The sequence below is a fragment of the Chenopodium album genome, chromosome 13 (genome assembly GCF_948465745.1).
Source record: "Chenopodium album chromosome 13, dcCheAlbu1.1, whole genome shotgun sequence".
NCBI classification, from domain to species: domain Eukaryota; kingdom Viridiplantae; phylum Streptophyta; class Magnoliopsida; order Caryophyllales; family Amaranthaceae; genus Chenopodium; species Chenopodium album.
The window spans coordinates 51939447-52225545 of NC_137846.1; the positions used below are offsets into that span (position 1 = coordinate 51939447).

At 33.7% G+C, this 286099-nt stretch overlaps 21 protein-coding genes, 2 non-coding genes and 12 pseudogenes across 38 annotated transcripts; 17 read left to right on the top strand and 18 right to left on the bottom strand.

The window, feature by feature from the left end:
• The first annotated feature begins 1845 nt into the window (after positions 1–1845).
• LOC145574930 (protein FAR-RED IMPAIRED RESPONSE 1-like) lies at positions 1846–8418 on the top strand. Of its 7 annotated transcripts, none has more exons than XM_081632816.1 (10): positions 1846–2023; positions 2645–4825; positions 4915–4971; positions 5079–5153; positions 5227–5295; positions 5382–5450; positions 5555–5602; positions 5684–5837; positions 6714–6778; positions 8038–8418. In XM_081632816.1, the coding sequence occupies exons 2-8, from the start codon at positions 2669–2671 to the stop codon at positions 5738–5740; spliced, it is 2532 nt and encodes an 843-aa protein (XP_081488942.1). In that variant the 5' UTR covers positions 1846–2023; positions 2645–2668; the 3' UTR covers positions 5741–5837; positions 6714–6778; positions 8038–8418. The 7 variants fall into 7 exon arrangements, with proteins under 7 accessions (XP_081488942.1, XP_081488943.1, XP_081488946.1 ...); XM_081632817.1 differs by having other exon boundaries at positions 8143–8418; XM_081632820.1 differs by having other exon boundaries at positions 8146–8418.
• Positions 8419–15251: 6833 nt separating this feature from the next.
• Positions 15252–21815, top strand: LOC145574931 (cyclin-dependent kinase F-4-like). 5 transcript variants are annotated; one of them, XM_081632824.1, is made up of 16 exons: positions 15252–15407; positions 16858–17112; positions 17215–17266; positions 17340–17882; positions 17971–18049; positions 18128–18196; positions 18283–18372; positions 18465–18603; positions 19034–19136; positions 19242–19294; positions 19401–19467; positions 19574–19682; positions 20574–20639; positions 20730–20798; positions 20920–21205; positions 21347–21815. In XM_081632824.1, the coding sequence occupies exons 4-16, from the start codon at positions 17875–17877 to the stop codon at positions 21556–21558; spliced, it is 1350 nt and encodes a 449-aa protein (XP_081488950.1). In that variant the 5' UTR covers positions 15252–15407; positions 16858–17112; positions 17215–17266; positions 17340–17874; the 3' UTR covers positions 21559–21815. The 5 variants fall into 5 exon arrangements, with proteins under 5 accessions (XP_081488950.1, XP_081488952.1, XP_081488951.1 ...); XM_081632826.1 differs by having other exon boundaries at positions 17350–17882; XM_081632825.1 differs by having other exon boundaries at positions 17218–17266.
• A 2341-nt stretch (positions 21816–24156) lies between these two features.
• Positions 24157–24244, bottom strand: LOC145577285 (small nucleolar RNA R160). Its single transcript, XR_014098734.1, has one exon. It is a non-coding gene; the product is annotated as a small nucleolar RNA R160 (small nucleolar RNA).
• A 324-nt stretch (positions 24245–24568) lies between these two features.
• Positions 24569–24652, bottom strand: LOC145577287 (small nucleolar RNA R21). The gene has a single exon (XR_014098736.1). It is a non-coding gene; the product is annotated as a small nucleolar RNA R21 (small nucleolar RNA).
• Positions 24653–26196: 1544 nt separating this feature from the next.
• Positions 26197–29073, top strand: LOC145576870 (uncharacterized). The gene is made up of 2 exons (XM_081634570.1): positions 26197–26519; positions 28707–29073. Exons 1-2 carry the CDS (start codon positions 26339–26341, stop codon positions 28985–28987), a joined length of 462 nt encoding a protein of 153 aa, XP_081490696.1. The 5' UTR covers positions 26197–26338; the 3' UTR covers positions 28988–29073.
• A 2222-nt stretch (positions 29074–31295) lies between these two features.
• On the top strand, positions 31296–37273 carry LOC145576871 (putative folate-biopterin transporter 4). Of its 2 annotated transcripts, XM_081634571.1 has the most exons (7): positions 31296–31568; positions 33525–33652; positions 34358–34579; positions 34788–35246; positions 35715–35912; positions 36037–36174; positions 36691–37273. In XM_081634571.1, the coding sequence occupies exons 1-7, from the start codon at positions 31488–31490 to the stop codon at positions 36950–36952; spliced, it is 1488 nt and encodes a 495-aa protein (XP_081490697.1). In that variant the 5' UTR covers positions 31296–31487; the 3' UTR covers positions 36953–37273. The 2 variants fall into 2 exon arrangements, with proteins under 2 accessions (XP_081490697.1, XP_081490698.1); XM_081634572.1 differs by lacking the exon at positions 33525–33652 and having other exon boundaries at positions 31516–31568.
• A 443-nt stretch (positions 37274–37716) lies between these two features.
• Positions 37717–45498, top strand: LOC145576872 (vacuolar protein sorting-associated protein 22 homolog 1-like). Its single transcript, XM_081634573.1, has 7 exons — positions 37717–37900; positions 37999–38109; positions 39489–39624; positions 39835–39989; positions 40383–40490; positions 44842–44931; positions 45020–45498. Exons 1-7 carry the CDS (start codon positions 37850–37852, stop codon positions 45128–45130), a joined length of 762 nt encoding a protein of 253 aa, XP_081490699.1. The 5' UTR covers positions 37717–37849; the 3' UTR covers positions 45131–45498.
• Positions 45499–47215: 1717 nt separating this feature from the next.
• On the top strand, positions 47216–52168 carry LOC145576875 (tobamovirus multiplication protein 1-like). The gene is made up of 11 exons (XM_081634574.1): positions 47216–47503; positions 47856–47946; positions 48047–48099; positions 48743–48835; positions 49215–49286; positions 50240–50312; positions 50411–50456; positions 50553–50616; positions 50956–51009; positions 51284–51361; positions 51708–52168. Exons 1-11 carry the CDS (start codon positions 47345–47347, stop codon positions 51798–51800), a joined length of 876 nt encoding a protein of 291 aa, XP_081490700.1. The 5' UTR covers positions 47216–47344; the 3' UTR covers positions 51801–52168.
• An 11184-nt stretch (positions 52169–63352) lies between these two features.
• LOC145576873 (fatty acid desaturase 4-like 1, chloroplastic pseudogene) lies at positions 63353–64417 on the bottom strand (annotated as a pseudogene).
• Positions 64418–75619: 11202 nt separating this feature from the next.
• On the bottom strand, positions 75620–77765 carry LOC145575713 (fatty acid desaturase 4, chloroplastic pseudogene; annotated as a pseudogene).
• An 8322-nt stretch (positions 77766–86087) lies between these two features.
• Positions 86088–86894, bottom strand: LOC145575714 (fatty acid desaturase 4, chloroplastic pseudogene; annotated as a pseudogene).
• A 1048-nt stretch (positions 86895–87942) lies between these two features.
• LOC145575715 (uncharacterized) lies at positions 87943–89455 on the top strand. The gene is made up of 5 exons (XM_081633534.1): positions 87943–88171; positions 88258–88441; positions 88495–88609; positions 88750–88986; positions 89066–89455. The coding sequence occupies exons 1-5, from the start codon at positions 87943–87945 to the stop codon at positions 89453–89455; spliced, it is 1155 nt and encodes a 384-aa protein (XP_081489660.1).
• A 3592-nt stretch (positions 89456–93047) lies between these two features.
• LOC145576874 (fatty acid desaturase 4, chloroplastic pseudogene) lies at positions 93048–94247 on the bottom strand (annotated as a pseudogene).
• Positions 94248–108173: 13926 nt separating this feature from the next.
• LOC145576876 (uncharacterized) lies at positions 108174–115519 on the top strand. The gene is made up of 7 exons (XM_081634575.1): positions 108174–108756; positions 111203–111343; positions 111422–111787; positions 112929–113174; positions 114139–114231; positions 114534–114734; positions 115088–115519. Exons 1-7 carry the CDS (start codon positions 108376–108378, stop codon positions 115301–115303), a joined length of 1644 nt encoding a protein of 547 aa, XP_081490701.1. The 5' UTR covers positions 108174–108375; the 3' UTR covers positions 115304–115519.
• A 3200-nt stretch (positions 115520–118719) lies between these two features.
• Positions 118720–121719, bottom strand: LOC145576877 (protein FATTY ACID EXPORT 5-like). Its single transcript, XM_081634576.1, has 3 exons — positions 121357–121719; positions 119705–119792; positions 118720–119042 (listed from the first exon to the last, which is right to left on the bottom strand). Exons 1-3 carry the CDS (start codon positions 121553–121555, stop codon positions 118970–118972), a joined length of 360 nt encoding a protein of 119 aa, XP_081490702.1. The 5' UTR covers positions 121556–121719; the 3' UTR covers positions 118720–118969.
• A 1156-nt stretch (positions 121720–122875) lies between these two features.
• Positions 122876–124353, top strand: LOC145576878 (uncharacterized). Its single transcript, XM_081634577.1, has one exon. It carries the CDS (start codon positions 122949–122951, stop codon positions 124230–124232), a length of 1284 nt encoding a protein of 427 aa, XP_081490703.1. The 5' UTR covers positions 122876–122948; the 3' UTR covers positions 124233–124353.
• Positions 124354–125097: 744 nt separating this feature from the next.
• On the top strand, positions 125098–127908 carry LOC145576879 (CRS2-associated factor 2, mitochondrial-like). Of its 2 annotated transcripts, none has more exons than XM_081634578.1 (5): positions 125098–125624; positions 126456–126583; positions 126675–126900; positions 127024–127151; positions 127223–127908. In XM_081634578.1, the coding sequence occupies exons 1-5, from the start codon at positions 125168–125170 to the stop codon at positions 127334–127336; spliced, it is 1053 nt and encodes a 350-aa protein (XP_081490704.1). In that variant the 5' UTR covers positions 125098–125167; the 3' UTR covers positions 127337–127908. The 2 variants fall into 2 exon arrangements, with proteins under 2 accessions (XP_081490704.1, XP_081490705.1); XM_081634579.1 differs by having other exon boundaries at positions 126456–126565.
• A 987-nt stretch (positions 127909–128895) lies between these two features.
• Positions 128896–132741, bottom strand: LOC145576880 (purple acid phosphatase 18-like). The gene is made up of 5 exons (XM_081634580.1): positions 132405–132741; positions 130695–131363; positions 129832–130020; positions 129664–129752; positions 128896–129359 (listed from the first exon to the last, which is right to left on the bottom strand). The coding sequence occupies exons 1-5, from the start codon at positions 132546–132548 to the stop codon at positions 129140–129142; spliced, it is 1311 nt and encodes a 436-aa protein (XP_081490706.1). The 5' UTR covers positions 132549–132741; the 3' UTR covers positions 128896–129139.
• Positions 132742–135162: 2421 nt separating this feature from the next.
• LOC145576881 (disease resistance protein At4g27190-like) lies at positions 135163–140060 on the bottom strand. The gene is made up of 2 exons (XM_081634581.1): positions 139838–140060; positions 135163–137452 (listed from the first exon to the last, which is right to left on the bottom strand). Exon 2 carries the CDS (start codon positions 137441–137443, stop codon positions 135362–135364), a length of 2082 nt encoding a protein of 693 aa, XP_081490707.1. The 5' UTR covers positions 137444–137452; positions 139838–140060; the 3' UTR covers positions 135163–135361.
• Positions 140061–145253: 5193 nt separating this feature from the next.
• LOC145575716 (disease resistance protein At4g27190-like) lies at positions 145254–150686 on the top strand. Its single transcript, XM_081633535.1, has 5 exons — positions 145254–145258; positions 145351–146939; positions 147048–147189; positions 148403–149393; positions 149781–150686. Exons 1-5 carry the CDS (start codon positions 145254–145256, stop codon positions 150573–150575), a joined length of 3522 nt encoding a protein of 1173 aa, XP_081489661.1. The 3' UTR covers positions 150576–150686.
• Positions 150687–151227: 541 nt separating this feature from the next.
• Positions 151228–151729, bottom strand: LOC145575717 (monothiol glutaredoxin-S1 pseudogene; annotated as a pseudogene).
• A 9393-nt stretch (positions 151730–161122) lies between these two features.
• Positions 161123–161618, bottom strand: LOC145575718 (monothiol glutaredoxin-S6 pseudogene; annotated as a pseudogene).
• Positions 161619–165787: 4169 nt separating this feature from the next.
• LOC145574932 (monothiol glutaredoxin-S6 pseudogene) lies at positions 165788–166823 on the bottom strand (annotated as a pseudogene).
• Positions 166824–169728: 2905 nt separating this feature from the next.
• On the bottom strand, positions 169729–170932 carry LOC145575719 (OVARIAN TUMOR DOMAIN-containing deubiquitinating enzyme 5 pseudogene; annotated as a pseudogene).
• Positions 170933–173770: 2838 nt separating this feature from the next.
• LOC145575721 (uncharacterized) lies at positions 173771–191360 on the bottom strand. The gene is made up of 14 exons (XM_081633536.1): positions 191223–191360; positions 190039–191143; positions 189247–189946; positions 186894–187431; positions 184608–184759; positions 181178–184534; positions 180816–181028; positions 178814–179017; positions 178485–178688; positions 177410–177562; positions 176197–176544; positions 174922–175366; positions 174452–174554; positions 173771–174120 (listed from the first exon to the last, which is right to left on the bottom strand). The coding sequence occupies exons 1-14, from the start codon at positions 191308–191310 to the stop codon at positions 173916–173918; spliced, it is 7815 nt and encodes a 2604-aa protein (XP_081489662.1). The 5' UTR covers positions 191311–191360; the 3' UTR covers positions 173771–173915.
• A 2986-nt stretch (positions 191361–194346) lies between these two features.
• LOC145574933 (polyadenylate-binding protein RBP45-like) lies at positions 194347–199443 on the top strand. Its single transcript, XM_081632828.1, has 7 exons — positions 194347–194839; positions 195946–196414; positions 197932–197987; positions 198062–198192; positions 198283–198379; positions 198481–198636; positions 199089–199443. Exons 1-7 carry the CDS (start codon positions 194480–194482, stop codon positions 199089–199091), a joined length of 1272 nt encoding a protein of 423 aa, XP_081488954.1. The 5' UTR covers positions 194347–194479; the 3' UTR covers positions 199092–199443.
• Positions 199444–200105: 662 nt separating this feature from the next.
• LOC145575722 (pentatricopeptide repeat-containing protein At5g56310 pseudogene) lies at positions 200106–201856 on the bottom strand (annotated as a pseudogene).
• A 340-nt stretch (positions 201857–202196) lies between these two features.
• On the bottom strand, positions 202197–208941 carry LOC145576882 (DEAD-box ATP-dependent RNA helicase 32-like). Its single transcript, XM_081634582.1, has 8 exons — positions 208438–208941; positions 206138–206413; positions 204766–205089; positions 204385–204576; positions 204158–204313; positions 203609–204021; positions 203336–203493; positions 202197–202857 (listed from the first exon to the last, which is right to left on the bottom strand). The coding sequence occupies exons 1-8, from the start codon at positions 208810–208812 to the stop codon at positions 202535–202537; spliced, it is 2217 nt and encodes a 738-aa protein (XP_081490708.1). The 5' UTR covers positions 208813–208941; the 3' UTR covers positions 202197–202534.
• A 5968-nt stretch (positions 208942–214909) lies between these two features.
• On the top strand, positions 214910–220746 carry LOC145576883 (uncharacterized). Its single transcript, XM_081634583.1, has 11 exons — positions 214910–215214; positions 215633–215754; positions 215847–215983; positions 216519–216588; positions 216684–216714; positions 218132–218403; positions 218796–219050; positions 219486–219587; positions 219747–219797; positions 219926–220019; positions 220535–220746. Exons 1-11 carry the CDS (start codon positions 215040–215042, stop codon positions 220708–220710), a joined length of 1485 nt encoding a protein of 494 aa, XP_081490709.1. The 5' UTR covers positions 214910–215039; the 3' UTR covers positions 220711–220746.
• A 1745-nt stretch (positions 220747–222491) lies between these two features.
• On the bottom strand, positions 222492–224701 carry LOC145576884 (pentatricopeptide repeat-containing protein At1g71460, chloroplastic pseudogene; annotated as a pseudogene).
• Positions 224702–225713: 1012 nt separating this feature from the next.
• On the bottom strand, positions 225714–229238 carry LOC145576885 (protein METABOLIC NETWORK MODULATOR 1-like). 2 transcript variants are annotated; one of them, XM_081634585.1, is made up of 3 exons: positions 229089–229238; positions 226549–227639; positions 225714–226304 (listed from the first exon to the last, which is right to left on the bottom strand). In XM_081634585.1, exons 2-3 carry the CDS (start codon positions 227596–227598, stop codon positions 226227–226229), a joined length of 1128 nt encoding a protein of 375 aa, XP_081490711.1. In that variant the 5' UTR covers positions 227599–227639; positions 229089–229238; the 3' UTR covers positions 225714–226226. The 2 variants fall into 2 exon arrangements, with proteins under 2 accessions (XP_081490711.1, XP_081490710.1); XM_081634584.1 differs by having other exon boundaries at positions 226549–227628; positions 229089–229236.
• A 15325-nt stretch (positions 229239–244563) lies between these two features.
• On the top strand, positions 244564–246967 carry LOC145576886 (tropinone reductase homolog At5g06060-like; annotated as a pseudogene). The gene is made up of 5 exons (XR_014098573.1): positions 244564–244809; positions 245172–245379; positions 245691–245912; positions 246095–246200; positions 246736–246967. The product of XR_014098573.1 is annotated as a tropinone reductase homolog At5g06060-like (transcript).
• A 3060-nt stretch (positions 246968–250027) lies between these two features.
• On the top strand, positions 250028–253391 carry LOC145576887 (tropinone reductase homolog At5g06060-like; annotated as a pseudogene). Its single transcript, XR_014098574.1, has 5 exons — positions 250028–250247; positions 251363–251570; positions 252114–252330; positions 252826–252932; positions 253080–253391. The product of XR_014098574.1 is annotated as a tropinone reductase homolog At5g06060-like (transcript).
• An 8190-nt stretch (positions 253392–261581) lies between these two features.
• LOC145576888 (tropinone reductase homolog At5g06060-like) lies at positions 261582–263348 on the top strand. Its single transcript, XM_081634586.1, has 5 exons — positions 261582–261798; positions 262075–262282; positions 262370–262586; positions 262681–262784; positions 262935–263348. The coding sequence occupies exons 1-5, from the start codon at positions 261704–261706 to the stop codon at positions 263136–263138; spliced, it is 828 nt and encodes a 275-aa protein (XP_081490712.1). The 5' UTR covers positions 261582–261703; the 3' UTR covers positions 263139–263348.
• Positions 263349–271220: 7872 nt separating this feature from the next.
• On the top strand, positions 271221–275521 carry LOC145576889 (uncharacterized). The gene is made up of 5 exons (XM_081634587.1): positions 271221–271651; positions 273069–274038; positions 274131–274371; positions 274990–275052; positions 275259–275521. The coding sequence occupies exons 1-5, from the start codon at positions 271309–271311 to the stop codon at positions 275313–275315; spliced, it is 1674 nt and encodes a 557-aa protein (XP_081490713.1). The 5' UTR covers positions 271221–271308; the 3' UTR covers positions 275316–275521.
• The last annotated feature ends 10578 nt before the right edge of the window (positions 275522–286099 follow it).

Here is a 286099-nt window from a genome sequence, read left to right on the forward strand (position 1 = left end):
TGCTGATGAACGTATCATGCATTTTAAATGCCACTGTTCGTTGAAATTGTGGTTCAAGCCTGATGTAGTTCTCCCTGTATCTCTTATTTTTTGGTTTATTCCCTTTCTTAAAAAAAAAATTTGGAGTTGTACCGGTCATTTTTTTTCCCCTTTGTCGAAGTCAGAGCGAGTGAAGCATTCTAAAGCCCTCCATTGAATTATTTAGCTAGTACGTAGTCAACACGGAAATGAGCTTTCAGCATGGCAACTGATGAAAGCAATCTGTCAGCTAAAATTACTAAATAATGCACCTTCTAGACATTTAGCCATGGTTTTTCATATCCGTCTCATTTTACAAAATCCTGCTCCGTCAGTCAAATCGAATGAAAAACCATTTCATACAAAAATAATGGAAAACCATCGCACCAGAGAAAGATGCAGCAGCAGCAATGACAGCAGCAATAGTTACAGTAAAGAAGATAGCAATGAGAAGATCAATAAGGTGCTATTGATCTGCTACCTTTGGTTAATCACACTCCTTCCCCGGCGTTTGGCAGCCAATTTTCAGCACATACCCTCACTATATATAGGCAGCTTGGTTTTTCTAGCCATCGGTTTCTTCTCCTCTTTCCTGGGATTGCTCAGAGGAGACAACTGCAGGTTCAGACGCCTCTGTGCTGCATATTCATCTATCTGCTTGGGCTTCGTAGTAATTTTGCTTTCCTCCGGTTTCTTGTTACTGGATTCAAATTTACCATTCAAGAAACATCTCTACTTCACTTCTATTGCTCTGACAAATCCCATTCCGATTTTTGTTCTCCTAGTTGTATTACTACCTCTTCTCCATTTCTCATTAGTCCTTAAAAAGTCTTACAAGTATGCATTATATTTTCTGCTTATATGTACTTGTACTTTCATCAAAGGCAATACAATCACAGTTAATGGTGGTTTTACTTGGTATTGCATATAATGTCTCTTGTTTAGTGTTTTTTCTCAGCTAGCAATAAACTAATAATGTTATCTATGGTTGCCCCTTTGCACATAAGTAATTATTGCTCTTCTTGTTGTTATACTACTATTTATGTAGACAAAATGAATAAATTTGGACCTTAACTAAATTAATTACAAGTTAGCAGATTATGCTAAAGCCTTAATAAGCCCAAAACATAACATTAGAGGATACATAATACAACACTAATTATAATTAAATGAAGTCCTTAACAACCCCCTCAAGTAGAGCATGAATGTCACAGATGTCTAACTTGCATAGTAGAAAATCAAACTGTTTTTTTTTTTTCAAGGGTTTGTAAAGATATCTTCCAATTGTGCATTTGTAGTAACACGAGCGCCTGAGCTGTACTAAACTACCAATGGTCAAATAGTACCATCCAATATACGCCTTTTCATGAAAAATCGGGTTTTGAGCTAGTTGGTACAAAGTTGATTGGCTATCAGTATCACTATAATAGTCTAGTAATTAAACAGTTTTAAATTAAGTGTTTATGGTATGAAATTAAATAAATTGTGTTCAATTTTATCTTTCTTATTATGAAATTTTATTCATATGCATAATAATGTTGTTAAGGAAAAAGAATTACGACATTATAAAATATTTCCAACACATTGAACTATTGAAGAAGAAAATGAATCATTTTAAAATTTTATGCATAATTTTCAACCGAATATTAGTTTTAATATCAATTAATTGGTTATTGTAATATAGGCTTTTAGTAAGATCGGACCATAAATAAAAAATTAAAAAAGTACGAAGTATAAGTTTTGACTAGGACACTGGATCGGTTCTCTTTGGTCAGACCGGACGAATCGGTACTTCTTAATGTTTTTATTAATGAGATTATGGGAATTTGATAAATATGGGCCATGGCACAAAACTAACTCAAGATGTTACTCAAAATGAATTAAAAGATCCTTTTATTAAAAAAAATGTCTCTTTCCTCCAATCCTCCATTGAAGCAGGCAAGCAGATACTCTGAATTCTCCGTTAAAGCAGCTTGTAAGCTTTCTCTCCTCCATTGAAGCATAGGTAAGATGTTTCTATTAATCATCGAATATCAGTTTCACAATCTTGTGTTAATCGTTTATTTAATTCAATTTAGGGTTCTTCTAAGGTGAATTGATTATTGAACTATCGCTTTCAATTTAACTCAAATTCTAGAATTTTGCTATTCATATTTATAAGCGAGAAGAATTTAATTCGATATTTGACTCAAATTTGGTTGCTAATTTGTTCCAAAATCCTTGATCGTTATGGCAGAACTATGAAAAATGGAATTTTTTATTTTCGCCTGTTAAACATTCCATTATTGCATTTTTTTTTTTTTTTTTTTTGGGGTCTTTTTGTTTGTTATTTTGGTGTTCCGGTTAAGCTAGTATTTGTATTGAGTTTACTGGAATTGATTTAGCTACATTGAACCAAACAGCAGCAAAAAGAATCAACGGGACTCGAATCTCGATTCCTAATTTAGGCTTGAAGTAAACAGACTATGGAATTTTGGGTTTATCTAATGATGTGGATCCTTGCTTTCCTGTTATCTGATATGTAAAGATTATAAATGTGGTTTAGCTTATTGTGTTGCTTTTATATGTTTTTCTTGCCTTTTATAATGTTAGTGATCACCAGGGAAATTTTGTATTTTTAATGTAGATAGAGATCGTAATACACTCGTTAATGGATATGCTAACAAAGGATAGTCACCCTTGTGTTGCTAGTAGTATAGTTGATCAAAGGGGAGACATATGTCATGGTGAAGGGGGTAGTGGAAATATGGTTGATATTGTCAATGTGGTACATGATCAGGATGGAGGGGCTGGTACGTCTGCGACAAGCAGTCTTCTGCTTGAAGGAGACATTGATATTGGGCCTGATAGTGACCTTCAATTTGAGTCCCATGAAGCTGCGTACAAGTTCTACCAAGAATATGCCAAATCTATGGGATTCACGACCTCAATAAAGAACAGTCGACGTTCAAAGAAATCGAAAGATTTTATCGATGCAAAGTTTGCGTGCTCCAGATATGGGGTCACTCCAGAATCTGATGTTGGTAGTAGCCGGCGTTGTAGTGTTAAGAAGACTGATTGTAAGGCTAGCATGCATGTCAAGAGAAACAAGTATGGGAAATGGGTCATACATGAGTTCATTAAGGAGCATAATCACGAACTTTTACCAGCATTGGCATACTATTTTCGTATTCACAGAAATGTGAAATTGATTGAGAAGAATAATATTGATATATTACATGCTGTTAGTGAGCGAACAAAGAAGATGTTTGTTGATATGTCTAGACAGTCTGCTAGTTTTATGAATCATGAATCCCTAAGGGATGCACGCAGTTCTCTACTTGATAAAGGTAATCGCTTGGTTCTAGATGAAGGAGATGCCCAATTCTTACTTGATTACTTTATGTGTATCAAGAAAGAAAATCCTAATTTTTTTTATGCAATAGATTTGAACGAAGAACAGTATCTTAGGAATTTTTTCTGGGTTGATGCTAAAAGTAGGAGTGACTATGCAAGTTTTAGTGATGTTGTCTCTATTGACACCTCATATATAAGGACAAATGACAAGCTACCACTTGTTCTCTTTGTGGGGGTGAACCATCACTTCCAGGCAATGTCGCTTGGCTGTGCCTTGATTGCAGAGGAATTGACGTCAACATTTGTTTGGTTGCTGAAGACTTGGCTCAGGGCAATGGGAGGGAGTGCACCCCTGGTAATTATCACTGACCAACATCCTTCGATAAAGTCTGCCATCCAGGAAGTCTTACCTAATACACGTCATTGCTTTCATCTGTGTAATGTTCTGGAGAAATTCCCAGAAAATCTTGCACATGTCACTAAGAGACACGAAAATTTTACTGGAAAATTCAATGAGTGCGTATTCAAGTCATGGACGGATGAACAATTTGATCTAAGATGGTGGAAAATGGTTGGTAGGTTTGATCTTCAAGAAGATGAGTGGATAAGGTCACTGTATGAAGATCGTAAGAAATGGGTTCCTCTTTATTTAAGTGATATTTTCTTGGCTGGAATGTCCCCTCCTCATCGAACTGATAGCGTAAATTCGTTTTTTGACAAATATATTCAAAGAAAACTTACTTTGAAAGAGTTTGTGAAACAATATGGTGCAATTCTGCAGAATAGGTATGAGGAAGAGGCTATAGCAGATTTTGACACATGGCACAAGCAACCTGCACTGAAGTCTCCTTCACCTTGGGAGAAACAAATGTCAACTATATATACACATGCAATATTCAAAAAATTTCAGGTTGAAGTTCTGGGTGTGGTTGGCTGTCATCCTAGGAAAGAAGGTGAAGATGGAACATCCATTACTTATCGAGTAGATGACTGTGAAAAGGATGAAACTTTTTTTGTAGCATGGGATGAAACAAAGTCTCAGGTTTCTTGTTTATGTCGTTCATTTGAGTACAGAGGTTTTTTGTGTAGACACGCAATGCTTGTTCTACAAATCTGTGGTATCTCTAGCATACCATCTCAGTACATATTGAGGAGGTGGACAAAAGATGCAAAAACTACGCAGTTGATGGTAGAAGGAACTGAGAGGTTGCAGACCAGGGCACAGCGTTATATGGCCTTGTGTAAGCAAGCCATTGAACTGAGTGAAGAAGGATCTTTAACTCAAGAAAGCCACAACATTACCCTGCGAACACTGGTGGATACTCTGAAAAATTGTGTTAGTGTGAATAACATGAATAGAAGTGCTATTGAAGTTGGGGACACTTATTGTGATCATGATATTGTTGAAGCATACCAGGGAAATATTTCAACTAGAACTAGCAAAAAAAAGAATGCAGTGAAGAAGAGGAAGGTAATTTTTATGGTTAGGAGTCATTTTTATGCTCACGAATGACGGTGCAATTTTGGTGTAGATTGTGTTACAGCTATCTTGTTGTGCAGGTAGCTTCAGAAACAGAAGTGATGCTGACTGATGCTGAGGACAACTTGCATCAAATGGTTTGTCCTTCAGCTATTTCCCCAATTAGATAGTGCACCATTTTGGCTGTATTTAGTTTTGTAAGTGTGCACTCTGGATTCTGATTTAACATTGTTGCTACTTGTAGGAAAATTTAACCTCTGATGGGATATCGCTCAATAATTACTATGTTTCCCAACAGAATGTGCCAGGAGTAGGACTGGTATGCCAAGTCACTGTTTGGAGTTTCTTGCAAAGTAGTTTATTGTTTTGCGAATAATCTATCAAAATTACAGGTGCAGTTGAACTTAATGGAGCCACCACATGATAATTACTATGTTGATCAAGAAAGTATACCAGGACTGGTATGTGATTATGAAATTTTGTATGATATTATGTACTATGTATATAATTTATGGTTCTTTTTCTTAATCTGTTCTTTATGACACAGGGGCAATTAAACTCCATAGGACCAAATCATGAAGGATTTTTTGGGGCTCAACAAAGTGTACATGGGCTGGTATACTCTCGAATTTATCCTAAATTCCTAATAGCTAATAATTCTATATACTGTGATCCCCATTCCTGAAAAGAATCCTCCAGCTTAATTTTTGTACTTTGTAGGGACATTTGGATTTTCGATCATCATCTAGCTTCTCTTACAGCTTACAGGTAAGTTTTTGAAAATGCCGTGTTTGTAAACAATGTTATTATATTTATGATTCTTACCTTCGTAGTTTGATCCTATATCAGGATGAGCATGATTTAAAATCTGCACAGCTGCGTGGAGATGCTTCTAGGCACACTTGAGGATGAGATTTCTTCATGTATTGGTCAAGTTGTAGATATCTTCGTGTATTGATCAAGTTGTAGATATCTTTAAAGGGTAGACTTGGTACTATATGAGGTATCTACTATGGACTTATTTTCAATATGCTGTTGTTCTTTTATCATTTGAAGTATTAGATATGCCTTGTGTGCTCTTTTCAAACTCTAGATTTTCTTTTTAATCTGGACAATCTCCATATACCCAGCATAGATCCCTGAAGAAATGGATTGATTCAGGATAGGGGAGACAGGATTAGTAAATTCAAGTTGCTCATATATACAAATGTAAAATTTTGTTAATGGTAGGATGATACCAAAGGAAGCTGGATCTAGTATATTGACAATGCAAGCTGAAGATCATCGACCTTATAGCAAAAGGGTGATAAGTTTGTGTGGAATTAGGAGATTTTTGTCTATCTTGGCCTCTTGGGGAGAAAATAAAATTAATTATTGCAATGTTTATGACAGGATATGGATTATGGACCCATCCTGCGTTACTCATTGTTTTCACTTAATTTGTTATATCTGTGTCATGAACCTTCAAAATAATTTTTAGAAACTAGAAAGCCTTGGAAAAATTATAGACTAGATCTATATTTGTCGAATATTGTGTCCTATTCCAACACTTGTTGACTTATTTGAGTAGCATAGGAATGGATCCAGCTTTGGCACTATTTTGAACCACTACTCAAAATAATGAAGGTATGATTTTGTGAAAATGGATTTATATACTAGTTGAAACTAAATAACGTGAAATGACTATTTTGCCCACAAGATTGGGCAACGCTGCATAATCCTGGGACAGACTCTCGGTCAACCAAAAGATTTTTTTTTCAGATTTAGCTTCTTTAGGTTTTTTGGTTGCTGCTGTTCAGACTTGTTGATATCACTATATCAGAACTTCCATGTTAATATAGAATTGTAGTATCATGATTTTATGTGGATTTCATTTCAGAGTGACTCGGCTGAGGTGTTCCATGTGACTACCATATTGAGGAGAAAATACAAATTCTGCCTCAGGTATTTCCTCTTGTCTGTCCCATTTTTTCCTCCACCTCTCTCTAAAGTCCCTAACCCACCCCTTCCATCTCCCTCCCTAAAGTAAATAATTTTTTTGCCCATTTTTGTCATTTAGAAATTACACCTATATTCATCTTGGTTTCCTGTATATCTCCTAGCTTTATACTCGTTATCTCCACCAATTTACTTCCTCTAGTTTTGTTTGATTCTTTCTTTTAAAGTTTTATGATAATCTTCTTGCAAAATATTAATAGTCTCACGGGAATTCTTATGATTATGTTGTTTTCCTAATGCAAATTTATGATTGGATCATTGGATCGTCTTGGCTTCTGTTAATTCCTATAAGTATCCACCTCATTATCCCATTTGCTTTTTATCTTGATTACTTCAAATGATATGTAGCTAGCTTTCTCTATGGAATGGATTGAAGTGGAAATATTGTAATCAAATATCATTTGCTTGCAAGTGCAAATGCTTTTTTTGTTTGTTTTTGCTTTGTATGCAAGTACCTATTTCCTATCTGGAAGGAATATTTTGCTGTGCTGGTTTCAGCTAAAAGTTGTGTATCCTTAGATAAAATTACTTAAAAGTTAAAACTACTGAAGAAAATACTTGCACGAGTTTGAGGAAGCAAGTATAAAAAGTAAGGGTGTTATAATATATTTTTATTCAATCTCCTGACAAAATGTTAGGTTCAAATTATTTGAAATAAGCCTGTAACAAGCTGCACAAGGAAGGTAAACTTGGATGGCATATGAAGCATGCTTAAAAACAACTGAATGAGCGCATTTGTTTAGTATAATGTGGGATGAAGCCGTAAAGGACAACTTGATATCATTTCGCAGATGATTTTTTTATGGCTGTTGGTTTTTAAACCTGATATTATTACCAGATTTGTAAGCTTTGTCACTTTGTAGGTTTTCCTTGCCGAACTTTAGATTGCTTAGGAGAACTAGCTTGCCGGATCAAAATAGCCTTCCTAAGTAAATGTATCCTAAGTCTTGGATTGATAAATGCAGTTGCCAAGTATCCGATCTCCCAGACTTTGGCATTAGTTGATTATGGTAGTTTTATGAGGCAAGGTAAAAGGTTTAATGGCAATTTCAAGAGTATATATAGTGTACTGATATATGCCATGATTTATTTTTCATCTGCAGACATTCATATGAACTTAGACTGTATGCACTTGTGCAAAGTTTATGGCATTAAAGAATATATAATTATTTCATGAAAAGTTGATCTGTTTTCCTGGCAAGCAGTTTTCTGAATGCAGTAAAATTTCATCTAAAAAAGAAATCTCAGCATTGCAAGGTTGGATGATGGTGTTGTATCTGATTCGTACCTACCTCTGCTTATTCCTCCAGCAGGTAGCTGCTGATTTTGGCACTGCTCGTTCAATCAGGAGTCCGGAAGAATATTGATGCTAATAAGCTATATCGCTTTATTACAGCAATTAGAGAATGTAATGACAAGTATGCAGATAAACCTCACATTGATGTATAATCTTTCATCTATATATCAGTATTTAAGGTGTCCTTTTTCCGTCATGAACTAACCCTAGTTCATATTTTCCATTTCTGATGGATTGGAAACCGGGAGTTCAATCATATTGCCAATATACTGTATTGCTTGTTACACTTCTGGAGTTAAACACTTCATTCATTCATTATATCTCCTGTGAATCCTTAATTTTTTTCTGTCCACATACTGTATATCTGTTGGGTTAATCTTGAAGTGTCTTTACCGCTTATTAATACTCCAACGTTTTTCTAAAATTACTCATGCAGTTATAGAATACCTCAACATATAAGAAGATTATTTTACCCAAAAACCAGGCATCATTAGATTCATTACCTAATCAAAGGTTGAACTTTTTCATTACTGTCTATAAAGTGGTTGCTACAGAGTACTAGTAATTTCTATGACAAGTTGAAGAGAGAATTGTAACAGAAGATACTCAATTTACTCGCTAGATATATTACCCACTTCTAATAGAGATTAGTGCCTTAGTGAGTGAAATCCTACTCAACACTTTCGTATACTCTCGGAAAAAAAACGTTTAAAACTTAAAATAGTACAAAATACTGTACACGACTATTGATCAAAACAAAATAATTTAAGTACACTGTTATTGAATTATTATATTGTAATGAATTTCAAATTATGTGATGATTTTTATCAGTTTAAAAGAATTTGGTAACTTAATTGACTAGGTTTGGTTTTATATATATATATATATATATATATATATATATATATATATATATATATATATATATATATATATATATATATATATATATATATATATATATATATATATATATATATATATATATATATATATATATATATATATTTTAATTCATTTTTTTTTGTTGGTTAGCTGTTATTGGCAAAATAAGATAAAGTAGGAATCAAATGAGCATATTATGAGATAGGTCTCTTTCTTTCTCTCTCTTCATTGTTGGTTGGCATGTCTTTGAAGTTGAGCAATTTGGGCGGTTGATTTACAGCACTTGTTTTTTTTTTTTTTTTTTTTTTTGACAAATACAGCACTTGTTATCTATTACTCATCCACTGTGAAATCGTCCCATTTTTATTCTTTATTCTGATTATTATGTGTTTCTGACTAGACAGTATTTAATTGATTATTGGCCCAATTTCATCAAATATTTGCAGACATTTTGGTAGTTCTAATCTAGTTGGCTGCTACTTCTTTTTGACATTATTATTCTGATTTTTAAGCCTACTCTCATCATAATACACCAATTATTCACTCATATATCAATTTAAAGCTACCCAACTTTAACCATCAAATTTGAAATAAAGATGTAGGTGTAATAATGTGTTCCCTCCTAGTTTCAAGCTAAGTGCAATCCAAACATAATCTAAATCGAAACATGATTCTACTATTCAATCGGTAGATTATCCATTTTACATTTTCCGTGATAAATATTAATAGACATCTTTAGTCGAAAACCTAATGTTATACTCCGTAGTATTAAAAAGAAGAAGAAAAAAAAGTGAATCAAACTAAGTTATGTTGTGTGAATAGATTACACCGTATTAATTACAACGTTTTCATAATGTATTATTTAATATTCCAAAACTTTTTGGAGTTTATGAATCTGAAATCATTGTGATAAATTTAGTTTTGAAAGGATTAAAAGAGGGTTCAAACTCCATCATTATTATCATTACCAATAGGTCCCCAATCCTAAACTCCAAAAAAAAAAAAACCAGTTAAAGTGTTCTTTTTATCTTCAATGTGATTAAAGTGTGTCCTAGATTTATTTGTAGAGGTCTTAATCAAAGGGCTTCTTGAGAAATAAAATGATGTTTAGTAATTATCCCGTTACCTTGAAGCTCTCCTTGATACAATATGTTGTTCATTTTCATATTGTTACATAAATTACATTATTAATTTGTATGGATAGCTTTGAACGTTGAACTTTATTATTTTTTTTTTTTCTTTAGGAAACTAAAATTTGAAGCAAACAAGTATTGTATTGTCCTTGTCTTAAGTTTAATTATAATATAATTACAAACAATATGGAGTATTATTTTTGCATAATATAATAAAGTAAGACTAATTTACAAACATTATATTTATATTTGCGTTGAAAATTGTAGTAATTATATATATATATATATATATATATATATATATATATATATATATATATATATATATATATATATATATATATATATATATATATATATATATATATATATATATATATATTGTTCTTAAGAACTTGTGAAAAGGCCTTGTAACACAGTTACGCATTGTATTGCATTAGTATGTTTTTCAATTCCTGCATTTTTTCTCATGTGAGAAAGGCTTGTAACACAATTGCGCATTGTATTGCTAGTTGGGAAACGTATAACTGTGATGAGTATGTTTGTATTGGTGTTTTCCCCCAAAGTATTACTACTTTGGCGGAAATTGACTTGATTTATTAATGCCCGGCCATGTTTCTTTCCAAAAAAAAAAAAAAAAAAACCTGTGAAAAGATGTACATGTATTTAAGAAATTGTAAATGTAAGAATATATATCAAGTCAAGTAGAGCATTAATAATATCGATTAACGTGTGCATGATTTGATCATGTAGACTTGTAGTATAACTTTATATGTTATCTTAAGTGTCAAGTCAAACATTAACTTTTTTAATTACCCTTTTTGAAATTATAGGGGTGCTTAAAATTTGATAAATTCAAATGAACTTGAATGTATGTCACCCATGAAATATTACAGTGTTTCTCATTTTCCTAGTAGTTGACTTGTAATTGTTGTAAGGTTATTGGTTGGGATTTATAGGTCATAAGTTCATGATGTATAATTAAAAGGAAATAGTAGACAAGTAACAAATAAAATTATGATAAATTAACATTTTTGATAACTTGATTAATTAGAAAATATATATGAAGGCTAATCTGGATTCTAGAATGCATGATTCATGGTTTTATCATGGCATGCGCATGTCCTAATAATTTTCTCTGAATTTAATTTGCTAAGTCAAATCTTAATGGAATACTTTTTCGTAAAGGAATTGAAAGGAATGCTAACAATTTGTTATGCTTCATTTGAACGATGACTTCCACCACTTTGAGTTTTAAATTCTAAAACCTTCCCCAACTTAATTGTATTTAAGACTTAAATTGATTTATATCATCTTCATAATACATATCAATACATTGTTCTTTAAATCTTTCTTTTATTAACCAAAATTAATAAATTGTCATGGTTTGACTTTTACACTAATTATATATATACAAAAAAAATAATAATAATAATTAATTACGGAGTACATGTTTTACTAATTTTATATATATGCATGGTGGGATAAAGAAAGATAAAAGAGGGATTGAATTCTCATTGCTATAAATGGAATAAAATATAAACATGAAACTTTTTTTATGAAGTATATTTATATGGAATAATGAATAATCCTTATATGGAACAGTAAATTATAAATACAGGCCTATTCATATTTACTGAACTGAACTGAACATAGCTAAAATGAATATTTTATGAGAGAAGGAAATTAGAAGCTGAACTGAAATTAAGCTGAAGTGAACAGTGTTGGAGTTAGTAATACAACCGGAAAGGTTTTATCTCAGACTGAGTCGGGTTGGTTTGTCCGACCGAGCGGGTGAGAGTAACTCCTTGGTTAAAAACTCAACTATCCGCTACATGGTCGTGTACCTTGTACTACATGACCGGGTGACATACATGGTCGTGTATCTTACTCTACACGATTGTGTGGTTTTGCTGTCAAACATGTCTACACGGTCGTGTACCCTCTTCTACACGACCGTTTGTGTCAAATATTATTTGGAGTGGCTATCAGTTGGGCACATCATAAATTGATAGGTTGTTTGGATTTATTGGTTCCCTGTATTGGAACTTTATAAATACAATCAAGAGCCTCTTTAATAAAATAACTTTCGAAAAAACTCTAAACACAAACCTACCCTTTTGAGATATGAATAGTTTTTGAGCAATTGCAACCTTTGATTTGGGTACACGAATTGCAAAGGTCGTTGTGTAAATTTGGGGGGCGTGCGTCACCGGAAACTTGTACCGGTGGTGGCATATTTCGCTTCTAAGTCAGTGGGTTCCAAACCACAGCACAACAGAAGGAGGATAGGACAGGTCTATAATTCGAGTATGGTGATCAAATTTGTTCTAGGGAAGTTCTTGATTTTGCTAATATTATTCATGGAATCAACATGTAATTTTTCCAACAAATAGGCCTGTATGTATGTATAGACAAGCATGGGGCATCCTTTAATAATAGTTTGAGACATTATGCCTCTCGACATAAGAGGGAAAAAAAATAGAAACATACTCCATACTATAAAGTTAGTAATTTAATTTATTATGCAAACTAATTTAATTTTGTAAAGGGATTATCATATCATCATGTGGGGGAATGTTTAATTATTGCTCCATCATATAAAGTAATTAATCATGTGGTACATGTAAGCAACTTATGTCATTAGCATGAAAAGCTAGATAAGAATAAATACTCTCACAAATCATGATTGTTATAAGATTATCATAATAATATATAGCAACAAAATATAAAACTAAGGATAGATAAGCACAAATCTTGCTAAGAATAGAAGTAATAATAGATACATTTGAGAAATTTCTTTGGTATGAGTTAGTTGGGTGGCTATGAGATCGATGAAACGCAATTATATGGCGAACTGATTTTAATAATTTTGTACCTAAACTCAAACTAAAACCAAATTATTTTGATTATTCTTGGAGTATAAGATATGTCAGACAAAAGAGGAAAATTTGTGTCAATTTTACTACAGTACTTTGGGTCACCCACGTGCTATTTAAAGCCGCGTTATGGGTACTTTGCCGCAAGGGCCGATCTTGTTCCTTGTGGAAAAAGGTGGGCAAAACAATTGATCGGTATTCGGATCAGTTTTGAATCATGTAAATTATAGTGAAAATTTAGGTTAAATTTCTATTTGGTAATTTTGTTTAGTGGATTTTTGGAATATAGTTAGGTTGTATACTTGATTATACTGGTTATGTATAATTTTTTTTTTTTTTTTCAAGCTCAATTTTTACATTTAAAGTGAAGTCAATTCAGTTTAGACTAAAAGGTGGCAATGTCAAGCTTCTTCTTGTTAATCTATCTTTAATTAACCTAGACAATTGGAAGTTGAACATATTCCATGAATCATATAATTCAATATCAAACTTCATAAAAGATAGTATTATTTATCAAATCATATCTAAATCCATGTGGATAATATATCACCAAATCACCAATGATATAATTCTCTAAATGTACCCAATATCCCTAACAAATTCTTCTAGCATAGAATTTTCAAGATTTCAAATCAATTTGGAATGATTCTATCTAGTATGTAGGTTCCTAGGTAGGTTAGTTTAGAGTTAAGTCAAATTTTGTCTTATCAATTTATAGTAATGGAAAGTCATGATGAGGATTTCTCACACTTAGCAACCCAATTCAATAATGATAATGGGTTCAAATACCCGACACATACTCACCCCTAATTCTCAGTTTCTCACTACCTCAATCAACAATGAATTTTTATTTAATTTTTCAATTACATTAATATTGTATATATCAAGACGGATCTAATAATAACTACTTTTTGAAGTATAAATTATAAAATGTAATTAAATAAGATTATGTGAATAGTGTATACTATTTTTCTAAATAAAAATAAAAATAAAATAGTGTATATGATAATAAAAAATTAAAAAAACAATATCTTTTAAAAAATAAGTACATACTTCCTCTGTGCTTTTTTTATCATACCATTGGGCATGATTTTTTTGGTAATGGAAAAAAAAGGAGAGGGAGAGATAGGGGTAGAAGTACAAAAGTAACCATGTGATATTAACATAAACTAAATAATCAAGTGTTTAAAGTGAGGGTAGATTAAGCATTTGCAGTGTGAACAAAGATATTTTGTTTCCTTAAATGAATATACTGTAATATTTGTGAAACTTCTCTAAAAGACATGTGCTGCAATTAGGGGTGAACATGGGACGAGTACCCGTACCGTTAGTACTAACGGTTTGGGTAACCGATAACCAAAATCCCTAAAAGTGAAATCCATAACCCGAATCAATAACTTCGAGTACTCGGATTTTCGGATCGGTTATCGGGTACCCAATAAGATATCCAATAATGATAATTAAACTTAATTATGTAGCTATTATGATATAATTTACCACTAATTAACAACAATATGATATGATTTTGACCAAATTATTAATAATATTACTAATCATTGATATTATAAAGTAATTATGAAATAAAGTAGGAGTTTAGATTTAAAAAAAATAGATTTAAGTAGGAAAAAAACAAAAAAATGTTTATCGGATCAGATCAGGTAACCGTTATTTTTAAAATGATGCCCAATAATCATACCCGATAACAAATTATCGGAACGGGTACCCGAATCATTATGGTTATCGGATCGGGTACCCTAATTTTTGGAACGGTTATGAATCGATTTTTCGGATATTCAGTTTTTTGGGTAGTTTTGCTCAGCCCTAGCTGCAACATTTAAAAAACGAAGGAAGTATATGTTGTAAAAAAAAAAAAAGGATATACAACTAAAAGTTGTTTTTTTTTGGGAAAGATATAACTAAAAGATACTGATTTAGCCTAGTAATCTAGTTTTGATGGTTGTTATTTTTTTGGTGAGAACATTAATAAACCATAAAAAATAATCTTAAAATAAAAAAAATAAAAAAAATTCCAAAAAAATAAGGCGGTGAAAAAAAGGGAGGAAAGGAAAACGAGTGATAATAAAATTAGGTAAACGGTAAAAAAAAAAAAAGGTATAAATAAGACAGGCTAATCCAAAGGAAGGAAGGCGGGCGGTAGGGTGGTACTCGGTAGGGTCAGAGTCTCCTCATAATTTTCGTGGCTTAAAAGCACACTTGATCTCCAATTTTAGGCAAATCACAATTCCTACTTTCGCTTTTTTATTTTTAGAGAGAGAAACTCCTTCATATTTTAGAGAGAGAAAGAAACAAATTGGTTGGAAGGAGAGAGAATCAAATATTATCGCTCTGGAGTCGACCAATTCCCTTCCGCGTCTTGGGAGGTACTTTTGCCGCTTGGCTTACCGGTTTCTTTTTCTTATTGATTCATGTTTTCTAGATCGATTTTTTTATTTGAATTGGAGTTAGGTTTGATTTTTGTGTTGTTGATTTGATTTTTGTTTCAGGTTATTTCGATTTTTAATTGTTGTTTGATTATTTGTTTGATTTGGAGTTAGATCTGGAGCTAGGGTTTTGATTTTGGTGTATTCTGATTCGTTGAGTTTGGATTGTTGTGTTTACATAAGCTGGTTCATTGTATCAACAGATGGAAATTGAATTAGGGATTATGTGAATGATTTCTGGTTACTGGATTTGTGTGACTTTTCAGTTTTTCTAATTGATGGAAATTTTCAATTAGGTTTTTTTTTGGGGATTGTGGATTATGTGATTGAATTAGGCGAATGATTTTGGGCTTTTAGATTGTGTGATTGAATTAGGTGAATGATTGTTGGCATTTAGCTTATGTGATTGAATTAGGCGAATGATTTTAGGTTATGTGATCGGATTAGGTGAATGATATTTTAGATTGTATGATTGTATTTTCTCTAATACTTCTACATCGTCTAAGGAACTTTTCAGTTTGGAATCGGGCGAATGATTTGGGGCTTTGGATTTTGTGATTTGAGTTTTTGGGTTATGGCAATCTAGGAGATACACCGTTGATTAGATATAAAAATATGAAATTAACCAATGAACAGAAATCGGATTGCTGCTAGTTGAGTTTTTTGGCTTCTGATGAATGAGGATTGATAACTTTGTTGTGTAACTGAGATCTATTTTTTTCTTTTTCAATTAATTAATATTAGGGATAATTTTGTGCTCTGATTTTGATTGTTTTTTGGTTGAAATTGTCATGTAATTTGGACATTGACGTACTTGTTTTTGTTTTTAGCCATTAGATGTGCTTTCAAAATTAGAATAAAAGGGAATACCTTCTTCTGAATAGAATTGTCATGACTGCCTTGTTTGGTTGTGGACAACTTCAAAGTTTTTTTTTTAAAAAAATTTATTTTTATTATTATTTATTTAGAGTAAAGAAATTTTGTTATTGCCTGAAATGATCCCTTGAAACTAATGTTGAAGCAAGACGCACTTCTATACAGAATATTCTATTCCTCATGCTATGGTGCTATATATGTTGATATTTTCCGCTACAATGAATTGTTTATCAAGAATATAGATTTTACCTCTTCCATATTGCTGATCACATAACTGAAAGCACATTTTAGGAGACACGGGCTTAATAATAAAATAACCATTATTTATTTGTGTTGAAAACACAATGCTTGTGGCATTGTTGTATTTTAACGTTGGACACAATAGAGTCTGATGCAATGTATCTTATTCCTCCTGTATTAAAACTTGTCTAATTCTATTTGTTAAGCTTCACATACTTAAATTATATGAGCTTCATAAACTAATCTCAATCTCTCTTGTCTTCTTGATTTGCAGGTTCCAGAATTATATCTAAGAAGTTCAATTTGTTTTACTAAGATATGGAGCATGTCCACTTCTTGTCAAATTGCTTCCATTTTCAGGTCCTTTCATTCCAGAAAGCTCTTGACTGGAGGTTCTCAATTCTCGGATTCCTTCTTGTTTCCTTTGTCAACAGCACCTAGTGCCCAAATTTTTCTAAATGATCAGTATAGGAGGCCTAATGCAATTGTCTACTAAGAAATTTGTTGGATCTTTAGTGCTCTCCTATGAGTAAGTTGTCTCCTCATGGTGTTGAGAGGTGGTTTCATGCCGCTTTTGCTCCTTCTGATCTTTTTTTACTTTCTTTTCGTTCCTCTTTGAATCTCTTATCAGCAGTTTGTGGAGTATATATCAAGTCGAGAGTTTCAGAAAGATATCTTGTGGGGTACTGCCAATATCTTAATCTTGACTTCAGTTTTGTGATACGTAAAATAATTTTGGTACTTAATATCAAACAGTCTCCTGCAGGGCTGATAATTGCAGGCTGAGGAATGCAGATTGCTTTTGTAGTCACCACTAGATAAGCCTATCAAATTAGACTCTTTGTGCCCGTAGTATTTTCTTTGTTTCTCCGGGTGTCTGTTAGGTGAGTAGGTGTCAATTTCCAGACAGCTGTGGAGTTCTGTGGTAGCCTTGGTGTTATGACGTGAAACAGGAATTTTCTTAAAGAACTTGTTCTTGAGTCTCCAAGCATCTCTGCTATTTACCCTTTTGGACTGTCTCAGAGTCTCTGGTCATGAATTTACTGTGATTAGTCCCACAACTTAAGCCAATTACAGGAGTTCACATCTTGTGTCCGTGCTGTTGGGATAGAAAATCAAAGGGTGGATTCTGCTGGATCAATACAACCACACAATTTATTATCGTATAGTGTTATTTACAGACATCTATTGGGCATCGTTGTCTTATGTTTCTCGTGTTAGTGATTTGTCAATTTTGTTGAATAAAGAGACCTTCATCAATTACTCAGCTTTATCGTTTTCTGACTCAACAATGGAGAGGTGAGTTTATTCTACCTTCATTATTTTGGTCTCTTACTGTGTTTCTGTGATGAGTACTGCTAATTAAGGTGAGTTCTTGCCTGTTCAGGTACAAGCTAATTAAGGAAGTTGGTGATGGAACTTTTGGGTGTGTTTGGCGTGCTATTAATAAACAGAGTGGAGAAGTTGTAAGTTACATTCCTTTGATATCAAATTGGGATATTGTTTTTTGATTAGCAATTTGATATCATGAGATATGTTCACAGGTTGCTATAAAGAAAATGAAGAAAAAATATTATTCCTGGGATGAATGCATTAATCTAAGAGAAGTGAAGGTAACATTATTTTAATTACATCATGCTATTGAATTTGTTGTTTTCCATCTCTGTTTTTTTGAGTTATTTATTTGGAAATGTTGCAGTCACTAAGGAAGATGAGCCATCCAAATATTGTGAAGCTGAAAGAAGTTATTAGAGAGCATGATATCCTGCATTTTGTGTTTGAATATATGGTAACTTTTCTTGTGCGTGGTCCTGGTTTTTTGTTCCTTTGTACAGTCGAACTGATTTCTGATACCAGTCCATATAACATTTTGTTTACTAGGAGTGCAATTTGTACCAACTTATGAAGGATAGAGGAAGGCCCTTTTCTGAAAATGAACTCAGAAATTGGTGTTTTCAAGTATTTCAAGCCCTTGCCTACATGCACCAGCGTGGATATTTTCATCGTGATCTTAAACCAGGTATGTGCTGCCTGAATGAAACTAGTCGTGGTCAGAAATGACATGATTTTGGGCATCTTTGGCTTTGAATTTTTCATTCTCTACATTTGTTTAATTGCTCATTGTTAAAACTTCAAAAATAAACTAGCATCAATCTAACTCTGAACTTTGACCATTCATTTTCAGAAATTATATTGGTTGATGTAGTTCCCTTCTAATATTTACACCTTGGATTTTCCCAATTGGGTTTTAAATTGATTTATAGGCTTTCTGTGTTGTCCAGTATCTCTAGTATTGGTTTGTATTTATAGACAGCCTTACTTTTTGCCTAAGTTTGTTGTATGTGTAAACTTTGCAACGTGCTAGTTGCAGTGAGCTAAGTACTCTTTAATGTTGACAAATTTCTTTACTTTGTTTAGTAGCTAAGTGCTTTATTCTTGTTTCACTACAGAGAATCTGCTGGTATCAAAAGATGTTATCAAAATAGCTGATTTTGGTCTTGCACGAGAAGTAAGTTCTGGGCCACCTTATACAGAATATGTTTCCACACGCTGGTAAGCATTCTTTATTCTGTTTTTGTTTTTAGTGTTCCATCTCTTCTTTATTTGCCTTTTTTTTTTTCTAGGTTGTATGTATCTGAAAATTTTGTGATGTGGCAGGTATAGGGCTCCTGAAGTTCTGCTGCAGTCTCCCACTTACACTTCTGCTGTGGGTAAGTTGCATGGACATAAAAATTGATTTAGCCAAGTCTCTGTACAGTTGGACCTTTGTCATTAATTATGATATTCTGAATTCTTTTTGTATTTTTGGTCTTTTAGATATGTGGGCAATGGGTGCGATAATGGCAGAACTGTTTACTCTTCGTCCACTTTTTCCTGGGTTAAGGTATGGGCATCAATTTTAATTATTAAGAGCACATATTAATACATGAATTCTGGTTGCCTTGTCATCCCTTTGTTTTTATACTTTATTGTCATTGGTGTTATTGCAGTGAAGCAGATGAAATCTATAAAATATGCAGTGTCATCGGAACTCCAACTGAGAACTCTTGGGCTCACGGGCTCATGCTTTCTAGATCAATGAATTACCAGTTTCCACAGGTGAGTCAGAAGCCCATTGACTGTGTACATTCCTTTTTTCTGTTTCTTCTGTCTCTAGAGTTCTAGGGTGATTGGTGAGAGGGATATCTTTCTGCTCCAATCACCCTATCTTAGGTCTCAGCATCCAATGATTTAACTTGGCATTTTGTTAATTTAACTCCTGGATGTTATGGGACCCTCCTACAAGTTTATATGAAGCAGGTCGTAATATTTAGGAGTTCTAGGACTATTTTGTATTTTTCTGTTGTTTATAGAACACTATCTTGCTTGGTAGCATAATGTTTCTAGAGGCTTAGTTCCATTCATAATATTTTACTGCAACTTCCGTGTTGTCTTTAAGTGTATCAACAATGCTCAAGTTTTTTTTTTTTTTTTTTTTTTTTTTTTTTTTTTTTTTTTTTTTTTTTTTTTTTTTTTTTCCCCCAGCTAAATTTCCTTAGTTTCTTATTTCTGTAGTATGCTTTTTTTTATCAACATCTAGTCTGTTATTGCCCTTGTCTATCTTTGTTGGTGAAGTTGATATTTTTCAGCAGCTGATTCATGCATTCCAATAAAATGTTTGATGAGTTGTCTTCTAAAACTTTAGCTTTTAATACTTAGTATTGTGAATAATGTCATACATAATGTGGTGCAGTGTTGTAAAATATTGTACAACCTATTTTGGTCATGGTTTTTAGTTCTTGCAGTGCTTGATTTTGGGTTTTCACTTTGCGCTGCCCTCGTATTTGTCCTATGTTTTTTTTTGTTGCACTTTCATTTTTTCTCTTTTTCTGTGTTCAATTTTTTGCGGATGGTTCCTTATGACGATTCATGCTAGCCAACCCTAGATCATTGTTGTTTTAGTACTCAATTTCTGCCCCTTACTGATCTTATGTTGATTATATTTTTCAGCTTCCTGGTGTGCATCTTTCAAGTCTCATACCTTCAGCAAGTGATGATGCAATCAGCCTTATTAGGGTAAAGTGAATGTTTTAATTTTTTAATCCAGCTCAAGGCTTGCTTGTGATATTTTTATCTCAGTAACTGAATATATATTGCATTTTTCAGTCACTTTGTTCCTGGGACCCCTTTCAAAGGCCAACAGCAGCAGAGGTCCTTCAGCATCCCTTCTTTAAGGTATTCTTTGTTTACATGATTTCTGCGCCAGTCTTCTAGAACTGAGAATTTGTACATTTTATTTGGTTTTGATTAGCATGGGATGATGTAGATGGGAGTTACAATTGTTTTTTTTTGACAGAATTGTTTCTATGTTCCGCCATCTCTACGGCCTAAAGCAACTGTCAACAGAACACCCCCATCATTGGGAACCAGGGGATATTTTGATCAGAAATCTGTGAGGAAGAGTTCTGGTCCTGGAACTCATCCCGTCTCTAAGACCACAAATCTGAAACCTCATGTTGCCTTTGGTGCGGGTGTACAACGCAAACTGGAAATGGATGGCAAGGATTTAAACAAGAATGACAAATCTGTTAAGAGCTCTGTTAAACAGCCAAAATATCGGCCACCAGCTAGGAACAGCCCATGTAGGTCACTTCTCATGTTGAATTAATTTTATTGTTATTAGGTTTTGTCAATACATAATTTGTTTGCCTTCTCTTTTGCTTGTTCTCCCCTGTAAAACTTGCTTGCTATGGAAACTAATATGCAAAGGTATTGGTATGTAGCCTCCATATACCCAGGTAGGACCACTCGTGGAGTTAGTGAAACAGCAGAGAAGCTGTCCAACATGTCTCTGGGTTCTGGCAGGCAAACAATCAGGCAATCAGTACCACCACCTATGAAGGCTGGAGGATGGCATGGCCAATCTAACATGTTTATGGGACGATCTCAGGAGATCCAACCCAGCAGAACTTTTACGAGAAAAGTTGCAGGATGATCTGTTCTTATTAATGAGGTTTACAATAAAGCAACAAGCTACATACAGCTAAAGTTCAGGCAGTTGCAGTTCTATAGTGTGTTAAATTTGTTTTTTTTTTTTAACTACTGGTGTGGTGTTCACTAAACGTTTTACTGGAGGAGTGACAATGTCAGACTATCTAGTTTTTATTACCTGTGTTTACCTGTTGTGTATTTCAACTTAAACAATGATAACTTTTAAACTTTATACATGGAGAATGTTGCTTTGATTATGTACTTTCAAGAATTTGCATTAGCTTAATATGCCCCTTCCTGGCTGTTTCTTTTGGTTATTACAGCTTCCTCTCAGGATCTTTTCTAACTTGTGGAGTCATGTAGTTAAATGAAATCACCAAAATTCCCTTAATCTATTGCGAGCTACTCTGTTGGTAGTGAGAATTTATTTACACCTCGATAATCCAGGTCCAGAGCGAGTTTGTGATAAAATTGGCTAAAATCTTCTCTTAACATTAATCTAGTCTGATACTCTGATGTACCTTCAGCTGAACAATTTATAATCCCTGTTTGTATCTTTTGCAAGACATGAAAGTAACAGACTGAACTTTCACATATTATCAGATTCAGCTCAATCAGCTTTTTGAAAAAGCTCTTGTACCGAATGTGGTCAAAATAAGGTCCCTTCGATGGTATTAATGGTCAGTATTTTGACCTTATTTTGTGCAGCATCAATTTTCAATTTGTAAATTTAGTGATGCTGGTTGTAATTAAACTAATGGCTTTAGCCTATTGATAATATAATGAGTAATGTTATATGTAGCCCTAAGGGCTATATATAAGCATTAACATATAAGCATTAAATGCACTCTTGGAAATTGTATAAATAGTGTTTATATTTTTATAATTTCTTAACTTTTTACGATTTTCAAGTGTAAATTTAATGTTTATATGTAGCCCTAAGGGCCATGTATAACATTTTCCTAATATAATTGTCTGTTTTATGATAATAATAAATAAATAAATAAGGTCATATGGTAAGGGTATGTTCTCTTAAGCTTATTTTCCTTCTCTCATAAACATCATTTCACTTCATTTCCAATTAGTTCGGTAAATTAGAACAGGTTCTAAGACTATGTTCAAGTGGTTTATTTAAGCAAATATTTGGTTAATTCAAAATTGATCCGATCACATTAAATTAGATTTTTTATCTTTTAATTTGTGTCTACTTATTTTTGAATACCTTTGATAGGTTTAGTTGAATTTGAATTAAAACATAGCCTAAGTCACATCACTTGCACACTCCCATCTATATTTATTAATTAAAACATAGCCTAAGGGCCTGTTCTCTTCGGATTAATTTTAGTTCAGTTTAATTCTTAATTTCCTTCTCTCATAAAATATTTAGTTCAGTTTAATTTAGCTCAGTCAATCAGAAGAGGCCTAAGTCATATCACTTGCACAATGCATCTTTATTTCATCGCATGAGTTGTTTGTTTACAAAGTACAAGAATCATTGTATCAAGTCCAACTTCCAAGCCACTTCTAAGGTATTGCGATCAGCTGTTTGTCCAGTTTCAGTGTCATGAGTTGAAGTGAAAATAAAAGTATACAACACGTGACTTGGTCTCGTGTTATATTCTTGAAGCTAAATAATGGCCAATAGGTCAAGCAATTCATCCATTAGATCACATCCATGTCGAGATACTTACGACCTGTTCTCTTCAGATTATTATCAATTCAGTTCAGTTCGTAATTTCCTTATCTCATAAAATATTTAGCTCACTTCAGCTCCAATAAGTTCAGTCCAGTTCACGTAAGTTCAGACTTGAATATCAATTGTTTTTTTAATAGCTTAAAACCGGTAATGACGTAAGTGGTTCTTTTATGAAATATGCAAAACTCAAAGAGACCAGTCATTAGTAAAACCAGGTCTCTTTTCTTACTCCCTAAATGACAAACTCACAACTCACAAGTAGGAAAGTGAAGGTAGTGAGTAAGTATACACCAGAATTTAGTGTTTGTCTCTACTTTCTTTCTATAAAAACACTTCACTAACCCCTTAGAACCGCTAATGTCATTAGCGGTTTTAATATAAAGCCGCTAATGACGTTAGTGGTTTTCCAAACCAAAGTAATAGAAAAAATCCTTAATAATCGATCCCACGTGGACAATATTATGGTAATTAATTTTATAATCGATGCAAAATGGGAATTAATTTTCGTTATAACAATATTAAGGGAAATTGTTAGAAAATCAAAGTATGTCCTATATATTTTTAGGTATATAGGTTCCAAGGTGTTGCAGTATATGACTATATGTCCAAGGATGTCCATCTTCAGCTGATTCAGAACAAGCGACTCAAAACAGAACAAGCGACTAAACAACAAAGCATTAGTGAAAATAAAGTAGAAGTTGATCATCTTTTTCTTCTAACCAATTTGCCAGTTAGCCATGGGATAAAAGCACACGCCAAAATTAGAGAAGAAATAATTTGCTTTAGCACCAAGCTCGTGTAGCGTTTGACAAATTTTTCACGCCAAGCTACGTATTAATTGGTGCTCACAACCCAAATAAACAACACATAAATACAACAAATGAAATGTTGTGTAAAAGAGAGCAAAGCAATCAGAGAACTTTGAAGGCATAATTTTCAGATGAATGAATTCCACATAAAAGAATTTCAGCTCAACTGATTTCATCATTTCGCTTGCTCTCTTTTACTCACCGAGAGTCCAATTTCAATAAACGAACACGATTGTTTTAAAGATTGTAATGGCCTTTGGAGGCAGGCTTGTTAAGATCATAGTAAGTAGGCTAGTTGAAACAAACACCAATTACCAAAGCACAAGCCTGTACTATGATGCCATTCATTCGTGTTCGGGCAAGCGCTGCCGGGCACCCTGTAGAAAACCTACAGGTATTTCAGAGTCAAGTAATAACACTCTCCCCAATTAGCACGCAGCCCTTTATATATAATCAAATCACTTGTGAAAATTAAGTTTATCCTAAGACAATATTGAAGTAATTAAAGAAATCCCTCAGAATAACATTGTTCATCATGAATGTATCAGTCCACTACTTTTATTTTTGGACATAAGTCATTCTTCATTGGGATGTAATCTATAATTCAATGAAAGAAAATAATGACACAAACACAACTAATCACAAACTCCAATGGTCGTAATTTGAACTAGTAACATGACAACTAAACTCACAAGGTGGTACATTTCTAGCCTAAGATCACCCTAACAAATAACAACAGCAATAAACTTTGGTTATTAAACACAATAAATTACAAGATCTAATGAAAAAGATTCAAACTTTTAATCATTTAGAAAAATCCATCCTTAAGTATACATATAACTGATGAAAATTGACAACAATTGAATTATAACCCAGATTAATTGGTCACTAATTGTCAAATAAGAAAGAGATTCAAAATGTTAATTTGGCAAAATATAAGAAAATCCCTTTAATAACTAGAGAGAAAACTTTAAAATTACTGTGTAATTTAGCATAAAATGGGGCAAAATCAATTGACAATCAACAGAAAAAAATAGTAAAACAACAAAATATTTGAGCAATATAAATTTATGATGAAGAAACAGAAAAGGCTGAGAATACAAGAACCTCTCACAGTCTCACCCAACAAAATCGTTGATTGATATAGCAGATTATAGCAGTAGAAGAAGCTTCAAGAACAAGAGGAGAGTGGGAGATAATACACAGTGAGTTAGTTTGGTTTATATAATACCGGCGCCTAGAAATATGCTGGATGAGTGATTAACCTAACCATACCAAATTATCAAGCCCATATTTGAGCCCAAACCATAATGGATCAAGTAGTGCTTCTATTTTTTGGGTAATTTTGACCCCATAGTAAAACTAATTGGAAATAGTTGGGATTTGCAACGTTTTTGTTAGGAGACTCACCTACCATAAATTAGGTATGTGTCCCGAGTCGAATTCGGACGTAGTTGGAGCTAAGCTCTGGTGAACCATGTAGGCATCTTAAAAAAAAAAAAAAAAAAAAAAAACAAACATGTTAAATGGGTGGTCAACTCAATTTTTTTGAGTTGTATTGACATTAAGTTGATTTTTACTGTAACTTTGATTTATAAAGTGACTTTTGTTGATGTACTTCGAAGTTCCAAAGGTATTGAGGAAAAAAAAAACTCATGCTCAACTTGTATTTGATAATATTGGAGCAAGTTTAAATTTGGAATTATGTATTACTAAAATAACGCATGACACGAACTTACCTACCCAAACTTGTGCCATATGATATAATATACGTCTCAACAAACACATGAATGACCTCTCTTGCCACAACCTTATCATCGCTTGCCACAACCTTACCATCACAACCTTAAGACTGATTCAGTTTACCTTATTTCACTTATTTCATTTCTTCTAAATTTAAATGAGTCGGGAAAAATAAGATCCAATAAGAGTTATTCAAATACAAATTATAACTAAAATAAGTAAAAATCAATTAAATAGAACACAAATTTGTTTAAATTTACTTTACATAAAATTATACAAAAATATAAGCTAACATGACCTTAATACAGAGTCCAATTTCTCCCATAGTCCATCTACCCAAAGGCCAAAGTCACTGAAAATCTTAAGAAGAGGTCAACAAAAGAAAGAGGTCAACAAAAGAAAAGTGCACACAAAGTGAAATAAGAAACCTCTTTAAAACAAAGTGATTGAACTCCATCAAAGCAATACCAGAAGCAGGATTCAACCCCAAAAATCAGGACTATTTGGTCTTCCAAAATTCAATAACACCGATAAAAATGGAGAAAGAATCCATTTTTGGTCATAATCTCAAACTTTCTGTTACTACTTTTACTCTCTTTTTATTGCTACTGGTATTGACTCCTAGTGCCATTGCTTGGACTGGTGAAATTATAGGCAGAGTTGTTTGTGATGTTTGTGGGGATTCTTCAATTGGCCCTGAAGATCATGTTCTTCAAGGTATCATCTTTTTCCTATTATTCTGTGTTGTGGATTACTTTATGATTTCTGATTATGTATTTAATAATGTTTTCTTGCTTATTTTTGGGGGTTTTGATGGGTATGTAGTATAATCGAGTTTTGTGGTTTATATGAATTGGGTTTTTGGATTAGTAAAAGTATGTACTGATTTTCGATGGAATTTGTTTTTGCCGACACTTAAATTGTTCTGTTTTAGGTATTGCCGACAGTGTGAAAATGGGGTTTCTTCTGATGGCATTTTTACTATTAATTGACTAGTACTTCTTAATTAAGAGTAATTCATTGATTTCTTGATCAAATTACAGTATATGGTTTTTTCTTATTACTATACTCATTGAAATATGATGATAGTGTTGATTGAGGATAGTTTTGAAGTGGGAAAGTGTAAAAGTGATCATTTGATGGGAAAGTGATCAAATGATCAACTAGCTGATACATGTAGGATGTATTTCATGAATCCCTTCCTGCATTGCAGACTTGCTTACTCCAAATTATGGGAACGGATTCTAAATACATTTTGCGCATTTCAATTTTTTGTTTGTAATGCTCTATGTGTGGGCCTTTCTTGTTATTGTTTAGGGTAAGGTTGCATAATCTGAACTTTGACAAAATCCATACTAAATACTGTTCTTGTAGTGATGTGGGACTACTTAGTTATTCAAGAGCATTCAGCCATGTCTGTACACTTGTACCAAAAGCTCATTGTCTTTTCTATATGATTTCCATTGGACTTGAGATTGATTTGTAAAGATTTCATCTCATGAAATAGACTGGTTTTCTGATGGTAAATATATACGAACAGTAAGAATTAAACAAGATGAAAGCTTGATATATTGCTTGATAATTCTTGAAAGCTTACAAAAGGTAGCTCGGCTACTACTCCCAACTAGTAGCTTTAGGCTATAATTCTCTTTCCAAAATTCTCTTGCAATTTCCATATAATCCTTGCCATTCTAGTTCTACTACAACTTTTTTATATACACAAGCTTCATTACAATAGGTTACCTACTTCTTAATTAGCTATGTCTTCTACTACTCTTCACCCCATCAATAATCAGACCAAGGATGCCGCTCCCTTAATGTTTCCTTGATGACTTTTGTCACGTTGTGCTGACGTGCCCCCAGCTGTGCTTCATTCTTGTCCCAGCTTCTCCTCTTTACACCCTCAAAGGTGGCTCTTTGGAGGTGGATACTGGGTCTATATAATATCTCATGGATGAAGTTGAACTTTGAGAAGTTGATTGGACACTCACATATGATAGAAGGCTTCTTTTTTGTAATTGTTTACTAAGTCAAACAACTCAAAGTCTAGAAAAGAGCTTTTGTGGGAATGTGGTTAGACAAGTACTGTATCAATCCTTGTGATTGCAGTAGCATCCTGGCTGAGTAGAGGGCAAGTCTTAGGGGCTTTCATGAATGTTCTTCTAGGAGCGTGTAAACTGTACAACGATCTCAAACTATAAACTCATCAAAACTTGTACAGATAAAGTATTTTTAAGTGATTTTGAAAAACTAATTAGAGTTTCTTTGCTGTTTTGGGTCTTTGAAGCTACCCGTCTTGGGGATTCTTATCCTATTTTGGTTAATCTAACAGCCAACCCATCATCCCTATGCGTGTTTTCTCTCTACCAACAATGTCCTTGTATTATTCTTAGGAGATAGATTCATCTTAATATTCAGCTTATTTACATCCTGCCTTTAATGAAGCTAAAAGCTACAATTAGTAGGAAATGTGCCAAATGCTTTTAATTCTGGATAACATATTCAGTACTATATTAGATAATCAAATGTCAATTAAAATTATACATATTAGAAGTTTAGTAGTTGTTGACGTGATTGCTGATGTGCTGCTGCCAAATGGTGCTAGTCTACTGATGGTGGCATGTGCTATGGTAGGAGGTTCCATTCACTTGCTATATTGAGCATGTCTCATTCAAGTTCCTAATATAAGATAAGAGCAGGACGAATTTGTTGAAGCTTAAATTACCAAAACTAGGTGTAAACGTGTATTAACTCTTTTATTTCATGGGCTTAGCAATTTATAAATGAAAAAGAAAATATGTATTGATCAAATGTGTATGAGGCAAATACAGCATAGTAGTTTCTTGGCTATGGTAGCAGCTGAAGTAGCTAACTTTGTCATACTTCATAATGTTATTCATGCAGGGGCCGAGGTGGCTGTCCTGTGTATAACTAAATCTGGGGAGGTTGTGAACTATCAGGCGTTCACTGATTCCAAAGGAGTATATACAGTTGCAGAAACAATGTCTGAAAGTGAACGCTGGGATGCATGCCTAGCACGGCCAATCAGCAGTTTTCATGAGCGGTGTAATCATCTTGGAGATGGCAGCTCTGGAGTCAAGTTCACTTATAAGCGCCCTTCTGGTTATTCCTACACTCTTAAGCCGTTTGTTTACCAGTTTGCTAATACCCCAATGTACTGCTAAGTTAACATGCTACATAATGGTGTGTAATACTCTGTATGCAATGCACACATTGAAGATAAATAGACGAGTTGCTGCTTAACTTATTATTCCGTTTTCTGTGTGAATATATATACTAGTATGTATATATATATTTTTTGTTTAGACAGCTTGTGTGACTGCGAGTATATATAATGAATCGTTGCTACAGTTGTTGGGAGAACTTTCCTCCAAAATGAGGCCTGACCAAGCTCGAATTGAATTCGGATTAGTTAAAGTTTAGTAGGCTTATATTATTATACAAGCTTGCTTAATGGAAATATAATTTAGGTGTGGATCTGCCTATTTAGATGTACACAAGGTCTCATGGAAGTATATTTTCAGAGTTATGGATGATCATAATAATCCCCTCAAAAAAAAAAAAAAAAAAAATCATCATAATATAAATTTAAAAATTAACAAATTAAAATAATACTACTCCGTAAAAGATAAAATAATAAATTAAGATAATGCTCTGTATAACAAACACAGCATAATTACAGCAAAAACACGGGTCGTGTAGGACTGTAGCTAACCAAATTAGCACCTAATTGACTCTTTGAAATGAATTTTTAGATATAAGTTTCACAACCATAACGGAAGGCCACAATATACAGACTTAATTTCCTAATTCCCCTGTTTATTTATTTTCTTCCCGTTATTTCTCTCCCCTAATTCCCCTGTCTTCTCCTCTCATTCCCCTGTTTTTTCTCCATATTAACCCTTTGTTCCTCTTTCTTCGAAAACAAGATCAATGTCTTCAGATTCTGGAAATAAAAACCCTTCTTTTCATTTCAATTATTCAATTTCTTCTATTATTTTTACTAATTTTCTTATTTTCCTATAATTTAAAATCGAATAAAAATGGTCCACTACTTTTTTTACACCTACTGTATTTTTAAACCTAGTTTCAGTTTGATAATGAAGAAAGGAAATCTTCTGCTTCGCTGATGATTTTGATTTTTTTTTCCCCCATTTTTTAACTACTGATTCTATTGTAACATAATTTCAATTTGATATTGGCAAAATGAAATCTTCTAAAAATGGTCAATATTTTTCTACGCAATTTTCTGTCTAAAAGGCTGATCTTCTAAATGCTGGTGAATCTTCTCTTTTGATTTTTTTTGTCTTTTTTTTATTTTTATTTTTTGCTCTTCATTGGGAGTTTTTTTTTAATAGAAAGTAATAAAAATAAGGACAAATCGGTAATTTAAATACCCTAAACCCTGAACCTCTAACCCTAAACCTTAAACCTAAACCCTAACCCTAACCCTAAACATTTAACCCTCAACCTAAACCCTCAGCCTTAACCCTAAACCCAAACCCTTAAATCCTAACCCTTAAGCCCTAACCCTCAGCCTTAAACCATAGACTTATATCCTTAACCCTAACTCTAAACTCTAATCTAAGCCCTAACATCGTAAACCCTAAACTAGTCTACCTACTCATAAATCTATTTCTTTTTACTTGCACCATTTCATATTTTATGCATGCCAATGCATTATTTCAATCTCACTTATATTTAATAAGCAACAACTAATTTTTTTTAAAAATAAATTTCATGCTATTAAATTAAAGCATAAACTGAGTGTGTAAAAGTCTGTTCAAAAAAAAAAAAAAAAAGTCAAAATGCTTCAGACAAGATTCGATCACATATAAATATTGCCCCTTTACATCTAACAACCAAGCTAACTTCCATTTAATTTTCACTCTAATTAAAGTCACACTAAAGAAGTATTGCTTAGATGTTGAGACCTAACTAATTTTTGGCTAGAGCAAACATGGGCCAAATAAATCATGCTACCATTGTATAAGAAGTATATATATTGCCCTAGGGGTAAAGGTGACTCCCCTTCACAGATTCTCAAATATACATTGTTAGAGGCAATAATTTAAGTGTCGAAGACTTTGACCTTAGGACCATTCTAATTCTAAGAGCTCGAAGTTGATCTTTTTAGAGATCGTAATGACTCAAAGTCAATTTATACGTGTCTATTCTATCAATATAGTAAGCGAATCAAAGCAAGTAAATAACTATAATTTTTTTTTTTTCTGGGTGGAGTGAAAGGTGTAAATAGTAAACATCCATGATTGAATGATCTACCCCTATTGTCAGTCAATAGGTTTGTTCTCAAGTTTTCACAAAGTTGAACGTAACAAATTCAACAAACCAATGAAAGTGAGGGAACAACTAACAGGACCCAATGATTCTCCGCCACGTGCACCCCTCAATCCTTGCTGGAATTTTCTTACAACTCTTTTCCCTTTTTATTTATAAAAAAAAAACTAACTTCGCCCGTTATATTGCCAGAAAACAGTTCGCATCAGAAAAACTTCAAATGCTGATGAATTTAACGAGTTCATGAAATATTTTATACAAAAAATTCCCAGTAGTTATTATTGTTTAATTTTAATTTCTGGGGTTTATGCAGCTATTATTCAAAGGTCGAGACATTGATCATTTGGCGCAAAAATAAAATCGACGATGATAGAATGGTCGAAGCAGCTCAAATCCGCCTTTGGGGCTTCTTTCATATGGCTCATTTGTTTGATCTACTTTACCCAGGTTAATTTTTCTATGATTTTCATTTTTTTTTCTGGGTTGATGATTTTTTGGGAATTTTGATTGTTATTCTTTTTCTGGGTATGATGACATTTTAGTTTTATGAAATGGGGTGTGATTTTTTAAAATTAATTAATTTTAGATTTATCTGGGCTAAATTTGCGATTATGTGGTTCTGGGTTTGTGTTTTAGACCTAGGATTGATAATGTTCATGGTTATTGCTACTTAATTTTTTTAATTTGCCAGTTTATAGGAAAAGTCGTTGTGATTTAATGATTTTGGCCTGAAGTAGTAAGTAGTTGATGGAGTTATGAAGTGAGATACTTATATTAAGATCATAGTAGATGGTTAATCTTCTATAGTTGGCCTATTTGAATTGGTTAGAGTTGGCAAATTCCAGTTGGATCAGCCAATCTTGAGATGGGGTAGAAGAATGTGTTTTTAATGATTTGGAAAGTATAGGGGTTCAGGTCTTCAGGAGGTAGAGAAGTCCCTGGCTTTGATTCACACCCGGCCGCCTCATTAGGGTATTTTTATTTTTCTAAAGAAATTACCATGGTAGACATTGTTGGTGGAACTTTTGAACTGATGGTAACGTTAAGAAAATTTTATTTAGTTACTTTTGGATGGGATCAAGACTAGTAGAGGTGCTGATCTATAGCCTTATAGGATACATATGAAACATATTGAGTCTAATAGGAGAATGTGGTTGGCACTTCAATTTAGCATGCTACAATGATAAGTTATTCCATAGCTTGTAGAGGATTGGATGTAATGTTTACAATGGAGTTTGCCTTAGTGACTTGTAAGCTAAATCAGCCTTTGATAATACTAATGTCCTCCCAAAGTTTGTTGCTGGGGTGGTAGATTGGCAGCTTACAATTTTCTGCTGAAAAAATCAGATCAGACGTGTGGCGCTTCAAATTTATAGGTGAATTAAAGTTTGTGCTTGGCTTAGTGACATATTGATGCTTTGGAAGGGCGAGAAATTAGCTATGAATGCAGCACATTGGTGCAGGTAGCTCTGGTGTGTGAAGTCTTGAAGGTTTTCATTGATTTGAATAACTTGAAGAGGTTATTATATATGTTTATGAGTCTTCATAAGTCTTGGTGCATATCTATGTTTGTCTTTTGGTGTAAGTTGGGTGTTGGGTTTTGCAAACAAGAGAGATGTTTTCATTGGTGTGAGAGTGAAGATGTTGAGGAAAAAGTAATCCCATGCCAGTGTAGACTGTAGAGAGTGATAGCAAAGTCTGATTAAGAACAGCGAAAAATACTTTATTAGGGCCAACCCTTGTGTTTGCGAGCAGCTATTCTTATTAAGAAGGTTCCTTACCTGAATGTTAGGGCTGATTTATATTTGCAATCTTGGTCATTCATTCAATGGTTATAATGTTGATTAGGCCTCATAATTCTATCTTCTTTACCTTTTTGTGAGGGGGTATAGGTGTCTCCCAGGATATGGCCTGCGAACAATTAACACTGATTGCTGATATCCGATATTTTATTTTGCAATACACTTATCTATAGATAATAGATTGTATATATTTTTGTAGGTTGTGGCTATTACTTCTCTCCTTAAGTGTAGTTAAGCTGCTTTAGCATTTTACTAAACCAAACTGATGGTTTCATCAGTGTTCTGGAGTATAATTATCAAGCTTTTACTCTCTGTCTGTCACTCTGTCTTCCACTTAGACACATGACACTATGACAGAATAGTGAACTATGTTCTGACAGGAATATTGTGTTTAAGGGTCAGAAATGGAGCAAACACTAATACCCTCTTCCCATTTGTCAGTTTTATGTGACCTTTTGTTTCCCCTTTTTCTATTTTTTTTGGGGGTGGGGGTAGTGATGTGTTAGTGCTGTTGGGGCCTGGAATTTCTGCGGCAATGCTGCTGATTCTTCCTTATTGTTTTTAATGATTGGCTTTTGTCCTTGAAATTTGTCCAATGCAGGGTTTTAGATCCTTTGTGTGGACAGCAGTTTCTTACCATCTAAAGGACGATCTGAAGCTGTCTCCCTCAGCATCCCAGTTTGTAACCTCGGTAGCATTTTTTCCTTGGAGTATAAAACCATTATATGGGTATGATTTTATTATTACTTTTGAATAAGTATGCTACTTCTATAAAAATAGACGTACTTGTACCCGTATACTGCCAATTCTAGTTATTTTAGACAAGCTTAGTTTTTTTTGGCATGTGCATATGCATATGCATACTTAGTCAAAGTATACACTTCATTTTTGCGTAGTGTGCCAACTGCCAAGGGATCCATTCGCACGAGGTAATCCTCAAGGGAATTGTCAATGCATAACCAACTTCCAAGGATTCAATTTTAAGAAATATTTTTTTCCCCAAATAAACATCCATTTGTATGCTTCCGTACGTTGAACATATAGTTTGATCCATATGAAGATTTTATGATGTCTCTGAATATTTGTTGATAGAATAGTGGTGTTTTCCTGGCATGCTCTTGATTATGCATGTAATCAAGATATTAAATTTTTCTATCATTATTGTAAAATATTGTATTTTAATTTTACCATGCAGATTGTATTAACTACTAAGTAATAACTTCCCCTGTTGCTTCACATAATGACATTTGGGGAAGTGTACTGAAGCATTCTGTATATTTGCTAAAGTAATATTGTGGTATAATTTTACCATGTAGATTTGCATTAGCTACTAAGTAGTACCTTCCTTTGATGCTTCACATAATGAGGGTTATAGAGCATTCTGTATATTTGTTCTTTCTGTTGCTGATGCTTGTGGTTTGCTCTTATTTGCAGAATTATATCAGATTGTATACCCATAAGAGGGAGGAGAAGGACTCCATACTTATTTATTTCGACAGTGCTATCTCTAGTGCCATGGATTATGTTAGGCCTAAATGCATCACTGAGATCGTCCAAAGTGCCACTCATGTTTTTTTTAACAGCACAGAATATAGGCTCTGCCATGGCTGATGTTGTAGCTGATGCAATGATTGCAGAAGCTGTAAGGTTTGAGAGGTATGTATATTAATGTCAATCTTATTCTTTGCTCAAGTTGCATGAACTGATCCAAGATTTAGTATAAAATGAAGAGCTCTTGGAAACATCATAATATTTCTCTATTGCTTGCCAGCCTGCTTCTGCCAGATGCATATATGTAAATATTTTTATGTCTCACTTCATTTTATTTATTTATTTAGTTATATATTTATTTATTTATTGATAGGGCTGCATTTGCTGGAGATCTTCAGTCAATTTCTTGGATGTCCATGGCCTTGGGAGGAATCTTTGGGAGTTTATTGGGAGGATATGTACTGAGTAACTTGCAAATAGATGCCATATTTCTGCTGTTTGCCATTCTTCCAGCTTTACAGCTTGTGTCTTGTGGTTTGGTTGAGGAGAGTCCTGCAAATTCCAAAGATTTAAGTGAAGATTCGAATTCGACAAGCTTGCATATGAGTAATGGTGATGATAATGCAGAAAATGTGGACCGTTTAACTAATGGTTTCTCCAAAACTGGCACTTCAAGGAGAAAGAAGAGCCAAAAAAATAGAAAGAAAGCAATTTCGTCCAATAACTCTCCGAAGCAAGTCAAGAATAAGTCATTAGCATTACAATGGTTTTACTCGTTGAAGACTGCCAGTTACAGTTTATTCAATGCTTTTAGACAGCCTATCATATTGAGGTAAGAAAATTACTTGGAGTAATAACTTTACTCATCGGCACTAAAAAGCTAAACATTGTGTTTTTGGGCCATTTTATTAGATAACCGTCAACAGGTAAATGACTTAGATTGTGTGACCTAAAAAGATATCTTGATTTTGGAATTTGAGTAGTATGGTGACATGATATGATCTGGACTGTGGACTCTGTTTTTTTAAGACGATGTTGTATTGGCTGAAATCTTGGCTTGATTTGGTAAACTTGGTTGATATAAGTTTGGTCAATTTTGCGTAAGGTAAATGGTCCTTGCTTTCCTTGGCATCATTTCTTCCCAATTCACCATAATGTCTTGATAAGATCATGTTTCGAATGTTGGTTCATTCGTGCTCATGTCTCTTGTGAAGTGAATCATGTTAATAATTTTTTTATTTTCCATTATGCATGATGGATGTGTTCAACCTCTAATCATTATTTTCAATTGGAAGGCTAGACCCATGGCTTGGTTTTTCTTGGCACACATTACCCTCCCCAACATTTCAACCGTGATGTTCTACTATCAGACTGAGTTGTTGAACTTGGATGCGTCCTTCCTGGGAAATGTACGAGTTGTGGGCTGGCTAGGCCTGATGCTTGGAACTTCCATTTACAACAAGTACTTGAAGAGAAAGAAGCTACAAAAAACTCTTATGTAAGTAGTTTGTGAATTTTATTACCTACATGCTTATTCTTGTTTATTGCACTCTTCCCTTTCTGTAGACATACTGACTGTGAGTGTGTGATGTGTCTGATGCTCTGTCAAAAATGCTGTGCAGGTGGGCCCAGATTGCATTGTCTTTGCTAATTCTCATAGACATGGTTTTAGTTTCTAGAGCAAATATTGCATACGGGATTTCAGATAAAATGTTGGTCTTATGGGGGACTGCAGTTGCAGACGCAATCAACCAGTTCAAGTAAGCTTCTATTATTACTCGCATATCAGAACCTGCATCTCTATCTTTGCTTTTTTTTTTTTATAGTCAACATCTTGGGTGACTCATTCAGTCATTTCTACATTATTTTTTGTATTTTCTGCTTGTCCACCTTATTTCCAATTGGGAGGGGAGAGACACAGTCACATAACCAGTCGATTGTAGTTGCATGGGACACTGTTATTTTCTTATTTCACTTTGAAGTTTTTACTTGTGATTGTGGACTTTCTCCCATAGTTTTGCTGTCTGTTGCAGTCATCCAGCCACATTTGATATCATTATATTCTGATTTCACTTCGAAAGAATGTTGTTATATATTCTCTGTTTCTTCTCTGATTTCATTTGTGAGGAAAACATTTCAGTTGAGATTGATGGAGTACTGGTTGTGTCAGGAATACTTGTGATTGCTTGTTTATGTAGTGATTTCTTTTCCTTTTTTTTTTTCTTTATTTAAATACTGTGATATTGACATGGTTTCATTTCTTGATGTGAAAACAGGTTAATGCCATTTCTGATTTTATCAGGACAGCTGTGTCCTCCAGGCATTGAAGGGACCTTGTTCGCTCTATTCATGTCGATAAACAATTTTGGATCCACCGTGGGCTCATTTGTTGGTGCTTGGTTGGCATCGATTTTGAACATTTCTTCGGGTTCTTTTGACAACCTTCTTCTTGGCGTCGTTATTCAGTTCTTTTGTTCATTCATCCCCCTGGCATTTCTCTTTCTGATACCTAAGGATGCCACTGGCTTGTCCGCATAGATAGGTTAATTTAGAAACTTACTATTCAATACAGACTATACAGTGAAGACATCCATCTTTGGTCTCTTAATTTCGTTCTCACTGCCTTTTGTTATCTCCCTTTTCACAGCTAGCACAGTATAGAAAGATCATTGATTAGATTGTTGAGAGATCACGATATACCATAGAAAATGTAGAGGTGTAGATTCATAGCTCTGGCTTAGAGCTAGATTTTTATTCTTGGAAATTTTGTAAAACGATTAGTTGTAAACTATGTAGCTACGAGAAATTGTAGCATGACTTTCCACCGGAATTCAATTGATTGCTTTATCATTGTTCATGGATGAGTATAATGTTTATCCGATGTAGCTGTAGCTTCTTCATGAATAGTGTGATGCAGGTAATCGCTCCAATTATGAATAATGTGAGACAATTATATGCCTAAAATGTTTGTTTATCAATATGCACCATAATATGATGTTGATTGTCTCTAAACTTTTGTGATTTAATAATTTAACTCGGATCGATCCCATAACCTCGAGGTTATAAGATGGGAGTGCTATCATCAAGCCAACTCCACATCCTTATAATTTAACTCTTATTAATAGTGTTTGAACAATTATACACTCTAAAATTATTTATTTTTTTTATCCTTATTTATATTATTTGATCTTTTTACTTTTAATAATAATGCGTGGACATTATACCCCTAAAATTTATACCCATTTTTGCTCATTAGTTGCCAACAATTTAAAAAGCTTTCCCAACGTAAGTTTTGTAAATCAAGGACCTCAAATTATTGATTCGTTGGCATCAAAATCAGACTGGTAAAACCGGTAAACTGAACTCACACACACATTCTCTCTCCTCTTTCTCTTTTTCTCCAACGGCGTAAGAGTGTGAAATCTCGCCGGAAAAATGAGGCGGCGACCGGGAATCGGAGGTTTACAGTCATCTGCTGCTACTAGGGTTAGTCCTTCATCATCTTCATCTTCCAATTTTTCTTCGATTTATTTTCACAACACCCAAAAAAAAATTTGAAATATTGATTTTGAAGAATATTGCAGAATCAATTTCGAGTAGTTGGAGAAAATATAGCCTCCATGAAAACCGATGTTATGAAGGAGCAATTATCCACTTTTCGTTCTCAGCTCGAGGATTTCGCCCGCAAACATAAGGTTTTTGTTTTATAATTAGTTTTAGATATTTTTATTGATTATTATTATGTAGCAACAATTTAGGGTATGATTTGAATTTCTTTGATGTTCTTGGTAATTATTTTAGAAATAATATATAGTAAGGATTAGAATTACATTCTGTTTACCCCTATTCTTAATTTATGAGCTGTTATTTCAAAAAAAAAATATGAGCTGTTGATTTTTATCTTATTTGTTTCTGAAATTAGATGGTATTAAATGGGATTTGTTACAGTAAAGTTATTGATGTCAAGGTGAGGTAGCATTGAGTATAAATTTTTGTAGTAATTATTTTTGTGAAGAGGGAATTATAAGATGAGCAGGGAAATAAGCTACCTGCAACTGACTTACTAGAATGTCTAGATACTGTATATAGCTTAAAAAGTCATTTGCTTGAAATCCCGGACCCCATCCGAAAGATGATAGAAAGAATTACAAGAAGAGAGTTTTTGGAAAAGATGATAAAGGTTTTAATTGTTTGAGTTTTAGACTAGAAAGTAGATAAAGAAGTGCCTTTAGCTGTCCTTACCTTTCCCGACCACTGTTTAGTTTGATGTGGCTGGAACAAGCTAGGGTATGGTATAGAGCTGCAAGTGTGGTGGGGTGATACAGAATGTGCAGGACCCTTCGACAAGTTGTTGTTCATGTCTTGAAGGAACTAAAAGTACCCAAATTATTTGCGGTTGTGCAAAAGAATTGAATGAATTCATCCGCAACACAATTTTTTGATTTCCTATGTTTACTAGAGCTTTCTTTCATAGCAATAGGATTCCTAGTTGGAGGCATTTTTTGAGAAAAGGAAAGGGATAAAGTTCTTGTTTAATCTATTATCTCTTGGATTTAAGTTTGATTTCTCGAGTCAGATGAAGTAATGTATTATGATATGAAATTTGAATGGATAGACTTATACTAGTTAGTGTACTGAATAGTGAGGCAGATAAGGTAAGCATTGGAGTATGTGATAGTTCATTTTGCATTAGCGTGTATTGACCGGGGGGGGGGGGGGGGGGGGGGAGGGTTTACCGAGTTAGTGATTTGTACTGAATAGTTAGACAGATAAGGTAAGTATTGGAGTATGTGATAGTTCCTTTTGTGTGTGCGTGTATTTGTGGGGTGGGGGGGGGGGGGGGAGGGGTTGAAGTAAGGGCACATGCCCCTCTCATTATCATTCACTGTCATTGATTGACTAAGTATACATTATGATTACTGTTTACATGGTCTTGAGCTTAACCAAAAAATTTTATACTTGGGACCTTGAACTATTAAAACTTAAATGCAGAAGAATCCTTTTAAACTGTGCAAATTGGCAAAAAGCAGAGATGATATTGTAATTCTATTTTTCACTTTTCATTTTTCTGCAGAATGATATACGGAAAAACCCGACATTCAGAGCTCAATTTCATGAGATGTGCTCTAAAGTAGGGGTGGATCCTCTTGCCTCAAACAAGGGTTTTTGGGCAGAGCTTTTGGGAATTGGTGACTTTTATTATGAACTTGGTGAGTGTCATGCTGTCTCAGCTCTTTTGTATGATTCATTTGTCGACCATTCAATATAGTATATTTACTGTGGCTTTGCTAAATTTTACAAGTATATATTATGATGCTTTGCCTGCTTTGGCATATGATAATAGCTGCCTTTGCTTTTGTTGTGATGCATTTTTATTCATGTCTAGTATTTTCTGATACATCTTCTTGTTGCCTAGAAAGGGGTGCAAATTGTTGAAATATGTTTGGCCACCAGATCGCTCAATGGAGGCTTGATAAACTTGCAGGAGTTATTAGACCTGCTACGTTTGAAGCGCAAAAATGCCCGTGAACCTGTATCAGAGGATGATTGTTTGCGTGCTATATCTAAACTGAAGGTATTGCAAGTTGCTTGTATTGCTAGAACTTATTCTTTTGGTCAAAACATGTAAAAAATCGCATACATTTACTTGTGATATTGTGCAGCAAGTGCACATGGCTGTCAATGTTAGCTTCAACGTTATTGTCTTTTTACTTGGATGCACTTGGCATCATGTATAACTAAAGTGACTTTGATCAGAATTTTGTACTGATTAAAATAATTGCTCTTATGACTGTTGCTTTGAGCGTGCCATACCATCCTTATGGGGGACTTTAATCAACTTAAATTATTTAAGATCAAAACACCTAGTTGCAGCTTCTGAGTGCACCATTGTGCTTTCAATTCGCACATTATTAATCTTAATGCAGGGTGATTGCAATAGACTTACATTTGTCATGCCCATTTTTAGGTTTTAGGTAGTGGGTTCGAGGTGATATCTGTTGGCAAGAAAAAGCTCATACGGTCTGTTCCAACTGAGTTGAACAAGGATCACAATGAAATCTTGGAGCTTGCTCAGGTTTTTTATTGCCTTTTTTTTTAAGTCTTGCAAATTGCTTATTTTACACTTTGTTTGATTTCATTGTTTTGTCTACAATCCACACTTATTACTGTATAATTGTCTTTCGTAGATGTAATATTGTAAATTTGTTGTGTAGTGGTTACTAATTTACAAAGCCTACCCGTCAGAGATTTGTTTGTAGGACTGTATACCTGCTTAAAATTTGGAAGTGTACTTTGACACAGCTGATTTGTTTCTTGTATATGAATTTTTTTACATGCTATAGTCTATAATGGCAGTGGATAACTCTGAGACTGGGTGTGGATTGATGGTTATCAGATTCAGAACTTTATCTTCCCCTGGGACCTGCTTTAGAAATTGTGTTATCTCCAACTGATAAATATATTGAGAAGCCTGGAGTGAACAGTAGGAGATTGACGTATCAGAACAGACTGATTCTGTAATCATATACTCCGTATAACATAGGCAGAAAGTGTGAGCACTCCCTCAGTCCCTTGTTTAGAGGATATAAATAAGAGCTTTTAGATTTTGAATCCTTGGATTCTCTTCCACAAGAGCCCAAGTTGATCTACTAAAAACCTCTGCCTGATATTTGTAATGTCTCTCGGAGTGTTGGGGACCATGAAAAGGTAGGAAAGATGTCGGTGTCTTAGCATTGTTGAGTTTTTTGTGAGGAAAGGGAATGGAAGAGAGATAAAACTTAAAAGATCCAATTTGGAGATTCCTAGCATTCTATGTGATCTTAAAAAGACAAGATAGAATCTCTCTTAATTTCTTGCCAACACAGTCCAAAATTGCTATTCAGTGCATTTCAAGAATCTTTGACATTTTTTACCCAATGATATCATGTGACTCCTGCCATTTCTAGCTCAGTATGGGTAGATAACTAGATATGAAAACTTTTATGCCTCATACTCCAATGGAGCACTATGAAAATATCCTAGCTATGCCCAATGTGGTTTTTGATAATAACCAATTTTGTCTGTGATATAAGGTGCTTATTTACAGGCTTTCTTCCGTGAGTTTTAATAATAAAAACATTGTTTTTATTATGATATATGATTTTAGCAGTTTAGCACCTTGGAATGTATACTTTTGTTGATTGTAGTCTGTCAGGGGGTTTTTATTTTGACTTCTGATTGTTCTGAGCCTTCTACTGAAGAAACAACATAAGACTAGATTGCAAGAGAGAGAGGAAGGGAAGGGGAGGATGTAAAACTGTTGATAGGGTGTATCATTGGGAAAAAAATATCTTTTTTTTGGAAGTAATAAAGGATTTTGGAATAAAAGCTCCCCATTAATTTGTTATTTTTTTTTACTGATGGCTTATAAAGCTAAAATGTTGGTGACTGCTACCTAATTAAGAACTAATGATTATAATTGATTTGGATCTTAGAAGGTAACTTACCTTCCTAACCCATCTACTGGAGGAAGTGTTCCTGGATTTGTTAAATTATGTTATATAGAAGTAATAGGACTGCTTTACCACTGATATGTCTATTATTCTATTTTTTTTTTTTCTTTGCTTAGATTTTTCATTAGTGTAATAAATTTGGAAAAGGAATTAGTGTTGACCTTGGTAATTTTGCTTTAGGCAGTGTTCTACCCTTGATTGTAGCAATTTCATTATTAATTGCTTCTCCACATTGTTTTGAAGTCCAAATTACTCCCATGTGCTTTTTACTTGCAATGATCAGCATGCACTCTTTTAAAGCTTGGTTGATAGGTTTAGATTAGGTTTGTATCTTGAGACTTGAAAGTTTCTCTTTCTCAGTCTCCCATAGATTTTGGCTAACTTGATTTGGTTTTATCTACCTGTATGAATTTAGTCCTTACTTCAACCATAGACTTGAGCCCTATCATCTTTTAGGGAAACCTGACTCAGAAGCACATACATTCTCATTCCATTCCTGTTGCATTGATCCCTTGATAATTGATATGCATTATGACCTCAATGATATAATGCCTTTTCCCTCTTGGACTGCTGATCGATAATGAGCTCTATAACATAATAATCAAGGTTGCAAATGTCTATTGTGGATACATGACATACATCTGGTGATGGATTTCACGGATTGGCCATAGAATGAATTATGATTGACTATCAGAGTTCATATTGTTTCTTTTTCAATATGTTCTGAAGCAGAAGCTGTAGCTGTAGTGCTGTACTTTTGAGTATTTGCCAAACAAACTTCCATTTGAGAACCTGGATCTTAAGTTGTTAGAATGCATCTTTTTAACTTTATATGGCTCTTATTAGTGTTGCTGTAATGCCTTATTGGAAAGGACATGTCTTTCAGGATTCATAATCTCAATTGTGTGAAATCCTTATATCTTTTCTATCTGGCCATATTATGTTAGAAGAAAATAAACCTGACTATGTTGTCATTAACATTTCAACGGAGAGATACAGTCTTTATTTATGCTCTAACCTCTGCCCTCAAGGTCAATGGGGCTTGATGGGTTGGCTTTTGATGTAATTTGCAAACATAGTATACACTGTAGAGCTGTTTACTTATTGAGATAAAAGGGGTAGGTTTTTTAGGATGCTAACATAAACATAATCTTTTATACTAGGGCCTGATAGAGCTTCTGATAAACTCATTAGTGATCTCAATGTAATATTTTATTGCTTGCACCTTTTCTTTTATAGTGAGATATTACTTAAAAATTATGCTATCTTATGTGTTTATTCAAAGGTCACTAATTAACTTTTGCTAGTTAAATGCAACTTCTACGAAAACAATGGACTCTTCATGTTGTTCCTATTTATTGATTCACACACTTATTGTATTTGTTTAGTGTTGGATAATTCGTCTCCCAACAATGTTCTTTCTGGAAAAGTAATATCTGATTCAGGCAAGAGACCGACAGACCAAGCTAATTCTTTTTCCTTGTGTCTCATTAGAGTTAGTTAAAGAAGAACTTACATGACATGTGTAGTGTAGTTTCTCACCTGGTCTTGTCTGGTTCCTGGGGCAGGCCGGTCTGAGTGGCAAATCCTATTTGGCCCATTAGATAATATTGCTGGATTTTGGGTAGAGGGTAGACAAGTTTTGGGTCCAGGCATTCAAGTTAAAGTAGGACTGGTTCCTGGCCGGTTCATCTTGTCTAAGCTGACCTGACCCGTCTGAATTCTGATCTATAATGTTATATTGGTACCGGAGATATTTATGTCGTATATATGCAGTGTGCCCTCTGAAACAGGTGCTTACAACTTATGTTATCTTACCGCTACAGTGCTAATAGCTTCTGCATTGGATTTGCTGGTAGACCCCTCTTAGTTGCTTCTTCCCTTATAAAATTGCAAGGAATCAATATTTGGGGGAAGGGCATATTAGTCAGTCTATTAGTATTAACTTGGGAAATATGCTAAAGGTTTGTTAGGAGAGTTTTTCTATAAATAGGCCTCATTAGGAGGAATAAGAATATGTTGAATATTGTGATGTTAGTTATTGGGAGAGTGAGCGAAAGCTCATACTTGGAGAGCATCCACCTCTCGAAAGTGGAATTATCGTTCAATTAGCTGTAATTCTCATCTTAATACAACAATCATCATCTTCCTACTTAATTTCTGCCATTATTAGTATTGTAATCATGTCAGAAAGCATGTCAGTTCCTAGCAAAAATCCTCGACTTTATATTAAAAAGCAGATTATGCTGCAGTAATTGTCATATGAGGAGAGAATATTTTCTGTATTATTTATTTTCTTTTATCAAAGTCTCCACTATTTTCTGGTATACAGGGTTCAATCCATCCCTGTCATCAATCAGTTTGGGGAATCTTGTGCTTTTTACAGGTCCTTATTTGGCCTCTGTCCATATTGCCTTCTGTTGTTATGGTGAATAGATCTAGCATCATTAAGATTCTAGTTTGAAGAGGTCTAACAGGTCTGAAAATTAGCTTGAGGTGAAAAATATAATATCCTGTTATCATCCTATTTCATGGCTGTGGAGGTTTGTGTTTGTTTTTCTTTTTATACTTGCATGTAGTTTTCTAGGTTATGTATAAATTCTTAAACTGTTCTGAACTTTCATATGCATAATCTTCCTAGTTCGGAGTTGGAAGCTAGATGCTCTTGATGAATAGTTGCATCTTCATATGCCTATAAGAATAAAAGGGCAGTGGATATATAAAGTACATGAATGGTGGTCAGTGTTAAATTCAGATAGCTTATGCAAGTCTTACAGTCATGCAAAGTTGTCGAACTGAGATGGCTGTGCGCTTCATCTCATCTGAAAACCAATGCTCATATGAACTTGCTCTATATCGCTGACCATTTTTTTATTTTTGGGTCTTGTCTAAATGACTGATTTTATTTTCAATTGTATTGTATGTCACTTTTAGGCACAAGGCTATGTGACCGTAGAAGAGGTTGAAAGACGACTTTCTTGGTCATCAGGGCGTGCAATTGATGCTCTTGATACATTGTTAGAGGCGAGTCTTTATTCTATGCCTTCTGATCACAGTTTTACTTGTTAAAAACTTTCAGCTGGTCCTTACGGGATTGTGTTTGTGATTGCAGGAAGGTCTTGCAATGATTGATGACGGCCACAAAGATGGCAAACGCCGATACTGGTTTCTTTGTGTGTCTTCCATCTCCGCTGTTGTGGAAGCTGATACTATCGCACTGTGATCCTCTCAAGGCATGTAATATAATCTTAAGGGGAACACAACATGGACAATAGCCTAACAATACTTGACTGGGGCAGCCTTCCACTTATCGGACCCTAACTCTATAACATCATCTCCTTTTTGATGTGAATGTAAGATTTGTGGTATGCTCAACTCTGAATTAAATTTCGTGGTCTCCATTTATTACTCAAGAAACGTGGTCTGTTGCTGATGTTACGGCTGCTGACATTATAGATGACCAGTCCTAAAGCCATCGTAACACCTTGTTCACCTTCTTTCTACAATGTGGCGACAGGATTTTGTATTGCTTTCTGGGCTTCCAAAATGCTACATGAATCTATAGAAGTCATAACATTACCGTACTCCAAATTTACTTCTTTCTCACAAGACCTTGTCATTTCTTCCATTGCTTATGGCCTTATGCATTAAAGTTTTCACAATTTAGACGATATATACAGAAATAAATAAACAGCAAATTAAAACTACTTAATTGTAGGAAAGTCTTATCTGCGAATCTGCATTTAGTTGATTCGAACATACAATACTAATGTGTATTGTATTGCCCTGGGCCATCCAATCAGTGTAACAAAAATTTAAAGCCCTAAATCAAATTAAATTCCTTTAGCTAAATATTCGGTCCAAAGCCCTACAAACTTAAATAGTTTCCATCAGATTACTAGTCACATTTGCCCTTTTGAACTCGAATCCAATGCTTAGTAACTACATACATGTAAAGTATTTGTCGTACATTTGCTACAGGTTTTTTTTTTTTTTTTCTTCGTATGGTGTAAAAAAGCCCTAATGAAGGCAACACATGCCTGTATATATTGTAAAATCCTTTGTTATACGGGGTTAATAGCTCAATTTAGTAGAGCCCTTTTGGGTAGGAAATCTGTCTTGCATCAAAGTAGATCCTTGAGGGCTTGGGCGAACAATATCTACTAGTAGGCTTATGGTAATCCATATAACAGTCACAATCATTGTTGACTAACTGCAACCACAAACACCACTAAAAACTGGGGCAAAATTATGGAAACTGCAGCCATCATCAATTTCCAAGCTCTTTTGAAGCCTAGCATAATTGGTGCTAGAGAAGAGTTTTGAGGGACAGAGGAATATCCTTGAGGAGAGAGAAAGTTCTTAGTTAGTTAAAATGGTAATTTATAACTCCCTTATTCCCCTTTTGTTTGCACCATAGTCCACTTTATATGAGAGCTTTTTGGATTAAATGGTGCAAACAATAAGGGACACAGAGAGTAGATATGAAAGAATAGAATGAGTGACATTAAGAAAGAAGCGAGAAAAGTATAGCCATAAAATAATGGTGATGTTTGGTTGCACATAAAAATGGAGGAATTGAAAATTTCCATGAATTTAGAAATAAAGGACTTGTTTAGTGAGAATGTGAAAAGTGTAAAATCATGAGAATTTCCAATTTTCACAAAACATGGGAATTTATTACTCTTGGTAACTCAAAACTCTCATGGTTTGTAAACACCCATCTAACAAGCACACAAGTTTAGTTAATTCTTAGGAAATTTGATGTGTGATTTTAATTTCCATGAAATATAAATGCCCATAGGAAATTAATTCATTTGTCAACCAAACAATACCTAAATCGCAGCTTATTTTAGTTGGATCGGCTAATCAGCTTCAGCTAAGAATTTATGTGATCTGCAAATTCAGAACCAAAAAAAAACCCAAGAATCGATCCTAGAAAAATAAAATAAAGCATTAAATAATACTTTCTCGGTTCTTTTTTACTTGACCTGTTTCTTTTATCACGCTTGCCAATGCAAAACTTTAACGATCAATAACTTTAATTCTCCATAATTAAAAACATCTCATATAAATTTATTTTTTCTTATATATTATTCACAAAAGACGGTTAAAAAAAGAATAGTGAATAGTATAAAAATTAAAATTGATGAGTAAAAAAGACGGAGGAAGTAATTATAATCGGCTTAAAATTTTAAACCAAGTAAAACTCTTCATAGTTCAAACTCCATACTTAATTCCCCTAAATAACCGTGAGGAGTACGTATTTTGATCTCCCCCTAATAATTCAAATTTCTCTATCTTTCTATCTCGGCAACGTGGGAACTACCCATTGGCATTGGTAGGACCTTTTCTTTCTCTCTTTGTCTGTCTTCCAGAATCATCATCATCTTCTACTACTCTTTCTTGTTGTTGTTTGCTGTTTGTTGGTGTAAAAATGGCGACTTTGGCGCTGAACTTTTTAGCGTCACCTGGATTCACACGCCCCTTGTTCGTGTCGAGTTGGTGGGACGAGATCAACGAGTCAACTCAGTGGCAAGATGCCATCTTTTTCACCCTTTGTGCTATCTATGCCATCGTTTCTGCTGTTGCTCTTGTAATCTTTCTTTCCTCTTGTTCAATTTTCTGCCAATTTTACTTATTTTAGTTGTTCAAGTTTACTTCTTTTACTTTTAATTACTGGGTCTTGCATAAATTTGACTTTTATTAGCTAAAGCTCAATCCTTTGACTTTCATTGAGTTTTGGGTTTTTGTTGATTAACTTGCTCAGATGATTGTAATTATGAAATTGAGCTCAAATTAGGTGTAGTCATAGTTTAATTTGACTTTAATTAGCTAATTCCAATGCTTTGACTTTGATCAAATTCGGTTTGGTTGGAATTTTGTTGATTAAATTGATACTAATATTGGAAATTTATTTGGGTTTGGTTGAATTTGATGATGAGCAGATTCAACTTATAAGGATTGAAATGAGAGTGCCTGAATATGGTTGGACAACGCAGAAGGTTTTCCATTTGATGAATTTTATTGTCAATGGAGGTGATTGAAAATTGACTCTTTAGCTTGCATATATTATTTCTTGCCTTTTATAGTTTTATGTAAATACTTGGTGTTAAGATTGGCACCTTGTTTGTTGCAGTGCGTGCTGTGATTTTCGGGTTTCACATGTTTGTATTTACTTTGAAGCCCAAGGTGAGCAAACCTTTTTGTTACTCTTACTTCATGAAGTTATATTTGAGTCTTTATGATTACATCCTATTTATCAAGAGTCAAAAGCAACATGATACAACAATGTTGCCAAGTGAAATTCTCAGAGATTAATTTTGTAATGTGTACATCAGAATTCTTAATGGATTTTCTATCCAAGAGAAGTTTCGTACTTCGAGTATTATACTATTATGTAGCTGTATGTGTGTTATATTGATGATTTAGTAACCTTTGAAGCTCACACCAGTGACAGTTTTGACCATGATGTTGTTTTGCCTTTGTTAAAAAGAGTATAACAAAAATACAAACATTGTCATCGTTTAGTGCACATCACAAGGATAATATTACATACACTAAATAGCCCTAAAGACAGAGTGTTCGTGTTTTTGGAAGTTTAAGCTGTTACTTTCTGTTATTTAGACCCGGAGAATTGATAGGCTTAAGCATATTCCCAAGAAAAAGCAGTGCTTCGATTTATCACAAACGACATTGTGTGTGGAAAGTCATTATGTTTGGTCATTATATTCATTCTTTTACATTGTGATGACGTGATGTTGATTTATTACTTTTTAAGATATAAATGTGTGATGTTGCTCATGGTAATAGTCTTATGTTATGCTTTACACAGGTCTTAACATCAATGTTATTGGACTTCCCTGGGCTGCTATTCTTTACGACATACACACTTTTGGTTCTTTTCTGGGCTGAGATATATTATCAGGCAAGTGTGGAGGTGTTCTTGATCTATTTTTCTGTACCATTCTGATGCATTTTCTTGTTAAAAAAACCTTTTTGCGCAATGAGATATATATGGTGTATATTTGGCTTGCTTTGTTATCTGCTTGTGTAGGATATCAGCACTACTGAAATGATTATTGTGAGCACGAAACAACTGAGTTGCATCACTGAACCGTACTTTCTCAATGCAACTTTTGTTGTTTCACATGATTTCAGTGTCCACTTTGACTGATGTTTTTGTGTAATCTGTTATCTTGCTCATGCAACTCTTTGAGGGGTAGTTGTTCTTATAATTTAATGTATTCTTCAATCATGATGCTTATGCATGTTTTCCTGATTTTGAAATTTTGTTTCTTTAACAGGCTAAAAGTCTTTCAACAAACAAGCTCAGGGCCTGGTATATTGCAGTTAATTGTATAGTCTATGTTATACAGGTCAGTCTTCTTTATCATCTTGGGAGATCTTGTGAGAGCGGGTTAAAGCACCTTGGGAGAGGGGGGTAACTTGGTACTTTGAATATAATCAGTCCAAACTTTATTAATAATGTCTTCATTTCATATTATCTGTTTAACTAACCAGCTTATTTCTTATTCCACTCCATCTATTACTTTATGTCCAATGCAATACCTTCTGTCATGTCAAGGTTCAAACGTCAAAGTATCAATAGATAGCCAATAAAATAATCACCAAATGTTAATGTGTGTGTACCCTTGAAAAACAAGTATTATGAAATGGTAGGAGTATTCAGTATTGAAAGCATGTATACTTCTGTAGCTATGTATGAATACGTAAAACCAGCCAGTTAATGTGTCTAGAAGTTAAGTTTTACATTACAAGAGTGTGAACTAAATTAGAATTTCTTTCAGTTTCTAAAGCCTTCATATCTGATCACAATGAAAAATAAATTTGATTGTATTATACCTATACCTTTCTCCTACTGTTGTAGATTATTTAACTGTATAGTGCATGTTTTCTTTAAGCCGAACAAAAAAGGGATATGGGAAAGTAACAAGATTTATGAACTACGAAGGATGCACTTATACTCCTGTTGTTACCTCAGATAGAAGAGGTCAATGTTATCTACTTTGTGTCCTAGTAATTCCTTTTCCTTGCCCTCAAGGGCCTCAACAGAAGCCTCATGAAAGGTACAAGGACAAGGATTATAGGAAACTTTTGATGATCCTAACCCTGTATGGACTTCATATATGTTTTCGCTTGTTTGGTCATGGACACTGCTTACTCATTTGAATAATAAGCATAGTTCTCCTTTATTACATTTTTGTGTAAGTTGGAACTATTTAATAAGATCAAACATTTGCATTGTTTTACATATACCTATTACAGTCTTATTAATTCTGCAATGCACTGAGCGAATCTGGCATGACAGGCTTTAATCTGGATATACATATGGATACATGATAGCAGTTTTTCTGAAACCATTGGACAAATATTTATCGCAGGTTTGTCGTGCAGCTTAATGTTTTACAACACTTTGCTTTTTGTTTATCTTATTCGTGGTGGATTGTTAATTTATCATAACGCTATTTTTTCTTTGCAGTGGTGTCCTTTATTGCTGCACTTGGTTTCCTGCTGTACGGGGGAAGGTAGACATTAATCTGCATTAATCTTCATTAATAATTGTGTGCATAAGCATCAAGTAAAATCTAGAGAAGTATAATTCTTGTTGCTTGGTTTCATAGGTTATTTAACATGTTGCGGCGCTTCCCAATTGAATCAAAGGGGCGAAGAAAGAAACTTCATGAGGTTTTTTCCCTATCTCAATGACAACATTTTTCACAAGACAATAGATCATTACCTTCTTTGTATAAGGACATCTTTCTGCTGTGTTTTATGTAGTGTTGACTAAAACAATCATTACAAACTTTCAAAAACTAAAGCACAACTTTATTACCAAACTAAATTATAGTTGAAATTCGAGAATTGGTGTTTGAGGGTGTAGAACTGTAGATATGCCACGAGGAAATATTGCTTGTATGGTTCGTATTGTATAGTGTGTCTCGAACGATCAAGATGTATCACTATAAAGTCATGAAAAGATGATCAAGTTAGTGCCAACATTCTGACTAAAACATATTATTGCAGGTTGGATCAGTTACAGCAATATGTTTCACCTGCTTTCTTATTCGCTGTGTTATGGTAAGCCTGGATCTCGGCCATATGGGCACATTTAGCTTTTCTGTTGTTTCTGATTTTTGGTTTAATTATTGATGAGATCATATGATTGATGCCATGTCCCTATCTTCTGTTTTTGCCTTTCACCTGTTTCTTCACCATATACTTGTATGATCTAATATTCTAATGCATTGAACTTGTCACGAGTATTCAGAATTAGGTTCCTTAATTGCTGTATTTACTTGTCACATGCTTTATCTGCTTGATGGTGTTCTCACTGCATAAAATATGGTTACAGGTTGTAATATCTGCCTTTGATTCTGACGCATCACTTGAAGTCTTGGATCATCCAATTTTGGATCTCATATACTACACGGTATATTTTATTTACTTCCTCCGTTTTTATTTTATTGCACCATTAGGACTTTTACACTATTCACTTAATCTTCTTTGACCATCATTTGTGATTTATACATTAGGAAAAATATAGTCATGTGGGATCTAGTTAAATTCGTATCGAACTCTACTTTTCAAATATCAAATTTTTATAATTTTTACAAAAGTATAATTGAAGATATTGATAGCTAAAGTAATGCATTGGCAAGCGTGAAATCCCTTATGGTGCAATAAAAAAAAAACAGAGGAAGTATCTTTTTTTGAACATATCTACATCTATGATCTGAACACAACGTATTTATTTCTTACTTATATTGGAATATTAGGTTGTTGAGATACTACCTTCCGCACTTGTCCTCTATATTCTGCGAAAGCTTCCTCAAACAAGAGCATCTGGTCAATACCACCAAATCCAGTGAGCTTAACTTATTGCCATCTTCTGCAATTCATTGGCCTAGGATTGAGCTGAATTTTGGATCAGAGTATCATCCGAATCCCCAATGTACTGTCTGCGCTGCCAGACAAGTAGTATCTCCTCGTACTCACCCCATCTGTGTGCATGCATCTTGTTTGCAGTTTTTTGTGCCATATTGGTTAGAACTCGTTCAGGTGACTACTGGGGCATGGTGTTACTTCATTTATTTGTACTAAATTACTAATAGATCTTAAAAAGGTCCCAAATTGTATAAAGTTCCATTATTCAATTTTGATACAGAAACTCTAGTCTTGTACTGTGTGTTTCTCTGTCGAAATCATCACCTTATATTTCAGCTACCTCAAATGCCAACTCATACTTCTCTTTATTTTTGCCATTCAATCACATGGTTCTTCAACTATGAAGAACTTGGTTCTGATTTCGGCGCCTTCCATTAAGTTGCATCTTCGGTGTTTCTATACCACCTAAAATAACGAGTGCTAAAGAAATCTTACAAAGATTTTTCTCACATGAAAATAGAATTTAAGGCTTCTAAGACGAGCATTGACATGAAAAATATCTTACAAATTACATAAAATCCATCAATAACATTATAATTTTGGCAATTTGGCTGGATTATCAGGCCATGATTATCATTAATACTCGGATCGTGTACTTGTATTAGATTAACATATGTGTAAAGTCTGTAAACCTATAACTTTATGCTTCTAATTCTTAAAATTATCAAGAGAGTTAGAAAAGTCTCCATCTTTGATCCCACGAGAGTTTAGCTGTAATTTAAGACCTTAGAAAGAATTATGCTTTGCTTGTATGGAGTTGTATCATTGGACTTAACAACTATGGCTATTGGGCAGTCCAGGCACAGTGGTAGTGGGCTAACAATGAATCATAACCAGCCCACTTAATCCACACCCATGCAGTTGTTGAAGGCTGATCTCGAGACCAGGTACATATTCATAATTCCTCGTTTAAAAATGAACATTTATTATAACAAAAATTAATATTTTCTAACTGAACATATTTTACAATAATTTTGTATTTCTCAATAATTAAATGTTCATTTTCATGCAATATAATGTTTTGTATAAAATAAACATTGACTTTGTTAGGAGAACGATCAGCCAAGAAAGCTTCAGTGACACCAAAATAGGGTCTGATATAGGTGCCGGATCCACATGACCCCACCATGTCGACGATGACAACCACAGAGCTCCACCCATCAATGACGGAGTTCTGGAGGTGACTGCTCGTGATATGGCGAAGGATATAGCTCGTAGTGCTGCCGCCAATTTAGGATGAATTTGAAGGTTTGGAGAGAGAAAATGGTGATAGATTTGGAGGAAGCTAAGAAGATGACAAAATTTTGGTGGGGTTTTTTCAGATTTAATTTAATGGATTATATGGGTGTTGTTGGGCTTATTGTTTTGGAAAAGTGGGAATACTTTAAGATATTGAGTGATAGAGCTTATCAGACAGAGTCAGTATAATTATGAAAATATATTGTTAATATTGTGAACATTAATATTATAAGAATGAACGTGGATATGAAAATGAACTTTTAATTTTGTAAGAATAAATATCTATTAGTAAGAAAATGTTCGTTTTTTTTATATTAAATCTTCATTTTCAAAATAAGGGACCTGTAATAATTGGCTAGGCTCCAGGCCAGCTTAAATTTTGGCACACCCATGGGCTAGACTACAAATGGTGAATTGGACTTGAGAATATCGCAAAGTTCACACTTAACTTGATAAAATAAAAAAGTAATACCTCTACTTAACAATAGATACAGCCCATATAGGAATACAATGTTTTGATTTTCTTTTTAAAACAGTACTCTGACCATTATTTTTTGTATACATTAATAAATTAAAGTAAAATTTTATAATTTTATTTTGAAAATAAACGTTGAGATTAATCAAACAATAGTATACATATAAATATTTAATTTTTATACATGTGTAAAAAAGTGTTGTTAAAGTGCACATAGTCAAATTGTTGCATCTTTGTGAAACAGATGTATTATATGATTTTAGGAGACGGTGTTAATTGAAGGGTGGTCTACTCCATAATTTTTGAGTGATGGAGGAGTGTACTTCAAGATGATGTACGGAATTAAATACTTTGGAGATATTTAAAATTGATAAACAATATTGGATAAATTAGGGAAGTTAGTGGGGCAAGTCAAATAGGAGACCTGCCCATCTAATTGGGCGAGGATAAGTCCCGATCCAATTTGGCAGGTGGTGGAGCGAGGATAGGGATAAAAACCATATCTTGCATGGGTGATGGGGTAGGGTGGATTTTAGTTGGGTTGTACCCGACCAGCACATCCCCGCCTCACTCCACTCGCCCCACTTCGTACCCATCCCATACCCGCATCCATACATTTAAGGAAAATAAAAAAAATATATATATATACTTTATACTTTTTAAAAAATATATCAAGTAAAATAAAGTAGTACGAGTAATAAATAAAACACTTTGTAACAAGACTTATAGTCGTATTATAAAGAAAAAACTTGTGGAATATTAACTTATTAATTTATATAATGTAGTATTGCTGTATTTTGGAGACGATAATTTCGTGGGTACGAATATTCAAGTGGGAGTGGGATGGGGATGAGAATGTCAGCATCTGCTTCACCCTGTCCCATTGACATCCCCTTATTAGATTAATAAATATAAGATAGAAACAAACAATATAATAAAAGATCCTCTCCAATGGTGAGACTCAAATGATTATTTTTAGGAGAGAGAGAGAGTATTATTTGTAATGTATACCAATAAGTTGGTATCTAAACTTAGCAACTCCGAAAGAAAGTTGCTAAGTTTAGATACTCAACTTTTAGACTTTTTTGACAAAAAATGTGGGTCCCTTGTCAATATTCTAATATATTTTGTAATTTATTTTAGTTTTACCTTTTTCTTTTTTAAAATAAATACAAATTAGATTACAACTCCTCATAAAAGAAAAAAGAAATGGATTTGGTGGGCCATAAATTAAAAATGATATTTGTATACTTTAGAGAGTCTCACCATTAGAAAATTAGACTTCACATGAGTTGCTAAATTGAGAAGTGGGTATAGTATCACCATTGGAGGTAAAATATACAACTCATTTTGTTTTTCAATACCCAAACTTGAGTCTCACTGTTGCCATTGGAGATGGTCTAAAGCATTGATAAGTTTTAGTTAAACAAAAAAATAATTTAGAATTTTGAAATTTGTTTTTATTGCTCAAACAACAACAAAAAGGCAAGTATATATTAAAATGCCCTTATCTCAACCATTAGTTAACACTCAATCACTTTGGTGTTAAATCTTAAACATTTGGCGGCGTGCCAGGAGAAGGTCCAGAGTGAGATGGTTTTACACTGGTAGTTACAGTAAAATCCGAAAGACTTGGTGGCATGCCAGGAGATGGTCTAGAGTGAGATGGCTTTAGAACAATAGTTGGTTTGAAATCGAAAAGAATCGGTGTGTCGGGAGATGGTCCAGAGTGAGATGGCTTTAAATCTGTAGTTTGTGTAAAATCTGAAACACTCGGTGGCGTTCCGGGAGATGGTCCGGAGTGAGATGGCTTTACATCGGTAGTTGCTGTAAAATCTGAAAGACTCGGTGGTGTGCTGGGAGATGGTCCGAAGTGAGATGGCTTTACATCGATAGTTGCTGTAAAATCTGAAAGACTCGGTGGTGTGCCGGGAGATGGTCTGGAGTGAGATGGCTTTACATCGGTAGTTGCTGTAAAATCTGAAAGACTCGGTGGTGTGCCGTGAGATGGTCCGGAGTGAGATGGCTTTACATCGGTAGTTGCTGTAAAATCTGAAAAACTCGGTGGTGTGCCTGGAGATGGTCCTGAGTGAGATGGCTTTACCTCAGTAGTTGATGTAAAATCTGAAAGACTCGGTGGTGTGCCAGGAGATTGTCCAGAGTGAGATGGCTTTACATCGCTTGTTGGTGTAAAATCAGAAAGACTCGGTGGTGTGTCAGGAGATGGTCCAGAGTGAGATGGCTTTACATTAAACTCACGAGCTGATGTTGTTCCTTTATTTATAAAAAAAATACAATAATAAAAAGAGGTTAAATATAGATTTTTGATTAGCAGTTAATTAAGAATTAACGAGTCTTAGCTTGTTAATAACATTATTACCTATACAAGAAGTAGTATACATGTTGCGTCATATCATATTAACAGACCACTAGAAAATATTCAGAAAAGAAAATTAATCGAATTATATATTTACCAGAAGAAGCAGCAAGGAGTAAGAGCATTAGAAGGGGGAGAAAAGCCATCTTATTCACCACTTTAGAGCACTATAAATGTATGAAGTTATGAACTAACACTTTTGATTGAAAGCAGTTTGTGGTGGAATGTTTTCTTACTGTATATGTGACAATGCTTAATCAATGACTTCTTTTTATAGTGGAGAATTAACTACTAATTAATTGTTAAGATCATGTTTGATATCATATCTTAAGATTGTTTTAATATAGCATTTATTAGGATAGGATTTTATCTAAGGTGTATGTTAAGATTTGATCTTATCTTATACTTCGTATTGTATAAGATATACATTGTAGGTAAGCTTTAGGCCCTTCTTAATATGTTACATGGTATCAGAGTCAGGCCCATAATTTAAGACCATTAATTAAGTATTCTACATTGGGCTAAATTTGAGTGGGTCCATGTAAGGGAGATTGTGAAAATACGCTCAAGCCCCATAAAAACATCAAATGTGTTATGTACGTGACAGAGTTAATGTAACCCTACATTTGAGGGAAGTGTTAAAATACAACATATTCAAACAATACGTGTAAATATCACATAGTGATAAAAGTTGTCTTAAATACTTTATAATGATAAGAAGCTATTCCTCTATTTTCATATATTTTCAAGATTAAACTTCCTTGAACTTGTAAAGTTGAGTCTCAAGTGCAGCCCATCCCGTATTTGACATCAATGTTCAGATTCAAATTAAGAATGCTATGACAATCATTGATTTGTAAATTTATTATTTCCTTACAAATTACATAAAAACCCTTCAATAATAATGTCACGATTTATTAATTACCTCATATCAAATGAGATGTCAATAGTTTACCGTTTTGGCTTGGATTATCATATCAAGCCACGATCATTATTGATACTTGGGTCGTATTAGGTTAACATATGTATTAACTATTGGATCGGAGAAGCTAACACTCAAAATTATTAAATTCCCTAAGCTAGTAAGAAGGAGGTCATTTCGAAGGGCAATAACTTCAGCAACGAAGGCCGAACAAGAGCCTAAATTATAAGTTCGACTGGTAACATGATTCCTCAGGTGATCGCGAATGACCACACCTGCAGTAGCAAAATTTTGATTGGCAGAACAATCAAAATTAAGTTTACAAAAACCAAAAGGGGGTGGAGACCATGAGACAATAGGTGGGGGGAGGAGGAGGAGGAGGCGGAGGCGGCGGTATAGGTGACATAGTCGAAAAGTATATTATGTCAAGAAGGGAACGAGATTCCCATTCCTTAAACATAGAGAAAGCTCGAATAAAAACACTATGAATAGTAGCAAAAGAGTTCTTAAAAATAACTATGTTACGATGTTTCCAAATACTCCAAAACAAGATAGCTATCTTAGGAAGGTGTTTAGGCGAAGTGGCCTTAAGAGAGTGAAATAAATCATGGGTCTGATTAATCTGAGGGATGCAACCAAGCCACTAAAGAACAAAAGAAGAAAACCAAAGACCCATAGAAAATGGATAAGAGAGGAAAAGATGATCTTGAGATTCAGAATGATTAGAACACAGAGCACAATTGCTAGGGACAACAATATTAAGTGAAGATAAAGTATGATGAGTAGGAAGGCTGTTATGAAGGATTTGTCAAAGGAAAATCTGGATTTTAGGAGGAATATCCAATTTTCAAATCCAACAAAATTCCCATTTAAAGGTAAGATGGACATGAGAATGAGCAAGCCAAGTAGCAGATTTGACAGTGAGCTGACCATCTTTAGAGAAACTCCAACAAGGTTCATCTGGAACAGGGAAGGAGAATTCTTAGAATAATTTGAACTTTATTATTGGGAAGAATAGTAAGCATAAGAGGGACGTCCCCACTATTATGATCAGTGATGAACATATCAACTGTGATATCAATATTCACAATTTGATCAGGGTCCAAAACGAGAAGGCAATAAGATTGGCGTGAGCACACCAAATATCAACCCAAAAAAGGATAGAAGAAGAATTCCCCACCTTCCACCAAAGTCCTCCAATTAAGAGAGGGCGGATTTGAAGAATCATTTTCAAAATCCAAGATTCTCTAGGCTGAGTATGATAGGTAAGGAACTGGGCTTTATGTAACTCTTTAGATGTGACAAACTGGACTAATAAGTGGGGTAATGAATTGAATGCTTAAAGAGAAAATTTTATTTGTCATAGAGTGTTTCAAAAATAGGAAGAACAAAAAATAAACAAGTAACCTTAAACAAACTTGTGTTTATTAATGCCCTCAAAAAAAAAAATTGTGTTTATTAATGATAAGAATATAAGATAGAAGAAAGTTAAGTCCTCTCCTCTTGGAGCGTACCAATTAGCAACATATGATACTGATGTGTCCAATTTATATAGTATTTTACCCCCGTCCCTTGGTCATAATTGGTAGTGTTTTTGGCTCTTTAGAGCCACTTTTATTACTAATATGTGTTTTCTAGTGTTTTTGTAATTTTGGTTGAGTTTTATAGGGAATTGCACTCTTGGAGCATTTTCCTGGGATTTTATGGAGCGACTACAAGCATTGGAGGAGCACGACCATCTTTCATAGCCCAAGATCGGTTAGAGTCATCGAACCGGTGATTAAGGGCTCGACTTATGAGAAGATGAGGCATTGGACCGAATGATTAAAGCCCCAAGGAGGATATTTGGTTTGGGCCGAGGTACAAGCCTAAACAAGGAGTCCAAGTAGCCCGAAGGGTCTCCGCCCGATGGCGCGCCTGATCGGGCGGTGCCGCGTCCGATCGGGCGCCAGAAGAGAAACATTCATTGGGAGTAAAAAGGCGGGCCCGATCGGGCGGTGCCTCGCCCGATCGGGCACGTGTTGGCATTAGTAGATTTTTAATCGTCGATTAAGTTTGTTTAGTTTAGGATTCTTGCTTAATATAAATACTTTTCCGTTAAGCAAGTTTAGTATCTTTTTTTTAGACTCTTTTTTTACCTTCTCCTTTAGACTTTCTCTCTCTACTTAGATTATTTTCTCTCTCTACAACTTTGTTCTTAATTCAACTCTTTAATTCCGATTACTTTGGTAACGTTTTCTTCTTCTTTAATCTCAGCTATTTACTTTATTTCTTTCATCATGTCTCCTTTAATTGCTTTGATTAGTTTAGTTTTAATTATGTCTGAGTAGTTTTCTTTCTAGGGTTTATGGGGATCCATAAATAATATGAAGGGGTAATTTATTGTTGTTGATTGTCAAAGCTTGATTAATTTCCTATTGATTGATTTAATGCTTTGTGACTAGATTAGGCCTGATCTTTTATGCATGAGTTTGACAATATTGATTCGAGATTCGAGAGATGAGAATTGATGTTTAGGTCTAGTTTCAATAGGCAGGTTAATTTATAAATGGTTAAGTCGAGATTCGAGAGATGAGATTTAATACCGGTAGATTAATTCTGTGATTGTAATACGTAGCGAAAGCCCTTTATGATCTGATTAATTGATGCATTGGTGATTGATTATTATGTTTTACCCTGGAATATTATTTATTGGTGAACCTATGCCCTAGGTCTTTTATTATTTGATTTCCTCCTACTTTTATTCCTTCCCACTTTCACTCTTAGTAGTTTAGTTCCCTTTTATAATAACAAATTGGTTACTTGATAATTTAGATTTTAATAATTAATTAGGAATAGAAAGACTCGTTTCCTTGTGGATTCGACCCTTCTTCCCTATCTACATAGTTAGTGAATTTAGGTATTATTTTTGATTAGGTGATTACGACTTTATCCTGTCAGATACATATCAATTCAATACGTACAAATGTACATTGCTATGTATGAACTAATTCAAAATAAATATTACATGGTCTAAACATTAATAAAGTTTATATACATTCGGGTATATTCCATCCAAATATACACACATAGAAGTGGGTATATTTAAGAGTACTTTAATTTTTTAGCGTATTTAATATTTCTTTTTTTGTTTATTTAAAGATCTAAAAATAAGTGCAACATGTTATAATAAAGAGCGATTACCTAACCATTCTATAATCTTTCATTTACAAAACGCCTACAACCCGTGTTGTTTAGTTTTACATAACGGTTATCAAATTTGATCGTTCTCTATCTTGCATTGCGTTTCTTAATCCACTCTTTGTACTAGTGTTTGATTAATTTAGGATACTTGAAGTTCTTGTACTGAGTTTACTTGTACGTAGTATTAAATTTTTGCAAGTTAATAAAGAGGCTCATATTTGAGGCATTGTAGTCATGATTTATTTATCTCTTTAGGGTTTATTTCTTTATAAATTTTACTTGCAAAGTTTCAAGACTTTCATCTATAAATTTCCATGAAAATTCAAGACTTTCATCTATAAATTTCTCATTCATCTTTCTTTGGTGTTTTTGCATTGCCTTTTCGATTTAATTTTTCTTCAGCTGAATCTTACTTCTAAATAAAAAATTAAAAAAAAAAAAAAAACTGTTGAAAATAGTCATTTACTTTATTTTGCTAAACTTTTCTCAAACCTTTATATTCTCTTACTCCAATATACCACCCCTTTAACTTTCTTAAATTTATTCGTGGTTCTCTTTAATTTTAAAACTCCCTTATTTTATCTGAGCAAATACAAGTCGATCCCCTTGATAAACGTTTTTTGTTTATCAAGTGACATTCTTGTAATTAAATTGCACAAAAAAACAAAAAATAACTTGCTAGCGCTGAGGTGTTACACTTTTTCTGCCCTTGATAAAATATTTGTATTCATTTTATCCTGGATGCCCTTATTTAATTCTCACTTTACTCACCTTTTTTGCAAACTCTTTTAACTAATTATCTTGTCATGTCTCTTTCTATCATACAATTTCTTATAATGATTTATATTAGCCGATCCCAAATAATTATGCACACTCGTTTAACTAATTATCTTGCCATGTCTCTTTTAATCCTACAGTTTCTTATGATGATTCATTTTATAGCCGACCCCAAATAATTTTGGGACTAAGGGTGTGTTGTTGTTACTATTGTTGTTGTAGTAGTAGTATATGGGTATTAAAATATATACGTGCATCAATGCATGAGATGTCTTTATGATAGTATTGATATCGATAAGAACAACCACCATTAAGATTATTAGTTTATTTGAGTCAAGGTATGTATTACAATAGTTATTTCCAAAGGAAATAAGAAAGATTTTTTAATAATAAGTAAATAAACTATAATAAAGGAATTAAGTATATGTTATTGTCAAGATGAATACAAATATTTTATCTCATAAAAAGATATCATTCTCATCTTCTCGATAAGATGTATACATCACAAATTACAAACTACAGAGTAATAATTAAATCCTACAAGTACATCATCAAGTAATGTAAAAAAATTACAAAATATTTGATATTTGAAAAGAACACAAAAATATAAAGGGAACATAAAAATTAAGGGTTCTTCTACTAAATTGCCTCAATCTAATTTAGCAATTTCTCTAAAAATACGTAAGATAAAGCCCAGCTACAAAGTAGGCTTATTAATTGACCGTCATTTATATATATAATTTTTATTATATGATGGTAATTAATTAATTAATCAATTAATTAATTTTTATTCCTAATGTATGTGTTTACATACCACAACAACAGACATTTCTACCAGGAACAGCCATGCACCCTCCATCTTGACCATAAAATGTCTGGCAGTTTTCATTGCATTTGTCGACATCACATTCACCGGCGGTCTCCATACAAGGCGGCTCGCCTTCACCATCGTTTCCTACGGGTGCTTGACTTGGAGCGTCACCAAGTTGTTGTTGTTTCAACATTGGTTCCAAAAGAGGTAAGAAATCCGCATATGATTGAGCTAAACTTGTGCCTGTAATTTCATTAGAAAAACATTAATTAATTCATAATAATAATTTAATATTGTTTTTGATATGTATAATTGTGAAAGAAATGAATCATGAAAGTATAAAATTATTACAGCAAAAGCTGAAGAGGACTAATGTAGCCAGGAAAACTGCTGATCCCTTCATTGTTAATGAACTTGTTGAATTTTAGAGATTTTGTGATATTAACTAGATTATTGTATGTGATTATTACGTAAAAACTAATTATGAAAAAGATTGATGATAAAACGTCAATTTATACATAAGAGGCATTTCCAACTTTATGACCTTTGCATTATTTTTTGGAAAATTAAGGGGGATCAAAATAGTAAATGGTGTAACCCTTTAATTTTTGAGGTGTAGAAAATTAAGCTCGTCAACGTCCTCTCATATTTTAGCATGTGAATTGTCGTCGTACATTGAATGTTATTAAGTTGTACAAATGTTCATAATATAGAACTCGATCAATTGTTTAAATTAAGTTAAACCTATTTGATAGAGAATATCCATTTTCTATCACTATTAATTGTGAGAAGAGTATGAAATTAAATTAAGTAATTTCAAACCATTTAGAAGCAATAAATTTCGCTTCCATAATTTTCTTCCGTGCACACTTTGTGCAAATGCATAGGGGTTCTTATATATAATAGGAGTATATATGTTACATAATTTGACTACAATTGTATGCCAAATTAATTTTTTATCAAATCAATTTTTGCAGTTAATAGATAATTAATTGAAGTTCATTATTGGTGAGTTAATTCAGTTAAAGATTATTGATCCTAAAGTGACACACAACTTGCAAATTGTATATATATTACTGGTATGCACTTATGGATCGGACTCTCTTTCAATTTGCAAATTCGTATGCAGTAACCTTTTCTCTTCCTAAAAAACAAAAATTGTATATTGCAAATATAATTGAATTGTATAAAAATATTGAATGGAGAACTTTATACATATTATTCATATACACCCTTTGTTTCTAGAAAACCAAAACGTCCAATATTATTTGATTTGAATACTTGGAAATGTAGATTTTTTACCATAACTTTATACCTTACTTCCTCTAATTTCTTCTACTTGCAACACATACAATGTCAAGGAAAAGATATATGATTGATTATGCAGTAATCAACTAATTTTATCAAAATTATTTTAACAATGGAATATGATGAAAAGATTAGGTACGAGTATAGTGTTTCAACTTTCAAGTAATGAAAACACACGAATCGGAGTACATATATATTATTAATAATCCAATAGTATTTTATACATTCATATATATGTAAGAAAATATTGTCATATGAATGAAACAAAAGTCAAAGTGATAAATAATTCAATAACAAGCAAGGAAATACAACAAAAGGAGAATGACATATGTATAAAGTATGTCACAAAAAATTTTACAGAGTACAAATAAAATTGTATTTGGAGAGTTCATATTTACATTATAATCATAAATTTTTGTACTAGTTATTAATTTCACCTTTATGTAATACTACGTTTAGTATATACAAATTTAAATAATTTGAGGTCCTCGGTTTTCAGTAGTAGCACAGGACCTCCAAAATATTTAAGGAGGCCTAGATTTCAAGAAAAGGAGGTGTAAAATTCTCCCAATTCCATTTCAAGCTAGCTCATTCCAAGACCTTGGCTTTATTCCAAACCAAAAGAATATAACCTTTTCAAATGCCTCAAAAACCCTAATTTCATCTAAAAATTTGTTCCAAATTCCACTCACTATGCAATAATTACTATTAAAAGGAGCATGGTGATGGGCAGTATGTTGTGTGCGTGACACTAGCACCCCCAAATCTTGTAAGGCCACAACTATTGTGGGTAATTTGTTCTTTGTTGTGTGGGACCATGCATGGAATTGTTGGCAAAATAAGACACCGGTCGAGAGAGATCCGACAAATGCTAACAAACTCGGGTTATTGTAAAATAGGTTAACAGGTAAGAAAACTAACGTAATGATTTGGGATAGTTCATAGAGGTTGGTGGCTATATGTTTTCTAGTGATGATCCAAGGCTTCTCATGGTGCCCTTGAAAACCCTCGATTTGAGATCCAAATATTGGGGTTTTGGCATCTCCATAGTTGTCAATGCTCCAATGGTAGACTCCAGTGATAAGATCCGAGAAAATGTATCCGGCTAAGCCTGCTAAGATGGGTTTCACCCATACGTGGGAATTGATTGAAAGGGCTATGGACTTGACTAGGGCAATAAGCACGGTGATGCATCCAATCGCCAACCATGCTTGGTGCACCCATATAGATTTTGAGGTTGGATAATCGGACTTATGCTCATTAGTGGTTTTATCTTGAGCTCGAATGGCTGGAGTGGTGCTCGGTTGGATGTCTGGGCATGTTGAGCCAATGTTTGACATTATTAGGGTTATTAATCAAGATCGAAGTGTGGGCAGTAATTTGATAAGTTTTGATAGGATTTTTTTGTGCAAATTCGAAGCAGTTTTGTAATGATAGAGGATTATACTGATGTGGGACAATTACTTGAATTTATAAAATTAATGGGCATGGGGAAGATATGTATATATAATTAGTGGGCATGGAGGAGATATGTATATTCTAACTTACTAAGCTAAGTTACAAATTCTGGTCAAATAAGATAATTTTACTTATGAAAATACGTACACGAAAGAACATATATAGTATTACAAAATGATTGCCTTTGATTTCTTGTTAATCCAATACATACACTAATTAATAAATATTGAAGCCAGACTATTTAATTACATTGTACTTATGAAGTATTAAGTGATGTTTACGCTATGTGCTAAGTCAACGCCCAACTCAAGGCATAATCCAATTTAACAAAGTACAACGAGTACTATATTCTTTATTTAACGCAACAGCTTCACCAAAATTCATAAAATCTTACGTAGAAAATCAAGTCAAGCTTGTAACTTGGTACTTTTATATTCCTTTTTTTGGAAATAAATTGGTTGTAGTCTGCAACAAGAACTTTCTATTCTAGGTAAAACCACATTAGCTTTGGGAAAAAAGTAGTTTTATGTCATCTGGTTGAAAGAAGTTCCGTAGAAAATTCTAGTATTTATGTTGAGGTGTGAGCCATTACGAAATGTTCCTTCAATCTATTTTGCTTGCAAAGTTGCAATATTTATTTCTACTATCTCTTATAACGTCATATTGTAATTTATACTCAAGAAAAACATGTTACATGCGATTTGTTAAATTCATCTCAATTTAGACTTTATTAGAATATATTTTTTACCAAAATGCAATAAAAAATATTAGTACTTTAAATTGTATATTGACAAGTGTAAAATACTTAGTGTTGCAAAATGGAGTAATAGAAGTATTTACAAACTCTCAGATGGACTAGCCCACCAACTCAAGTTGAGTCGATCGCTAAGATATTTGGATCGGTCTAGTAAGACAATCTCCTTACCTATAAAAAAATAAAAAGGGTTAACGTGAGGAGACAAGTTGACCTGTGTGAAACTCTAATATAATAAGATAATTTATTATATAATAAAAGTACACACGTGGAAGGACATTATACAAAATGATTGCCTTCTTGTTATTAAATTCAATACACTAAAGAATAATGTATCTTTGTTACACATCATCACTAACAAAGGAAGAAAAGGAACAAGATTCATATGATTTCGGATTGAGGAAGATACTTGGATGGAGGGGCAAAGTGAGGTTTCATTGACTATCATAGATGAAGACTTTAGAGGCGGTTTACCATTCTCCATCAAAACTATGCATAGAAATTATAATGTAATCAATCCTTAGAGAATTGATTTAGGCACACTTGATAATGCATAACTCTAAACATATATATTACAAATAAATTATAATTGTGAAGTTTATAAAAAAATTAATTTGTTGATATATATAAGGAAAAATTAGAAATAATAATCCCAAGTTTCATGAATTTTGCTAGAATAATTCTAACTTTGGATTATTGTAGAATAATCCAAACTTTGGAGGTAGTTCTCTTTCTTCAATCCCAAATATCGGTTACCGGTTGAATGTTTTTTTTTTATTTTTTTTTTGTTAAAATGACACGTGTCGCAAATTAATTGGTTAAGAAAATATTTATAAAAACCCAGCCAAAACCCCAATAACCCTAAGAACTCCGGCAACCCATGTAGCCCAGTCACCACCCTCGCCAAATCGTCGCCGCTCTGACGCTTCCCCTAAGCCACAGTCCCCGGCCTCTTTGAAACCCCTACGCAACCACCTATAAAACCCATCGATCGATCCTCCATTTCGAAAACTTCAAACCACGCTCCGCTTACCCCAAAACCCTAGCGGCTAGGGTTTTCGACGGTGAGGAAGTGGCTGTTGGGGGGTTTTCGGGAGTGGGCTGGGGGAAGGGGTTTCGAGGGTGTTTCGAATGGTTGGAGGGGTTATAAGGGAGTTTCGGTGTGAAGGACGGGAAACCGAATCGGAAAACGACGAGATTGGGGGTGGAGGTGGGTCGCAATACCGGTACAGGGAAAAGTGGCGCACCGTTAGCATCAAGCCATTGAATAATACAAATTGTACATTGTACGCATAGCTCAATATATAGCATATAGGCAAATAGCACGTTTATCACTTAAGTATGCAAAGTTCCAACCTAGAGTCAAGGGTACATATCCAAATCTATGGTCAGGCTTGAATAGTCAAAATACTCTATCTTTAAGAGGTTGATACTATACGTATGTAGTGTCGCAGGGTGTACACGTTTGCAAATCTACATGCCATGGTTTGATAGGCTAGTATTAAGATGATGATGACCCGCAAGCCTAGAGTTATAGGTTGGCATAGTCTAAACCCATAATGACTAACCTTTTCTTTTAAGGACCTTTTATTGAATTCTAGCATTGACTTACATTTTCAAGCATTGACCACGCAGTCATATGCAAGGCACGTGATCACGCACCAAAAACCCCCATCCACGTATAGTATATCAACACCACGATGTACCAAACTCCCACCCAAACTCTATTGTACGGTACTCCCTCCGTGGTGTTGTTTGTTTGATATTATTTCCATGGAAATTTGTATTTTATGGAATTAAATATCTATATCTAATTTCTAGGAATTGTCTAAACTTGTTTGGTTAGGATGAAGGAAGTTCATGGGAATTTTGAGTTACCTAGGGAGGGTTAGGTAATTAACTTCCCATGTTTTGTGGGAAGTCACAATTCCCTTGAATTTGCAATTCCCCCATTTACACTTTTTATTGTCAACCAAACAACTCACTCATTTGCAAATTCCCATGATTTTCCACTTCCCCCATTTTCTTTGTGCAACCAAACAAGCCCTAAGATTTCCCATTTAAATGATCGATATAGAGTAGTACAAATTATTAGTAATATAAGTTTGAAATTCTAAAAATTATTATTGAGACGGATTTATCAAGACATCATTTAAGTCATCTTGATTCTTGAATATATTTTATCTTATATATTGGAAAAGATTTTTGAAAATTCTTTTAATTTAGTTCCCTCCATTTCGTAATTAATAATCGTAAAAGTTTGACTTTTACACTATTTATAAGCCTACTTTGACTATAATTTATACTAATATATAAAATATATGTTGCCATGTAAAATATATTTGGATTAGTCTTTATGTATATTTTCATTATATTAATCTTTTATATTTCTTAATAATATAAAATTATAAATTTTAATGGTCAAAATTATGCATGTCAGTAATAGCGTTGTAATTATTATGAAACAAAGAGAGTACGTTATTTCTACATTCCTAATGAGAAGAACCTTTAGGAAAAAATGGAATAATAATTCTAATGAAACCCCCGGAATGTACCTTTGTAAATGTCTAACAAATAATCGAGTCATGTGTGTGATATTTATGCTTGATTCATGTGAAATTGTATTCACACAAATTATTAGTTAGGTTAAAGTCAATGACTATGGTAATAAAACTAATAATGACAGAAGATTATATGTAAATATAAGGTGTATATTGTGAGGTCATAATAAGTTTTCTCCTATGTTTAATAGACAATAATTTGTGAGAATGAATGACTATAAGATTGGGACTTTTTATTTTGTGGTGTGGTCGAATTAATGTAATATAAGGTGTATTTCATATCTGCTTCTTTAATTTCGAAGGAGTCATTCGGATCGTCAAATTGGAAAGAATTGGTATGGATCTCGAATTAGGGAGATATGGATTCTAAACCTCATATTTGTTAAAGGGTGAATACAAGTTACTCAAGTTGAGTAACAATTCATGTTATGTAAGGGGCACAGTTGTCATTTTGCCTGTCTAAGTAGGGGTCAAAAAAGTCAATCCACGATTTAGATGAAGAAAGTGGAGTTATCTGTCGCCACCGAAAGTCAGGTCAGAGTATCGACGGCGGACAGAATCGTGTTGCCGGTGTTGTCTTGAGCTTCTTGTGGCTGTGGTGATGATAGTACCCAACTTAATAAAATACGGAGTAATAATTTTGTGGAAATTCAAGGGCATTATTTACACAAGTGTCGTTTGAGTAACAATATTAGTTACTCAACTCGAGTAACCTGGGCTAACTAGCTCCTTATCTAAACAAGTTTGGTTTATTCTTTGAAATAGTTTTTATATTTCATTAAAGGAATGGATTGTGAATCCTATGGGGTGAAATTAGAACATCTTAGTACGAGATTCAATACCTAAATATGTCTAACCAAACAATAAAGTTGATGGAATGGACTTTAACTCCATTCCAAATATTTCAACCAAACGACCCCTAAAACTTATCTCCTTGATAACTAATAATAACGATGGAATATAAACATCTTTTGAGGGGGAAAAAAAAACCTAACCCTAAATATTCTCGATTCACTCTCTTCAAATCAAGCCACCATAGCAAAATTAGGGGTTGTCATCGATTTTATCGAGCACCCCAAATTCTTCTTTAATTAAATGTTTTAGTCTATAAAGATAACAAACAGTATGGTGATTACAGTCGGTTTAGTATTGTTTTTTCGTGTATGCACGATTACAAATTTGGTAGATTTATTTGTTGGTATAGGGTTGCGGATTTAGAAGATTCGCCTTGCGTAAATTTATCGATTTTGATGACCAATTAAGTTTTATCAATTCCGTGACTATACATCAATGGAGCTCCATGAAAAATGAAGCAAAAACATCTAAAATTATCTTTGAATAATTTAGAAGCGATGCCAACAAGAATTGAACATGGAACCACTAGTTTCATAAGAGTGTTTAGGCATTCTAGTGAAAACCTAACCTACTTAACCAACACAATTTAATGGTATTTACTGCAGCAATATAGTCTTTATTTATAATAATTTTCTGTTCATGAGGCGGGCCATAGTCTTGGCAAGCCCGCCCCTAGATCCATCTACTTGTTAAATATCGTAATTGATCGCTAAATTACATAGATATGTTTAGGTATTCAAACAAGGTTAAAATGTTAGATATATAGTTCTAAAATAGTCATTGATTAGTATAATGTCAAGAAAAATAGTACTAATTTATCATTGAAGCATATAAAAAAAAAAAATTCATTTGTTCAAATGCGCAGCTTTAAAATACCTATTTGGTTAATTGGCTCTTCTATGATAATTTATGTTTCATTTTTTGTAGTTGAAATAAGAAGAAAAATATATGTACTTTGTATTTTTGTAATTTTACTTCCAATAATTATAGAAAAATTTGTTACTATTTTTTATAAATTAAAAAATAGTGTTAAATTGATAATAAGTGAGAAAATTATTGTACATAGCAGTGATGGCACGAGAATTAACGGAGTTCACGTATAACTAGATTAAGAATTTAAGATATATGTATATTAGCTAGCACCCACCACCCATGGTGCCTTACAATGCCAAGGTCTAATTTACATAAACTTATTATTGTACATATATCTTCAATGAATATTAACATACTTCAATTAAAACTATAGCATATATAGTGTCTTTGATTATGTTTACTTGAAACAATAGTTAACACCATATTATTGTTTAAAATTAATTAACACCATATTATAATAATTATATCCTGATTTACGAATAAAAAAAAAGTTAGAAAAATAACTCATATGTGAGTTAAGAATAATTGTTTTACTTTGAAGAAATACAGGAAGGTTGGTTAACAAATATGATAGCGGTCTAGGTCTAGTGGATTACCAGTTCATATTACTCCCTCTATGCCATTACTTTTGGCCCATTGTTATTTTTTTGGTCAAACTTTGTAAATTTTGACCGTAAATTACCGTTAATATATAAGAGATAATATAATCACGAGTGATCTTATTAGATTTGGCTTATTACTTATTTTATTAATAACACATTTTTATAATTTTTATGTGTATGAAAATGAAGATACTTAAGACTCGTCTTGAAAACCGTACCATAGAAAGTCAAATGCGGCAAAAAAAAATAATAATAATAATAGAGACAAAGGGAGTAAAAATTAGTCTGAGGATGGACAAGTACTGTGATCAAATTGTCCTCCACTTTGGGCTGGTAATACTAACCCATTATCAAGCCCAGTAAGGAAGGGCTTAGTAAAGAAAAAATAAAGTTTGTATGGAGCAAGTATGTTTATTTTTCCCTTGATTTGCTGACAAAATCATAATGCGCACCGTTCGGCGTTCACATAACTTGTTTTGACTTCATTTTGTGATTACGTGTTGAGAAATAATATAGTCATATGGAGTCTCATTAGATTCGTCTCAAAATCTATTTTAAAATTTCAAATTTTTATAATTTTTGCTAATTGTAATTAAAGATATTTGCATTAGAAAGTATGCATTGATACACGTGCCTAAATGAAATATGTCATCTAATATGAAACGGAGAAAGTATGAGAAAACACTTATGAATAGTGTTATTATATCCTTAAAATTTTACCTATATGCCCCTATTAATATGATGTTAATTGTGCCTAAACTTTTCCTTGTATGATTAAAGATTTAACTCTTATGAATAGTGTTTGGACAATTATACCCTCTAACATGTTTATTACATTTGCCCACATTAATGTTGATTAGCATTTTCAAACTCTCTTGAATATGTGCAGACACTTATACCTCTAAAGATATTTATTGACATATATTCGCTCATTATGTTGCATTTTCTATAAAAACTTCCTGAAAATATCTAGATATGACGACCGCGATCCGTGAGCCACCTTAGTTGATGTATAGTTATATTATATGCACTGTACTTCGTAGTTCATACCACCTAGTAACAGCATGACAGCCTAATAATAGCATGGGCTTACTAATTACAATTAATTAATTACACTAACATAACCCCAAATATGAACTAACATATAATACAAATTCTTCTATGGATCCTGTTCCACCTATTCTATATGGACCAGCTCTAACGCACGCTTCTCTTAATTAAACACAGCTTCACTTTCTTCTCCAAATCCCGCCATCTTAGCTTCTTTTTTTTTTTTTTGTGTTTATTTTTTGTTTCCTTCTTTATAAGATCTTTCTTTCCCATTTTTAATCTGATTCTTTTATTTCTTTTTCGATCATAATTCTTTTTTTTTTTTTTCATATTCTTCTCTCTCCTCTGTTCTTTGATTTTTTTTCCTTAATTTTTTCCATTGTTTTGTTGCCTTTAACGTGATGGAAATCGTCGAAATTCCCGAAGAGATCAATCAAGGTTAGTTATTCTGAATTCATTGTGATCAATATTGATTTAGTTTTTGTTTTTGAGATGAATATGTGGATCTAATCCTTGTTTTAATTTTATTTGAATTTCTTGAAGCTAATCCTATCGATTTCAACCGATTATGATCGATTTTAAGCTATTATGATCGATTAATTGATATATTTGATTGTTCTCATTAATTTGATCGTTCTTATTAATTTGTATGAATTTTTATTAATTGATTGTCTCAAATTAGTTATATGTACCACGTCTATACTTTTGAACATTTGGTAAAAAAATCTGAACGATTGCAAATTTTGAAAATTTAATAAAAAAAATCCAAACTGAACATCGAAAGTTTTGAACATTTAGTAAAAATATCTGAACAATTGCAATGTACCACGCCTATACTTTTGAACATTTAGTAAAAAAAAAAGTCTGAACGATTGCAAATTTAGAACATTTAGTGAAAAAAATCCGAACTGAACATCGAAAGTTTTGAACATTTAGTAAAATATCTGAACAATTGCAATGTACCACGCCTATACTTTTGAACATTTAGTAAAAAAAAATCCGAACTGAACATCAAATTTTTGAACATTTAGTAAAAGCATCTGAACCATCACAATGTACCACGCCTATGCTTTTGAACATTTAGTAACAAACTCTGAACGATTGCCAATTTTGAACATTTAGTACAAAATAAATTCGAAATGAACATCGAAAATTTTGAACATTAGTAAAATATCTAAAAAATTGCAATGTATCACGCCTATACTTTTGAACATTTGGTAAAAAAAAACTTTGAACGATTGCAAATTTTGAACATTTAGTAAAAAAATCCGAACTGAACATCGAAAATTTTGAACATTTATTAAAAATATATGAACAATCGCAATATATCATGCCTTTACTTTTGAACATTTAGTAAAAAAAATATGAACAATTTCAAAATTTGAACTTTTAGTATAAAAAATTTGAACATCGCAAATTTTGAACATTTAGTAAAAATATCCGAACAACCGCAATGTACCACTGCACGCCTTGAAATCGATCGGATTAGATTCAACAATTCATCTTCATCTCTACTTGTAGAATAATTTGCTGGGTCTCTAAGAAATGTGAAAAATGTTTTTAAATTATATACAAATTGCAAAAATTTAACTAATGAAGAAATTTAATTAACATTTAATTGCAAATTCAAAGAAATTTAAGAGTTAAGTATAAAACAGGGGACTCAACTCTTGCAAAATGTAGGGAAAGGGGACTCTATTTATTTTACAGAGGAAAAGGGGATTGGGGTTAAATCTCTGGTGGTAGGGGGTATTTTCAGGTGACTTAACTCACTTTTAACCCAAGAAGAATTAAGTCCCTTGTAAAGAATTGAGTCCCCTTGTTATTGCCTTGATTAAACCAAACAAATTCAATTCCTTCATTAATCATTACTGCTGATTGGTTTAAAAATATAATTGTTCGAAATTAAGAAAGTGCAATAGCAATGCAAAAGTTTTGTTCTTGAATTTTTTTTTTAATGTTTGTTGTCCAAAAAAAAATTCTTTCAATAATAATAATAATAAGCCAAAGCATGCTCTTCATCTCTAGTTTATTGTAGCTTATTTGTCTTGCATTTGTTTGATTGTGTGATAATAAAGTTGGTAGTAGAGGTGGTCAAAATCGGACCGGATCTTGACAAAATTTCTCGTGCCCAGGCCAAACTCGCAAAAAAGTAGCAGACTTGTCGAGTTTTTCCGGCTGGGATCGGGTTTGTAACCAAAAATATGTTTTAAGACTTGTCCAAACGCGCCCTATTTTCGAGCCGGATCGATCCAAGCTCGGATCAAACTGATATTGATCACCTCTAGGTGGTAGGTGGGTTAACAATCCACGTGAGTCAAGATTATCTTATGAGATTGTTGTGATTTTAAAGAGAAATGTGGAGTTGGAAGGTCGAGGATGTAATGAAGATGTGAAGAAAACAAACATTCAGAAAGTTTTGTAATTCTATGCCTTATTTTTGTTTCAAAAAAAGGAAGGGACTCTATTTTTTATGGTCTATTTTAATTTAAAATTTTTTTTTAATAAAAAAACACAATTAAACCTAAGGGACTCAAATGTTTAACCAAGGGGACTCAATTCTTTCCCTTATTTAATTAAAACCCACCAAAAACCCAAACCCATTCTAGCCCAGTCCCTTTTTCCTCTGTAAAATAAATAGAGTCTCCTTTCCCCACATTTTGCAAGAATTGAGTCCCTTGTTGTATACTTAACTCGAAATTTAAAGAAATTTTAGGTTCATAAATTTTATTTACCTTTCTGCATGTGTTTCTTGCTTTTCTTCCATGGCAATTCTCGAATTTGCAGAGAAGAGAGAAGTTTTTCAGCAATTGTAAGAGTAAATGTTCATAATTGAATCTTCTGTCAGTTTTGTTGGAGTAGAAAGAAAGAAAATCGAGAGTTTGGGCTGCATAAAATGAGTTTTGTATTGTATTTAGGCTGGTGGTCCGCCTATTTTAGATGGACTAGGGTCTACAATAGACCAATTGAACATATAAATTCCAATAAAGTAAGCCCAACCTAATTATGATTGCCCCAACTCCCCAAGTTAGTGCCAAGCTATAAATTTGTTCCTTCATTTGCCCAATTATGATCTAAGAAATTAAATGGATTTAAATGTAAATTAGATTATGAATCAGATGATATTCCAGTACTTAATATAAAACTAGTTATTGGTCTGGGCGATGCCCCGATATATCATAGATTAATAGTTTGATCAAAATTAATTAAAGAAGGTTAAAGTTAAAAATATTTATAAGTGAATGAAAAATATAATAATCTATATTATCTTTCATTGATAGAAAAATCCAAGTTACAGTGGACTCGGAAGTTATTGTTCGTATGTTGGTGGATCCGATTTTCCCCAACTCTCCATATGTTCATCTGTTACGAAAGTGTAAGACCTTAATTGTGAAACGTGATTGGGAGCTTACTATTAGTCATTGCTACAGAAAGGCTAATCGGGATGCGGATTGGTTAGCTAATTTTGAAGTGACGGCTACAGAAAGATAGTCATCTTTGAGGCGGTCTCGGAGGATCTTCGAACTGTTTTATTGGAGGACTCGAGAGGAGCAACAAGGGCTAGGATGATCCCAACCGAGGCCACTTGAAGAAGATTAAGAGGCTGCTTTGTGTTTCTTAACTTAGCAGTCTGTTTGTTAGTTTTTTGTTTTTTTATTTTTCTTTGTGTTTTTTGTTCTGCTTGCTGTTTCCGTTTTTAGTCTTCTTGTCTTAGGTTTTTATTTCTTCTTTTTGGGGCTTGTCCCTCGTGTGCACCAAAAAAAAATAAAATATTATCTTTCATTAATATATAAGATATGAAGAGTTTTCAAGTAAATTAAACATTATTATAAAGAATTAAAATCATGTCAGTGAAGAGTTTTCCAAAGTAAATAAACATTATTGCTACACTTCAATGTGGTGAGAGAAATGTGATGACACATAGGGTGACACTGGCGCACATGTGGCACCAAATCGTAAAAAAGAGTGACACATGACATTAGCATGTTGTCCCCATAAATTTTAATAATGTTATATTATAGATTATAGATTAGAAGCCAACAACAAAACTTAGCGGTTGTAGGAACAAAACTGCTGAAATGAGAGAATATATACTCGTAGTTTGTTATAAAACCGAAACTATAATAAGATATACAGAGTAACATCTTGTAAATGTAATGGAAAATAATGACGAAATATTAGTGCATATTTCATATAAGTTGATTATTGCTTAGAATTTTATTGTTGTTGTTTTTATTATTATGGAAATCAAGTCTCTTATCTGTAAAATACAACATAAAAACTACTACCTAGGGTGATTTTTTTGAAAGAGAACTATTAGGGTGATTAGTACACAAATTTTTATAGCTTAGATGGTAAACTATGAATATTCTACCAGTAAAAAAAGGTTTTATGTTCAAATCTTATTCTTTTAAAATTTTACAACGTTATAAATTATAGATTATTATAACAATTAATTAAGTACAGTTAAACTACATGCACGTGCATTGCACAGGTTTAAAAGTAGTTACATTAAAAAAAAATTAAAAAATTAAAAAACAAATCTACATATGCATCATCAATTGTACAATACAGTACATATTACATCAATTAATTACTGGTATAATGTTCATAATTATTTAAAGTTATTAAAGAAAAAAAAAATACTCATATATGATTTAGAAAGAAACTTCATTATTCTTGTCAAAAAAAAGAAACTTCATTATTGAAGCTAGGAAGGCGGTGTGGAATTTTCCTCAGTCAATTTCACGCTAGGTTCATTCCAAGACCTTGGCTTCACTCCAAACCAAAAGAATATAACCTTTTCAAATGCCACAAAAACCTTATATTCATCTAAAAATTTGTTCCAAATTCCACTTACTATGCAATAGTTACTATTATAAGGAGCATGATGGTGGGCAGCATGTTGTGTGCGTGACAATATCACCCCTATATCTTGCAAGGACACAACTATTGTGGGTAATTTGTTCTTTGTTGTGTGGGACCATGCATGGAATTGATGGCTAAATAAGAGGAAGGTTGATAAAGATCCAACAAAGGCCATTAAGATTGGATCATTGAAAATGAGGTTAATAGGTAAGAATGTGAAGGTTGTGAATCGAGATAGTTGATAGAGATTCTTGGCTACTTGATATCTAGCGATGATCCAAGGTTTCTCATGGTGCCATTGAAAGGCCTCAATTTGAGACCCAAATATTGTGCTTGTTGTTTCCCCATAGTTGTCAATGCCCCAATGGTATATTCCAGAAATGAGATCCGACATAATATACCCAGCTAAGCTAACTACAATGGGCTTCAACCATATGTGGGAATTGATTGAGATGGCTATGGATTTGGTTAGGGCTATTAGCACAGTGGTGCACGCAATAGCCAACCATGCTTGGTGGACCCACGTGGATTTTGAGCTTAGGTCATCGGGCTCTTGCTCATTAATGTTTTTAGTTTGAGCTTGGATGGCTGGAGTTATAAAAGTTCGGTTGGACTTCTAGGCGAGTTGATCCAATGTCTAACATTATTATTGTGTTTGATCAAGATCAACGTGTGGGTGGTAACTTAATTGGTAGGTTTTCTAACCATATTGCTAGGTATGGAGAATCGAATAGTATTTTTGTGGAAAGATTGAATGGATTTGTGTTAATAAGGAATGGTAGCAGAAAATTACTTAAAGGTGTGCTTGAGAATAAATGGAGTGTAGTGCCTTAAATAACTAGGCTTGGTATGTACATAACAAGCTAATATTGGCTTACTGGTGAATATTGCACCTTCAAATCTTTAGCTTGGGGTTTTGATTGTCACTGTGAAAACTCTGAGGGTGTGGGAATTCATTATGGTTATGGACACATTGAGTGTGGAATCCGTACTCTTCCCCTTCCCCTTCACATTTAAAAGTATATTTCTAGCCTACTAATTTAAATTAAGTGGACCTAGGTAATAGTTTGACTCAATAATGTAATATGTTATATTTCTTATCTTTTAAAAGTGGTGGAAATAGGTACACGGAAAAACAAATTACAAAATGTGCCTAAATTTTGTTAAATTCAATACACTAATAAATAATGAAAATAGACACTACTCGATTAATTACTTTTAATAAAGTCTTATGTTTGCTTTATGTGATAAGTCAATGCCAAATTCAAGGCAAAATCCAATAATAAACAACGTGCTCGTACAAGGTATAGAGATTTAAATTGAAGTCATTAAATGTTCTATCTTCTACGTGGGATAATCCCACACAATTTCATCGGAAAATGATACGCATATAATTATTGTATATAGAACCTACATACAATACCTATTAAAAGCTGACACATCACTAGTAGCAAAAAAAATAAGAGGGAAAATTAGGGGGGAAATTCTTTGTTGTAATGGCGCCATATTACAGATGCGGCGGGATTTCTAATTGAGTATTTCACTAGCTAGCGGCTAGCGCCACTTTCATTTAAGTTAGGCTCAGCTTTTAATGAGTTTCACCACTTCACATTTAAAAAAAATTGCTTACCATGTAGAAAAACAAACTGCTTGAGAAGATTAATTAGAAGATAATAATAATAATGGATTTATGGAAGCCATAAACAATATCTAAATTTTCGGCAAAGAAAACAATTTAGTTTAGGCAATACAATCTGCAGATCCTGTACTGCCATTCCGTGTAATTATTAATAAAAGTTAATAATTGGATTTATTTTATAGACAAAATTTGATCAATCTCTCAAGATTTTAACTGAATAATAAAATTAGATCATCATCTACAATATTTAAATTTTTGACGACCCTTTAACATTTGATATATATAAGAAAGTATATTCAACATCTGATATATAAGAAAAATACATTAATCTTCGTAGCTTAGGGTCGACTAGGGACGTTGAATTATGCTCAGAAGGAAGTTTAATGTTATACTTCGTATCATGTTGTATATATAAGCTGTAAAAAATATTATATAAAGTTTATTATATATGCAAAACATTAGACATATTGTTTTATCTTATGTCAAATCTAATCTAATATATATATAAAGGGGAGTTTTTTCCCGAGTTTTTAGAGAGCCCCGTAAGATTTAATTTTCTCAGCGCGCCACGTAAGATTATAAAATTTAGTTGTAGCCAATTAAATAAGAGATTATTAATTTATTTTACAATTAAATAATTCAAATGCCACGTAAGCAAAATTGACAAATAATATTTTTAAGTTTAAATTAATTAAATATAAAATATTATCTTTTGATATTAAGAATTTTATCTAAATATACAACAAATTTTATCACATATATACAAAAAAAATATATTTTAGAAAATTCAAACAAACCGTGCATCGCACGGGCTTCATCTAGTATCTTATAAAATCTAATATACATTTGTACTTGTCACACATCTTATGTTGCTTCTTTTAATTTTAAAAATATAATTACACATTGAAGAGTCTAAATAAAATATTAGAGGGTTAATTAAAATCAAATAGCAGCGGATATGTAACACACAACGATTTTCACTTTATTAGTTACTACACATACAATCAACTATGTTTCAAAAAAAAAAAAAAAAAAAAAAAAAAAAACATACAATCAACTAATGGAAAGTTAAAATTAAAATGATCCCATGTGTCTAGATCGAGTCATGTTTGGGTGAAAGCGGGTGATGGATGGATGTGGATGAAACGATTAGAATGATGGATGGATGCAGGTAAAGCTCCACCTGATCTGAATCCGATTATTGCCTCTATTAATTATTAAATAGTTGTTTACAACCTTTTTTTTTTTTTCCATAAACTTAATTATAACAAGAAAAATGTCATTTATAAAGTTTAAGTTAATTATCATAAATTTAGGATAAATTTACAATAGGATAGAAGGAAAAAATCTTGGAAAGGAATCAATTATTCGCTTGCGTGGGATCGAACTTGAACAATGTAAGTCATGCATGTAACTACAGCGTTAATAACCAATATTATATTGGGGGATATTCAACATGTGAACATTCTGGAAAGAAAATATATTGTGCGTAACTGATGTGTCGATTTATGATATTTGTTTACAAAATTAATTGTCTGTGTTACTAAATAAATTACAAATTTAGATGTTCGATATTTTTGGGGAATTTCAGCCATATTCACGTGCTTACGTCTAGAATTTATTTATATATATTGTGGGAATATATGGCTAAAATTAACCATATCACATATTGTAGACAAACAAGGAAATAATGATGAGGTTGTAACTGATAAAGCACACCGGGAAGCAGTGAAATGGATATTACGGTACTTAAAAGGTACCATTGACACAGGTTTATGCTTTGGTGGAGATACATGTCAAATAAGTGGCTTTGTTGACTCGGATTATGCTGGAGATTTAGATAGAAGACAATCTACTACTAGTTATGTGTTTAAAATACATGGTGCTCCAGTTAGTTGGCGATCAATGTTACAGGCTACAGTGGCTTTATCTACGATAGAAGCCGAGTATATGGCTATGGCAGAAGGAGTTAAGGAAGCATTGTGGTTGCAGGGACTTCTAGATGATTTGGGGTTAAAGCAAGATAGTGTGAATATAAACTGTGACAGCCAAAGTGCTATTCACTTGGCCAAGAACCAGGTTCACCATGCTCGTACCAAACATATAGATATAAGGTATCATTTTGTACGGGATGTCATAGAGAAAGGAAGTATTTCTCTTGTGAAAGTGCATACAAATGAGAACCCTGCAGACATGTTAACGAAAGTTGTGTCAGGAAGCAAGTTCCAACACTGTTTGGAATTGCTGAATATTGTCCCATGTTAGACATTACATGGAGAAATAAATGGAACTACGATTGGTTTGATCCCGGTCGAGGGTACGTAGGCAATCATTGTAAAATGGTGCAACCGGATACATAAGGATAACGAATTTTGTTCGTCCAAAATTTGAATGTTTTTCAAATTATGAACGAGGTGGAGAATTGTGGGAATATATGGCTAAAATTAACCATATCACATATTGTAGACAAACGAGGAAATAATGATGAGATTGTAACTCCTAGTATAGAGGAGATAATAATAGAATCATCATTTCAGGGTAAAGAGAGTTTTAAGGTGATTAAAATAGAATAACAATATAACCACCAGTGAAATAGGAGGCATATGAGATATTCATAGCATGTAAACTCATATAAATTACCTAGGTTACGTTGTAACATAGAGTTATTAAAAAATTAATTTTAATCATTTTATTCACGTCAAAAGTTTTAGCATTAAGAAAGTTTTTTCTTATATTTATTATTTCCTTCATATATAGTGGTTATTTGTCTATCCCAAATATTGTTTATCTTTATGAGGTATCGGTTTCATATTATCTAGTAGAAGCCACATTTCCGCTGCAAGAGCTCTAACATATATAAAATTAGGATCCGGTACATAGGGTACTTAAGGTGAGAAGCGTGAGAAATATGAATACATTGAAAACTAGCTATAGATCGAAGATTCGGTGTACTTTATACATCACAAGGGGCATTATATACATTTAAAATACTTTATAAATACATCAATTTTCTTACCTATGAAGAGTCCGTTCATATTTACTGAACTAAGTTGAACTGAACTGAACTGATTGGAGCTGAACTGAACTGAACTGATTGAAGCTGAACTGAACTGAATTGAGCTGAAATGAATATTTTATGAGAGAGGGAATTAGGAGCTGAACTGAACTGATTGGAGCTGAACTGAACTGAACTGAAATTAAGTAAATGTGAACAAGCCCAAAGTATTACAGTATAAGAGACATTTGGAAAAGTTTAAAATACATACACTCTCCCTTTTGCTCTACCATTATAGAATTATGATTTATGAAGCTAAGCCCTCTTACATGTATACATGATTTATGATTTGTCAATCCAATATCAAAATTTGCACATAACCTATTGTAAAATGAAACAATCTCCTATATTACATGTAAGCTCCTCTTTTTAATTCCTATCACATATTAACATTCACCTCTCCATAATCTAGCATACCCTACAATGTCAAGAAAAAAAAAATATTATCACAATTTTTCACGATCTATTAAACTCTCGAAAGCACCTTCTCAATCAATTTAAAGGAAATAATTATCACACAAAATTTAATTTTGAGTGATGAATCTGGGTAAATTTTGTTGCAGACTAAATTGAATTAAGGAAAATTTAAAGAGTGAGAAATATAGAGAAGAATTTTAATGTGTTAGATTGGATAATTAATACTTTCGTTACTCTGTTATTTGAGTTTGCATTTGATGTATGATGATGACAACTCCAATTTTTTTCGTTACTCCATAATTCTTGGATTAAATCTCCTTGAATTATTTGCTGAAAAATATATACGTAGTACTAAGAAATACAAAATTTAATGAATGTTCATCCAACTTTCACAGAGAATGCCACAGAGGAAGACGAAAAATAAAAATTAAGAAGGAAAAAAATTCACAATCAAGCTTTAATGGGGAATGTCGAAGAGGAATACGAAAAATATAAATTAAGATTTAAAAAAAATAATAATAAGTTTACATTCAAGCTTCCATGAGAACGCTGAAGGAGGAAGATGAATAATGCACTAATAGATTTTATTAATTTTTTTTTTCATCTAAAAATAAATTAAATATTATATGTGTATTAGAAATGACACTTAATTTGAATTTTAAATATTAGGAATTAGAAATTTGATTGAAAATTCAAATAAAATTTTAATTTAAGTGGAATTTGGGGCCCAATATATTGACTAATAAAACAAAGTCATGTCAAATTGTATGTAGGCTCCACATACAATGGTTGTATGTGTAGCCTTTTCACAATTTCATCTATCATTATTGTCTTATTGAAGTGAGAAAAAGTACACTTGCCTGTTAGAGTAATACGAGGTAATTATAATAATGGCCTCCTCCTATCTAGAGAGCATAATATCATCACTCATATAATTATTGAAGGTGATAATCTCACTATTATTAATATTTTACAGGGTCATTATAACTGCTCGTGGAAGCTCCAACTGCTAATGGATAATAGCATTTTGGATTCTTTCTCGGCCTTCAAGTCTCAACATTTCTATCGTGATGGAAATCAGGCAACAGATTATGTGCCTCTCTTGGCTACTCCACTCCGACGCACCAAGATATAGACCCTTTTATGAATAGTAATTTTTCTTACTTTTTTTACTTGTAGATAGATTAGAGCACAATCTTGCGAGAAGACGTTCCTAATCTATCCCATGTATCTTACTTTCAAAACAAAAAAAAAAATATGAGGTAATTATAAGTTTATCATAGATATTTGTTTATAAAACAAATGTTGTTTAATAAGTGTAGACTAGGTTAAATCAGTGCAATTGATGCACGATGGTTAAATAATTATAATAAAAATCAATCAAATTATAAAAACGGTATAAAAATATAAGGACTCAACACACCAATTAGGCCCTGTTCTTTTGAGCTATTCTGCTCTACATAATAATAATAATAATAATAATAATAATAATAATAATAATAAATCTGCATTTCTCTGATGAAATCTGCTTTGCTTTGCTTTGTTGATCCCTATTCTACCCATAAGCTCAAAAGATCAAATAGGGTCTTATTCAAGTATGAAGTATATAACCACTAAAATAGTTATAATTAATAATTTAATATTTTAGAAAGTTTAGTTTAAAGTTTATGTAAAGCAAATGTTATTATTTAATTTAGATACAATCCTTGCTGTGGTAAGAATACTTCATTTTAAGCAAATACTCTTGGAGGGAATTTTTTTAATATGATGCTGCTAAAGTACTGAACGTCCCTTTTATTCACCTTTAGTAATATGTAATAGATAGATAGATATATTGTTATGATATTTTTCCTACCAATTAGTTGTTGGTGCAGTGGTGAATGGGACTACACTTAGTAGGAGGATCGCGTGTTCAATCCTCCCGCAACAACAATTGGAAGGGGATTGAAACCTAACTGCCCAAAACTTAGCCCTAAACTCATATTAGTCTAGAGGGTGAATGGATGGAATACAAAAAAAATTAAAAAAAAAAGAAAGATATTTTTCCTGTAAAAAAAAAATGATTGACACATTTAATTATTGATTAGTTTTCTTCTTCGCATTGAACTTTATGTGAACCTCCTATCCTTCGCTTTTTCTTTCTGTTTCTCACATACAATGTATATTATTGATACCACGTATTATCATTACATCGTCACGTCAAAATGAGAGAAATGAGGGAATTGAAATTTTTTGGGTCCTCCAAATAGAAGAGGATTGCCTGAAAGGTATTGCATTAATTAATTTTGATGCAACAAACAAATTACGTAGTAGGATAAAATAGCGTGCATAAATTGATCTTAATATCCTTGTCATTCCTTGATCTCTTTCCCCTTTTTAATGCTTAATTTATTACTATAATTGACATAAAACTACTCCACTGCATAATGGTTCAAATCAATCATTACCTTTAAGAGATAATCTAATGGTTCACTTATAATTAGAGCAAGATCAACAGTCCACAATCTTTAATTTATTGCATGAGATACTTTAATTTCTTCATTCTAATTTTGGCCTATTTTAATATTGTAAGGAAAAAACGCATACTAGTATATTTCAAAATAATACGTCATCTTGTATTCTTGTGATATCTTGTTGCGTGCATTCGTCTCAATTTTGGATTTTGATTTTTTTTTATTTATTTTTATTTTTTGTAATATAACTAGTCTTAAACCTGTGCGATGCACGGTTGTTTATTGTATTGTAATTTTTTTATTTTTAAACATAAACATCAATAAAATAATATGGACTCTCAACATTATACATATATATATATATATATATATATATATATATATATATATATATAAACATTACTATCGAATCTTATACCAGTAATAATAGGCAATATTATAACAATAGTGTTATGTTAGCATTTTTAATGTACAATACACTTAAAAGTCTGTCAAATTTAAACAATTTGTCATCTTTTTATAGTTACAATTTATAAATGTTGTTCGACAATTTATAAAGAAATCTTATACTCCACAATACAATATATATACATATAAGGGCTACAAATTTATTTTTCTAATTCATTGTTCTGCAATATACATAAAATAAAAGAAACATGCTTATCAAAAGAGAATTTGTAACCCAATTTGAACTTCAGTCACTATTAGTCATTTGGGCCACAATGACCTTTCTGCAAATCAAACATAACAATTCTTTTAAATGTGGAAAATAAATTTTGATCATACATAAGCGAAACTTTAAATATGAATGCATAGTGAATTGGAATTAGACAAGAATTTACTATTTTCAGTGATGGGTTTATGAACGATTAACTTCCTTTGTCCTAAAACACTAAATTTGTTTTAATAATTATTTTTTTGATGAAAAAAAAATTAAAATCTAAATAGGCATGATTAGGGGATTGAAATGGAGAAGATTAATGATTTTTTTTTAAAAAAAATAATTTTTTGAATAGGCATGATTAGGGATTGGGATGAAAGAGATGTATGATTTTTTATTTTTTTATTTTTTTGTAATTAAAAAAATTATTTTAAAACAGGAAAAACGGGATGAGGGACAAGTGTCTATCCAACTTTCCGTTTTAAAATAATAGTATTGATGTTTTTTTTTTAAGATACAATAAAAATTTAATCATAATCCTACAAATATATTTAGAACAAACATGATTAGTAAATATGTAAATTCGGTCATAAGAGATGTTTTATTGAATTTTTTTAGAAAACCCTCACAAATGTTTTCAATCCTCTAAAAATTGTCTAATTCCATTTGTGTCTGTTCACATCTGATTTAATTTATGTTTTAATTATTTTTTTTCGCCTTGAATTATTTTTTCTTAAATAGACATGTTTAAGGATGGATGGAAGAGGGGTGGTTTTTTTTTTGCAATAAAAAAATTTATGATAAATATATGAAAAATAGGAGTAGGACAAGTGTCCCTCCAATTTCTTGTTTTAAAATAATAGTATTGATGTGCACATAGAGAAGTTGTGTACTACGTATTTATTACTACCTCTGTTAATGGTTATCTATAATTTTGAAATTTTTTATATCTCATAAATAATACCTCCAAAATTACATATCACCATTTACAGGAGGTACTATTACAATGTTACATTGGAAACTATTACAATGTTACATTGGAAACTGTGCAAGATTTCAGCAAATGATACAGTCAAATTAAAATGAAATGGAGGGAGTAATTATATCGTTTTCATATATGTCGGGGAAAAACGATACTCCATCTCCACCTGCGTATACTGCCGTAGTATAGTCTATGTCGCCACACTGCTTAAAAAAAAAAAAAAAAAAAAAAAAAAAAAAAAAAAAAAAAAACTATAGTTAACCAGATGCAGAGTCCTGGTAAGAGAGTACAATACTAATAGAGAAGAAGATCCAAAAGGTATCGAGGTTAAATGAAGGTGGGTTAACAATGGTGTGGTATTCAATACGTTTAGAGGATGAATAGAATGAGATATGTTGAGAAGTGAGGTCAAGATAAAGGAAAATACATGATAGAGACTGAAAAGGGTTAAAATAGTGAACATGCCACTATTATATGGCATACTCCATTGCTGTTTTTTCCTTTTTTTAAAAGGAAAGATAATCAAGAAGTTAAAATAGTTTTCTCTCAATATTATACCCTAACTTATCAGAATAAATAAAAAAAAATTACTAGTACTATTTATGAACAGATCGATATCTTGATAAGCTTGCATAAAATATAAAATGCCTCAAAGAAGTAACATAATTTGTTGCTTTATTACCCTCGTTATAAATGGCATACTCCATTGCATATTACTTACTTTAATTATCTTTGCATTCTGTGAAATCACTAATTTTTGTTAACATAATGGGTGATACTCAAAACACAATATCATGCAAATTTATGTGTATTTTCCTAATTTAAACTCTTAAATACACACTAAATTAAACTCTTAAAGAAATACAAAATAAGTGATTTAAAAAGACACTTTATTGTCGAGACAAGGAAAGAGGTGTAGAATTCTCCTTAGTCAACTTCAAGCTAGGCTCATTCCAAGACCTTGGCTTCACTCCAAACAAAAAGAATATAGCCTTTTCAAATGCCACAAAAACCTTATATTCATCTAAAAATTTGTTCCAAATTCCACTTACTATGCAATAGTTACCATTAAAAGGAGCATGATGATGGGCAGCATGTTGTGTGCGTGACACTAGCACACCCAAATCTTGCAAGGTCACAACTATTGGAGGTAACTTGCTCTTTGTTGAGTGAGACCATGCATGAAATTGTTGGCTAAATAAGAGGCAAGTCGATAAGCATCCAACAAATGCCATTAAAATCGCGTCATTAAAAAAGAGGTTAATAGGTAAGAATATGAAGGTCGCGGCTTGGCCAAGAGCATGAAGATTGTTGGCTACTTCACGTCTTGTGATGTACCAAGGCATGTCATGGTGCCCTTGGAAGTCGTCGATTTGAGCTCCAAATATGGGGGTGTTTGCATCCCCATAGTTGTCTACGCTCCAATGGTAGACTCCGGACATGAGATCTGCTACAACGTACCCAGCTAAGCCAGCTATGATTGGCTCGACCCATATATGGGAATGGATTGAGGCCACTATTGACTTGGTTAGGGCAATTAGCACAGTTGTACACCCGCTAACTAACCAAGCTCGGTGAACCCATGTGGATTTGAAAGCCGGATCATCGGGCTTGAGCCCCTCGGTGATCTTAGCTTGAGCCACCATGGGTTGGGTAGAGCTCGGTTCGACTTTTGAGGAGGTTGACATTGGACACATTCATGTTGAAAAGTGTTTGAGAAGGGGTAGTACCTTAAATGAAAAAAGGACATGGTGGAAATACGTACACGGAAGATTAATAATAAAATTAATACAACAAAAAAAAAAAAAAAAAAATTGTTACCGCAAGATCAATAATTTTTCAATCATTAAATTAAAATACTCTATAATATAAACCTCTTTATACTCTCTCTGTTTTCTTTTATTTGCATCAGTTTAATCGGTATATTTGTGAAGATGTGACTTTGACCATTAATATCTTTAATTGTTAAGTAGTAAAAATTATAACAAAGTTATATTATGAAACTAAACATTATGAGGAATCTAAGATATATTATATAATAACATTTATTTATTTTATGTAATATAATAAACATTGTATTTTATTTTGTCAAGTCAACCATGGTATGTGAATAGCGCAAAAATCAAAGTGATGAATTTAAAAAAAACGGAGGGAGTAATAAATTGTTGTATGTAGGAACGGTTGCACAAAGTTTAATTGTAAGAAGATAATTTTAATAGAAAAGAATGCGACAAGAGATACTAAAGAAGTTTTTTTATACGAATGAGAGAGTCATGAAATTAAACCATAACTTTTGATTGCGGAGTTCAGGACTAATGAGGAGGAAAAGGACTCCATTGAACCGGGTGGATTCAATTGGTTTGCAATAGTAGATTGAGAAGTTGATTTTTTTTTTTAAAAAAACATAAGCATAATTAAGGAGCTTTGATATTTTTTTTACGGAGTAACATTCACCGGTACTCTCTCCGTTCCTAAATTACATTATATTTCTACTTTTCTCTAAATTACATTATACTTTTCTCTAGAATAGCGTATTTGGAAGAAGTTAAATGGTTGGAAGGAAAAATTGCTCTCTCGGCCCGAAAAGGAGGTGTTAATTAAAGCCGTTGCCCAAGCTATTCCTACATATATGATGAGCATTTTTAAAATCCCGGATGATTTGATTGATGAAATTCAAGCTATTTTAGCTCGATTTTGGTGGGGATATAGGTCTAGAGGTTCGGAAAGGAAAATCCATTGGCATAGATGGGATCTCCTTTTAATTTTTTACCGAAGTCTATGGGTGGTATGGGATTTAGGGAGTTAAAATGCTTTAATCAGGCTTTACTTGCTGAACAGGGGTGGCGCTTGTGTAATGAGAGTAACACTTTGCAGCAACAGATTCTGAAGGCAAAGTATTACAAACATTTTGATTTTTGTGGTCAGCTAGGGGCTTTGATCCGAGCTTTACTTGGAGATGCATTTGGGGGGCAAAGTCTCTGCTTCTTGAAGGGCTTAAATGGAGGGTAGGGAATGGATGCTCGATCAAGGTCTAGGAGGATGCGTGGCTCCCTGGTGCAGGAAGTCACTTTGTTCCTACGCCTCTACCAAATCATGATCCGAATCTGCTTGTGAGGGACCTTATTGATTTCGATGTTGTATTCTGGAATTATGCTTATGTTACTGCGAATTTTGATGGGGATGATAGCAGCAAAATCCTCAACATTCCTTTATCCAATACTTTGGTGAGGGATAAACGGTTTTGGTAACCTACATTGGATGGTCTTTCACGGTTCGGTCAGCCTATTGGCTTGGTAGGCTGGGATGCACTAATGCGTGGAATCTTTTCTATGGAGAGGGTGAGAAGGAGCTATGGAAAGAAGTTTGGGGGCTTGGTGGTCCGCCTAAGCTAACCACTTTATATGGAGGGCATGTAAGAATACTTTGGGAGTCATGGACACTTTATTTTCGAGGCACATTAGAAACTCTAGTACATGTCCGGTTTGTGGGCATCAAAGGGAGACTATTGTGCATTCCCTATTCTACTGCTCTCATGCTATTTCTGTTTGGCAGCATAGTGGCTTCACGGATTTGATTGAGGAAGCTCCACAACATTCATTCAAAGAGCTTTTTTCCTGTCTGGTGGTTAAAGTCGACAAAAAACAGCTTATAATTTTCTCGTGTCTTGCGTGGGTTGTGTGGTCTTGCAGAAATAAGGTTGTGTTTGATGGGTGTAATGAGCTGCATGGTGTTAGCATCGCTGCTGGGTTTGTGCGTATGTGTGAGGACTATGGCGTGTACAATGCAAAGGTGGGTGGCAGGATGATTGTAACTGATGTGTCATCAGGCATATATAGCATGGTCGGTTCCTAGGCGTGGCTGTGTGAAGGTGAACTTTGATGCGTATGTCCCCAATAATGGCAATGTGAGGTTTGGGGTAGTGATAAGAGATGATCAGGGGTCCTTGCTGCTGGTTGCTGTGAAAAATTCTGACTGTGTGTGGTCGTCTGAGCTCGCCGAAGCTGCTGCAGCACGCTATGGAGTTGAATTGGCGAGACGTATGGGCAATGAGAAGGTGATTTTGGAGGGAGATGCTATAAATATTGTCAGAGCTATCAAACACAAGCATGATGGTGCAGCTCCTATCTTCCTACTGTATGAAGATATTGCTAGAATGTCTAGTTGCTTTTCTTTTTTTACTTGTAATCATGTTAGAAGGGCGGGAAATACGGTGGCTCATTATGCCGCTAGATGGGATTTAGATGGTAATGATGAATGAATATGTATGAGTTTATTCCCCCAAAGTTTTATAACTTTGACGGAACTTGATCTATAAATTATTTTTCCCGAGGATTTCAAAAAAAAAATAAATAAAGAAATGCTAGAAGTAGAAATGTAATTTAGGGACGAAGGGAATACTATTTATTTCGGTTAATAGTTTATATAAATAAAATATTTTTGCCCTTTCTAGTTTCTATCACTGTTTTTTGATTAATTCCTTATTAATACTTTGCCTAAGTCTTTAATGTCAAGTGTCTTCCATTAATTTTTTTTTTCCAATTTTTAGAACTGTTAAAGATATCTGATACGCGCATATAATAAATTATATGCCACATGTTCTATACATTATTTTCAAAGTGGAAAACATCACAATAAATAATCTTGTCCTCTCCATTATTTTTGCTCCTTCAAAACAATATTTTTATGTGATGAAAGAGCTATAAGACTTATCCGAAATAGTGGCGTATCCAGAAGTCAGAAGTGTGGATTCAAAGTCATTGAATAATAATATTAGATTAGCTCCCATGTGATGCACAGATATAATAAAAAAGAGAGCTATATAAAACAATACTCCATAAAAAAAAAAAAAAAAAAAAAAAAAAAAAAAAAAAAAAAAAAAAAAAAAAAAACTAATGTTTCATTTGGTGAATGGTTGCCAAAAGGTTTATTAAAAAATTATGAAGAGTTTAATGTATAGTATTCTTTATTAAAATATTTTGAAGTTAATATTTAGTTTTTTCCATAAAAAAATGTCAAAGAGAAATAAAGTTTAGGCGGGAAAAAATTGAAGGAGAAGCTGACACGTGTATAATGTGGATAAATTATTGATGCAGCGGTTGCTACTTTAGGGCCTGTTCATATTTACTTAATTTCAGTTTAGTTCAGCTCCAATCAGTTCAGTTCAGTTCAGTTCCAATCAGTTCAGTTCAGTTCAGTTCAGTTCCAATCAGTTCAGTTCAGTTCAGTTCAGTTCCAATCAGTTCAGTTCAGCTCTTAATTTCCCTCTCACATAAAATATTCATTTCAGCTTAATTCAGTTCAGTTCAGTTCAGTTCAGTTCAGTTCAGTTCAGCTCCAATCAGTTCAGTTCAGTTCAGTTCAGCTCAGTTCAGTAAATATGAACAGGCCCTTAGTATTAGTTATAGATATAGCTCCGATCCTTCTTCTTTTATATATATATATATATATATATATATTGCAATGTTGGTAATTTCATGTTTGCCAATACACATTTTATCACTTAAATATCTTAAATTACATTTTTATAAAAAATATTAAAAGTTGATATTAAAAAGGGGAAAAAAAAATTGAAGTGGCTTATATATATATAAGCATTCGAATTTTCATATATTTTGGAGAAGAATGCAGTGATGGTAAAGGAAAGGAGGGGGAAAAATTAAAATGGCTTATACAAGCATTCGAGTTTTCATATATTTTGAAGAAAAAGGTAGTGAGGGTAAAGGAAAAGAGGGGAAAAAAAAATTAAGTTCAAGTGGTAATATGAAGAGTTTAGCCAAGGTATTGAAAAAAAAGGGGATAAAAAAATAAAAAGACGAGGCTGGAAATCAAACCTCAGACCTATGAGGCCCAAGTGCACAAACCCAAACCCTTGCTACTATTGAGCGACGCTTCTTTTCCTATCTCACTTATGCACACATATTCTATTTAATCTTTTTTTTTTTCTACTTTTGTTTAAAAAAAAAAACAAACTTTTTTTTCCCAGAAAAATCAGTGGGTTCAATGAACCCATTTGAACCCATTGTGGATCCGCTACTGATCCAAAATGTGTATAGTGTATACAATCAAGGGCTTTTGCTTTCCTTTATTTTGTAGGTATTGTGGATGAGATAATTAATTAGGCCCTGTTCTTTTGAGTTATTCTGCTCTACCCTGTCCTAGTCTGTTGAAATCTGCTAGATCTGCTCTGCTGAAATATGCTTTGCTCTGACTTGCTCTGCTTAAATTTGCTTTGTTATTCTTTGCAGTGTGTTGGAAGCCCTGATCTACTCGGTTGAAATCTTCTCTACTCTGCTCTGCTAAAATCTTCCCATAAGCTCAAAAGAATATAACCTAGCTACCTGTAAGTTAAGCAAGAAACTATACAAAAAAAAAACTTGGAATTGATAAAGAACAAGAGAGCAGAGAAGGCTCCTTTTTAAGTTGGGCTTTTAACTATGTTGATTTTTATTGGGCTTGTACTGGCGGTCTAGACCCTGATGACCCACCATGAAAATCCGCTCCTACCCAACAATACATGAAAAAAATGATGCATAACTAATGAGCTTCCTTCATCCCCCTTTTTCTTTTTTTTTTTTTTTTTTTTTTTTTTTTTTTTTTTTTTTTAATACTACCATGAGTCCACTTTATAAGCCATAGTGCAATAAAAAATGCCATGCTCAATGCATAATTAATGAATACTTTACCTTATTTTTGCTGAACAGAAATTATTTTTACTAAACTGAAATTATTTTTGTTGAAATTAAATTATTTTTACTAAATTGAAATTAATTTTACTGAACTAAAATTATTTTTGCTGATTTGAAATTATTTTTACTGAATTTCTATTATATTTCATCTTTAAAGTTACTGATTTTTACTGAATTGAAATTATTTTTACTAAACTAAAATTAATTTTACTGAATTGAACTTATTTTTAATAAACTGAAATTATTTTTACTGAATAGTATTTTTTTAAGATGAAGTGAACAGGTTCTTAGTTTTTCTGTTTAATTTTCTTATATGCAACTTTATATATTTTTTTTCTTAATATTTATTGTAATAATTTAGCTTAATTGGTTCTTAATATTTCTTTATATATATATATATATATATATATATATATATATATATATATATATATATATATATAGGTTTATGTAAGAATCCTCCTCTATATAAGAACTCAATCTTATAGAAGAACCAATCTCATCCCTTTATTAGTTTTGATCTAGCCATCGAAAATGATCCTTTAGTAATGGTATTTTTGTAATTTTGAGGAGTTCATATTTTAAACATGGAAAAAAATTTAGAACATAGGAAAAAAATTTAGAACATAAGCAGAAAAAATTTAGAACTTAAAAAAAAAAAATTCGAACATAGAAAAATTTTAGAACATGAGCAAACAAAAATTTAGAACATAAGAAAAATAATTTAGAATATAAGTTGAAAAAATAATGCATAAGTTGAAAAAATAATTTAGAACATAGGAAAAAATTTAGAACTTAAGCTGAAAAAATAACTTAGAATATTTGAACAAATTTAGAACATAAGCTAAAAAAAAATTTAGAACATAGGAAATAATTTGGAACATAAGTAGAAAAAAATTACAGTAAAATATTGGAAAAACTTTAGAACATAAGGTGTTCTTACATAAGAAAGAGTTCTTATATGAGGAGGGGTTTTACTGTAAATATAATTTTCCTAATGGTTGAAACGACATAACACTCCATGTAGTCCGATCCGTAGTATTAAGACTGATTGACTTTGCTGGTTTCCTAATAAGACATTGTTCATATTTTCTTCCTTGGCCATCAAATCTTTGAATAATCAATCTATACACACAAAAATTAAAGAATAGTTTGCGTAACGTATGCAAAAATTTCTTCCACAGTGATTTTCTTGTATACTACGTACATAAAATGGAGAAGATACTTCACGAATTATTGTACAAACTTATTTGGGCTTGGCCCTCCTTTGTACCAAAAAAAAATTGTTGTACAAACTAAAATATATTGGAGAACCAATGTTTAAATAAAAAAGTATATGAACAGAAAATATAATAGAAACTTCATCATTAAGGAAAGGAAGAAGGTATAGAACTCTCCTCGGTCCATTCCAAGCTAGGTTCACTCCAAGACCTTGGCCTAACTCCTAATTGAAAAAATATAACCATTTCAAGTGCTTCAAGAATCTTATTTTCATCCAAAAATTTGTTCCAAATTCCACTTACTATGCAATAGTTACTATTGTAAGGAGAACGATGATGATTAGAATGTTCTAATCGCGACACTAGTACCCCCATATCTTGTAACGTTACTACTATTGGTGGTAGCTTGCTCTTTGTTGAATGTGACCATGCATGAAATTGTTGGCTAAACATGATGCAACCCGAGAAGGATCCGACAAATGCGAGTAGGATTGGGTCGTTGAGGACTAGGTTAATGGGTAGAACCGTGAAGGTTATTATTTTGGCTAATGCATGGAGGTTGTTAGCAAATTGGCGCTTTGTGATGGTCCATGGCCATTTGTGGTGCCCTTGGAAGGCATCAATTTGGCCTCCAAATAACGGGGTTTTGGCGTCTCCATAGTTGTCGATGCCCCAATGGTATACTCCTGATCCGAGATCTGCTAAAACATATCCGACTAAGCCAGCTAAAATAGGCTCGACCCAAATATGGGAATCTGCTGAAGCAGCTACACACTTGGCTAGAGAAACTAGCAAAGTTGTGCACCCACTAGCCAACCAGGCTCTATGGCCCCACGTGGACTTTAAGGCCGGATCATCCGGCCTAGGTCCTTTAGGGGTTATTGGAACTTGAGCTGGTGTAGGTTGAGTAGAACTTGGTTTGACTAGTACTAAACGGGTTGGACCAAAGTTCGGTTTTACCGGGGTGGCGGTGCAATGAACCCGAGTTCGAATGATGTGGATAATTTGGTAGTTTTTGTTAGCATTTTGGTAAGGAGACTTGAAGAGGTTCTTTTGTTGAGGTAAGATTGACATTGGACATTAAGGTACCGAGTAGTAGACTTGCAGGGGTGCCTAAGGGAATTAATATAATAGAGGGTGATATTTTTATAAGTGGACAATATAATTTGTAAATACGATTGCTAGAAAATAATAATTAGAAAAATAATAAATAAATAAATGTGGTTGGAGTTGATGAGAAAGGACTTGTGGTGGATGAGAAGATAGAATCGATGAGTAATGTGGTATGGAGAAGAGATGCGTGGGACTATTTGGATGCCTCAATTAGGAAACTTTTTGGATGGTGATATGGGGGTCACTTGTTTATACTACGTATTAGTTATGATCTATGATCATGTCAATTAGTTAGTACTTCGTATTAATTAGTAAGTCATAAAATATTTAATGTTTTGGTATCAAAGCTTGATATTCTAAAAACGTGTAGAAACTAAAAGTGAGTAGAAAGAATTGAATATGTAAACGTAATTCTATCTATAAAATGTGGATGTCAACAATCTTAGCTAGTGAAAGTCTTACATATGCGCTGATACTAAAGGCATAATAAATTCAAAACCAGTATATATCATAATCCCTTTATGGCTTTTTTTCCAACAGATTGATTAAAAAAAAAAAATTACGGTTCAAGTTTAACACTAACTATTGCTGCAAAAACAAAAAAAAATAAAAATAAATAAATAAATACTTAAATAAAGGTTGCAGATAGAAGGAATCAAGGAACAAGCTCAAAGAAATACTCCGTAGAATGTATTCTGAAGTAATCAAACTTCCAACTCATTTCTTTTCTCCTAATTATTTTCCTCCACAAAATTACAAGTACTGCATTTTGCAATTCAACTTGCCAAAATTAAAGGTAGAAGATAAAAATGATATACGGAATTGGTTGTCAAATAGCTCTTCTTTGTAAGAAAGGAGCAAGTGTGCCAAAATAGGCAAATAGCCGTATATTCCAAGATGCTACTAAGAACATGAGGCAAATATGTGTTCAATACATTGCTTAGTGTCTATGGAGTACCTTTTTTTCTTTTTCTTTTCAATTTCTATTCTAATTAATTTCATTAATAATGGACTAATGGTGATGGCTGATGGGCCCGGTGGCACAACTCGTTACGCACATAAATATAATAATCACCATCAAATTAAACACTCGAAAATAAATGGACATGTTGTACATAAGCTATGACAATCTTAAAACAATAAGAGTATTTCTCTCTTTTCTCTCTAGATTTTTTATAAAAAAAAATAAAAAAATAGAGGTAGCAAGTCGAAAATAGTCAAAATTTAATCAACATTTTGGCTATTTACAAACCTGTATATCATTTTAAAAGCATAACCTGTATGTCCACTATAGTGGTATTTGTTCGAGTATAGTTGAATTATATGAGTTTAGTATTATACAAAGTTAATATTTTTTGTAAAAATCTATGCGGGATAAATTAAAGAGGTTAATTCTTAGACTACAGTAATTAGATGAATTATACGAAATATTCATAAAGTATATAACAGATCGATTGACCTAGAAGAATGCTATAAAATACCAAGATATGTAAGAGCAAAGGTAAAAATTTGTTGATATGCCACAGGCGTAATTTTGTGAAAAGGAGACTTTTATTATTATTTATAAAAAAGGATAACACAAAGAGGCTTTAAATTTTTTTTTTCACCAACTTTTATATGTGGGCTGGCCACATTGTGCGGCCAACTATTATTAGGGTTAGTTCGTCAGTGTTATAGGTGTTATTTGATCAGCGTTATAAGAGTTACTCACTCAGTGTTATATGAGTTACTCGGTAAGTGTTATAAGGGTTATTCCGTTAGTATTACATGAGTTACTCAATTAGTGTTATAGGGTTTAATTTGTTCTTTTACAAGCAGTCATATAATGTAGCCAGCCAGCTATCACAGAACTAGTTTTAAATTTTTTTTTTTTTTATTCAGATGATCTTTGAGAAACTAAAAATAAAGGTGAAAATCTAAAAATAAAATTTCTAGTCATTACAACAACAAGAAAACAGTCCTGGGCCAACCCTAAAGCACTCATCTTTTTCGCAAGGGGGGGAGAAAGTGCATCCGCTGTCACAATTTTGAAGCATATAACATCTCTGATGTTGATCGAGAATCTCTGCTTGAGGTTTCAAAGCCAACTCAGAAGGATCTAAATGATCTTGATTTGATATTCCTATAAAAAAAATATTTATCATAGTACAACATCTTAGTTTCAAAATAAATTGGCTAACATAAATCGTTAAAAGATAATAATAATAAGGAAAATTTGTTGAAAATCATCTTATAAAAACCAAATTTTGTTGAAAATCATTTATAAATTTTTTTTGTCAAAGCACACCTGTTTTAAAAATTTTTTTGTTAAATCCAACCACTTTTCGGATTTCGAGTATTAATTGACATTTCCGGCGTTGATTAGCATATGCACCTCACGTGACCCACTTAACCCCACTTTTCTATTATTTTTCCCCCTTTTCCTCCATTCATTCCCCCTTCGTCACTTACATATTCCGTGCAATTGTATAAAATGCTATAAAAACCAAATTATGATGAAGAGGAGTGACGAAGAGGGGAATGAATGGAGGGAAAGGGGGGGGAATAAAAAAAAAGTGGAGTTAAGTGAGTCACGTGAGGTGCACATGTTAATCAACGCCGAAAATGTAAGTAATTAGTTAGAATCCAGGGAAATTATGGGACTTAACAAAAAAAATTTTAAAACAAGTGTGCCTTGACAAAAAAAATTTTAAAACAGGTGTGTTTTGACAAAAAAAAAATTTATAAGATGGTTTTCAACAAAATTTGGTTTTTATAAGATGATTTTCAACAAATTTTTCTAATAATAATAATAATAAATCAAACTACAAACAACCACAAATAATGCTCCTTAAAACTTACCATGAGAAGTGACAAAGAGTATCACCAAAAAGAGGGACAACAATGTAGAAATTTTCATGCTCAAGAACTTCACAAACAAATTAAATGCTAATATTCAAAACTAATAAAAATTGAACACTAATGAATGTGTCGACGCGATATTCTATTAACCTGTTTTTACTTATTTAAATAAACTTCTATCCTATGTATATTTATCTTATCTTATCTTATTCAATCTTATCTTATCTAAACTTATATGGAACCTTATTAATTTTTATTATAATTGTATACATAATTGATGGATAACCTGGCCTAGAGGTATTCAACCACAGCCCGACCCGCTAACCCAACCCAATTTGGTCCAAAAATTGGGCGGGTTTGGACAATCCTAAAAACACGTCCATTATTAGGTTAAATCTCGAACGTGCCCTGAAAAAACCCCAAAAACACACTTTGGCCCGACAAATTTGCTACAGTACTTTTTGCGTGTTGGGCATGAGATATGATGTTAAGGCCCAACTTGGCCCAAATTTCTGATTGCCTCTAGGTAACCCTTATTCGAATAGATTTTTTGTTGTACTTATCTGATCTGAATTTAACTAGAATTATCTAAACTTATTTGAACTTATTAATTATGAAATAAGTGAAAATATGTTGAAAATAATGGGAGTTAGCTTAAAATGAAAAAACAAAGCGATATTTTGAAAGTAAACTTTGTAAGGATTTCTTTCACATTTGCTACTAATTTGTTTCAATCGAGTTTTCATGTACACCGATTGTTCTGCTTTGATATCCCTGTTATCTGGTTCAGGGTCTGTTCCTCTTTTTGCAGGATGGTTGTTCAGTGATATCCAATCTATTATTTTGAGCCTTTATATGTGCATAATTAGGAAGGTCCCTCGTCCTTGGGTTACCCCGGTTCATTGGTCGGCCACGACAGCAAGATGTCGTCAACTTTTATATTTTTCCTTTTGAATTTTGTTTGTTTTACAGTTGTTCTTGTAAAAAAAAAGGTATCAAAAAGCTTGATTTTTGTCTTGTTTCATTTCGTTTTTAGAAGAAATTAATTGGTCAATGTGTATAATTTATTACTTTAATTTTTTTTGAAACAAATCAATTCATTAATAAAAAACCATCTGTTATCTACAAATGTAATCTAAATTAACAAATACAAAAAATTGAATCAAATTAGGGTTTCCTTTATCAAAGCTACGATCGTTGAAAAGTAATAAATTCTCGCATAATTCTCGCGATGTGTGCGAGAATTTATTACTTTAATGATTTAGCTTTTGAATTTATTTTTTCATATTAATTACTCCTTCCATCCCATAATGTAGTTCCTGTTTTCCTTTTTTGAAGATCCAAAATATTGTTCATGTTCTATTTTGGGAAAGTATGTAAAGACTATTATACCCTCACTTTTTTAACTTTATTCATTGTACTCCCTAAATTACCCTTGATTTTTGCACATGTTTTGTACTTTTTTCCACTTTCTCTCTCTAACTTTTGTCTACAAATAAGCATTAAATATCTTTTCTTATTTGATACAATACTCCCTCCAATTTTAAATACTTGTTCCACTTTCCATTTCCGGCCATACTTGCTCCATTTTCTTATTTGAAAAGCTTTTACAATATTTAATTTATTTCCCTCAACTACTGGACCCAACATAAATAATATTTTATTAATTTCATATTTTCTCTCCTCTAATTCTCTCAACTACTTTCGCTTTTTACAATTTTTAATTCTTCCATGTACCTACCCTACTACCTTCATATTTTATTACTTTCTTCAATTTCTTCTAAAACTCCACACATGGAGAAATGGAGCAAATATTTAAAAACGGAGGGAGCATTAGATTAGGAATGCATGACAAGATCACGCGCAAATCAGTGTAAATTATGTATGTATTTCATTAATATTTTTCTCTTTTAGCTACTTATACATAGCCCTTGCCCCTTAGGATTAAGTACTTATGTATATCATTTTCCTTAAAAAAGTCATTCATGAAATTTCAAATTTTACTAGGTTAGGATATCGTACCACGCATGGTAACGTAATTTCATTATGTTTGATTCAACGCTACATAAATTTAACCATAATATATTTAATCTTCTCTTATATCGTGTATATAATGAAATAAAAAAAATTATATATAATAAAAGAGTCTTTATTAGATATATATTAAAAAAATTTGACCAGATGAGTGTTTTAAGAAAAATTAGTTTTTAGCCTAATGTAGACATTTACTTTTGGCCTCCTGTCCTGACAAGAAGTGCTATGACGATAAATAAAACCATCTTCGTGTTGGATCAACGTGAAGAATACTTATGGATAATTGATTGAATTCCAAGGACACAAAAATGACTAGCCTAACCCAAGAACAAATGAAATAAGGTCCAATTAATTAGTTCAATCATAATTAGGCTTAAGCCCGAGGTTAAAACCTAATTATAACGGATTTAGAGGCGCCTAGGTTAAAAATCAATGCTGCTGCAGAAAAATCCGCGCGCATCTCAATGAGTCGCGCTTGTCTGGCGCGCGCAACCTTATCAGTTGCACGCAACTCCAGCGCAACTGCCAGTGATGCACTTGCAAAAGATTCAGATTTCATAAAAATATAAAATCGAATCTTACCATAATATCGCGCGCAAGATCATCAATTGCGCTGCCCAAAGCAGCGCATCTCAATGACTTGCTCTAGGCTGTCGCGTGCAACCCATTCAGATGCGCGCGACACCTGCTGCGACAGAATGTTCAAAACCCTAAACGTACCCATTCCCCATAAATAGAGGCTTAATATGAGGCTCAAACAGACAGAAATTAACCTAAAACTCTAGTAGAAACTTTGTAAACTTATGAACTATCAAAACCCTTTTGTCCTAAACATTCACCCCCCCAATACTTGTTGTTACGGTGGAGGTTCCCGAACAAGGAGTCCATTAGTGTTCTAAACGAAGATCTAGCAAAGAGAAGTGGTAAATTCTCGAGCACTTAGATCAATCACATAATTTTATTGTTTAAAACAACTTTAATTAATTAATTAGTGTTGTTTGATCACTTTAAATGAGCTTTTAATTAATTAATTTCACATGGCATCTTGCGTTAAAAAAGAATAGAATTGAATAAATAATTGTTGATTGATCACTTAAGCCAAGGCGAATCTTGTTTATTTTGTTCTTTTCACGAATATTGATTAAATAAGAATAACGACTTTTGCAATGTAATTCCTACGTGATTGACGCGTGTAAATAAAATCAACTAACTTAGTTTTTAGGTATCACGTTGCATGTATTGTTTGGTGATGAAATTGTGAAAAAGGAAGAGCTAGCAGAGGTTGTACTAGGGCTAAGATAGCGATTCCCCTCTAAAGGGAACGTTATCTTGGTACCCTCGCTCCCGAACTCATTTCTGGTTCATGTAGACCAATTTGGGCATGGGTAAACTTACGATTCGTGCTAAATATCCCTTGAACTCTACTTGGGAGAAAGGCATGAACGAAGTTTATGAGTTTTTCTAAAACTCATTGGCGACTCTTACTTGTTTCTTACAAAAAAGCGTGATGATAGGCTCCATTCTAATTCAAGGTCCCCCAAACAGTCAGGAATTCAAATCCTAATACACCCTAATAAGTGTAACGTAAAGTCCTAGGCTTTTAAAGGGCAATGGGCATTTAAGGAGAAAGATCCCCTATGATGGGAACACCCTCCTTACACCTAGCCACCTAGACAATACCTCGAATAATTATTTTATTATAAAAAATATCAATTATTTATTTTGCATATATGAACTTTAAAATACATTATTCAATCTGCAGTAACCTAAATTTTACTATTTTATTTGTTAAAATTATTTTATTCTTCAGTCGTCATAAAAAAAATTCATAATAAAGTAAACGTATTTTATGGTTAATAGAAAAAACTTAAAATTAAATTGCTATGCATTTTTAGTTTACATATTTTAAATTCATATAACCTTTGTATAAGAATTATGAATGAGTAAATGAAAGAAATGAGATTAATGAAAGAAATGAGATTAATCTATTAACTATTACTAAAATAAAACATTGCTGATGTCATCACTGTTCACATGTTACCCTCATAATAAATTTTTTCCCGCCTAAATTTAAAGAAGATGTCAATTTATTTTATTTTATTTAATTTTTTTTTTTGGTGGAGCTACCATAATTAACCAATTTTGAAATTTGAATATTAGAATCTTCTACATTACAACTAACAGCCTAACAATTTATCCTAAAAAAATAAAACAATTGCAAATAACACACTAATAAATGGACTCCTACATTAAACTATGTATTAGGTGACGTTGAACAGTATTATATCGTAATTTTGATGAAAATCTAAATTTTAAAATCTAAAGTAAACACCGCTAATATCATTACTATCCACATATCAATCTCTCATAAAAAATTTTCCCGTCAATACTATTAGTGACATCATTACTTTTTTTTTTTTTTTTTAAATTTTCAAGATAAATAGAGGTTTGAAAATGTTAAATTAAATATACATTTTCTAAAAGTTTTTTTTTTATATTTCAATTGACTAACTACACAATTTTCAATGGAGTAAAAAACAAAAAGGTGGTTGGATTATTTCATTTTCCGGTAAACATTATTTTTCATCCTACTCGGTATATTTTATATAGATTGTATAAATATATGCTGGGATTTTCACTATTTATTAATTCATAATTTATTATATTTCGCTTAAATTATTTGTACTACAATTACATATTACACACAAATAAGCCAAAAAATTATTGTTAAAATTGTGCATCGCACGAGCCTAACCTAGTATATATACATTTTAATTCAAAAATATATCAATATTGATTTCTTCTTATAACCAAATAGATATTTTAAAATTATGTATTGAACCATTCCGTTGGAATAATAAGTCCATTTTATTAATTTGGATCTTGCTTTTAAAATTAGCTTTTAAACAAAAACATATCTTGTACATTTGATAAATTATTACCAAGAACATCTCGTTTCGCATGAAAAAGGGTCACTTTTAAACTTGAGGTTACTATAAAGTTTTTTTTTTTTTTTTTAGAGAAAGGTTACTATAAAGTTACATATAATTTAGTGAATTTATGAAAATGGAGGGAGTAGTAATAAATAATTGTATTAATGGAACAATAACATACATGATTTTTTTTAGTATGAATATATATTTTAGACATTCATCATTTTTTAATTTTGTTACAAACTTAATTAAGTAAAATATATTGAAGAGATTTGAAGGTATAAATTGTGAATTATTGTAGTTAAGCATATACAAAGAACCTTAACTTTTACTTTTTTCATCGTTAAGGATCTCTTATTTTTATTTTCACCGTTAAGGACCTATTGACACTTTTCCGGTGAAATTTAACCACACTAGTTAAATTAGTGGGTCCCTTTTAGTTAAACTTTAATACTTTATTACTATTAAATGTAAATAAATGGCAATTGACTTAATTAAATTTTTTGGAGAAAACAAAATTTAATCATACTTACCCCCAAATTTTACATATGGGTATTGGGAACAATTATAAGACTGGCGCCAACCCATCTTCCCTCTCTCTTACTCCAGAACTTATTTGCAGCGGTTCTAGTGTAAAAGCCTCCATTTTTACAAGAATTTGAAGGGTTTGTAGCAAATTTCATATAGAAATTGAAGGTAAGACATTAGATAATCAATTTATTTGTTTTTATTAAATAATTGAGGGTGTTATATCATTGGGTTTTTGTATTGGTTTAGGGTTTTTGAAATATATTAATTTTTTAAAATTAATTTGTTTATTTGTGGTAGCAACTGATGAAATTACATATTTTTAGTGTTGTTGTGTTTAATTACCGTAAAGCAGGGGATGGGTTGCTAAAAATTCAATCATTTGTTCATACAAATGCTTTCCGACTTAAGTTAATGGCCGAGATATAGCACTAAAGCATACAAAGTATATGACAATGTGAGCTTATGACTTTGAATGTGATATTTTGACTATTGTGAGATGGCATTAATATGCTACTGATGTTATAGTTTTACTTCTTTAAAAAACAAATGAACAAATCTTGTAAGATAGATCATTGGTTCTGAAGTATAATTTTGATTATGATGTTTCAGAAATGGATATTGCACCATTTCTTGTAATTCATCATGGTGGAAAGTGGGTTAATAGTCCTAACTTGATATACGATGGTGGCACATCAAGGTTATTTAATGATCTTCCATATGATTTTGATGCAAATTACTTAAAAGAGTGTGATTAATTCTTTGGGATATACAAATGTTCTCAAATTGCATTTTTGTGATCCAACTAAAGATATCGAGACTTAGGTATTTTATGGTAGATTGTTTTTTTTTTTTATTTTTTTTTTTAAAAAAAAAAGATGTATTTTATGGTTGACAGTCAACATTTGGTTAACGATGACTTAAGTGCCCGGAATGCTAACCTTAGGTCGTTAAAGGTGAAAATAAAAATATGAGGTCCCTAAGGGTGAAAAACTAAAAAGTTTAGGTCCTTAATGTATGCGTAACTCGAATTATTGTCATATTTAACGTAAAGTATTGTGTAGAACGGACTCACGTGAGTCGATCATAAAAACAGAAAAATATCTAATTTTTGACGAAAATTAACTTATTCCTGACTTGAATGATTTTATTCCTGACAAAAAATATCTAATTCTTGACGAAAATTAACTTATTCTTGACTAACAAAATCTTATTTCTGATAGTATTTTTTTCAGGTTTTAATTGTCAAAAATTAGACAATATTTATCAGATATTAGACGATATTGACCAGAGATTAGACAAATTTTCCTCGTGATGAAGGTGCTGCATCAATGGCGGAGTTTTCCAATGTTATAGGACCTCCAGTTGCATTGTAAATCATACACTTAGTAGCAACGCCACTACCACAACGATCAACCAGATTTGCGGCGAAGTTGTGAGCACTCACATCCTTACCATCAGTGTTCTTCATTAAAATTGTTGCCTTAGCTCGGTCATTTTGGTTCAGCGTCTTCTTGTCTTGATATTCCTTCATCTCTTTTAATGTTTCGTTTGTGATGGGAACTCCAAATACGTTGGCCATGTAGCAAAAATATTCATAATTTAGGGGGAAGAGGGAGGGTGATGGCAGTGGGTAGGTCGGAGATGACAGCATCATCGCCAGCGTGGAGGAAGGGGTGGCTGATTATGGGTTGTGTGTGACCACAGGGGTTGCGGTTTGTGACAAGGGGAATGCGTTGTAAACTGGACTCACGTGAAACGGACTCACACAAAACCTTTTCTATATTTAAATATATGGAATTATATTATATTTATGATATACAAAGTAGACAAACTTTTAAATAAAACAGATGTTCAGTAAATTACTGACCATCCGTTATAAAGTGACAATAAAATGCGCAAAAGTTACACAAAAATGCACAAAAGTTGTTCTGAAATATATAAGAGTTATTTATGCTTAATTGATAAATTTGACAAAAGTGACAATAAATTTGACAAAAGTGACAATAAATTTGACAAAAGTGAACCCGTTGTTCAGTAAATTACTGAAAACCGGGTGTATCCAAAAGTTTTCCTACAAAGTAATTGTTTCAAAAAAAAAAAAAGTAATATATACTTAAAAATAATACTCGTATTTTATTCAAAGATATGAAAAATTTGTGAATCAAAATTACCGTGAATAGTACTATCTATGTGTTTATTGAATATATTGTGTATAATTTACAATAAGCAGTATGATATATAATTTTTTTTATTAAGAGCTAGGAAATCGAGTCATGGATAAATTAAACATATATATTACATATAATAATTGTTATTTGCTAATTTCATGTATTATAAGGCCAAAACATAATTACCAATATTTCAATAATATATAATGAATCGGGCATTGTTTTGTTGTAATTAAATATTAATTGGTTCACTAATTTTTGTAATCTGTAACTTACCTGATCACATGATTCACATCAATGTAATACCAATATACAGAGTAATATCCAATATATAACCAAAATTGCATTGAACTAACAAATAAATAAAACTTCAAAGATAAAAAGGCTATAATTTATTTAATAGTATTATAATTTTGACATCAAAAGTCTATATCATCACATAATCAGTGATAAAAGGAATTTATAAGTGTAAATAATTTATTAAGTACGAGTAATTCCTTAATTTTTGGGTGGAAGTAAGGGTGAAGATCTGCAACAGCATAAATGTGACCCATCGTTGTATTGTCGACATGTTGAGTCCTTGCAATTAGGATCAATATTACTACAACTTGTATTGCAATCTTTAACCTTGAAGCAAAGTGGAGCATTGATGATTATTTCATCGGGCAATATCACTCTTATACGTTTACCTTCCGAATTTGTGATTGTGCCTGATTTCAAAACACGTAATAATGGTCAAATATGTGCATAAAAACAAACATGACAAATGAAAAAGAAAAACAAATTAAATAATAAATACGTACAAAACTACGTGTTAGTGTTATTACAACACAAATTTAATCCATACTACATGCAAATTTAAGTACATATGCTCATTTTTATTACAAAAGGACGATAATTTGTAAGCAAATTAATCAGTAATTACCGCATAATATGGCGAACAAGAAAAATGAGAGGACAATAATAGATGAATTGGTCTTCATCATACTATATTATTTTTTAAAAGCACGAGTTATAATGTAGAGTATTTTATGATAAAATTATTGAAGAAAAACTTCATATATATAGTAGTGCTAGTGGACATAGTTCTTGAGATCGAGTATCAAACTTTTAAAAGAAAGAGAAACCACAAATTAGGTCTGTAATGTATATTTGTTACGTTGGCATTTTTCTTGCTCTTCCATTTATATTATAGATTATAAAATCATTGATTTTAGCTTAGAAATGAAAAAAAATATCAAAATTTATTCTGTCAAAAAATAAAAGAATGAAATTGGCCTGGTAAATGCACTTAATTAAAATTTTCAACTTACATAATTAAGAGAAGAGAATCTTTATTAATTTAGCTAGAGTGTAAATTTTTAATCAAAATTTATTAACTTACATATTTAAGAGAAGTGAATCTTCATTATTTTTAGCTATTTAAAGAATTAAAGTAAAACCAACTATGAGGATCCAGGAGGAAGTATACTCTTGACTCTTGAGAAGTTGAGAGTAAAACTTGTCTAATTCATTCTTGTTAACAGAATACCTTTTTTTCACAAAAAAAAAAAAAAAAAAAATAAATAAATAAATAAATAAATAAAATTGAAAATAAAGTACTCCATATTATATATGAGGAGCATATCAATTAAGTGGATCATTATATTTTCAAAGATATGTATTAAGATTTTTTATAATCACGCTATGTATTTAACTTTTAGAGGGTGTTTGTTTAGAGGGATAAAGTGAAGGGGATAGGATAAAAGAGGAGGGATTTAACATGTCTTTTGTCTGTTTAGATGGATGGGGATTATGAGGGGGGTTAGGAGGGGGATAAAAAAGGGAGTTATCCCTCCAAATTAATAATTAAGGGGGGGGGGGGGGGTGGTATAAGGGATGGGGATTAAATTTAATAGGTAAAAGACATTTTTACCCTTAATGAAAGAAAAAGAAGAAGAGAGTGAAGAAAAGATAGTAAGGGTAATTTTATATTTTTATTAGTTATTCCAATCTAATTTCAATTCATACCAAATAATAGAATACACTATTTTTATCCTTATCCCATCTATTAATCTACCTTCTTATCCCACTTAATCCCATCCCTCCTACCAAACGCCCCGTTAAGATATGAATGTTCAAGATGTAATAAAGAGAATACCGAGTAGAAATTAACAAATTAAATGGTTGCATATATTATCTTCATATATCTTTAACATTGAAGAATTATTTTAGGGTAAATAATTTTTTTTTTTTATAAAATTAAATATTCCATACTAATTAAGAGAATAGAATTTTTGATTAATTCTGTTTGTAATAGGTCAGTATTCAACCCCCTATAACAACTAGTTTGTTACATTTGTATTTGCCTTTGCCTTCACCTTCACCATTTACAAACTACGGAGTACCTTTGGACGTAGTTAGTATTATACTTTATGTACTCAAAGTATATCATTATATCAAATACAAGTACATACTCTTATAGTACATTTAGAGCTGAGATTATGGCTTTGACACGAGGTCTAGAACTGGCAAAGAATCTTCAAATTCAGAAACTTGAGGTGCAATTGGATAATTTAGCTTGTGTTAAAAGCTTGAGTCAGGATAAAGAAGGCAGTGGTGAAAATGTGCATGATATCAACTATTGCCGAAAGATGCTAACAGATGCAAGTTGGGAAGTGATTGTAGCACGTGTATAGAGAGGGTAATAGAGGACGGATTGATTGACCAACTGCAGTGTCTTACAAGAAGCACAACTTAATATTCTTAATTTTGTTCTACAGAGCTTAGTAGGAACTTGGAGGAGGATGGTAGAGGCGTGACTTTTTCGCGTTTAGTTCCTCCCTAAGTTAGTGTTTTGGTGTGTTTAGTAGTTGTGTTGGTTTGCTGGGTTGGGTTTGGTTTTGTTCTGGGTTGCTTTTTGTTATTTTTTCTGCTTGCCTTTTGTTTTCTTTGGAAGCTCTTTTCCTCATATGAATTGAAAAAATAAAAAATACTCTTATTGCGGATGGTCAAGTAACTTTTTTATTTTTTTATTTTTTTTGAAACAAAATAACTTAGTTAAAGTTTTGAAGCATGATATTCAAGACATGAGACAAATCGCCAAGTACAATATACTCTTTTATAAAAAAAAAAGTACAATACTCTTATAAAATTTTGAAGTGTCCTGCTTTAAGTTACATTAGTTTTTTTTTTTTTTTTTTTTTTTGAAGCAGAATTACATTAGTTATATTATAAAGTCAAACAATATCATAAAAGAAATCTGATCACAATCGCTAGGTTTTAGGATCAAACTCCATTAAATATTACTGTAATACTGTAGATTATTGGCTGTTGACTATAATACTAATATATTATTTGATATTCTGGGATACCACGCTCTTCACACTTTAACCAATCAAATTAGTTAATCATCTAAACGTATTTCGTTTGATATCCATCCTATGTCATCCAGATTATTATTTGTCATCACAACGAAAAAAGCCGTTATTTCCAAACCAACCCTTTTCTACAATAAGCTACCCATTCATGTCTCGTGGCACTCGTTCACAACAAAAAAATCTCCGTATATTCGGATCCGTAACAAAGAATCTCACCCCAATACGTCACCGTTTAATCCCTCCAAACTTCTGAATCTTTCAATCTTACATCAAACTAACAATGGCGTGTTTGGATGAACCCACTTTCACATATAAATTCACAAAACTCCATTGATGAACTCAAGAAACCTTCAATTTTAACAACTATGTCAAATACGCCCTTATCGATTTTCTCTCTCCTCTTTCTTCTCGTCTTCTTCCCCACTTCAAACCCCCTGAAAACCCCATTTTACCCCTCTGATGTTCTTCCTCTTCTTCCTAAAGAGGTTTCATGGCAGGTTCTTAAAACCCTGAACCGGGCGGTTGACCTTTTGCCGACTTTTGTGGGGGCGGCTTCTTCTTCCTCGAATAATAGCTTGGATTGGAAAGGGGCTTGTTTTTATGAGAATACTGCGTGGCTTGAATTTCACAATAAAAGTGGTAGTCAATTTGGTGGGGGTACACTTCATATTAAGGTTTGTATCAATTTTTTTTTTTTTAATCAATTTTGAGTGATATTTGCGGTTTTGCTATGTGGGTTTTGTGAATTTGGACTTCAATTTGATTGAGCTGTTATTTTTTGGAATGAAATTGATTTTTTTTTGTTGGCATGTGTGTATGTTGTGTTTTTGTTTGCATATGAAGATTAATTTGTTTTTCTTCTTGAACTTCTGTTTAATATTGGCAAGTGGGTATATTGTGAATTTAGCTGAAATTGATTAATGAAGAATGCTGTGTAATTTTAGTTGAATTTGGTGTTCGTTTTGATTGCTTAATTAAAATTTGAATGAATTTGAAAACTAAGGCATGTGTGTGTGTGTAATTTTACTTAGAATTACTTTGGGTCCGTTTGGCATCGCTGTGGTTTTCTGTTTTTTGGTTTTTTGTTTTTTAAAAGTATATTACATATGTTACATAATGGATCAAAAAATATTTAGACTTATTAAAATCACGATAATTTTAAAAACTGACAACAAAAAAGTGAAAACACCTTTTTCTTGTTTCCTGTTTTTGGTTTTTAGTTTTCAAAAAAACAGGAAACTGAAAACCAAAAATGATGCCAAACAAGCCCTTAATTTGTGAAGTTTGTGGGAGCTTGGTGAATGGAGTAGTGCGGTTAAAGATGAGATATTTGGAACTGTTTGATTAGGTTTGATGGGGAAAAGAAGGGAAGGGGAATGGGTTATTGGCTGTTTGATGAATCCATGGAGTTTTGGTTGGAGAGTAATGGAGATTGAATATTAAATTTGAGAAAAACGGGGTGGGGGGAAGCAAAGCGAAAGCAGGGAGAAGTGGAGTTAGAGCTAGGAATAGGGGAGAGAACCAATCAAATGCAAAAAATATATTAATACTAGGCTATCATCTTTTCCTTATCTTCCTGGCCAGTGATATGTCCTTCCATACTGTGTTTGGATCGCATTTTTGGAGGGAGAGAAAGCGAGGGGAGTAATTTTGGAGGGAGGGAAAGGAATGTTTTTCTTCCTAATCTTCTACTGAACACCACAGGTCATAATTAGAATTTCGAAAAGTTGTACAATATTATCATGAAATGTAGGGCATATACAATGCATCAGAAGGACTATAACTCAATGAGTGAAAACAATTATATCATGGCTTATTTTACTGTAACAGTGGAGCAATTTGCAAAATATTATAGCATGTCGCTCCTGTAGTAGTAATTTAGTTGTTTCTGTTTTGCAATCAGTTGTGGCTTTATTTATACATATGCACTTATGCAGTTATATGAATGTCTTATAAGTACTGTGGATATGAAGATATCGGTTGGATATGCCTGGAAGCAACTTCTGTATGTTACTGCAACTATGAGAGTTTAGAGATATGTCCATGGGAACATTAACTTAAACCTTTTTTGATTTAGATTTCGAAGTTCAGTGGCTACATGCCTACATGTGAATATAGCTAAGTTAGCTCTATGTCTCTATGTTATGTGTTCTCCTGTATCACCTGCCTTGGCATACCTATGTCAGATATGGGTGTGACTCTTCAGACACGTTGGTGTCAATTACTATATCCTAGTTTGATACTTTTGGTGGGTCCCCATACATAGGCTTTATGTATGTTTATGTACATATGATATGCAATGTATCAACAAATGATTTAGTGTAGATGGGATTGGCTTAGGTATTCTTATAACTTTCAAGTTTACTGTTATTTGGTTAGCTAATGGGAAAAGAAGATAAAAAGATGGGTTCATTGGCTGTTTGGTGATCCCCTGGAGTTTTGAGGAATGGACTTTAAATCCTTATTTGGTTTTAATTTGGGAATTGGGAGTTTGAGTGGATGGGTGAAGGATGGCGTGAACAAAAATATAGATAAACATAGTATTACAAAAACATATGTCAGGTGGTTTTCTTGCATGTTTTCGGTCAATACTGCCAACAGTGATGAAGATTGAATAGTATATGTGGTTTACAAATAGTTGTGAAGCTGCATTGTGAACTAGTTTTCTGATGTGTCTATATTAAGGAATTTAATCATAGGTATTGCTTCCTCACTAATCACTAAACTTTTAGTCTTTTACACAGAGGTATTACCCTTCTCGGCTTCTAAGCTCCTCCTAATTTTGTAGAACAAGACTCTGTCTGCTATAGTATGGATGTTTTCTTTGATATCATGTTTGTTGCTTGTACGGTGTCTTTTGTGTGTTGTATGGGTGGAATTTTCAATGGATGTTTTACCCTCCTTGATATGCTTTTGACCTGTTGTAGGCTTGTAGAATGTAGGTGGCTTTCTATTCCTTTCTTTTATCTTCATGCATTATCATAGGATCATTTGTCAAAACCTTTGATTATGGGTTTTGTCACTTTTTTTTATGTTGGTTTTGTAAGCCTTAAGATGCTTATAATTATGATCCTTGAAACTCTGGATTACATTAATCGCCTATCTTTGTTATGCAACCAGGTTAGCAATGCCCATAGCTGGACCTGTATGGACATTTATGTCTTTGCAACTCCATATCGTGTGACATGGGACTACTATTTACTATCTCGGGAACATACTCTGGAGTTCAAAGAGTGGGAAGATAAAAACGAATATGAATATGTGAGTTCATTTCATTTTGGGCATTTCTTCCTCTCTGACTTGGTTATTAGTAATTCATTGACACTATCTTCATTTCAGGTAAAAGAACATGGGGTTTCAATTTTTCTTTTGCAAGCTGGAATGCTTGGGACTTTGCAAGCTTTATGGGAGGTCTTCCCTCTATTTACAAATACTGCTTGGGGTGAGAACTCTAACCTTGCTTTTCTTAAGAAGCATATGGGGGCATCATTTGAGGAACGCCCTAAACCTTGGGTTACAAACATTACCACTGATGAGATTCAATCCGGAGACTTTCTTGCTATATCAAAAATTCGTGGCCGTTGGGGTGGATTTGAGACCCTGGAGAAGTGGGTCACTGGAGCCTATGCTGGTCATAGTGCTGTGTGCTTGAGGGATTCTGATGGGAAGCTATGGGTTGCAGAATCTGGACATGAAAATGATAAGGTCAGTGTTGTTATGTCTTCATTCTTGATACTTGAGTTGAAACTTGGAAACTTCTTATTTGTACTTATTGGCCCTCATTTGAACTAACCTTGATCTATTTGAATTTTGAACGTATGTTTAGCTATAAATTGCAATTGCCAGCGTTTATCTGAACTTTTGGACTCTTATCTAAATTAACCTGAATTATTGGTCCTTAAATGAACTTATTTATCCCAAAACTTATATTAAAGGTAAAATGCTGAGCATTATTGTGTCTTGTGCATGGATATCTCAAGGCTACAACTTCATATGTACATAGTTTTTTTGAATTTGTGCACGTCTGTTTTTTCTGAAGTTGCTGGTAATGGAAAAGTTGACTAGTGATCAAGCTTCAAGGGGTTTAGTGACTTCTGTGGAGGACTGTTGGTTCTTGTTTGAATTTTCAATTCACAGAATGAACTAAATAGTGGTGTAACCGTGTAAATTTTATACCTTTTCTATAGAAACATATTTTTTCTTCATTTATTAGTGACAACTTGTAAAATGTTTCTGTGCCCCCCCCCCCCCCCCCCCAAAAAAAAAAAAAAAAAAAAAAAAAAAAAAAAAAAAAAAACTGGTTGATTTGGACAGTCCTGTCTCTAGAACATGGCTGTGAAACTTGTGCTTGTTATCATCGACTTGTTACTAATTAAATAATATGATCGTAGGGACGGATTTTGAGACTGGAGAGGTGAGAGAAATGTGGAGATCTTAAATCCTTCATTTCTCATTGTGCTAAGGATGTCCAAGTATAGGAAATTTTCATATATTTCCGCTTCCTTCACCATCTCTTTGTCCTATAAAATCCTCACCACTAACCCCCCTTGTTATCTAGAGTCTAGACAATTTTTTCTTCCAATGCTAACTTTAATTAGCTTAGAAAACTATTTAATTGAGAAACATGGTGAATCAATGATGTCCTGTCATTTTGTTATGATTCTGCAGAGTTTTACAAACTTTATGAATATATAAATCTCTGTATCAACTAATTCAACTCAAATATAATCTTACCATTTGCTGCTTAGTGATAAGTTGATAACTTTAATTGTTATCTTAGAGGTTTACCTGGCTTCATTTGTTTTGTATCAGTTTGACACTGAATTTTTGTGATTTCATGTTACAGGGAGAAGATGTTGTAGCTTTGCTTACTTGGGATGAGTGGTGGGAATATGAGTTGACTAAAGATAACGCCAATCCCCACATTGCATTGCTTCCCTTACATCCTTCTCTACGCGCCAAATTTAATGAAAGTGCTGCTTGGGAGTATGCAAGAAGCATGGATGGGCAGCCATATGGTTACCATAACCTTATTTTCAGCTGGGTAGACACTATTGATAAGAATTATCCTCCTCCTTTGGATGCACATCTGGTATGACATATTTCTTACATTCTCTTTAAGCTTAGTCCTTTGTATTATGGGATTATTGAATTCCTTGAAATTGTCCTACCATTCTTTCCAATTCAAATTCTTTATATGGGTAACTCTTGACTAATAAGTTCATCTTTTCTCTTTACTTTATTATTTATTATCAACACTCTTCTTTATATCCTTGATGTCATATCACAATCACATGAATATTGATTTCGATTCTCAAGAATTTGTGTTCACTCTGCGGCAACTTTTAGTTGCATACACAGTTTGCTGCTAATCCTTGTACAGTTGTAACAACACAATCTCTGAATTGAGAATTCCCTGTAATTAAACATGATAAATGATGCGTGTGTACTAGTTATGATTACTTGTAAGTATCAAAACATGAAAATTCTGTAAACTTTGTTGCAGGCATTGATAGTTTTTTTTTTTTAATTTTTTTTTTTCTGTATATATCTTTTTACTTCATCAGAAATTGGCTATAATGTCAAAGCTCGAATAGAAGGATAAGCATTATTAGCTACATATCATTAAAAATCTTGACTTTTCTAATTTTTTGCAACATAATTTTTTTTGTTTTTTGGAAAATAACTTCATGGACTTGTTCATATGTTGTAATAGGTATTACAGATGGTAATGTTTTATGTATACAATATCTTAGATTATTACTATCATTATGTCAATAGATTAATTTTTTATTTGAAAAGTGGTAGCTAATCTTTTAGTGTCTTAAAAGTTAGAAAGTGTTTAGGTATTTTAGTTTGTTGGAGTGTTTCTCCATTAGTTTATCAGTCTTTTTTATGTCTTTATCACTTTCAGCGTTTAGATATTTCAATTTCACTTTTATGATAAACATAATGAAAGGCCTTTTGATGTACAAAATTCATGATCTGACTGATGGTTTTATTATATAGTAGTACAATTTAGTTTAGTTATACATCTATTTGTTTCCTTTTTTCAGGTTGCTTCTGTAATGACAATATGGTATCAGATGCAGCCTGCTTATGCAGCCAACTTGTGGAAGGAAGCATTGAATAAGCGGTTGGGAACTGAGGTAAATGTTCCATAATGTCTCTCATTCTTAGTTTTTGTGATTGACTCATCTATTGTCCCAACTGATTGATAAGATGTGAACGGTGATTAGTTGCTTCCTGATTAGCATGTTCTATTGAACCACTGAATTTCCCCTCTTGTGTGCTACCACCCTTTATTTTTAAGGAACATGATTTTATGATAATCAGGGAAGGAATGGAATGTTGTCTCTAATAAAAAAAAATTGTTACAAAAATATTTATACAGGGATTTGACTTTTGTAAATGATTTTTGCTTTTTTGCGGCTACCCTTTCTCTATGCAGGATCTTGATCTTCCTGAAGTTCTTGTAGAAGTTGAAAAACGTGGCTCATCCTTTGATCAGTTGCTTGCTATTCCTGAGCAAGATGATTGGATCTATGAAGATGGATCGTCAGTCTCATGTGTTGCTTATGTTCTTCAAATATACAAGGCAGCTGGACTCTTTGGGCCACTTTCTAGTTCCATTCAAGCAACTGAGTTCACTGTGAGTTCTTTTTTATCCTCACTCTACTAATTTTTTAACTGGCTCTGTTTAATGGGGTTAATCGCTGTCCTTGTGCTTCATATAATTATGTAGCATGATTCAGGAACAGTGCCTTTGCGTACACCAAGATCCCCACAAGGCCCCAACGGTCTTTTAATAATACAGCATCACTTGAGATTTTTTATTTATTTTATCACTCAGCTATCTTACGATTTGATATTCTTTTAATTGCTCCAATATAAACAGGCAGCTGAGCTGCTAATATTTAATGTAACTCGGGGCACAAGTTTGAGAACTTCTATTCTCACTGTCTTTGTGAAACCAAGGGTTGATATATTTTGCTTTGATTGCAGATAAAGGATGCCTACTCACTAAAGTTTTTCGAAGATGATCTAAGTCGGCTTCCGAGTTGGTGCAACGACAATGATAATGTGGAGCTTCCTTTTTGTCAAATCCGAGGAAGATATAGAATGGAATTGCCTGGTTACAATACCATTGATCCGTACCCACATATGAATGAAAAGTGCCCATCCCTTCCTCCAAAATATTACAGACCAAAAAACTGTTAATGAGTTACACTAGTTGGGTTTAGCAAAACAGCAGGATTTTTATACTTTCATGTTATTTCTGTACATAATTTTCGTGTAAAACATCATATGTAGGTTGATGTAAGGTGTATATTTGGTTCAGCTAGTCATACCATAGATAGTGTTGTATGTACACATGATTAATCTAAATGCAACTTTTGTTGTGGCTTGATTCGACTCTGATTATATATAAGCTTCACCTTTCCTTTTAGCAAGTGATATCTCAAATTGATTCTTCAGTTATGGTTACAATCGATCTTTAGTTGTATCTTGGAGCAATAGCTCCCACAAATTTTCCTACATATCTTCGCTGAGAAGATCATTCACAATTGATCAGTTGCATTTCACTATAGTCAGGAGTTTTGTACTTCCTTGATATTGACAAAGTTTCCCCTGAAATCGAAAGGCTTATAGCAGCATAGAATAAGTTGCTGCAGTAGCATAGTTAATTTGTTACCATGTGTAGAGTCACATTTAAATTCCCTCTTATAAAGGGATAGAGTACGTGCAGCTTGCATTTTTTACACTTCTGCATCCAAGCCCTCGTTTGTCTGGCTAGCAGTTCCAAGGTCTAGGTTTGAGTTCTTCTCGCGATGGCTAAGGTTGCGATCCTGCTCATTAGAGATGTCCTGCAATGAACACATAGATTTGAGCATCTTACTTGTAAATATGCTACTCTATTTCGTTATGCGGTGTCTTTCATTACCATTTAGCATTAGAGTTTTCAATAAGTTGGAAATAATCATGTTTAAGATGGTGGTTTAATGGTCTTTACCAAAATTACCCACAAATGTAATTCCATTATTCCTTTTCCCAATAGTGAACCAAACAGCCCCTTCTGGATCATTGCAATTTATTAAGTTTCAATGTTAATTTTGATCCAAGTTTTGACTTTAGGTAACCAAAACAAAATGCAATATACTAATATAGTAATATTGTATCTTGGGTTAATTTGTGATTTAGTTCTTATTAGTACAATCAATCAATCAATCAAAGCCTTAATCCCAAAAGTGGGGTCGGCTAACATGAACCAAGTTTGATTATTCCGTGTAGTCATCAACATAAATCTTTCTCCTCCATCCCTTACGATCCAAAACTTCATCCTCCCGTAAATCCATGCACTTCATATCCTTCCTCACTCCTTCCAACCAAGTCATCTTTGGTCTCCCTCTTCCTCGTTTAAATTAGCAACTTTCATGCACTTCTTATCTAGTGCACATGTTATTAAGCTTGTTGCATGCTAGGTTATCGACTGTCTATTTGTCTTCACATGGCAACTTGTATAGTTATGCATAAATTAACTTTGGATTCCAAATACATTAGACATTATTTGATCAAAGTAAAAAACTGTTTTTTTTTACAATATCAATTAAATAATTGGACATAATTTGTGTTAATAACAAGTCTATTATTTTCTACTGTATGACTGTACGAGAAACAAGATCTGTCTACTATGGCTTGAGCCTTGAAGAGAATGGTTTTTTCTCCAACTTTATAGATACCTCCAAGTTCCATGTTCATGATTCGAGAAAAATATGCGACACAGATGCCGTAAGATTATTTTAGGATTAGTTTTTGCCGCAAGTATTTAAGCGAATTTGAATGGAAACAGGATACAATGGCTTGAGCAACAAACACTTGACTTGTTAGTTATTACGAGTGTACTCGGTATTTAATTTCTACTGGTAATTGCTGCGACAATACATATATGATATATGTTAATTTTCTCTCTCCTCTGTTATAATCTCATCTCAAAATTTTCTCTCTCCTCGTTTTTGTTTTTACTTTCCTTATAAGTTAATTGAATTTCTTTCTTACCTCACTTTCCTTCAATCATTAAACTTCTTTGTTCTTCTACTTTGAGCAATCTCCAATTTTGTCACCATTGTAGCAATCTCTATCGTCGTCATCATCGTCGCGATCTGAATCAGTAGGTAATTTTGAGGATTTTTTTTTATATATATGTGAATGTTATAAAATTAATGAAATCTATCAATTTTGCACTTGTAATTCCTAATTTATCATGTTATAGATCAATAATTACTGTTATTATGATGAATAAAGATTAAATTTAAGGTGGATATTCAAATTTTAAGAGTTAAAATAATTACAACGAACTTGTATTTAATTTCTGTAAAAAAAAAAAAACAATGAACACGTAGTACTTTAAAATTGAACATTTAGTACAAAATGAACATATAGTACATTAAAAATGAACATTTAGTAATTATAAAAAATGAACATATTTTATATATGTTTATTTTTCATTAATCATTGTATACAATGAAATTGAACCTATGTATATGAAAATCATGTTCGTTTTTAATATACTAAATGTTCATAATTTCTTTTTACATGTTCATAATTTTACGTGTTTATTTTTATACTAGATGTTCAATTTATTTAATGTGTTCATATATTTTTATGAAACGTTCATTTTATTAGGCATGGTAAGCTATTCTATGATTATATGATAAATGTTCATTTTTAACATACTAAATGTGTCATTTTTTTATGTGTAGACTTTTTTTTTTTTTTTTTTTTAATTTAATGTTCATATTTATATTAGGTGTTCATTTTTTTTATTACTAAATATTTAATTTTTTGTGTGTTTATAATTTTTTTTTACTAAACGTTCATTTTTAAGGTCGTGGTTCAACAATTATATGATTATAGAATAATGTTATTCATTTTTAATATACTAAATGATCATTTTTTTAATAAATATTTTCACTTTTTAGTACTAATTATTCATTTATTTACGTGTTCATTTTTTATTACTGAATGTTCATTTTATTTATGTGTTCATATTTTTTCTACTAAATGTTCAGATTATACGACATGTTGCAGCTATCTTAGCTGCACTAGAGTGCAGCTAAGACCTATTGACAGTTTGACAATTCTCTGCTAAGCATCTATTTCAGGGTCAAACTAGGCAGAGTTTTTTACAGGATAACTTAGGGCTTATTTGGTTCACCTTATTTTTGCTTATCTGATCCGGTCTGGTCTGGCCTGATCTGGTCTGGTCTGAATGTCATATTTGACCAAACTTTGACCTTAAATATACAATAATTTATACAAAAAAATATATCAAGTGGGATCTTATTAGATTCGTAATAATGTGTATTTTATTAATATTTGATTTTCATAATTTTTTTCATTACGAAATTAAAGATATTTAACGATAAAAAACTGCACATAAAACAATGATCTGATTTGAACTTATTTTTTCTAATCTGATCTGAACTTATTTTTTCTGAAATAAGTAGAAATAAGGTAAACTAAGCAGGGCCTTACTCTTCCTAAGCAAAAATAAGTAATGTTGGCAAAATGGCAAGGCAAATTGGCCATCTCTGAAGTCACTAAGAATGAAAGTTGTACGCAGAATCAGACAGTAGTAAATTAGAAATCAATTCATCATTTCATTTCTATGAAAAATTAGTATCTCGGATACACATACATTTGTCATATTTCAATACAAATACATCTTACATAAGTAAAAAGCAGGCAAATTAGAGATCTTAACTTCTCTACACATAACTAGGATTCACAGTAGCTGTAAGAAAAAGAATGTTACTAGTATGCAACAGAAATGTGCTGTAGGGCAGTCAACAGAACTTTTCGACTTGAAAATGGTATAATCTATCATTATTCAGCCTTGGCTGGAAAATGGTTGCCACCACTTGCTACCTTGTAAGCATAAAAGGCAGTCATGAATGCACTGCAAATAACAAGAATGAGAGATGGATGAGAATCTATCAGAAAAGGAAGAAATGACATCGAGCAAAGGAGCTGGAAAAAGATGTTTTAATTAACACATGCATCAATTAAACATATGTTAGCATAGCCTATGATAATGAGTTACTTTGTATATCATGGTTTTTCAAAGTCACTAATCATAGGCTCCGTAAAGAAATATATTTGATTATGTATTCTAAACCTCATATCGTGAAATCTTAAGTGCTCATGCATGAAATCTTCCTGGTTTAACTGTTTAAGAGTACTTCAACTGTTCCAGAATATAAGTCGTTTTAGCTACTTCATTTTGATCCAAAATATAAGTTGTTTACAATAATAATGCAATATTGTATGTCAATTAACATTAGCAATTTAACAATGTAGACCAATTTAGAGCAACATACTAATATTAAATGTAATGCAAATTAAACCAAATCTTATTCAAATTCTTGACGTGTAAAAATTCCTAAAACGACATGTAGTTGGGGTAACATTTTGCTAATGATTTACAAGTGTAACATCATCCAACGCTCCTTTAAATTTCATGGAGAACTCTTTATGGATTTAAACACCATGAAGATGCAAGGAAGCCATGCTAATAATGAAAAGAGAATAACAGATTATGGAGTTTTCAAATCAAGGTACCTGATCATGGCAATTACTCCAGCAGGCATTATCTTTGATGTCTCCATATAGCGCTGTCCCATAACATATGTGAGTCCAGTTGCAGTCACTGTTGAGATAGATAGATAGTTCAAACTTCAAATACTATGCTTCAATATATTTCATACAAAGAATGAAAGCTGAATGGCCATGTTTTATTTGTCTGAGTTAAAATGAACTTATGATGACTTCTTGACTTTCTTCAAATACCATCAGAAGTAAGCCAGCTATTTCAAATTTTCAATCCTTATTATTGTCTTTCTTGAATATAAATTATTTATAGGCAAGGAAGTATGGAAGAAATTATTTATAGGCAAGGAAGTATGGAAGAACAACTACCAGATGCTAGAAGCACAAATACATACTCGTATAAGAGTATGTAAGTGTTACTATTGCAAACATAAAGCATCCAAATACAAACTAGTTTCTTCTGAATGTTTTCTGAACTTTATCCAGATAAAAAAGTATCATATAGAAGTACATGTAGTCTCAAAATGCATCACAAATAATATTAAACAGTTAAGGAACTGCAATTTTTAGAAAGCCTGCAAGGATGTGCATTGCATTTGACAAGAACACCTTCTTTGGCATTATTTATGATCTGGAATCATTTGCATCTAGAACTTGAACTATATGCTAAATCTACATGAAATTCGCATTGCGGTAATCTTTAAGTCAAAAAGTCTTGTATAAACAGCTCCAATGTGTTCCAAAGGTCCTTATTTAAAAATTGGTACTACTGATCAACGAGCTTCCAAAGGCCGAGATCTCCAATTTACAAGAAGTTTGATAGATTATGGTATCTTTCTGAATCAGATTCAGGAAAGGAAAGAACTAGCAATCCCACTTACCAGGGTATAGAAACCCTTCCATAAAGTTAGGTCAACATTTCACATCAAAAACAACATATTGCTGTGTAGCTATACTCTCTTTCATCAGCTAAATTTCGGTTACCTAGAGCCTAAGAGGGGTACCAAAAGAGCCAGCACAAATCTTATCTATAGTTAGCACACAACTACACAGATCATATATTGCTTTCGCAGTATTCTGCCCTGCTTCAAACAATACCTCATATAACTATATAGGCTCTTCCTGATCAAACCTACGAATTAACGAGAAAATACAAGTTGATCTTCATGATAAACAAAAAAGTGTTTTAGTGTCATTTCTATAAGTAAGTCAACAACTAGAAAGTCATTTCTGCTAAAAAAGTCATTAGTCATGGACTCATGGCCAACATCAATGCAGAGAAAAGGTCGAATGTCATTAAATCTTATCATCAAGAGTTCAAGACAAAGATCATTTAGTTGAACAAACCTTAAATAGCAACAACACAATTCTTTTCCCTAAAATCTGAGATAGTGAAAAACCGATTCAGATAATGATTCTTCACATTAAACAATAGATCAACCAAAAAAATCATTCATCCTACAAGCTGCAAATTTGCAAAATTAATACAAGTCACAATTCTCACAAATCTAGCTAGGTTCCAATAAGACATAGCTCTAAATTGTTAACATTGCGATAAAAACACACATGATCACATTATATAAACCAACCAAATTCATCACAAAATTGCCCAAAAACTAACTTTGAAAAGCCAATTGAACATAATAACATTTAATTAAACATACCAGTCTCAAGAATCAAAGCAAAGTATGAATTTTTGCGCTTTTTAAAAGCATTGAGGCTCAAATAACCAGCTAAAATGAGCAATAAACCGGCACCAGCACCCCCACCAAGTGAAGCCAAACTGCCTTTCTTGGCATACCCGATGAGCCCGCCCAATACAAGAACCAACCCATATGGGATTGTGAAGCAAAAATCATGCATTTTCGACAAATGGGTATTTGATATTATACAAAGATTGATCAAATTTGAACTGGGTTTTTGGATTTGAGATCAATGAAATTGGAGAGAGAATTATTCGAGGAATTTTGGAAATGGTCAAAGGGAAAGTGGGTATTGGCGTGTGGCCACCTTGAGTAATTGCAATTTGGTTAGTTGAATTAAAAAATTAAGAAATTGGAAGACAATAATATGGATCAAAATGGATGATGAGTAATTAGTTGATGTCAACGACTCTCCAATCCTGGTTTTTCATTAATAATTTATGTTTGTAATAAATTGGTCATTAGTTTTGTTTTATCCAATTTGTTACCCTAGTTAGCAAATGACATATATCTCTCTAAGCAAATTTTCTTTTAACCTATTAAATTCTCAACTATTAAGTTTAGCTTAGTATAATGAGAAAGATTGTATCTTCCAATCTTGAAGTTGAGAGTTTAATTCTCATTAAATCATTAGAGACATTTTGAGAGTAGGAGTTTTTTACGATTTTACCCTTTCGTCTTCCCCTTAGCTTGTTTGAAGCTAGCTACTTCTTTTTAAATTACATTGGGAAACCTAACAAAAGGTAGAGTTTAAGTTTTCAAATTGTCTTTGCTCTAAACAAAATAAAAGGCAGAGTTTAATTTTTAGCCCATATTAAGTTTATAACCGTTATGAACTCGACAACTCTCTACAGGAAAGCGGGTGGGAAAATTTGAGTGTAAGGATTAATGTATTGGAAAGACAAAGGTTAAGTTGTCGACTCCGACCATATTAAGTTTTTAACCATTAGTAGCTTGGTAACCCTCTACAAAACTAGTAATGGGAAATTGGAGTGTAAAGATTGCTAGATGAGAAATGTAGGTAGAGCTTAAGGGAGTGACACATAACTAATTGAGAAAACCATTACGAGCAAAGTTAATTTCCTAAGATCGATTATTAAGTGTACCAAAATATTCGTATTTACAAATACAAGAAGATATAATTTGGTTAAGTATTGGCGCATAACGTCTATATGTTTTAGGATGACAAAATATACTACTACAGCGTAATAAGTGACAGGTGGTAGGTATTTTAGGAGAAAATAATCAACAAGATGACAAAATGTATCATTACATGCACAATAGTACACAAAAAGTACTATTAATAGAACTTATACTTTAATGGTACCACTAGAGAAAAACATCAAATGAAAAATAAAAAATAAAAACCCCATAATGCCCTCCTATATACATGCTAAACATATAATGTGCCTATATGCACATTTCTCTTCCTCTCTTTAGTCCTTACATGAGTTACATCCACTCCATTCCTTTACCTAAACAAAATACTACACATGCAAACATATTTTTAGTAGGCACCCAAAAAATAACAGCCCTAGTTGAGTACAAGCTTCATGTCTCAAGTCAAGACTAAGATCAGCAACTTCCAATACACCAGCAAACTGTCAACATTTTTTACCAAAACCATTTTTTCTCTCTCCAAAATCCCAACTTTAAAAATGGAAACTCAACAAAATTCCAAGAGACCCACCTGCCCATCTTGCTCAAAACCTCTTTCTCTCTGTCTTTGCACTCGACTGAAACACCCAAATCTTAACAACAAAGTTCATGTCACCATTCTTCAGCATAGCTTAGAAAGAAAACACCCTCTTAATTCTGCAAAAATTGCTAAATTGGGTTTGAAAAATGTCGATGTTTTCACTGTTACTGATGTTATGTTTGAAGCTCAGTTTGATATTCAGCCTCTGGTGTTGGATGGTACAGAGATTTTGTTAGAAGACGAATGCACGTCAACTGTTTGTGAAAATGCCTCTGAGAGTTTAGGGGTTAAAGTTTCTGGAAAGCGGGGTTTAGATAAGGTTACTGATCTTGATTCAGGAGCTGGGTGCATTGATGTTTCAGATTCTGAGAGGTTTTCGGGTTGTATTCGAGAAAATGTCGATGAAATTTTCGAGTTTGAAGGAAGTGGTGGTGCATTGGCCAAGAAAGATGATCACTTGCTTAAGCAATGTGATGCAGAAGTTGCTGGTGTTTGTGATAATATAACTAGTAAAAATGTGAAAACAGAAATTCCTAAAGCTGTAATGAGTGTAACTATTGGTAAATATGGAGAAATCAGCAACATTTCTCATCAGTGGAAGCTGCTAGATGAAGGGAAAACACTCAATCTTGAGCATCTGGCCACGTCACCAGAGGCTCTGGAATCGCTAGCAGGAGGGTTTGTGGTAACGAAGCTGCAAAAGAAGCAGATCAGTGGGAGAGTCGAGCTAGAACAGTTTGAAGAGTTTCAAATCACGGTTCCACCAGGATCAGCACTTCTGTTTCCTGCACAAAAGGCGATGCCAGCTGAGGCTGTGGACTTTGAAGTGAAGAACTTGATTGTTTTGGACGGAACTTGGTCAAAGGCAAATAGAATGTATAATGAGAATCCATGGTTGAAAATTATACCGTCTGTGAGATTAGACATGGAGAAGTTGAGCATGTTCAGTGAAGTTAGGCGTCAGCCTAAGCCCGGATATTTGTCTACCATTGAGAGCATTGTGTACGCATTGGAGGCTCTAGGAGGGAGCGAGAAGTTAGAGGGGCTGGATAACTTATTAGATGTTTTTGAGTCCATGGTTAAAGACCAGAGACGATTCAAGGAGGAGGCACTAAAAAATCTATCTTCATATCGATGATTAACGTACCAACACAATGTACCTTTTTTTTTTTTTTTTTGAGGAAACCAACACAATGTACCTACATGAGTGCAATCTTGATAAACAGAAATATATTTAAATCTTGCTGATTATTAATCATATTCTTCTCTTGTCCTTCACTTTGTGAGTTTGCTAGAATCCTGCTTCAGTCTCTATCATCTTGCTTCTTGCAGTATCAGGCTGTTTAACGTTTACTTCTACCATGTGCCTCGCTTTCATAGAGTATAACATATATAACAATGTGACTGCTACTTTGGACTTAGGCATCCATTATGCAACTAATGCAAGTTAACATATGATAATGGCAGGTTAAGAGCTCTTTGCAACTAACCTGCCTAGTATCTTCATACAAGCTACTTTGTGTTATGTAACTAACCTATCTTAGTCTCGTACTATGTAACTTACTTCTATGACTATTTAAGCATCACAAAGATAACTAACCTATCTTAGTCTCGTACTATGTAACTTACTTCTATGACTATTTAAGCATCACAAAGATAACTAACCTATCTTAGTCTCACACTAAAGTCATCAATCCCTCGTTCTGACCACCTCTACCCTAAACCAACAAAAACCACAGTAAACTGAAAAAAAAAAAAAAAAAAATTTGCACATTCGATTTGTATGAATACTACGACCTATTTGTACAAATCATTTTCTAGAACTGGTCGTAGACCCGATTTAATAGCTTTATTTAATTCCGTTAATTTTTTTACAAAAAAAAAAAAATGAAATCTAAACCATAATGATTGGCCTTGGCCACAAGTCCACAACAAAAGAAAGCCCAAAATTCTTTCAAATCCATTCCATATTATAAATTGCTGAAATGCTGATAAAACCTTTCCTTTTCTTTTTCTTCTTCTTCAACTCTTTCACGGAGAGTAACCAGAAAAAGTTAACTTCTTCAACAGCCAATGCTAAACCTCCTAATACGACGTCGTTACATCCCTCTAACCCAATTCACTTCCTCCTTCTCTTCTCTCTCCTCCAACGCCGACGACCCACCTTTCTCTCTCATCCCAAAACCCCAAAACAAGAAGGAGAAACAACCCCACAAAAATCCCCAAAATGCCCCCAATTTCCCGGTAAATTCCGACCTACCCTTCGACTTCCGATACTCATACTCCGAATCCGACCCGTCGGTTAAGCCCATTGGGTTCCGTGAACCGCCCAGATTTTCTCCGTTTGGGCCGGGCCGGCTTGACCGGAAATGGACCGGGACGAATGCTCCGGTCCAAGGGGAAACAGAGGAGAGAGAAAAGTGGGAGAGGGAGAAAGAAAGAGTTCTGGGTGAGCCGCTTTCGGAAGAAGAGGTTGCTGAGCTTGTGGAGAAGTATCGTCATAATGATTGTAATCGCCAGATTAATATTGGTAATTTTTCTCTCTCTTTTAATTCATTCTGTTTGTATAATAAGTTTGAGGTTCCGGTCTGGTAGAGCGCCTTAGAAAAACATAAAAGTCGACCATTTGCGAAATTGACATTTATGTGTTTTGGGGATGATCATAAACTTCTACATGATGGGGTTGAAATGTTTGGTAGCTATTTGTGTGATTATGTGGATGGTTTGGTTAAATAGTTTATAAATGTGCTTGTGTATTGTTAAAATTCATACCATATAATTTGGATTGTATGTTTGGTTCGTATTTGACAAGAAATTAAGAATTCAACATGTCTTAGGGGTGTATGGGTACGCAATTTACTACCTAGTATTGTTAAATAGGCCAAAATGTGCCACATTTATGTATTAATTTGCCTTTGTCAGTTCGCGGATTGCAGGGGAGTGAGGTACATATGTGACATGTACTTACAAATTACAATCGAGTTCATATTAATAAAATATTATGTATTTGTTTCCTCCCTGATCATTTTAGCAGAAGCTTAAGTGTAGAAGAACCATTACCTGCATGAATCTTACTGTATGCTGGCCGTTTGAATGTTTGATGAGCATAAATAATTAAATTTACAGCATTCTAGTTACAAAATATGGAGCATTATTTCAAGGTTATGTACTTATGTATGTAATGTGATTATGTACATACGTAGCAATTGATTTCTCTCATTAAGGATATTAGTTATTACTCATGGCTTTGTATAATCCAGTACAAATATTGTGGCTCCATCATAGTGGCTTCTATGTCCCCCTTAAGAGATACTTAAAAGTGGGTTGACATTTTTGTTTTTTCCCTATTTAACTGGGTTAGGAAAGGATGGAGTTACACATAACATGTTGGATGACATTCACAACCATTGGCGGCGAGCTGAGGCTGTGAGGATCAAATGCTTGGGAATACCAACTCTTGATATGGACAATGTATGCTTCCACCTTGAGGTGCTGATCTGAATATCTGATCGCAGTTATTTTTTCAGCCTTTTTTTGGTGGGAATTCTGGTCTGATTTTGTGCTCCTGTACTTACTGCAGGATAAATCAGGTGGAAAGGTCATCTACCGCCACCTTAATGTTTTAGTTTTGTTTCGGGGTAGAAATTATGATCCCAAAAACAGACCTGTGATTCCTTTAATGCTTTGGAAACCTCGTGCTCCAATTTATCCGAAGCTTGTGAAGAATGTTGCTGATGGCTTGACTTTCGAAGAAACCAAAGAATTGAGGAACCAGGGGCTTAATTCTCTTGCTCTCATGAAACTAAGTATGTTATTTATCTAAGTTATATCTCTGTTCTTTCAATTGCTTAATGATCTATGAAATATTAGACATCATGAAGGGAAAAAAAAAACAAACAAACATTTTCATTATTGATGTGTTTCCTTAGCCAGGAATGGTGTGTATGTGAATGTGGTGCAAAGAGTGCAGGATGCCTTCGAGACTGAAGAGGTAGTGAGACTGGACTGTACCTATGTTGGAACCAGCGATTGCAAAAGGATTGGTGTGAAACTAAGGGTAGATCTCTTTACTTAATTTTGGCCTCTTTCTCATTTTCTTTTATAACCATTGTTTTGAAATCAATGCAGGACTTAGTACCATGTATCCCAATCTTGTTCAAGGATGAGCAAATTATTCTTTGGAGGGGAAAGAACGACCAAGAAAATCAAGCTAGCTATAAAAATGAGCCATCAAATTTGTAGTCATGAATGAGAGTCGCTCTGCTATTACTTATTACCCAACATCTTATCACTACTGTTGGCTTCAGGTTGGTCCGAGTCAGAGATGTACTCATTGATCTTCGTGACACTTTCTTATATGTCAAATGGGAAGATTGTTTCACCCAATCAGGAGGTTTCTCATGCATGAAGCTGCTGTATGTCATAGAGATTTGAAGCTGTACCATCATTACACATACCCTATGGTTCTATTTAACGGCATGGATGACAGTGAGTCCTAGTGATTGCTGCTCTGAGTTCTGGTCGTGGTTGATTGGGAAGGTAGAGATGAGAAGAGACACCTGAGGATTCTTATGTACATTGTGTCATCATGTTTATTTCATTTGAACCTTGATCAATATCTATGACAGTATGACAATTGACAATGGACAAGTTGTAGCTTCAATTGTTGTGGTTGTTGTGATTCCCTACCTTACTCTACAGTTCGTACCCTGATAATTACAAACTCTAAATTAGATAAATCTTGTACTTGTATATTTTTTTTTATCAACAAACATGAGCATACATCTATGATCTATTAACATATCTTCCTTCGCCTTGGCAATGTTGCATTTTTTTTTTTTTTAAATCCACTTAACTTAGCTGAAAAACTAATGAACCGCTAAATTCTGTTTGCAAGCAATTTCTATCATGTGGCCTGCTGGGCTTCATTTCTGAAGAGTGCACACAGCAATGAGAAGATGCTTTACATCTTTCCGTATATGGTGGAGAGATGCTTGTTAGTCAACAGGGATGCACTTCCTATTTCTCAGAATTTCAACGAGTGAAGCCGAGTCTATTAGAATTCTAACTCTTCCCCAGTTATTTCCCGATCCATTCAGTAAATAGTCAGCAGATGTGCATGAGCTACATTTGTAATGCTGTTTGATCCTGAATACTGCATGGTTGTATATTTGGTATCCTGTTTCAGAAATGATAACCTAAACTATAGCAGCTCACTCAAAATCATTCTTTTATACCCCATCAGCCCATCTGCTGTTAATCAAAATTGTGTGTCAATTACCAATTAGCTGCCCTAATTGAGCAACTAGAAACCCCGGCTGAAATCACAGTTCTGATTTTCTTCTAGATAGAAGGCTGAATGTGGATCTGTATCACATAAACTTTCTCCATTTGTTCTTACCAAACCTCTAAAATTTTCAAATTTTTTGCATTTACATAAATACTTGTAGCTTTATAAAACTCTCAAATGTGCCCAGAGTGGTGTTTGATTTCAAATCCAACATTACATGAAGATAAGTGGTGAAAGTATTCGTGAATGTATTTGACACTTTTACATTGGTTCACTGAAAATGGAATCTCCATGGCTCACTCAGTCAAGTTGTTGCAAGTCTTTTTATAGAAAAACTCATTGATCCAGATATATAAATCTTAAAGCTGTGTTGGAGGAATAACTGAAACAAAACTGCAACGCCTGCAAGTATACAGAAAAAGGTCCAAGATGAAACAGGACGATATACGAGTACTTCTATAAATATAAACATCTGTACTACAATGGTAAAATTTTAGATTACACCATGTAGTAACAAAAACAATAATAGCAACATAAGCTGTGGAGGACACAACTTCCAGTACAGAAGCAAGATACAAGATCTGATAAAACCAAGACTGTCAGATATCCCTCTAGCGGCAGTGGTTCTAAAACAAGCTCTATAGCCATCTTTAGTCAGGGTACAAACATGATTTGATGACAATATCTACATGGATTCCTGCTAACTGATAACAGGAATAGTGGAATACGAAAACAGTTGCTACTATCTGACAGTCCTATGGCTCCAAAAGTATTTTCCTGAATTCAGGTGCCTTGTCTGCAAGGCATCCTGAACTAGCTAAAGAGGTTATCCAGACCTCATCTGATTTAACTGGCTCATCATCATCATTCCTATGCCAGCTCCAGAAAGCATGAGATGAGTTCACAATCTGGAGTTCTCCATGGCCAAAGCTAGCTTCCCGGAATACTGACCACTCAGGGTGCGGAGTTTGATACCTGAAGTCCATAGAAAACCAATACATTAAAGAGGATCAAGAAAAATAGAAAATCAGTACCAACCTGAAATTCATGAATGAAACGAACAAAAAGGCTGAGAAAATTTAGAATTAACATTAAAAAAGCAGTGATCATTTATTCATAACTGATAAAGTTACCTTCATATATACTATCTACTCACAAGTCTATATCATAAGGATTAATGCAATAAGTAGCTGAGAATTCCTTCTACATGATTATCTAACAAGGCCAGAAAGTAAACCCAAATGTAAAGTGCAAATGAAGAAGGTTCATGAGTACACACCTTCGAGCTAAACCCTCAGAGTTCCCACCATCACCAATAGTTATATGGACGGCACCACACCGGTCAGATTTACCTCCAAACACTCGATTCTGTCAACATATGGGCAAATATTTAACATACAATTTCTTATAAAGACCAACAGGATAAAGGAATTAAAAACACTCATACCGATCGTTCATAAGCATGCACATGCCCAGCAAGCACCATGTCTACACCAGCAGCATAGAGTAATGGTTCCATATATGACATCATCTCATCTCCTTCACCTTGGTGAGCCGTGTTGCTATTGTACCAAGGGACATGGAATAAAGCAATCAACCAAGGAGTTCTCTTCCTGTCTACCTTATTAAGATCAGCCTATATATAAACACATGGATTAAGTAATATCAAGCTACAGAAAGGGAAAAAAAAAAAAAAAGAAAATTATACCAAATTGGGTTCCCCAAGTAACAATCAATCCATTCAATGATTCAATTAACAGAACAAAAGGCCTTAATTGGATTACTCAACTAACAATCATTACATTCAATGATTCAATTAACAGAACAAAAGACTACACAAGATGTTTCCCCATGTAAATTACGGAATATATCCAACTTATCAGTAGTGAGAGGCCTTGCATAATACTTCCCTATACAAATGGAAAACACAGTAGACTACAGTTAATGCATCCTCTAGCAAGTAGCAACTATTATCCAGGAAATTAGTGTCTAAGCAAGAACATATTCTATCAGAGCAATACCTTGTACAGTAACATTGAGAGGTATATAATTAAGCACAGATCTTTGACACTAAATTTGCAATCAGTAAAGTAATAAGGTCCAGATCACTAAAGGGATGTTTTCTTTTTGGCAAAATACATGATAGTAACAACAATATAGTAAGCATATTGCTAGTGATGAAGGGGTCCAAATGAGTTAAGACTGAAGAAAGGTCTCCGAACGAGTAAACGAGTAAAATCACTTCAAACAATTTGATCACGCACTATCTATCAAAACTTCAAAAGATTAAGAGTGAGAAATAATGCTAACCTTTAGCCAACGAAATTGGTCAGAGTATTCATCATAATCTGTGTATGAACCAAGCATGATAACATGCACCTCTGCCACTTCAAAAGAATAATAAAGATTGGAACTTGAACCACTCTCCTCAAATGGCATTTTCCATCGTGCATTGTATGATTGGAATCCTTCTTTCACTAAAGGGATGTTTTCTTTTTCATGGTTTCCTTCCGTAACCATCCAAGGCCTACTACTAGCTAGTGGTTGCACTAGTTCACCAAATGTGTCCCACCTATGTTGCATGTAATTAGCATAGGAAAGATCTCCTGGTAGCAAATGCATATCATACTTGCATAAATCTATGTGGTCCAACGTTGATTTTGTCCAGCCCGTTTGACCTAAATCACCAGCAATAGCAAAAGTAATTGGTAGTTGAGCTGGAGGAGTTTTCAGCTGGAACTCGGGACCTTCCCCTCCACAACGATAGAAGTATGCAGTGTCAGGGTTCAGTGGCCCAATAACAGTATGATGTATCTTTCCTGATTTGTATAGCATATAAGAGTAAGAGGTGCTCTCCCCCTCAGCTTTTGCAGAGTACTGTCCTGGTGATGTTCCATATTCAACTATAGAAGGAGCAGATGAATCATCTGTAACCCATGAAATTCGCATATGATTGTCTCCTGCCAATGAGATATGTACCTGAAAACAAAATCTATGTTTATAAGACCTCTAATACTTCAGTTTAAGATTGCCTTAAAACTCCTGCATTATATGCTTTTCCTTCGACCCCTTAACTCGCATTGCACCATTGTTGATGGGTGTCTCAGGCGACAATGGAGTTTAACTCGCGCTAAACAAAAACCTCTTGACAACATGTAAAGGAAGAACAGGTTCAATCCTACAGCAAAGTTTCATTAAATGCAAGGTATGAATGCAAGTACTACCTCAATCAAACAACAAATGTATGCAATCAGTCAATCACACAAAGACAGCACCTTGACAAACAAGAGAATCAGCACCTTTGAGACTGGAAAGATAACAAAGAATTCACATTTCGCCATCTATAATGCAAATTTCTAAGTGTAACAATGTAGAATCCCTGATTGTTGAGTTTGTGCCACTTATGCTTTAGCAAAGAAATGTCACTAGTAACATTCTTATTTTATCCCAACTACAATTGCTCTTACAGCCACACAAATGCTCCTTTCCTTTACATTTTTTTTAAGGGTTTGATTAATTTTGCATAATCAGTTTACCTACAACCGAACAAACATTAACCAAAGTTTCTCTAGATATATGACTATATTGCACATATACTTCGATCACAGCAAAAAACAAAGCCTTAGTCCCAAATTGATTTGGAGTCGGCTAACACCGGACTATGATATCTAACAACTACTCATGAAGGTCCTTTACTATAGACGTCATCACGCCATGGTACAGTAAAATCCGTGGTACCAAGACCTAAAATCAAATCACAGCTAAACCCAAATAAAATTTAGGTTCTTTCCACCATATAAAACCAAGATCACCTCAAACAAACAGGATTGAATCATCATAAAGCAAACAAGAAAAAAGTGAATGAAAGTAATTGAAGATAAATACAAGAACCATCCAAAAAATATCAAAAATAAAACCCAATACATAAGTTAAAAATCAAAGCAAAACCCAAATATTATAGCAATCAAATTAACCAATTAATAAAATTTTAGTATATAAAAATAAATAAATGGAAAAGACCTGTTGGGGTTCGGTAGAGCTGCGACGATTCCATGGAAAGTGAAGAAGTTGACGAGGTTTAGGCCGAATGTATTCAGTAGCATAAGAAGCAGAGATTAACAGTGTTACAGTTACAATAATTAGTTGCAAAATTTGACAACCCATGTTTCTGGGATTGAATTTAATGATAATTGTACTTGGAATTTAGGAAAGATTTGATTTTGTTCTAATAATAATTGATAAAGAGACAATTCCCCATTAATTTCGGGCCAGGTGGTGTAAATCTTCGGAAAGTTAAATTGGGAATGGTATGTTGTTTTTCTGCTTTTAGGATAGAACTACTTTTGTCATTTTTTTTATTTCACTTAAGAGAGTACATTACTTTACAAGCAAGTAGCTAACAAAAGTCCTAAAGTTTGGAGGCCAAAACTAAAACAATTGTTCAAGTCGGTAGATCACATTCAAACGCCATGAACCGTGGTATAATCGTTAAGTCTTAGGACCGGTTCTCTTTACCTTAATTTCATTTCAATTCAGTTCAGTTCAGTTCACTTCAGTTCAGTTCAGCTCAGCTCCAATCACTTCAGTTCAATACAGTTCACTTTCTAATTTACTTATCTCATAAACAATTTATTTCAACTCAGCTCCAATCAATTCAGTTCAACTCACTTCAATAAATCAGAATAAGCCCTTAGTTACACGGTTGCATCCTAGGCTCTATAAAATTAACATTTACTAACAAAAAAATAAGAACATATGAAGTATAAAATACTTCCTTCGTTTTTAAATATTTGCTCCACTTTTTATTTCAGGCATTTTTTAAATATTTGCTTTATTTTCTTATTTGGAAAGCTTTTATACTCCGTAATATTTAATTCATTTCTCTTAACTAGTGGACTCAATATAAATCATATTTTATTAATTTCATATTCTCTCTCCTCCAATTCTTTCAACTACTTTGTTTTAGTACAATTTTTAACTCTTCCACCAACCCCACTACCCCCATATTTTATTATTTTCCCCAATTTCTCCTAAAACTCAGCACATGGATAATATGAGCAAATATTTTAAAACGGAGGGAGTAATGAACGTCTATTATGAGTAATGAAAAATGAATACATATCTTAAAAATGAAAACATGTTAAAAAAAATGATCATTTAATATGTTAAAAATGAACATAATTATCATATAATAATGAACACATAAAAAATTGAACATTTAGTACTCGATTTTTGTTTTAAAGTGTTGCATTTTAACCGGCACATAATTTTAGGCAATTTAATGTGATAAGTGGGGTAATTAGAGTATTAAAAAATTGTAAAAGAAATATAATATGGTTAATAGTTTATTGAAAAGTACTTAATGTGATTGGAAAGAAACAATGATAAATAAATAAATAAATAAATAAATAAAGTAATAGTGGATTTGAGACTAATATAATAAAGATCATTTAGTATATATGTTAAAAATAAACATGATTATCATATAATAACTAGCCTTCTAACCCGTGCAATACACGGGTTGTTTATAGAAAATTGCATTGAGAAATGAGTGAGAAAATATCAATAAATCAGTGTAATGTATAATCGAAAAATGATTAAAGAAATTAATTTTTGGGACTTTAATTTAAAATGAGGCTTGAGAAAAAGGTGTAGGGACTAAAATTAAAGCGAGAAAAGAAAAAAGGTTGAATTGAAGAAAGGAGATGAAGATGTATTGTTTAATGAAAGAGTTAAGAAAGATAGTGTAATAAAAATATAAAAATGTCAGGTGACACGTGACATATTGGGTTAAAAAGAAGATAGGGAGGTGTAATATGATGAGAACATATGTCTTTCTCGGTTTGAGTTTTTAAATACTAAGTATAGATAATATGGAGCAATAGAATTGCTGGACAACCACGACTTTATAATTGAACATTCAATATAAAAAAAGGTAATAATAAAAATAAAAATAAAATAAAATAAAAAATAAAATAAAAACACACATTTAGAGCATATTCATATTTACTGAACCGAACTGAACTGATTGGAGCTGAACTGAACTGAATAGAGCTGAAATGAATATTTTATGAGATAAGGAAATTAGGAGCCGAAGTGAACTAAACTGAACTGAAATTAAGTTGAAGTGAATAGGCCCTTAGTATTAAAAAAATGAACCCCTTAGTATTAAAAAAATGAACACGTTAAAAAAAATATTCTTGTTCTGTTTTTGAAATACTACGTATACCAGTTTGTTATTCTTGTAGTGGTAGGGTTCATGTAAATCTAGTTTAGGATGTTTTGAAAAAAAAAATAATGGGAAAATATTTTGGTTAATTAGTTGCAAAATAGTTATTTTATTTTTTTTTTTCTTTTTGTAATTGGTTTTGTAGTGTATATACCTTCTTTCCATTGATTTGTTAATTAAATGAAATAGAATATTTCCATGTTTCTCTTATAGATAAACATGTCAAGTATCTCTAAGGGCTATTTGTGTCATTTTGAGTATGTAAGTGAGGGCTAATATTGTAAAAATTAGTTCTCTCTTTCAATAATATTTAAAATTTTAGCTTGAAAAAAACATTTTGTATATTAATATATTGTGAAAAAACTTAATACTCCATATTAAAATAGTGTTTTTTATTGAACTGAATTGGGTAAAAAGATATTTAAAAAAAAAAATTGTATACGAGGATCTTAAAATTTAGAAGAAAAGGAAGCAAAATTTCAACCGGTCCAATCCGTCAAAGCCGGCATGGCCGGTTAATTCCGGTCTGGTCTGTGAAATTTTAAGAATCCATCAACTTATTATTTAATTGCATATGATTTTCGGTTATTGAATTACAGTATTGGTTTTGAAAATAACAAACTTGATTTACATCAAATCAGCATGTTTTAACTTGAAGTACATGCTAAATAAACAGTTCCGGTTAAAATTTAAAAAAAAAAAAAAAAATGAGAAAGTATATGCTAAATAAATGAATTAATTAATCATATTATTCATCCTCGTCGTGATCATCATCATCATCTTCATCTTCATCATCAAAAGCTAGATTTGTTGGTGTCTGATTTGGCGTAATAACATCTTTGATATTTGGTAGTCTACCTTGTATTTCAGTATAGCAGGAGCCTGTCAGGTTTCTACAGCCAGATAAATCTAAGTGTCTGAGCTCAGAAAGCTCTGCTAATTCTACAGGCAATTCTCTAAAAAGACTAGCAGAGAAACTAAGAAACTCGAGATTCTTTAAACTCCCAATCATGGATATATCACCTTCTAGTTTCCATCTTCTAAGAAGTAATGTTCGGAGATTTTGGAGACATTTTAGCGAAGGTGGTAACATCATCTTAAGACGCTTCTTTGCTGCTGTCAAATCGAGAACTCGAAGTGCTGTCAGCCCTTCAAAACTGTTGCTTTTTAATTCCAAAGGTACACGCTGAGCGCATAGCAGTATCTTCAGTCTTGGACATTGAGGTTGTACAGGAAATCGACCATTCTCAGGGCAAGCCAACAAAGAAATCGCCATTGCTTGGTTAACGTTTTCATTCCTCGCCCAGTTAACATCCAAGGTTGTCGGTACAATGAAGGGCTCGTTGTCTTTAGAAGTAATCCAAATTGCAGCATCACGAACCATGTCGTGCATTTTCACATGGGCTCTCATATCCTCTGTTTTCAACAGTAAAGAAGATGATTTCAGATCACTTAACATACGCCCCACTCGCTCCTTAACCGATGTTATGGAGTCAGCTGTGTCTTTACAAAGACCGAATCCCATAGCTAATATAGCTAGTTCATCCACACGTATCTCATGATCTTCGGGAAACAACGAACACAACAAAAAACATTTCTTTAAATCATCCCTTTTCAGATAATCATAACTTAATCTAAAGCAACTGTAAACGTTGCGACTGCTGTCAACTTCATCCATTTCTCCAAGCTTCCCCCGTTTAAGGTCGTCAGCAGCTGACTGCCAGTCCTCCTCCAAGCTTTTCCCGCTTAATGCACACGCTACGACCACGAGAGCTAGCGGCAACCTTTGGCATTCGTCCATGACTTTCTTGGCAACACTTCTAAGTTGAGGGGATAATGGGTCATTTAGTACTCCCCCTACATTCTTTTTGAACAGCTCCCATGCTTCTTCTTCTTCTAGAAGATTCAACCGGATAATGACCGTACATTTCATAGATTTACACACACTCTCGCGTCGTGTTGTCAGGAGAATCTTGCACCCCTTGTGATCAAAATTAGGATCTTTACTAAAAGGAATCCCAAACTTGAGCAAATCAATATTTTCCCAAATATCATCTACAATAACCAAAATTTTGTTTATTCTTTTCATCCTTTCCATAAGTTGATGTGCCCTGCCTAAATCAGACTCTTTTGACAAAGTTATGTTTAACATATCACCTAACAAGCCTTGAATCTTTCTAACGTCCGGTGCCTGAGACATCACAACAAACAACACCAGATCAAACAATTTTTCTTCTTTCGCGACTCTACTAATTTCTGTAACCAAGGTTGTCTTGCCAATGCCACCCATCCCAAGGATGCCTATACCTCTAGTGTCATCCTTTTTCAAAGCCGTGAGAACTTCATTAAAAGACACTTTCATCGAATTGAAAGCAGTGAAGTCACCGTGTGATGATATGAGATCTATTCCCTTAGGGGAGGCAGGGAATGATACCTGTGGAAATTTGTTGCCACGTTTAACAAGCGAGGTGATATTTTCTTTGTTTTTCATGGCTTCCTTACTTACCTTGTAACGTTTGCAACAATTAGGACAAGGTCCACATTTTGTTTGCAAGTCATCTATGCTACTTAACCAAGCATTTACGTCTTCTTTAGTGGATTGCGCCTCTCCTAACCAGTTGTTCACCTCCTCAATAATGTTCTCCCCGTTGTTTTGGGCTTGATTGACTTGATTTTGGACTATAGATAGCACACCTGATAAGTCCTTATGTTCATTCTTCAAATCTTCCTTAATACTTTGGTAATTAATTACGTGTTTTGCTCTTCGCTTAATTGGATCTACAAAATACTCCGCAACTTTCGTAACGATACCTATGAGTGCGTCCATCATGTTGTTATTCTGCATATATATAATACACAATAAGTACTTCATTTGAAATTTTGAATACTAATAATGATGATCTAATATTCTAATGTGATCACAGAGACTAATTTATGAATAATAAATCTAGTCATCACATGTCATATACTCAACACCCAACTTTTCAAACAATGTTGTTTTTAAGTACTTGTAGTTGGTTTTGATTTGGTTACCTTTTCTAAGGATGTAAGAGGGGCAAATCAAATAGAAGACCCATCAAGGGAGGAAATGGGTGTCAGTTTGGCGTATGGAATGGCAAAAAATGGGGATAAAAACTGTACCCACCATGGATAGTGGACCAAGGAATCGAGGATGAATTTTAGATTATACCTATCCCATCCCCATTTGGCTTCACTTATGCCAAAAATAACATATGTAGATCTAGGTTAATCATAATAACCAGGGACCTTTTTTTTCATTGACTACTGTTAAGTGGCGTTAACATTATTGCTTTAACAAAATTAAGGTGAAATTTTAAGGGCCTGTTCACTGAGCTAAATTGAACTGAAATGAAATGATTGGAGCGGAACTGAATTGAACTGAATGGATTGGAACTGAGCTGAGTTGAAATGAATATTTTATGAGAAAAGGAAATTAGAAGCTGAACTGAACTGATTGGAGTTGAGCTGAACTGAACTGATTGGAGTTGAGCTGAACTGAACTGAGCTGAAATGAATATTTTATATGAGAGGGAAATTAGGAGCTGAACTGAACTGAACTGATTAGAGTTGAACTGAAAAGAATTGAAATTAAGTAAATGTGAACAGACCCTAAGCTGAAGTGAACATGCCCTGAGTAGTAGAGTCAAGATAGTAAATTTTAAATATAAAAAAATTAAGTAATTAAAAATAAACTAAAAACATAAAGTTCCTATTTGATTGCTCAACTTTTCATAGTAAATGACGCAATCTCTCTACCATCCTCCGCATATCCGACACGTTCCATCGACATCCTTGCCTTTTCTAGGTTGTGTTTGGGAGTTGTCCTATTGTTATTTACAAAGTACAGAGAATTTATTTTATTTTTATCATGATTGATTATATTTTGACTTTTGAGGTAAGAACCTTACCAAAAAAAGTCAGATCTTACTTGCTAGTTGTTCTAGTAACGTGCAAAATTCTTATTTGCCACCTCATTATTATTATTATTATTATTATTATTATTATTATATGCTACCTTAGATTCCTTTATTTGTCGAGAAAAATAAAAATCATATAGTATTAGTATTGCCATATACTACATCCGTTAATTTTTAGTTGTAACTTTTGGGTATTATTTGTGGACAGTTTTCAAATGGCCATTATATTAGATCAAATCATAGTCGTTCATTTCTTGACTAATGTGAACCGTTGATAAAATTGACCTTTGATTTTATTTATTAAAAACGTTGATAACAATAAATAATTAAAAATCTCCCATGTTCTCTCCTACTATCATTCACTGATTAGGTTTTTTTTTCCTTGCTCAATGTCACTCATATGCTTTCATTATTCTTGTTGTGTTACTTCAAGCCTTCAATCCAATCATCACCCACTTTTATAAGCATAGATTTCTCAAAAATAAAATGTAAGCAACACACAAAATACACAATTAAGAAGAATGAAAGCAGACGTTGAGAAAAAGTAAATCCAAGTGAAAAGAATTCTACTTCTACGGAACAACTAACAGATGACGAGCAGGCAAAGCAAAAGAATGTCCAAGCAATCAAAGGCATTACAAGAACAATTGCATCAAACATACAAATTTATGAGTTTCTACGGTGAACAATTGCATCAAACATATTTATGAGTTTCTACAGTGAATACATGAAAAAAAATAAAAAAATAAAAAACTAATCTGTGAAAAAATTGGAAACCGAATGATGGTGGGTTTGAACATGGGAGATTTATAATTTTTTTTTTTTCAATATTTTTCAAAAATAAAATCAATAGTCAATTTAATCAACGATTCACATTAGTCAAAAGAGATAAACGATTCTGATTTGATCTAATATAATGGCCACGTATTATTGTAGCCACTTAAAAGTCATCCATTATTTGTGATATATAAAATATTCTAAACTTGCAACTAAAAATTAACGGGTAGTAGATAAAAAAAAATGTTATGCGAACTATAATAAGGTTTGTTTCAAGTACCATCACAGTATATTTTTGTGTAAGTTTTAATTACTAATAATAAAAATTACTGATGGTTAGAATTTTAAAATAGCTAGGGTAATAGATAAAAAAAATAAAAAAATAAAAAAATTGAAAAACAAAAAAAGAAATAGGCTTAATTTAAATAAAAGAAAAAAGGAAAATAAATAAAATTAAAAAAAAAAAAAAGGAAAATAAAAGAGCCGGGAATACTCCGTATCTCTATTACCTCTGCTATAATATGGATTCAGCTTGATCTTCTGGAATCTGGATAGAGGCATAGAGCACCCAGCAGAACAGCACCCTGCATAAAAATTACTGTTACTAGTACACAGTATTATCTGGTTACTGTAAGAAGGATTCTTTTTTGTTCTTTTTTATAGGGAAAGGAGGATTCAGCTAATTAAAAAGTGGGGAGTAGATGATACAGTCTTAATTAAGAAAAGGCTTCTTTCTTTTTGTATTTGGATTGACAATTAAGGGAAGGTTAACATTTCAGGGAAAAGTATTACGGGAGCAAAAGTATTAATAGGCGGCATTGACAACGCATTGTTAGCAATTACGTCAGAGTCAGATTGCCAAGTTGCATTGTTTTGTTGACTTTTTTTTTTTTTTTTTTTTTTTTTTTTGTACGTTTAATGTTCAGATTTAGACTCATGCTTCCTCCATTTATGAGTACATTGACTCACATGACCTTAAATATATACTCCCTTCATTTCTTTATAATTGCAACCCTTCTATAAAATAGAAATATCGCAATAGTTGCAACACAGCATAAAAGGAAGGTTCTTATAGCGAAAATTGTACTATTACCTTTATTAAAAGCACATGACCCACTTGATTATACTCTTAACAATCTATTAACCCCGTTTTAAGTGGATTTATGTGAAGTCCACTTTTTTTAAATACCGTGATAAAGTGTGTGTTTCAACTATAAAGAAACGGAGGAAGTATAATTAAGGGTTTGTTCTCTTCAGCTCAATTCAGTTCAGCTCCAATTAGCTCAGTTCAGTTCAGCTCCAATCAGCTCAGTTTAGTTCAATTCAATTCTATTCAGTTTCTAATTTCCTTATCTCATAAAATATTCATTTCAATTCAATTCTTTATATCAGAATAGGCCCAAAGTTTTCCCTCACTATCACTTTAGTCTGTCAATTTTTAATTCTTTAAGAAATATCACTTTTTTAACGATATTTTTAATACATCCTTCGTTAATTAATAATTGCAACAAAAGGGTATTATTTGTGAGAAATAAAATATTCATTTATTACAATTAATATTTAATGGAGGAAGTAAATTCAACTCAATCACATAAAACCCGATGCTGATCAAAATATTGCAATTAAAAAAAACGGCTTGAGTACTTTATAAGTGCAACTGTGCAAGTAGCACATTAGACTACTTGCACAGAACAGTAGACCGGCCAGCTGTTACATTAAATGTAAATGGAGCAACTAACATGCTCCCTCCGTCTTTCATTGATAGTCCCTTAGGGCCAATTATAAATCCCAAAATGATAGTCCCATTTGATTTTTTTAAGTACCATTAATATTAATTTTTTACCAAAATTCTGTGCCACTTACTTTTTCACTTTAATTATTTAGAAAATATAAGTAAAACAATATATTGTGAAAGAAGATATGTTTCCATGTTTATCTCAGAGATAAACTAGAATTTTCCCATAAAATTTTGGTTTATCATGTACTTTTATTACTTTCTCTCTACTTTTTTTTAACATATCTAATGTTGATTTACCTTTTCAATGTACTTTTAATACTTATTATTTATGTTTATTAATTTCCATAAAAATTGCACTTAAGGGACAATCAATACAGGATGGAGGGAGTATGATTTATGCATTAAAATAATGAGGCTTATTCTAATCATAAGTTCACGTATTCGCCATTCATTTATCTTATAAACTCAAATAATTAAGAAAATACTTCCTCCGTTCTATTAATATTGCAATAATGAACTTTTTGCACTATTCATCACTTTTGTTTGACCATATAATATGATTTATACGTTAAACAAAATATAGTCATGTGGGATCTTGTTAGATTCGTCTCATAAAATACTTTCACAATATCAACTTTTTATAATTTTAACTCTTACACAATTATAAATATTTAACATATAAAATGTGCTTTGAAATGCGTAATTTCATCCTTGTTGCAATATTATTATTGGAACGGAGGAAGTACATATTGGTACTTGGTAGGTTCATTGTTTGATCTATCTAGATGGCTAGATTCCTTTTTAGACCATGAAAAATGCAAACTATAGCTCTAGCCATCCCCATTGGTTTCTTGTTAGACACATTAAATCATTTTTTTTTTAAAAAAAATAGTTTAATCACATAATTAGTGTTGACCTTGTTACTTTTGAGAATACTGTAAGAAGGGAGAGTTGAATTGTAGTATGGCTAAATAGCACACTTTTTGTGGATATAAAAAGAACTAAAGAAACTCAAGAGTGCAAAGATATATTTAGTGCGAAAAAAATTCTTGACCCTAGCCTAATCAAGAAGAAATTAAAAACCACATCAACATAAGGGATTTTTAAAAAGAAAAATTGGTTTAATAATCCCAAATTTGAAGGGGTTTCTTCTTAAGGCCGGTCGTGACCAGTTAACAAAAAAAGTCAACAACCTATTTTAACAGGTTACTTGACATGTATTAAACCCTGAATAGTTCAAACAATACAAAAAATACATAAAAAAATATTCAAAAACCCTAACCCCCTCCCCTTCCCCCCCCAAAAAAAAAACCTTCCCACACTTTCCCCACCCCACCGAAACATCCCTACCAATCCTTCTCCCATCCTGGAAAACAACCCCCCTCCCTTCGCCCACCTAGAAAACAACCCTCCTCCCTTTCCCAACCCCTCGAAAACCAGGCCTTTATAAGTAAATTCACGTTAAAGTTGAGATTATTAAAAAAATTAATAAAAAAAATTGAGATTATTTTCAGCAAATAAGTTAAAGTTGAGATTATTTTAATAATTTTTTTTTTTTTAAATGTCACATTACTATCTTTGTATCCATTTAAATGATTCCCATTTGTTTTACTTGCAAAGCGTGAAAATGTAAGTAGCTAATCCATACGTTTGATTTTAATTTCCAAGTCTCAAATTAAGCTCAATATATGCTTTGTGAATTTGGTATGGAGTACTACATTTAGCACATAACATGGTACACTGATTATTACATACAAGTATCTTTTTAGGCTACATTGCTAGTGTACATAATATGTTACAAATAAAACACTAATTATATAAGAGCTTGTTAAGCCATAGTGTGTATATATAGCTATTGGGCCGTGTACATGTTCCGAGCCCTAACTTGATAGGTTGTATATATATGTGTGTATACGCTAATACGAAATTAGACGATTCTATTCTCTCTAAAACTCTCTTAATTCTCTATTATTGACATGGTATCAGAGCCAATACAATTCTACTCCCTAAAACTATAATTTTTTTTTCTAATCTCTACTCCTTAAAATCAAATCAATTTCTGAATACTACATTCTAATCCCCAAATATCAATTTCAATAATATATTTTATTTTTGGTTTTTGGTTCGAATTAAGGGTTAATCCCTAATTCTGGTAATTTCTAATTCTAAGAATTTCTACATATATTAGCAAATACCGAAAGTAATAACATCTCTTTAATTATCACACACGACACATGCAATAGCCCATAGGGCAACTAGCTAGTATAATAGAGTATTAGAGTTGTTGCCAACTTACCAATTAAAATTATGTTCGATAAGTATTTTTTTATGTATTATTGTAGAAATGTAGACAAACTATGGAGTACATTATACTTGTATATTCTTGCCAAAAAGTCTCCCCGACAAACTATAGTTAATACTTCCTTTGTTTTTTTTTTTTTTTTATACTTACAATACACATTTTATCACATTATTTAAGAAAAATGGACCTCACATAATATATTACACTTTAAATAGGGTTAATAGATTGTTAAGAGTATAATCAAGTAGGCCATGTACTTTAAATAAAAGTAATAGTATAATTTTCACCATAAAAACCTTCCTTTTATGATGTGTTGTAACTATTGTGATATTTTCATTTTAGAAAAGTGTTACAAACTTACAAGTTTACAACTATACAGAAAAGGAAGAAATACGAAGTAATTCATACGGTAGTCGGTCAACTTGTAATGTGAAAGTAGTGGGTTTTCTTTCAAAAAAATAAAAATAAAAATGTGAGTAGTGGGACTTTTCAATGTTAACTTCTACGTATTTGAGTTCACATCAACCTAATACTACATCAAGTTCCTTCAAATCAATTCAAAAACGTATCATCTTTAATTTCATCATTAGAAAATTAAGAGGGAAAAAAAATTGTACACGGTACTCCGTATTAAAGTTGAGGTACGCTGCTCAATTCTCTAATTTACCTCTCATTTTACGCATTTTATTTATTAATTAGGACTCATTTAGGAGCCTATTTTCTTTTAATTAGAGTTACGAATTTCGAATTGACATTACTTAATTATGCTGCTTAGTGAAAAGATCCATCAACTTTCAGACTAGATATTTCATATCGGACATAATTTTGTTCTTTTATTTTGCAGTTAAATTATTCTTTTACTCCGTTTTGATTTAGCCAATTCAGGTTGATGTGATGTACTGTACTTCGTATTTGTTCTATGCTATTATATGATTAAATCGTTTTATGCTCTATTATATGCTATTATATCGTTTTATGCTCTATAATTAAGGAATTATATCGTATTAGAATCATTAGATAGCTCTGAGGCCCTGTGCAAGAGCATAAATTGCACCGGATAAGGGCCAGCCTACGAAAAATTAATGATATATCTCAGAATTAAGTCAACAAGTCTCCTAATCAATGAAGCTTTTACCTTCCAATTTGTCTCACAAATCAATGAGTTGGACTATTGAGACACATGGTTAAAAATATTACGGAGTACTACTTTTGACTGATTCAAAGTTGTATGTGATTGAGTTGCATTTGTTAAAATATTGTATAAATACGTGGAATTTGTTGGGAAATTACAAAACATAGTGGATTAAAATTTTAATAATGTGTGTTTGGATGATATAAAAAAGGGGAGAGGAGGGCGGAAATAATGATAGTTTTCCTTCATTGTTGAAGAAATAAATTTTAATTTTTTATAATTTAATTTTTCCACTTCTCATTCCTTCAATTCTCTTCCTTCGTCATTTGTTATCCTAATAAATGTTACTTCCTCCTTCCATTTCCCTTCCCTTCATCCTATAAGTAGAAATATAGGATGTCAGAGAAGGAAAAAAAAGTGAGTTGATAGAAAGGGGACCATATGGGTAGAGAGATAAACTCCCCCCATTTCGTAATAATTGCAAGATTAGTGCCTTCGTTTTGTTTAAAATTTTTTATGCAACAATTTGACGCCCTAGAGTTGAATGCGGTTGAGTTGAATTTGTTATTTTAATCGACACATAGTTTAGGCAATCTGATAAGGGTACCATATGATGATATAATCTAAAGAGTCCTTGCAGTATCTCAATAACCACTTCAATTCATTAGGGTGAATGTACAGTGGATTTTGAGTTTACACCAACTTATACCATGCTGTAACTGATAATTTGAGAGATATGCGTGTCAATATAAAATGCGGTACATAACTGGTAATAATATTTCTTAAGAGAAATAAATTCAGGGAATCAGCTCATTGCTGTTGCACTTTATCATCAACTCTTTGATGTCAGAAAACCATTAACAAGAATGAGCTGTATGAGCAACATAGAAGAATTACGTAAAGAAGCTGAGGAGTTGAAGAGTATAGAGAAGGAGGTGAAAGAAAAGGTCACTCAATCCAACGAAATGGGAGAGAAGATTGACAAACATGTTAACATATGGCTTGAGGAAGCCAACATTATTGGTATGAAGGTGTCTAAGTTGCTAGTTGATGCAAAAGCCAAGTCAAAGTTACTCAACAAATTATTGTTTCCTAGTCGACGTTCAAAGAAACCAATTGAGGATGATATTATAAATTCTGTAAAAGTTCTGGTGGATCAAGGATACAATATTTTCCCTACAAAAGGAATAGAACTTATATGGCGTAATGGTTTTGCTGATTTCCATTCTAGGAGATCTACGTTTGCCAAGATTATGGAGAGCCTTAAGGATGATGGCACTGGCATCATTGGGATCTCAGGTTTAGGAGGCATTGGCAAGACTAGATTGGTAACGGAAATAGGTAAAAAGGCTAAAGATGAGAAATTGTTTGATCAGGTGCTAATGGCTACTGTATCTCAGGAACCTGACATCAGAAATATCCAAGGAACACTCGCGGATATGTTGGACCTGAAGTTCAAAGATGATGATGAGATGAGCAGAGCTAATGAGCTCAGATCAAGATTCAAGAGAAAGCGTAAGGTTTTAGTTATTCTGGATGATGTTTGGGAAGTATTAGACCTGGATAGTATAGGAATTCCTGTATACTCAAATCAGAAAGGATGTAAGATTGTAGTCACAACACGGCGTGTGAATGTTTGCAAAGATATGTCCTGTAATCTGGTAGTTCCCTTGGATAAGATAATGTATGATGAAGCATGGGATTTGTTCAGAGAGTATGCAGACCTGAACGATAAAAAATCCAACTTCTTTATGAGTAAGGCAAGAAAAATTGCGAGAAAATGTGGTGGCCTGCCACTTGCAATTGTTGTAGTTGGAAGTGCTCTAAGGGGCAAAGATTTTGAAGATTATGAAGATGCACTCGAAAGACTCAATAATTCCAAATTTGTAAACGTAGAAAGTGCTGATGTGGAGATCTACCCTTGCCTGAAATTAAGTTATGATTATTTGAAAGATGAAGATGCAAAGAAATGTTTTCTGCTGTGCTCGGTGTTTCCAGAGGATAGTTCAATATTTGCACTTAAATTGGCAAGGTACGCGCATGGACAATGCCTGTTTCAAAATGTTAATTCAATTGATGAAGCTAGATTGAGGATATTTGCTTCTATTGAAAAACTTGAAGATGCTGGTTTGTTATCTCCTGTGCCTCGTACTAGACATCGTAAAGGTAATTATTTCCAAACCTGGCCTGTCCTGAAAATGCATGATATGGTTCGTGCTTTTGCTTTGTGGATAACTGAGGAAAATGGCGCTTCCTCCTTTGTTCTGAATTCTAAGAATGAAGATATATGGATGAGAAACTATAAGAACGCAACTTCTATGTATCTTACAAGATTTAAGTTAGAGTGGAAGAACTTTCCTAACAAAGTGAAATGTCCAAACTTGAAAATGCTGATTGTCTCAAGTCACATATCTATGGTATCATTCGAAAAATATCAAGGTAAATAATTTAATTGAAATTTACTTGTATATATTTTCATTGGTTAATGAAATCGGAGTTCATGAATAAAAAACCTCATGAATGGAATTTCCCCTTCCTCGTTTGCAGGGGCTTTTGAAGTGACTAGTGCTCTTCGGGTACTTGACATGTCATCCAGATCCAGTCATACTCACAATGTATTGCCGCCAATTTCACTGGAAACTCTCAAAAACCTCAGAAACCTTCATCTGGATGGAGCTGCCCATTCAAGGTATTATTAAAGAAAATTTATTGTTGCATTTAAATTAAATGATAGGTCCTTACATATGCCAGAAACCAGCACTAACAGTTATAAGGAACATTATTGTTAGGAAATCAGGTAGAAATATTCAAATTTTATTACAAACAACAAATAACATATTAGCACTCATTTTTCAATTCTCGAACTTTGACAGTACAGTCTCACTAGCAGCTGATGAGAACTCTCACCTATTCCACTAAAGCTGAGAAATGAATCTAGCTAAAGACTTTCCTAAGAGGCGATCTAGAAATCTACTTGGTTAAGAAAACTTGGTTAAGAAATATATATGTTTTACTAATTACATTTGTCTGCTGCAACTTACCTGTATCAACTTTTAAGTCAAGTTTTTCTTTTTTTTTTTTTTTTTTTTTTTTTTTTTTTTTTTTCCCCTTTACTCCAGGAGTTTTTGTCACAATAAGCTCTTGCGGACCGAATATGAATTGATCATGTCATATAACAGAACACAGCCTAGTGAATCACATGCAGTGATCTGTATGACATTGAGAAAACTTAAAATATGTCGATCAACCTGTATTGCTATGTGGAAACATTTACAATATGCGAAGTATATACTACTATACTAGTAGTGAAAGTCCTAAACATGATAGAACTCCTATGCACCCTAAAATTGCTTGGTTAGGCTTTTGGAGGCATTTTAGTCCATCAGGATTATCTAGTTTATAATGGTTGGGGGGAAGGTACTTGCTTGCCAAAAAAAAAAAACCTAAGATAGTAGTTTATCTAGCTATCTAGGCAATTGTTGCACATCTGGAGCCAATCAGCTTTGCGAAAATTGTTTGATGTTGCACCTATATAAGCTAGGAGGGTTGGCTTACTGCTGTGGTGGTTTGTGGATTAAAAGGGATGTTGCTTAGAAAGCTGATATTGCATGATAGTACAATCAACTTAGTCAGTGGACCATTGGAGTTACTCATGTTCTTCTTTAAGTTTTGTGGCTTGCAACCAGACATTAATTATAACTTTAGCTTAAAATGTGCTTTTGCACACACTTAAGACAAATTGCTACAAAACTATGATAAATATTTACTTGGTTGTTGTTGTTCTATACTCTACTGAACAGATTTCTTAATATAATCAGGAGAATTTGTAAACTGGTTTTTTTTTTTATTGTATTGAATTTAATGTTAAAGATTAGAAATATATAATAGTTGGTTTGTTTCAGGATTAAGGAAATATCCATGATAGGATTACTACAGAACCTGGAGATTCTCGAATTGAGCCTTGGTTTACAGCAAACAGTATTACCAGAATGTATAGGGGAGCTTAGTAACTTGCGACTGCTGGACCTTTCTAGATGGTATGGGTTGAGATTGATACCTCGCAATATATTACCAAAATTAACAAAGCTGGAGGAGTTATATGCCCCTGCATTTCATATTCCTGATCACAAGTGCCACTGGGATACAAATTTTCTGTCTGATTTAAAGTTCTTGCCTTGTTTGACTGCCTTCGCCGGCCAATTCATGGGCTTTCAAACCCTACCGGATGATTTAAGGTTTGGGAATTTGCAAAGGTACTACATAAACTGCAGACCCCACAACTTGAAAGATGAAGACATTAGATGGACAAAAAGTTTGGGACTGGACGAATATAATGAATTGTCAGAGAAGGCGTTCAGTAAGTTGTTTCCTGGTGTGGAGTGTCTTAAAATTGAGGGACAAGAGTATATACGTGGTTTCCAAAATATGTGTCCTCAGATTGATAATGCTGGTTTCCAGAATCTTAGGGAGCTATTTCTAGAGTGCATTTACAGTCTTGAGTATCTTATTGATACAACAGGAAGTGGAGTAGGACTGCCTTCCTTAACAGCAGCATTCCCCAATTTGGTTAATCTTACTCTGGAAAATATAACCCTGCTGCGCAAAATGTGCCATGGCAAACTTCCAGGCAGTTACTTCTCAGAGCTTAAAAGTGCTGCGATCATAAAGTGTCGAAAGTTGAAGAATGTAGTTCCTGATATGCTTCCAATTGGACCAAAGTTGGAAGAACTAGAAGTAGGAGAGTGTTACCCAATGAAGTATGTGTATGATCTGGTGGAAGAACAAACAAGTCAGCACACACAAATACAGCTGCAACTTCTTCCCTGTCCTAAAGTTCTTGAGTTATATGACCTTCATCAGCTGCAGAGCATATGGAATGTGCCCCCCCAGTTGGTATGAACAATCTCTATCTCATTTCATTCTTGTGCATGCATTTAAATTCCTCCAAATTGCATATTGTTTTTGAACATAATTACCTCATTCGTTTAAAATAAACGTGTTAAGTGCAGCTGTCATGAGAATTATGTGTCTCGCATTGAAAGATATGGTAAAGAGCTTTCACTTTATAACCCAACAAGCGGGCTACTCCTATTGTCAATTGGTTTTAGAGTGTAACCTCATTTTGGGCTTTGTTATTACTTAATAAGTAAATTATTCAAGTAGTTTTCAATATGAATCTGAAATTTTAATTATTTTATTCATTATTATGCTGGCTTTTTTCTAAATCTTCCCTCTTTTTGTTAATGTATTTACTTTTTTACCCTCTATTTCTTGAAACAGGAGCTAATTGACAAGCACTACTATGTAGAGTTGTGCAAGCTGGTTGTGAGATGCCTAGAATCCCTTGTTACGTTCAAGCTTCACAAGTCCTTAGAGCTGGAAGAAGTTTTTCCGCGTGTTGAACTCAACAGCCAGACATCTGATGCACAACTCTCAAACTTAGTTGAGTTAGACTTGCTACTCTTACCTAAATTAAAGTGCATATGGAAAGGCTATCAGCATTATTATAGCCTCCAAAATCTTGAACGCATTGAACTAGCCGAATGTGACGCATTGACAACTGTTTTCACATCCACTCATGCCCGAAGTTTGCAAAAATTACAATACCTTGTGATAAAAAATTGCGAAGCACTAGAGACAATCGTTACACAAGATGATCAGGATGAAGCATTGAGGCTTTCTCATACCTCTACTTCATTTCAAAGCTTTCAAGAAATTAAGAAGATTGATATAAGTTCATGTAACAAATTAAAGACCATCCTGCCAATTTCTTTTGTAGCAATGGAACTTCCTAAACTTGAAAGCATCGACATTAAAGAGTGTGCTGAGCTGGAGCAAGTGTTTGGAGATCATGGGCAAGAAATTGCAGCAGAGGGTAGGAAGGTTGTAATGAACAATCTGAAGGAGTTGACGCTTGTGAAGTTACCAAGTCTAGTTCGCTTCTCACCACTTAATTGCAGTATATCTGTCTCGTCTCTATCACAAACGGTAGAGCAAGATTATAGTGGCTGTATGGACCTTCTTAACTTTCTCCCTCACTATGAACCTCACAATTGGCAGTGGCAAGAAGATTAAGATCTAGGTCTCTTGTGTTGCATTTGTCTTGATGTGTATTTTGTAACCACGGAGTATTATGTTTTCATAATTTTTATTAACATAATATTAAACACTCAATTTGATTTGGTATGGTCTAAATTGTTTTCCTTACTACATGATAGAGTATATAAATCAATCCAGAGCTACAACCATCAGCTTATGGTTGGATCGGTTTATAAACTCTATCACTAAATGATTTTAATAAAAATAAGTTCATTTTTATTTGTCTTGATTTCCTCAACTACAAGTCACTGCTCCAAAAGCCTGGTTTGGCCAAAGTGGCAGACTCCATAATGTATTTTAGTTGTCATTTCCTAAATACCATGAGTTTTCAGAAATTTTTGAGCAAATTTGATGCTTAATTTGGTAATGAGCTGAGAAGATAAACAATAACACTCATTGTGGTAGTTTAGCAGTATAGTTGCAGTTTTTGCACAAGGGATACCACATTCACCTTGAAATTAAAATCAAAACAAAATTTGGATAACTGCTTGCACTAGGGGATCTTCCATCCTACTATTGAAAAGATTATGGAAGTAATTAGAAGAATAAAATCAAATCTTTCTATGTATCAAAAAAACTCAAATTTATAGCATGATACTTTTCTTGCTAGAATTAAGTTCATTTTATTCTAAACCCATAGAGCTCCTGCCTCTTTCAACATTGGCACGAGTCTTCCTTGAACCTGCAGGCTAATAATCTCATTAGCACCACCAACCAATTTTTGGCCTATGAAAACTGCAGGTATAGCCGGCCTAAGTCCTAGCCTTTGTAGCGCTCTATCTATTTCTTGCCCGTTGGAAATGTCATCTAGCTGATAAATTGTTGCGTTTGCTCCATAGCCGCTGATCAATTTAATCACCGAGTGGCTTATGCAGCATGAACTTCTGCTGAAGATAACTAAAGGCTTTTGTTCCACTAATCTGTTCACAGTATCCATTACTAGCTAGTTATCTAACTTTTTTTGCTGAGTTTTTTTTTGGGATGTACTGTTTTTTCTCTTCTTCTGCGCTGTATAGCTCTTTCTGAAAACAGAATGAAGCAGGCAGATAAGGATCAACTGTGTTACTGCAGATTGGTTTTGGTAATGGATTTTCTTGCCTTCGCTGTGAGTAATTTGATCCATCATACATACCATCTATTTATAGTATGAGTTAATCAGTGATTGACATTGCTTCTCTAATATTTTATATAAAAGTAGTGCAAGGAATGATGCTCCATAAAATCAGTTTATTCCACAATATATCCTCTTTAGGCTTGAAATTCTGTCAATATGTTGTCTCGAGGTTTAAAGAACTGATCAGTGATCTGTGGACATGGTAAAGAAAGGGAATCTAGATAGAACTACAGATGATCAAGTAATAAGTAGTGTTTTATTTTTGCTTTTGAAGCACTCGAAGAGACTACTTTGTCTACTTATGCTCAAAGGTATCACCTGGAATATGGTACGGGCTCCATGATGCTCAGAATATATATCTTTGGAACCGATGCTAGTTTTATTTACAGCACATCATGTGTCTAAATTCAATGTATTTTGAACTTTTACACATTTCATGATACCTAAGAGTTTTATTACATTAATCTCAATGAGCAACAATTATGGGATTAAGATGGTGCATGATTCCTGATCTCATATGGGAATAATCTTACTATGACAGCGGCATTAATATCTGAAACTCTGCTATTGACTTAAGAGATCTAACTTCAGGGTGTATAAGAAATTTTATATCACTTTGTGGTGATTATATGACTGTTAAATAACAAATGTACAAAGATACCTAAGGTAAGGCTGTTCATCGTTTTTATTGTCTTAATTTAAGGACATACTGAAGTATACATGTACTGTTTGATAGCAGGACATGCTGCAATACTGCATGGAGTACAATTTTTTTTTTTCATGTTTTGAGAAAATGCTTTAACTTGTTAATATCTCATAAACAATTTCATAAGACAAAGAAGAATGTTGAGCTTGTATGGTACTAGTGTGAGTGGAATGTCAACTCGGGTTTGTTCGATCATTGTGATATTCTGGACATGCAGAAAAAGGCACAAATGGGGATGGTGTGGCAGTGGCTCTGTGGAAGGAAAAGCAGAAAAGGGATGCAAGAATGATTCTTCCCACCACATAAATGTGTCAGATTAGGTTCTCTTGTTATCGTACTACCTTTGTCCTGCCTCTTCCTTCAAAGGATGACGCGCTGCTACTTGTGTATAGATTAATTGCATTAGCCTCATACATCTAGAAATATCTGTTGATAAGTTGATTATGTAATTACAACTGATAACTATGAGTAGTAGCACTCACAGAAAAGTCACATTCAGTCACTGAGAACCAAGTAAAAATGTGTCACAGCAAGAAGTTGCTACAAACTTTCTTTTTATCTGAAGTTTTGAGTATATGCTATACATTAATTGTTTTGATTTTGCATGATCATATAAAAGATGATTCATATGTCTAATTCCTTTTTGGTGTAAGTGGTTAAGAAAAATAGCCTAAGGATAGATGTCTGAAATAATTGGGGCATCTTTAATGATTTTTTCAGTTTTTTCAAATTTGAAAGGTTCTGTTCTACCTTTCAAACACCAGATTCTTTTGATGAGCAGAATTCCTGATACAAGATAACTCCTAGTTATAAAAGATAGCTCTAGGAGATGCCAACGGCCACTTCTATATGTTGTTGACCTCCCAGTAACGTTTAGTCTTTACTTCTCTATCAAAGAACTGAGAGGGTAAGGACTCTAAGGAGTCTTAAGGACATGACTGTGTCAGAGGAATAAAATCATATGTACATGATGTACAGCTGGAATATCAGTTTTGAGTCGCGTATTTCTCATAAACTTCTATGTGGGAAAGAAAATCACGACTCTTTATCCAAAAAGCAGGTTTTTAAACTGAGATTCTGCCTTTTTATCCTTTACTTTGGAGGTCTTCAGAAGAAGGAAAATACTGCATTTTTATTTGGATCAGATTCATGCAGTGAATGTGGCAACTAGACATAGATTTTGTGTCCTTGATATGCTATAGCTATCATTAGTCAATATTCCTTTTGTATGTCATCACTTTTCCTTACAAGAAGACTTCTTGGTGTGGGAGATTTAGATTATGTTAGTATTGATGTTTTAAAAACTCTATTATCAAAACTTTCCAATGAGATATTAACTTAATATATATGAAATAGAGTACCTGTTTAATGCCTTGACTAAAAAATACAGATTTTGCACTCGATGTAAAGTTAGCCTTCTGATCCTTCTGATCAACTGCCCCAACAGGATGAAGAAACAGAAAATGAGATGTAATTTCAAAATTTGATAAAAAGTTTACATTTTCTTTAGTGTACTTTTACTTTCTAGGATCACCTCATCCTTTATTTAAGGAAGAAGTAAAATCTGGACTACTCAAACCTGTAAAGATTAACAATATTTTGTTCTTTGTTACAAGTCTTACAACACTATATTTTAGTTGGCAGAGGATATGAAGCAACAGCTGCCGGCTGCATCACTATTGGCTGGTGAAGAATGCAACTGCTGACTGAATGGATTTTACTATGACGTTCCCTGGGACTGCCAGAAAAATAAAATTGTAACAGTAGCATGATAATTCTACTGCTGTGTCTTCTAAAAGTCGTTCTAATTTAACCAGTTAAATGTAAACCTTTGTATCAGATTCTGGTTTGTGTCCTTCAGCATAGTATTGACTAATTTCACAGTAAATCTGACTATGTAATTACTAGTCAGGACGATTGCTCTAATCAGAAATAATTAGCATTACTGAAACTGTAGCAGCTAAATGTTACTTTGACATCACTAGATTTGGGTTATGTCACTATGTGCATCAATCTAATATGCTGCTCAAATGTGGCCAGCCATATCTATAACTAATGTGAAAAGGTAAAAGTAGAATACAAGCCCATGCTGCAAGCACTGCCAAGCACATCGAGGAATTTTATCAAGAATCAACAGCTCTAGGTGTAGTGAAGAGCCAAAAAAGTTTTTAAGACAATTCTACAGTACGCCGAGGTTGTCTGCTAGTAATGAACTTTTTTAGCTGCATCTAAGCAGACAATTGTGAATTGTCTGAATTATGTACACAGCTTACAGAGGAATATATGCTGACACGAGATTGTACAAGTCTGTGCGGAAGGAATGTCAACTTCAGATTTGGCCTAGCTAGAGATTTGCAAGCTAAGGTTGGCTTCTAGTATAGCATGACTGCATGATACAGGCTGTAGCATCAAACTCTCTAGAACAAGGAAGAATATCTTTTACACAGTTACGTGCAGTAATGTAGTACAGTGTAAGGGTATGAAATTGTTTGATTTTATTCTAAACCCATAGAGCTCCGGCCTCTTTCAACATTGGCACAAGTCTTCCTTGAACCTGCAGGCTAATAATCTCATTAGCACCACCAACTAATTTTTGGCCTATGAAAACTGCAGGAATACTCGGCCTAAGTCCTAGCCTTTGTAGCGCTCTATCTATTTCTTGCCCATTGGAAATTTCATCTAGCTGATAAATTGTTGCGTTTGCTCCATAGCCGCTGATCAGTTTAATCACTGAGTGGCTTATGCAGCAAGAGCTTCTGCTGAAGATTACCAAAGGCTTTTGTTCCACTAATCTGTTCACGGTATCCATTACTAGCTAGTTATCTGACTATTTTTGCTGAGTTTTTCGGGATGTACTGTTTTTTTCCTTTTCTTCTGCACTATATAGTTTTTTCTGAAAACAGAATGAAGCAGAAAGATCAGGATCAAATGTGTTACTGCTGCTGGGTTTTGGTAATGGATTTTCTTGCCTTCGCTGTGAGTAATTTGAGCCACCATACATGCCATCTATTTATAGTATGAGTAGTGCAGTGATTGACATTGCTTCTCTAATATTTTATTTAAAAGTAGTCCAAGGAATGATGCTCCATAAAGATCAGTTTATTCCATAATATATCCTCTTTCAGGCTTGAAATTCTGTCGATATGTTATCTCAATGTTTAAAGAACTGGTCAGTGATCTGTGGACATGTTAAAGAAAGGGAATCTAGATAGAACATACAGATGATCAAATTAAATAATGGATAGTGTTTAATTTTTGCTTTTGAAGCACTCGAAGAGACTACTTATGCTCAAAGGTATCGCCTGGAATATGGTACAGGCCCCATGATGCTCAGAATATAAATCCTTGGAACTGATGCTAATTATATTTACAGTACATCAAGAGTCTAAATTCAATGTATTTGAACTTTTACACATTCATGACATATAAGAGGTTTCTTACATTATTCTCAATGAGCAACAATTATGGGGTTAAGATGGTGCATGATTCCTGCTCTCATATGAGATTCTTACTATAAACAGCAGCATTAGTAAGCATTCAGAACTCTGCTATTGCTTAAGAATTCTAACTCCAGTGTGTATAAGTAGTACTCCGTATTATTATCAATTTAATCATTTTGTGGTGATTACATGATATAGTTTTATAACACATGTACAAAGATGACTTGTGTAATTAGGTAAGGTTGTTCATCATTTTTATTGTTTAAGGACATACTGAAGTATACAATTACTGTTTGATTGCAGGACATGCTGCAATACTGCATAATTAATTTTTTTCGAGCAAATGCTATAACTAGTTATAAGACAAACAAGAATGTTGAATTTGTAAGGTGAATGGAATGTCAACTCAGGCTTGTTCGATCATTGTGATATTCTGTGATCACGCGGAAAAGGCACAAAAGGGGATGGTGTGCAGTGGGCAGTGGCTCTGTGGAAGGAAAAGCAGAAAAGGGATGCAAGGATGATTCTTTTCCGCGTGTCAGATTAGGTTCTCTTGGTATCGTACTTTGTCCTGCCTCTGCCTTCAAAGGATGACGCGCGTGTATAGATTAATTGTATTAGCCTCATAAATTTAGAAATCTCTTTTGATTATGTAATTACGACAGATAAGTACGAGTACTAGTACGAAAAGTCACATTCAGTCACTGAGAACCAAGTAAAAATGTGTCACAGCAAGAAGTTGCTACAAACTTTCTTTTTACCTGAAGTTTTGAGAATATGCTATACATTAATTGTTTTGATTTTGCATGATTCATATAAAAACTGATTCATATAAGTGATTAAGAAAATAACCTTAGGATTGATGTCTGAAATAATTGACATCTTTGGATGGACAACAAAATCTGTCGGAAAATTCCGACGGGAATAATGTTTTCCGATGGACTTTCCGTCGAAAATTTCCGACGGATTAAGTCTATCGGAAGGTTCCTTTCAATATTAAAATAAAGTTTGAACAAATTTCCGAGGGAATTAGATATCGGAAATTCCGTCGGAAAAATTCGTCAATATTAAAAGATAGGCACTCAGCCTTCATCAGTTTCAAATCCGAAAAACAGAAAAGAGAGAGAAAGAGGAACGCGAACGCTGCCTCCCCCGGATCCTCCGCCGCCGGCAGCCGCGACGAGCCTCCACCTGCCCAGCCCCTCGGTAAGCCTTCCCCTTTTTGGTTATTTTCTTTCCCCCTTTTCAGTGTAATTTCAATTACAAACCCTAATTTTTAAATTAAGCTTTCTAATCTAATTATTTGTAGGATTTGTAGAGTGAGTTAGTTTGATAGTAAAAAAGAAGTTAAGAACTACAGATTTAAAGATTAAACATAACTTAAATTTTAACCAACTTTATTAATTTAATTGTTTGTGTATGAGTTTATTTTGTATTATGTATGCTTTGTAAATCTATATATGAAATATATGTTTAATACTCCGTATAATATAAGGTTAATTTAGTATATATATCAAGCTAAACTTGATCTATTGGTAAGGATTGCACTTTATTGGAGGTTTAATTCCCACTAGAGGCATTTTAAGGGTGGAGATTCCTAACCCTTTATTTCCCCTGTTGAATCACTAATATAGACTCTTTGAGGGTGGGTCCTTTAAATGTATAATACATTTAGTTTATAAACATATATATACAATTTATATTATACGTGTTTGTTGTATAATATGTTACTATGTTATTTAAATCAAATTAATTTCATGAAATTATGTTTCATTTTCATCTTTTTATATGCTAATTGTGTGGGTACTTAATGTAAGAAACACATAATTCGTTGTGAAGGATGTGTAAATGTTAGAAATGAATCATTTGCATAATCATATGTTTATAAACCTGTTCAGACATACACATTAGGAGTATGTCTTGAATAATTCCGGTTGGGATTGTGTTTGGACATTTAATTTCACTTAATTGGTGAATGTATGTCATATTTTTTTTATTCTAATGATTATCATGCCTTGTCATTTCTCTACAACGTTCTCTTAATACATATGTAGGTGTATTTAATTGCCTACATTGTGTACTACTTGTGAATCTGTAAGGAAATGCTACTAGATATTCCATAGAATCGAAAACTTGGCATATATGCACTAGTGGGGTTAAACGTCCAAAGATGGGTTTGATTAGAGTGATAAGTACCCTTGGACATCATTTAAAATCTTATTGCAATTCTATTAAATAAAAACCGGAAGACTTTTATAATAATGTTTGTGACTAATGTGGTTATATGCATGAGTTATGTAAAAATTGTAATCATGAAACGAAGAGAGCGTAGCTGGATGTATGACCGAAAGGATGGGTATTCTATTAAGCCCGAGTTCTTGAAAGGGGTAGAGGAATTCATGCAATATTGCAAAGATCATCCTGAGAGCAGTAACCCGAATGAAGTTAGGTGTCCTTGTGTTAAATGCAAGAACTTACGTCTTCATCCTCCGGACATGGTTAGAATTCATTTGTATGGCAAAGGATTCGTTCCTAACTATTATGAGTGGATGTGTCAAGGGGAAGGGTTTCCTACTACATCTAAAGAGAAATCCAATGAATATCGTGAAATGGTTGTGGATGCTCTTGGTGATCATAACCAAGATCAATTGGGCACCGAAGCTTCAAAGGAGGAGCCTAACACACCATTAGAACAGTATCTTGATTTGGTGAAGGCATCTGAACAGCCATTGTATGAAGGGAGTTCAATGCCTATATTACCCCCCTATCAAAGAACTAAGAGGGTAAGGAATAAGGAGTCTAAGGACATGACTGTATCAGAGGAATAAAAAGCATATGTACGTGAAGTACAACTGGAATATCAGTCTTGAGTCACGTATTTCTCATAAACTTCTATGTGGGAAAGAAAACCACGATTCTATCCTAAAAGAAGTTTTTTTTTTTATAACTGAGATTCCACCTTTCTATCCTTTACTTTGGAGGTCTTCAGAAGAAGGAAAAATACCGCGTTTTTAATGTTCTTAAGATCAGATTCATGCAGTGAATGTGGCAACTAGACATAGATTTTGTGTCCTTCGATATGCTATAGTTATCATTAGTCAATATTCCTTTTGTATGTCATCACCTTTCCTTACAAGAAGACTTGGTGATGTGGAAGATTTAGATTTTATTTGTAATGATGTATTAAGACTCTATTCTCAAAACTCTCCAATGAGTTATTATGAAATACCTGTCTATTGCCTTGACTAAAAGATACAGATTTTTGCACTCGATGTAAAGTTAGCCTTCTGATCAACAGCCCCAACAGGATGAAGAAACAGAAAATGAGATGTAATTTCATAATTTGATTAAAAGTTAACATTTTTCTTCAGTGCACTTTTACTTTCTAGGATCACCCCATCCTTTATTTAAGGAAGAAGTAAAATCTAGATTACCTAAAGCTATAAAGATTTAACAATATTTTGTTCTTTGTTACAAACCAAAATACACTGTATATTAGGTGACAAACGACATGAAGCAGTAGCTGCCGGCTGCAGCACTATTGGCTGGTGCAGAATGCAACTGCTGACTGAACGGGTATTACTATGATGTTCCTGGCACTGCCAGAAAAATAAAATTATAACAGAAGCATGATAATTCTAGTGTTGAATCTTCTATAAGTCGTCCTGCCTAGTCCCTCCTCCCTGACGGCCTGACCTGTTATTGCATGAAATGATGAAATTGCATGCAGAAGCGAAAATCTATGGTTTTAAAGCATAGTGCATACATATGGATATTAGAACCATGTATAATTTCATCATATCAGCTAAAAATTATGATTATGTTTTCTGACTAGTTATAGCACTTAAAAGTAAATCTTTGTATCTGATTCTGGTTTGTGTCCTTCAGCATACTACTTTTCACAGGTAAACCTAACTATTCAATAGCAAGGACTATTGATCTAATCAGAAATAATTAGCATGTACAGAAACTGAGCTAGCTGCTAAATGTTATTTCGATATCACTAGATTTTGGGTTAAGTGCATCAATCAAATATGCTGCTCAAGTTGTGGCCAGCCATATCTATAACTAATGTGAAAAAGTAAAAGCAGAATACAAGTCCATGCTGCTAGCACATGGAAGAATTTTATCTAGAATCAACAGCTCTAGGTGTACTGAAGAGCCAAAAAGGTTTTAAAGCCAATTCTACAGTATGCCGAGGTTGTCTGCTTGTAATGAACTTTTTTAGCTGCTTTATCTAAACAGACAATTGTATGAATTGTGCACATATCTTACGGAGGAATAAATGCTGACACGAGATTGTACAAGTCAGTACGGAAGGAATGTCAACTTCAGATTTGACCTAGCTAGAGATTTGCAAGCTAAGGCTGGCTTCTAGCATAGCATCACTGCATGATACAGGCTGTAGCATCAAACTCTCATAAAGAAGGAAGAATATTTTTTAGTGACGTGCAGTAATGCAGTACAGAGTAAGGTTATGAAAATGTTTGATTCTGATGATGATCATATTGATTTTCTCTTTATTCTGAAAAATGGCAACTGCCAGTTGTTTTCCGTGTTTTGAGGAATTATATAACCACAAAATTATGTGTACTTATACTAGTTAATGTCAAGCCTATAATCTATAATCTATCCTTTGCCTAAGTAGTAGAACTTTCTTAGCAATAGGGCAGGTAATCAGGGATGATGATCATAAAGCATGTTCACCAGTAAGTATTCCATGTTAAACAGGTGTTTTCTTAAGTATTTTCGATCAGTTTCAGTCTTATTTCTTTTTGCTTCCTTACAAAAAACTGAACAAGCTTGAGGCTCAAACATAACAAGAACTCAAAAGTCTCAAAATGGTAAACTTTAACATTTCTTAATACGTTCTTAAATAGCTGATATATTTTCACAAGTAGTACAGTATATTTATTATTGTCAGAACAAAAATAGACATCAGTCCAGGCTCATTTTACAGCAAGCACCACACTTCAATTCCTACAAGTTAACTTATGGAACCTTGTGACATGCATGTAATGATTTTATTATATATGTGACATGACATGCACAATGGCGCAATGCATCTTTTTTTCCCCTTCATGTTCCAGATTTTCCAGTCCAACAAGGCTCAAGTTTTTGTTTATGACAACTAAAATTGTTGTTCAACCAACGTTTCTCTCATTTGTTACTGCCTAAAAAATAGTTCATATGTGTCCAAAGAACACAAGAAAAAATCATAGTAACTAGAAAGACGTTTTATTCAAATATGAAGATCAAATGTTCAAGCAACGACTTCTGGCATATGTAAACTAGCACACGTAACTATTGTATTCTGCAGGAGTGAAGGCGCGGCACTAAACAATTTTAGCCTCATCTTAATACAGCTAAAATAAACAAAAACCACTCTCACAATTATCAGAATTACAGCAGATTATTGATATTATTAACTACTGGTTTCTGTTCCAAAACCATATTGCTCGTGCATCAATCAGCTTTTGCACTAGTTCTCCACGAACTTGAAGGCCAATAACATCATTTGCCCCACCAATGAAGTTCCCTCCAATGAAAATAGCTGGTACACTTGGGGTCTGCACTGCCACCTGATCAAGGGCGTTTTCAACTTCTTGTCTATTCGGTAATTGATTCAGCTCATAAACTACAGGATTTGCACCATAGCTAGTAAAGAGCTGCTTCATGGAATGGCTCACAGGATCAGAATTGTTCCTGCTGAAAATAACAACCGGTTTTTCATCCACCAACGGCCTTAAGGTATCCATTAGAAATATGATTAGGATGAAGAAACCTCTGCTTTTCCCTTACTGTTACTAAGCCAACCATGGATATGTATTTATATAGCCCACAGAGAGGGCTGTATCTCATTGTCATTTTACTGAAAATGCGAGGGATATGTTATTATTCTTGAACTAAGAAGGCAAAGGAGCTTTTTGCGATTCTGTTATTGTACCTAATTATTTTTCTCGTGACAATCAGATAAATCATGTAAGTATATAATCTGCACCACTAAAACCCTGAGACAAAGGCAAGGATGTAATTGAGCTGCTAGTCCAATATACTTATGCCTAGTGTCAGAAAGATTGCTTGTATCGTCAATTCTTATTGGTTAGGAGAGCCAGTGCCAAGATTCAGCTCAGTATTGGACAATTATGATTCAGTAGGCAAAAATTGTCACTCGACAGATGAGAAAGTAGATAGCATGGGGCTTGATTAGCCACAGAAGAATTATCCTGCAACTTAATGAAGTGACCAAAGGTATTTTGTGATGGGTATGTGCAGATTCTTGGTGAAGGAAAGTGCAAAATGCTAAGAGGCACCAGTAGTTTCAAGAGTGCTCAAGTTACTTGAATAAACGGCTCTACAAGAAGCGAAGGGTCAATACTAGATTCGAACTTGATAAGTTGATCAGAAGAAGACAACCACCTGCTTTTACTAACTAAAAAAAAATTAAGAAAAAAACAGATAAGGTTTCAAAGATGTGCATTGAGGAATATGTGAATATGAAAGGTTGTACAAATAAGAAGTACGGATGCAGATGCCAAGTTAAGAAGTCAGGTCATATAACTTATTGCAAGATTTACTCCTCATATCTTACAGTAGAGATCATCTTTAAAGTTGCAATCTATATTCCAATATTCTTGCGTGGAGCTGAGATAAAGATTAAAATGATTACGGAGCTAGAACACTTTCTCTCTTCGCCTCATATTGTGTATGTGCTGACTGGAAAAAGGAATGTACAGCTTTCTTATCCTAGAAGAACAGAGTTACAAACCTTTTCGAGCAGCAATATCTTATCCTTTGAATAGAAAAGAAGGACTTTATCATATTATACCTTCATTTTACTGAATGCAAAATCATGGAATATCAGTTGCCCCTACAAGCCAGCTGTGCTAAGGCCAAAACTGTCTTCACCGGCTTCCTCCATATCATTCCCTGACAAGAGAATATAGCTTTTAAATTCACCTTGAAAATTTTTACATTTATGTCACAGGAGTTGCACCAAGCTGATTAAGTGCTGTTTCACCAAGTAACTACAGAAGCTGAACTACTACGAGTTGAATACCTGAATTACACACCGCTCCTATTTTGTTTTCATTCTATTATTTTCATGAAAATTCTTTTGATGAACGGCATTAAAGTTCACTAAGCTGTGTAGTAGATGAACTTATGTGCCTAGGCATGAAGCCTTTTGTCATTGACTGAGCATGAGGGCATAATTTCAAAAGAGTGACAATAAAGTTTGTTTTTGCTCATTTCCCTTTCTTTGTTAGCAATGACTAATCATGTAGATGGCATGGATATGACTCAGGAAAACAACCAAATCCCAGATCTTGCTAAACATTTGGAAAAAAAAAAATTCAAGTTGACTATGGACATGTTTAAATGAAGCACAGTAACATGTTTAAAAACAACTCCATAAGCTTTAGCCTCAAGCAAGAGCTAGGCAAGATTACCTAGGGGATGAAACAGCTACTTTTACGTTTCTGCTGTTAAGAATTTTAATCTGAATGATGCAATAAACTTGTACTGCACGGTCTCAAAAAGAGGATGTCATATTGTCATGAGACATAATGAAAAAGGATATTGGGTGACTTAGTAAACATTATAGGTGGCCTTTCACTTTTTTTTTTTTTTTTAAGAAATTCATTGCTAATTACCTCATCTCATCGAAACCTTTCTGTGAGAAGGATGTGTATGCAAATATGCAAGAAAAACAGGTAAAAGGCCATAAATGAAATTTTTCAGCAATAGTATCTTTGTTTAATATCTTAACTGACTTGTCCTCCATTCATCAGTTTGGAAGTGATCAAATATTCGGTCAATTTCCAGTGTAAAGCAACAGTTTTGTTGATATTGCAGTATGCAGTATTGCTGAGGCTAATCCCACAGTAACATGTATTACAATCCTGACCCATTAAATGATAGATAGAAATTGTTTGCAAAGCAGAAGATTGTAAAAGTTTCAAAGCATGAGTACTAAAACAAAAGGAGAGAGAATAAAAGTGTGCACCATTGGGCTTCTTTTTTTACAACCATTTCTAGCCTTAGCCCAACTTGGATGAGTTAGATAGCCCAATGTAACCATGCCTTGCTTTTTTGGGAGGAAGAGAGCATAATTTATGTTTCTGGAAGTGTGTACTTTCGTTGTAAGGGCTTGCTTCTGTACCTATCACAGAGCATCTTTGTGAATGAGAAAAGGTTTGCAAGAGTTATCCTTGCATCACACATTGAGATTCTCATCCCCTTTACAGAAGCAAAATGTAAAAGGCAAGATAAACTCGACGATAAGATTATATCAGTAGAAGTAAATGTTTGTGATAGCTTATGTAGCACAAAATTAGTTCTGACAAGGAATGTATGCTTGCATGTTTTTTTATTTTTACTACAGTATTTATTCATATTATTGCATTTCAGAATCACTTTCCATTTTTTATAGCAACTGAAATTTCACTGTCTAAAGGAAAAACCTGTAGAGTGTTACAGGAAGGTGATAAATACACTTCAAAAAAAAGATCATCAGAAAAATCTGCAATGGACAAAGTACGAAAACATTTGCAGTTAGGATAGCACCTGAACTTGATTAATTCTAGGATCTTCAAGAGGCTGAGACATACTCAAACTGAACATTGTCATACAGATTATGTTTTTAGGTAATGCCATCAAAATTACATCCACGTATTGGCATCGAACCTCAAAGAAAGTAAATTCAAGCACAATTTTATAGATTGCTTTAAAGGTTCTTCTATTCTTTCCTTATCACAGAACCAGCAGACATCAGACACCAACTATAATTTCTGTTTTTTATGGTTTATAAAAAACAAGGAGGTGTCAACTTCACCCATTACCCATGTACAATATATACTTCTTTAACCACTAAATGATCAGAATAATATATGCCCACTTACAAAAATGACAACTCATGACTATAATCTTGTGTGGAGCACATGCTGATTTATAGATTAGTTCTCTTTCATCCTGGTTGTAAATCAGATTTACTCAGTTCTTGCTTTCAGAGAGCAGTTAAGTATCAATTTAATGAATAAAATGACAGATTGATTTTGGACTTTACGCTATGATCTCTGACATGGTAGTAAACTAGTAACTATAATACTTGCCTTCTTAAAAACGATAGATGACATTCAGTACTTTAATCACCCTTTATTTCTTACAAGTATTAGCAACTTCTTTTCCTGTTTCATTTATAACAAATATAAGGTTCACTATTTCTGCACTTTCTTTCAGAATGGACTTTTTGTAGGTAACTTGATCAAAATACATTCACTAAATTAACTTTACTCGTACAAAAAAGTAAGTACAGAAAAGATCATATCAAGATTATAAACCCTTAGCTTCCAAATAAGAAAAGTAATTTTGCACCCCCCCCCCCCCCCCCCCCAAAAAAAAAAAAACAAAAAAACAAAAAAAAAATGTGGTTGAACAGTTAAAATAAAATATCTTCAGCTGCGCGCCCTGTACTCTGAGCAAATATGTAATGTGTACACACACTTAGAAAGATCAATGTAGGTTTTCAAAATAAATAGCGGAAAGGCTTACAAGAGTATTAAATAAAATAAAAGCGGTCCATAATGTGTATTGATTTTTTTTTTTTTTTTTTTTTTGTCAGATCAATGCAGGTTTTCAGGAGCTGCAAGCCTGGTTTTCATCATTAAGCTTCAAGATCATCCAAACTATTACCTATCCTTTTAAGAAGGCATCAAAACAAAGTGTACAAGCAAAAAATTGATCCTTAGAATAAATGAAGCCATGAAGGCTGCGACTAAGGGCTGCAACATATAGAGCTAATAACTGTAATAGGCGTAACTACAGAAAATGTAGGCATAGAAATTAAGCTTTACATTACTAATTAAAAAGCAAGGCTAGCACTTTATTCAGGAAATTCGAATTAGTTCTGAGAAATACTGAATTAACATACTACAACATAAAATCATTGGATAAATTGCATATAGAGGCATATACATGAACTTTTGTCCAGAAATCTATAGGCTGCACTTAGGTTGATTTAATAATGTATGATGTTTGCATGTAATTATTATTCGTTTAAGTCATGCCAGTCTATACTTTTGTGCAATGTTCTAAACATAATCTTACTGACTTGGTATTTAAAGATAGTAGATCATTATTTATCAAAGCATAAGCAACTGAATCCCAGTCCATCATTTTATAACAGTAAATCAAGACAGATAATAAGGTATAGAAGAGTGCATTGTCAAAATGAGAATGCAGCTTTCACTAGTACTTGACTCGATAACAAAGGACAAGCATTTACTCAGAGGATATACTCTGTTTTTTTTTTCTTTCTTTTTTTTTTTTTTTTTTTTTTTTTTGGCAGAAGGAGAATAAGACTATGTCACTGAAAAACACTAATTTTCAGTCACCAAAATATAATTGTGCTTAGAAAAACAAGGCACTGCAGAAGACGCATTATTTCCCATTCAAGTCCTCTATATAATATAACCTAAAACTTCCCTTATTCTACTTCTAATTGCTGAGACTGGAATGTTTAGCTAGTTTCTATTCCAGACCCAAATAGCTCCGGCGTCCATCAGCATTTGTACAAGTCTACCTTGAACCTGAAGGGTGATCACATCATTAGGTCCACCTACAAAGTTTCCACCAATGAAGATGGATGGTACGCTAGGTCTGCGTCCCATCATCTGCAGAACTCTCTCAATCTCTCGTCCATTTGGCATTTGATCAATTTCATATACAGTAGGATTAGCACCAAAGCCACTGATAAGCTGTCTCATCGAGTGGCTCACAGGACAACTAGTCTTACTGAAAATAACCACAGGCCTGTCTTGCACCAAACCCTTCACAACCTCCATTATCTTTGTAGGAAATTTCCTTTGTTTGGGAGATGAGTTGGTGATGAAAAAGCTGAAATACAGAGAGCTTTTGTGATACTAGTTGGAGAGAAGGCTCAAGGTTTGTGATGAGGAAAATGCTTAGAGCACAGGTCTATTTATAAGCCCATTCTAAGGTGACGCAACTCAAATCTGCATGAAAGAACTGATACTGTTATAAGGATAAGTTCCAAGACTTTCAACAAAAAGAGAACTTTCTATTTTCTCTTTTTAATCCACAAATTGTACTCGAAAATGACCCTTTACATCGTCTAAGTTCTTCATATTCCGTAAAGAAACAAGGACATTTGTCCTATCGAATAATTTCACTATGCACAAGAAAAAAAACAAAGGGCATCTAGAAAAATTGACTTTGCAACACCTAAAGAGTGAACAGAATAATGAAGAGCCACGCTCTAAAACTCCACTAGAAGTCCTCTTTTATTTGATCTTCTCCTAAATCAAATACTCGAGCAGCACAAAACTCTTTCTTTTAATAGACACGTGGATGTTTATCGTCAAAACTTTAACTCAATTGAACTCGAAGAGCCAAAAGAAAATCAAGAGCGCGGAAAATATGGGATTAGGCTGATCAAAGAAGTATTGTTTCTGCATTCGTCATTCTTATTAAGATGCAGTGAACAAAACATATTGTGACTTTGCGTACCTTTCATATGAATGATTTGGAATTGATCCTGCTAAGATATCTTCAATATAGAAAGAGAAATAGTAATGTACATCAGAATGTATCAAACATGACATTACCTTAATACTTAGCATTTTTAACCAAGCTGTAATTGACCATTTATAAATCTCATGAGATTCAATGCAAGATTTATTATAATTGCTTTTACATTCTTATATCAAATTGGATTATACAGCAAGAGGCCTGTCCAGCTATATGCATAATTAACAATTTAATCTTGCACCTTGAAGGACATGCATCTCTGTTGAATACAACTAACCAATAAAATGTGCTATTAGAGGGCATTCAGCCTCAATTACCTTAATATCTATTGTCGTGTACAGATAAACACATGGTTCCAGAGTTTTTGTATAATTGTCAACTGTGTATGTATTGGGTTCCATTACCCAGAACTGGCAGCTTAATTATAAAAAGCATGCATAACACGCCTCTCACAGAGGCACTGACCTTTGTGCCTCATGGAGCAAAGTGAGCACCTCAAATTCACGAATGTGTTTATATTCACGTCGATTAAATCTTGTGAGTTAGTAAATACTCAATATGAAATACTAATGTAACATTAATGAACTATAGATGAAAAAATAAATATGAAAAATTTGAGTTACACATTATGGAGATTTCTCAACAAAGATTGGATTTGTATTGTTTACATTGTACACAAGATTGCAAAACCTATGTTGCACTTGATGAGAACGCATACTTTTTGTGTAAAATCTGATTATGTTAATGTTAAATGCTACTGCATAAACATCTAAGGCTTAGACATTAAAAAAGAAAAATCTAAACCTATTGTATGTAATCCATTTTCAATAGAGTTGACTCGTGCTCTAATTTACATCTCTTTTCTATTTAATACGTATCATTTAAAACATTGACCAAACCAATATAGTTACAGACACTTTTATTGTTCAAGCCTTAGTTGACTTGTGCTCTATTTTACATTATATTGCTATTGTACCTATTTGCGTACAGACAAAAAAAAACTAAAGAGATTATCCAAATTTGACGTAATGCATGCAGAATAAGGCAACTTCGGCTCCTCGCATCACACAAAATGGATTTTATATCTGACATAAGAAAGCATAATCCCCACCATCTTTTTCTCTCTTCTTTCCAAGAAATTCCATAAAATAGTGGGGCTTTGCCTTTTTAGAAGTGGCCAATTGCAAAGAATATATGTCCCCAAAAAAAATATTGTGACATATCAAATTTGCAGTACCTTAGCTAATGTCATGATCCTAATTGATTCTCCAGAACTCTTTATTGTTCTCAAAGTTTTCCTGATTCTTAATAAAACTTCTTTTTTCTCTTCTTTTTCTCAGGTTTCTAAGGACAGTTTAGTATATGGTAAGAACACGTTTTTCACTTATTAACAGTACCATCAACATTAATCGCTTTCAATGGGACTAACAATCATATCTAGAACGATTCGGATACTTTGTTAGAATAATACTACAATTACACTTAATTTAATCAACATTTTTTCTTAGGAATTTTTTAAAGGGGTTTCCATCACGCTATGAGTGAAAAATAGAAAATAACAAGGATCGTTTAGTGTAATAAATTATTCATAAGCCACTTATTTTAGCTAAGCTACAGTATTTGGAGTTGTATTTTTAATGGTTTAGATTTATGGGAATATATTAAGTCTGTAATACATAAAAAAGCTTTGAAGGGATACTTCAACACTTTTAGTTATACAAGAAAGATTGTTTCAGAATAGACCAAAAAAAGGGGAAATTCCCTGATTCTCATATTGAGAAACGAAATTTGTTTCTCATGGGGGTATTTTCGTGAATAAATCAACAACTTTTTCATTATTGTGGGCTCCACAATTGAATAAAGTTGTTGGTTTATTTACGAAAATGCCATGTGAGAAACAAATTTTGTTTTTCACTATGAAAAACTGGTCATTTGAACCTCTTAGCTCAAATATGGCTGACACATGAGATTACTTTTTATAATTTAATCATCTATATTTTTAATATACATGTTTTACAATCCTGACATGTTTAAAGACCTGTAGAGATTTTTCTTGACACATAAGAAGCAATTTTGCATAAATTAGAACTATTGGCCAACTTACCAATTCATAGAGGTTTATAGGAACCACCATGGCTCGGGTGCTAAATTGCTAATGGTCAAGTTTTCCATGTAAATAAATTATACAAGGTATGTCTAGCAAATAGGCTTGATCTAATGTCATATTACCATCCAAAAACAGGAAAAACAAGCATAATTGTTGATCTCTGTATTACTATTTGCAACTGTAAAGGATATAAATATGTAAGCAAGGAAATCTCAGAATGTATATATTTCCATTGAATGCGAAAGAAAATTTTTTACTCTTATTCAGCTAGAGTTTAATGCACTCTCCTAACTCACTAATAATAGGCCCTAAACAATGAAAATGAAAAAAGCTGGAAAAAAGAGAAATATATTCACAAGATTGTAGGGATAGCTAACCTATTTCGCTGTATTTTGAACCACAGAATTGTAGCGCTCACCCAGATTGAAGGTGTGCCTGTGGCATGATAGCATGATGCTAGAATTCAATGATGTGGCAGCATCATCAGTCTTGTACTCCTTACCCACTTCAACATCAGGGAAACACCATGAAAAAATCACCATAAATTTATATGCATCTTAAAGCAATGTGTCAAAGCGCCAAGCTCCAATTGCCCACCCCAAGCCGCTGTTGATTCCACCTCTCTGCATTAATTCTCAATCTCTGCACCAGAGAATCATCTGACTCTTCTTCAACCACATTCTCTGACAAGAAATATGGGGAAAATTCTGAGGCATTATCACGCATGTAAGAAGCCACCATCTCTCAAAACTGCTGAAAACTATAAGGTGAAGACCCTCCGAACAAATGAATTAGTTGATCCTCAACAGCTCAAGGCAGAGGCCATCTGGTTTAACCTCATAAATAGCTAATCCAAGCGGTTCTAGCTTCTTCTCAAAAATCTCATCTTCAACCACTCTATCACTAATGGTGTTCCCCTGTTCCTCTTTTGTTCTCTGCTCCCTTGCAGCTTCTTGCTGAGCTTATATTCTCACGTCTCTTAATGCTTATACTAGGCATGTAATTATCAGCTTGACTGCCAACAGATACCCCTGCTATGACCTTAACAAGAGTGTTGAGGTTTCCCTTATCGTTTCCATTGCCATCTGTACTGCTATAGCCCAGGGATGAAAGTTCCTGTGCATGCTTATTTTTATGAATTGTGGATAATTCATTAATTTGGCTATTTCCTCAACTTGCTTCTTTTTTGCTTACTGTTCTGCTTGCTACCTTTAGCTGCAGCTTTTTTCATTCGGCCTCTTTGTTCTATAGTTGACCAATTTCCTACCTGTGGCATTGAACAGGAAAAACCAATGATACATCTAGATTAAGGAAAATGGATAAAAGTATGACATGATTTAGAAAACTCAGAGTGACGTTGACCCTCACAAACCCAACTGCAATATATGAGCTTAAAGACACTGTCTCATGTTTCATATTTAGAAACGTCAAATTGGAGCAACGCTATAAGAAATAAAAAGTACATGTATCCACCTGATATATCATGTCTTCGACATTTATGAAATGTCCTAGATGATAGTCCACAGTAATATTTTGGATTGTCCCAAATTATAGTCCACTATCAAAATCTAGGTTTAATATCTTCAACTTATCCCTAATAGTCTAATACCCTTAATGATAAGCTTAAGGACATACTACTTTGTGGCATTAAAAAAATGTAAAAAGTTACATAAAGATGGACAATCATGGTCTTTCAATCCAACTCCTTCAAATTTATCTTTAATCCAATGTAGCTTATTTAGGGACAGAGAGAGTAAATGATCTTTACAGACAAATTTAATTTTGGTACCCAGCATTAATATCTTTAAGGAAGATGAGAATTTAGGGAGTAGAGTTAAAATAAAGTTGTTGTAGCTTGAAGGAGAAATTAGTTAGTGTGTTAGGGAAATGCTCTATAAATAGAGCTAATTAGAGAGAGATAATCATGTAAAATTTGTTGAATGTTTTGGGTTAGCTTTAGAGGGCTAAATTGGGAGAGAATCCCCCTCTTGAAAGTTGAAAGTGGAATTATCATACAAAAGTGCTGTTATTCAGTTTACTCAAAAACATCATCTTCCTATTTTCTGCCATTTAGGATGCTTAAGCTATGATAATTCATAGCACAAGGTCCTCCTTTTTCCTTTAAAACAACCCATACCATTTTCATTCCATTTAATCAATATCTCCTAGTTCTCTTGTATTTGTTAGACTGATGCACAAGCTAATCAATCCTTATAGCAAGCATTCAAGTGCCCCGAAAAAGTGCTGTTATTCAGTTTACTCAAAAACATCATCTTCCTATTTTCTGCCATTTAGGATGCTTAAGCTATGATAATTCATAGCACAAGGTCCTCCTTTTTCCTTTAAAACAGCCCATATCATTTTCATTCCATTTAATCAATATCTCCTAGTTCTCTTGCATTTGTTAGACTGATGCACAAGCTAATCGATCCTTATAGCAAGCATTCAAGAGCCCCGAAAAAGAAAGTTCCATTTAATCAATTTCTCCAAGTTATCTTGCATTTATTAGATGCACAAGCTAATCATTCCTTATAGCAAGCATTCAAGTGCCCCGTAAAAGAAAGGCGATTCCCTCAAATTCACAAGTTTTTATAAGTGTTTCAGGTCACAAAGAAAATCATTACAATGATCATCAAAAGACCATCCTAGTTTCAGGTTCACACATCTGTTGCATATGTTTGGTAATCATAGCTTTCACTCAGTTACATACTAAACTAGTTGCCCTTCACTTTTTATCCACAATACAGATTATATAATTATATAAACCAAAATTTAGAAGCTCCTATTTCACCCTTACAGCGTTACCATCAATAGGGCTAACTACGGCATTTATAAAAACAACCCACATAAGCATCACTCATGAATATCTGAGCAATCCTACCCAATTGCTTTTACAAAACTTCCCCCCTGTATCATCAAACTCACCCAATAAAATACGACACCAACATAATTCGATCCCAAATTCAGAACAATACCAATTGTCCCTCTTCAACTTCTACTTAGTCCTTTTTCTATTAGAATACAGAAGAATTTGAGACAATGACAATTCCCAATTCATAAACCATAGTATATTATTAACAAGAAATAGTCGTATAACCATGAAAAACCGAGTGCGGTTGTAATGTGCCGCATGCAAATGTCTTATACTAAGAAACAATGACATATTCACATATCCAATTCACAACAATTTGCGCTTATTTGAGTGCACGAATACACCATATACCCGGGCATATAATGGCAAACTGCTTCCACTCTTACAAAGATACAAATTAAGGATGCAGGAAAAAGGGGACATTTCACATTCCTAATAACAAATGCAATGATAATATTCCAACCCCAAAAATTGTAGTAAAGAACAGACTAATTCATTACACATTTCTATCAAATGATAACAAAATTCATCAAAACTAAAAATGAACTGATCAATCAAGCACTAAAATTCAGAATATTACAGTAAAACAATTTAGAATAAGATAAGATGATGATATAGAGCTTGCCTAGTAACAGTTGCTACCGTCGGATTACGGCGGAGGTGACGGTGGCTGATGGTGGTTCGCAGGCCCTAATTTCCGCGCTCTTCTTTCTTCCGCCATTTTCACTCTAATTATTTTTTCTATTCACTTGTAAATTTCGAATTTCTTTGATAACCCAAATGATAAAATTGAATGAAAGATTGATTTGTAAGATAGAAGATAGAATAAAGTATATAGAATTATAGAAATTTTAAGATTCGTGTTGTTCTCTTCTCGTGTTCTTCACAATTGGTCTTTTGTTTCTCTCTGATCTCTAGGGATTTTGATTCTTATTACGATGAGGTGTAATAAGAATTGTGGAGCATCAAAGTCGAATAGTAGACCTGATAAAAATGACTCGAACTCAATTATTACTCACTACTTGACACAGATTGTATGATCCAAATTTGGACTACAATCGGTTATTGCATTACTCGTGTTAGACCTAAGCCGTAATTAGAGCCGAGCAGATTTAGAAACTGTTGTGACTAGTATTGATTTGATTTTGTGTATGATGACTTGAATGTTATCCAATCAGAAAACGACTCAAACCGCCACGGAATTGAATTGAATGTTACTTCCGCATTTGACTCGATAACACACCAAACCGCATCAATGCGTGTCCGTGAGACGAGCTCCGAACTCTGCTCACCTAGAAATTGCAAATGCATCTTGTTTTGAAACTTAAATCAATGTATTAATCAAAAGTCATATAGTAAAATTAAACTAAAGGAAACCTGTTAATAATAGGTATTCTGAAATGGGCTTTCCAGCCAATTAACTTCTTTCATTTAATGTGGAAAGAATACAAGTATGATTCTGTAAAGCTACAACTAGCAAGCTACAAAAAATATGTACAATCAGAATATGGACCTATAGTAAACATGTTATTCTTTTTGGAGGTTAGTTCTCTCCCATTCAAATAATCCTGAAGATTCTAATTCTTGAGGGGATAACAACTCGTGTTCTGACGATTTCTTTTCCAACACTCCTGAGATTATGACCAGGAGTTTTTGGCATGCATGTCTTTCATCTAATTTCTCCAAATCGGTGTGTTCTGTTGCAAGATCAGCCCATGGTTGGTAAAATGACCTGTTAACAAGACACAAGGTACTTCATTAGTTAAGCTCAAACAGATATCAAACAGTAACCATTATACACAACTACTTGTTGCACTCATGCTTCCTTTTCACGAAAGGGGAGGAAATGTCCCAATGTGGTTGCCCGGTAATACTACTACATAATACAGATATTGGGTTGAGCTAGAGGAGATTAAGCTTATAAACAAGGATGAGTTTTTGGGAAGGACAATCACATTCAGGATTGAGTATGGCAATACATGTAAAATGAAAACAAGATTTCCGAAATCAGGAAGGAATATGAAGGGGAAAAAAAAGTCAGACAAAGAAGCATAGTATCTAACCATCTCCAGGAAGGATTAGCTTCAGGAGGACAGTATATCTTTGACCAGATAGATGACAAAGAATTTTGAGGGTTGACACAGGTGGCGTTGCCTGACAAATCACCTGTACAAAAAAAATTAAACCAGAACTCAACAAACAAATAAAAAGGCAAGAAAAATTAAAGTCCCATGTCTGAATGCTATGCATAGAATTGTTACAAGAAGGGTTATAGCTGATTTCAGAAAACAATCATCGAAATTTAGTCTCTTAATTAGATGAGTATTAAAATACAACTGCAATATTTGCATTTATTAGTCCTCTTAAATCTCTCACCCGACAACTTGTTACTCCTTTTGGCTATTATCTTTTGAGTATGAGTGAACATGATTGGGTTATAGATATGATTTCAATAATCAGACAGGCTGCAGTTTTTTATTGCTTATTGTGATCATTCCATATGTTCAGTGATGTTGTGACTTCTGGTACATACCTGCAGCAGCATATGACCCATCACCAAGGAGCAAAATTGAGAGTGCTGCAACCACTGAAGGCAGCACCAGACATTTCATGCCAAGAAGCTGTTGAAGGTGAAAAATTGCTGTAGCTAAGATTTCTTTAGAACCAGACACAAGTTTGTCTTCTCCACCTTTGCTTTCAAGGAATGTTATTAATGATTGCAAAGTTTCACCATTTTCTCCCCTCGGGAGAAAACTAGGGTTGAAGACACTATTGCTACATGAAACCCTCCATAGAATTACAGAAGCTACAAGCCAACGTAGAAGTGTTGAAGTTAGAGACTCTTCTTGTATGTATTCTGCATCCTGATTACACACTTTGTGGGGAAAATATTGTGTTTGCTGCAACGTCTTCCGAGAATCTGTATGTAGAGCTGTAGAAACTGCCCACATAAGAAACTCGGAGAGCTCTTTCAAGTCCTTCAGGAAAAAGAGGTAACATGTTAATAAATGCAATAGCACTTCTACAGATGCATCTAAAACAAGATGCTCAATTGTTCATCAATATCTTCAGCACAATTCCACTTCTACAAATGCATCTAAAAAGAAAAAAGTAACTTATCTCATCCATACTAGAATTCAAAATATAAACACTTATTACACAAGGCACTCTCTCCTCTTAATTTGTCTTCCTTTAACAGTAACAATAACATGGTTATCCAACCTTAATACCACTTTTCTCTCATCTTCTACCATGATCAATTTTAAAAACAGTATAGAACCAGTGCACTATACATGTCAAAACACTAGTCTAACCAGTTATTGTAATAGGACTTCTACATGACTACATGTGTAGATGCATCTAAATTAAACAACATTTTACTAAAATCTTAAAGTCAATTTCTAGCAAGAACAAGTATTGATGATATTAAGAGAAAAACACAAACACAATCATGCACAAACAGAAAGAAGAAAGGGAAGGAAGCCTTTCCCAAAGCACATATCAAGGAGACCAGATAAACCAAATTATGCCCCTGCATGCAATAAAAATGTTAAACAAAGTAGCAGCCCAATGCAGATATCCATTACTCATTCAGACCATAACAAAATGGTTCTACTTATATATAATTAATTCCATAGACAGTCCTGGTGCAAATGTGGGAGTCATGCAATGGCACAACCAAGGTTGAAGGCTGGAGGTAAAGTGCATAAACAAATGCAGCCACCCACCCCAATGACCCCTACCCCCAAACCAACACAGGCATAAAGAAAGGAAAAAGGTGAAGATGCTACACAGGCAGAGAGAATACCAGGTCAAAAATAGTTGTTGACGGCGCACTCATAAGTATAGCTTTCAGCCCACACTCTGCTAAATCACCAGATCTATTATCATGCACATCAACAGCCTGATATATTTGATATAAACACCGCATGGTAGGCGTAAGAGGTGGTTGGTACATGTTCCCTTTTTGTGACATCTTCAAGACTGTCACAATTATTTCTAGAATTAAAGTAACCAATGACTTAGTCTCCAGAGCCAACTTTGAGCATCTAACTAACAGATTTAAAAGTTGACAAAAAAGATCAGAAAGCTGCTCAATTGCATGCTTTTGCAGCCATTCCATTGTGCTTGTGGATGAGACAGTCTCATGCACTACCTACATAATGAATGAAAAAATTGGAAATGATCAATACTCAGTTTCGATAGTAAGGAGCTAGTGGCCAATAAATAGCATCATAACAAGTAACAAATTAAAATGATTGTAACTATCAAACTTGAGTTCTTAAAAGATGAAAACCATGTGCATTCTATTTGGGAAGTAAGCTTCGTACTGCCTTAACCTCAAGAACAATTGCAAGTAAAGGTAACAAACAAGAGCAAATCATCAAAAGGGCAGCAACACAGCACACTGAACATGGCACCTGGGGTAGGGACTAGAAAGACAGAGCATATGATAGCAAAAATAGACCCTTGGTCTCTTCAACAAACAAATGCTGAGAAAAAGGATTAAGTAAGCTCTAGAAATATAGTGGCTTCCTTTCTTATTTCACATTTTTCTTTGATGTTTTACTTCTCTTTAATTTTGAGTGTGATTGTGTGTGTGTGTGTGTGGTTTTTTTTTTTTTTGCTTGACAAGAAAAATAGATCTCATAGCCCAACAAGTACTAAAAGAATTAGAGATGACACACCAGTAGGACAGAACTTTATTTGGGTAGCCATTGATGTGTAGCCTAACCCCCTTTAATGACCAAAAAAGATCATTTCCAATTAACCCTTATTTCAATACAAAATAACCATCAAGCAATTTCGCAATATATAAGAAGTACAAAGAGTAAACTTGAAAGCGATATTAATACATTGACCCAATCAAAATCACATCATATTCAAAGAATACAAACTATAACAATACCATTACATCAAACATGCCGCCATATATACAAGCTCAAAAAATTGAATAGAGTGGACAGATAATCTTAAATAAAAGTTTCAATGGATAAGAAGAAATATGATTAGGGACAAACCTCAAGTAGAACTAGCAACTGCTTTGAGAAAAACATATCTTCACCATCAGTATGAATAGATAAGGCAAGAGCTGAAGATAGCCAGGAAATCAGACAACAATTATCAACTAAATAACAGGCTGTCTTGTGCAATTTAACACACTTCTTCACCACCTGCAAAATAAATAACAATAAAGCAGAAGTTCATTAGATAGCAGCAAGACGTTCATAATATTCTGATCAGGATATTGAACAACACAGGGCTGAAAGATTGAAAGAACACATATGAAGTTTGATATAATAAAAAATGGTGAGCACAAAGAAGAAAACAGCTTTTAACCGACTAGAATAGCTACCGTACTTATCAATGTGCTTTCAATGCTCATATATTAAATGCAAAGGTACTCACTGCAAAAATTAGATCAACAAAGGATCTAATGCTCAAAGTGAGTTATCAAAATGCAAATGAAAACCTTTTGAGTGAGTGGAAGATGGGTTTGAAAAAAAATACTTTAAACAATTAAATTAAACTCATCTTCTTAGATAGATCCCAACATTTGATTATTCCGAAGAAAAAGATTTTTTGTAAAAAAATATTAGCTATTAAGGACTAATACAATAATACCCAGGATTTATAGCTTCAAACAATGTCCCACAAAATGCAAATCTCCTGTCAATTGGGGATTTTTTGAGAGTAAATCCCTCAAAATTGGGATAATATTTTGTTAAATTCAAAGTTGAAATTCTATAAGAAGATGGTCAACAGTTCAGATTAATTTCAATACAAAAGGGACATAATGGTAATGGAAATTAGAAACATAGTGGAGAACCTGCATAGTCAATAGCATTTGGGAGCACTCCCATATGATGTACAATATAGCTTGATATATATTTTTCAAATAAAAATGAGTATTATCATAAAGTGAAAATAAACTGCAGAGAGAGCAACCAGAATACCCCAAGAGTCAGGACTGAGTAAAATTTATCCCTCATAGATTCCACTGCTTTTTTGTCCGAACTTTGTCCCAAAATAAAAAGAAATGATTAACAAATATATAAAAACATACAAGAACTCATTCACATGACCACAACTTACCCGAAGAATCAACTCCTTCGATTCAAGATCTGAAAGAGGAGAAGCATAAACACTCAATAAAATCTCAGGCACTGAGTTCCTAACACATATTACAGCATCATCTTCTAAATTTATCCCTGCATAGAGTAGACGAAGCATCCACAGCCTGTCTGTTCTGAAGTTCACAGAGCTGCTCCAGATAAATTCATGAAACAAAGGTATGGACTGCAAAAGGACAAAGATTAATGAGCAAGGAGATTTCGAATTTATAATAAAAAGACATACTTAAAATATGTTGACATAAATCATTAAGGAAAACTAAGAGTCAAGTAACTTCTGCAAGTAATTACCTTCAAATTTACACGAGGAGATTGCAACAAGAACTTGCTTATGACCGGATAATGCTCATGCGAGGGATCCAATAAAACAACAGAGGCTTCGGCAACAAAAACAGCAAGAATGGTGGGAATTTTTTGCCATGGTTCTTTTATTCCATTCTGTAAATACGTCAGCAAAAGCTTAAGGCGTGTCACCTCCCTTTTTTTCTGACATCTCTGCCATCAGCAACAAAGTACAGTTAGAATATTTAATACACAACTTATGATCAAATAAATGACATAAAAATCAGGTAAAACAACAAAAAACAACCCAGCCAATTAATAGTCAACATTAAATGAGATCTTATAGTCAGAGTGTACACTCTACTTCGACCTTTTTGTGCTCATTGTCTCAAAATAAGGCTCGTGCTTTGCATTCTGGGTATAATTGAACTAATCAGGTTTATATTTACAGTAACATGATTATTAAATGAACTATAAGAAGAGAGCCAAAATGATGTACAAGATGGATAACATAAAATCTTCAAGGGCACATCATGAACAAGCTAATCAGCCATTAATCAAGGAGAAGCTAAAAAGACAAGGTTGCCTGGGACTAACATTTGGAAAGGAGTCATTATAAAATACTGCTGTATCCATCCAATAATATTGAAGATTGGGATAGGTAAGAAATATATGGCACACTTCCAAAGGATTTTCGACTACTATCTTTCACCTTTTCAGGCTCCCTCCTTGCCACCCCCCCCCCCCCCCCCCAAAAAAAAAAAAAAAAAAAAAAAAAAAAAAAAAAAAAAAAAAAAAATCCCTGAGCGTTTAATCTAGAGCAGAAGCTATGCCCAACAAGGCCAACATTTCATTGAAGACCAAATTAACTTGTCCAAACATGCAAACAAATTGGAGAGAACAATTTAACAAAAAGTTTACTAGCAACAAAACTGAAGAAAATGCATGTTTTCCTAAACGTATCTTTCAACACATTTTTAATCACTCGAGATAACTATATGCAAGAAACAAAATACCCAAAACAAATTTCAATGACTAGGAGTCCTGCTCCAGCATGTGAAGCAAGAGAACTTCCCAAGTATACTAACAATTTGACACAGTAAAGCAGCCTGAAACACACTACTCCCATCAGCCAAAATCCCAGGATAATAACTCCAACCTTCTTCCTATACCTCACTGGATTAAAAGTAGGATGTACATACAGACCAAAAGTATGTGATCATTGATGCCCGAAATTAAACCTAGAAAGGGAAAGCCAACAGAGATGAGTAGATTTGATATTCCAAGACAAAACTAGCAAATGGCTTGTCCTTCCATTATAGGAGTATATGATCACACCAAGAATTGGAAACCAGCTCAAGATGGATGTAGTCAGCTTTAAGATCTCATTTGAACACTAAATACAGCTACGTACTTATCAATGACCACTAAAACTCAAGCTAAAAGAGGACATGTTCCTCTCTGATGCATCACCAAGTCAAAGAACAAGAAAAGACACAACTGTTCGATCTTTGGTAACAGTTCACCTAGTTCAGGTTCTCCATTTTGCTTCCATTATGGGAGTAAATGGATTTGTTTAGCTTAGAAACCTAAGAGAAGCAACTCAAGGCAATTACTAAATACTAACACCAAGAAACAACATAATCCCCCAAATGAGATGGCCATAAATATCAGAAGCGGGGAGGATTAGATAGCTTTACCTCCACACAATTTAGCAAAAGATATTTCTGGAGCACCCCTAAAATTCAAACAAGAAAGCAAAAGCAAACAAATTGAACACTCACAGACTATGAAACAGTATGATAGATAATTTTTCTTTAATGCAAGCTCCATTTAAAAGTATACCTTAATACAAGATATGAATTTACAAAGAAGCTTGTAGTGTATCCTCTTTTTCTCCCAAAAGAAGCATAATCTTCCATTATATTCAAGTTATCAAATTAAGATATTTGAACAAAAGACCCAGCAAAACATGTACAAAAAAAAAAAAAAAAAGAAGAAGTTAAATTACCATCAATGCGTCCTTGAATCTCCAAACAACCTCGTAAGCTAACTTCCGTATCCCATCTTCAGGTGATCCCATGCTAACCAATGCAATAGCAAGCAAGCCTAAGGCAGCAAGCTCTATGGGATCCAAGAAGCCCATTGTCAAGCTATGAATGGAGAAAGATAAAATAAAGATTGGATCATAACGCTCTACTCTTCCTATATCTGTAGACTGCTCCTGTACCACAAAAGAGAGGGGTGGGGGGGAATCAGTAAAATAAAAGGATGGTGATAACAGGTAAAAGAGAAGAATATAGAACCATCATATATTCATATATGATGCCAAGATTGAGCCATGTAAATAATTTAAATATATGTGATAGATACCTCCTTAGTATCTCTGACTCCACCCTGATGAACATCATCTATGAATAGCGACTTTGCAGATGTGGTCCTTTCATAAGGAAAATATAGGACAGTCTGAATCACCAACTTAGGGTTAATAGGAAGATTATCCCTGAACTGACTTCGTCTACAGTCTTCTTCCACATCTGCCGTACCATCCTTCATAAGCACATTATTCATTGTGTGTCCTTTTCCAACTTTGAGAGCACTTCCCCACAGGTAATCTTGATCAGAAAATATTTTGTCACCTATCCCCTCGTCAATATAAATTTCTGACAGAAGGCTATGAATCTCCAAATCAATTTCACTAACCGTGGCGCCATAAGTAGTCAACAGTAGCAAAGATAATTCTCTTAAATTTATACCTAAGTCATCCTCAGAAACTGAACCGCATCGAGTAGCTCTTAAGTGAAAGAGTAGTCTAAGTAACTTGATTACCTCCAACTGGGACTTGTATTTTTCTGATTTTTCCGAATTGCTTCTTTCTAAAGGAACAGCTAGTGTCCTCAAAAGGCTAGACATGGGCTTTATAACCATCCCAGATGAGGCAGAAGTAGATGAGTCAACAACAGTAGCAACAGTGGAGGCCAACTGAGAATGCCCAAGAACCAGCTGAAGAATAAAGATTATAGGCAACTTCCCATCAGATAAAGATGATAAAATGTACCGGAGATATTCAAATGTCACAGGGTCCCCAAATCTATGAAGAAGAGAAATCTTTACCATCTTTTCAATAAAGGAAAGAGAATTCATCTGAATCAAGATACTATGTATATTTATGATCAATTTATAAATGCATCTCAGCGTAAACATTTCAAGAGATCTCAACAACAAACAGATGGGAGTCTTTAGGCCGGGATTATCAAAGGCAGATGGATTTTTTTTCACAACAAGTTGCCAAACACAGATCAGCATATCTAAGAACCTTAATCCTAATGAGTCTTCACTATTAGAGCCGACACAAGATTCCCGCTCTACATCAAGAGTTTCATTTGTTAAGCACTTCTTACCTCCCTCTGGGAATAAAAGCACCAAACAAAGAGAAATTTTAGCGAAAACTCTATTGATTAAGTTTGTCAACTGTCCAACAGAGTATGAATCAATATCTCTGACATCAAAGTCCATAAAATCATCTAAAGCTTCAGAAATTGGGCAAAGTGAGCCCAATATTTTCAATCTCTTATTTTTATCATCCCCACTTGAGGAGAAGTACCACTGCAACATTTGAACTGCTTTATGAAGGAGACTGCTGTTGAAAAGATCATGAAGATTCTCAACAGAATATGGCAAAACATTATCAAATTCCACCTCAAATACAGATTTAGACACAAAGTCTTTCCAGTTAGAAAAACCATCCAAGAGAATCCTTGAATAAGAATCCAGCATGAACTTAATATTCCTATAAGGGTGCTCTCTGAGTTTTGTCCAAGAAACACTTGTGTACAAGGCTGCAGCAGGCAAAAGCATCAAACACTCCTCATCTGAAAGAGACTGACTACAGATCTCTTTTGATGCATTGACAATTGAAACAGTATCTTCATTCATAAAATCTGAGAGCAGCTGACCAAAAACTGATAAATGTAATGCACTCATCTCAATTATTAGAAATAATATTTTTGCCTTGGTATTGTCAGTTCTGTGAAGACAGTGGGAAACAACTTTTACAGGAGTACTGGCTGTCAATCTAGTTATTTCAATGCTGAATGGAAGACAATCCTGCCTATGAATCTGGCTGCAAGCAGCATTGAGAGCCTTAAGCAAACATATGTCTGCAAAGTCAGTTTTGAGACAAGTTGCAAAGGCATAAGCCTTAAAATATATGCTTTTGAATAATGTAGCATCAAGACTTCTCAATTCAGTAGCTTTTGAATATTGTGGCACCATCCCAGAATTTGGAGATTGCATACATTGAAACAGAATGCTTAAAGCTCCACAAGCAATAGAAAATACCAAACATGAGCGAGAGACATTTAAGGTTCCAGGAATTATGGAGTCGGTAAGTTCCACACATGAAAGCATCCAATTTGCCAACTCAAGCAACTCAATGGGTGAGCTAAATCGCATCAAAACAACAAAAGCACATAAGATTGGAAAGAGGGCCATATCACCAGATCTATACCACAGTTTGAACTTCTGCTGAAAAACTAAAAATATCCACTGCACCAAATTCCTAAACTCCTTGACAATATTTTCCTTGCACTCAATATACATGGATGAAGAAAGTTCTTTGCTACACAGAGCTAATAAGAATTCAGAAGTAGTAGTCAATAACTCCAGAATATGAAGTTCTGTCTTACAAATACCTTCTCCACTAAGATGCAGAACTCCCTCTGAGATATCCCTTAAAAATTCTTTGGTGAGTTTACAACCACGATCAAATGGAGACGATATTGCTGCAGTTACTAAAGGGTGACGAAAGACGGTTGTAGATACTTCTTGAAGACATAGAGAGAGAGGAAACACTGCATTTATTGCTGAAGAACCAGAATCAAATTTCAAAGTAGGCAAAAGGGCTAAAATGTGTTTCACAAGCACATAGCATAGTTCAGCTTGCAATTCCTGCTTTTCAGATGGTTTCTTTCTATACGAAATCTGTATCTGATGAGACCAAAAAAGGACCAGCCTCAGTGAAGAAACAATCTGCTCAATTTCTAAGTTAGACACCTTAGCTAAAAGCAACTCTTGGATTTCTGGATGATGTTCCCAACCACAGAACAAAAATGCAGGGAATAATACATAGAAAGGTGCATCTTTCAGTAAAGAACCAAAAACAGCAGAAACATATTCTATCTCTACAAAGTCATTCTGCAGAGCCTTTATTGAAGTTTGTTCGTGATTTTCTTGAGTCAGTTGACTAGATGCTAGGACACTCAGTTTAAGACCTGAATAGAACATATCCGGCCAAAGCTTAGACACGTGTTCCATAAGGTTCTGATCAAGACAAAAGCAGTCCATGACTGAACGATTAAAACCAGGAAGTTCACCAGAAACAGCCAAAACTGAAGGTAAATTATCCACTATATCATCAGGGTTTGTGCACGCTATTGTGGAGCATAATGCTTTAGATATTCCAAAGACGTCAATGCTGCCTGCACTCAAAAGCCTTTTCACCTCAGCAAGCGTGTCCATCAATGAGCAGTTTTCCTTCCGAGAAACCCTATCAGTAGAGACTTCACTGCAAGTTTCATGATATAAAATGCTCCGTGAAAACAGAAACAATGAAATCATCGGTCTCCACTCACAGCAGGAATTTTCAATTACAGCTACTGCAGAGATATACTTCTCGATTCTATTCGATAACTGCTGATGAACAACTGCAGCTAATACTCTGGCATCAATCTATCAAATTAAGAGCGTCATGTTATAATTCAAACAGAAACTTGCAATGAAAAGCTACAGTGTTAACAATTACCTGAGTTTCCATTAGATATTTTAATGTGTTACAGACATACAAGGATATCACAGATTTCTCAGGCAAAGTGAATGTCTCTGATCCAGAGCTGAGCAGCCTCAAACACTTTTCCAGAACACAGGCTACAAGTGGGCTAAAATCAACACTCGCTTCTGCCATGGGAAGAAAATATTCAACCTTTCAGAAAACCAGTCATGTCACTCATGTGCTCGCATCATGATACATTCTACTAGTTAGGGACCCTCATAAATTATCTTCTAAGTGTGCAAATCACCATCGCAGTTAACACGTCATGAAGAAAGGCAAGTAAACAACTGTAGCTTAATACAACATATGTCAATACATCCTCAATTCCACAGCTGGCAATGCAAAAAGAAGTAGCAATTATATTATACCTTTATAACAAACCACAATAGTACATTGGTCCTTTTCAAAACCTCTTCTAGTTCTAAATTTTTATTTGCCCTATGAGGTGCTTCAGCATAGCAATAATTGTAGCAATGAGAAATGCAACACGTTACATTCACAGATAGATAATAACATACCAACACTTGCTAGCACCAAAACTTACTATATAAAACAAGGAATAGGGTCAATCAATCATGCAAATAACCCGGAAATCTCATTAATGACGAAGACATGAGAAACTCTTATATAGAAAATGTGTAGTTTGACTATGTGCAACCAGAATACAACCAGAGTACTCTTCTTAATATTGGACAACAAAATTAGGAGAACTCAAAAAAAAATCGGAAACACAAATTGGGCAAAGACACTGTAGCTGATCCCAAGTAAATGGAGGAACTCTAAAGCTATAATAGCGTTAGTCATGTAGGATTTTAACAATTTCCACTGGTAATAAATTGTGTTTAGATAGTACCATCGTGGTACCAATATAGTTCTTCATTGGTACCAATAAGAATTTTTGCTTTGTTGGTATCAATATATTTCTCAAGTAAATGAGCTACTCCATCACAATCAATGCATTGAGGTGAAATGCACCCCTTCCTTGCCCCCATCTCCCTGACCTTCCCTCCATCTTGAATTCTTGTTTGTGTTTATTATAGATCCCTGTCAATTGTAAGACTAGTTTCTACACTTTAGTCACTACTCCGGATCCCCCCTCCCGGACCAGCTCCAACTCTTACTGCTGTAACAAAAATGCTTGCTGAACTTTGCTTTTAAGAGACTTTTTTATTGTACATATTGGGTGCACAGTAAGGTTTAGATGAGTTTTTGTGAGAGAAGGCATAGCTTTATAAATGACCTTTAGGAGAACAGGGGAGCAAAGTGAGAGTTAAGAGTGGGTTTTATTAGACAGGGGTGATTGTGACTTTGCCATTGCGCACAAACTTTTGCATTATTCATTTTATTACATCCATTCCAGAGTGCGTTTACAACTGGTGTTTAGGAAACAGCCTTTTCACTAGACTCAATTGGTTAGAGGTAAGGCTACATATTCCAAGGCTTGTTTGGCATTGTTTTAAGTTTTCAATATTTTTGAAAACAAAAGGCCAAAAACAAGAAACAAGAAAAAGGTATTTCCACTTTTCTGTTGTCAGTTTTCAAAATTAAATTGATTTTAATAAGTTTGACTAATTTTTGATTAATTATATGACATATATCATATGATTTTGAAAAATAAAAAACCACAGCGATGCCAAACGAACCCTAAGTTGCTGGACATAAATATCAATGACATAACTACTCATAAGCATACATTTTTTAAACCTCTTCCCCTTTTGCTTCTTCTAGGTGTAAAATGTCTTTGAAAAGCTATAAAATATATGCATAAAAGTAAACAAATCTAATCACCTCTAAATAAAACGAATAACATGAATGACTACCCAATAATTAATTACTTTATTATGTAACATCTTGCCAAAGAAACAAGTCCATTGAGCTTCTTTTTCTCATTGACTATGTATGTCACCATTTCTCAAGGCAAGAAACAACTCAAAGTAACTCCCCCCCCCCCCCCCCCCCCCTCTTCTCCAGCTGAAGCAATCATGCAATACAGTAGAAAGTCTAGGCTCCAAATTTCGGTTCTACAAGAAGCATAAAATAGTGTCTAACGCTTAAATATATTAAGACCAACAAAAGGTAAATGAAAAAGGAATTACGGAACCAATGCTTTGTGTGATTGTGCAACATGTAGTTAGACTTTTTAGAATGTAAGTAGTACCTTTTGCATCATATCATAATTTAAAAGCAAGATTACTAAAACCAAAATAAAAAAGCATAAAAAAGACAGAGATCATTTTCCAGTTTATTACTCCATCTTACCTTTTGTACTTTCCACGTCCGACTGTTGGCACTTCATAATACCTTTTGTAGTCTCCACTTCGGAAAGCTGAAACTTCATAATATCCCAGTACTTGACCAAGTTATTACCGACGGTGGATACAGCATCACAAAGAAAAGAAACAACAGGTAAAGACAGAGAATGGAGCAGTTTTTCCTCTTGGCATTTGCCACTGTCATATTGTCCGACATCACCAGATAAAAACAAAAACCATGACCCGATTTCACATGGGTTGTGGTCAAAAGCACCAGTACTCATCATCGCTGCTTTAGCCAAAACATATGCATGCTCTCTTACATATCCAAAAGGTGAATTTAATGACAAGTTAAGAAAAGGTTGCAGATGCTTGTAGATAGGAGGCAGTGTTCTGGCTGAGAAACCTGACTCTTTTGAACAGCCAAGGTGTTCTATCAACATGGACAACAACGATTGCAAAAGAATTCCTGGCAACTTTAGCGGATTATTTGGCAAAATTTTAAGAAAATCATATGATGCTTCCAAAATAGCTTGAAAGGTCCCCTGTATAAAAAGAAAGTGAAAAGTAAGTTAATCATACAAAGGATATTTAGGATACAAAGAAAGCCAACAATCAGTTAATCATACTTCCTGACAATTTCTCTCTAAATTGCTAAACACAGAATTCCTTACTCTATAGTGTATTCCTACTAAGTAAGCCAAGCAAGTGAAAGACGGAAAGTCAATTTCGGAGACCACAAAACCAAGCAATCTAGTCCTTGATTTTCTTAACATGCTAGGCAGAGTTGGTCATGACATTCGTGGAACAACTCCCAAACCCAGAAAAATTTTCATTGGAAAGATAATATCACAACTTACAAGGTCTTAGTAGATGTGCAATGAATTCATACAAAATTACAATAAATATAAATAAGCAAATCAATACATACATATACACATAAAGTACAGCAAAATAAAGTATACTATACTAATACAGTGATTTGTTTTCATCAAGATGTGTAAAGGATGGACGAGTCACATACATCAGAGTGTGCTGGTAAGAAGTTGAAAACAAGTCATACACTCATACATACCATGGTATACAAATTTTTTGAAAGTCCTCCAAAACAAGAAACACTTGCTGAAGTAATGTTGAAGGGGAGTAAGATACATAAAGAAAGATGCAGAGATCCACATGAATTCCTTTTGGGCCATATCTAATTTCATACCAAGTTCCTGATCCAATCCCCCCCCCCCTCCCCCGCAAGCCCAAGAAGTCAGTATATATTTATTTATTTTTGTTGATGTAAGTAGCAAGAGGCATCTCCCATGTCACAAATGCAGGTGTAGAACCATTCATGTCTTCAAGCTGTCAAGTGTCGAGTATAATTTTATCTATAAAGTGCAGGAGTTAACTAAACTTGATGATCATAATCTCTCAATTGGTGAAATTGTGACTGTCCAGTTATATTATTAGGTGAATGTAGGTACACTATTCAGTGTTTGGATCCCCAATATGGATCTTGACTACCAGAATTTCAGAAACCTTATTGCCAAGTTACTCAGGTTGAAGCAAAAAAATTAAAGCACATACTACAAAAGACTTCATCAGTTTACAACTCTAAGTAAGTTAGAAGATCAGGTTGGTTTCTGGCTGCAGAAAGGTGAAGGAGATTGAATGGAATGCTTCTGTATCAGATGAAATTCTGCGTTCTAACCCAGATATCCACCACAGAATGGCCAGACAAATCAAGTATACATGAACCAATTAGCAATAATTTATGGTTACAAGAGCTAAACCATGGAAAAAAGGCCCTGGAAGATAGTAAATGATCAAGGATTGAAAAAAAAGTATAATAATAAAGTGGGCAGTCTAGTCTGGGTATGACACATTGCAATAGAAAATGAATCAAATTATATTAGGCACAAGACATAATCACATTGCAATTTGCAATTGCCTCTCCAAACCTATTCATATGTTATAGATGTAGTTACGGCCTTACGGGAAAGGTTAACCTACATGCATATTAAAGTTAGATTTCTTAAATAAATCCTAGCCAGGGAAGAAAACAAACAGAACAAAAAGTAGGCAACACAAACTTTTGTCAAGTAATTTGAGTGTGGATTTTAGATTACATTGTAATTGTAATATCATGTGGCAGGCCTATTAACGCTTAAAAACAATGTCAGAGGGAAATTGATTGACAATGCCCTAGCTTACCCCAATGCAGGCAAGTTTCTACTCCTCTGAAGTTATGTGCACAACACTATCTGACGTGACACTGTAGAGAAGCATAATTGCCACTGTTTTGAAAAGATGATAAAACCTAGCAATAACTACATGCAGTATCTTTGAATTATAAACAACAAAAAACTTACGTGATATATTTTGAGAGCTTCAAGTACTTTGCAATAGAAGTACACTTCGGCATTTTTTACAATATCCAAAGAGAAAGAGCTTTCATAAGAACCCCAAATTTCCATGATTGACTCATGATCACTTCCATCCTCAGATGGAGGCATCATAGCTTTTTCCGGTGGTTTTACACCATCTACTGGTACAATGCTTTCAGCACTTGAACTTAACCCGGTCACAAGAATATCAATGTCTTCATTAACCTTTGATTTCTTTTTAGCAGAACCTTTATGACTGCCAATGCTTTCTGAATCAGCTGCTCTCTTCAAGGAAGGCCCTGACATCTGATAAATACTACTAACCGAACTCAGTAATGTAAACAATACTTGAGGATCAGGGAGCAGGATACGAACTTCATCTTGAATTTTTTGCTTGAGTAAAGGCAATCCTTTCAAGCTTAAAGCATCAATGAAGGAGCTTAACAATTTTAGAACCTCTAAAAGGAGCCTTAAGGTACCATGTTTGATCAGAAAATCAGAATGAAGTAAGCCTTTGTTGACTACCAGACGACTGAAAGGGCGAAGACAGACACATTTCATAACACTTTGTACATCTGACGTCTCAAAGGCCACCATATTTTTGGCTTGGGCATCAAGAAAATCCCATGAAATCCCACCCCTCACCGAGGAAACCACATTTGCTGCCAATGTGACAGCAGAGAGCCTGAAAGAATTTCTAGTTACAGCCAAAAAAAAAAAAGAGAGTAATGTACTATCAAATGACCAAACACTAGATTCCAATGAAAAAAATCTCACCATGTGGATGATGTATGATCATCAAGGTTGTATGGGAACTGATCCAAATACATTGAAGCTAGTGATGGTCTCCCATTGACAATTGCCAAAAGCAGGCTCCTGTGGTACTCAACTTCCGTAGCTTTAAGCTTCTTCATTAGGTCAACAAGCCGCTTTGGATTTCCCTTTGCAGGTGGTTGTCTTTTTAAGTTAGTCATCAATCCATTGTCAAGATCAATGCAAACCATGAGAAGAACCTCATACGCAAGCTTCGCAGCAAGCGCACCATCTTTCCACGCAGAAATCTCTACTAACTGCTCTAATGTAACACTCCCAAAAAGAACACTTCGAAGACCCGGGGGAACCAAGGACTCACGGGTAAGAACCCGATCACGCAATGTCGACAACACATAGACCACAGTCACTTCATCATCATTCCCAATCCCTCGAAGGATCCCCGAAAAAACTTCCCTCAACTGCAAAACCCACCTCAACAATCCCGGTTTACCCACCTCCAAAAACGACATTGCAAACTCAATAAAAGAATCCCTAGTAGAGACCTTCCTCTTCCTATCCATTTTCTTCTTCCTATATCCGGACAACTTAGGCAATATCGGTAACTTAAAATCGAATATCTTGGCCACCTCAGCAGCCAACAACGAACCACGCCTAACTATTGACGCCATTAACAACAATGCCGCATTTTGGCGCTTCCCATTCTTACTATTAAGCTCCTTATAAACATCATCTAGCTTCTCTTCAATAATCAATTTCGCAAACCTATCTAATTCTCTACTAATTGCAATCCTACCAGGAACATCAGACCTAAACTTCCCCTCAGGATGCCCCAAAATCACAGAAATGACAGACATTACATAATACATACCAGGCTTACCTCGCCGGCGATTCCAAACTTCTAGAAGCTCTGAGAACTTCGACGAAGCCAGAACATACTCGTGCAACAGCTGCCCACCTGAGCTTCCCCTCAAAAGCTTCATGAACTCCTTTGAGCCATCAGAGCAAAGCTTGGGCTCAATTGAAGTAATATTCCGAAGTAGTTCACGAATTTTCGCCGCGTGCGACGGCTTCGATTCGAAATTTAGGGTTTTTGCTTCATCTTCCATTGCTGCAACTTAGAAATGCAGGGTTGTTAGAGAATGAATGAGTGAGAAAGAGAGGAGAAAAAGAGGGTAAGAGAGTATTACCGTGTTCATCGTATTCAAATTCGTTGTCTTCTGTGAATGTTGTTAGGGTTTCCATTGGTTGTTCTTCGTCGGAAAGTGTGTCCTCCATTGAAGAATACAGGTGAAGCTCAGAGGAGGCGAAGTGAGGGTTTTTCAGAGGTTTTGGGGTTTTGCAGTTTAGGGGAACAGAGCAAACAGAGAGCTACTCCGTATTCAACAGACACTACCTTTGAAACATGACCCGACCCGGTTCGAATTGGTGGCACGAATTTTAGACCCGGTCCGATATTTTTGAAAAAAAATGGGATTTTGGGCAGCCCACAATTACGTTTTGGTTAAAATTTAGGCCCATCACTGCTTGACCCGAAACCTTGGCCCAAAATGGACCTTTTTTTTTTTACCGCCCAATATATTACTTCAATCTTTGTCATTATCACTCCTTTAGGCCCCGTTCATTTCACCTTATTCTTGTTGAACTGAAATTATTTTTACTAATCTGAAATTATTTTTGCTTAACTGAAATTATTTTTACTAATCTGAAATTATTTTTGCTTAACTGAAATTATTTTTGCTTAACTGAAATTATTTTTATTGAATTTCTATGTAAAATTAATTTTACTGAACTTAACTTATTTTTACTTAATATTATTTTTTTAAGGTGAAGTGAACAAGGTCTTAATGTTTTAATAAGTGTTAATATTATTTTTTTAAGATGAAGTGAACAGGGTCTTAGTGTTTTAATAAGTGTTACACTTATAAAATGTGTCCATGTTTTAATAAGTGCTACAAAAAAAACTACCATACATTTTAATATTACTTCATATAACTCTCTCTTTTATGATCCCCACCCAAACCCACTACTATTTTTTTTAATTTTTTCTTTATTTTCCTCTCAGGTTAATTTTCATATTCCAACTTCCCCACTTACTTCTTATTTTATTTAAGTCAATTAAATATCCTAAAAGCAAGTGCCGATCAAAATGTAAAACTTATTAAAACACGAAAGGAGTAGAATTGTTACTGAAGTGGCATAAGGTAACACCTCATGTCAATTCAGCAAAGTATTATCAGTTTGATTAAGATTTAAACTTGCTTATCGGGTGATTACTCAATATCTATAACATATTATTAAAGGCGAGACTAAGGCCTTGTTTAGTTCACCTTATTTTTGCTTATCTAATCTAATTTGATTTGATTTGATATGATTTGATTAGGTATGATCTAATTGTATGATTTAACTCATATTACTGGTTTCAATTACAACTACTGACGGACCATTATAAGCTACAAGAAATTTTTTTTGAAAGCTAGTTAACAAAGTTATACTTTGGTTTTCTTTGATTTTGCGTTAAATTAATGAATTTGATATTAATAGTGCAATTAAAATTAAAGGTTCACTGATCAAATAACTAAGATTAAGAGTTTAAATGTGGAAATTAAAATCTAAGAATTTTAAAAGGGGAGATTGGAGAAAAAGTCAAGAATATGGGTGAATTTAAAATTGGGATTTTAGTAGATGAAGATAATGGTGGATCAACAAAGAAGAGATTAAGAAAATGATTATAGATATTCACCTAAGATGAGAATTTTTTAAAAGAATTCGAAGTGGAATTTTATGTTTAGAAATCAAAACAAGAATGCTACACCTGTACACCATATGTTGTAGGGGTCAAAGGGTTGAGGACATGATGATTTCAATCCAAGATATTGATACAAACAAGTAATATAACATATTCTTCTTCAAAAAAGAAAAAAAAAGTAATATAACATATGGCGTCAACCAATTAGAAATGGTATAATGGATGTAAGAAAGAACAAAACTGAATGTAAAATCAACAAGGAAAACACATGAATTTACGTAGTCCACCAACGTGTTAGCTACATCCATAAACAAACGAGATTAATAGTTCTATTGATCTTAGAAAAACATAATATTCTGAACAGATTTTAGACTAATCATAGAAAACAGATTGATTGTCTCTCGGATTTCTATTATTATGTCTCTCGTATTTATAATGCTATATCTCTAAAACTCATATATGAGAAATACATACAAAACTCTCAAATTGCTAAATAATTGGTTAGGAATAACCTTAAGGGATATTTATAACCCCAGGCTAAAAAATACATGCCTTAATTAAGTAAATAAAGCCCACGAACGAAATAACCAAAATCGAGCAAAATTGTTAAGGCACGTTTGTGCCACATGTCTAGCAACACTGCAATCTCAAAATCTGTTGAGGCACGAACGTGCCTCCCTTGGGCACGGACATGCCTCGCCAGAAGTTCTTTGAAGCCTCGTTGAAGCACGAATGTGCGTTGTCGATCTTCATCACTCCTTCATCGAGGCACGCCCATGCGGGCCATGCCTTCTTAAGGCATGGACAGTGTCTTGCTCCACTTCTTCATAGTTCATGACTCCTAGCTTTTGATTCAAGGCACATTCCTTACACTACAAGAAAAGTGGCATAGTGAATGGTACACATATTTGAGGTGACAAATTTGAGCCCACCCCCCTAATTACCTCTTATTATCTCCATATCGCTAAACACTTTTCATATTTTCATATCCTTTATCTCTCGTTGTATTCCCCTAAATGACAAAGTTGTGATGAGGCAGTCTAATTTATTTCGCGATCAAAACCATAGACCACGTCGAAAAATTAAATTTGTGATGTATTTATTTTCACAATTTTTGCAAGTCGCTTATAAATAATAATGGTAATACTCCGTAATAAAAAATATTTTAATCAAATTTCAAAACGCACAACAATTTCAAATATAAACCACTCTAAATATTAAAAAAAAAAAACATTTATAATTCTAACCGCATTCAAAATAACCCTAATCTTTTTAAAATTAACCCTTATCTTGTAAGAAACAATCCTAATTACGAAGTAAATTAAACACTACTCAGCAGTAATTTACATCTAACACCTCATAGAATTCTCTAGCAAAACCTTGTTAACTTTTTTCAATCTATCTATAGAATTTCTTATTTATTATTTTTAAATTTAAATAAATACCTCCTTTATTACTAGGTTATTTATTTATTCATTCATCCACCCACAGAAAAACAAATTGAATTCACTCCACAATCGAGGAGTTTGACATCACATCACAACTCAATAAATACTCCGCCTCATCTCCAAAAATCCCCCTCTTGCTCTCTCTAACCTGTTCTGGGATTACCTAAATCCCTACCTCCCCTTTCGTGCACCCATTTTCTCTCTCCTCTCCTCTAGGGTTTCTTCCTCCCTTCCTCAAACCCTAGCTACCATGATGCAGCAACCATCTTCCGGCGTCGTACCACCGTCGATGCAACAACCACCGGTCGATCCCAACCAGCAGCAACCGCCGGCTCAGTACGGTCAGCCGCAACAACCGTGGATGATGATGGCGCCGCCTCCTCCTCAGCCGCAACAACCACCGTATGCGCCGCAGATGTGGCCTCCTCAGACTCCGCAACAGCCTGGTTTGGCTCCTCCTCAGCCTCAAGCTCAGCCTTATCCTTTGGCTGCTGCTGCTGCTGCTCCCGCTCCGACGAGTCCTGATGAGATTCGATCGCTTTGGATCGGTGATTTGCAGTATTGGATGGATGAGAATTATATCTTCTCTTGTTTCGCTGCTTCTGGAGAGGTATACCTAATTTTTCCCTATTTTTTTCCGTTTTTTTCTGTGGTTTATGTTGATGTTAGTGATTTATGTTTTTAAAATTGTGTTCAAATAAGTTTTTGCTTGGAGTTTTCTTGATTATATGGAAATTTGTCTGGATAATTTGGATAATGAATAAGGTTTATGGATGGAAAGTTAATATTGATTGTGATTTAGGGTTTTGTTGTGCAAATATGATTTCGGATTCTTTTTGGATTTGTGGTGAATTATCTTTGATGAATGATTTGGACAATTATTAATTGAAGGTAATGTTAAAAGATTACAAGTTGATGTTAGGGTGAGTGATGTGGTTTTAGTGGCAGAGGAGAATTAAAGCGTGCTTGTTGGATATGTTGTGAAAGATTATCGGTTTGTGAGAAGTGTAAGTTGTTTCAAGTATGGCAGTTTGATGACAAGTTTATGGTGGTGGATTTAAATAAATTCTAATTCTATATGCATCACTGTTGAAATTTTTGAAAGCCTAGTGACACACTTTACTAGTAATTAATGGATCAAAGTTGATTGATGTTTTGGGTTAGATACAAACCTTTGTGTCTTAATAGATTACACCTAGCTGACTGATGTTGCACTGCTAAACTTCGGTTGATTGGGATAATCTGTCACACGCTCATTCCGGCTTTTTGAGTGACAAACTTGTGGGCAATCAGGATGCTATATGGTTGATGATCTTCAGGCAATGCTTTTCTGTAGATAGGAGTGCCTTGTAAATGATTGAAGGCTGAATTGTTATTAGGTTGTTATGGTTTAATATACAATGGTAATATGTTGTTTCTATATAGAAGCCATGATGAACCCAGAAAAAAGTTTTGGATTTGGGCTACTGCTTAATATATCTTGTGTATGAGTTATATGGAGTAAGACTTGTTTGATGTAACTGTGCTGAGATTGTTTAGAACCGAGCGAAGAATTCTTCTTCCTGCCTGAGCTGATGAGAGATGCCTACTATTCTTAGTTGTGCTTTATTTTGATGCTATATTTTTAGACCTCCTTATATCTTGTTTTAACGTGGTTTATTTCCTCATTAAAAAGGTGATTTACTTTTTTTTTTTTCAATTTTTTTTGTTCTGCAGGTTGTATCTGTGAAGGTAATCCGCAATAAGCAAACCAATCTCTCAGAAGGTTATGGGTTTGTAGAATTTGTTAACCGTGCCGCAGCTGAAAGGACATTAGCTACATACAACGGGACAGTAATGCCACAAACCGAACAAGCTTTCAGACTGAATTGGGCCAGTCTTGGTGCTGGTCAGAGGAAGCAAGATGACTCGGCTGACTATACAGTTTTTGTTGGAGATCTAGCAGCCGAAGTTTCAGATGTTATGCTTCAGGATGCATTTCGTGTTCATTATTCTTCAGTTAAGGGAGCAAAGGTTATCACTGATCATATTGCCGGGCGTTCTAAAGGGTACGGGTTTGTGAGGTTTGCGGATGAAGGTGAACAACAGCGTGCCATGACTGAAATGAATGGAGTTGTTCTATCAACTAGGCCCATGAGAACTGGACCAGCTGCCAATAAAAAACCAGCTGGTGTTCAGCAGAAAGGTATGTCTGTTATTGGGCTTTTGTGATGTTGCCTTGCTCTTGTTTAGATGTTGGAATTGCTTGAAGTTGTAATGATTAGTTAATGTTGATGCTTTTCTGCTTTGTTCTACCCTGTTGTAAAGTTAATTTGTTAGCTTGTAGATGGATTCCTTTATGAACCCTTCGATACTTTTACGAGTCCTTTCATTCTAGTTTACCTATATAACTTGGGCAAGATAATTCTATGAAAAACCTGCGGAAAACGCTTATAAAAACTCATGTTGTCTCAAAGCAGGACACCAAGAGGCTCTCGTATTAGGGGCCTGGAACTGACTTCAGCTGAAATGATTCCACTTTAGTGCGTGGCCTCATTTTAGGTCAGTCATTTTAATGCCAGAAATTCAATTTTTTTCTTTCAGTTCTTGTGGCATTTGTTATGCTACATTCGCAAGTTAGTTTTTCAGTTACTTTTCTTAAAGCACATTTACTCTTTTAGTGAGGTTCAAAAGTTCTTGTTTCTTACAATCCCTTTGTTTAGTTCTTGTAGATTTAGAAGATTACTTGGTCCTTACACTAGTCTCGTCTTAAGCTTTCCATTTTCTCGTCACGTATGGTTACTTTTTTTTATCTTATTTGTTTTTTTTTTAAAATACCTCTATTTGTTGGGGATGAACTGTTTATTTCCGAAGAGTTGCGTTCCTTTTAATCTCAGTTTTTTCGCTTTTGTTATCTTTTCTCTGTCAAAATTGAATTCTTTGGCAGTTGAGGGCGAGGCAAGTTGCTACTTACCTTTCAGGATATCCAAAGGGCATGTTCTTGGACCTATTATGTATACTTATTTTTTTCTTTTAATGAAATTTACTCTGCTTTACCCATTGAAGAAGGAAAATACATTGGATGAATATAGATGCATTGGTTATGTTATCTTGTCATTGAATTTTTATCACAGTATTGTTTAATTGGAATTAGTTTGTAATTTTTGTATTTGACTAAAATGAAAGGGGTTGGGTTCATCACATCCAGAACCTGTCCCCAATTACTTCCTTTTTAAGTTTGTTCACTACCTATTGTAGTGTTTGTGTATCCTTAATGTATATTGGTCAATGCTTTGAGTTATGTAATTTTTGGCTTGATATATTTATATTCCTTTCTGCTGAATTTGTCATGTCCCAACAGTGTGCATTGTGCAATGCCCCCCCCCCCCCCCTCTGTTGTGGGTGTTTGGGGGGTGGGTGGGGTGGGGTGGGGTTAGTTGGTACTGGGAAGGATAGGGTGCTCTTAGCTATGTCAGTGTTGGATGTTTTTAGTCATGAAAAGCCTATACATCTTATCAGAGTTGGTTGAAAATTGCTGGAAGTAGGCCATGATGTTTTCTCATTATCTCTGCCATTTTTGCATGATGTGTTTTCTCTTTTCACCTACGTTATTAATATGTTATTATGTGAAAAATATATTGTTAATTTTAGCTGATTAGAACCTAGATTGAATTTCAGTTTATATCTGTTTTGTTACATTATTTTTCTGTTTGCCGCTTGCAGCTTCTTATCAGACTACTCAGGGAAATCCAGGCGAAAATGATCCAAATAACACAACTGTGGGTAGTCTGTTGTTAAATGCGGTTGTAGTTATTCTCCATTGCATTCTAATCTGCTTCCCTGTTGCCTGCAGATATTTGTTGGCGGTCTGGATCCCAATGTTACAGATGACCAGTTAAGACAAGTGTTTAGCCCTTATGGTGAGTTGGTTCATGTGAAAATTCCTGTGGGCAAGGGCTGTGGTTTTGTGCAGTTTGGTAGCAGGTGAGCAATGTGCTTTTGTTTATCTTTTGCATTATATTGTGATTTTACTGCTTATAGGCTGATCATTTTTTTTTACTTCATTTATTATAGAGCTGCTGCTGAGCAAGCATTGGCAGCATTGAATGGAGCTCAGATTGGATCTCAGAGTGTTAGACTTTCATGGGGTCGTAGTCCATCAGCTAAACAGGTCTGCTTGTTTTTCCTGTTGTTGAAACAATCTTAAGCAATTTGTGTTGCGTGTTTGATTCGTCTTATTCATTAGCTTTTCTTGTGTGCTGATTCTTCCAGGTACAACCTGGTCAGGCTCAGTGGAATGGAGCATATGGATATGGATATCCTCAAGGAGGCTATGATGCTTATGGATATGCAGCAGCAGCTCCTCAGGACCCTAACATGTATTATGCAAATTATGCAGGATATGGGAATTACCAGCAAACACAGCAGGTGAATATGCCTTCTCTCTTTCTCGCTTTCTAAGTAATGATCTGATGTGTCATGCTGAATTTTGATGAAGGTCTGCAAGCTTTGCGATTGGTTTGTGGCTCTGTTAATCTGAAATAACAACCTTTTATGTCCATTTTGCTGTGTTAAAATCTTGGGTTGTATAGCTTTAAATAGTTTAGTTAGTATTTAAATGGTTTATCTTGAATACATGGATAGTTTATTCTCCCCATATTAATTTAATCATATTTATTAAAATAAGTCACTACTCCTCCTAGTTGAATTTATCCTTGTATTGTGAAGGACATCATGCTAAGACTTGTTCTGTATTCCATGTCCATGATCAATTTCTCGTCAGTGACTCAGTGTTATCATTGTTATCGTGATTTAATAATTTATCTATATGTGCTTTGAACAATGTCATCATAGTGTCGTGCATATGCTTTGCTTTGCAGTGATTTATTGATATGCTGGCTGTGAAGTTCCGGGAGATGGTGATGGACGTTCTACTTCACTGAGAGATTTGGTAGATGAATTTTCCTGGGATCACATATGTATTTTATTAGCCCTCTTTCCCTTCCTAGGAGTCTCCCTCCCCTCCCTTCCCCCTCTTTTTTTTCTTTTTTCTTGGTACCCTGAGAACAACCCTTCCTCCATGTTGGTGGATGTGAATTTCCGACTCTAGTGTTCTTCTGGATCGGTGAGGGTTAGTTACGACCCCCATCCTGTGACCCCCCATCTTCTGGATATTTAAATTATTTTGCTTATTCTGAATGGCTGATGCATGCACAACATGATGCTTTGAAACTATTTTCATCTAACACCAGCAATTTAATCTGCTAACTCTAGTCCTGGACGAATAAAATTTTGCAGTTTAGAAAACAGGTTTTGACCTTTTTGTTTGAGATCAACTCAAGGAATGCAAATGATATTTAACAGCTCCAACTATTTTCTTGGGATTTCAATTGATTTTGATGTTTGTTTTTTTTTTTTTTTGGAAAAATGACAAATAAGGTACCAAAAGTTCATACTTCGTATAAATATAACAAATAGTGCTACTTGAACTTAATTTTATATATTCTAGAATTAATGAGGCATCCTAATGATGCAACTGTTAAGAACTTCAGCCCTGCTAAGTCTTGGCAAGCTGAATGCTCAAGCTCACTCGCTGGTTGTTACTTGTTAGAGCTTCAGACATCTATACCCAAGCTACAAGATTTGCTGTGGTAAGTGACTTTTGAGTTATGATCATTCACCACCAATGTACTAGGCAACTATGTGTCAAGTCGTGAGCCTAGAAGTATATGATAAACAGTTATATATGCTGTATTAGATTGAATTTCTTGTTATAAGGAAGCAAAAAAGGCTTGGTATGACAGCAATAGAACAACCCACCCTCATGGTTGTATGTTATATCAATAATAAGAACAGTCCGAGTACTTCTTAGATGGATTAATTCATCAATCCTTCGGATATTGTGAAGCTCACCAGGTCAAACTGGTATTTCTATCAGATTTGAAGCATGTAAATCATCAGATTGCCCCCAAATGCAATACAAACATTAGACTGATCGATATCGAGTCTACTATGTGTTGCTTCAGCACTTTCACACAACAATTATCAGCCCACAATTAAATTATTCCAATAACAATGGTTCCACTACATTTTGCTCGTGACTTTCCAATGTACATTGCTGGTGCATCTCCCAAAGAATGTCATGAATCGCTTTAGCCTCGGGATGTGAGAATGTTCCTGCAGCGAAACTATGAATGCAATTGTTTAGCTCAATAGAGCTTTCACCAGGCAACTTCTTTACACCAGAGCTTCTCATTGTTTTCCTCACCAACCTAGCTTCACTCCAATTTCCAACTGATGCATATATATTGGAAAGAAGAGCATAGTTTCCACTATTATCAGGTTCCAAAGTTGCAAGGTGCTGCAAAGCTTTTGCAGCAAGGGACGAATCTTTATGCATCTTGGCCGCAGCTAGAAGCGATCCCCATATAGCAGCGTTAGCATTGAAGGGCATCCTCCTGACTAGATCCTCTGCCTCCTCGAGGTATCCAGCTCGGCCTAACAAATCCACCATACAGCCATAGTGTTGAATCTTGGGTGTGATCCCATACTTGGAGCTCATAGATTTGAAGTATGAGTTCCCCAATTCAACGAAACCAACGTGTGTACAAGCAGACAAGACTCCAATGAAAGTGATCTCATTCGGCCTACATCCCACTCTTTCCATGCGAGAAAACATCTCCAACGCTTTCCTTCCATGCCCATGAAAGGCTAACCCCACTATCATTGTAGTCCAAGACACTACGCTCTTGTGCTGCATACTGTCAAAAACTTGCAAAGCCTTTTCTATATTTCCTGATTTTACATACATATCAACAAGAGCATTATATAGAGGGACTGTTCTACGCAATCCACGCTTCTGAAGGAAGTCATGTATCCACTCCCCTAACTCAAGTGCCCCTGAATCAGCACAAGCTGAAAGAGCAGCCAGTAGAGCAACCTCATCAAGCTCCACACCCTCAACTCGCATCCTCAGAAAGATTTCAATCGCCTCTTCAGGTTGGTTCACATGAACATAACCCGCCATCAACGTAGTCCACGAGATCACATTCCTCTCAGTCATACATTCAAACAATGCCCGCCCATTACACATGTCACCAACACCAACATACCCAGCAGACATCGCATTCCACAATGCAACATCTTTTGAGCTAGACATTTTATCAAACACCCTACGTGCATCCTCCAAACACCCACAAGATGAATACATCTGAACAATGGCGATTACAACATGAATATTCAACTCAAACCCAGATTTTATACTCTGCCCATGAATCATTTTCCCTGAATTACCGTCACAAACCCGGCTCACCGCCTTAAGAACAAACGGAAAGGAGTACGAATCAGGGAAAAGACCGAAAACCCGAATTCTGTTGAAGAGAAAGGTGGCTTCTGGAGCAGAAGAATTGTGAGAAGCCAAAGATTTGATCATGGTATTATAAAGATAGATACAAGGTTGAGGATTTTGGTTAAAAACAGAGTACCCATAATCTGAAAGATTGAATCTTGAACAGGATTCAATGAATTTGGAAAGTAGGAAGTAGTCATGGTGAAGACCAGTAGAAAGAAGGAATCCATGAATTTGGTTAATGTGTTTTGGTGAAGAGCAGAGTTTGAGCTTGGAGATTAGGCTCCCAATTGCAAGCATTTAATTTGTAAATAATATGAAGATTTTGTATATCATACTCTTGCATCATTTATTTATGGGTTTTATGCTCTTCATAATTGTACATTAATTTGATCAAATCTTTGCCTTTCTTTTTCAGTTCAGTCTTACAGAAAGTTTAATTTGTTACACCATTTCTAATGAATTATCACAAATTGACTTTCGTACTATCAAGTATCAACCTCATAAATGAGCAAGTTATACGAGTATGAAATTATGGAGTACGAGTCTGTCCCCTTTAGCTAATGAACACCCTATCTAACGGTGACAATGCTTGAAACAAACATAGGGTAGTTCTTGCAAATTACAACCATCATCAAATTCTGATTCATTAATGTAAATAAAATAGTACTGTAAAAGTCAATTTCAAACATCCTCAATGGTGTCAACACAGTAAGGAGTAAGATACAATATAACTATTACAAAGGCGAGCAAAATTGCATGTACACTATAATCTACCAAAAATCTCATAGAAGAACTAATCAAATCTGGAACTCTTCAAAACTGTTGGATTTCTTCAACTTCAAAAAAGTAATACTCGACTAACCAAGCTTTCATATCTGTTTGAGCTAGGATATATGAGATGAATGAAGACCCCGTAGACATCCTTTGGGGGCTTTTGTGTGCTCTCAAAAGAATGTGTGACGTACATGTATAAATTTAAGAGTTCATTGAACCAAGCAGCTTGAGAGCCAGATCCTCTTGCTCTGCCAAAGATATTTTATTAGTGTTGATATCAACCATTTTCTTGTCTTCTGTGTCACTGTCACTGTCAAAATATATTTTCAACTTTTTGTTGGGTCGGCCTGCAGTGACTTCCTCTTCTGACTCAGAGCCATCTTCTTCTTCATCTTCCGCCCTGTCCCTCTTCAACTTCATCTTCTGCTTCAATCTTTTCTCTTTGCGAAGCTGACGAGCATGGACCTTGTCCACTTTATCCTCTTGCTTTAACACTTCCCTCATCTTCTGATACCTTTCTTGCACTGCAATGTAAAACGACAAAAGTACTAATAAATGTCGCAAGCATATTAATACACCAGTAACTAAAAAATGTTGCAAGGATATTAATACAACAGCAAATAAAACAAGTACAAAAAAGTGAAAAACTAATCAAGTACACAGGGTGAAAAAAAAAGGGCACGAGACTGTAAAGGCCTCAAACATATAAACGTAGTACTACGTATAATAAAACCATCTAAACATTTTAATCATACGAAGTATATTAGATAAGTGAACAATTTAGTAAGTAAAGAAGGGTCTATTTAAGGGATGACAAACAATTTCCCAAAGCAAATGACAACGGATAAAAATGCAACAGTATTGCCTTAATGGTTTATGAAGGGGTTATGAAAATTGTGTTGGCAGGGCAGTTGGAATAGAAAAGATAAATAAAGCAATAACCTACAAGGTAGAAAAAATTCTTTAATTTTCAAACCGATAATCTAGTAGCGTGTCACATACCTTTATCGACATCAATTGCAGATGGCTCATTTGTCCTATCTGCTAAAGTTGCAAGGGGTGGAAGAGTGTTACCCTCTTCATCAAAGACAACCCTTGTGCCAACGGGTCTGTGGACATTAATTTTCAGCTTTTTTTTCTTCAAAACCCTGGTAGCCGGCCTACAAGAACAAAGAACTAGAAAAACTGAGTGATTGCCCCAAGAATAAGAAAAAACCTTGCTGCAAAAGGGTACATCTTAAAAAAGAACTTTTATAACAAGTAGATGAACCATACACAACAGATTCAATTTCAGTTATTGCTGGCTTGACTTCAGATGAAATCTCGTTCCCTAAAAGATCATTATCTGATTCATCTTCATCAGATTCACTACTCTCTGCCTTGGCAGTTTCCAACAAATTTTCTGCAGCAGACTTGTCTATTTCCACAGTTTGACTTAATTTTGAAGAATTTTTGCCCGTGATTTTCTGGTTTAGGAAACGGATTTTTGGCGTCAATGGTAAACCTATTGATGCTGAGAAATCATCAATCCCAAGTTTCATCACATCAAAAACTTCTTTATCCTTTTCTTTACAAACAGCCTTGAGATATGTGATGAATGCTCTTCGAGCCAATTGCTGCATATCAGGATACTTCACTAATAAAGACGCTAGCAGAGGAGAAACAGGCTGCAATTTCTCTTTGTTTATCTGCAAGTTTAAAGAGAGCATAGATAGGTCACATTAGTTACTTAACTGATGAGAAGTCTCAGAAGAAAGCATCTGAGCCGGCAGTATCCAAGTATGTCTGCAAAGAGACTTGAACAAGAACTCTAAAGAAGATTACCGTTTTTGCAATTATTGGAATTTTTGCCTCTTTTATTTTTTCAAGCATTTTTACTTCTGATGGCTCCACAAATAAAACAGCTTTCCCGCCAGTAGTGTATCGAGCAGTGCGACCGACTCTGTGTATGTAAGTTGCAACATCTGATGGACAATCCATCTAAGGAAAAGAAAGAATGAGTTGAGCACTCTATCAAATGTACAACTGATATACATGAAACCAAAGCTCACCTGAACAACCCAGTCAACTGACTTATCAAAATCAAGACCTCTTGAACTAACATCAGTTGAGAATAAAACTATACGTTTTTCACTAAACTGGGAGTATGTTCCCAATCTTCTCTCCTGATTCATCTTTCCATGTAAACACTTCAATGGGATACCTGGCCGCAGTTTCTTAAAAGCCTCAAAAACAAATTTCACCTATACAGAAGTTAAAGGACCATCAGGGAGTTCAACCAAAGTAATATAACATAAAAGAAATATCTAAGTATAAAATTAAAAGTTGTGTTACCACTCTCAGCCAAACTGTCACCAAAATAAAAGAGTAAAAGAACCATACATGACTAAGCAAAACAAAGAGCTGTAAAAATGCTGAATTATGACAACTACCTGCTTGCGACTGGTAAGGAACACTAAAATCCTCGAATTCAAGTGAGACTTTATAAAACTCCACAGAAGGTCTAACTTCTGATGTAGAGGGACAACAGTAGCAGTCTGCAGCAAGTGCTTGGGAGTAGCAGTAGTGGCTTCCGCATGAACACTAAGATATTCAGGGTCTCTCAAACTGAGTCTTGCAAGGTCCTGAACTGATTTTGTTTGTGTTGCAGAAAAGAGCAAGGTTTGTCTTTTCTTTGGAAGCTGAGATACGATTGCATTCACTTCTTTTTTAAACCCTATATCAAGAATTCGGTCTGCCTCGTCAAGAACTAAAATCTGTTCCCTGGAAGAAAATTAAAACCCTCAAATACTCACCATATAGGCCTAAGTTTAATAGAATACAGAGTTACGCAATATGCTATAGACCTACAAACAAAGATAGATTGAAGCACTACTTAAAAGTTGGGGATCACTCAGATGCAAGAGGAGCAAGCATCAAAGTAAAGAGACTAAAGACAAGATACCATTAACCATCTAGTAAAAAAAAGTGGGCAAACTCTACTTCAGTAACTTTGTATAGCTCTTCCCCTTCTCCGTTTTACTGATTTGAAAACCCACAATTTTGTATATTGTATGGAACTCCTACTTTTATCAACAATAAGATTGAAATTAAAAGAAAATGTCTTGTTGCAGAAGAGCAAGAGTAAAGCTCAATTTAAATTCTAAGTAAGAATCTGTAAGTATTAATATACTCACGCTTGCAAGCACTACAGAATTTATGAGTGTCTACAATAGCATGACAATTAGACACCGTCTATACCCTCTTCTAATCCTACATCGCCTAAACATTATGAAAAGAGTTAAAAAAAAAAGAGTAGATTATAACCATCAATGTTTTGTTACATTTGAATAGCTCCATAAACTAAAAGAGACATAAAATTGAAGAGTACTCCATCCACGTTGCAGATGATAGCACAAATGCTAATTTAGGGTAAAGGTCACTATTAGACAATCAATTAGAAAGCATTATCGGGGGTAAATAACACTCGTTAGTTGCTACTACTTAATAGCATACATTAAAAAATCAAATGGACTCTTTACCTATGAATACCAGTTATTGCTTTTATAGCTTATTGCATATTTTATGATATTTATATAAAGTAAATTGGTATGCTTCATAAAGAAAATGGATAAAGTCTTATCAAGGATCCAAAATTGTAGAAATGAAATATATTTTGGGGCTGAGGAAAGCAATAACAGAAAAGTTATGGCAAATCGCATATCACCAATCACCTAAACTTGTGCCATAAAGGATCAAGCAGTTAAAAGAGAATATTATGCCTAAAATAAAATAACACAGTAAGGATGTGAAGATCATGTGGACCTGAAGCTGAGAGCATTCAAAATTTGGCGTTTCATCCATGTGTTGAAGCAGCCTTCCAGGAGTACAGATCAAAATATTCAATTCATTCACACGTTCCTTTTCTTCATCAACACCTTTACGACCACCAATTAGCAGACCAGCACTGAAGCCATGGTGCTTTCCAACTGCCTTCAAAACACCAAAGATTTGACTAGCTAATTCCCTAGTAGGAGAGATGATGATGCAACCCACACCATCCTCTGGACCCCATCTTTCCTTGTATAGCTTCTCTATAACCTGTCAAGAACAACAATAAACTTACAACCACAGTCCAGTCCACCACACAAACATTACTGCACAAACATCGGCAAAGAGCCACAATGCTAGTCTTTGGTTACTAAGAATACTTGAATATATTAGAGTTATAAATTAAAGCAAAGATCCAACATGGATAAGAAAGCTATATCTGGTTTTTCTATATTTGAAGGAACAAACCTAAGCATTGTTATACACTTGAGGTGGCATATGCATGGTGCACACGAGTATATTAGGGTAATCAGCGAGTTGAAGTAACAGACATGGTAGCAACTAGCTGCAAGTCTATGACCGTAGACCTAGAATAGACATCAATGGATGTAATCTGAGCTGATGACCTCATTCTAAGTTCTAAAACTGGATTTTAGACTATTACATTAAAAACTATTTTGCATCAATCAAGTTGACATCATTACTTCATTAGTATTACTCCCACAACTTTTTTGCTCCAATCAAAAAGGCAAAATGCTAAAAATGGGGGAGAGAGAGAGAGAGAGAAAGAGAGAGAGAGAGAGAGAGAGAGAGAGAGAGAGGAGGGGGGGGGGGGGAGCATATGCATTTATTCTTGTCCCTATAATTGCCAAGGAAAGACAGTCTAATGAACCTGATACTTTTAGCCATATTTCTATAAATTCTCAAATTAAATAATTATCCTTTTAGAGTTCATCTAAACTATGAGCTTTACTACAGACTCATGTAACCACAAGAAAGCAAAACTAAAGTACGTAAATTCAACAACGAACTGCAGCTAAAAACTCCTTCAAGATACAGTGAGCAACATAGTGTTCTTAACAAAAAAAATTACAGATTACAGAAAGAAATCTACTCTCCCAACACACAAGAAAATGACCTTTTTGGCGCTTCTTTGAACAAGGCTCTATAGAGAAGAAACAAATCAATCCACCACTAGCTCTAAAGAAAAAGTTGCCACTTAAAGAGATAAAGGCAGAAAGATAACCAATTTGAGAGATTTATCAAGGCACTTAATTAATAATAGTTAAACAGTTTATCATTGTGAAGCACTCAGCATAAGAGACCACTCACTTTGTTCACAACCATATGTTGGTATCAATTATATTAACTATTAAATAGACGGAAATTCTTTATATTCCTAACAACGTGTGTTGATAACAATTTAGAAGGGGAAGGAAATAGGAGGAAGGGAAGGGGAAAGAAAAGGAAGGGGAAAGTGGAGCTTCACTTCCCCTCACTCCACTTTCCCTCCCACTTCGGAGGGATAGTGTTTATTAGAAGAGGAAGGAAAATGAATCCCTCCCTTTCCCTCTCTCAATCCATTATCTAAACAAGATGATTTGTCCCCTCCCTTTCTCTTCATTTCCTCCCATTCAAACAATGTGTAAGTTTTGACTTTTCGTACTTTATTATTTCAAATAATTCATCCTGTAAAAGAAAAGTATACCAAATTTTTAAACAAATGTTTTACACCATGTGCCCTTCCTTCCAAATTGCAATTAAGTCGCAATTTATACTTGCAAGTTTGACTCTTTGGTGAGCACATTCTCTCCGCCACTATAATACCTCTAACTTTATAACAATGTGTAAAGGATGCCGAGCAGTCTATTTTCAGATCCTCAAACAAGAAACAGAGCGAGTATAAGAACATGGAGGAATCAAGTTCCCCCCGAACCAAATTCTTCCATCCTATCCCTTTCCTTTCCCTCTTCTCTACTTCCTTACACCATTGTTATTGGAACACCGTGATTAAACCCCATCTAAGTTAGCTTCCAATCACATCCACTCAACTTCTGTAAATAGAGAAAATCTTCCTCTAATTCGACCCGATGGCAGCTAATCCTACCCACCCACCAACCCCACCTTCTCTAACTCAATCAATCACTCAACCCGAATTCGAATCAAAGTATAATGCATCTCCACACCTTCAATTATAGCTAATTTCATAAATCCAGACTAGAAACATGTACATTCTTATTAAATCCAAAATTAATCAAAAGCAAAAACAAAAATTTTAAAAAAAAAAAACTTACAGGAATAACAAAAGCCAAAGTTTTTCCGGACCCAGTTTGGGCAGCACCAAGAAGATCACGACCTGAAAGAGAATGAGGCAAAGAAGCTCTCTGAACATCAGTCATCTGAGTAAAGTAGGAAGCTCGCAACCCATCTTTAGTTTTCTTTGACAATGGCATTTGCTTGAACAATTCACACCCACAATACCTTGAGAAGGTATCATCGTTTAGTTTACCCACTGGAGAATCGCGGGGCAATGGAGGAAGCGATAATGGGTTCGAACCCGAGTCGGGTTTTCCAAATTCAAGCCATTTTTGGAGGAATTCGATTTCTTCGGCTTCTTGTTGGCGCCTTTGCTTGCCCAATTGACGGCGTTGGGGCTTGGGTTTTGCCATGGTTGTTGATTTGAGAAGAAAGTTGGAAGCTTTTGGGTGGGAGAGAGAGAAAAAGAGGGGTTTAAGGGAGGTTTTGGGAGAAAGGGAGTGAAGAAGGGTGGTGGTGAGGGGTGATTAGGGTTTGATAAATTCGGGAGAGGGGTAACCGAGGGAAAACCGAGGGAAAACCACCAGAAACAATACTAGTATACTTTTACGTATTTCTGAAAACATTGTTGACAAACATGATAAAGAAAACACGTCAACTAAAAAAGCGAAGAAATTACCTAAATATACAATATTTTTAGGCTTTATCTACCATTAAGTGTACTTCATATTTTATATGGTATAGATTACGTGATATAGAAGGTTAAAGCAGTTGGTTAGTTATCTGACATTTAGACATAAGGTCAAGGGTCGAATACCACTAGTCTCACTCTAGAAGAAATCTTACTAGTCAAATCACTTGGAATGGGACAGAAGCTTAACAATACAAGGATTTACATGGAGAAATGATTTCAGGAAACTTTCTTATGTAGCTCAGCAACTAACTTAACATTGCCGCAAGACTCTATATGGTCGAGCTCACTTGCCTAGAGCCCATAGCTAAATATCCTTCATGCCATGATGATGCGTGACCTATATGTCACGGGATGTGCGTAGATTGCCCATGCGGTGCCTGAATTCCCAAGACTTGATGCAGTCAACCTTCCCCATATGTGCAACAAGCTAATAAATAGAGGAAAAAACACACAATGACACTAACCTGCGCTACCAATACATGTTTTAGTAAAGGCACACAGGCATAGGGAAGTTGCCTCATATAGGACTTGTTGTGCCAGGCATCGGGGAAACTGTCAGCACGTGACATATAGCTCGCTTCCTCATCGCAATTTCCTTGCTTGCGCACAACTCCGAGCTACCTAATGAGCTATCACTTGCTACTCCAAAACACTGATTCAAGGCATATTCCAATAACTTTTTTTTTTACGAAGTATGAATAGATATGGATGATAGTTTTTAGCTTTTGAAGTAGTGCTTGTCAATTGCTACTTCCTTTTACCCCCTATAAACTTCTATTACCGTGTTATTTATTTCTTATTTCAATAGCTATTTGTGCCAAACACTTTCACTAAACACCTAATTCTAGCATCTATCAAGGTTATTACTAACATCTACGAATACACTTACAAAAACTAATTTTTCCAAACATGTCCCAAGTTTTGATAAGTGTTTTATTTGTCCACTTATCATGGTATTTTTAGCACAATTTTGTTGTCATTTTCCCCTATTTACCCCCCCTTTCCGACTCCTTTTTGTGTATGATTACAACTTTTGGCTTCCCCGTTCCTTTTTATGTGTGTGTTCGTGTTTGTAGATGCAAGGAGAAATTGGTCATATAGCATGAACATGAAGAGCTATATTGGAAGCAAAGCACAAGAGGAGAGGGCGTGCAACCCCTTAGGAGAGGGCGCTCCTACCCCAAGCGCCACAATCTTCCTCTCTTTATTCCCAGCTAGGAGAGGGCGTGCACCATAGTAGGAGCGGGCGCTCCTCCCTGATCTTCCACAAACTGCCACAAATCGCTGCAGGAGGAGAGGGCGCGCAAGAGACAGGAGAGGGCGCTCCAGCCTGAGGAGCGGGCGCTCCTCTATGTAGGAGCGGGCGCTCCTACATGCAGACCCGACTTTTTGGGCGGATTTTACAATGTTATTTCGGGGTGTATAAATACGACCCTTGGCTTCAGTTTTCTGCATCTTCTTCCTTGGAGAAGATCACCTTCTTCCCTTTAGTCTTCTTAGGCCCTTAACTCTCTAAACTCTTATTAATTAGCTTAGTTTCTCTCAAACTCTATCATTGAAGTAGATTAATTGAAGTTTGTATTCTTCCTTTCAACATTTTCTCAACCTTGAAGCTTCATTAGTAATCTCTTTCCTCTATCCCTTACTCTTTAATTTCAGTTTTTATTTACTTTGAATTGTTAATTTCTCTCTTGATCTTGCTTAATTGTTGTTGCATGTCCGATCTACCTTATTCCTACTACTCCTCTCAACTTGTTAACTTAATGTTTGAATTGGAACTTGTTGTTTTGATGTCCCTCACCATGTTTAGTGAGTAGTTAATTAGCTAGGGGTTGGGTGAAGACCCAACCAAGCCATGGGTTGATTGATGTTTGTGCTTGCATGTTCATTTTGGATTGATAATTGATTGTTAAAGAGATGGTTAATTGCATGTGTAATTGGATGGCCACTTATTGCTCATGTATTCACTTCTATGCTTGCATTGAGAGATGAAGTCTAGTTGTGAGTCTTTTCTTATATGGTTATGCTAATCTCCTCTTGATTATGGTTCCTTGTTTGAATGATGTAGTAGTCTTAGTTGCAACAATTAGGTGAGAAATCTCAATTGCTTGTGCTTTAATGCTTTCTTGGACCGATCGAAAGACAAACCCGAGTTAGTAGTCTACTTCTCATTGTTAAGACTTGGTTGGCCTATCTTGTTAGTTGAGTTTGGCTTAGGAATGCTTAGTGTTGTGGCTTCGAAAGAAGGTAACATTGAGTGCCCCCTCTATCACCCAATTTGTGTTCGTGCTTGCCTATTGATTTGATCCGTTGGTTTGGTTGGAGTCGATCCCTATTCCCCCCTAGTGTTTGTCTCCATAGTAGTTATCTAATCAAAACCCCCAATTTGTGACCGAACTAGATTGCAACCGTTTCATACTCTCGGTGTACTTACCCATTCCCTGTGGATACGATCCTCTACTTACCCTAGACTTGTCTTAGGTTGGTTTAGGTAGAAATATTGTTTGGTTTTAGGGTGATCGTCCAACGACCGAATATCCCTCTACCAAAATGGCGCCGTTGCCGGGGAATGGCGTTGAGCATTGAGTTACTTGTGAAACATGTGAGACTAGTTCATTTGTATAGATTTGTTTTTCTTTGATTTCTTTGACTAACTTTTTGTTGTAGGTGTTAGTGAAGAAACCAATCTTCGAATTTTCGTCAAGCTAGTGACGTTAAAGAAGCGCTCCCGGGAGGCAACCCGAGTAGTTTTGCTTTTCCTCTAAAAAAAAATAAAAATAAAAAAATAAATAAAAAATTGCTTTTAGAATAGTCCTCAATGAGGATATTGGATTGCATGTGATGGATATTTGCTTTCTTTTGGTAATAAAATTTCGAGCATGGTTTAGATGCCCTTGGTTGAACATAGAATTGGCTAGTTTAGGCTAGTGTGACAATAACCTTACCGAATGTACGAGACCTAAAGTCTAGGATTGTGGTAAGAAGGTTGTCGCCCATATCAAAGGAATTTGAACCCCAAAAGGTAGTAATTGATCCCATATTGTTCCCAAAAGTGAGGTTGTAATATTTTCAAGCCTACTACATTTTGAATGAGTGGCAAGGATCCTCTTTGATTTAGTACCTAGATCGACAACTTGAGTCCCAACTCCCAAGATCGCGGCCTAAACTACTCTTAGTGATTGATGAAGGTTGTTATGTATTGTTTATTCACAAAAAATTAAGGCATATCATTCTTGTTTTCTTAGTTCAATTTTTAATTTATTGTAATTAGTAGTTAGTGATGTAAATGTTCAAGTTTGGAAAAAAAAAAAAAAAAAAAAAAAAAAAGAAAGAAAGAAAGAAAGAAAAAAAAAAAGAAAAAAAGAAGGGAAAGAAAAGAAGTGATGAATAGCCATCACCCTAGCAATTAAACAAGCTTGGGGGTGCGTTTTTATTTCAAGTTTATTCATATTTTGTAATTTGGGTCAAAGTTAGAAACCTCTTTAGGTTTGCTCTTAGTGCTATATACCTTAGCTTGACTTTAATTGCAAAGCACTTCTAGTTTTCTCTATGCCTTAACTTGTGTCGTAATCCTTGAGTTTTGTAATGTTAGTAGAGTAGTTGAATCCATTGTCGGTGGAGGGAGTTGGTTCACAAGCATGTGGAGAGGGTACTTATCATTGAGATGTCGAGTGTTCTAAACTTTCTTTTGTCTATTTTTCTTCCGGCTCCTTCGAGGAGTCATGAGACACTACCATTAGGGAGAATTTGAACTTTATGTGGGGACGCGGTAAGATTGGTTGAATGGACCAAAGTTGAGTACATTCGGGAAGGTTAGCTAGGCCTTGGTTAGTCATGACCGTGGTTGATCTTAGGCATATACCTCATGCTCGAGTTTTATTGCTTAAGGATTCTTTTATCTTTACATGTGCTTTTCTTTGGACTAATCTATTAGTTTCTTTAGCGCCAAGTGAATTGCTTAGGGACAAGCAATTAGCTAGCTTGGGGGAATTTGATAAGTGTTTTATTTGTCCACTTATCATGGTATTTTTAGCACAATTTTGTTGTCATTTTCCCCTATTTACCCCCCCTTTCCGACTCCTTTTTGTGTATGATTACAACTTTTGGCTTCCCCGTTCCTTTTTATGTGTGTGTTCGTGTTTGTAGATGCAAGGAGAAATTGGTCATATAGCATGAACATGAAGAGCTATATTGGAAGCAAAGCACAAGAGGAGAGGGCGTGCAACCCCTTAGGAGAGGGCGCTCCTACCCCAAGCGCCACAATCTTCCTCTCTTTATTCCCAGCTAGGAGAGGGCGTGCACCATAGTAGGAGCGGGCGCTCCTCCCTGATCTTCCACAAACTGCCGCAAATCGCTGCAGGAGGAGAGGGCGCGCAAGAGACAGGAGAGGGCGCTCCAGCCTGAGGAGCGGGCGCTCCTCTATGTAGGAGCGGGCGCTCCTACATGCAGACCCGACTTTTTGGGCGGATTTTACAATGTTATTTCGGGGTGTATAAATACGACCCTTGGCTTCAGTTTTCTGCATCTTCTTCCTTGGAGAAGATCACCTTCTTCCCTTTAGTCTTCTTAGGCCCTTAACTCTCTAAACTCTTATTAATTAGCTTAGTTTCTCTCAAACTCTATCATTGAAGTAGATTAATTGAAGTTTGTATTCTTCCTTTCAACATTTTCTCAACCTTGAAGCTTCATTAGTAATCTCTTTCCTCTATCCCTTACTCTTTAATTTCAGTTTTTATTTACTTTGAATTGTTAATTTCTCTCTTGATCTTGCTTAATTGTTGTTGCATGTCCGATCTACCTTATTCCTACTACTCCTCTCAACTTGTTAACTTAATGTTTGAATTGGAACTTGTTGTTTTGATGTCCCTCACCATGTTTAGTGAGTAGTTAATTAGCTAGGGGTTGGGTGAAGACCCAACCAAGCCATGGGTTGATTGATGTTTGTGCTTGCATGTTCATTTTGGATTGATAATTGATTGTTAAAGAGATGGTTAATTGCATGTGTAATTGGATGGCCACTTATTGCTCATGTATTCACTTCTATGCTTGCATTGAGAGATGAAGTCTAGTTGTGAGTCTTTTCTTATATGGTTATGCTAATCTCCTCTTGATTATGGTTCCTTGTTTGAATGATGTAGTAGTCTTAGTTGCAACAATTAGGTGAGAAATCTCAATTGCTTGTGCTTTAATGCTTTCTTGGACCGATCGAAAGACAAACCCGAGTTAGTAGTCTACTTCTCATTGTTAAGACTTGGTTGGCCTATCTTGTTAGTTGAGTTTGGCTTAGGAATGCTTAGTGTTGTGGCTTCGAAAGAAGGTAACATTGAGTGCCCCCTCTATCACCCAATTTGTGTTCGTGCTTGCCTATTGATTTGATCCGTTGGTTTGGTTGGAGTCGATCCCTATTCCCCCCTAGTGTTTGTCTCCATAGTAGTTATCTAATCAAAACCCCCAATTTGTGACCGAACTAGATTGCAACCGTTTCATACTCTCGGTGTACTTACCCATTCCCTGTGGATACGATCCTCTACTTACCCTAGACTTGTCTTAGGTTGGTTTAGGTAGAAATATTGTTTGGTTTTAGGGTGATCGTCCAACGACCGAATATCCCTCTACCAAGTTTCGCCAGACTTTAGTCACATAATATGATAATAATAGCCAAAATGCCCTTAACAAATGTTAACTTGTCTACACCGAATATAAAAAAGCTCATGAGTATAATTTAATCTTGGTGCATATTTTTTATAGGACGAGGAGTAGACAATTTATAAATTTGTATTTGTACGTCAAACAAGGCTTCACATTTGAACGTTTTGGCAGACCTCGAAGCGCCACCCAGAAAACAGCGAGAGGTCCCCCGATCTTTGCTGTAATCGTAACTTCCCCCCTTTTCCCTCTTTACCTCACTCACCAAAAAGAGAGAGAAATCACAAAGAGATCACCAAAATGGGGAGAATCAGAGAATTCACAGAAGATGAAACAACAACAACAACAGCTTCACTTAGCGATGCTCTTCTGTTCACCACCATGTGCATCATTGGTCTTCCTGTTGAAGTTCACATCAAAGATGGTTCTGTCTTTTCTGGAATCTTCCATACTGCTTCTGTTGACAAGGGTTATGGTTTGTTTCTTGCTCCCTTATTTGATCTTCTGCAATTTTGTCAATTGATTTTTGTAATTTTTAGCATGATAAATGATGTTCATTTTCTGGGTTTTGTTTGTTGTTATGTATTGCATTTGGGTTTTGATTTTTGCGAGGAATTGTGGTTAGTTGTGTAAATTGTTTATTTCAATTGGATCATGTGTGTTTGGATCTAGGTTTGTTTATTTCTGGGTTTTGTTTACTTTTACATGTTGCTCATGGGCTTTTGTTTACAGGGAGAATTTAAGGTGTGAGCAATTTATGTGGGGGTTTGTGTTAGTTTTGATCTAGGTTTATTTATTATTGCTGGATTTGGGAAGGTATTGAATGTGGTATGTAATTGATTTGTTGTGGAATTGAATGTTTATTTCGAATTCCGACTATGTTCAATGTTTAGGTATCATTTTGAAGAAAGCAAGGATGATAAGGAAGGGCACACAGAGTTCAAATGTGTCAAATGGTGGCCTAATAGATACTCTAGTTGTTCAACCTGGAGATCTTGTTCAAGTTGTTGCCAAGGTGTTACAAGTGTCTGAACTTTGGATGTTGTTTAAGGTTTTCAATTGGTGTTGAATCATGTAATTAAGTGGTTTTATTCCTTCTCTGTACAGGGTGTTATGCTTCCAGCTGATTATGCTTCTAGTTGTGCTAATTGTGGTGATGAGGAGACTGTTTCTGGAACAATTGAATCTTCTCAAATTTCTGAAAATGGAGCTGTTTTGACTAATGGATGGAGGAATCCGGAGAGGTAACTATTTTTTGGTTAAGTATGGTTTAGAGCATTTGCAAATTATTTCCTTTTGCCATTCTAGGACAGTTTTTTTTTTTTTTCACTTTTCATTCATTACATGATAAATTTACTTTGCTTCTTATGACCTGTTAAGAATGGGAGAGAAAATTGCTGTAGCAACTTCAGCACTGAAAAATTTCTAGGTGTGAGGAATCTTAGGATGAATGTTTAGTAGCAGATTACAGGGTTTAGTTTTGTTGCTAATATGAGAGGACAAGTGCTCAAACTGTGGAGGTGTTGCTATAGTTGTGAAAGCATGTGATCACATTTTATTGACTGTCGAGATGTTGCTAAGGGAGAGGGAGGATAGATCTTGACTCCTGAGACAGTTTGAGTGTAAATGTACATTAGGTTGGGCTAAGATTAGTGCTCAGCTCAAAAGACTAGCTGGGTATCCTTTGAGCCTATTTTGAGGGGTAAATAAAGTAGATTTTCTTTAAAAATAAGTTTGTGGTCTCAGATTCATGATTTTTTCCTTCTTTTGGATGGACAGACAAGTTGGTGTAATCATGCCTCATGAGGAAGAAGATGGTTACCTCCATCAATCTAAGGCCTTGAAGGAAGTACGTATTTATTTAGACATATATAATGTTCCCATTTTAGGTTATATTTACTTTCTTATTGCTGTTTGTAACTATGTTACCATTCTCTTATGCAGGTTGCCAAAGTTAATGGTTCAAGTAAAAGCTGTAAGTGCATTATATATTTCAATCTTTCCTCAGTATAAGCTTCTCTCTTTTCTTCTCCAAAGAACTTAGTATGATATTAGAGACTCTGTTGTGAAAAAAAAAACCCTTTAGATTGCAGACCTTTTTTTCATTCAAGTATTCAACAAAGCAGAAATTTTATCCTGGAACACTGGATGCTGATGCTTGGATTATTACACTAGGGAGGGGTAAACTTGGCTTGGAACCATTACTTGATTCCATATGAATACAGATAAGGTGATGGGGGTAGCTTCTACCAATTTACTATTATAATTTTTTCTGGTACTATTCTTGCAGTATAGTTTTGTTTACATCATTCTTAAAAATAACTGTTAGGTTGTGTTAGGAAATTTTAAATCCCAGAATTTGATTCTGGAAATTGAGATTCTGATATCCATTTTCAAATATGATGTTTCGCAATTATTAGGAATTCTTTGGCATTTCAAATTCATCTGATGAATGAGTGGAGTTTTGATGATGAAATTTTTTTCAACTTTTTTAAAATAATTTGATTAATTTTTTCTGTAATAATCCATTTTCGACTATTAAGTTCCATTATTTTTACAATTTGGTAAATCAGGTAGATAATTGCATAGAACTTAAGATTCTGGAATAAATCAGATAATAGAAAAAAAAAAAGACTGATTCATATTCAAGGCTGCCTCACGCAAGCACGGAGTGAATAATACATGATTTAATAGTTTACGAATGATGGCTGAGACTTCTTTTGGAGGCATTGGTTGTGATGGTTGAGGGAAGAGGAGTGGAGAGAGCGAGTTTAAGTGTTGAGAGATGATGAAAGTTGTGAGGTGCACATGTACTAGAGCAATGCTAAATGGATTCATGAGGGAAAGATCACAATAAATGAATTTGAAATGAGCATTTCATGTTTCATTTGAAATTACACCAATGTGGCCTATATGGGCCTTTGAAAATGTTGTAAGTATTGGCTCAATTCCAGAAATATAAATTCTTTGAGTTACAAATTCACTTTCAGAATCTCAAATGAAATTGTTTAAACACACCATTATAGAATCTAGCATTTAGAAAAAAAAATCTTAGTTATCTATGATTGTTTCACAGTTTCACTGACCGAACACTATTACATTTGACCTTTGGTGACAAATGTTCTTGCTCTTTATTCAGCTGCTGGATTTTATTCCTTTTTTTTCCCCCTTGTTATTGTGTTTATCTCTCCTTATGTTTTGCTGTATGTCTCAACTTTTGGTCCTTATTGGTTGTTGACTGAGTCTCTGAGCTATTATAACGTTTGGTATAGTTTTATCTTTTCAGTACTTATTACTGGTAAATTATGGTAATGTTTAATACAATTCTGTTTTTGGCACCTTCTCTTTTTCCTTTTGTGACACTAATTTCATCTGTTATGCTCTACTACCAGTGAATAAAGCCCCCAACAAACTGAATGCTCACAAGGAGATTCACGAAAGGACTGTAGTCAACCAATTAGCCAATGGATCACTGTCTGCCATTGATGCATCTTTGGATATCAATCATGTAAATCAGCTCCCTGCTAACGAAATGACATGTGTAGAATCTGTTGCTTCAGAGGTTTCTGATTCTTCCAAAACAGATTTGGATGCATCTCGTACTCCTTTGGCAGTTCCAGTGGAAAGGGCTCTTCAAAATCCACTTCCTAGTAGGACTGCTAAGGTAAAGATAATGATTCATTTTAACTTATTACAGCGGAAGTCATTATTTTGTTTCACTTTGCCTTTCTCACTGCCCCAGGAGCAGTTTAATAAATTTGTTTGTATGCCTGTTACTTATGGTTTTCCGTTTACTGCTATCCTGTTTGAAATAGGGATTTCACAAAATGCTACTGCTTCCCTTTTTCACAAAAGTATTGTATGTGTGTTGTTCCGACAAGGTCCTTTTCATTGTTGACTTGTGCTCTTGGGGTATAAATAATTAAATACATATGATGTATGTAATTCATGGGTCTTATTTTCTTTGAGCACCTCTAATATTATCCGTCTTCTGATTTACTAATGTTACATGTATACTTCACAATATGATGTATCCTATTTTATGCTATATTTCAGGAATCCAAGCTCAATCCAAGTGCGAAAGATTTCTCACCGTCTCTTCCTAATTTCAGATCAACACCACCTTTGGTGCCAACAGTTCCAAGTGTTCCTTATGTACCCAACAACATTCCTGCAATACAGGTAGCTGGTGCCCAGCCAGAAGTTGGAAACAGATCCATTCTACCACGTTCATCTTGGCCTGTGAAGTTTGTTCCTTATGCTACTTCAACAGCAATGAATGCTGATAATGGTCTTCAATATAATCAACCTGTATGTACTATCTGGTCTTCTTGATTCACTATAAGTCCGTGTTCTTTCATCCTAAAAAAAAATACAGTAATAATCAGCTTTAATCGATAAAAAAAATAAAAAATAAAAAATAAAAAAATAAATAAATAAAGGTAAAAATCAATTTTAATCAGTGAAGCTAATATAAGTTCAGAAAAAATCAGTAACTCTAAAGAACAAATATAAAGGAAATCATTAAACAGCTATCTTAATCTGTAAAAATCAGTTTTGATCAGTCGGAAAAAAAATTACTCTGTAATTTCAGTTAAATAATTTAAGCTCAACAAAAATGAGGTGAAGAGAATAAGGCCTAAGTAAAGGAGTTACCTGAATTTTTCTTGGGAGTGTAAGAACTAAGAATTGCATTTGATATTGCTTGAATTTCATTAACCTTGTTTATCCTTATTCTGCAAGCAGATTGCTGGTCATATTGTAACAAGAGCACAGCCTATTAGACATGGTGGACAGTACCAACCGATTCAAGCCATGCCTTCATATGTATATCCTAATTCTCAAAATGTATGGAATATCTGAATTATATCTCAGTTAATCACAAATTTTGAGTTATTTTTGCACTGCTGCTGGTTCAGCTTTGTGCAGCAACATCAGAGAAAGCCTTTTGCTTTCTTATAGAGATTTGCTCACTTGATCACCTAATGAATGTGTCAACTCCTGCAGGGCATATTTGGAAGGCCTGGACAGGTCGTCTATATTCATCCAGTTTCTCATGTGAGTTTTAAAATCATGTTTGTTATTTACTTCTCCTTTCATTTCTGCTGGGGCTCTTTGATCACTTTCATCCATTTTTAAATGTTTGCTTTTGCTACTTACTAAATTGGCTACCTTTTGATTTGAAGGACGTGATTCAGGCTCCTGGATCTCTCTCATCACAAGCTCCACACCCCTTATTGGCTTCACATCCAGTCCATGTTGGTTTTTCCAAGAATGAAGGTATGATAATAATGTGTAATTTGAGATGCTTGGTGCAATACTGCACTGGTGAGTGGTGACGAATGTTAACATGTTTGTACAGAATTATGTCTGTCTATTTAAGTTCTCATCTCCCAATGCCTGCACTAGTTAAAATGTCTATATCATTAGAGTTTGGTGTGCTTGATGTTGCATAATTTAAATTCAGAAATTGTATTCAATGTGGCTCATATTGCTTCTCTGAAGTTTAATGCTGATTTCTTTTTTTTTTTTTTATTTTTTATTCCCAATTACTAATCCGTGTCCCTTGAATGGAATCTAATCGATATTTGGCATGTCAGTCCCCTCTATTATACATCTGTTTGTGGCACAAGTGTCCTAAGTGAATTAACTTATCAAAAAAGGAACAAAAATTTTCCTTTCTATTCAGAAGTAGAGATGTGTTTACAATTGTAAAATTCTTGTAATTGAAATACTGATAATCATTGCTTGCTGTAAAATGACACTTCGTATAATGCTTTGGTTTTCATTTGCAGGTGTTCTAGCTGGTCCGGCATTGCCAATTTCCATGACTTCGCCTTTAATGGCAAATGGACCGCAGTCATTTACAATGCCAAATCACATTCATCGCCTGTCATCACCTCATTTTCCTTCCATGCATCCTATTCCAATCTTAGGTCCTAATATTCCTTATAATGCCAAGTTTCCATAAACAAGTATCCTTAATAGAAAATTTTCTTTGCTTTTCTTTGGAGCTGGTCCCAATTTTTAATCAACAGAAGTTTTGGCACAGAGCATATTTTTTTCTTGAGACTAGGTTTTGGTATGTGAAGAGTGCAGTTTGAAGGAAACATTTCTCCACCTATGTTTTAGAAGAGGGAGGGGTGATGCGTCGATCTAGAGAATTTTTTGTCATCAGCATATGGTATCAAATTTTCCGTTGGGTTTTACATTTATTCAAGATCTATTGACGGGTATTTGCTTTAACATCAATCATTTAATTGGTTTATCCCTGAACACCCATGTAAGTATTTTGACCATTTGACAGAGAATATAGGAGCTTATATTCACCTATTCTTCATTAATGTTTTGTTTACAAGTCCTTAAATGTTAGTAATTTAATTTATTGCTCATGTAATTTCTGATTTTACCCAAAGATTGCAAATATGCAAATGTGCATGTAAGCTGGTTAATTGTGAACTAATCAAATGTGAACTTGTTTGACAAAAGCAAATGAATAGGAAATGTATTCCCTACCTCCTCTGTTTTGGGTTGTTGACAAACTTTGTAAATTTGAACAAGGTGTTTAACCCATCTAAAGCTGACCTGGTTTGGCTGTCCATATGTATTATGAGCTTCGTAATCCCCATACTCTAAGCTATCTCAATACCCACCTGACAATCAGTTGTCTCTGCTCGGAAGCATTATATATACGGATATACCAAACTTTGATGAAAAGGTAACCTTGAACAGGCCGCCACCGTGGTTGTTAACAAAGTCCGCTGCCACCACTCACCAGCCAAACCAGGACAATCTCTCATCAGACGAGTTGAACAGCTAGTTCAAATTCATCTCATTAGTAAACTACACAAAGCAAACCTCGTTGTAGGCAAGAGAATTCATTTCCTGCTCCTTTACTTTTGTCAAACAAGGTTGCCTACGAGTTCACAAAACATGAAAATAATGGTGCATCCCTTCTAAAAAAAAAGCGGAAAGAATATTGTATAGAAATGTAAAGAACATTTAGTTAAAGTGAAAAGAACATGTTATAGAATTGTAAAGAACATTGTATAGAAATGTAAAGAACAATCAGTTAAAGTGAAAAGAACATGTTATAGAATGTTAAATAATGTTCTTTATCTTCATGTTCTTTGATTGTCAGTATAATGTATTTTTATTTGTGACATAATGTTAATTGTTTATTTTGAAATGTTCTTTGAACTTTGTCTTTAGATTATGGTGGTTGAATAAAAATAATGTTCATTACATTAAATTATCATTATAGGTGATCAAAAATTCGGGTTGGGTCGGGCCATAACATAATATCTCGTGCCCAAACCCGGAAAATATAATAGGTTTTTTTCGGGTCAGGTTTGAATTTTTAACTAAAAATCCATTTTTAGGCTTGCCCAAACTCGCCTTATCTGCGGGACGGATCGAGCCAGGCTGAAGGTAACCACCTCTAATTATCATGTTCTTCATCAATATTATGGATGTTCTTTAGATATATATAAAGAGCATAAAGTTTTATGTTTTTTTACAAAATAACTATATGTTCTTTACAAAACAGCTATATGTTCATTACAATACAACTATATGTGATGTTCTTTATAAAATATCTAGATGTTCTTTATAAAATAATTGTATGTTATTTACTGAACAACTAAATGTTCATTCCGCCTTTTTAAAAAGAAAACGGATGCATGGAGTATTGTGCATCCGCCTCCGTGGAAAAAATTTCAATGAAAAAGCTGCAAAAAAAATTACGAAAACCTTTCTTATGAGTACTTTGTCAATGAATGCTATGTATACATAGATACAATACAAGTACACAATAGTTTTGCTTCCTATTGCACCTGTCAATTCCTACACAATCTCCAAAGAAGGGACTACTTGATTTTAAGAATCCAACTTGAAACCCCATTGAATATATCTTTCAGCCTCCTGAAGGTGACCGGAACGAGTAAGAAGTCCAGCCATGACAGCGTATTGCTCTTTAGATGGCCTGATTCTATATTTTCGAGTCATGAGTTGGAAGATTTTACATGCATCATCTGCGAATCCAGCTTGATCACAAATAGTTAAAACCACATCTAAGGTGTCCGTATTAGGAGGCTTACCTTCAATCAACATTTCGTTAAAAAGAGCAAGCGCTTCTCTAAAACAGTTGTTATATCCATAAGCCAACATCATGGCAGTTGGTGCTACTGCACCATCGCAAGGGTAGAGATCAAACAACAACTTTGCTTTCTCAATCATTCCACATTTTCCATACACCTTCACAAGTCGTGCTAAAACCCAAGGAACGTACTCAATGCCCTTCTTCAATACTTGTCCGTGGAGTTCTTTCCCTAGTTTCAACAATTTGAGTTCGTGGCAAAGTTCTAATATTCTAGCCATTGTAACAGAATCTGCCCTGTGCTTCGATTGCTGCATTGACCTGAACACATCAAGGGCTTCGACTGGATGCTCGTTTTCAATACAAGAAACCATATAAGCTGTCCAAGCAATCACATTTCTTGCCTCCATACCATTAAACAACCTACGGCTAATCTCCAAGACACCACATTTCGAGTACATCACAATCAATGATGTTATCAATGATACATTAGGAAGAAATCCATTCTTCAACAAAAATCCATGTATCTCCTTTCCTTGCCTCAATGCCTTCAACTTAGCACAAACCGGAAGAATTGTTGCCAACGAAACAACATCAGGCTTAAACCCTTCTTGCTGCATCCATATTATTGACCTTATAGCCTGATCAAGCTTACCATTCGATATATAACCAGATATCAAAGCAGTCCATGAAACAGTTGTCCTATCACCTGAATTATAAAACACTTTCCTCCCATAAGTCATATCACCACACTTACAATACATATCAATCAAAGCCGATTTCAAAAACGGCTGCTCCATATAATTTCTTCTCTTGATCACAAAGGCATGAACCTCCTTACCCATCTTCCAAGCCCCAAGTTCCCCAAGAATGGGAAGCATTGTAGTTAACACAACCGAATTCGGCAATACACCTTCCTTTATCATCCACCTAGCATACCTAATCACTTCTCTAGGCAACTTATTATGAGCAAACCCTGCAATCATTGCACCCCAAAGAACAACATCTCTCTCAGACATTTCATCAAACAGGTGATAAGCAAGCTTAACTCTACCACATTTAAAGTACATATCAATCAAACTTGTCTTCAACATCTCACTGCCTATAAAACCATTCTTAATCAACAATCCATGTATCTTTAATCCTTGCCTAAAAGCCGCCGCGCCGCCGAAACTCTTGATCAAACAAGAAAAACTATACACATTCAATTCAACCCCAGTTTCTCTCATTCTAGCAAAAATATACAATAAATCCTTGTATTTTTTTCCACCTGCAACAACATTACCTCTAAGCAATGCATTCCATGAATAAACACTGTTAGATCCTTCATTGTCATCATCACCAAATACCCTTTTGGCATCATCCACTAATCCACAAGAAACATACATTTGAACAATCTTGGGTTTTAGGAATTCATTGTTTTCAACCCCATTAATCCTGACATGGGCATGAATCTGTTTCGCTTCGGTTTTCGATTTGGAACGAATACAAGCAGCAATCACAGCAGAGAAAGTTGAAGCATTTACAGGGATACCCTGTTGCTCCAAATAATCTAGAATTGTGAGAGCTTCTTTGAGCTGGTTTCTTCTTGCAAATCTCTGAATATCTTTGTAAATTGAATGTGGGTTTTTCTTTTGTAGTGGAAATGACCTGTTGATTTTTCTCGTTTTGGAGCTGTTTTCCGGGGATTTTTGGGGGAAATTTTGGGGGATTTTGGTAATTTCTGAAGTGATGGATTCTGAGTTTTAATGGAGGTTGAAAATGGAGGGATTTTGTTAGGATTGTTTCTGTGTTTGGAGTTGGCGGTAATGGAGGAAAATGGTGGAGGTGATGATGCAGAAATTGATGTTGTCATTACAGCCATTTCTCTGTTGCTCTGTTGTGTTCTGAAGTCTGAATTAAACTCCTCATCTTCTACGGTTTACCTTGTTGGGCTTTTTTTGGGCTCCCAATTTTTATGTAGAGATAGTCACAAATGACAATTGTTGCACGAGTTTACAATTACGGTTTTGGACCTGATATTTTAGCAAAGCTTAATTTTTTAATCTTGAGTTATTCGTATAAAGATTTTTTTTTTTTTGGAAACATTTTGTATAATGAATTTAGGGCATCTATTTTTAAACTGATATTTTATTTTTTTCGGGAATTTTTGAACTGATATTCACTTAACTTCATAAAATATCGGCATAACGCTACACGTTTGAAGTTTGAGACATTTTTCCAAATACTTTCTTTGTTTTTTTAAGTGCAAAATATAGGTATGAAAATAGATTTTATTTCTCTGTACTTACTAGGGCATTGCAGTCTCGGTCTCTAGGACATATCCGATTGGAAAAAATGTGATTTGTATCTAATCTGGATCAGATTATTGGATATTCGGGTTTGACCATGGAATTTCGAATCGAATCACATAAGTTTCAAAAATAATGCAATCTATTAGACTTGAAAATCATTTTTTTTTCAAGAGTTCTGGATCACATAATTTATGTAGTAAGAGTATTAATTATGCAGCATATTTGAAATGTTGGATCAGGTAACTGAAATTTTAAGGCAGTCAAACAAATTGCCATTGTCCAGTGTCTCACTGCCCTTGACTGCCGTCAACCACTGGCCACAACCACCATTGCCTCACCAAAGCCATCACCAAATACTAAGCCACATCAACCACCATATGGCTAATACTTCGTAGTATTGACCATCACAAACCTTTAAATTCACCGCATCAACATCAGTATTACAGGAGAGAGAGCCTGAAGCCTGGCAGATCATTATGAAGTAAATTTAGCAAGAAAGTACTAATAAGTTAGTCTAGAAACGAAAGACTTTTTGAAGATTTAAGCCTTTAAAATGAATACAGAAGCCAATTGAGCTTCACAAGAACCATAATTTAAACATGCATTAATTACTTTTGAAGTGTTGGGGCCTCCCCATCTGCCTGTCTGGAATTGGATCTTACTTGAAGTCTAAAAAGATCCCATCCATTATCGATGAGTCCAACATACCACACTAAACAATTCATGTATAACTTGAAACTAACCACAACAGTATTACGATGGAGCTTTTCATAAACATATTCATACAGTTCTTTCAAAAAACATACAATGATTGAAAAACTCGAACCCCATGCAAGCTAAGCACAACCACCTTGCCTTTGCCTTGAACAGGATACTGCAGCTTGAGCAGCTTGGAAAAATGCCCAGTCTAGATGAAATTTCTTTCATAGCTGCTCTATGACATACTGTCTTAACCAACCAGAAGGTAGTTAGAGATTCGATTGGTCTTCCTGTACAAGATACCCAAACATGGAAACTTTGGGAAGATATGGTCTTTTGAGCAAAATTTTCATCCATTCTGAAGAATGATTTTCCAAGTTCTTTCATTTGCTCAGTTCAGTTTCCCGGGCTCTTGAAGTCTTGATGTTGACCATCAGAAATTTGCCTCTCCATTAAGTTTTCTTGTTGTACAGCCTTTGCAAAGCAGCAGAGCAGTTATGTTCAGTTAGCGATTTGTATAAAATAAAATTGATACTTTCAGTAACATAGTAAGAAGTATTTCAAAGGTCAAACCTAAAACAATCATCCAGCTAGTAAGCCCAGTAAAACTCTAAGAAATCCTTTTTAAAGGTAGTATATAAAAATTAAATGTTAAAAAAAAATTGACATAAAAAAAACTCTTACACGATGAGAATTAAAGTTTTTGACTTTCACTCACCATTAGCAGTTCTGTCATCTTGCCTGCTCTTCTCTCAGGAAAAGTGGGGGGTATAGATGCAGATTGATCTGGGGGCTCTGAGCGAATGGCTTGTAGGGGCTTAACCAACAGGGGCTTACTCAAGTCCTGGACTTGTTCGGGGGTAAGCCCCGGAGTATCTGGCAACAATTTGTTTGACTGTCCACTATTATTTTGAGTTTCTGCAGACTCAGGTGACCCTTGTACTCTCTTAGCAGCATCGACATGGTCATCAATTGGTTGCGAAGCAGAACCACTATCAGTCTGAGATCCTTTGGGTGCTGCCTCCTGGGTCAAAGGAGGCAACCTGCTTTTCAAGGCTGCCAAATGAGCAGGTTGAGAAGCAATGGGAGGTGCTTCAACAACAGGAGTTGCACCATTTGACAAGCTCAGTGGTTGCAAAATCACTGGTACCACAGTGCCTCTTTCTCCCACTGGGTGGGTAGGTTGCGCTGCCACAATAGACATTTGTGAAGCTCGAACCCTAGCCAATTGATTAGAAGTAGGTGAACCATTTGATGGATATGCAGCATGGTGATTACTTCTCTCTCTCCCCCGACGCTTGTGACCTTGGTTCCTTGATGGAAAAGGAACCTCATTCCTTCTGATCATTTGCAAACTAGGGGCCACATCATTTTCGGCTGAAACAGGAACATAATGTCCTGGCTTGAATACAATACCTCTCAGACTTGTGTCAGAATCACCAACACGAACTGACAACAAATATCCAGCATCAAATACTGCCTCAATCACACCTGTAACTATTTGGCCAATCACTGAATCCTCTTTATTGCTCCTAACTGTATCAGCTGACGGCGGTTTTCGATTCCCATCTACTTCTTCAAATCCTGGGGGCACAGGGGCACCTTCACCATGATTTTGGTTTTGATCCCTTTTACGCGGTAGTTGGGTTTTTCCAGGGTGTTCACTTCTTTCTTTTCGAGGACGACCTCGCTTTCTCTTCACAGAAGCATCTGACAGAGGGACAGAGCCGCTCATCTGCTGTGGTTGATTAACTTGATTTATCTCCATATGTAACAGCCAAAAACAATGAAATTTCACCTGCAAGACATCTGAAATCATGTCAAGCTAAAGGCAGCTTAAGACAAACATGTGTTATGCCCTTATTAAATTATCTGAATATCAGTAATGCTGTTTTCTCCACTTCAGGAACTCTTTTGAAATATAGCTGCATCCTAACATAACATTGACAGTACTTAAACACGAGGAGTAATACATGAAAAACTAGATGCTCATAAGAAGCAACAATCTCTTCATGATAAAGGTCAAACACTCAAACATATTCATCCTACGGTACATTTTAAAAATAAAGACTCCCTAATACAGCCCGCGTTTGGCAAAAACTTCTCAAATGCTCCCTCCATTTTCCTTAGCACTCACCTTCTTCCACATCTGGTTTTTAGAGTTACTTTTGACAAGGCATTTTTTAGAGTTATACATACCTACCTTTTGTTTTATTCCTTATTTGATCACTATTATTCCTCATCAACCCTTTAATACCCTAAACATGGGACCCAACCCACCCATGTTACCTTTTCCTCAAGAAAAGTATCCAAAAAGGTTCATTTTTCAAATTATGCTTGGTTTTGATTCCACCGGATCAACATGGGAAACCAAGGGGATAACAATTCGCATTATCATTCAATCAAAAGTCTACAATGTTAGTATGTTGAACGTTTGTATAAGTACCAAACTAGGGTAGCAATTCAAGTTTATTTTCTGTTTTGGTGTAGAGAGAGTCGCAAAGGGCAAATGCAATACACAGTCTGTGATCCCAGAAATTGGGAATCACCCCCAAAACTTTAACTAACTACAATAACCGCCATCAAAGTAGTTCAACTTAAAATAGCTTTTCTCAATAGCAATTCGAGCTAATATAGCTAGGTAGTGTAAGCTGTGTTATTTAACATGTTAAAATTCACAATACACTACCACCCCAAATATTCTACAGTCTACACCCAAAACTAGTTGAATTGATCACTTATTTTACAAAACCAACTACCTTAATAGCTAATCTCTAACAACTAACATTAACCCATTATTCACGATTAGAATAGCAATAGCTAATTTTGCCGAATATGCCCATAAACCCGTAATCGAAATCGGGTAATATAGAAAATTCAAATCTTGCCAAAACAAGAAAGAATATTTTATACAAAACAGGAAACAGTTATTTGAACTGTCCTTAAGCAAGGGCAAGAGGGGAACATAAAAGGGTGATATACAAAAGCCAGCGACACATTAGTAACAAAATTTGACTTATTTATCAAATTAGGCACCAAAAATCAAACATAATTCTTCTTGCTTAAAAATATCAACAAAATTGCAAGTTCTGATTTTCCATAACTTCAGTTAATTATGAGAAATAGTTCAATAATCCATCTTAGAAGAACCCTAATTTGAGTATACTGACAATTAGTTAACATAAACCCTAGATTATGAAATTAATTGAAATTTAACGAATTAAATAATTAAAAAAAAAAAAAAGATAAAATCTTTACCTCAGAAGTTGAATTTCAATGGAGGAGAGGAAGCCTGATACATGCTTCAATGGAGAAGTGGGAAGAATACGCTTCAATGGATGTGAGAGAGAGAGTGAGGTGCAGTGTAATAAAAGTGAAAAGCTCTAAAGGACTAAACAAAAATTGAAACATAGGAGGCAAGATTAGTGGCACGAATACGTTTTCAACAGTCAAATTTCAATAATATCAACGGTTAGAATTCATTCTTAATTAACTTTTGTTTAATTCTACTCTGTATAATTTTTTCTTTTAATCAATAAGCCGTTTTTTATCTTAAAAAAAAAAAAAAAAAAAAAAAAAAAAAAAAAAAAAAAAAAACCTATTCTTAATACTTGCAATATGATATTTCTTGTTTTATTTTTTTTATTTATTTTTTTTATGAGGACTTCAATATTTTAAGAAGGAAAATGCTATAGGGCTATATATAAGAAGTTAAAAATAAAAAATAAAACAAATGAAAATACGTTATTAATTACATTGATTTGCGTGTGATTTTGCCATGCATTTCTAAATTAAAAAAAAATGTTATACGTAGCCTAAGGGCTATATATAAACATTAAAAATACTCTAAAAAATTGTTTAAATTTCGAAAATCATGACAAAAACAGTGTAATTAATGTGTTTTTGTCATGAATTCCTAATTTTATACCATTTTCAAGAGTGTGTTTAATGTTTATAGCCTTAAGGGCTATATATAGCATTACCCCTAAATTAATACCAAATTAGGAAATATCTTAAATGCTTATTCATAACCTCATAGTCCTAAAAGCTACATATAGCATTAATTTTTTAAGAAAAACATATTCGATTCAAAAAAGTTGTACATATTACTCTTAACTGTTACATTTGTTAATGTATATTTATCATTTATATGTATTACTATATGTTTTGAAAAACATTTATTACAAAATTTAATACTCCCTCCGTTCCCGAAAGAACGATCCTTTTGGGCTGATTTCGCGGGTATTAAGAAAGTTAAATAAAAAGAAGTAAAGTATAATGAAAAGATAAATTTACATAGGGTTTGTAAAAAAGTAGAGAGAGAGAGTAATAAAAGCACATGGAAAAACAAAATTTTATATAACGAAGCTAATTTTGCACAAATATTGTTGCAAATTAATGGGTATGTAATACCCCGTATTTTTATACGTATTTTCTAATTAATTAATTAGGAATTATTTTATAAAAAGGGTATTTTAGTAAAAATTAGTATTTGGAGCCAAAATAATATTTAATTTTTTGCGCCAAAAGTATTTTGAAAACTAATCATTATTTTGGATAAGATTTATTATCCATTTATCTTATTTTAAAAACCGGATTATTTACATATTTCGGATATTTTAATTAAAGCAAAATAATATTTTATTAATTATTTTATTATGGCCGAAATTTTTCAATAATTAGCTAGGATTTTCGGATTTTCCATGAATGGAAAATATGATTTTTCTTGATTATTTATTGGTAAATAATTGGTATTTAATTAATTAATTATTTAATTATTTATTTTATATTATTTATACGTTATTTTATTCTTTAAAAACTGAGCAAAATCTTCCTAAATATATTTATAGGAGTCCGAAAATTTGAGCTATGTAAGCTCAATATTTTCAACCCTATTGGATTATTTTAGGGGAATTTAATTGGTAAAATTATATTTTTAATTATCTCCCAAAATCTCTTATTTTCCTTAATTCTATTTCTCCATCTTTTTAATATCTAATCATCATATTTTCTTGCCATTTATTCTTCTTAATTATTCCCCAAATAATTCCAATTTCCTTATTATTTTTCATGACACACATACATTCCATATTCAATTATACACAATCACCTTAATATCCAAACTTTCTTTAATTCTTTTACTCACTTCTCCAGTTAAACCCTACTTGCCATAATTCTTCCCACATTCTCTTGCTATAATTCTTGCATGAGCTAGCCTATAAATACCCCTCCATACCTCTCACATTCTTCACACCAATTCTCTTCTTTTCTTCTCCTCTTTTTACACAAATCATCCCGTTTATCTTTAAAGCCAATTTTCGGGCACTTCCGGTCAGTTTTTGGGGTATTGACGTTTCACAGAAAATTGTTCCTCTCGAAAAATCCTTGAGGTTAGGCTCAAGAATCACCCAATTCGGAGTTATATCAAAGGAGTTACAGCCTCTGCAAGTTTGCCTATTCTTTCCAACGCAAATTCAATTTTTCTCTTTTCCTTGGTTTCTTATCTTTTCTTCTTCTCTTCTCTTATTCAATTATTATTATTATTATTATTATTATTATGGGGGATTTATAAAAATTATTATGAGTAGTTTTAATTATATAAAATCAAATTTTTAATGATGTTTATGAAAATTAATTTAAAAGGTTCATGTAAATATAGTTGGGAGGTTTTAATTTAATTGTTGTGATTATTTGTTAACCTTATATTGATTAAGGTTTTATTTATTTGCAGGGTGTGTTCGATTAAGATTCTTGAGGTTCCTTTTGTGTGCTTTTGCTAAGCAAGGATCAAGGTACGTTAGGTGGCTAGATATCTTGAAAGTGATTGGTTTGAATAAGCATGTTTGAATGGTTTTATGATGATTGAATTAAATTGAATTGAATTATGATTTATGAAATAAAAATATATTTGAATAATTGGTTTTAATAATTAAATTTGAGTATTGATTTTATATCATGTCTTAAATAATTAAAATTATTATTCATGTTTAAAAGGTTTGATTTTGAAAGCATGTGGATTTAAATAAAAAGGGAGTTTGAATAATTATTATTAAAAGTTGGAATTATTGGATTTAAAAAGGATTTATTGAAGTATTATTATTAATGCTTTACAAGCATGTTAGTAATCCCACTATGCGGATTTGGTTTATTGATAAGGCCTTAGACTTTGTATGACCGGGTCTTTCTTCACGAATAGCCTTGTAATATAAGGAGACTAGCTTGGGGGGTGTGCACACTTGGGTGAGGATTTGATTTTAAAGGAATTGGATTAAAAGGAATTGGTTTTAAAGAGGAATTGGTTTATTAAATTGACTGTTGATATTGACTATTGAAATTGGTTTTGGATGGTTCACCTAGATTAGGATATGTTGGTTCTTGTATTTATTTTTGAGTACTCATGATAATGGTTACTATTTTTAGTCTATTATTAAATAAAAGAAGAGTATTGAAGTTTTCCGCTGCAAAGTATTGGTTTATTTAGTAAGTTTGAGTAGCCTTGCGTAATCACGCGGCGGTAATACGCCTAAGGGCCTGTTCTCATTGACTGAACTGAACTGAACTGAACTCAGCTGAACTGAACTCAGCTGAACTGAACTGAACTGAAATGAATATTTTATAAGAGAAGGAAATTAGGAGCTGAACTGAAATGAAATGAACTGGGCTGGACTGGACTGAACTGAACTAAACTAAACTGAATTTCAACGTAAGAGAACAGGCCCAAAGTCTATCTCTATGGTATAATTATACGTATTATACTGATATTTCCGTAGAGAGAGATTTGGGGGTGTTAAAGGGTATTTTAACGCAAATGGGATGATCATTTTGAGACTAAATTTTGGTCGTAAGGGTCGAACTTTTGGAAACGGAGGGAGTGTTTATAATAGAGTTTATGATAAATTATAATACGATATAATTAGTATATATTTATGTAATAATTTAAATTATTTAATTTTTTATTTACTAGTGTATACTTTTATTATTTAAAAAGAAGAAATATATCTTGGCTAAAAAAAAAAAAAACTCTTAATGTTGTACATATGATAGAAAAAAAAATACTTGCTCCAATTGCTCACCGTATATCATCATCATCTTTACCAAATTTCCCACTGTGTGGAAAATTGTAAATGATACGATCAAATACCAAGCTGTCAAGGAGAGGATGTTTCGCCATTTTCATGGCGTCGACATCGTGAAGGACCGTGCTACCTCGAGTCACCAGCTCTGCCTTGTTGCTGATGAACTTCCCATAGTTTTTTATCAAAAAGTCTGTTAACATATTCACAAGATTACTAGGGAAAAAAAAAGGCACATTTTTGTGAATGTCGTTAATATTAGTGAACCATCCAGTTTGTTGCACAATAACTTTAACATCTATTTTAGCACATATGGTCAAAGTTATAAAAGGTTGATAGTTTAATACTACACATAAATATGATTGTAAGAAAAATACGACCAAGTTTGACCTTTCAAAAATGAATATTAAGATTATTTAGAAATGAAGGACTACTTAATTATTGGAAATTAAAATGTTTTTATATAAACGGTCAAGCTAGTAACTTAGTAATCAGGTACCTTCTGAATTGAGCGAAGTGGCGGTAATGTTAGGAGGAAGTCCTGGACGAAATTGGAGAGGGTCCAATTGGACCATCGCAACAATAAAATAATAATATCTCCAATTAAAAATAAAGGGAAAAAAAAACACTTCCGTTTGGTTGCAAAAACGGGAATGGGGTATTTTTTTGGGGGAAATTTTCCGCCAAAATGCTGCTGATTGATGCTAAGGTCACTGCCTTCCCAAAATTGAAAGAAAAAGAAGAGAGAGAATGCTCAGTCTTTCCCAAAATTGATAGAAAAGGAAGAGAGAGAAAGCTTCAATCTTCAACTCTTCAACCAAAACTTCAACAAAAATACAAAGAACGATGAATCTAAGTTTTCAAGCTGCAACACTTACGACTATGGCAATTCCCTGTATTGAAAATGCTCATTACATTCAAGAATCTAGCTCTTTTGATTGGTATCAACATTACTCTGCTCTTCGTCCTTTTGTTCGCAAATTTGTTCCCACTTTTTCTCGTATTTTCAATCTGTTTCTTTTATCATGTTTGTCAATGTAAAACTTTATCGATCAATAACTTTAATTCTTCATAAGTAAAAATTATAAAAGTTGTATATTATGATAGTTTTTATTGAGATGAATTCAGAAAAATATCATATGAATATATTTTTCGTTACATATCATTCACAAAAGACGGTCAAAGGAGAGGTGGTGAATAGTGTAAAGTCAAAGGGGGTTAAGTAAAAAAGAACGGAGGAAGTATAGAATATTAGTCAACTAAAAATTACAGAATATTAATCAACTAAATTAAAATATTGCTTACCAACAAATTGATTATAGAATATTAGTCAACTAAAAATTTCCAGGCTTAATTTTCCACCCCTTAATATATCAATAAAATCAAAGATTACATGTACTGAGATAATATAAATATATTTTTCTCAAAAAAAAAAGATAATATAAATATATTTTATACTTTTTATAATTTACCAAATACTTTACTGGCTGAAATTTGATACATAAAATACTACTTTACCCATTCACTTCACCTTATTTTTGCTGAACTGAAATTATTTTTGCTGAACTTAAATTATTTTTATAGAACTGAAATTATTTTTGTTGAACTTAAATTATTTTGATCGATTTTCTATTATATTTCTTCTTTAAGTTTACTGATTTTTACTGAACGGAAATTATTTTTACTGAACTAAAATTATTTTTGCTGAACTGAAATTATTTTTACTGAACTGAAATTAATTTTGCTGAATTGAAATTATTTTTACTAAATATTATTTTTTTAAGGTGAAGTGAACAGGGTCTATTATATATTGAATACAGTAATGTAGAGTACTTATATCTAATTTTAGTTTCCTGACATCTTATGAATTTAAAATTGAGTTAAAATCCTTTTTTAGAGTAGAATACAAACAATACATTTTATATCTATAACTATTAAAGATTCAAGGGAATTACTAAAAAATATTTTACTTATTAAGTTGTCATGGTATCTCTATTTTTAGGTTATATATATATATATATATATATATATATATATATATATATATATATATATATATATATATAATACTATATTATTAATTTTCATGAACAAAAAAGAGAGAAAAAAAAAGGTTTTTGGCGGAAATTTTTTTAATACAAACGCGACACGTGTACTTCGGCTGGAGATTACTTTAGTATATTAGTATTGATAATAAATTAATGTAAAGTCTTTCACTATTATACATTAAGCTAACCTTAATTGATTTTGTGAGATTCAATACTTAGAGCTTTTAAAACTGTGCAATTGCACGGGTACTATACGCTAACTATTGACGAATTTTCCCTTTATCATTGGTTGAAAGTTTTAAACACATAAAAGTATATGTGGTTGGATTCTATGGTTAAAAGTTGGGTAATTAAAGTATGTAATTCTATTCTCATGTAATTTCATTTCAACCATTCTCATTGTACTTACGTATTGGTACCCTCTTGATGGTTTTTGATACCCTTAGGTTTTCCCTTAAGAAACCAATGTCGTCCTACATTGAAACACCATGAATGCTAACATAAAACATATTGGTATATATATATATATATATACCCAACTTATTAGTTTCTATATGTAAGTCTTACTGAAGGGTGATTGTACATAGTTGAGGACTTCACGACACCTAATTATTAATCATAAAGGAGTAATTTTCATTTTCTACGTGAGTCATTATAAAAAATCAATCATAAGGATTGGCGATAGTTTGTACCATAGCCGTACCTGAATTTTGTCAAATTATAAACAAATTATATCATTTAATCTATGTCCATAAATACAACCAATCAAGTGATACACAAATATTAATCAAAATTCATGTACACGAGTTTAGGAGGTACGGTGGAAATCAAATCCCAACAGAGTAATCAGAGTTAAAAGGAAATCATTTATAAAAATGTGAGTTCATATTAGTCTTAGTCTTATACTACGTATAACTTATTTTACAAAGTACCCTCCTCACTATACATACACATCCCTTGGTAGATATAACTTGGATACTCACTAGTAAACAATCACTACTTAAATGTTTGATTTTAGTATCATTGGTGTTAATGCTTGGTTTGTGCACCCAGGTGCACCATGAGCATGCATGGTGCACCCGGTTAAACGAAAAAAAAAGCGGAAAGAACATTAGGTGTTTGAAAAATAGCACTTAGGTGTTTGAAAAATAACATATTTGTGTTTAACAAAGAATACTAAATAACATAAATACGTTACAAAAAAAATGATAAAAACTATATTAAAATTTCATGAAAAATTACACATTAATGAAAAAATCTTTACCAAAGGTATTATTTCCCCAAAAATAGATATTTTTGTCTCTTTCTAAAAATTCAACTTTCTATAATTATTATAGTTTTCTGAGAGTGAGGGATAGCTCAAGTGGTTAGAGCTTCCCTCCCAATTCCAGGAGATCCTGAGATCGATTCTCACCCCTGCCCTTGTGGCTCTCTAAACACCAAAAAAAAAAAAAAAAAAAACTATAGTTTTCTCTCTATAAAATTATTTCAATTGAAAATGATTCAAGATTTCATTTTCAAATTTCAAAATAACATATGTTAAAAAGAACATAAGTATAAGTTATAGTGTAAAGAATATAATTCATACTCAAAAGACACGCTGATCAAACTCAAAGAACATACGATAATAATTACCTAATTTAACATCGTCTCTTGTTGCACATAATTACCTAATTTTTGGCATGATTTTTTTTTTTTTTTTAATTTTTTGAAAAATTGGCATGAATTATTTTATTTAATTTAAGAAATGGTCTTAAAACAATTGTTACATTCATCATCAAATAGATGAGTTTTCCTTAAAAAAAAAAAATAAATAAAATAAAATGAGATTTTGCCAAAATTTATTTGTAATTTTTTTCTTGAATTTATTTAAATTATTATCTCTTTTTTAATTAATTTGTTTTTCATTTTTTCATTATTATTTAATGATTTGATATAATTAGCTTAATTTGAATTTGGCTAAACTTATTCTATACATACCCTTTGGCTTTTTGTGAGAATCCTTGGCTGTTTCCATAAGGTACCAATAAGCAAAATCAACATACTAAGGATACTAAACTCAAGCACACTTAAACCTCAAGCAGACTTATAAATATAATTTGAGGTTTTGTACATTATTTCCCTTAGGGAAATTTACAAAATCATATATCACTAATAAGATTAACTAAGGAAAAAATGATTAAAAAAAAAAACTATTTCCTAACAGCAATGTTTTCAACATTTGTTTCGGCTGCCATATACTCCAAAACTAAGTTTTATAACTGGAGAGAGTTGTCATTGTCTTCAATGCAACAACAACAATATACAACAGGGGCAACAACGGCTATATACAGCAAAAAACCAGCGACTCTTGCACTTTATCGAGCATGCGGCAATATTTGCAGCAACACTTTACCGAGCATCAACATCACTTTACCTGCAGGCAAACCTATTTGTATATAATATGAAGCTAATTTTTAGCCCATCAAATTGATCAGAGAAGTACATCTCAATTATGAAGTTATCAAGATACCTTAGCTTACACGAATAATGCTTGTGTGATTAAGATGCTGTGATGAAATTCAAGCATTATGAGGTTATGAAGACTAACCCTTAAAACTGACAATTTATCTCAATTAAAAGACTAACACTTAAAATTGACCTCTTGATTCTAGCTTAGAAGTTCAGCAGCCCCAACATGTCTAAAGTAGTTCAGAGAACAAAGCTCAAGCACACTTAAACCTTAGCATGAACTCAAATCGATTCAACAAGTTGTATAATATAGTGAACACATGAAATAAACAAGTTTAATTAGTGATGGCGTATTAGGATTTAGTTAGTGTTTTACACATACATTTTGCATGATTAAAAGACAAAAAGAGTGAGGAAAGATCAGTGAGAGAGGAGGGTGTAGGAACAACGCATCTAAAACATTCAACATGCTCTATTTTCTTACAAAACTGTACCACCAGTACAGCCAGAAAAGTATGCCTCCTTAACCTTAACCAAGGCACATTGCGAAAACTCGAATCCATTAACCTTAAGTACTAAATATCTAAATTCTCCTTTATTCATAGCTAACTCCTCCATCAGTCCCGTTATAGAGGTGATCGTGCACCAGAAGAGCATCAAAGCATTATTCCCCTTATAGTCACATCACATTAAGTCATAATAATTTTATTCCTATATATTAATGATAATCAGTTTCAACTACGCTCTAAAATTACTGAACATCAAAAACATTGAACTGCAGAAACATCAAACAACAAATCAACCTAGAACAAAAACATCAAATTGATATTCAATATTTATTGCACATAAGTTCTAGTGTACCTTTGATCACTAAGCTAGGACAATACCAAGTTGAAACTCCATGGGATCACCCCTTCGAAAGCTTAAATAAAACAGTTGAACTGCAACAATATATACAGGGAGCAGGAGCAGGAGCAGCACCCACATTTTAAAGCAGCAACAATTGAAAATGAAATCACCCATGTTTCATGTTAGGTGAAGTCGAGGGTACTCCCAATATGAAGAATTAGAAGCTAGACAGTGAAAGAGTACATTAGTTTTAGTAAGTAGCAACTAAAGCAACCCAGCGAACACAAAAGCATTGAAGCATGATGTTATGATAATTAGTAGTCAGAGTTAGAGAAGTTTTATTGAAGAAAAAAAAAAGGTTTACCTTTTTAATGTCAAACAAGTCCATGAATGATCTGTCCCAGCAATTAGTGCCTTGTTCAACTGCTCATACCCTCATAGTTTTCTTTTAATAAGCCATGATTGGAATAAGATTGATTTATAAACAGAATTGAACTCTACACCACTAGTGAGTAGATATTTTGGGAAATGGGGCAAATTTTGATGAATTATAAAGCTATTTGTGATCATATCATCACCAATGTGTATAAATTAAGCTAAATTTGAGTATCACAAACACAACTAGTTTATGACTAACACATTATCCCTTTAGTTTTGTTATGGATAGAGAAATCGGAGTAGTATCCTTCAGAATCCCCGTCCCCCAAAACAAGTGTACAACTTTGGTTGAAAAATATAACTCGAGAACATTGAAGAATACAACTAAAGAGCATTACGTTTTTAGATTGTAAGAGCAACTCCAATGGTTGGGAAAAGGGACTAGCTTGCAAATATTAAAAATCTTAATCTAGTAGCTACACCATTGTTGCACATCTTGATGATTAGCTTTAGCAAATTAGCTTTGTTGAGCTAATTAGCTTGGCAAATATTTGTTAGATAAAAAATATTATTAATTTAAAAATAAATTAATTTACAACTAGCTTAACCATTGGAGCAATAAATAGCTTGAATTGTTGTAGCTTAAAAAGATAAATGTGGCATGCCAAGCTATTAAATAAATTAGCCAACCATTGTAGTTGCTCTAATAATTTCAAGTTCCCCAACTCTCCTACTCACTTCTATTAGGGAATAGATTAAAGGAATCAACCAAAAAGTCACATATATAGACATGTTAGATTTTAGAGATATGAGGAAGTAATGCAATAAAAATAGAGAGTTATTTACAGATTTATAATGAGCTTCACCGTTTGTTGTTACCTTACCCAAATTGCATAGAAGAATCTAGGCCTAGGGAAAAGACTCGGGTTTTCAATTTTCCCTTTCTAGCATCTACTTTTCACACTCTCATACTTCTCAAAAAAAAAAAAAAAAAAAAAAAAAAAGAAAAAAGAGACCAAACAACAAACCACATTTCCAAGAATATCTACTCAGTTTCCCATAGTTTCCTTGACTTTTTCTATTTCTCGAAATTTTGGGGAAAATAAAGAAAACCGCGCGCTTTCTTTTCCTCAGCAAAAGGGAGTCCGTTTTAGTGACTGAGCTGAGCTGGCAAATCTTCAATTATGGGCGAAAATACCTTTTTACCCCTACTTGCTACCAATTGGACCCTCAGCACTTTTGATTAAGTCTCCCTCGTAATGTTAGTTAGTAGCATCACCGAAAGCAACGGCCAAACAAGCCAAGAAAGAGAAATCGCCCTTTGAGCGCTGCTGTATTGCCCTATTTTCAGAAATTAAAAAAACAGAACATCGACATTTCTTCTTTCCCCCAAATTCCCAAACTTTAACCTTTTCGCTTCAACCTTCACACCACAGCCTTGTCCGCCGCCGCACCTATCTACTGACCAACCACCGTGGCCACCGACCGCCGACCAGGGCCCGAGAGTTCGAGTTCTTCCGTTCTTCGTCAGTTTGTGAGTCCTCTTATTCCTCTACTCCTCTTATTTTTTAAATCTTCATTTCTTTGTTTCATTTTTTTAACATTACTGATTTGTTTAATTGGTTTTCATATATTGTTGTTGAATACTTGAATTGTAGAAACTTAGTATTTTAAATTTTTACTTGGTGCACAGTAGATTATGAATGATGGATCATCTGTGAGAAGGAAGAGTTAGGTTTTTTTTTTTGGGAATTCGGTTTTAGGAATTGGTTGTTTTTTTTTTTTGATTTTAATGGATGTTTTTTGAGAAAACAGGAGTAGGGTATATGGAGTAATTGGAGTTTGTAGGTGATTTTTTTTGCAATATATTATGAGTTGGGTTTATAAGGTTTGCAATAATATAAGAATTGGTTAATGTGGATATGCCGTGCTTCTTACTGCATTCATACAGTACGTACCTCATCATAACTCATGCTTCTTGACTTGTTCCATCAACTTCTAATCTAATATCATCTCATGGTTTTGGTTAAAAATAAACCAACTGTTTATTCTACATTGTAGCGGACAATCCTTTGTACTGCAAGTCCCCCCGTCCTAGTGACGTCTTTTAGGTAGTGATAAGTGGTCTACTCCCTCCGTAACATATCAATTTTAACAATTGGGGTTGCACACATTTTAGGAAGTGATTTAAGCGTGTAAACGAATAAATTAAGCAAAATGGTTTTAAGACAAGCAAGAATGCGATTATAGGTTACTAATCTTAGCTTTATTTTGATTAATTTGTTCGTATTTAGCAAATCTTGTGTAACTGAAAAGGGTGTATAAGCCTCCTTTATCCGTTTCCAATGTTTACCAAGTTTGAATATGTTATGTATGTATAAAAGTAAAGTTATTCAATCCTTCAATATATTATACATACATGCAAGAATATTGCTGCCTTTGAATGCTCCTAGATTTGAATGCTCCCATAACCTTCAATGTTACATACTCTTTGTCTCCTTTTCTTTTTCATATCTGTTGAAGAAAGAAAAGTAAAACTATTATACAGGATTATTGCTGAATAATTTAGAGTTGGGATAATTTAGTTAGGATGTTTCTTATAATTTTTTTCTAAAAATTGTTGTTTCAATAATACTACCTAGACCTACTGCTTTAATTTTGTAGTTATAATAAGTGAATATCTACATAATTGTTATTATTAATTGTTATATCAATATTCTTTGCTTATTTCTAGCTATGAATTGAATATTTTTATATTAATAAGCTCTTCCTATCCTAATATTTGGTACTAGGGTTCAAAGTGTTGATTTTTTTTAGACACCATAATGATTTTGATAATGACTTTACCATAGGATGATGGAAAATCTAAAAAATAGAGCGTGGATGGATGTATGAAAAGCTTAATTGAAAATTTCTTAGGTCAAAAAAATTGATTAGTTCATTGAATTAGCTTGTAAGAAGGAGAATGTCCTGATTGATGGGCTCTTGTAGTGTCTTTGTGCAAAATGTTGGAATGTTCCGTATCGAGATGTAAATGTTGTGAAGTTGCACCTTTGCAAGAACGGATTTCGACCAAACTACTTCAAATGGACTTTTTGTAGAGAGGATCATGACCTTTACAATGCAATACCTACAAGTACTTCCTTTATAGATGTACTATGCAGACTATGTATTGATTTTTTTATTCAAGTTCTGTTTTTGATTGTTTTGTAAATGAATATAATTTGACAAAAAAGAGAACGCTTTCCTTGTATATTGTTTGGAATTCTTCTAATTCCCAAAATACAGCCACACTTTTTATAATTCCCTAAATACCGTTCATGTCATCACTTTATTTCCCTGATTTTTATGAATTCTTGGAAAATTGCCATTTTAAATGGCAGTTTTGCAAAAAAAAAAAAAGATTAAATGCTGACGTGGGCGGTAGTTTGAGAATTGTAAAAAGTGTGACTATGTTTGAGGAATTGGGGAAAGATAAGACAATATGTAAGGAAAGAGTTCCAAAAAAATGTGTTATACTGAATATTTTTAGGCTCTTGTTTTCAGTGCTTAGTGCTTAATATACTGCATCAACCTGAACCTATATTTTATGTATACTGTTTTTTTCCTTGTAAATTTCAAAATGTTCTGCGAATCCGCTAAACGGAATAAGACTTATTATTGACTCGATGGTTCATCTTTTTGTTAGAGAATTGATAATGGGGCGCCGAGCCAATTCTAAAAAAGAACAGAAAAAGAGAAGGCAAAAGCAAAAGCAAAAGGATGATGATCCGTTTTATGAGATTAAGAAATTGATTCGAACAGTTTCCGATGATGATGCGTTGTGTTACCGTTGTGATGTTCCCAGTGACGAGTCCATGGATGAGATTCCATTCCCAAATGTTGAGGTGGTTGCTCCTGATCATGAATGGCTAACTAATAACTTGATAGCTGGGGTTGATGAATGGGGAATGGCGTGGTATAGGGTGCTACGAGAAGATGGTTTAGTTGACCCTTGTAACAATGACTATGACAATTATTCAAGGTTTTCAGAGCAAGAGAAGCAAAGTTATAGGGAGAGAATGATAGATATTGTTAGGAGAGAGAGACGAAGTAAGATGTATTGTAAGTGGATGATTGCGAAAAAGAGATTGGGGTGGGAGAAGGTGTGCAAAGGGAAGAAGAAAGTTGGCAGGGAGGAGGATAATGGGGGCCCTAAGGCAATGTCGTCGTCAGAATGGAACACATCCTGGGGTGATTGGGATGACGATGATGCGATGACGTCGGGGCGGTGAGGGTCATGGAGATATGGGCAGTGAAGAGGAGGAGCTTTGAGGCTGATACAGGAGGTGCTGAGAAGGAGTTTGAGTATACAATTAACTAGAATAACCTAATTGAAATGAAGCTGCATTAGTGTGAGCTTGAGAAGATGTATACACTTGACACATGGGCGGTGAGCGGGCTACTAATAACTTTTTAGAGATAACTAGCCTTTTGGCCCGTACAATGTACGGGTTGTTACTTGGGTTAATCATATTCATAGTAGGTATGCTTTTATACAAAGTAATTGTTTCATTTCTAAAACTTAAAAGAAAAAATAGTGAGAACATGAAGGAATTTAGTTAGATATATATACATGAAAGAATGTGGGATATGAAATGACATATTAATTTAAATTATATTTAAAGTCTAGGATATGAAATGACATATTAATTTAAATTATATTTAAAGTCTAGGATATGAAAAGACAATTTTTATAAAAATTCATATGTTTATGTAATGTATACTAATTAATTGAACATTATTTTATTATGGTGAAAATGAAACACTTTATTTTCTTACTTGAATTTGCAAGTTGCATTAAGATTTAAATATACATATTAAGAGAGGTGTCATGTGGCATATAGGGTGATGAGTGACTTGTGAATTGTGATGCCATGTGTCATATGAAAAATTTGTGGTTTGTGTTTTTAAATAGAAGTATAGATTTGTATTGAGAATATATATATATAATTTCTTTTGAGGCAATTGTATTGAGAAAATATGTTGAAATATTAATATTTAAGAGTCTTAAAAGCTAATATATCACTAAGATATACTAACAATATTATCAAAGATATTCACACTAAATTCACAGAATAATAATGTATGATACCATATTAATTAAGTTAATAACCAAGGTACCAAGAGATATATTAGGGTCAAATGAGAAGTTCATTAAAATGAGAAGGATTTTTTTGTGTATAATTTTTGTGCTGAATGTGCATATTTTTTAAACTTAATGTGCAAAAAAAAAATTGGACTCAAATTTGATGTGCATAATTTTTTAACAAATGTGCAAAATTTTCGTTTTTCTGAAAAGTAAAAAAAAAATTAGCAATTTAAAACACAATTATGTACATTCAATATAAAAAATGCACGTATAGTATAAAATATATGCACGTTTGTTCCTTCTCATTTTAAGATCCTTCTCATTAAATCCCAATATATAATATCTTAAAAGTCTAAATCCCAATATATAGTATAAAATAATACTGAATGAGGGAGCCCTAATTTATCACTTTGATAAATGAAATCAAGTGACATAATCATAAATAAATATACAAAAATGTCTAATTACTATAGCATTTTGTAATATATCAACAATTGTGGGCCTATATTTAAATAAAAAATATTGATTTATACAAGTGAGCGTGAAGATTTTGCATTGTCCTAACTCCTTAGGATAGGGACGAGTTCACCAATAATAACAAAGAGCTAACCATCATAAGATTGATAACAATCAACGAGACAGTGATGTATATGATTGAGCTTTGAGTGGTAGAGTCATCAAATTTGAAAGATTATCAAACAAGACAAGCCAAAAATACTTCGTGACAACTATAATCAGATAAAGAGATTAGCAATCTAAAAGAGCACACACCTTTTCTAAAAATTGCTAGTCCACAAATCCGTTATTTTTCGTTTGTCCCATTTAGAACATCAATTCGAGGAGAGTGAGACCACTTCACTACCAATATTACTCTATAAATGATGGTTTTAAGCAAATTTTCAAAAACAAAAAATACCAATCTATTAATTAGTGCATAGACTTCTATAAAGAAAGAAAATGGAAGCAAAGGCAAATAGTAATGGAAATAACAAACGATGGTCACTTCAAGGGATGAATGCTCTTGTCACCGGTGGTACCAAAGGCATTGGGTATTGTATACCATTTACAACTCTTTTGTGCCTTATATTTTATTTATCTATTTATTGATTACAAATTAGGTCATCCCAATTTAATTCTTCAAATACTTTATTAACTAATCTAGATGAGCAATATATTAGTATGTTCTTGTCACGAACATCTATTAAGTTTTGGTCCTTAAAATCATTGTACAATTGAACTTTCACAGTTTTTTTATTTTTTATTTTATTTTATTTATTATTATTTTATTTATAATATTTTCTTAGTTTTAGGATATATATACTACATGTGTTTTTCATGAAATTTTGTTCAATGGGAATTTTTTATTCTTTTGTCTAGTATTATGATACAAATATTATTGAGTTATAAACAGGCATGCAATTGTAGAGGAACTTGCGGAACTAGGAGCAAGTGTTTATACATGCGCTCGCAATGAAGAAGAGCTCGATGCTTGTTTGGTTGATTGGAAGACCAAAGGTCTTCAAGTGAGTGGCTCAATCTGTGATGTTTCTTCTCAACCTCAAAGAGAGAAGCTTACGGAGACTATCAATACCATCTTCCGTGGAAAATTGGACATACTTGTAAGTTCGAGTTCAGAAATTTTCATAATATATATATGGTCATTTAATAATATTATAAGATATGCGAGGAACATGGAGTGGAGGGACGGTTATTCCCGCCATCTCCCCCAGGAGTGACCTGAGTTCGATCCTATCCTTGTATCCAAGTTCAATAAACCCTATATATATACGGTTATCTGATCTTTAATTAAGATAACTATAGAAGAGTCGTCTTTGTCAATTTATTCATTTGTATGCCATAATAATAACAGATCGAGAATCAATATAACTTTACTCTTGGAAATCAAGCTACCTTACTTGTTGAATTTCAGGTAAACAATGTTGGTGGTTGTAGAATGAAAGAAACAGTACAATTGATTACACAAGAGAGGATTTTTCATATGTAATGGCCCTTGACTTTGATTCAGCATACTATCTTTCTCAACTTGGTTATCCTATGTTTAAGGCCTCAGGAGGAGGCAACATTATATTCCTTTCATCAATTGCTAGTTTCTTTGGCATCAATGTTGGCTCCACTTATGGAGCTGCAAAAGGTACATTCTAACGGAACAATATCTTATGTCCTGCTTTTTGAGTTTTAATATTTATATCAATATATGAATTATTTATTCTTTTTACAAAAAAATGTTTATAGCATATCTTGGACTAAAGAAAATTTTAGAGTAATGAATTATTATGATTTTTTTTAAGAAAAATTTGTTTAATTATTTTGTAGGGGCTTTAAACCAACTAGCCAAAAATTTGGCATGTGAATGGGCCAAAGACAATATTAGGGTGAATTCTGTTGCTCCTGGGTACATTAGGACACCTTTGGCAGATGTGGACTCATACTTAATTATCTATTTAATTGGTCATATACTTTACAAATCACCCCTTTACAATGTTATATTCCCTACATCCCTAATTATATAATTAGCCATATGTATGCTTGTAATTTATTTTTACAAAATACTTGTGTAGTCAATATACATAGAATCGTGCTATAAGTTCTAAAAATTCTAAGCTTAATTAACGGTACATATTATATGTTAAAATGTAAATAGTTCAAAATTTAACATAATATATATGTAAGCATAAAAACTTTTAATCCGTCTTAATTAATTAGGTCTCTTTACCATTTTTCCTAACATCCCAAAACAATGTACTCCCCTATGTTCCTTCGACACCCTATTGTACATCAGGTGTGGCATGTCGGATATATCTTCCCACACTTCGACACCACACGAGACCCTTTAGCTGCCTCCTATGATGAGATCATCCTGTCGGATAAGACAACCAAATTCGAGTCCGAGCAACGTAGATACTTCAATTCATACTTTGCATTCTACTAATTTAATCCTACTCTTTATATTGACAGTTACTCAGTAAAAAGGAGAATTTGGATGATATCAAGTCACGAACAGCTCTTGGACGTGAAGGAGAGCCTCAGGAAGTGTCAGGATTAGTGGCTTTCCTTTGCATGCCAGCATCTTCCTACATTACTGGCCAAACTATATTTGTTGATGGCGGAATTACTGTCAATGGTTTTCTACCAATTGTAAACTAGGATAATTAATACTCGTGTTTTATTATTCCCCCTGTTCCTTTTCATTTGTTACGTGTTTTGTTTTGGTTTCGTTTTATATGTGTAATGATTGAAATTTGTAATCAGTTTATATCATAAATATTGGACACATTTATCCTTTCTATAATTTTTGATGTTCCAATTTTATTCCTACTACTTTAGGTCCCGTGCAGTGCACAGGGATTATTCATAAATTATACAAAAATTAAAATAGTTTTTTTTTTCCACGCATCATTTAACCTAATTTAGTCTTTGTTATTTTTCAAGAAAATAGGCCACTAATTTATAAATCAAAATAGACCTTAAATATTTTTTCGTTTCAAAGATTTTATTATTTCAATATAGAAACATTAAGATCGATTAAATTTGTATGCATAAGACTAACAAAGTATTTTAACAATACAATAAATTTGTATGCATATGATTAACAAAATTGAGCATTATTAGTTACTGTTGATTGTATGATTAACAAAGTATTTTTAATAATTGATTGTATCTTGTGAACCAAATACATAAAATGAGAAAATTATGTACTCTGTATTAAATTTCATTCAAAAGTTTTCTAAAAATATTCTTATAGCAGTTCAATTCCAATTAGATTAAAAAAAAATTAATAGTATTTTTCGCAAATATTCCTTACCACATACGATAGATAGAAAAATATTAAGTTAAACAGTTATGGAAGAAATATGGTTGCAAAGTAGTGCAACTTGTTAAATACGAATTGTTTTCTAAGAGTTTTTTTTTTTTTTTTTTTTTTTTTTTTTTTTTTTTAATAATAAAAAAAGTATTTTCTAAGAAGTCTTTACCCAAAAAAATTAATATTGTGGGGGAAACATATGGCTGAATATAGTTAAATATATATGGATGAAATATATTTGCAAAATAGAATAAAATACTCCGTATAACATTGTATATGGAATTTATTCTTAGAAGACTTGACGAACAAAATATTATATAATGATATGTCACATCATTTTTTTTTATCAACAATAACTATATTTTAAAGAATTTTAGCAAAGGTAATCATTATAAGGCCCTATTCTCTTCACCTTAAAAAAATAATATTAAGTAAAAATAATTTCAGTTTAGTAAAAATAAGTTCAGTAAAATAGTAAAATTAATTTCAGTTCAGTAAAAATAATTTTAGTTCAGTAAAAATAAGTTTAGTTTAGTAAAATTCAGTTTTCTTAAAGAAGAATTATACAAGAAAATCAGTAAAAATAATTTAAGTTCAGTAAAATTAATTTCAGTTCAGTAAAAATAATTTAAGTTCAGCAAATATAATTTTGTTTCAATAAAAATAATTTCAATTCAGCAAAAATAAGGCGAAGAGAACGGGGCCTAAATCTATAAAAAAAAATATATTTGTTCTAATATTTTAATTTAGTCATTGATTGATGTTTCATAATCATACCAAGTCGGAGTATTTTTGTTAATTCCTCATTATATTTTTTTGTACAGTAGATATTCATATTACATTAATATTAAAGGTGTGAATAATATGAAAGAATATTTAGTAGAATATATATGGAGGAAATATATATGTTTGTAAAATAAAAGGTAATATAATATTGTATGTATGCATAGAATATTTTCTTAAAAAAATTGACAAAAAACTAGACAAAAAAAATATTGTAAAAAGATGTCATATCATATTTTAAGAAATAGTTACTATATTTATAGAAAAGATCTATAGTATCTGTATCTCTAATTTTTTATAATTTTTTTTTAAAAAAAATAACTAGACACACTAGTTGATGACACGTGTCATTGGTGGTGTGTCTTTTAGTATATAGTTATTGATTGATTGATTAATTAGTGCACACTATGCATGTAAAAAATTCAAAGTAGGAGAGATAGGTATGAATTGGGCCGGCACGATTGTTCAATCTCATCATATGGTCCATATCAACTGAAAAGCCAACAATGTAGCAATTTACTTGATAGACCCTTTATTTTGTAGATAGTAATTTTTTTTTAAAAAAAAGTTATTTTAAGTTTAGATTATAATATTGAAAGAAGGCTATATAAACTTTGTTTACCTTTCCTATTTCTTTACCCAAAAAAAATGATAAAAAAAAACGGTAACAAATGGACTTATCAATGGTAGATTGTGACAAAATAAAAAGTCACTCCCTCCATTTCGAATTAACTGACACATTTTCAGGATAATTTTGCAATGATTACAATAAAATTGTAGTCATTATAACAATGAAATCTACGCCCTTGATTGTTTTTACATAAATTAGTGCCATTGATTAAGTTGACCAAAATAACTACCTTAAAATAAAAAATTAAAAAAAAAAAAAACTTTTAACTGGTTTTTTCCAATAAATAAACTACTCCTACTGAAAGTTTCCATTGCTAATTCTCTGCAATTTGTGATCAATCATTCAACCCAGTTAACATGAAATTCATATTCGATCACCAATCAAATGAAAAAACTCAAAGCGAATGATAATTTAATATGACCAGCAAGAGCTATCAGAGTAATCATGTATTGTATATATTAAAGTAGAGACATTTTTTTAATAAACAGAATTAGGTTGGAATGGATTTTTCCACTGATTTTCCATGGATGGTATAAGTTTTGAATCTTTTGATCCTGATGTTTAAAAAGAACATTATTTTTATATATTTAACGTTTAATTCTTGGGAAAAAAGTGTTTCTTACTATTTTTCAAAACTAATTTATATTTTTTTTATTGACATAAATGAATGGTTAAGATCCTTTCTTAAAAATAAAGGATTGAGATTTAATATTATTATAATGGCTATAATTTTATAGTAGTCATTGAATAGTCTTCCTTTCTTTTTGTAGTGTATCTTAAATTGGTTGCAACATTTTCGCTGCTTTTGAAAATGTTATTGTCGTCTCTACTTCTCCTACAGTTGCTCGATTGGCATCCACCCTTGCCAATTATTTTTTCTTACCTTTTAATTTTTCATACATGTCAAAAGTACGTAGTACAGAGCAAACACCATTTGTAGAAAATTATTATGTCCACAAGATTCGAAAAAGAAGCAAGTACAATAAACATTACACTCTTAATAATAGTCAGTAAGTGGGTGAAATTCTGTTTAAGGATAGGGCCAGGACACATAAATTCATCAATAATTGTCTACCTATACCTATACATGGTGGAACCAAAATATTTTTCAAAATTTGGTTTAAAAAAAAAAAAGAAAATCCACAAAGAAAGAAAATGGAAGCAAAGGCAAACAATAATAATGGAAATAACAAACGATGGTCACTTCAAGGGATGAATGCTCTTGTCACCGGTGGTACCAAAGGCATTGGGTATATTATTTACATTTCTCTCGTGCTTTTCTTTCTTTCTTTTTTTTTTTAATAAAATTTATCGACCGATTTATATTTAGGAAAAATACACTTTAATAATCTCAACTATTGGCGATTTACCTAGAATAATTCCAACTAAGGTTTATTTTCTAACAGTCCCAACTTTGCCTCTTATTTTCTTTCAGCGGTCCCATTGACCGGTAACCTGTTGAAAAGGTAATTTTTTTTTAATTTTTTTTATAAATACCACGTGTCAACACGTGATTAGTTTAAAATTTAAAAAATTAGAAAAAAAATTAGAAAATTCATTAATAATCTAAAAAAAAAAACAAAAATTTAATAAAAATCAAAAAATAAAAAAATTAAGAAAAATTCAAATATTAAAAAAAAATCAGAAAATAAAAATACAATCAGAAAATTCATTAAAAAAAATCAGAAAATTGAAAAAAAAAATAAAAAAATATAAAAAAAAATCAGAAAAGTAGAAAAAAAATATCAAAAAAAATATCAGATTTTTTTTTTTTTTTTTTTTTGTAATTTTCGGATTTTTTTAAATTTTTTTTTTTGAATTTCTATTTTTTTTTAATTTTCTATTTTTAAAATATTTTATTTTATTTTATTTCAATTTTCTGATATTTTTTTTTGTATTTTCTAATTTTTTTGATTTTTTTTTTTATTTTGGACCAATCGTGTGTTGACATGTGGCATGTGACCTGTTGTAACAGGTTGTTGACCCGTAGTTGACCGGTTGGGACCGTTGGAAGAAAATAAGAGGCAAAGTTGGGACTGTTAGAAAATAATCCTTAGTTGGGATTATTCTAAGTAAATCGTCAATAGTTGGGATTATTAAAGTGTATTTTTCCTTATATTTATCTTTTAATTATTACTTAATTCATTGGCTCATTAAGATCATGATTTAAGATTTTATAATTTAAATGATTGTTTGAAAAACATGTCACAAATAATTCTTGACCATAATTATCTATTAAGTTTTGTGCTACCTCAATATCAATTGATTCTTACAATCATAGTTTTGTTTTGCTAATATATGATTCGTAATTAGGAAAGTGTATTATTTAAAATAATACGGAGTAGATGATCAATTATGTACACAGACATGCAATTGTAGAGGAACTTGCGGTACTAGGCGCAAATGTTCATACGTGCGCTCGTAACAAAGAAGATCTTGATGCTTGCTTGGTTGATTGGAAGACAAAAGGCTTTCAAGTAAGTGGATCGATTTGTGATGTTTCTTCTCCACCTCAAAGAGAGAAGCTTATGTAGACTATCAATACTGTCTTCGATGGAAAATTGAACATACTTGTAAGTTTGAGTTTAGTAATTTTCATATATATGGTTTTATATAAAGAATTTATACAAGAGTATTCGTTAATCATTGATTTACATAGTATAATTGGGTCAATTATATGTTGTTCTTGATGAAGCATAAGGGTATTTGTTGCCTTTTTAATTTGGTATGTATACAAATGTTTCTTATCATCTAATCTAATTTTCTAATTTTGACGTAGTGATAAGAGGAAACATGTGGTCGAGAAAGGTCCTAAATTCAGTTTGGCATAGGAGGTTAAGAATATATAATTACCTTATACCGAATAAGTTGTAACTTTAAGGTCACTAGATCAAATCATCTTAAAAGTAGGTACTTAATTGAGAGTAAGGATTCCTTTACTTGCTCCCCCCTTACTTCCAATTCAAGTGCGTGGACATAAAAAAAACTTGTGATGGTTGAGATATTTAGGGTTTTCATTGTTATTTTAAAAAAAGATAAAATAAAAGAGAACATTTAAATTAGTTATCAATTTATAATGGTTCCTTAGGATCACGAAATAACTAGTTGATTTTCAGGTAAACAATGCTGGTGGTTGCATATTTAAAGAAACAATCAATTACACAGGAGAGGATTTCTCACATGTAATGGCCCTTTGTTTTGAATCAGCATACCATCTTTCTCAACTTGTTCATCCTATGTTAAAGGTCTCAGGGGGAGGCAGCATTGTATTCATTTCATCAATTGCTAGTATCTTTGGAATTAATGCTGGTTCTGTTTATGGAGCTGCAAAAGGTACATTCTAACAAAACAATGTCATCTATCCATCTTTTTGAATTTTGTTTATACAAAATACTTTGTATATCACTATTTACAAAATAATGTTTATTACTCCCTCCGTCCCCTTTTGATAGTTACTTATGTCATTTTTGATGACCCAAAATGTTAGTCACATTTGCTTTTCTCAAGTACAATTAATATTATTTTTTTTACCAAAATTCTCTCCCACTTGTAAAAATATTTGTGCAAATTTAACTTTCCCATGTAAATTTTATTTTTCCATGTACTTTAATTACTTTCTCTCTCTACTTTTTTGCATACCCAATGTAAATTGACTTTTTCAATGTAATTTGCTACTTCTTATTTATATTTTTGAATTCCCGTGATTTTCTACCAAAAGTGACTATCAAAAAGGGACGGAGGGAGTAAAAATTATCAGCACAAAAGTGTGACTAAAGATTTAAAAATATCTTAATTTTTATACCTTGTTTACAAAATTTTTATTTGTAGGGGCAATGAATCAATTAGCCAAAAATTTGGCATGTGAATGGGCCAAAGACAACATTAGGGCTAATTCTGTTGCTCCTGGGTACATCAACACACCTTTGGCTCAAGGAGTAATGTCCGCCATTAAATCTTTTTAATTTACCATTGTTATACTCCCTTGGTCCCTATATGAATTATGCATATATTATAATAATGACTCAAAATATTAGAGAACGATAAGTTATAATAACTTTGTATGATTGAATTATATTTGACAGATTCTTAGTAATAAGGAGTGTATGGAGGTTATCAATTACCGAACAGCTCTGGGACGTGTAGGAGAGCCCCAGGAAGTGTCAAGTCTAGTGGCATTCCTCTGCATACCAGCATCTTCCTACATCACTGGTCAAACTATATTTGTTGATGGTGGAGCCACTGTCAATGGTTTTCTACCAATTACCTATATTTAGTACGGAGTTATTGAAATAAGTTATTGAACAATAACTTATTTTTGGGATTTAGATATGAGGTTTTGAACATTTTCTATGTGTTATTGGAAATTCAATACAAGTATAATAATATTTTAGACATGTCACTTATTGGTATTTTGAAAAAAAAAAAAAAAAAGAGAAATAATTTTGTAGAAATTTGATATAAAGGTGTTCAAAAATTTGATATTGTTATGAAATATAATAATGTATGTCCATTATGTATAACATTGTAACCTCCTAGGCATTATTACTTCCCTAAGTAATATCTTGTGTAACTCCTTTCAACTTATTGTATTCCTTTTGTAACTCTTGCTTATAATGACTCTTCATTGCTCTTGGAGAGTTACTATGTCCTCATGTATATATATATATAATAGGCATTGCCTAATAAGATATGAACAACGATTAACACTTCCATCTTGCTCTTGTATTTTACTATTTTTCTTTATTTTATAACACGTTATCAGCACCATTTCTCTACCCGATTGAATAAAGTTATCATAGTCTAAAATCAGGTACGTCTAATATGATTATTATATATACATTACCACAAATTTGTGTAATAGTTGTGGCCAAAATATTATGTTGTATCTCGTATTATGTTTTGCACATAATCTTTCATATGATTCTGTTTTTGAACTGTTCATTAATTTTATTTTTCTTAGTTACCACCAAACAATTATGTGCCTCTATCTTTTATAATTTATTTAATAATATCTATTATGCATTTATGCTTATGGATTTAATTTAGCATTAGGATTGAAAGCTATTAAGATGATATTTGTCATGTAAAGGTTATTGTAAAGTCTTTTTGTATTGTTTGAGTAATAGTAATTAATTTTTATTTTGTTTGTTGCACTTATTTTATAATAAATTTTGGATTGTTTGCGACCACATTGGCTTGCAAATATATAACTCCATAGCTTTGTTGACTTGTGTGCAGTGCTAATTATATTATTCATCTTTTGATTATTCTAATATCGTTTTAAATGATGTATGAACATGATTTTGCTTAGGATTATATACTCACTGCCTAAATTTCTATTAGATCTTGTTTTTACATGATAAAAATGTTTATAATCTATGGTTATGTACCTTATCGCAACCAATAAAATTAGATCTCAATAACTATTAAAGAAGTGCATATACTATATTATGTTATTTTGATACGATATAAATTAGTACGAATATTCTAGATGTTAATTATTACCAATAATTTGCATTAGATTCTATGAGTACAATTACCGAATATAATATTGTTTCATACTGTAATTTGATATTGTTTATCATGAAACAATCCTTGATTTTTTTTTTCTTGTAATTATTTATCATATGAAGAATTTTGCCGATTAGTTAAGTGTCAGTTTTAGCCACTTCAATTATTATCTTTGCATGATAAACCATACATGCTTATCCTTAGCATTTAACATTTTGATATTGTAAAATAATTTAACGATTATCTAACATACTGTGTGTGCTTGATAGCATGTTCATGATTATATTTTCACATTACATGATTAATACTAGTATTATAATTTTTATATCTAATTAAATGGTACCCTATTTGTTTACTTTGAAAGCCTGTGTCCATGAGTCGAGGATGTATTATTTTAATAATTTGTGTTTCCATTACCACCAATAATTTGAACCGGGATGAAGATCCTACTAATACTTCTTTGGTGTTTTTTAAGAATTCCTGCAATATCTAGTTAAATTTCAGTGTGCTACTTCTTACTTAATTTTAATTGTCATACTATGTTAATTAGATTGTTAGTATTGAAGCAGGGTTAGGCAATATCCTAGATTATTGTTTGGTCTAATAATTATATTCTCTGTATGAATCAGTATGAACTATTAACTAATACGAATTTTTGGTTGAAATTGCATGATCTAATAACTAATACCATATAAAGTTTTTAAAGAGTTTGTTGATGTATCTTTCTTTTGGTTGGATATTTTTAATAGCAAACTCTGTGTGAGATCAAATTGGCGAATGATTACTAACTAGACTCACTAGCTCATTCCCAGAAGTGAATGAGAAATTGCATGATTGAAAGAATACTAAACATGTTTGCATGACTATTATAGTTTGTGTAAAAAGTTCGTAAGGAATTGCAAACATGACTACATAATATTCATTTGAGTAAGAAAAATTACGAGTTAAAGAAATTAAGCATGACATTATGAGATTCTTAGTTGAGAAATGTATTCATTATGTCCATGCTTTAATTTTGAGAATTTTCAATATAAAGATTCATATAATTGGGCAAGAGAAAATGAATAACTTTGCTCTGTAAGATACATGCAATGCAAAAGAATTTATGGCTTAAAAAGAGCAAGGAATTTAAAGATTGTTGGACTATTTTTATACCCCCATATGCAAGGATTAAGGGGAGATAATGTTTATTCCATTGTTTTTATGTAATCCTTGCACATGAATAATTAAATATGTTGTAGATCAGTTTGGTACATAAACTAGCAAAAACATCAATAGTTTATTTAATAGAGGTGGCCATATGATAATCAAATATTTAGAATGATACCATCCCGAAGCTAAGATGGATATGAATAAGTGTCATTACCTATATACTAGCTATAAATGTACATATTAAGTTGATGTCCTAGAAGGACAAGATCAGTTGCTATAATAAGAATCCTTGGAAGAGGAAAGGAGCAATAGTAGACAATAACATATTTGAGAAAGTGACACATTTAATGGATCTTTGAAGAGATCATTTCTAGTATATATATTAAAATATGTTATGATTATATAAAGTACTCCAGAAGAGTATAAAATGTTGTCCAACAAGATTAGCATGTATCAAGATTACAATCAATTGAGTATTAGTTAATTGTCTTGCCAATTGCAGAAAGAAACACATTGGTGTACTTATATCACATCATACTCATGGCCATGCATAAAGTATCTCTAATAAGGTGATCACCAGTATTATAAAACTGGCCACAATTTAAATACTAAAGGAAAATTCATTGGATGTGATTATTAGGATGTGATAATTAAAAATTAGGCCATCCGGGGTTTAATAAACTTCCGTTATGGAAACCTGAAGTTTAATTTGATATGATAGAAATAATGTGCTGACGCTCTCTCATGTTGAATATATGAAATAAATAGAAGGGCAAGACATAACATTGAGATTGAGCTATATTTGGATTGTGATTTTTAATAGTTTGTGTTAAAAGAGATGCTCAACAGATAATATAATTGGTGACCAGAAATTCACTAGAATAATTTATATGTTGACAAAATTAGAGGACCAGAAGCTCACCACATACAAGTTATATGTGAAAATTTTAAGTAACTAGTATTATTATCAATGTTTCTAGTGATCCCGAAGATCACCACCTAGTGAAATTACAAGAAAGTTTATATTTGTATAACAATTCTATTGATTGGGGCTATTGTATGTCAGCACATAAGAATAGAATAAGAAATTAGCAACTGCACAATTATTATTCCCTATTAATATTGATCTCTAGAAAAGAACAAAATTTCATTATTCTCCAGAAATGATAGAACTTTGTTGAATATATATGATTATCCTATGAGATGACATTTGATGCACATGAGACTATATTCTAAGTTGGTGAAGAATTGCCCCAACATTTGAGATACTTTACCAACTTAGGGGGAAGAATTGAAGTAAGTTGGCAAAATTATCTTGAAGTAAGTTGGCAAAATTATAATACTATTTATAATACTATAAGTAGTTGATCCTCCCTGATGATACTTGTAAAGTTATATGCCAACTTATTATAGTGATAATGATATTATGCGCATATATTAAGAAAGATCTTGCCAAGTTTTCTTTAAATCACTACACCTGAAGTGTAGATTTTATGATCGGTTCCAATATAAATATGTAACATATGACAAGATAGTGCAGTTGATAATTTTAAAGTACAATTATATAGTATATTATTGATACCATGATGTGAGAAATACCCTTGATAGGTGGTATATATATCTGAATTATTATAATAGATGGCCTATTATGTAAGAAAAAATTATAATGGTACCAATGAGGAATGTATTCAGATATCATTGTTAAAATAGCATGCAAATTAAAATTGTATCTTGAGGAATTATATGATACTGATATATGACGGAACCGATAAATAATATGCATATGCAGAAGGAATGGACTTGTGAATAAGGAGTCAAAAATATATGTCCATTTTGATGTCGACATGAAACTAAGATAATAAATCAAAAGCTTATCATGGACAAGAAGTCCAACGAAATATGAATGCTAATGATCAAAAGTTTATCATGGACTAGTATTCCAATTAGAAAATAGATTTCTGAAATCCGCACTGTACAATGTTTGAATTTTTGAGTCTTTAATTTATTTTATGTGCATGTTCAAGTTTTAGATTTTTGCATTATTCATTGTATGTATAGGATATAGTTTGATGCATTATTCATCACATATATATTTTTATTTTATATTTTATCATGAATTCTACATTTTATATTGCATGCATTAGTTCTACACAACAATTGTGTTATATGTGAATGTTTGTGGTATAACAAATTTATAATTATGATGAAGGCTTACGAGAAGAAATTTATACTTCAATGGGCTTATAATTGTGATGAAAGTTTATATGATGACGATCCAATATCATGTTATGAATCATGCATGGAAAAGTTCCCGAAGAACTTACATACAATATACTCAAATATATTATAATTGTGATGAAAGTTTATATGATGACGATCCAATATCATGTTATGAATCATGCATGGAAAAGTTCCCAAAGAACTTACATACAATATACTCAAATATATATAGCCCTTTAAGTTCTATATTTTGAAAAATTGTAATGTTGATATTGTTATCAAACTCATTGAGAGTATTGGTGACTAAGTTATTGAAATATCAACCTGAAGTTTAACCATGTGAGAGTTAATCGATTTTGTATTCATTGGAGAACTCTCGTATAAAATGCAAAATGTCTAAAGAAGAGTAGTAATAAGATATATTACAGCAAGAATACTCTTCTTATGGTCCAGAAGAACCATGAGTAAAGTATATAGTAATTGCTATGTTATATAATTACTAATTCATATAATCTTAGATAATGAAATCAAGATATCACGAGTTGCCATAAATTATAATCAATATTTGGGTTAATAGCTACTTTTACGACCTCCAGAAGCAGGCATAATTTTGATGGTAAGGCAACTTGAAACAAAAATGTCATATACAAGTAAGATAGTGGTAAACGCAACATAGGCTTGTTCTCAGAAATATGGAGAAATGAAGATGCATCACAGTGGAGATTTGAAGATTCAAGTTTGATCAGGGAGGATCAACTATCAAAGAATGTTATATAGCTACAAGTGTGAAGTTACTAAAGCATTGGATTCATTACATTGGAAGATCTCAAGTTATGCTTTCATCAGGGGGAGAAAATACGCGCTGCACTCTTTTTCCCTTAACCATGGTTTTGTCCCACATTGGGTTTTCCTGGTAAGGTTTTTAACGAGGCAGCATGTCAAGGCGTATTACGAAAATGATGTACTCTTTTTCCTTCACTAGGGTTTTATCCCACAGGGTTTTTCCTAGTAAGGTTTTAACGAGGCACAATCTTTGATAATGGACATCCAAGGGGGAGTGTTATGAAATATAATAATGTATGTCCATTATGTATAACATTGTAACCTCCTAGGCATTATTACTTCCCTAAGTAATATCTTGTGTAACTCCTTTCAACTTATTGTATTCCTTTTGTAACCCTTGCTTATAATGACTCTTCATTGCTCTTGGAGAGTTACTATGTCCTCATGTATATATATATATATATATATATATATATATATATATATATATATATATATATATATATATATATATATATATATATATAAATAGGCATTGCCTAATAAGATATGAACAACGATTAACACTTCCATCTTGCTCTTGTATTTTACTATTTTTCTTTATTTTATAACAGATATATAATTATTAATACTAGATAATACGCGAGCAAATGCTCGGATTTTAAAGTTATTTGTAAATAAAGAAATTTTAAGCTATCAATATCAGAATTGTTAATAATAGTAATTTGATATTTAATGTAGGCACTATCATGTGATCTTTGCTGAAAATTGAAAGCTAGGTAATTATACAAGAGTATTGCTAAACTTTTATGACTAGATTGTCCTACCTATGTTTCATATGATTTGCAATGATTAGACATATTCTATCTACAGTTTATGTCAAATTGTTACATACAAATTATATAAAATGGAGGTAATATTACAAATTAAAGTGTTTGACTAGTTCGTTGATTGTATTAGCTATTTATTTTTAAAATGTTTATTAAACATCTATTAGCTGATAGATATTTAATTATGTAAAATGACATAATATAAGAGGGACATATTACAAAAGTTATATGTACTTTTATGTAATCTTACTTACTCCGTACTATTTATTTATTCATTTTTGTTTTTTTTAGTGTTGATAGTTAAAATTTAATTTCGACGATTAATTATATATGAGACATAAAATATGTTAACATAGATTAATAAAAACAACAATTGCAAAAATTCAAATTAGCCAATCTTTATCATATAGTGTTTGTAGATTTAAAAAGATGATAAGGTGAAAAATTATAAAGTTTATTTTATGTATTATTTATTTCATTCTTTTTATTTTTGAATAATTGACACAGTTTCAGTGAACACACATGTTAATGCATAAGTTTGATAATTTTATATTGTGAAGATTTACCTCATTAAAATTTTAAAAAAGTTGATATTAGGATGATATACATTAATACTAATTTAACAACATTTACATTTACATGATAACATTTGAGTTTGTTATATGAATACAAATATACATGTATATGATCAAAGATAAATAGGTAATAGATGAATACTGCAAAAACTTAAATTGAAGTATTGTATAGTTGTCCTAAACTCATTTAAGAATAAATACTCCATATAAGAGAATGAATACAATAAACTTGTTAGTTGTTAGAACTTACAACTAAACATTATTTATGAATTTTATTGTGATACAACTTAACGTTACTCCTTGTATTCTCTCTCTCTCTCTCTCTCTCTTGCACCATTATTATAAATATATAAAACTTTAACCATATATTCTCATAATCAACTAGAAATAATATACTTATGTGAGGTCTTATTAAATTTGTCTTGATTATAGAGTATTATATTTTAATTAAAAGCAAATTTTTTTTTTTAATTTTAATTCATCTCATAAACTTTGACCTTGAATTGCTTGTTTAGAGCAACTTCAATGGCAAGCTAATTTGACAATTAGCTCATCATGCCACATAAGCTTTTAAGCTAATTATCATTTTAGCTACTTTTTTTTCCAATGGCTAGCTATTAGCTTAGGTACTAGTTGTTGGATTTGTTGGATAGAAAATACATATAAAGAGCTTAATTGGTGCAATGAGCATTTTTATTTTGGCAAGTTTAATTCCCAAGCAAATTAGCTTGGCAAAGCTAATTTGCTTAGCCAAGCTAATTAAGTTTTCTAGCTCCAATGGTCAAGCTAATAGCTAGGGAATTATTGTAATTGCAAGCAAGTCCCTATCTACAACCATTGGAATTGCTCTTACTCCTCTGATTTGGTAGCTTTGTAATTGTAATGCAACATTAATGACTTATTAATTGTAATAAATTAAATGCTGCTAATTAATTTGATTTCTCTCACGTACACAAAACCAACTCAGTTCCCACCACCTCATAGAGAGGTTGAATGTATAAATGACACGTGGCAGAGGAAGACCGTTGGTCCTTGTCGATCTACTCTTGATTAGCTCTATAGCTTTAGCCTCTATTATGGACCATATCTAAATGTTCAAAATAATTAAGCAAGTTTGGTGGAGTTGGTGGAAATTGACCTTAGCTTGTGACTTTGAGTTAAAGAGCTCTGACTCCCTCCAACTACAATTACTTAGAATTAGGGGGATTTCCTTATTTCTTCTACTCTCAAACATTGACTTGCGAAATTAGGCTGACTTAATCTATGTGAGATTGTGAGGCACTGATTCACTAGGGGTCTTCATCTAACCTTACAAAAATAAAAACGTGTAGTGTCCAAAAATACAACGTTACGTACCGTACTTACGTCTATGCAAAGCCGTGGCCATTCATGTCAAATTTTCATTGCGTATAGTACTCACAACCTTTGTGGTTTTGTGTTTGGATGTAAAATTGACACGTGGTTGTTGCCAAAAAAAAAAAAAAAAAAAACTTGTTAGGCATTCGGTCTCCTACTCTCCTAAGGCCAATATAGCCTAAAAATAAAGCAAACTTTCAATAATCAACTTCCTTAATTGTAGTTTTGTGTTTTTTTTTTTAATAATCATTTTCTATAATCAAGTTGAAGAATTAAAAAATGGAGGTAATTAGTGCAAATACTAATGGCAATAACAAGCGATGGTCACTCCAAGGAAAGACCGCTCTTGTCACGGGTGGTACTAGAGGCATCGGGTATGTACCAAGTAAATAATTGTATATAAACTACTCGTGCTATATTTTATGCAATTTTTCATATTTCATTATCGTCGAATAATATAATATGCTGATTATATTTTACATATTAGTATCTTGGAGTTAAATTCAATTGTTCGATTCTAATTTTAATTTGCATAAATGATCAAAAGTTATTATAATTTTTGTGATCCAATAGAAAACTGAGTAATGAAATATCAACTTTCTTAAGTACTTATTCAAGTATATATTTATTTTATATATTAATATATGCAGGCATGCTATTGTAGAGGAGCTTGCAGGACTAGGAGCAATTGTACATACATGTGCTAGGAATGAAGCTGATCTTGAAGCTTGCTTGTTAGCTTGGAAGGCAAAGGGTTTGCCGGTAACCGGCTCAGTTTGTGATGTCTCTTCTCGACCCGAAAGAGTGAAGCTAATGGAGACTGTAAACTCCAATTTTAATGGAAAATTGAACATACTCGTAAGCAACATAATCACATTAAGCATGTTTACATCAAATAACTTACTCGTTAACTTATATATGCTTACATATGAGTTTTGGGTTCAGGTAAATAATGCTGGTGGTTGCAAGAGAACTGAAACTGTGGATACAATACCGGAGCATTACACTAATACAATGGCAACCAATTTCGAGTCAGCTTACCATTTATCTCAACTTGCATATCCACACTTTAAGGCCTCAGGACAAGGCAACATTGTGTTCATTTCGTCCATAGCTAGTACCATGGCATTTGATATTGGATCTGTTTATGGGGCAGCAAAAGGTGCAAAGCTTTTCAACTTTGTTACTCGACTTTTCAAGGATTATATTATTCATTTATATATCAATTTCAGTTACATTTGTTCATCATTTTACAGGAGCAATTAACCAACTAGCAAAGAATTTGGCATGTGAATGGGCAAAAGACAATATCAGGGTTAATTCTGTTGCTCCTGGAGTGATTTGGTCTGCTTTGACTGAGGTACTTATTTCATTTCCGAAGTAACACAAAATTTAGGAAACGTGACAACTTTTTCTATACATATGCGTCATCTATCGTAAGACATATGGCTATTAGTTATTAAAAAAAGAGAGTAACATTATTAACAGATTTAGTTGTGGTAATTGGCAGGAACTTAGAAACCATAAGGAGTATTTGAAGGCAGTCGAGTCTCGAATTGCTCTAGGACGTGTGGGTGAACCAGAGGAAATTTCACCAGTAGTCGCGTTTCTTTGTCTGCCTGCAGCCTCTTATATAACTGGACAAACTATAACGGCTGATGGTGGTTTTACTGTTAATGCCTTCATACCAATTCCGCTAACAGAAAAAAGTTGAATTTCTGTTTTATGGTTGGTTGTTTCCTTTGTCCTCGAGAACTAATTCGCCACAGCAGCAATGTTACTGTGAATAGACGAAAGTCTATGCTTGAGTTGTACTTTTCACTGTAATAATGTACTTGTAGTCTGATTATTGCCTTAAGCACTTGCATCTATTTGTAATAATTTTACTACATCTTGAAATGCTTGATAACATACAATTTTACTACTGCAATGTTGTAGCGTATAATTAAGATAGTGGCAACAGTATACAACTTGGAAATAGGGGTATAATTCTGTCCCTCAGGCCTCAGCTTGCTGTATTTTTGGCCCTTACAACCTGCAATAAATTAAAGTCTGAAGGTAGATGATGTAGGCAGCTAATGCAGATGGTCACATGTCTGTCCTTATCACTGGTGGTACTAAAGACCAACTTCAAAGCAATGTGATTTATGTAGGCATGCTATTGTAGAGGAGCTAGTTGGACTAGGAGAAATTGTGCATACGTATGCTCGAAATGAATTCATTCGAACTTGATGCTTGATTGCTAGATTGGAGATTTGGAGGGCTAAAGGTATCCTTGTAGGTTCATCCAATTAAGACCAATTACAAAGATTTTAAGGAAAAGATTCATGCCAAACTTTGCTGCCAATAACCCAAGGATGTGCCAGACAGTGAGCCACCTTATTTCCCTTCCTTGTAATCCAAGGCCTATCAAATGAATGAATGGACAAAAACGAATTTGCAAGCATAACAAAGTCATCTAGCATGCAGTAAATGGAAAGAGCTGCAGCTTTGCTCTTTGTTCTTGATAGCTGTTATGACAGTCTCATTATCGTTCTCAACCACCACATCAGCGCATCCCATTTCCAGAGCTAGCTTCACCCCTGTCAAGACAGCAGCAGCCTCGATCCCCACACTTTGGGTCCCACTCCCCTCTCTTCTTCACGCTAGCACATCAGGCCACAGCAAACTCCCAGCAGCATCCCTACAGCCGGAGCAGCCCACTGGATTACAGGTAGGTGGACTTGCTAACCCCTCCTTTCTTCTCAACATTCATCTCGAGCATCATCTTTCTTGCATATTGAACAATCTCCTTTGGATCAGTCCAATCATTCTCAAAAATTTCGCTCCCCAAATAGCCCAGGAAATCACCATCACCATCACCCATACCCATTTCCTATCTTCCTCGCTCAATGGCTTTACACACAGCATAACCAAATCCAAATAAGGCTTTCGGCGTCCCTGCAACAGTCCACCAAACCCACTCTCTTCCTACCCTCCCTAATAGGGTGTCATGAAAGAAGAGAACATATATGTAGTACAAAATCATACGTTCAATTTCATTCATATTGCTCATTTGTTATTATTTGAATTTTATATTCGTAGATTCTTTATTTAGTGACTAATTGAATCTCACTGGATATTGATGAGTAAACAGTAAATTATACAAAGTTATTTGTTTATGTCAACAGCCTTAGCAAGTGTAATCAGTACCATTTCTTACCCTAGTGCATCACATGTTACAACCATCGTCTTTGTATCAAAGACGATAAATAAATTTAAGAACAAACCTTGTTAACGTTTCAGATTCACACCTCTCAACATAACAGGCCGCTTAACTCGATTGATGTATTTTCGTAACAGGTTGCTGACAGGAAGATGATTGACAAGGCAAAATAACTCAATGATTTCACCATCTTATTTGTCAGGTGAAGCTCCAAAAACACATATGTAATAAAACTGAATAACGTTGTTGAACCTTGACAATGAAAAGACAACAAATTGTTGCTTAAATAATCTTGAAAATAAAAATTATAATAAATACATTATATAAAAATAAATTATAATAAATCAATAAAAGTGCAGCAAATTAACAAGCATATGATTAACAACTTATTAGAGCACGCAACCTTATTATTCAACTTATTATAATAAATCAACTTATTATTCCCTTCTATCTTCGAAAGGTAGATCGTGTTTCTCATCGTAGGATCACTTGGTACTATTGAACAACACGATGTCTTGCTAATAAAGAAAATATGATTTCCTATATCATCAATTACAACCCAACTCTTGTTATTGCCGTCGAATCTAAACACTTGAACCCGACATTTTTCAATCCCGTAGACGAATACTATGTAGATCAGAGTTCTCCTTCCGAATCAACTAGATGACACGACTCGAAATCATCATCCACATTGTCCGGCATATCATAAACTTACCAACTTGGTTCGTCGTTTACTATTTCAAACGCACCGAGATTTCCCAAGCTATCTGGGAAGTAGAATGCTCCCCCGAGATAGGTAGGAGCACATTCAGTAGGCCGAAATTCCATACCTTGATCGTCGTACATGTCAATATCAAATTCTTCCCATGTCTCATCCCCTGATTGAAGGTAACATAGTCTCAAAAACTCGGGATACTTCAGCAATGCAACCGTCGAACAATCGGAGCTTGTTGGATTCGATGAGAATCCAATGCTTCTGATGGCACCTACCACACATTCATCGAAGAGTGGTGGAAAAACTCCTGTGACCCCCGTGAAGAGGTTGTAGAATTTCAAATGGAACTGAGCAACTAAGCAAATTAACCACCCGTTTTTAGAGAATATCAAGGTAAAACGATCTTGAGAGAATGGAGCTAAGGTGCTGGAGCCACAAGATTCAAGCAAATACTGCCAATAGAAAAATCACTTAACGTCTCTGATTTTGTATTCGGTTCACCAATCTGCAAGGGTCGTATGGTCAGCGTGTTCAGTACTTTGTACATATATAGAATATATCATGGCTTACGGGATCTTCTACATATAAACAACCATGTATAACCTCATTAAGAGTAACCAATCTTGATATATGTGCTTTCGTCCCATCTTCAAGCTCAACACTTTGTACGACCCAACTACACGTATCAGCCCAAGGCCGGCAGAAAAACAACAGGCCAGCACTATTAAAGACCAATAAAAACATACAATTATCATCATCAGCATCAACAGTAGCAGGGTGAGGAGATGATGTTAGAAAGCACTCAGACAACCTTCCAGGCACATCATTAGTTGGTAACCGCGGAAGACTTATGGTCTGTAAAGTGGTAATGTTGAATAAACACTTCAGGGATACTTTTCATGTATGATTTCGAGTCACCGGGCGAGTAAAAAACCTGGAGTTGTTTACACTCACTAGAGTCACTATTATCATCATGGTCATGGGTATACATAAGCCAAGGTGTTTGTGTTCCTTCAAGAGAGAGGGGTTGTGATTCGTCAACCTCTTTTTGGTTCATTGATGATTAACAACTTATTAGAGCACGCAACCTTAGGAGTTTACGATTACTATCTGTAATTTGTAATTCTGCTGTGGCTCCTTCATAAAACAAAGTGCAAATTTATACAACTTTCTAGTTGTTCACATCATACTTAAACTAGGAAACAAATTTAATCAACCGTAAGACGGCAACAATATTTTAGGATATTAATTAATTATTACTCCGTATTAGCTTGCTAAACTAACATAAACATATCCTTAAATTAGGAAACAAAATCATGGGACAGTTTTCAAATGGCCACAATAAAATTGTGGCCATTGTATTAGATTAAATCACAACCATTTAATTCTCTTGACTAATGTGAACCGTTGATTTAAAAAAATTAAAATCTCCCATGTTCTATCCCACTACAATTCAGTTTTCAATTTTTCACGGTTTATGTTTGTTTTCCCTGCTCAATGTCGTATGCTTTCTTCTTCTTAATTGTGTTACAGTGTTACTTCAAGCCTTCAATCCAATCCTCATCCACTTTAATTAATTTAAATAAGCATAGATTTCCCAAAAATAAAATGTAAGCAACACAGAAATACAGAATTAACAAGAATGAACTTCATTGAGAAAAAGTAAATCCAAGTGAAAGGACAGCAATGTTCTACATCGATGGAAAATTAATTAACAAATGACGAGCAGAAGGCAAAGCAAAAAAATGTCCAAGCAATCAAAACCTCAAAGGCTAATGTTACAGAGAATCTACAGTGAACAATTGCATCAAACATACAAATTTATAAGTTTCAATTCTATCGTGAACACATGAAAGCAAATGACATTGAAATAGGATTAAAAAAAAAAAAAAAAACTAACATGTGAAAAATTGGAAACCAAATGATAGTGGGATAGAACATGGGAGATTTTTATTTTATTTTTTTTTAATTCTTTTTTGGTTAATATTTTCAAAAATAAAATCAATAGTCAATTTTATCAACGGCTCACATTAGTAAAAAAAATAAACGGTTGCGATTTCATCTAATATAATGACCACAATTTTATTGTGGCCACTCAAAAGTCATCCCAAAATCATGTAGAGATAATCTTCTTGATTCTATTAATGAATCGCTAAACGACGCCCACAAATTTATCACATCGCCCGCATTTAATGAATGAAATTACAATGTTACCCCTAGTGCCAAACCGCCAAACAACCGCCACTACTGCCCACCTCCGCCTAATAACCACCCTCACCACTGTCCACCACCACCCAACAACCACCCCCACCACAGTCCACCGCCGCCCAATAACCACCCCCCAAATGTCGCATCTCCACTGCGGATGACTAAATAATTTTTTTTGCCGGAAAATGCTCCAACCGCCCTAAAAAAGCGATTTGACCATGGTCAAACCGCTCAGGCAATACGATTTGACCGTGGTCAAACCGCCCAGGCTAGGCGGTTCAACCATGGTCAAACCGTATTGCCTAGGCGGTTTGACCATGGTCAAACCGTTTTTTTTTTGGGCGGTTTGACCACGGTCAAACCGCCTAGGCAATACGGTTTGACCATGGTTGAACCGCCTAGCCTGGGCGGTTTGACCACGGTCGAACCGCCTAGCCTGGGCGGTTTGACCACGGTCAAACCGTTTTCCCTAGGCTGTTTGACCATGGTTGAACCGCCTAGACAGGACGGTTCGTCTACTTTTCCGGCGAAAAAAAATAAAGCGATGGTGGTGGTGATTTAAAGTGGTGGATGTTGTTTTACGTTGGTGGCAGTGGCGGTGGTGGTGTTGGGTGGTGGTGGTGGTGATTTTAAGTGAGGAGAGAGAAAGAGGTTAAGTTAGAGATTGGGGGTAATAACGTAAATTCATTCATAATTTGCGGGCGATTTGAGTAATTTGCGGGCGTCGAATAACAACCCCCTTTTATTATCAAAAGATTTTTTATTTTATTCATTTATTTTTTTACAAAAATTTCAAAAGATCTGTCAAAAAAAATCTTGATCGTTTCCAAAAAAAAAAAAAAAAAAAAAAAAATCTTGATATTATCTTTAACTCGTATAAATCAATCGGCAAATAATTTGTTGTAACATATCTATGTACAGTATACCTCCTATCAATTTTAATGGACAAACTTTAACGATTGATGGTGGTTTTACTATTAGTGCCTTCATACCAATTCCGCTAACAGAAAAAAGTTAGAATTTCTGTTTTTTATGGTTGGAAGGTTGTTTCCTTTGTCCTCGAAAACTAATTCGCCACAGCAGCAATGTTACTGTTAGAAAATCTTGCCTGAATCTGATCCATAATAAAATTATTGTGGACCAAAGGTTTATACACACGTAACTGGTATTATATTCAACATAGTGACCCTTAATTATATTATAGTAACCTTAATTTTAACATAATAACCTTATTTTTAACATAGTAACCTTTTTTAAAATTTGTGTGACCTTTTACATTAAACTTAAAGTACGATATTATGTTGAGTAGTGACCTAATTTTAACATAGTGGTCTTTATTATTCATATTGACCATTATATTAAAATTTTCATTAAAAAAATTAACCTCTTATAACTTTTAATGTCACACTAACTTTTATTTCAATATAATAACCTTTATTTTAATATAGTGACCTTTTATTTATTAATAAAACAATCATATTGTCTCTAATATTGGTGGTCCACAATAAATTAGTGTGAACCAAGTTCGCTTAAGAATTAAAGAAGTGTTAGGCGATACTTATGAGTTGTGACATTATGAATTAAAGAACTTAAAGAATAAAAAGCAAAACAAAAAGACACACGAAATTTACGTGGTTCGGCCAATGTGGCCTACTCCACGGGCGGGGGGATCATCAAATCACTTCCACTATATGGTGATGTGAACAAGAGTACAATCATATCATATCTCCATACATACGTAAATCCATTCTACCTTAATATAACCCTTATATCAATAAAAACAACCACGTACTACATACTCCGCTACTACTACGCACGTCAACCCCATTCAAGATTCAACAAAACATATCGATCGTTCCCCGCAACGCCATTCTACAATCATCGGCGTAAATCTTGCTCGTCAACATATCATCTTTTCGGGTGGCAGTACGAAGCCACCATGTTGTCGCCTAAGCCGCCTTTTATGAGTATCGAAACCAGTACGACAGACCGGCTGTGGAGGGAGGGCACGGATGTCGATCAAACAAATCTTCTTTCTTGCTTCATTGCACTTTTGATAACCTTCCTTCAATTTTCGCTTGGTGTTTTCCAATTTCTCTGTCAGTGCATTATTATTCGACGACACTACCTTTTGAGACTTCTTGGTAGAGTCAATGCAAGAAGATGGCGGCGAAGATTTCTTTGATGATGATGATGATGATTTGAGGAGTTCTCTACGAAGAACCTTCAACTCCTTCCCTTTGCCGTGACGCTGAGGAGGATGCGAAGTCGAAACTGAAGGCAAGGATGATGGCTTTTCATGAAAATCGAAGAAACCAATACTTCCAATTCCATCATACAATTGGTCTTGAGTACATGATTCTGTCACCACTCCATTTAAGTCATCCATTGGCACCATATCACACAGACCACGCATATCTTCCTCCATTTTCATTATCAACCTCGATAATCGCAACTCACTATTTGTTTTTGTTGTTTTAATTATGAATTTATGACTACTGTAGTTGTTTATTTATACATATGAGATAAAGTCGGTCAACCTCCATTACAGTATTTTTTTTTATCTTCCTAATTAATTTCCTAAAATACTATTCCCTCGACAAAAAATAAATTCCTAAAATATTATTATTTTTTATCTTCTTAATTACGAGTACTTTTGTTAAACTTATTGACAAGAAGAAAGCTACATTATTTTAAGCATAGCTAGTAGTTAAACAAGATACCTTAATCTGGCTTTGTTTCTCCACTCTTAGGCACTTAGACAAGTCAGAATTAAAGTGTGTAGAGGCTATATATCGTCCAATAAAATTGCTAGTTTTGTCATGATCTGTTTTAATTCAATGTAATTAATCTACGCATCTATTTGTAATAATTTTACTACATCTTGAAATGCTTGATAACATACAATTTCACTACTGAAATGTAGTGGCATATAATTAAGATAGTGGCAACAGTATACAATTTCGAAGCAATGTGATTTATGCAGGCATGCTATTGTAGAGGAGCTAGTTGGACTAGGAGGAAAAGTGCAACATATGCTCGAAAATTAATTTGAGCTTGATGCTTTGCTTGCTAGATTGGAGATTTGGAGGGCTAAAGGTATCCTTGTAAGCTGAATAACATTGCATGAGCATATCTTGCTTAACAAAATACTCCATAATATGACCAATCATAATGAAATTTGGTTATATATTCACAAATATTCTTTCAAAATACAATTCTACATATTAGTATTGTATTACATGTCTTAAGTTCTCATAGATATTAACTGCAATGTCATAATATGTATGAATTCACAAATTAGTTTGTAATACAATAACACAGATATGTCTATAAAAATATTTTATACTTCCACCTCCGAAAAAAGTGAATTCAATTGCATTCTAAAGTCATATGATGTACTGATATAAAATGAACTTATTAACCTAAGTTTGAATCAATAATTGCTAAGTTTTAAAGCATAATGTTTTTATATTTCATCTTTCCAAATTAAATACAAAGTATTTCGGAACAAATAGGTCGGACTTCTCGAGCCAAATTCAGACCAGACTTTTTTTTATCACCTCTAATTGAAGTATTGAACCATAAATGGTAACCCACTAGGCCACTATTAAGATTTGCAAATTAATCCCACTCAAAAAATCAACTTTGGCGCAAAACTCAAAAACTCAAAAAATTTCATCACCATATCAAAAACTTTACTCTCTTCTCTTTCCCCCCCAAAACTCACTGAATCACTTTCTCTCTTTCTCTCTAATGGCGGACATTGAACCTCCATCATTCTCCTTAGGCCTTGACTTAGACTTCGACTTCGAACCCTCTCGCAACCCTTCGCCGGAAAAACCTCCGACCCACAAAAATTCCGGCGTAATTGACCCCCAAGGAAAAGGAAAACAAAAGGTTAACGAATTAGAAGACGTCGAGTTTCAGTTGCGGGTTTCCGATTCCGAACCTGAATCGCCGGAAAATTCTCCCCAGAATCGATTCCGGCGTCTCCGTCGTGGTGTGCCCTCCTCTTACAAGCCCATTTCTACCCCCATTTCGAGTTCTATTGATGATGATATTGAGGACTTTTCTGATGAGGGAATTGCTCGAACAAGTAAGCTTTTTGGTTGGAATTTAAGTTTTGTTGCTGAATTTGAATCTTTTTTAGTGAAATGGTTTCTGGGTAGTTTTGATTTGGGTGTTTAATTGTTTGTTTTGGTGGGGATTAGCTGGGTTTGAATTTAGGGTTTATTAGTGAATTCAGTAATTAGACCCAATATTATTGTTTGATAATTTTGTGGAACTGGAAATTAGGGTTGTCTTTGGCTGAATTTTGCTTCAAAAGTTATGAGAATTATTGGGGTAAGGTGATATTTGTTATGCAATTGTAGCTGAATGTAAGTTAGACTCACCAAATTGTTTGGCATTAGTGCATATCTTGTACATTGTGGCACTGGCATTGTGCTAGGCATTGAAAAGAAAGTCTGAATTTCGTGTTAAAGCCAGCTCGAATGCCTTGATTTATTTGATTAAAGTGTAGTTTCTTCTAGAATCATATCATTTGGGTTTGATAATTTCAGTTTGATTGATTACCTCCTGATCCTGATTGATAGGCAGTTTGTAGTTTCACTGGAATATTTGATATTGTAAAGACACTTATATAAGTGAATGTATTGTTTCTCTAGTATGAGGATCAAGGTCTAACATTGGGGGATTGCTGATAAGTTTGTTAGTTTACAAAAATTATCTCATGTCAATGTCCGTGATAAAATACATTTTTATCAGTATTGGCACCCTTGTTACAGGCACACATTTTTCTTCACTTCATTATTACTACCACTTACTGCCCGCTCACCTAGAGTAGTGGATGTAACTCTTGAAAGGAGGTGAAAGAAACAATGCTTATTTAATTCGCGACCTTGTATTGCTGTATCTAAAAAATTGGCAGTGTAAGAAGTCGATTTATATATCTATGATTGAAAATTAGTAGAAAATGGATGCTTCATAATATGTCATTGTTGGTGGCTTACTAGCTTTTAGATGGGCTTATTTTTCAAATCACTTGGGAAGAGTAATGGTAAATTGGTAACACTTACAATGTGTTTGGTTAGCATTTTAGATGGGAAGCAGACAGGAGAAAACATGAGGAGTGAGAAAAGGAAGTGGAAAGAGGGAAAGAGTGAGATCTCGATTTCCTTCAAAAACTTTCCTACATTGGAGTTGCTTTGTTTTAATAAAGGGAAGGAAGATGGATCCCTTCAATTCCATTCCCCTATGTTATATCAAAACTAGGAAAAATTAAATCTCTCATTTCTACATTCCTCTGTTCCCCCATCTTCCTGTCCAAACATACTGTTAGAATAAGTTGGTTGTGTCACTCATGTAGAATTGTACTTTTGATTGAAAAAATTCTCTTGCAACAGTCCTATGCATTTGTGGTGCTTTTGTTCAGATATATCATGGTGTATACTTTGAGAACTCTTAATATGTATTGTGTATGTCTCATCAATTTATTTTGCTCTAATGATCAGATGATCTTGTGGCACCTCAACACCATTCTTCATGCAGCAGTTCAAAGTTACCCTTATCTGGATGTGGGATCTTGATGAGACAACAGGAAAATGCTAAACATAATAGAAAAGGGAAACAGGATTCGAGTTGTCCTTCTACAAGTTTAGGTTCAAGCAAGGGAAAAAATTTGTTTCCCGACTTATCTGCAAGTCCCCTAAGAAGGTTTCAGCTACTTGATTCTGAATCAGATCCTGATCATCCATCAGATGTACGCACTGAGAGGGAAGCTAGCGGGGTTGGCCTTCCAAATACCAATAAACAAAAAGAATGCAATATTCAAGCAGGATTCAAGCTACTTGATTCCGAATCAGATCCTGATAATCCATCAGGTGCTCACAATGACAGGGACGCTAGCACAGTTAACTTTTCAAAAAGCAATAAACAAGAAGAATACAATATCCGAGAAAGATTCAAGCTACTTGATTCTGAATCAAACTCTGATGATCCATCCGATGGTGAAAACATTGACAGGGAATCTAGTGGGGTTGGTTTTTCCAAAAACAATAAACAACAGAAAGAATCCAACCATGGAAGTCACAGATTATCCCTTGGGAAAAATGTAAATTTGCAGCCTCACATTTCACAGCAGCAGGATTTGTGGAAAGATTTTCGTACCAGTGATAATTGCACAGTTCAGACTCCAGCTTTCGATGAATTCCTTACTGAATATTTTCAATCTATAAAATCAACAAAACCAGCCCCAAGTGCTCGCAAGCTGTGGTCAAGTGAACAGGAAATAAGCATGAACAATGCTGATAATATATTTCAAAACCAAAATTCAGGATCTGCTGTTCCTCCATCTCACCATTACTTTTACCATAATGATTTGAGGATCCAGAGATTAGTCCGTAGTCGTTTACCTTACTTTTTCCCATTGACTGCGACTGATGCAGGGTCAAAATCACATAATGCTTCATCTATAGATTACATGTACTATGCTTTTCTTTGTTAATTTGTGTGCTTTTGAACACTCAAGAACCTTGAAGATCTGGAGTCTGATAATTCCTTGCTGTTTGTATCAGGAGTCAATTTGGTCAGGATAGTGGTAAAAGGCAAACTAGCAGACAAGCAACTTTAGAGAAAAGCTCCAGAAGGGGAAGAAAGAAATCTAAGAACTCGGGTATAGAAGGAACATCACTTGGTTCTGGTGACTGGATTAACCCTAAACAGACAGCCAGCACTCCAAAAGATGCTGGCAGGAGAAGGGTTCATGCTGATGGCCAATCTGCTGGTCAGTGGCTTGTAGCAGAAAATGGAAGGAAGGTGAGGATGTAATGGATCAGAAGTGTGCTTGCTTAATCACAGTTGACTGTTTGATTATGCAATTAGCATTTTCTTGCTGATTTTAGTTATTGACTACTTTTAAGTTGCTGCATAAGTTTTCTTACTGGATGAAATAATCAGTGTTAACTGGAGGTAGATAAATTTTGTAAGAAAAAGTAGATTTATGTTACACTGATTTTTCTGAATATAACTAAGCTATCCTGTGTAGCTGAAAGAAAACCTGCTTGACACTCCATCTTGTACAACATGTGGACCATCCTTGTTTTACTCGATCACTTCCAAAGTCCCAATTTCAAGTTTTTTGTGCTACTTCCAGTTCACAATATTGACAATTTAGGAATAGAATTACCATCAGCAGTTGTCTAAAACTACTAAAAGACCCTCCTATTTCCTAACAGTGATTTTTTTTTTTTTTGGGTTTTTTTTTTTTTTTTTTTTTTTCTCTTCATTTGTGTTATTAGCTTCTGTGTGTTGTATACTTGTATCTATTAGTACAATTTGGTTAACATGAATTTGCAACATTATCTCCAATTACTCTGGTTATGATTAATGTCATTGTGATCACCTCTTTATTCTGCTGCATTAATCTTTTTTCAGGTGTATATCACTAAAAATGGACAGGAACTGACAGGTCAAATTGCCTACAGGCATTACAGAAAGGTACCTATAACCAAATTGTTCTGATATGTCACTCTGCATGTTACTAAACATTTTAAGCTTTGCGTTCATATATCTTAGTACCATGAAACTTCTCCCTTTGCTTCCTGCTAGAATTCAGTGAGAGTGAATGAAACACCACAACATTGTCATTCATTTCTATTTGCACTTTAGGGAAGATGACCAATGCTTGATTTTGTTCTTGACAGGAAAGTGGAAGAAGTTTCAAGAAGTCTAAACAGAAGGGTGCTACGAAGAAAAAGTGAAAGTTTCAAGCTGCTGAGCTAGCAATGTAGAATACTAGAATTAGTCTTCGCTGTGATATCCTCTTTTTTAAAAAAAGATAGTCATGCCCTTGAGTTTATGATGTACTAATTACTGTCATTTTAGTCAGTATGCCTGTGAATAAGATAAAAATTTACTCATATGTTGCAGTTTTGTATAATAGAGCTAATTTTTGTTTGTAAAAGTGTTCATTCAATTCTGAAAGCTACAAAACATCTCTGGAGTCTGGACTGATTCTACTTCACTACTATCCTAATTCGAGTTGCTGTGTGAAATTCTGAATTCAAAGACTCGATAAACTTGACTCTTTGCTACAATACCTTATTCTCAGCATTTGCACTTTTCCCATATAAACGTCCTATCAATTTTAGACTATTAAAAGGTTTTGAACAATGAATTGCATCAATATAAAACTAAAATAATTTGTTTAAATCCAACCTTTCTTTTTCAAAGTTGTGGATAGTTGATGATTTTTTCATCAATATAGTACTAAATAATCTTCTCAAACAATAAAGCAAACATGAACACAAGTTCTCTTCAAAGAGCTGATCAGTAACAGTAACTCAGTATAGCATTGATCAGCAACTGCTAGATAAAAATCACATTAATCTTATCATAACTTTATTGTCTTCATTTCATTTTGAATATTTGATCATACACCATTTGAATTGTGAAAATAACCCTCCAGATTTAGATTACTACAACTGTATTTAATCTTCCTCCAATCTCTGACTCCAAGCACTGATGGAGTGATGGGCTTTGAAACTAATTAGTTCGTGGCCAAAAATCCAATATCGGAAGAGTTACAAGACATAGGTTGTTCTCCTATATACAATTGATTTAAATAACATTTTCCAAACTATTGCTGTCAAAATTCCTAATCACCCCTATTACATCACTTTGATGTATGAATGCCCAATAAACAAACTGAAACTATAAGTGGGCAGCAAATTCCCCAGGTTTCAGTAATCTTTTTTCTTCTCCAGTTAGCTATCTTAAAATATCAGCACTCAATTCGAACAACGCCATTATCTGATGATATGAATTTGGGCTTCCGTCTGATTTCCTCCAAGCATTGGACTACATCACCAATCTGAAAATCAAAACAATCTTGAATCACGACACCACATTCTTTTCCCTTGATAACCATGTCCACATCTTGCTTCTCGTGCTTGAGGGATGCACAAGATCCCTCAAAAACAACTTCTCCACTTCTTAAAAGCCTCATAGTCGAAGACTTAGCTATGTGACCTGTTACCACCTTACAGCCTGCAATCTTAACATCAGCCCCTTTGGCCTTGCTTCTACCAGTGATCTCAAAAATATCAAGCACTTGTGCTTCCCCAGCCACCTGTATCTCAGATGTTCCTGGGGCTTTCTCTACTATCAAAGCACCAATGTCGTTCAGGAGGTGGTAGATCACGCGATGCAGTACTATCTGAAATAGAAAAGGAATTCAAAACAAATTATAGCGAAAATAGTCAGTACAGCAGGAAAAGTATATTTGCAAATTACAGCACCTCAAGATCTTGTAATAAACACAACAGAACTGTCTGTACCTTTATCTTGGCTCTTTCGGCTTCTTGATTGATGGAATTAGGTGGACTACGAATATTGAACCCGATAATACAAGCTCCACAAGCTTTAGCTAAGTCCAGATCAGATTGTGATATTGGGCCAACTCCAACATGAACCACATTCACAAGGACCTGACAAGAAAGGTTTTCAGAATACATGCAGAAATACAGAGTATGAAATAAGGCCTGCTTTAGAATGTATAACTCTTGTTTTATTATTAATTGTTCACCTTCTCCATGTTACACTATTCACCAAACTCACTTTGACCATGAATTTTTTACTAATATGTAGATAAAAGAAAAAAAAAAACCATATTTAACATAAATTTTAATAGATCTGTCTTGATGTATATTTTCAATCCAGGTAATAGCAAAGCAAGCTAATGAGTATTCTCGACGGTTCAAATCTAACCAATATTAATAGGGTTCAGACTTCGAGACAGATGAGGAAATATCACAGATATGAAAATGCGTCAATTTAATGGAGAATATAGGGTTCACAAGTACAAATAAAAAAGGGTCAGTAGGCACAACTCATTTTCATGATAAATTTATCCACAATTATTTGGGAAAGGGGTTTAGAATTCACAAGTACATAGAATAAAGGAAACAGGACTAGAGCAATGCTGAGTTGGAAACTACTGAATAGGGGAGCAAAAGGACACCAAATGATATCAGACACATCATCTCACCTGAGGGCTAGTCAAACTTCTCAACGAATCTGTAACAGCTTGAACAGTTCCCTGAACATCTGCTTTTACTATGATAGGCAATTCAACTTTTTCAACTGTTTCGGGTTCCTCTTCAGAGGGCAAAGCAATTTTCAACCTCTCCTGTTCAATCTTCAGAAGCCGGTCTCTCTCTAACTGTTTCTTCCTTCCTGCACTAAGCATCTTTGCTCTCTCCTCAGACTCTACAACAACAATATCATCCCCAGCCATTGGCAGACCTTTCAGTCCCTCAATTTCGACGGGCATAGCAGGGTTTGCTTTCTCTGTTAACTTCCCTAGCATATCCCTGATAGCTCTTATACGACCCCATTCTACACCCACCACTACATACTGACCACAAACTAATGTTCCTGCCTTGATTATAGCAGTGGCCAGTGGACCACGGCCTTTATCAAGCCTTGCTTCCACCACATAGGCTTGAGCGGGTCCATCCACACGTGCTTTCAGTTCCATCATCTCAGCCTGGAGAAGCAAAGCCTCCTCTAAAGTGTCCAGCCCAGATTTTGTTGTTGCAGATACTTCAATCACCTGAATATCCCCACCCATCTCTTCTAAAGCCAAACCCTCCGAGGCAAGCTGTACTTTAACTCTTTCTGGGTTAGCACCAGGCTTGTCACATTTATTTATAGCAACTACAATTGGAACTTTGGCAGCTTTAGCATGTGACATGGCTTCTAGTGTTTGTGGCATCACTCCGTCATCAGCAGCTACCACCAAGACAACTATATCAGTGACTGCAGCACCTCTAGCTCGCATAGCACTGAAAGCAGCATGGCCTGGTGTATCGAGAAATGTTATGAATGCCCCTGACTGCATGCTCACAACAAAGGCACCGACATGTTGAGTTATACCACCAGCTTCTTTGGCTGCCAGGGATGTTTGGCGTAATGCATCCAAAAGGGAAGTTTTACCATGATCAACATGACCCATTACTGTCACAACAGGGGGCCTTGGCAAGATTTCTGAACCTTCATTTGAGTGTAGTCTCCTCACGTGAACACCAACTTCCTGGAAACGAAAAATAATCACACCATTACTTTCTTCAGTGCATATAACAGATACAACTGAAGAGATCAGCAAAAGCAGTATGATCTAAGATGGCAAGGTTGTAACTATATACAACATCATATTGAACCTAATGTTTCTAGAATGAACACCGCTCAATGTTGTTTCAAAACACCTAGTGTAAAGCAGGTTCCACAGATTAATTCAGTAACAGGTAAAACACATACCATAGCAACCAATTCAGCAACATCAATGCTAAGGGAGTCAAACTCTGAGCAAGCCTTCTCCCCAACGTTTATCAGGATATCCTGTAGATAATGTATTTTTTCCCCAGTGCGCTTGGAAAGCTCAGCAATTGTCATGCCTTCAAAAATGTCAATTGTCTTATCTGGCATAAGTTTGATTTTTTTTTTTACTGATTGAGGCACATATGGGGCTTCAACAGGAGGTTGTGTCCTGCCGTCCTTCTTCACATAATATTTTTCTCTCCTGGCAGTCTTCAAACCAAATGACTCATTGTTTTTTTTAGCCAATAAATGGAGGCTTGCATGGAAACACCTGACAAATTTTCAAGCCACATACAAACAGCTTTAGGTGTTATGATTGTTATGACACATTTTTTTCTGAAATATTTCTACCAAAGTAACCATTGATTTCCCCTTTATATAAAATGGAAAGGAAAATTCACAGTATTTAAGAACAATGGATCTCAAATAATTTAACACACCTAAAATGATATTGTGAGATAGACAGGAGTATTATTAAGTGGGCCATGAGCTTCAAAAGGGTTATAGTACAAGTGTACAACTTTCACCAAAAAAAAAAACTTTCCAATTATTAAGTTGCAAGTATTGTGACATTTCCATTTTAGGGAAGTGTTGGCGTGTTGCAAGTATTAAAAAAATGGAAGAAATATTACTTATTTACTACTGCAAGCAAGAAAGCATTTTGATGATTTTTATGTAAAGATTTATAAGGAAACTTGTCATCAGATTGAAAATACTATGAAATTCATAGAATTCAACAAGATAATCTCCCATCATTCCATCAGGACATTGACGAAGATATACCTTATTCTTTGGCTATAAAATTAAGCACAACAAGACACCGTATTCCTCTGGGCAAGTGGGCAATCTGGGATGACTAATTATTACTTAAGTTGCTTGAACAAAGTTGGTTTCCCCTTAATCAATAATTTCTCAAATTATTAGTTAGAGAAATGAGTACAAAGTGATTTAAATTTTAAATAATTCTTTATTCAGTATTCCAAGAAATTGAATATCTTTATCATTGTTAATGACTATTAACTGATGTTTTTTTAATGAAAGAAAAACTATAAATGCTCTAATTCATTTAAAAGTAAAAGTAACTAAGAGAATTATTCAAATATGAACAATAAAAATAACTAATATTTGTTGACACTTTGAAAGTCTATAATATTTACTAGTCATAGATCATTCAGAAGACCAATGTACATGTAGTGCTCAACCATTGTTACCCTATCTAAACCCTTTCCTCCTTTTGCAAAAGATAAAATGAGAGATTTATAAAGAATACAAGTGCATTGGAGGCACAGAAAAGAAGAAACCCTCTCACAAAGACATCTCCATACTCTCGCTTCATAGTAAGCAACAATTCAACTGAACCACCGTGATAAAGTATGTAGGAAATTATTTACTTGCACAAGAATTAACGTTATTTAACAAATAGATAAAATCATCCGGACTCTCCTCTCAGCCACTAACATTGACCTTGGAGTAGCTAAATAGCTGCAGTGTCTTGTACCATAACGACAGCAAGATTAGCAACCACTCAATCAGCAAAAAAATTTACATACTAATTTGTTAGTGCTTATTTAAGTTACTCAACTGATCTCTAAAGCTATACTACGTACTATTTATCGTTGGGTCTTGGCTGCACTTCCAATTGTCATTATTCCAACATCCATCCAGTAGTTTGATAAAGTTAAGGCTTCAAAGCCCCTCCACATCCACAAAAGAAGATTCCATAATGTAAGGTAAAATTGACAATAGGGTCCCAAGGACACCCAAGTCCCAACTATATCTATCCTATAAACAATCCATACTTTTTAAATATTACTCAGACTAGGGTACCCATGTCAACTCGGCTGTTTTATAATATTAAGAGTCACAGTGTCTTACACATGTACGGTGTTGAGGATTCGACATGGGTACTTGAGGTGAAATAAAGAGTCCGCGTGACATAGTTTGAATAAATAGGAATAGACCCGACTATATAATCTTTTATGTTCCTCAGCAAACTTTACCATAACATATGACACATGATACTTACATGACCTTAACAATTATCTCCATTTTTGGTCATTTGAGTTTCATAACCACCATAAAAGAATCAGGTAATCAACAACCTCCACCCTTTAGTCCCTGACATCATCAACTATCCTCTGCTACTCCTTACCAACTCCAACAACCACCAAGACCCAACACATCTCTCCTTATCCTTTTCCAAGCAGTCCCCCCACCTTCTCCACCACCCATAAAAACCCTCACCTGCCTAACCACCACCCAAAATCACCTGTCCACCAATAGTCACCAAACAAACTGAAAGGAGACTCAAATTGTTTATTTATTTTATTTTAATTAAGATATGGCTGATGGGTTTGAATTGGTGATTTTGTGAGTAATAATTTATAAGGATCTCACACACATTAATAATATGATTCAATCAATTGAAATATGATTCAATCAATTGAAATATGATCCAACGTAAAGTCTAATATGTCAACACACAAGAAAAAGGAATTAAACTGCAACACAATGAAACTAACTGCCTTGAGACTGCAATTTCATCTTGACTGAGGCGGCTCTATTCTCTTCTAGCTGCCTGAATCCTATGAGGGTTTGGGTTTCCGGTGAATCCTATGTGTGGTCAGGGGTTGTTGGAGATGACCTAAGGATGGACAAGCCATGGGCCACAAGAGAGAGAAAGGATAGGGAATTTTATTTAATTCTTTCATTTAAGGGAAAAAGATCAAGGGAACCAATAAAATCACTCCACGTGGCATAGTAACTTTCAAATTACAAATTGTTAAAGGCATAGGTCACCAAGGACCAATTGGGGAAAGCATCCCACAATCATGGGACTGTTCCTGCCACTTCCTGGTTATAGAACTGAACCTAATTAAACAAAATTTCAGATGGACTCATGGACCCTATTTAAGGATTGTCATAGTTGAGAGTCTTGAGACAATTGTCAATTTTTCCTGATTATTGAAGCACAGACATATACAAGGGAAGAAAAATGATTATTCAATACGCAAGATGTGTAAGCATATGATTTTTTTTTAAATTAAAAAAAAAAATAAAATAAAATAAAATAAAAAAAATCAACTCACCGCACCAAAGGCCGTCTAGTCAAAGCTTTGTGATTGAGACCACCAAGAAACTGTAGCTTGTTTAATGACCCTGTCACAGCAAAAAGCAAAGGTCAAATAATATTATCGATATTTGAGTCAAATTAAGATCTGCCTAGCTAGTTTTTAAAAAACCTTCAAAAGAGCAAACCATATCAAGTACATGTTATTAGTGTCAATTTACAGGTAATTAAACTTATTGTACCAAAAAAAAAAAAAAATCCTATCTCCACTAGCCTCCTTACCTAGTCAAAACACACAATCACACAAAGGGAAAAAAAAAAAAAAAAAAAAAAAAAAAAAAAAAAAAAAGAAGAAAAAATTGAAAGGAAAAGGTACTAGTCATTAGAAAATTAGAAGAATTATCTTTCCATAAAATAATACTGAAACAGATAAATGAACCCTATCAAAGGCCAGTCACAATTAAACCGATACAGGAGAACAGGACTAGCAGATAGGAAGAGTACATTTTAACTTTACCTGGCATCCATATCTCTGATCCTAAGATTGACCTAATAGCATGCTTGGAGTAAGATCTTGACACCGACGCACCTCCAGGAGCTGGGATAGGCAAAGAGTTTGCTAGACTTGCAATATAAGTTACCTACAATAAGCAGGAAGGTAAAAACACAGCGTTGAAATCATTTTCCTCAAATTATGAGAAAAATGTACATACTTAATAAATAAACACAATTAATAATATTCCAGTGTATTCTTTTATGCAATCAAACAGAACCAGAACAATGATAATTCTTAATATGCCACTGAAGAATATGCCAAACCAGGTATTTAAAAATCAAAACTAAATCATCATCATCTTAATGATCACTCTTATAAACAGGAAAAATAAGAGTATTACCATCAAACTTACTATTTAGCTCAAGGCCATAAACAGAACTGGCATCAAAAGGAATGAACCTTTTTTTTTTTGAACATATTGACATTGTAACCATGAATCTATAAGGACATCATTTTCATTCACAACGACATCACAAATCCATAGCTCGATTTCCTTCTCGGTCATTGACTCTATATCAATCAAGCAAAAGTATAAGGTTCCCAATGCCAATTTAGTTGTCAAACAAAGGAAAGACATCTGACCCTGACCCATCTCTAATCACCCACTTAAAGAGTTTAAGATGTGAAAATCCCCTCTAAAAGCTTCTCACTTGTTCCGAAACGAAAACATACTTTCAATAAATTCATTGAAATTCAGTCGTCTAAATGAGTGAATAGTTTCCAACAAGTTCAACATTGTCAATTGCATAACTTCTAATACCCCAAAGGCCCAAACCCCTCTATCCTCAGGGTTTAGAACATTACTAAGCTATGGAATCAAGTTCATAGAATTCACCCATACTAAGCTCAAAAACAAGAACAACAAATCAATAAAATTGAAGGAAAAAGAAGTAACCTTTCGGCCACAAACCCTCCTCCAAGCCATCCAAATGTAATTCAGGCGATTCCCCAATTCGTTAACAGTCAAAAAATCAAAGACCCTGAAATTAAAATGCAATAAGATCAATAACATCCTATTAATTGTTTAAAATAAAAAATAAAAACAAAAAAAGGTGCAAACTTCACCGCCAAATATCTTGTTCCTGTTCACACACTCCTACTCCGGAGGATGGGGTGGTGGCCGGCGGTGGAGAATGTGGTGGTGGTTTTTATTTTGGATTAAATTTTTCTTTTTTTTTTTTTTCCAAAAAGTGCGAAGAAGGGTTTATAAATGTTGGGGGGAATGGGTTAAGAAATTAAGGGGTGTTTGGTTCGTGAGGGGTTAACGGAATGAAATTCAGAGAGGGAAACAAAGAACAAGAAAAGGAATGACCTTGATTTTGCCTAGTTGGGTAGTTTTGATTTGCAAATGAAATGAAAAACTAATTTTCCTTTGAGATTTTTTGGTTCGAAATAGAAAATCTAATTTTGAGTTTGTAACAATATCATGATTAAACTAGTAAATGATATAAACAACTTATTGAATCGTATCATATAACTAATTACGAGCAGTGGCGGAGCCACATTGTGTCCTGGTAGGGCACGTGCTCTGCCAGGTTTAGAAAAAAAAAATAGTCAAAATTTTGTTTAAATAGAATACAAAGTGTAACAATATGTTTGAGCTTACTAGTAGCCTAGTTAGAGCATTACCTTTTCAACCAAAGGTCATGGGTTCTAACCTCTTGCCCAACATTCTTTATTTTTTTTTTTCCCTCTTTTTTTCTTTTCTTTTCTTTTCTCTTAATGTTCTATTCATCCAATTTCCCAAATAACACAAAAACTTACCAACATAATAGTTTGATCACATTGGGCAAGATTACTTTTCTACTTAAGATAAAGAAATTGATGATATAATGATATGCTTTCAAAACTTGAAAACTAGAAGTTTTATTTTAATATTTCTTGAGTATACTTGAATTATTACTTATAAATCCTTATAATTAGTATTTTGGATCATCCTATTTGATACGAAAAATCTATCTAGTGATTCCAAACCTATTATAAATAATTTTAAAAAATACGAGGTTATTGTTTAAAGTCTTGAATAGGGGTAACATTTGATGTATTTTTTGAATAATAAAGGTTTGACAAATACGATTGCCAAGTAATTTTGAATCTTGATATTATGAACATTCTTACACAAATGTGTCTGGATTTTTTGTTTTTTTTTGTTTTTCTTTTTTTTTTTGATAAAATGGGTTTAGATAGTACGGTGCCCTACCATCGTAAAAATCCTGGCTCCGCCACCGATTACAAGTAACTTTTTTTGGATCGGGGGAATGCCGCAGGTTAACATGTATTACAAATTTACAATAATTGTGAATGTTCATGATCAAATCTTGTATTATAATCTCTATCAAAAACAAAATTCTAGTACTTATAATTTCTTTTTGCTATTAAAGACACATATTAAGATATAGTTCAATGGTTATGTTCTTATTAGTTAACCTTGATATCAAGAATTTGAAATGCCGAGAAAGTGTCACATTTCATGTGAACTTAATTGGAAACGTCTTTTTATATATAGTATAGAAGTATAGATATAAAAAGTTTTATTTTTAGCCTAAACACGAGACAAAGACATTTAGCGGTTACACTAAGATTTTATTTGAATAGATTTTTGTAAAATAAAAGATAAAAAAGTTAGATAGATTTTGTAGGATCCAAAAAAAAATAAGTTTAGAGCTTTATTTTAAATAAAACTTGGAGTAAAATTTTTAGGATTTAATTGTTGGTTTAGACTTTTTATCTTCGATAACATACTAATGCGTAGTAGTAAGTAGTTCATAGGTACAAATTGAGTTATAACTTTACTATTTAAAAAATTAGAAAAAAATAATTTGAACTATCAGATGTTTTCTCATATAATCAGAACTATTATTTAACCTTGAATAATCCTAATCATACACTAAGCCTTCCATAGATAGTCTTGAATAACCCAAACTATATTGTTGGGTTTGGTAAGCCCAACACTACTGCTGTTGAGAAGAAAGATGAGCCTATTTCTCCTTGTCTAACTAATAACAACGATGAAGGTTCAAGCATTGAGGAGGGAGTGAAGTTCCTACGTGAGACTATCCTACCACTAATATTGATGAAAAGTGGAATCCGTGGGATCTAACGAAGATGAATTCATGGCTTTTAAACCTGACCAAGTGCAATCTTTTCCCCTACCCCCTACCTTCATGTTCTAAGCCAAGACAATGAAACATAGAAGGTTGTACACGTCAAGGGTGAAGAACAAGAAAGGTTAAATATATTACGTAGTACAAATATCATGTTGAAGCTCTGAGCAAGTTCAAGAAGCGTAAAGAAACAAGCTCAGAGCATCTTATGACTAGTTTTTGTAATGGAATTTGTCAATCACCTTATTTGTATTGTCTAGCTGATCATGAATGTTGTATCCCAAACCCCAGTTTATGTCTTTTGTTTGTATGTCCCCTTGCGTTAATCGTAATCTCGTGTCAGTTGGAAGCTAGTTTTCTTAAAAAAAAAAAAAAAAAAAAAAAAAAAAAAAAATCGAAGCAAAATAAAAAAAATAAATTAAATGACTAAAAGTT

What these genes read in the sequence shown, in the direction of transcription:
- LOC145575715 (XM_081633534.1), top strand. Translation starts at nt 87,943, where the DNA reads ATGGGATCTCCTTTTAATTTTTTACCGAAGTCTATGGGTGGTATGGGA. An exon ending in AGATGCATTTGGGGGGCAAA is followed by an intron (nt 88,172 to 88,257) that starts GTCTCTGCTTCT and finishes TCCCTGGTGCAG; the next exon opens with GAAGTCACTTTGTTCCTACG. An exon ending in ATGGCGTGTACAATGCAAAG is followed by an intron (nt 88,987 to 89,065) that starts GTGGGTGGCAGG and finishes GGCTGTGTGAAG; the next exon opens with GTGAACTTTGATGCGTATGT.
- LOC145576880 (XM_081634580.1), bottom strand. Translation starts at nt 132,548, where the DNA reads ATGGGTTGTCAAATTTTGCAACTAATTATTGTAACTGTAACACTGTTA. An exon ending in ACCAATTTCGTTGGCTAAAG is followed by an intron (nt 130,021 to 130,694) that starts GTTAGCATTATT and finishes GTTTATATATAG; the next exon opens with GCTGATCTTAATAAGGTAGA. An exon ending in TGCATGCTTATGAACGATCG is followed by an intron (nt 129,753 to 129,831) that starts GTATGAGTGTTT and finishes ATATGTTGACAG; the next exon opens with AATCGAGTGTTTGGAGGTAA.
- LOC145576872 (XM_081634573.1), top strand. Translation starts at nt 37,850, where the DNA reads ATGAGGCGGCGACCGGGAATCGGAGGTTTACAGTCATCTGCTGCTACT. An exon ending in GTGCTATATCTAAACTGAAG is followed by an intron (nt 39,990 to 40,382) that starts GTATTGCAAGTT and finishes GCCCATTTTTAG; the next exon opens with GTTTTAGGTAGTGGGTTCGA. An exon ending in CTCTTGATACATTGTTAGAG is followed by an intron (nt 44,932 to 45,019) that starts GCGAGTCTTTAT and finishes TTGTGATTGCAG; the next exon opens with GAAGGTCTTGCAATGATTGA.
- LOC145576877 (XM_081634576.1), bottom strand. Translation starts at nt 121,555, where the DNA reads ATGCATGATTTTTGCTTCACAATCCCATATGGGTTGGTTCTTGTATTG. An exon ending in TGCTTTGATTCTTGAGACTG is followed by an intron (nt 119,793 to 121,356) that starts GTATGTTTAATT and finishes CTATCTCAACAG; the next exon opens with TGACTGCAACTGGACTCACA. An exon ending in GGAGTAATTGCCATGATCAG is followed by an intron (nt 119,043 to 119,704) that starts GTACCTTGATTT and finishes TGTTATTTGCAG; the next exon opens with TGCATTCATGACTGCCTTTT.
- LOC145576885 (XM_081634585.1), bottom strand. Translation starts at nt 227,598, where the DNA reads ATGGAGATAAATCAAGTTAATCAACCACAGCAGATGAGCGGCTCTGTC. An exon ending in AGATGACAGAACTGCTAATG is followed by an intron (nt 226,305 to 226,548) that starts GTGAGTGAAAGT and finishes TGCTTTGCAAAG; the next exon opens with GCTGTACAACAAGAAAACTT.
- LOC145576870 (XM_081634570.1), top strand. Translation starts at nt 26,339, where the DNA reads ATGGAGAAAGAATCCATTTTTGGTCATAATCTCAAACTTTCTGTTACT. An exon ending in TGAAGATCATGTTCTTCAAG is followed by an intron (nt 26,520 to 28,706) that starts GTATCATCTTTT and finishes TTATTCATGCAG; the next exon opens with GGGCCGAGGTGGCTGTCCTG.
- LOC145575721 (XM_081633536.1), bottom strand. Translation starts at nt 191,310, where the DNA reads ATGGAGGACACACTTTCCGACGAAGAACAACCAATGGAAACCCTAACA. An exon ending in AAGCTCTCAAAATATATCAC is followed by an intron (nt 187,432 to 189,246) that starts GTAAGTTTTTTG and finishes CTTTTTATACAG; the next exon opens with GGGACCTTTCAAGCTATTTT. An exon ending in GGACGTGGAAAGTACAAAAG is followed by an intron (nt 184,760 to 186,893) that starts GTAAGATGGAGT and finishes TTCCCATGGCAG; the next exon opens with AAGCGAGTGTTGATTTTAGC.
- LOC145574930 (XM_081632816.1), top strand. Translation starts at nt 2,669, where the DNA reads ATGGATATGCTAACAAAGGATAGTCACCCTTGTGTTGCTAGTAGTATA. An exon ending in ATGTGCCAGGAGTAGGACTG is followed by an intron (nt 5,154 to 5,226) that starts GTATGCCAAGTC and finishes TCAAAATTACAG; the next exon opens with GTGCAGTTGAACTTAATGGA. An exon ending in AACAAAGTGTACATGGGCTG is followed by an intron (nt 5,451 to 5,554) that starts GTATACTCTCGA and finishes TGTACTTTGTAG; the next exon opens with GGACATTTGGATTTTCGATC.
- LOC145576882 (XM_081634582.1), bottom strand. Translation starts at nt 208,812, where the DNA reads ATGGCAAAACCCAAGCCCCAACGCCGTCAATTGGGCAAGCAAAGGCGC. An exon ending in ACTGAAATTGAATCTGTTGT is followed by an intron (nt 203,494 to 203,608) that starts GTATGGTTCATC and finishes TTGTTCTTGTAG; the next exon opens with GCCGGCTACCAGGGTTTTGA. An exon ending in TGCAATTGATGTCGATAAAG is followed by an intron (nt 202,858 to 203,335) that starts GTATGTGACACG and finishes TTTACATTGCAG; the next exon opens with TGCAAGAAAGGTATCAGAAG.
- LOC145576875 (XM_081634574.1), top strand. Translation starts at nt 47,345, where the DNA reads ATGGCGACTTTGGCGCTGAACTTTTTAGCGTCACCTGGATTCACACGC. An exon ending in TCGTTTCTGCTGTTGCTCTT is followed by an intron (nt 47,504 to 47,855) that starts GTAATCTTTCTT and finishes GATGATGAGCAG; the next exon opens with ATTCAACTTATAAGGATTGA. An exon ending in TGGATCTCATATACTACACG is followed by an intron (nt 51,362 to 51,707) that starts GTATATTTTATT and finishes TTGGAATATTAG; the next exon opens with GTTGTTGAGATACTACCTTC.
- LOC145576871 (XM_081634571.1), top strand. Translation starts at nt 31,488, where the DNA reads ATGATAGAATGGTCGAAGCAGCTCAAATCCGCCTTTGGGGCTTCTTTC. An exon ending in AGTATAAAACCATTATATGG is followed by an intron (nt 33,653 to 34,357) that starts GTATGATTTTAT and finishes TCTTATTTGCAG; the next exon opens with AATTATATCAGATTGTATAC. An exon ending in AGACAGCCTATCATATTGAG is followed by an intron (nt 35,247 to 35,714) that starts GTAAGAAAATTA and finishes TTGGAAGGCTAG; the next exon opens with ACCCATGGCTTGGTTTTTCT.
- LOC145576881 (XM_081634581.1), bottom strand. Translation starts at nt 137,443, where the DNA reads ATGATGGACGCACTCATAGGTATCGTTACGAAAGTTGCGGAGTATTTT.
- LOC145574931 (XM_081632823.1), top strand. An exon ending in ATAAACAGAGTGGAGAAGTT is followed by an intron (nt 18,050 to 18,127) that starts GTAAGTTACATT and finishes ATATGTTCACAG; the next exon opens with GTTGCTATAAAGAAAATGAA. An exon ending in ACCAGCTAGGAACAGCCCAT is followed by an intron (nt 21,206 to 21,346) that starts GTAGGTCACTTC and finishes ATTGGTATGTAG; the next exon opens with CCTCCATATACCCAGGTAGG.
- LOC145576883 (XM_081634583.1), top strand. Translation starts at nt 215,040, where the DNA reads ATGGGGAGAATCAGAGAATTCACAGAAGATGAAACAACAACAACAACA. An exon ending in TTCTGTTGACAAGGGTTATG is followed by an intron (nt 215,215 to 215,632) that starts GTTTGTTTCTTG and finishes TTCAATGTTTAG; the next exon opens with GTATCATTTTGAAGAAAGCA. An exon ending in AATCTAAGGCCTTGAAGGAA is followed by an intron (nt 216,589 to 216,683) that starts GTACGTATTTAT and finishes TCTCTTATGCAG; the next exon opens with GTTGCCAAAGTTAATGGTTC.
- LOC145576889 (XM_081634587.1), top strand. Translation starts at nt 271,309, where the DNA reads ATGGCGGACATTGAACCTCCATCATTCTCCTTAGGCCTTGACTTAGAC. An exon ending in GCTTCATCTATAGATTACAT is followed by an intron (nt 274,039 to 274,130) that starts GTACTATGCTTT and finishes TGTTTGTATCAG; the next exon opens with GAGTCAATTTGGTCAGGATA. An exon ending in TAGCAGAAAATGGAAGGAAG is followed by an intron (nt 274,372 to 274,989) that starts GTGAGGATGTAA and finishes ATCTTTTTTCAG; the next exon opens with GTGTATATCACTAAAAATGG.
- LOC145575716 (XM_081633535.1), top strand. An exon ending in ATCATTCGAAAAATATCAAG is followed by an intron (nt 146,940 to 147,047) that starts GTAAATAATTTA and finishes CCTCGTTTGCAG; the next exon opens with GGGCTTTTGAAGTGACTAGT. An exon ending in GATGGAGCTGCCCATTCAAG is followed by an intron (nt 147,190 to 148,402) that starts GTATTATTAAAG and finishes GGTTTGTTTCAG; the next exon opens with GATTAAGGAAATATCCATGA.
- LOC145576888 (XM_081634586.1), top strand. Translation starts at nt 261,704, where the DNA reads ATGGAGGTAATTAGTGCAAATACTAATGGCAATAACAAGCGATGGTCA. An exon ending in TGTTTATGGGGCAGCAAAAG is followed by an intron (nt 262,587 to 262,680) that starts GTGCAAAGCTTT and finishes ATCATTTTACAG; the next exon opens with GAGCAATTAACCAACTAGCA. An exon ending in TTTGGTCTGCTTTGACTGAG is followed by an intron (nt 262,785 to 262,934) that starts GTACTTATTTCA and finishes GGTAATTGGCAG; the next exon opens with GAACTTAGAAACCATAAGGA.
- LOC145576879 (XM_081634578.1), top strand. Translation starts at nt 125,168, where the DNA reads ATGCTAAACCTCCTAATACGACGTCGTTACATCCCTCTAACCCAATTC. An exon ending in ATGTATGCTTCCACCTTGAG is followed by an intron (nt 126,584 to 126,674) that starts GTGCTGATCTGA and finishes TACTTACTGCAG; the next exon opens with GATAAATCAGGTGGAAAGGT. An exon ending in GGATTGGTGTGAAACTAAGG is followed by an intron (nt 127,152 to 127,222) that starts GTAGATCTCTTT and finishes AAATCAATGCAG; the next exon opens with GACTTAGTACCATGTATCCC.
- LOC145574933 (XM_081632828.1), top strand. Translation starts at nt 194,480, where the DNA reads ATGATGCAGCAACCATCTTCCGGCGTCGTACCACCGTCGATGCAACAA. An exon ending in TTTGTGCAGTTTGGTAGCAG is followed by an intron (nt 198,193 to 198,282) that starts GTGAGCAATGTG and finishes CATTTATTATAG; the next exon opens with AGCTGCTGCTGAGCAAGCAT. An exon ending in GTAGTCCATCAGCTAAACAG is followed by an intron (nt 198,380 to 198,480) that starts GTCTGCTTGTTT and finishes TGATTCTTCCAG; the next exon opens with GTACAACCTGGTCAGGCTCA.
- LOC145576878 (XM_081634577.1), top strand. Translation starts at nt 122,949, where the DNA reads ATGTCTCAAGTCAAGACTAAGATCAGCAACTTCCAATACACCAGCAAA.
- LOC145576876 (XM_081634575.1), top strand. Translation starts at nt 108,376, where the DNA reads ATGAACCCACTTTCACATATAAATTCACAAAACTCCATTGATGAACTC. An exon ending in GGGGTACACTTCATATTAAG is followed by an intron (nt 108,757 to 111,202) that starts GTTTGTATCAAT and finishes TTATGCAACCAG; the next exon opens with GTTAGCAATGCCCATAGCTG. An exon ending in ATAAGCGGTTGGGAACTGAG is followed by an intron (nt 114,232 to 114,533) that starts GTAAATGTTCCA and finishes TTCTCTATGCAG; the next exon opens with GATCTTGATCTTCCTGAAGT.